This window comes from Euleptes europaea, chromosome 8 (genome assembly GCF_029931775.1).
Source record: "Euleptes europaea isolate rEulEur1 chromosome 8, rEulEur1.hap1, whole genome shotgun sequence".
NCBI lineage: Eukaryota > Metazoa > Chordata > Lepidosauria > Squamata > Sphaerodactylidae > Euleptes > Euleptes europaea.
This window is the reverse complement of record NC_079319.1, coordinates 73,097,693-73,386,050: the sequence shown is the minus strand read 5'-3', so window position 1 is coordinate 73,386,050 and position 288,358 is coordinate 73,097,693. Positions and strand designations below refer to the sequence as shown.

Sequence of the window (288,358 nt, the reverse complement as noted above, 5' to 3'; positions counted from 1 at the left end):
TTCTTGAGTTCAGAACCTGCTACAAAAAAATGTCAATTTTTTTTACTGAAGATGGTATTGTGGTATTTTTGCCCAGCAATGATGCAAAAAAAAAAAAAAAAAAAAAAAAGAAGCCTAGTCTCCAAGTGATCTGTCACATTAGGTTTGTGTACGGATTTTCTGCCAGCCTGCCTAATAAACAGCTATTGAACCGGAATCCCGAGTGCAAAAGCTGAGTCACTGTTCTAACACGGCGGCTTTGCCAGCCATTCTGAAGGCTTCTTTGCCTCTCTGTCTCTTGGCTGGGAACCCTTTCAGAAACATTCTGCCAAGCACAGTTCAAATGTGTCCAAGGTTATTGCTTGTTGACCAGCCTCTAGATAATCCCTTTATGCCACAGCTATCCAAACAATAGTCCAGGTGAAAGAGATAGGAGCTATAAGTTTGATCCCAGGTTACTGGTGTTTTCCCCCCCTATTAATTTGGAAATATGTTTTTATCTTATTTAAAATGCTAGTAAATTTAATGATTAAGTAGCTTTTGCTTCAATGTTCTTAATGTGTTCTTCTTCTTTTTTCCAATTTCTGTAAGAAATGTTTTCTGTTTGTTTTATTTTTTTAGTTATACGTTGCATGGTCATGGCATGTGATATCCTAAGCAAAAAAGACAGACCCAAAGAGTTTTCAGGGCCAAAACAGGAGATCTCTGGTCATCTTAAAACACAACTTGTAAATATGTATGGCCCTGATTCAAATCTCTTCAGTATCTACATGGGCTCACTAGGTACATGCATCTCCACACCCCAGTTGTTACTTTAAAGGAAAAAGACAGATCCTTTTAACACCCCCTAAACTGCTTGTAGGGCTGTGGATCTTGTCTGATCTTGTCAGATCTCAGAAGCTAAGCTGGGTCAGTACATGGAAGGGAGACCTCCAAGGAAAACTCTTCAGAGGAGGGCAATGGCAAACCACCACTGCTTAATCACCTGTCTTGAAAACCCCACCAGGGGTCGCTATAAGTTGACTGTGACTTAACAGCACTTTACACATACACACACACACACTACTTGTAAGAGTTTGGGGAGGAGGCAGCTTTGATTAGAAAACCAATGGGAGTGGAAGAGTTAAACTTCCTTTCACCTCCCCTGCATGGGTCAAATCCAAATCATCTTCTAGTTTGGGCCACCTTATCAGCTGGAGAAGAGAGGAGACGAGAGGAGAGGAGAAGAGTGCTGCTGCTGCTGCTGCTCCTGCCAAAGTGCAACGCTCTGCCTCTTGGCTTGTCCAAGGCACTGCTCCATTCAGCCCCCCAAAAACAGTAGTTTTGCAACTGAAAGACAACCACCACATAGGGTTGCCAATCTCCAGGTACTTAGCAAAACCAAAAAAAAAGCACCTCCGTGCCTATACCTTGGTGGTTTGGAAATTAGCACGGGTAAATGGTACACAAATGCTCAGAGCCAGTTAGCAAAATACAATTATTATTAGGTGCTAGACAAAAAAGACAAGCTGTGTGAAGCAAATATTCTTAACAACTGTGACTAAACAATATACATTATATACATGGAATAATTCATTTTGTGGGCAAAAAAGTCCTCTTCTTAAATATTTCAAAGATGATCCGTTCCAATGGTATAAGTTATTCTCAGGTGTAAATCCAACAGGTATGGATCCAACGTTTATAGATCAAAACAAGGGGGATGGCCGTTTCACCTTGGTTTCTTCAGCCCCATATTATTTCATCCATGCAATGGTAATTTCACAGCCTAGCAAAGTCCATAAAGGTTCAGTCTTAAGCCACAGCAGTGTCAGTATCCCTTATGGGAACTTGTGGACTTGCACATGAACAGTTAGAATCTGGCTCACAGGTGGAAGGAGATAAAGCTTCTGTCAGGCCTTTGCTGGTTCAGGCCTGATCCCTTGACATGACTCTGCTTCTGTTGCTGGTTCTGGCCTGGCTCTGGCTCCGTGTCAAGTGACCTTGGTTCACATGCCTGTAAATACTGTGTATACTTCCCTTCCCGCAGCTGCCTAGTTGTTTGGTCTTTGCTTCATGAGAATTCTTATCTCGGGTTTACCTCATTGTGTTTTCCTTTAGCGGCTAAAGTGCTTTTAAGCTAGAGCTTTCCCTATTGTGCTCATTAGCAACCTTAACCTGTTTCCATACAGTCAGATCTTATATTCACCTTTTTGCTCCTAATAAAGTATACTGCTTCAGGATCGCCTGCCTGAGTGTGTTTACTGTTGGGATGCTACAGGTGATCGCCTGAACCCGACAGCTTCCATGCTAGTATTTTACTGAAGGACAGTAACTGTTATACTAACTTGGATTGGGAATTGTGTCCATAGGCACTAGAAAGCTCAGAATTAGCAGACACAAAAGCTTACAGTGCAATCCTATAAACACATATCAGGGAGGAAGCTCCACTGAATACAGTTGGACCAAGCAGTGGACTCTGATCTGGAGAACCAGGTTTGATTCCCCACTCCTACACACGAAGCCAGATGGGTGACCTTGGGCAAGTTACTGCTCTGTTCGAGCTCTCTCAGCCACACCTACCTCTCAGGATGTCTGTTGTGGGGAGGGGACGGGAAGGTGATTGTAAGCCAGTTTGAGTCTCCTTAAGTGGTAGAGAAAGTCGGCATATAGAAACCAGTTCTTCTTCTTCTTCTAAACCTTCAGATGACTCTGCTGTTATTGTCTATAACTGGTGGCATTCCAAACAGCTCTTATGTTGCATGATCTTGTTAGTGTTTTTTTAAAAATTGGTCCACCCAATAACACCACTATCTGACCCATAACAAATGACAACATCAGAAAAGATAGTAAATTGTAGGCCTTGCACTGACAGATGCTTCCCAGTCCCATCCCTGACTCACCAGATTCTGCCATCCATCACATCCTGCCTAATGTTCTAGATTCTTTGGTTCTTGTGGATTATCCGGGCTGTGTAACCGTGGTCTTGGTATTTTCTTTCCTGACGTTTCGCCAGCAGCTGTGGCAGGCATCTTCAGAGGAGTAACACTGAAGGACAGTGTCTCTCACTGAAGGACAGTGTCTCTCTCTGAAGATGCCTGCCACAGCTGCTGCGAAACGTCAGGAAAGAAAATACCAAGACCATGGTTACACAGCCCGGATAACCTACAAGAACCAATGAACTCTGACTGTGAAAGCCTTCGACAATATTTTGTTCTAGATTCTGTTTGTGTTGCCAGCTCTATATTAGAAAATTCCTGGAGATTTTGGGGGTGGAGCCTGGGGAAGATGAGGTTTGGGGAAGGATCTCAGTGGGGCATAATTAGGGTTGCCAGGTCCCTCTTCGCCACCGGTGGGAGGTTTTTGGGGCAGAGCCTGAGGAAGGTGGGGTTTGGGGAGGGGAGGGACTTCAATGCCACAGAGTCCAATTGCCAAAGCAGCCATTTTCACCAGGTGAACTGATCTCTATTGGCTGGACATCAGTTGTAACAGTAGGTCTCCAGCTAGTACCTGGAAGTTGGCAACCCTAGGTATAACACCATAAAGACCACCTTCCATTTTCTCCATTTTCTCCAGGGGACTGCTCTCTACAGTCTGGAGAATAACTAATTCCACAAGATCTCCAGGCCCTACCTGGAGGCTGGCAACCCTGCTGTCCCCAGCAAGCAGTCTCACATCCCAGTGTGTGAGACAGAGTAAGAAAGAGGAGAAGGAGAGAAAGCCTCGGGAACTTGCATTATTTCACTCTCAGCAGGTTTTTGTCTTTTGAAGTAATATCAACATCCCTGCGTGATCCCCTATTTTCTGGCTGAGATAAGATGCCGCAGCATGTTACATTCACTGTGTCGATTGCCTTGTGGGGGAGAAAAATATGACATGTTAAAACCAAAACATAAAACGATAAGAGACAAATAGACTCATTCTTGCTCGCAGATGGCTTAGATCTGTATTTGCAACCAAAGAAATTCAGTAATAATACAGATCATATTTTTTTTCCTTTTTGCATTATTGGCTTGAACGAATGAGCTACTTTTTCACACAGGCAGCCGCTACACCATTTGCACCGCTTGAGAAGCAGGAGAAACATAACAGTGGTAAGGCTACAGATGCCAACAGGCCTGGAGAAAAATGCCCTGTCTCTTTAATCAAGGTTTAATGTGTGAAAATGGGGAATTGAAGCTTTTCATGGCACTAGAGCCTGGGACTTTTGGGGGCAGTGGGGAAGGGGTTTGGGAAATTCCTAGAGCATCATCACAACACTGTGACATCACCTCTAGGTACATAATCAGACGTGACATCACATAATTACTGCAATGCTGTTTTTCCCCTTTATTTTTTCTTGATCTGCAAAGAACCACCGAGTGCCTGTCAGCAAAAGGTGTCCTGCTATAGCAGTTTCCTTTGTAGGAGAGGGCAAGGTTTTGTTTATAATAATGCATTTATTTACAAATTCATAGGATGAATAGGAATGATGGGGGTGCAAAAGCAAGCACACAGGCTAGAATTGCTAATTCCAAAAGCAACATCAGTCTTGTTTAACAAAATCCAAATACGTTTGCTGACAATAGGGTGGCCAACCTCCAGATGGTAGCTGGAGATCTCCCGCTATCACGACTGATCTCCAGGTGACAGATTACTTCCCCTGGAGAAAATGGCTGCTTTGGCACTTGGACACTATGGCATTGAAGTCCCTCCCCTCTCCAAACCCTGCCCTGCTCAGGCTTCACCCCCAAAATCTCCAGGTATTTCCCAACCCAGAGCTGGCAACCCTAGCTGTCAACCATATCAATAGGTGGTACACATTCTCCACATTCAGGATGGGTAAAGCAGTTTCAGCACGGCCCTCTTTGCTGAAGAGATGTGATTCAAACCATATTCCTTTCTTCAATGTTACTTGCAAAGAACAAACCAGTTGCCCATTAGTTTCCACTGCCGTCCCTCAATGCCTGGGCCACACCCAGAGAAAATCTATTTGCATAGGAAAAAAAGCATGACATAAAATACTATTGTTATTAAAACTGTTCAGATTTTTTTTAAGCTACTACTGCCTCATTGCATAACATTAGCCCTCCCATCTGCTCCTCTTGCCTATCCCCTGAACCTTATACAAGACAGTCATTAAGAACTCAGAACAACATTATAAACTTCCAGAACGTTCCTTTCCTTTCCACCCTTCTTACCCCTTTGTCTGAAAAGAAAAACTGGATGCCAGAAATTTATTTTCAGTGGGATTGTCAAACAGTAAATTTGTGCATATAAGTCAACACTATGTCATGTTTTCACCATCAATCTAGCCCAAAGAAACCATTTTACGGTGGATGAATCATGTTTTACAAGTCAAGCCCCAGTCCAGCAAGGGCGGCTTGAACACCTGCTGGTTTTGATCATGTCCTGTTCGCTGGTTGCAAAGAGGGAGCTGATTTTTCAACAGACCGCTTGTCCATTCATGGCTGATCCACAGGTTGATTCCTTCTATTCCTTCCTAGGAGTGTAATACAATCTGAATACTGTTTGATCACACAGGATGAATGCATGTTTGTTTGTTTATTTATCTTCCTAGTTTTAGTGTCTGTAATTTTAGGTTATTATCATGCATTCTAATTTTACCCACATTTAGTATTTGTTCAGATATTAATTAGCTATGCACTTTGATAATCTTGCCATTTTTAACCATTTTAACTATTTAACCATTTAATAGGAAATCTATTTTGTATTTGTTTTTATTCTGTACTATTTAACTATGCAAATTTGCTTTATTTGATGGTCTATGACTACAAATAAATTGTAATTGTTGTTGTTGTAATATAATCCAATCATCTTTTTGTGTAGGCCTGGTGTGGGAAAATACCCCCACCCTTGAAATCACCCCAATAATTCAAACATTGGGACTGTACCCTGTCTATGAGAAAGAACCCAGCTGCAAGATCATAGATGGCAAAAAGAAAACTACAAGAGATGAGTCATCTCTCTCTCTCCCAAGCACAGAGCTCTCCAGCTAATGGCTCTGGCCAAAGTAAGAACAAAGGGCTAAACATCTCATTCCTGCCAGAATGTTACACCTAAAGGAGACAGAGAATGAGACAGCAAAAAGGCAAGATAGCAATTTTTTCGCTCTCAGATCAGGATAGGGTTGCCAGCATTGAAATACCTGGAGATTTTGGGGGTGGAGTCTGAAAAGAGTAGAGTTCCCAACTTCCAGTTACTAGCTGGAGATCTCCTGCTATTACAACTGATCTCCAGCCGACAGAGATCAGTTCACCTGGAGAAAATGGCCGCTTTAGCAATTGGACTCTATGGCATTGAAGTCCCTTCCCTTCCCAAACCCCGCCCTCCTCAGGCTCTTCCCCAAAAATCTCTAGGTTGTCAAAGGCTTTCACGGTCAGAGTTCATTGGTTCTTGTAGGTTATCCGGGCTGTGTGACCGTGGTCTTGGTATTTTCTTTCCTGACGTTTCGCCAGCAGCTGTGGCAGGCATCTTCAGAGGAGTAACACTGTCCTTCAATGCCTCTGAAGATGCCTGCCACAGCTGCTGGTGAAACGTCAGGAAAGAAAATACCAAGACCACGGTCACACAGCCCGGATAACCTACAAGAACCAATCTCTAGGTTATTTCCCAACCCAGAGCTGGCAACCCTAGAGGAGGCAGGGTTTGGAGAGGGGAGGGACTTCAATGCCATAGAGTCCAATTGCCAAAGCAGCCATTTTCTCCAGGGGAACTGTTGCCTGGAGATCAGTTGTAATAGCAGGAGATCTCCAGCCACCACCTGGAGGTTGGCAACGCTAGATCAGAAAGATTAGAGTGGGGGAAGGGGTGCATGGAGTCTCAAAGGGAAAATTATAAATTCTCAGGATACGAGGAAGAAGCTCTCTCTTATCTTGTGGCTGGGCAACAGGGAGGCGCAAGCCATGAAAGACTAAAGTGTTCACATAGAGACTCCACCTTGACCATGTGTCCTTTGGGGCAGTGGGAGAAGTCCCAACTCTGAGAACAAAGATAATGATTAACTTTGAAATTGCTGCAACTTCAAGATTTACTAGCCTATCCTAATTAAACATCATTTAGGAGAGAGAGTTTAAGGTTTAGAGGATTGTGGGGTTTTGCCTTTTCTTTATTTCCTTGTTCAGCCTGGTGCTTGAACAGACCATGTGGGCTCTTTTTATTTTTGTTTATTCATGTTTCTTATATTATGAATGCTGCAAGCCTGACCCCTGCAAACACACTGCACCTATTTCGTCTTGCTAGCCAAAGAACAGTAAAGGGGAGGGGCAGCAGGTAAGCTCACCATTCTCTGGAGTGCGATAGCTCAGAATCGCAAAGGTGCAATGGATTGTCCCCATACTAGCTTGTACAAGAAAAGTGGGAGATGCAGCAGCCAAGCAGAGCCTTTAAGTAGCATGACAGATGGAGAGTGCTAGATGTACTAATCTGTGTAGCAGAAGATCTTCTCAGATTTGTTGGTGGCAGCAGTTACCCTTCAGTAAGAAGTGTTGGTGCCCCCTGGGAGTAAGGAAAAGGGGTGGGATCACAAGACTTGGGACAGCCAGGGTTGATTTCCCCCCCTGAGCTTCTAGAACCATGAGGGAATAGAGGTTGTGAGTCTGCTCCTTTACGCATGTTCTCCAACAGCCCCATTGAATTCCACTTCCACCAACCTTGATGTGCTGCTCAGCAGGTGATTGTTTACATAGTTAAATCAGTCCCATATCATATAAACCAGTTATAAATAAACACTGAGTTTAAACCACCCTACAATTCAATGCTCATCTAAGTAGTCTTCAGCATTATTAATGGCTGCCAATCTGTTTTGTTATGTATCAGAGCCGATGAATCGTGATTGTGGTTACAGAAGAGTTGGATCACAGCACAGAATAAAATCAGAGTGTGTGTGTGTTAAGTGCCGTCAAGTCGTTTCCGACTCATGGCGACCCTATGAATGAAAGTCCTCCAAAATGTCCTATCTCTGACAGCCTTGCTCAGATCTTGCAAATTGAAGGCTGTGGCTTCCTTTATTGAGTCAATCCATCTCTTGTTGGGTCTTCCTCTTTTCCTGCTGCCCTCAACTTTTCCTATCATGACGGTCTTTTCCAGTGACTCTTGTCGTCTCATGACGTGACCAAAATACGACAGCCTCAGTTTAGTCATTTTAGCTTCTAGGGTCAGTTCAGGCTTGATTTGATCTATAACCCACTGATTTGTTTTTTTGGCAGTCCACGGAATCCGCAACACTCTCCTCCAACACCACATTTCAAAGGAATCTATTTTCTTCCTATCAGCTTTCTTCCTATCAGCTTTCACACCCATACATAGTAATAGGGAATATGATGGCATGAATTAATCTAGTCTTGGTGGCCAGAGTCACATCCTTACACTTCAAAATCTTTTCTAGCTCCTTCATGGCTGCCCTTCCCAGTCTCAATCTCCTTCTAATTTCTTGGCTGCAGTCACCCTTTTGGTTGATGGTGGAGCCAAGGAATAGAAAGTCTTGAACAATTTCAATTTCCTCATTGTCAATCTTAAAGTTCTGTAATTCTCCTGTAGTCATTACTTTTGTTTTCTTGATGTTCAGCTGCAGTCCTGCTTTGGCACTTTCTCTTTTAACTTTCAGCAGTAGTTGTTTCAAATCTTCACTATTTTCTGCCAATAATGTAGTGTCATCAGCATATCTCAAATTATTAATGTTCCTCCCTCCAATTTTCACTCCACCTTCATCTAAATCTAATCCTGATTTCCTAATTATATGTTCTGCATATAGATTGAAGAGATAGGGAGATAAAATACATCCTTGTCTGACACCTTTGCCAATTGGAAACCATTCCGTTTCTCCATATTCTGTTCTAACTGTGGCCTCTTGTCCAGAGTACAGGTTGCGCATCAAAACAATCAGATGTAGTGGCACACCCATTTCCTTTAAAACCAGCCATAACTTTTCATGATCCACACAGTCAAAAGCTTTGCTGTAATCTATGAAACACAAGCTGATTTTCTTCTGAAATTCTCTCGTACGCTCCAGTAACCAGCGTATATTTGCAATATGATCTCTAGTGCCTCTTCCTTTTCTGAAACCAGCTTGAACATCAGGCATTTCTTGTTCCATATATGGTAACAGCCTTTGCTGTAAGATTTTGAGCATCACTTTACTTGCATGAGAAATTAATGCAATGGTCTGATAGTTGTTGCAATCTTTGATGTCTCCTTTCTTGGGAATTGGAATGTAAATGGATCTTTTCCAGTCTGTGGGCCATTGTTTTGTTTTCCATATCTGTTGGCATATTCTTGTCAAGATTGTGATGGCCTCCGTTTCTGTGGCTTGGAATAGCTCTATTGGTATCCCATCTGCTCCTGGTGATTTGTTTCTCCCGATTGCTCTCAATGCAGCTTTCACTTCACTTTCTAAAACTGTAGGTTCTTCTTCAAAAGATTCTTCTTGGAAAGAATCTTTTATCCTTTCATCTCTTCTGTATAGTTCTTCAGTGTATTGTTCCCACCTTTTCTTTATTTTGTCCTGTTCAGTTAATGTATTTTCATGCTGATCTTTCAGCATGCCTAACTGTGCTTTAAATTTCCCTTTGATTTCTTGGATCTTGTGGAACAGATCTCTTGTTCTTCCTTTTTTGTTGTTCTCTTCTATTTCTTTACACTGGTTATTATAATAGGTCTCTTTGTCTCTACGTGCTTGTCGCTGGAACGTTGCACTTAGACTTTTGATTCTATTTCTGTCACCTTCTACTTTTGCTTCTCGTCTATCTCTGGCAATTTTAAGAGTTTCCTCAGACATCCATCGAGGTTTTTCTTTTCTTTTGGCTACAGGAATAGTCTTTGCACATTCTTCCTTGATAATATCTCTAGTTTCCACCCATAGTTCTTCAGGTTTACATTCACTTGAACTTAGTAATGCAAATCTGTTCCTTACATGGTCTTTAAACTCTTCCGGAATATTGCTTAGATTGTATTTTGGTGCTATGAATGTTTTGGTGTTTTTCTTAAGCTTTATCTTGATTTTCTATATTACCAATTCATGATCTGTACCACAGTCGGCTCCTGGTCTTGTTTTGGCCGAGAGAATACAGCTTCTCCATCTTCTGCTTCCAATTATATAATCTATTTGATTTCTATACTGGCCGTCTGGTGATGTCCATGTATACAATCGTCTATTTGGTTGCCTGAAACATGTGTTTGCAATGAACAGATTGTTGTCTTCACAGAATTCTACGAGGCGTTCTCCTGCTTCATTCCGTGCTCCTAGCCCAAATCTGCCAACAACATTTGATTCTGCTTTGTTTCCTACTTTTGCGTTCCAATCACCTATGATTATCAGCATATCTTGTTTAGGTGTGTGATCAATTTCTTCCTGAACACTGGCATAAAAACTTTCAATTTCTTCCTCATCAGCATCTGTAGTTGGGGCATAAACTTGAAGGATGCTTATGTTGATAGGCTTTCCCTGAAGTCTGATTGATATTATTCGGTCAGACTTTGCATTATAGCTCCTGACTGCCTTTGCTACATCTTGCCTCACTATTAAAGCAACTCCGTTTCTTCTCTTTTTGTCATTCCCTGAATAAAACACTTTGTAATTTTCTGATTGAAAATGTCCTAATCCAGTCCACTTTAATTCACTTACTCCCAGGACTGAAATGTCCATGCGTTCCATTTCTTGTTTAACAATTTCAAGCTTACCCTGATTCATGCTTCTCACATTCCATGTTCCTATTATATGCGTCGAACAGCTTCGGACTTTCCTTTTGCATCTATTCATGTCAACCACTGAACGTCCTTTCGGCTTTAGTCCAATCGCATCATTAAGAACAGCGCTACTCATACTTGTCCTCTGCTCTACCCCAGTAGCAGATTGAGTGCCATTCGACCTGGGGGTCCCATCTTCCAGCACTATATCTTTTTTCATTTTGGATTGTCTCATCATAGGGTTTTCAAGGTAAAGGTTGGTCAGAAGTGGTTTACCAGTGCCTTCTTCTGCGCAGTGCTAACCAGAGTTAGCCATAGTGGCACTGCCGTTGTCTACGAAAGATCTTCCGCCAGTGTCACCTTCCACTACTGCTGCTGCCCAGTAGCTAACCTTCAGGGATTCCTCTACCCCCATCCCCATTGGAACTGCCTGTTCTCTTCTGCGGATGTGGCCATTGATCCCTTAAGGGGGTGGATGCATCTTTGTCTGGTGTCTCAGCTGTGACCATTCCGTCTTGAGTGACTCTGCTAGGAGTTTAGTCTCTTGATAGAGTCTAGACCCCTTACGGTATTGCTCTTAGCTTCCCTGACACTCACAAACCCCCTCACCACGTTAAGGTGTGCATCCAGAAGGGGCATCAGAGACTTTTATCTTAAACAAAATCCTTTACTTTCCTAAATAGAGTGGGGTACACGTGGAGAGAAAACAATTCTTACTAACTAGTTCCCTATAAAACGTGTTAGTTTGCACTAACAGGTAACTACAGGCTTAAACTCCATTGTCTTGTGTCCCAGCTCAGGAGAGCTGAAACAAACATCTTTTCGGTTTGAGATTCAAAGCGTCACTGAGTAAGAGAACTTTTCCTGTCTGAACAAAGGAATGGGGCCATAACCTCAATTACTTCTATGTGACTTAAAGCTCGTTTTCAATGGCGATTTGTCAGCCAATAGGATATTGACATTTGTCATTACATCGTCATCTTGAGACTAACTTAACTGTTGATACAAACAAATTAACTCTTTAACTATCTTGACAGAAATGGAACTCGCACTGAATCCCCAACATGTTTGGACTGGCAAATCTTTCACATACACAGTTTTGCAAAATGCAGACCTGTTCAGCAGGCATTCAAGTCATTTGGTACCAAACCAAACAGACCTGGTGATTGGCTAATGCCTGATTGTTACAACTGAACACGTCCTTTCCTTCCTAGCTCCCGTGATCCACTGGTCTTGAGCAGTTAATGGGGAGATTTTTTTTTCTAATTCTTTAAGGAAAATATGGTGGAGAGATAGTTGGCCACTGCCAATGTTATACTTGGTACCTGGACATTGGCAACCCTACCCATAAATGTTGTGAGGATGAGGGAATGGGGCACTGCTTCTTGGAAGAAGGGCAGGATAAACAAACATAAGTAAGTAGTTGCTTTATACATCTCAATTGAATCCTGCTAGAGTGAGCTGATGAATCTTCCTCTATTCCTCCTTCAAGACAGGCCTCTTCAGTTTCATTTTCCATGCATTATGAATGAATTGTGTCAAGTGCTATAATAATGAGCCCATCCATTATTCTTCCCCCACCCCCACCCCCCAATCTATATCCTTTGGAATACATTCAAATTTATTTCTGGAGGTGTTTTCATTTCCTAAACTACCTTAAAGCCCAAGACTGAAATAAGTCTTGTTGTGTCAGGGGGGAAAAGACTGCTTCTAGACAGAGGCTTCTTCAGATGTCAGGCGTGCCTGATTTTCCTCATAAAATTCAAAGAAAGATTTTAAGGTGCACACATGTAGCTTCAAGAAATAAGAAAACAGGAAAAGTGATATTTGACCTTTTCAGGTATACAAGGTTAAAAAACATTTCTTCCAATTTTTATGCAGTGGCAAGGGTGAAAGTAACTGGATTTTGTTACCTGTCATTCTCGGGAAGCTCAAAACAGAAGACAGGAGGGTACCACTTTGGTGTAATTCTTACTGTTACTCTGCACTGACTGGAATTAGCTTATTGCCTCTCTGTGGTGGTAGGAGAGCCCTGATGAATCAGACCAGTAGCCAGCAGATGGATCAGCATCCTTTTTCTCATGGTGACCAACCAGTTGCCCTGGAGGGCCAACAACTGGGGCATAGAGGCCAAGACTTTCCATTAATATTGCCTCATTAGCACTGGGTTTAGAGGTTCTGCCTCTGGCTGTGGGGTAGGGCTGTTGAAATTTTTTTTTGGTAAAATTCGGATTCAGCAAAATTTGCCCCGTTTTAATTCGGGGAAATGCCAAAGTCCGAACTCCCCCTATTCGGATCTGTGGAATTCAGTATGAAATTCGGCGTTCGCGAATAAATTCGGCCATTTAAAGCCATTAAAAACACATTTGCAACTTTCAGCGGCTCTGGGGGGGCATTTTTGGAGTTAGAGGTCTCAAGCTTTCAGGGTAGCTTGGAGGGACCCTACTTGCAAGAACCCCCAAGTTTGGTGAAGATTGGGTCAGGGGGTCCCGTGTTATGGGGTCTGGAAGGGGTCCCCCCATCCGCCCATTGGAATGAAGAGGAACCAGCAATCCTTAATGTGCATCTAGAGAGCGGCAAATCCAAGGCAAAACCTCCCATTGTTTCTGGGGCAGCCAGAGAGAGACTCACCGACCCACACTGACCTCCAGGCGAAGGTGGCAACCAGTGAAAGCAGCAACAATCACACTCACAAAGAGGAGGTCAAGCTGTCCCCCCACCAGGACAGGTGACCCCCCCCTTTGGCTTCCCACACACACACACACACACACACACACACACACACACACAGTAGAAGCCAGTTCGTGGCTTCTAAGAGCCGATGTAACTACGTAAATAAACAGCGTAACTAGCATGGGTAACGTATCTTTTCATTTCAACACAGCCAAAGTGCATCTCATAACGCTACTAGTGTAAGTGCGACCTGCGCAAATTCCATATCTTCAGTATTGATAGATTTCATGCTGCTGGATTCAAATCTTCCCCAGCAACAATCACACTCGCAAAGAGGCAATCAGGCCCCCCCAGGACAGGTAACCCCCCCAAATCACACTCCACAGTGGCAATCAAGCCCCCTCAAGCAGAACAACTCCCCCCGAACCAGAAGACGCAAATTCCAAATGAAGGAGAAGAACAGGCCAGACAGAGAGAGACTCACTGACATGGGATGTACTAAAACGAATGACAGGGTAGCCCATTAGAAACAACAGGAATGGCTGCACAGCTGCACTCAACTCCAGGCGAGGGTGGCAATGGGCAAAAAAGGCAGAACGCACACTCCTGCAGAGGCGAGCGGGTACCCCCCTGGCAGAACAGGCAAAGCCCCCCCTCAAACCAGTACGGCTCTCGGCTCAACCCTAAACAAATGAACTGAGGAAGAGGAGGCGTGGGTGCCGAGCGGAGGGAGACTCATGCTGCACCACCGCACTGACTCAACTCCAGGCGAGGGTGGCAACGGGCAGAAAAAGGCAGAACGCACACTCCTGCAGAGGCAAGCGAGCACCACCACCCCAGCAGAACAGGCAACAGCCCTGCTTTGGCTCACCCCCAACCACAGAAACTGCTCCCCCACACAGACACACAGAATCTGCTTTCCCACACACACACACACACACAGAGGAGAAAAGGTATAGAGAAAAACTCCAAAAATCAAACTGTGTGGATGTCTTCCAGCAGGAGCAGGGAGGAGAAGTAAATCCAATCCTATTCCAGTAAGGAGCAGCAGCTCAGCTCAGGATCTCTCAGGAGCAGCACCACCAAAATGGAAGGAAATGAATACTGACTTGGGACGGGATGGGAGTTTTTATACTCTTCTCCGGGCCAATTCAAAAGGAAGAATCCCTGCTCTGATTGGCCAGAAGAAGACCCAGCTTGGGCCACCATTGGCCGCGGGAGAATGCTGATTCGCGGGCGCCGAATTTGTACGAATTTATCCGGCGTCCGCCCAAACTCGCTGAGTTCAGAGTGTTGTTTTCCCCGCCTTTTTTTATTTTGGCTCTGTCCGAACTGGAAACCGCCGAATCGGGGAAAATTCGCTGTTTTTCATGTCGGATGGAACCGAATCGACAGCCCTAGTGTGGGGATCCCCTTTAGTCATTATGGCCAGTAGCCATTGATGGACCAATCGTCCATGAATCCAGCAAATCCTTCCACTCTACATATTACATACAGTGTCGTCACGTCACAACAGACTTACAGTGACCCCAGCAAGCGGCTTTCAAGACAAGTGAGAAGCAGAGGTGGTTTGTCATTGCCTTCCTCTGCAGAGTCTTCCTCAGAGGTCTCCCTTCCAAGTATTGACCCTGCTTAGCTTCCGAGTTCTGACGAGATCAGGCTTTACCATTAGGGTTGCCAACCTCCAGGTACTGGCTGGAGATCTCCTGCTTTTACAACTGATCGCCAGCCAATAGAGATCAGTTCCTCTGGAGAAAATGGCCGCTTTGGCAATTGGACTCTATGGCATTGAAGTCCCTCCCCAAACCCTGCCCTCTTCAGACTCCGCCCCAAAAACCTCCCGCAGGTAGCGAAGAGGGACCTGGCAACCCTATTTACCATGCTGCTTTCTCGCCCACTATACATATTACTACAGTCTGTTTGAAAGGTTTATATATGTCAATATAAATTAAAGCCAATTCCCTAGGCTCCATCATACTCTAGTCTGGCCAAATAACTGGGGGGGGGGGGGTGACCAAGGATCAAGCTCTGCAGAAGGGAAGGGAACATGCCAGTAAGCCTGGACGAAATAGTTGTTTGGGCTGTGGCAACATAATGAATCTGAAGAGAGAGGGGCACCATTTTCATAGTGTGGGTACTGCTGGTTCAGGAGTGCCTAACATTGCCTATGGCAGAAGTGCCACTTGGAGGAGGAGACTGCTCATTACCCACTCAGACACCCATTTGGTTCCCATTTCTGAAGCGGCAAAGCCTGCCTGCACTGTTTAACCAGGGGGGAAATAGGAGGACAGGGAGCCGGTGTGATCACACAAGGGGGTGGTATGCTGCATGCTGGCTCAGTTCTGCAGTCTGGCCTTACCCCCAACATGACCTGACCATAGGGTTGCCACCCTCCAGGTACTAGCTGGAGATCTCCTGCTATTACAACTGATCTCCAGACAATAGAGATCAGTTCACCTGGAGAAAATGGCCGCTTTGGCAATTGGACTCTATGGCACTGAAGCCCCTCCCCTCCCCAAACCCCGCCCTCCTCTGGCTCTGCCTCAAAAACCTCCCGCCGGTGGCGAAGAGGGGCCTTGGCACCCCTACCTGACCAGGACCGCTAGAAATGTGAGTCACTATTTGGATCTTTTAGAGAGGAAAGGAGAGGGGCATACCCATCCAAACAATTTTGCTGCGGTGCCACACATATGTATTACAATTACACTTGCTTGTCGTCCCCCTCCACTGAGTCCATCCCCCTCACTCCATAATGCCCATGTGCACCCGCTTCAGGAAATTTCAGCCCTTCCCCTTGTTGCGTCATAACCTGACTCCTAAAGCCCTTTCAAAATCCATCTTGAATTTGCAGGGATTCCTATGGTTACATTTCTCCCCCTTGCAACTATAACCAGCGTCCTCAGAGTGGATGTAATTTAAAATGCAGATGCATTATTCAAAACACTGCAGAGACTTGCCCAAGGAATTTTTAAAAGGAATTGCTCTCTTCCCCCCACCCCACACACACACCCCCAGTTCCCTCACTGCAGAGTTCAGACAGGCAGAGCTGATCTGGAGTGACAGCACGCTTGGCTTCCGTTGTCTTGGAAATTTGCCATGGAAGGGTCGAGGCTGAAAGCACTCCTTCCACCGACATTCTTTTTAAAGTTGTTATTTATTCTACCATTATGATAGTATGTGTCTAATTAAGGCTAAGACAAAGGGAGGGCTTATGATTTATTTTTATACATATATTTGGTCAGTGTGGACAAGAGCCCCACTGAAGCAATTTTTGAAAGGCAGTGCAAAGCTTTGTCTAATCGGACGGGAAGCAGGGGTCTTGTTCTGAACAGACTCTATTTGTCCCCAGTGACTACCCAGCCTGTGACATCATCATATTCATGATGTGATCCCTGATTGGTTGGACAAGAAAGCCATTGCAAGAACAATACTGGTGGCAAAGCAGGCTGCAGCAGACACAGGAAACAGAGGAAGGTAAACAGGACCCAAACGAGGGATTGTGCTTTTAGGGAAAGGTTTTTAGCGTTGCCCAAAAGAAGTACTGTCGACCTGAGAAATCAAAACTGCAGGACCTTCAGTGCAATATATGTATGTATGGGCGTGTATGCTTCATTTGATACCACTCACACTGCATTTCAAGTACAGTGTACATTCCTCTAGTAAGAAGCATGCGCACATCAGAAGTCCATGCACAGACACCCCATCCTCCCTCTATCTGGAGCCTGCCATACAATTCTGACACTGGAGCCAATGCAGCATTGAAGGGGGAGGGGAATGAGACAAGGGGGAAATCGGCAGGCATCATGCTTCCCATCTTCTAGAGCTGGCTTTAATTCTCCTGCAGACCTCAGTCGCTTCCACTGATTAATCTCTTCCTCAAAAACCTGAATGTGAGCTGTGTTGCTTGCTCTTGCTCTTTGCGTTTGGCACTCTGAAGCCTGAGCTTTTGAGGCAGCCTCAGTACTATATCAAGAGACTTCTTCCAGTGCTCAGAGCTGACCTACAGAACCTGGTGCCCAGCTGCTTTCTTGATTCAATGGTGAGTACCGCCTACTACTAGGAAAGACCATTCCTCTAAAAGCAAACTTGGTTCCTTTGCGCCAGCCACCATTGAAACTGGGCCACCCACAAACAAGCCAGAGAGTTCTGCATGCTTGGAGGACTCGCATCTATTCAGAAGAAAAACAGGATACAAACAAAAAACTCTCCCAGTGAGGGCCATTCAGAGCCGTAGACCTGTTAGAAGCAATAATAAAAGCACCCGTTCAGCAAAGGGGAGAACACACTGACCCTGGGCAGGTTGTGGGAAGGAAAAAGGGGGATTCCTAGGGTTGCCGACCTCCAAGTAGAGGCTGGAGATCTCCCAGAATTACAATTGATCCCCAGGCTATAAAGATCAGTTTCCCTGGAGGAAATGGCAGCTTTGAAGCATGGACTATGACATACTATAGTCTAGGAGAAACTGAAGTCCTAGAGTAACATCAAATCCTTGCTGAGCTTCCTCCTCTCCTCAAATTCCAGGCCTCCCTAGGCTCCACCCCCGAATCCCCAGGAATTTCCCAATCCAGAGTTGGCAACCCTACCTCTGCCCCACTGCTCACGTTATAGAACTACAGCATTTGGTCTCCACCCTCGAACTCAGCATGGGGTCTGGGGAACCCTCCCTGGCTTGTTCCACTCTGGTTGGGCTACTCTAAGTTCAGGGTTAACAATACAGGGAGGAATCCACACATCATTGTATATTATGTTATCATTGCGCTAAAGTAACCATTCGCATTTGGACCCGAGGCACACAAACATGATTATGAGGCTCAACCAGCATGTGGCATGCACACTCACTACAGGGGCAACCAATGGAAAACTTAAATACAGTATCTTCTCTTATAACACTTCCCATACTTAGGGTTGCCAGCTCCGGATTAGGAAATACCTGGAGATTTTGGGAGAGGAGCCTGAGGACGGTGGGGTTTGGGGAGAGGAGGGACCTCAGTGGGGTATAATGCCATAGACTCCACCTTCCAAATCAGCCATTTTTTCCAGGTGAGCTGATCTCCGTCGCCTGGAGATCATTTGTAATAGCGGAATATCTCCAGCCACCACCTGGAGGTTGAGATAAAGAGCAGTCTCTACTTATTCCAGCACAGGTCCTTACTTATCTTAACCACCTGCAGGTTAGCAATTCTACCCACACTGCCAAGTCAAGGAAGTCATATCTTCTGTTCTTTGGGATACAAGTGCCAAAGTGCTGAGGCAGAGATCCTGGGGTGGGTGTGAGAACAATGTTTCCCCCCCGCTGCTACTTGTGTATTCGTCTCTGTCATTAGACACTTGCCTTGTCAGCGCTACCATTTTCTGCTCTGCTGACTCTTGCTCCTATTATTAGATATCTTTATCACTCAGTGTCCTCTCAGAGAGAAATATTGATGGGGTATTTATCTCCCCAAGGTGTATTGTATGTCTTGTTGTGTACTGCGGACACTTGACTAAGTTCACAGGTTTAGCAGAATAGTGTAATAGCACTCATTGTGAACAATCTGTCCTTTTCCAGGGTTGAGAACCCTCGTTAACCTGGCATGAAAAGTAAGTAATCGTTTGACTTCTCTTGCCTCTGAGTAACCTGAACTTATTCTACAAGGTGTCAAGCCAGTGCCTCCAAGTTTTCCTCTGGTTGGTTGGTAGGGTTGCCAACCTCCAGGTACTAGCTAGAAATCTCCCACTATTACAACTGATCTCCAGCCGACAGAGATCAGTTCACCTGGAGAAAATGGCCTCTTTAACAGTTGGACTCTATGGCATCGAAGTCCCTCCCCTCCCCAAACCCCACCCTCCTCAGGCTCCACCCCAAAAACCTCCCGCCGGTGGCGAAGAGGGACCTGGCAGCCCTATTGGTTGGGCTGTTTTTTAGAACCCAGCTAGTTTGGTGCACTTTGCTATCCCAAGGGACAGACATTACTTCAAAGAAGCAACAAGGGATCTGTAATGATAAAATGGAAGGGAAGGCATCAAATACCTTGGCAGTTGCCTTGGCAACACGCTACCTTAGGTTTCCTTTCTGGGCTCTGGATCTGAGAAGGGATGTAACCATTTCATGACTATTCAGGTTCAATTTGAAAGCCTAGCTTCCTTTTGTAATTTCTACAGGCTCATGAAGAAAATAAAGACATTGTTTTTCCTAATCATGTTAATCAAAATTCAGTATAATGGTCTGGGGGTTAAAAGTAGCTTACCACCACCACCCCATGCTCCAGCTGCTAATTGTATTTCATTTTTTTACGGTGATGGCACAGAATGGTTGGCTGATGTTTCCCAAAGAGTGATAATTGTCTGCTTAGTTAAGTACCAGGAGAGTTTGGAGAAATTGACCTTTCCTGGTTCAGGTTTAATCTGGAAGCTATAGCGGAGGAGGCAGAGTGACTAGTATGAATTTACAGTCTATTGTATATATGTAAATAAAACAAATCTTTCAAATACGCGCCATCATATGCCAGTGCTCTCTATCTCCTTCCACAGGAATCAAAAGTCACGCCCTCAGAGCCTCAAAGAGAAAATGTACATTTTACAAGTAGGAACTGATCTTCTTGGAGCAAAGCAACAGACGAGATGATTCAGAGGTCTGAAAAATAAGAGTAATTGGATAAGAACAACAGCAGGCAATACCAGCCCCGGGTTGGGAAATACCTGGAGATTGGGGGCGGGGTGGAGCCTGAGGAGAGCAGGGTTTGGGGAGGGACTTGAATTGCCAAAGCAGCCATTTTCTCCAGGTGAACTGATCTCTGTTGGCTGGAGATTAGTTGTAATAGCAGGAGATCTCCAGCTAGTACCTGGAGGTTGGCAACCCTAGCAGGCAAAGTGGCAAATTACCCATCATTTGTCACCAAGAAGTTTAACAGAGGCAAAATTGACATCAGTGTAAAACATAAATTAAATGGCTGTCAAACAGCCATAAGAGAAATAATGAAACTGGGAATTTTTTAAAAAAGAACTTAGATGCGAAAAATCTATGCTCCACTAATATTTTTAAAAAATGATTTAAAAAAACCCCTAAAATTACATGTTTGTGCATCCCTAGATCTTAGAGACTGGCTGAACATTCCCCTTTAACTTATTGACTTTTGCTTTGTATGCAGGAGGCCCCAGGTTCAGTCCACAGCATGTCCAGTTAAAAGGATTAGATAGTAGGTGATGTGAAAGACCTCTACCAGAGACCCTGGAAACCACCACCAGTACAAGCAAACAGTACTGACATGGACACATTAATGGTCTGACTCAGTATAAAGCAGATTCATGTGTTCGTGTACATAGCTTACACAAGAAATGGTGTGATAGTAGCTTAGCCCATCAGACTCTGGTTCTAGAACCTGTCAAGATCCCATTTAGAGATAAACCCCTGACCTTGATGGCCCAGGCTAGTCTGCTATCATCAGATCTCAGAAATTAAGCAGGGTTGTCCCTGGTTAGTGGAAGCCCTGGTTAGTACTTGGATGGGAGACCACCAGCGAAGTCCAGGTTCACTCCCCAGAGGCAGACAAAGGCAAACCACCTCTGAACAGTTCTTGCTCTGAAAACCCCATGAGGGGTAACTTTAAGTCAGCTGCAACTTGATGGCACTTTATACACACACACACACACACACACACACACACACACACAGAATGGCGATAAAAGATGGATCATTGTTTGGGCTGAAGTTCAATCAATGGTGTTCATCTGTCCAGCAACAGGCCCCAAGCACTGTTCAAGTGCTCTTTGTTAGCTTGATCAAAGTTTCAGATTGTAAAGACTCTGTCCAAACAGGTAGAGGTAGGCAACTAATAGAGATTACAAACAGTATAGAAGTAAGTAATGTTTGCAAGATAAGGTCTTAAAAAGAGGTATAGTATAATAGCAATTTGGGCAACAAATGAATAAAACATGTATAGCTCAAAACTAATCCAGACCAGAAGCACTTCAGATGTGGACCATCCTAATAACAGCCAATATCTTAGACTGTGAGCCTGAGGGCAGAGAGAATCCTCTTTTTAATAATGTATTGTACAGTGCCTAGTAATTTTTGTCACTGTATAAATAAAACATGATGGTGATAAATAATCATTCACTCAGTGTGCTAGGTCTGCTGTAGAATATGACCAATGATCTTTTGTCCGGTGACTGGGGGGCGGTGGGGGGGCGAAGAAGCATAATTTCCCATGTGCTCAACTGCAGAAAATTTGAAAAGTAGAGAGAAAAACACACTGTTTTCACAATAGGGAGTGCCAGATAACTGCTTCCCAACAGGGGACTCCATTTGCACGGGGGCCTACTCTACTGCATACTCTGCACAATTCAGCCCTGCCCCTTTGGATCAGCGCTTGTAAAAACACAGATGGAGAGAGGCGAGATCGGCACCTGCATTTTCCAAGTAATTCTATAAACAAGATTGTTAAGACAATAATACTAGCAGCGTGGTATTTCGATATTTAAATGGCACAAGGAAGGGAACAATCTAGAGATGTAATACAGATGGAGGCTGGGGATGAAGTAAACAATAGCAGCATGCTAAAATGTTCCAAGCAACTGGCTGGAATAATACGGGGGAACAAGGGTACACAAGAATAACCAACTCTGCTGTAAGCAGTAATTGGGCTCGCGGAAGCTGCCTGTGCACAATTAGAAGGCTTGCTAGTCCTGAACAAGTATTGTGTCTGTGCATTCACAATAAATTGCAAAGGGAAGCCTTCAAAATTATACTTCCACATTGCTGCTGGGAAAAGATGGTCCCCAATTATAAGACTAACAACCCACATAAGGAGTTGTTGACAACTGGAAATGGCTGGAAGGCTGTAAAGGAGAACTGTAAAGGAGGCCAAATGCAAGTAACTCTTTCCATACATACCTGAAGTTTAAAAAAAAGGAGGAAAGCAGGTGAAAGGTGCGGCGCCTGTTGTAATGAGAAACTGAGACTCAGATTAAGTTCCAGCAAGAGCCTGTGCAGCAACTAGGGTTGCCAGTTCTGGGTTGGGAAATACCTGGATATTTTGAGGAAAGAGCCTAAGGAGAGTAGGGTTTGGGGAGGGAAGGGATCTCGGCAGGGTATATAACTCTTCTCTATGGAAGAGTCCACCCTCCAGAGCAGCCATTTTCTCCAGGGGAACTGATCTTGATCATATGGAGATCAATTGTAATAGAGAGAGATCTCCAGGTGCCACCTGGAGGTTGGCAACCCTAGTAACAATGGCCGTAGAGAGGTGTGTGTGTGTGTGTCTCTAGCTTTGCTGAAGCAGATCCCCTTGCTGCCCTTTTCTGTTTATTTCTATCTTATACTACAGCGCAAAGAATATAACATCACACTTCTAGGCATAGGGATAGGGCTTGTCTCAGTACAGTTTTACTTCAGGAAGTCCTGGGTTCATTCCTTGGTATCTCCATTTAAAAGATTTCAGCATAAGAACATACAAGATGTCCTCCTGGATCAGACCAGCAGTTAGGGTTGCCAGATCCTTCTTCGCGACCGGTGGGAGGTTTTTGGGGTGCAGCCTGAGGAGGGCGGGGTTTGGGAGGGGAGGGACTTCAATGCCATAGAGTCCAATTGCCAAAGCGGCCATTTTCTCCAGGTGAATTGATCTCTATCAGCTGGAGATCAGCTGTAATAGTAGGAAAGCTTCAGCTAGTACCTGGAGGTTGGCAACCCATTCCAGTGGTCCATCTAGTCTACCATCATGTCTCATACAATGACCAAGCACTTGCCCTAGAGCAGGGGTGTCGAACTCATTTGTTACGAGGGCCAGATATAGGGTTGCCAGCTAGGGTTGCCAGGTCCCTCTTTGCCACCAGCGGGAGGTTTGGGGGGCAGAGCCTGAGGAGGGCAGGGTTTGGGGAGGCGAGGGACTTCAATGCCATAGAGTCCAATTGCCAAAGCAGCCATTTTCTCCAGGGGAAATTATCTCTGTCACCTGGAGATCAGTTGTTGTCATGGCCCAGACTTCAACAGGCGAAGCATCATCAGAGGAAGAGCCAGAGCAGAGAGAAATAACGGGCATTGCACCTCAGGCAGTTGAGAATGCAGGGCAGGGCGAAGGACAACAGGAAGGAGTAAACACCAGCCCTGCTGAGGAATTGGAAGTAAACACAGAATCACCTCCTTCGGCACAACCAGATGCAGCTGTATCTCCACAGAAGCAGGACCCACCCAGTTCACCTGAAGCCACTCAACAGCACAGGCAAAAAGGGAGAATGGAGTTGCAAAGTAAAAGGGGAAGTGCGCACCTACAGGCACTAAGAAGACGGCTCCAAGATTGAGTTGTCTGAGGATGAGAACTAAGGCAAAGAGAAACAGCTTAAAACCATGCTTGGAACAGATAGACATTGCGAAAGCAATTGTTGCAAAAGGATCTCTGACTTTTGTTGCTGACGCTACTAGACATTGATAAACGGAGTTCTGATCCTGTGGACCGGACTTTTGACTTTGCCTCTGCACACCGACTTTATCTTGATTTCCAGCTCCTGGCGGGACCCCCCCCCCCCCCGGATTCCTGCATTCCTGAACTACTAACAGCCTGCTCTCAAGACCAGTAGTAACCCGAGACGACCTGGCCTGGCACATTTGTAATAGCAGGAGATCTCCAGCTAGTACCTGGAGGGTTGGCAATCAAAACGAGTGCCCAAAATGTAGCTACTGGAAAATCACAGGCACTTATGGCAAAAAGCAGACACAATAGTGCAATTCCAAACTGTATTATATGCGTAAGCACAAACAATATGATATACAAAAGCACAAAGTCATATGTACTTATCACAAATATCACAATATCAGAAGATGTAACATAACCAGGACTTTATGTGGTTTCATCAACGATCCGTGGGACTCAAAGGTCCTTGAAGCTGAGTGATGAAAGCTGAAAGACTCAAAGTCCTTGAAGCTAGATGGTGAAAGCCAAAATAGGTCTCCGGTAAGTTCCTATTTTGCATTCACTTTTTCATCATTGGCAATCCACGCATAAATTCTTCAGAACTTATGTTCTGTAAAAATGTGAGTGCTCATAAATACAACAAGAAATTTCCAAGGAGTTACAAAGCACAAATCGTACAATATAATAAAAAGAAATTACATACCCAAATCATAGGCTCATAGCCTCTCTATACAGACGGATGGCGAATCGGCGTCATCTGAGCATTGTAACCACAGTTCCTGATTTAAAGGGAACCTATGTGATTGTTCACAGCTGAAGCCGTCTTGCTAATTAACATCAAATGCAGACGAGAATTGTTTTTAATATGTATTTACATATGCCCATATAGAAAAAATCTTTTTGTACAATAAATCTTGTCAGATCTTCAAGGACAAATCAAAGCTGGTATTTAATCCATTAGGCGTTAACATGTTAAATAAATAAATAAATCTATTTTCTTGTTGAGATAATAACTTATCGATGTCTTGGTGATGGTATAGTTTACCCTGATACTGCCAGACCACGAAAAACTGCATTTCGTGATCTGCGTGTTTAGCCTGAATATAGTGCAAAGTCAACGGTGCTTCTAAATTCTTGTTCCGCACACGTGATCGGTGTTCACCGATCCTAAGTTTAATTTGCCGTTAAGTTTTACCCGTGTACAGTAATCCACACAGGCATCTGATGATATAAATCACGTTCTTACTATTGCAATTTGAGAAATGTTTTAGGGTGAATTAAAAACCTGTACGCATGTCCACAAATTATTTTACGGCGCAGTCCGTAAAGTCAAATATCAAATATATATCAAATATAAATATAAAGTCAAATATCAAATATCAAAGTCAAATATATAAGATTTTCTCAAATTTAAGGTCTATTATTGCTATTCTGTTACTCAACTAATAATCTGACTATCCGGTTAAATACAGTTGATTATATATCATCATTATGTATATTTGTCATAGAAGAATTGCCATTTACGCCAAAAGTCATCTAGTAGTTGTTTCTTTATCAAACAGGCTAATTTTGACATTGAAGCAAAATCAAATAATTTACAAATCCAATCATTCTTTGACGGAATCTTGGAGCTTTTCCAGTATGAAGAATACAGGATTCTCGCCGTAGTGGTAACAAGGCGATTTCTAAAGGTCAGAAAATATATGCATAATGAAAACAAAGCAGCAATGGAAACAACCCATGTATAAAAAGCCTAAGTCAGTTTCTGCTTTGCCTTTGCAAATCCCTCCCTATAAAAACTGTTATGGCTCAGGACCCTATGGTTGTCTAGTGCCTTACAATGCCCTAGAGCACAGAAAAACAAGTGTGAAAAGGCATCCCTCACCTCGGACCCACAGTACAGATGCCAAAACAGCCTGCGGAAGATGCAACCTTGATTAGACTCAGAGGAAATAAAACATCAACTAAAATTAAAGAGTGAAATACCCATTGTGAGAAGGTTCATCTGTAAAGCAAACACCCTGATTAGCTGAGATCACTTCAGATTCCAGACACAAAAGAACAACCAGTGTTTGTAACAACAAAGAACAAACATTACAGAAGACTTAACAGGAGTTTTAAGACAATGGACAAATATTACAGAAGCCCTAACAAGAATTTTAAGATAATGCCTAACACCTCAAAGAGAACAATCTAGTCTCCCTCCTGAGTTAATTGTAAGGGCAAAACTCATCTCCTTTATCTGAATTCCAACACATTTGTTAGCAAAACCCCATTCACTGTGTTTGAGTTGATCATATTAGGCACTTATCCTGTCACAGTTAGATTTTGTCGCAAACAAATATTAGCAGAAGAAATCAGTTTCTTTAGAGTTGCCAGAACCCTGGTTACAACGATTTGGCCTTTTACATCAATCTACGGTATAACCAAAGAGAGTTTAATTATTCAATTTCTGCTCGAGGATAAAAATCCTGCTATATCCTATGATGTAGCTAAATTTTGTCGGAAGGCCATTACCAAAAGGCATGGTCAAAACAAAAAGGGTTATATTATTTGTGATGCATCAGATGATGAGTGATGGGTGAAGCTAGGTATAATTTTTTTCCTTTGGGTATTTGGTATTTTAATATGCTGATAAATGTATTTTAACCTGTCCATTTTAGGATATCTTATTATATCCTCTCTCTTTTCATTTAATGTTATAATGTTATATATGTAGCTGTATTGTTTTGTAATTCTATGCTGGCCATTGGCTGTAACAACAATAGACAGACAGCCCTGGGCCTACAAATCCTGGGAGCTTTGGGGGGCTGGAACCTGAAGAAGGGGGAGTGTTGTGGATGCTGAGACATCACACCCACCCATGCTCTAGTAATTCCCCCAATTTCTATGGTAAAGACCACAGAAATTAAGGGAAAGTCCTAGAGCATTGTGGGCACTGTGACCCCACTTCCAGGTGACATCACAGCCTCTGCAACATCATTCTGCCCCCCCCCTTTTTCTCCGCTGCTCAACTGATTGCATGTGGGTGATTAATAGAGTTGCCAACCTCCAGGTACTAGCTGGAGATCTCCTGCTATTACAACTGATCTCCACCCAATAGAGAGCAGTTCATCTGGAGAAAATGGCCGCTTTGGCCATTGAACTCTATGGCATTGAAGTCCTCCCCTCCCTGAACCCCGCCCTCCTCAGGCTCCACCCCTAAAACCTCCCACCAGTGGCCAAGAGGGACCTGGCAACCCTACTCTTGGTTGGCCTACAAACATTCACAATTATTAAAGGGATGCAATATAAAGACACACTGATATGCACAATGGTATTTGTCAAAACTTGTTTTCCGTCATTATTCTTGTTCAAACCCAGCCAGCAGCATGCAAATGTTTGCAAAGAAATGGGGCTTCGATTTAAACCCAGTCCTTCCCTGATGTTGTGGATCAGGCTGTAAAACGTGCGAAGAAGCGTGCAAAGTGGCCGAACAAATCAAAATCTCTGATGCACAAGAGTATTAGCAGATGGTGTTTTGTTTCGTTTTTTTGTCTATGCCAGCTCTACACTCCTTTCTGCTCTCCTGTTTCCATTAGGGCCACAGGAACTCCTCCCAATTAAAAGTACAGCAAGGACCAGATGGCTTTGAGCAAAATAAGAAAATGAAAGGTCAGGTGGTGCCATTATTTTGCAAACCCGTTTCTTTAAGCCATCAGAGCCGCTCTCTCGAAAGCAGCGATGTTTGCTGTCGGCTTAACAGCCACTTTCCCCTTTTTTTCGTGGGCCTTTAATGCTTTGTGCCCTAGACCATCAGTTCCATGTTTGTAGAATGTGCTGATGCCCCCCTTTCTTTTTAACTCTTCTGAATCGCCTCTCAGCTATTGCTCTGCTCTTTTACTATACTTCAGTAAGCCTTTGCCCTTCAGAACACTTGTAAAAAGACAGACAGACAGACAGACAGACAGACAGACAAAGAAAGGAAGGAAGGAAGGAAGGAAGGAAGGAAGGAAGGAAGGAAGGAAGGAAGAAAGAAAGAAAGAAAGAAAGAAAGAAAGAAAGAAAGAAAGAAAGAAAGAAAGAAAGAAAGAAAGAAAGAAAGAAAGAAAGAAAGAAAGAAAGGAAGGAAGGAAGGAAGGAAGGAAGGAAGGAAGGAAGGAAGGAAGGAAGGAAGGAAGGAAGGAAGGAAGGAAGGAAGGAAGGCAGGCAGGCAGGCTCCCCTCCACTTTGAGATTCTTGTTCTGGGCAAAGGGTGAAGAAGGAGGAGGAGGAGTTTGTTTTTATATGCCGACTTTCTCTACCACTTAAGGCAGAATCAAACCAGCTTACAATCGCCTTCCCCTCCTCACAACAGACACCCTGTGAGATGGGGGGTGGGGGCTGAGAGAGCTCTAAGAGAACTCTGACTAGCCCTAGGTCACCCAGCTGGCTTCATGTGTAGAAATGGGGAAGCCAGCTCAATGGCTCCCCTTAGCACTGAGATCACGGTAAGGGCGACAGTTTGAAATACAGTTTCTCTCTGCCTGCTCAATATTGTTCTGCCGCAGAAACCCAAGTATCAGATGGGTAATTAAATCTATATCTGTGCTCAAACAGAGAAATGCTACTTATAACCCACCAGAGAATGAGTCTACATTTTTAAATATTTGTCATGCATTGATACTTCGGATATTACAGGACACTGCAGATTAAAAGAGGGGCTGTGTTAATAAAAAAAGGCAGCAATTTTAATCTAAGAGGCTTTCAAACGAAAATGATCTGTTTTCAATCAAGACACCACGACAGCTATTTTATTAATAGCAATTATAGGTAATTATAATATTGAAATGTACTACAATGTGAGTTGTGTTATGAATACACTATAGGGATAGAGCCAAATGGTTTTATGCATTCCAATTAAAAACTGTTTTCTGTAAAGCTTGCCAGAATTTCTCCTGGGAGCAAGATAGGATAGAAGCTGATGTAGCTTTTCCCTTGTATGCTGCTTAAGGGTAGAAGACTGCTTAGCAGTCTAAGCCTGTAATGCCTTTGCATCTCCTTTACAAGATTAACCCTGGGCAGACTGCTCCAGCTCCCCTATTCCTTTCATTAAGGAAATGTATATATTTATATCTAGGGTTGCCAACCTTCAGGTGGTGGCTGGAGATCTCCTGCTATTACAACTGATTTCCAGCCGATAGAGATCAGTTCACCTGGAGAAAATGTCCGATTTGGCCATTGGACTGTATTACATTGAAGTCCCTCCCCTCCCCAAACCCCACCCTCCTCAGGTTCCACCCTCAAAACCTTCAGGTAATTCCCAACCCAGAGCTGGCAACCCTAATTATATCCCACCTTTCTCCTCAATGGGGACCCAGAGCAATGAGTGTCATTCTCCTCCCCTCCATTTTATCCTCACAACTACCCTTTGAGGTAGGTTAGGCTTAGAGTATGTGACGGGCCCAAGGTCACCCAGCAACCTTCCATGGCAGAGTGGAGATTCAAACACGGGTGTTCCAGATCCCAGTCCGACCACTGCAGCGCAGTGGTGTCCTTATTGTTTTCCCTTGTTATTGCACACAACAAGTCAGTTATCTTTTCCTAAATGCACCCGGTATATATGTCAGACTTATCCCCAACCACTAAATGCCTCCTTAATTTTATTTTTAAGAGTAGCATCATATCTAGAGAACATCAAGCCCCTTGGGTATTCTAGCTGGAAGAGATGGGTGGAATGAGTTCTTAGCACCCTGGAGGAAAGTGCCATCAAATCGCAGCCAACTTATGGTGACTCCTGTAGGGTTTTCAAGACAAGAGATGTTCAGAGGTGGTTCGCCCTGGACTCCTTGGGTGGTCTCCCATCCAAATACTAATCAGGGCTGACCCGGCTTAGCTTCCAAGATATGATGAGAGTGGGCTAGCCTGGGACATCTGGGTCAAGGCAGCACCCTGGTCTCTAGTCAATGGGAGTGTTTGAGAAAGGGGTCATGTAGGCTTGCCAGTATGGTGTAGTGGTTGAAGTGTCAGACTAGGATCTGGGAAACCCAGGTTTGAATCCCCACTCTGCCAAGGAAACTTGCTGGGTGACCTTTTGCCAGTCACACTCTCTCAGCCTCGACCCTGGCTAGTATTGGGATAGGAGACCTCCAAGGGATACCAGGGTTGCGGCGTGGAGGCAGGCAATGGCAAACCACCCTGAACGTCTTGCCTTGAAAACCCTACAAGGTTGCTGGTAAGTCAGCTGTGACTTGACGGCAAAAAAACAAAAAAGAAAAGAAAATTGCTTTGAGCATATTTAATACTACTGTGGCCTTCCATGAGACGTACCAGTGCCGAACCTCTAGGCTTCCACAGAGAAAATCTTCACAGAGGGTAGCTTGTTGTTTGCACATTCTGATACCTGATTAAAACATACAGCCAAGGGAGGGATTCTTTGGCACCTGGGGCTAAGATTGTTGTGAAGACTGCTCACTGCTATCTGGCATTTGCACAGTCTAGAAATCACCATCCGAATTAACCCTGCCAGAGCAATGTGATTCTCAGTTTCTGGAAATGATAGCATTCTACAGAATTCAAGGGCATTACCTTTTTTAAAAAAACAAAATACCTTCTGAACACTGAAAGTCTTTCTTTTGAAGCAAGATAACAAGAAAGGACAAGAGTCAAAATCTGTCTTTCTTTCTCCAAGGAGAGAACCCCCTGCTATTCCCATTTCCTTTCTGACTAAATTAGGTAATATTAAAGGGATATAACTGTTTGAAAGCCAACGGCAGAATTTACACAGAGAAATTTTTGAACTGAAATGTTAATTTACTGCAGACAGGTTTTTTTAAAAAAAAACCCCACCAAAATATTGTAATACTAGTGGTTAACAGTTTTTAATTGGGCATTTGTTTATATATGTACCTGGAAATCCACATGTATGCCAGGGCTGAGAAATAAAGAACATCAAAAACAAGTTGGTTAAATTAAAGGAACACATTCATTGCATATGCATTGTGAGTAGGATTACCAGGTCCCTCCAGTTTTCTATATTAATACAATTAAGACTGTGAGGATTCTACATAGGGTTGCCAACCTCCAGGTACTCACATAAACCAATCAGCCCTGAGGCTCTACAACTCACATTACCTACTATATAACAAAGGAGAAGCAACAGAATATGTACAAAGTACAACACACAATATAGAAATGTGCAAAGTAATATATGATAAAATGTAACACATAACCTCCAGGTATTAGCTGGAGATTTCCTGCTATTACAACTGATCTCCAGCTGATAGAGATCAGTTCACCGGGAGAAAGTGGCCATGGCAATTGGACTCTATGGCATTGAAGTCCCTCCCCTCCCCAAACCCCACCCTCCTTAGGCTCTGCTCCAAAAACCTCCCACTGGTGGTGAAGAGGGACCTGGCAACCCTAATCCTGCAGTTACAAGGTTCCAGAAATTATTAGTTGATTTGCATTTTGATATCCTAAGAACTGTACTTTTGAAACAAGAAGATTCTTACCCTTATTGTCATCCTGGTAAGTGTTTGGGAAAGGTCTGGTGAAGTCTCAGAAGTGAGAAGACGACAAAAAATTGGGCAAGATTTCCAGGATGCAGAGTGCTGCCTTCTTCCATTTTATCTTCACAGCAGGTTAGGCTAAGAGGCAGTGACTGGCCAAGGTCGCCCAGCAGGTTTCATGGGTGAGAGGGAATTAGAATCTGGGTTTCTAGGGTCCTAGAAGATGCTGGCTCTCACTGCATAATCAATGGCAACCCCAACAGAAGACCCTCAATCACCTTTGTTTAGGGTTGCCAACCTCCACTGTTACAACTGATCTCCAAGTGACAGAGATCAGTTCAACTGGAGAAAATGGCCACTTTGGCAACTGGACTCCATGGCATTGAAGTCCCTCCCCTCTCCAAACCCCACCCTCATCAGGCTCCACCCCCAAAATTTCCAGGTATTTCCCATCCTGGAGATGGCAACCCTACCTTTGTGCCTTCTGAAAGAACACAACAATGTCTGTCTGTCTGTCTCTCTCTCTCTCTCACACTGACCTTTCTTGGAAATGTTGGGTCTTCATAATCATAAGAAAGATCCATGTCAATTCAGTTGGAGTTCTAGCTGTGAAAGGAGGGTTGCCAACCTCCAGGTACTAGCTGGAGATGTCCTGCTATTACAACTGACCTCCAGCCGATAGAGATCAGTTCCCCTGGAGAAAAGGGCTACTTTGGCAATTAGACTCTATGGCATTGAAGTCCCTCCCATCCCTGAATCACACCCTCCTCAGGCTCCGCCCCAAAACCTCCCACTGGTGGTGAAGAGGGACCTGGCAACCCTATGTGAAAGGCACCCTGTGCAGGTTCAGCTGTATACCAAGAATGGCTGTGATGGTGAATGAACTCCTGCCCAACCCACCCAGCTCTCAACCTGGTTCTACTCTTGCAGTAAAAGGAGATGGTGGAGTATTGATAGGGTTGCCAACCACCAGGTACTAGCTGGAGATCTCCTGCTATTACAACTGATCTCCAGCCGAGAAAGAGCCGTTCACCTGGAGAAAATGGCTGCTTTGGCACTTGGACTCTATGGCATTGAAGTCCCTCCCCTCCCCAAACCCAGCCCTGGGACCTGGCAACCCTAAGTATTGAGGTGGTACCACTTCAGATGGCAGGGGAGGGATAACAACTTTCAAAGTTCCCCTACATTAATAATTTTCTGAAAATACAAACTAGCACAACATATGAAGGGCTAAACTAGAACCTTTCTCCCTGATGTAATGTTTTGATTGTAGGGAATTTTTACAGGAGGGGGGATTAAAATATGACCCACCCGTTGCCTACCATTTGAAGCAGTACAGTCTATTCCATCACCATATTCTGTTGCATAGCCTCCATGAGAGACTGGAGAGTGCTTTTCCCAGCACAGCAGAGCTAGCAGCTAGGGTTGTCAACTTTGGGCTGGAAAGTTCCTGGAGATTTGGGGGTTGGGCCTTGAGAGGGTTGGGTTTGGGGAGGGACTTCTGTGAGGTCCATCTCCAAAGCAGCCATTTTCTTTAAGGGAACTGGTCCATGTAGTCTAGAGATTCAGGAGATCTCCAGGCACCACCTGAAGTTTGGCAGCACTACTAGTGGCTGAAGTTGGCTAAGTTTTTCTCTTCACACAGTTACCCATTGCTGCTCTTTAAGAGGTTCTGGATATCTTTTTGCACCCTGAAACACTGCACAACAGGCTACAGTAGCCTCTGAAGAATAATTAAAGATATATGTTAGCCAGTGTGTGGCCACCCCAGATTTAAAGACTACACTATGCAGGCTGTCAAAGAGTCTGCATCTTTTAAGAGGAAGCAGAATGCTTTTCTTTCTTCCAGAATGCCTCCTGGACCCCTTGTTCTGCAACAGAGCCTTTTGTAAAGAAGCTTAAGCCTGATTCTGGTTCTGCAACCTACCTAGATAAAAAGATGGGAAGGAGTATATTCATGTGACCACAGAAGCAATGTAGGGTGAATGTTGAGAACTGGAGTCAAACAACTGATGATTTTGCCAAGAGAAATGAGATCTCTCTCTTTCCCTGTGTGTTGTTAAGGGACGACAAAGTGAGACTCTCTCAGGAATGGGTCGGACAGATCTACCCTGTCAAAACGGGGTTGTACTAGATGTCTCCAGAGTTCTTTTCTAACTTTGTTTTCAGATCAGATGGCCATAGTGTAAAGCACAACACCAGGAAAGTTGTAAATATTTTATCTCTCAACTGGGCCAAGACCAGATGTCTCTGTCCAGGGACAAAAGCAGAGTATAATATTGAGACAAATAAATAAATCTGTGCAGTCAAATTTGTTCCTAATCATGGGATACAGAAGCAGATAAAAAAAACCACTGTTTCTTCTGTTCCAGTAGCTTATTAGGAAAATGTACTCATGCCAAGAAACGGAACTGTACACCAATGCTGAGTAGCATCAATATTGTCAATTTCCCTTTAAAAACAACAACCAATAACCATCAGCATCATGCTGGCCATGCAATTCGGGGTTGCTAGCTTTGCGAGGCAAAAAGAAACCGTTTGGCCTACTTGTTTCAGCTGTTGAGTGGCTAACTTGAATAGACGGCCTCTGACAGGCGCAACATGAGCCCGGTGCCCCAGGGTTGCCTGCCCCTAAACCCAGTCATGAGGGACAGGAACATAATGCAGAACGGGGAAGTGTTTAGAGGAGGTGCCGAATTTGTTACTCCTCCTCCCTCCCACGCCAGATGGCTCCTAGTACTGCCAACGCTTTTGATGGCAAGCCCAAAAGATGATTTCTTATTTTGTGGGTTTTGTTTTAACCTGTCAGCTGCCCTGGGAATCCCAGCTGCATCACGCTGGCGTAGTTAGCTAGAGCAATAAGAGAGCGCTGCCTTTTCAAGCTGAAAGAGCTGCGCATCACTCCAAAACTGCTACAGGAGGAGGAGGAGGTGGTGGTGGTGGTGGTGGCAGCAGCAGCAGCTCATACTGTATTCAGGGCACAGCACAGGTAAGAAATTATGTGCGTGGTGCTTCACCGCTTCCCTCAAGCTCTGTGCAGCAGGGTTCAGTTGAAGCTCGGCGTGCCTGATGGGTGATTTAGTAATGTTGTAAGGGAAGGGAGGGAGGGAGTGTGGCAGTTCTCTCCTCATACAGATTAGGATTCTGAGCTCTGCCTGGCTTGCAACACACACGGGCACAGAGCACAGTTCTTTGGGCGACAGCCAATCAGAAAGCTCTCTTACTCTGGGTTGCTGGGTAGCACTAGCCATTCAAAGGCTGAATCATTTGGACCACACACTCACACATACTCACACACACACCTACCCAAAAATGAAACGGCATGTTTCTGACTGGCATAAAATAGGTTAGACTGCAGAGTTTTTTTCTCCTTCCTCCAAGCCATTAGACACATTTGGCCACAGATAGAAGAAATGTTTGTGTATGGAAGGAAAGGGGAATTAAAAACTAAATTGGAAAAAAAAAAAAAACCAGACAGGGAAACTTGATTTTGATGCAGACTCAAAGAATGTGAAACTGGTAATGTTAGTAAAATGATTTGATGATGTGCAGAAAGACCGGGAACCCAAAGGGGACGACGGGGAAATCTCACGGACAAAAATTGCAGAACACTTCTTGAAAAGTGCGCCGGTTTTTGCACCTATGAATTCTCTCCAGCTGCTACATTTGGAGGGTTTTCAACATCACCAGAAGAAAACAGGTGAACCCACCCACACACACACACACTCCACCACTGCATTTCTCTGCTAGAAAAAGCTTTACCTATTTGTTTCTGTCTTTCATACAGCTGGTAAAAGCCTTGAGCCTGTCTAAAAAATGCTGGTAGCTTTAAAAAGGGGGGAAAAAAACAACCCTGAACTTTCTATAAGTCAGGGTGCTTGCTCAAATAAGGAAGTGTATCTCACTAACACAGAGTGACCTTTTGATAACTGGTTTAAAGAAAAACAGCTTACTGAAGTCCATATATCGTCTTCCGTTCAACCTCAGCTTAGGATAGCTAGATTTGTGTCCAGTAGCACCTTAGAGGCTAACAAGATTTTTGGGATATAAGCTTTCAAGAGTGAAAGCTCCCTTCCTCAGATATGAGTTGAAATTGAATCCAGCGTGGTGTAGTGGTTAAGAGCGGTGGTTTGGAGCGGTGGACTCTGATCTGGAGAACCGAGTTTGATTCTCCACTCCTCCACATGAGCGGCGGACGCTAATCTGGTGAACTGGATTTGTTTCCCCACTCCTGCACACAAAGGCAACGGGGTGACCTTGGGCAAGTTACAGCGCGGTTAGAGCTCTCTCAGCCCCACCTACCTCACAGGGTGTCTGTTGTGGGGAGGAGAAGGGAAGGTGATTGTAAGCCGGTTTGAGTCTCCCTTAAGTGGTAGAGAAAGTCAGCATATAAAAACCAACTCTTCTTCTTCGTCTTCGTCTTCTTCTTCCCCAGTCAGAAGGGGGGGTTGCAAAGAAGGAGCTCAGGATACAGAGGTACAATGTGCATTGTAATCTGCTTGATTAGGGTAGAGGGGAAACGCTTGGGGCAAGATAAGAAGAATCCTATGTCCCTATTCAGCCCTGGGTGGGGGTGGGGGTCTATTGTTCTGAACTTGTAAATGAACTCACATTCAGCAATCTCACATTGTAATCTCCCCTTGAAATTTCTGTTTGAGTACTTCCACTTTTAGGTCAGCAATGGAATGACCTGGAAGATTAAAATGTTCTCCCCACTGGTTTTTTGAGTGTTGTATTTTTGATATTGAATTTATGTCCATTTATTCTTTTGCATAGGGACTGTCCTATTTGCCCAATGTAGAGAGTGGAAGGACATTGTGTGTTGCAGGCCCTGGTCCAGAGCCCATGTCCGTGTTAGAAAGGGCATTGTTGTGGGGGAGAAGTTGTTTAAAGTTAGGTGACTGTGAGCAAGAAAAGGTTTGCCTCCCAATGCCTGTGAAAGAGAAGTATTATTGTCCAGCATAGTTTATAGGTCGTGAATGATGTGCTGAACCACTGTGAGCTGAGAGCTGTATGTAACCACCAGTGGTGTTCTGTTGTTTCATTTGGGCCTATCCTGTAGGCCTCTGAAACTGGTTTAAGATGGGATTGCTAATTTTCAAACAACCCCTTGTGACTGTCCTCTTCAGAACCATTGGATCTGCAGCAATTCACAGGTAAGTTCTAAGCTAGGAAAACTTCACCTGCTGACTTTTGGACATCAAATCTCTGTTCAAGGCATAGAAACGAATCAAGTCTGTTGTGTAGGACACCTTAACCACAGCTAAGATTGCCAGCTATCTTTCAGGCAAGGCTTTGGTGCTTTTAACTGTTTTGTAGTGTGCAGAAATTGAGTAGATGACACATTTCCCAGCATGTAGATGCAGGGATGGCCAAAGCTTTGTCTGTCAAAAGCCTGCTTGTGAAAGGAGGCCAAAGAGCTAATTGTTAGGGTGGTTAGTGTCACACTAGATTCTGGGAGACCCAGGTTCAAATCCCCACTCCCCACTCTGACACGGAAGCTTGCTGGGTGACCTTGGGCCAGTCATGTACTCTCAGCCTAACCTACCTCACAGGGTTGTTGTGAGAATAAAATGGAGGGCCCTTGGTTTGCAAGACTTGAGCAAGACTGTTAATGATAGGATGTTTTAGAGGTCATAAAATCATAGGGTCACCATAATTCATAGGGTTGCTATAAGTCAGAAGTGACCTGAGGGGACTTAACGCACACACAAATAAAATCAATCAATAAAATAAACAGGCCTGGAGAAAAATATCCTTTTAATAGAGGCTTAATCAGGAGTTCATGGTATGGAGATAAATAGCATCCTATTTGGCCTTTATTTTTTCTCTAAGCAGATGGCAACCCTAGCTGATAGTCCTAATCACAGTATAATTGTGACCGGCATCATGTGTGTGTGTGTACAACACCAGTGAGGAAATGAAAGCTTGTTTGCATTGCAGCAGGGACCCCAAAAATGGGATTTTAAAAAAGCTGAAATTAACACAAGTCAATTTCCTTCCTGAAATAGGTTAGGGCTCCTAGTTTATTCTTGGTTTGCTGCTTACCTTCTGATAGCAACCAGCCAGCCTTTGAAAATTGTGGTCAAAAATGATTTTTATGATTTGTATCCATGATCCTGACAATTCTGTCTTTGCAGTCAGTGTATTTGGGCTAGAATTCCACTTGGTTGAAAGTCACTGCAACTGATTGGTGTCGGTGGGGGGGAGAACCCTATAGACCCCTAGATTTGCCTTCAACAAACAAGATCTTCCTCACCCTCAGTATGCCATGACCCAACCGAGACTGATGTGTACTTAAACTCATCATTCATTTCCATGGAAATTAAGAGGGCATAACTGGGCACTGGATTGTGACCGCATGCTTTAATTACACAGGATTAAATAGCAGATTTCATCATTCCAAAGGCGCAGGTGCAGTTAGAGGGGTAAGGTTGCAATTCCCCCCCCCCTTGTTCTTTAAACAGCAGCCTGGCACCCAGAAACTAAGCAATTGAAACTTTATACTGTTTATTCCCATGCCAGGAACAGTTTCACCTACTACATTTCTGAGGTTATTGAGGCATAGCATTTGGGCCATTAGAAAAGATGACAGTTGCAGCCATCACAGCAGCACTACTAGACAGGAATTCTTACAAATGAACTATTCCATGTGCAGATTCATACTTGATCAGATCGGGAGTTCTGCTAAATGGCGAATCCTGTTTCCTGCCCAAAAGCCTGCAGCAACAGCATCAACTTCCTCATTATGTCATTATGTATGTCATGTTTTAAACTCTTTTATTGCCTTGTTTTCTAACGCTGTAATAAACCTTATTACATTTTACTACATGCCTTATACTGTTCCAGAGAGGGAGGAGAACTATCAATTTAAAAAGGCAAATAAAAATATCTCCAGGAGTTTCCATGCCAGCTTGCAGGTGTTACTTGTTCATAGCAAACAGGGTGGTTATATCTCTCTGCTAGGGTTGCCAACCTCCAGGTACTAGCTGGAGATATCCTGCTATTACAACTGATCTCCAGCTGATAGAGATCAGTTCCCCTGGAGAAAATGGCTGCTTTGGCAATTGGACTCTACGGCATTGAAGTTCCTCCCCAAACCTCATCCTCCTCAGGCTCCACCCCAAAAACCTCCCACTGGTTCCTCTGGGAACCGATCTGACTTTCTTAATAATGGAAATAATGAAAATTGGATTATACTAGAGGTGGTTCCAGGTATAAATTGAGAGGAGACTTTGTACAGTCATGCATTGAATTGAAGAGGGACTGAAGAAGAATCAGAAACAGCCGTCTCCCCTTCTTTTCTTGACATTTGGAACCTGCTTTTTTCTCTTGTACCTGGCTGAAGAACATCTGAAAATAAGAAGATTCACTATTACATATACTCTTACAGGCTGTTGTACCAATATTGGACTTTAAAAAAAAAATTTTTTTTATTATTTTTCTATACTGATTAGACAAAGTGTTCAACAATCAATATAAGTGAACATCAGAGTATAAATTCTAATTAATAATTGCTGGAAATACATACATATATAGATAAAAAATAAAATATAAAGACTTCCCCTACACCTCCCTCAATCTTGTCATTTATTTGTAATCTCCTTTGTTTAAGATTCTAATCCTAATATTGTTTATAACGTTTGCTATTTCATTTACCTATATTGAAATAAAGAAAAAAAAAAGAAAAATAAAAAATAAAAAAGAAAGAAGAACAGATATAAAAAGCATTATTTTTATAATATATAATGGATTAGATAATAAGTATCATTTTTAACTTCCTTTAAAAATGAATATTCTAATTCCTCCATTTCTCCCACATATCTAATAAGTACCAGTTATGTTAATGCCATTAATTATTCTATTTTTATCAAAGCCTAGCCATTTGATCAGTCCATTTTGATTAAATCCCGAGAAAAACTAAACCCTTTGACCCAGTCTCTTTATCTTAAATTTCCAGCATCTTCCTCTTTTTCCCAGTAACTTTAAGCGTCGAAGGGCATCCATGGAAGTTGTTAGTGCAATTCCCTCTGTGAAAATTGATGGGAGATAGTGAATCTGCAACGTGTTTTCTTCCATCCCTAAGGTGAGAAGAAAAATCCCGATATTTCCAGCTTTTTGCCCTTTTAAATTCTCCCAGTTGACTTTGAAAAGTTCATCAGGTAAATCGTACAGCCAAAAATCAAAGTCTCTTACATTCATATCCATGGTTGTCAATTGGGTTGGTTCAATTTCTTCTCGCAGATGTATATCCTTCGGTAGTCCTTTGTAGCTCTCCATCTCCTTTGCAAAGTTTAATTCTTCTTTTAATGGTTTATCATTTGGGGAGCTTCCTTCTCTCATCTCAGATCTCATTGTCATAATTCAGTCTTTTATATCCTTGAGAGCAATATTGGACTTTTATAACACATGTGAGCCCATTTGGGGATAGTTATCCTGTGTTATTTACTTGGCTATGTATCGCTATTAGGACAGATATATTGTTGCACTGTCATTGGTCCTGTTTTTCATGTTATGTAGCTTGTATCATATTATATTTTGCACTTTGTGATACACTTTCGCTCCTGTGTTTGCTTCCTTACATTCTGTACTTACACAGTGGTGTACCTTTTGAGTAATTACCTGGAGGTTGGCAACCTTACTGATGGGGTATCTCCTGATGTGCTAGGTGGACGATACACCAGCTAGATAGCCAACCTCTCTTAAGCATTCCACACCAGACCTACACAATCAATACCAGAGATCTTTGGAGTGGGGAGTGCCCTGAAAGAGAAAGATTCCCTGATGAGTACTGCCACCCCTCTCCCTGACCCTATGTCTGGGGTGGGGGGGGAATATTGGCATCTACATCAGACAGTTAAAGGCATCCTGTCAGGCTGTTCTGCTTTTCTCTTTTCATGCATCTATTATTAAATAAATGTAAAGGTTTTCTGATAGGTTCTCTCTTTACACCCCCACACTATGATACAGGATGCTCTTGACCTGTACCAACAATGCACTATTGCACAATCCATAAGCCAGTTACACTGGCGTGCTTGGCTGAAAGCCATCTCGCTTCAAGAGAATGAAATCAGCCTGAATCTAGGAATTAAGGAAATGTACTGCTACTTAAATTTGTTGTTTTTTTTAATCACAGCTATTACAAAAACTTTACAGAAGTGACCCATCTTTAAAGATGCAGATGTAATATCTAATGATCCTTTGTTTTTTTTAAAAATTAGAGGGTGAGTTGTTTCAAAATGGGAAAAAATGTGAATTAACATTGTATTGTATTTTAAATTCCCTTTTTTTCCTGAAATAAAAACTACCTTTTAAAAAATGACCCACGCCCAGCTCTTGATTAACTAGTAATGGATTTGATGGGTCTACCAGTGAGTAAATGGATTGTCCTATTATTACCTTGAGATTCAATTTCCCATCTCTGCCTCCAAATAATATCCTGAGTCATGTTCAGTAACACTGTATAGCTGAGGTATGGAGAGATTGTGACCTGCTTAGTATTTGTGCCAGTGCGTTATAGTGGTTAGGGGACTGGACTCTGATCTGGGAGACCCAGGTTCAAATCCTTGCTCACCATGAAACTCAATGGATGACCATGGGCCAGTCACTCTTAGGGAGAAAACGCACGGTAGCTTTACCCTCCTTTATTCCCTGTTTCAGCCACGATTCAGCCAGGATCAGACGCAGCTCAGCAAAAACGCATGTGTTTTTTTGAAGAAAAAAGAGGGTAATAAAACCCAACCTGAAAACAAAAGTGCTAAGGTTAAAAATATTTAAAAACATTAAAATAGCACAATGGTATTTCCTAGGGTTGATCTCTGTAACCACATACCAAATGCATTTCGGCCTATTGGGCCTTTATCAGTCATTAAAACACATATTAAGCCTACACACATTTACAGAAATAAATAAATACATACATACATATACAAACAGTTCAAACCCAACCAGGCATGTGTATAGGTTGTAAAATCTATTACCTGTTACTCAAACATCTGGTCGGATTGGTTCTAGTTGTAATACTGGTTAGTATATGTCTCTCATATGTGTGCAGGTATCAACCTAGTAGAGCTGAAACAGGGAATAAAGGAGGCTAAAGCGACCATGCGTTTTCGCCCTTAGTCTAACCTACTGCACAGGCGTGTTGCAAGGTTAGGATGGAGGAGAGCAGAGAACCATAAATGCTGCCATGGGCACCTTGGAGGAAGGGCCGGGTAAAAAGGTGCTAAAATAAATGAAATGCTCATGCTGGTTTCAAATGTCAGTCATAATGAACGACATATTTTATATTATATTGATGTACACTGAACAAGTGTGTGTTTGGGGGTGGAGGGTTCCCTTGACATCTGTGCATCCAGCCAAAGTAGGGCTGCCAACCTCCAGGTACTAGCTGGAGATCTCCTATTACAACTGATCTCCAGCCAATAGAGAAAATGGCCACTTTGACAATTGGACTCTATGGCATTGAAGTCCCTCCCCAAACCCCACTCTCCTCAGGCTCTGCCCCCAAAACCTCCCGCCAGTGGCGAAAAGGGACCTGGCAACCCTAAGCCAAAGGCTTGTAGAGGGCCTGTGCATCGGCCCTCTGCATGCACACAGGTTCTGTTCAAACCTTCCGATGAATGTGCAGTTGTACGGAGGGGTGTGCTACCACCACAAGTTCCTTGACCTTGTGAAAAAGGACTTAAAATGAGTGGGATTGCAATCCTCCTTGAGTCTGTTTACCACATTAATGGCCCATTTTTCCTCCAAAGAACTCAGAGCAACCTACAAATGGTCCTCTGGCAGTCAATCGGGGCAGCTTAGATGGCTAAAATTGCAACTTTGAGCAGTTCATCACATGCCCAAATGACATACCAACATCTCCATAAGATGGTCACACCAAAATGTTTTTAAATATTATGATTCCAGCATGAAACTGTCTCTGTAAGGAAAGCCTTCTTGATGACTGTGATTTATGAAAGGGTTCTGAGAGAGGTGCCTGGAGGGATGAGGCTCATTTCTATTCCCTCTGTATACACACATTGCTTCTTTCAGGACTCCCAAACTGCCTTGGATCAAGTCTGCTCAGCCAGAAATGTAGCAAGTGAAACCTCACCAATTTCGCTTGTTGAGTTTTACAAGGCTTTGGCTAAAGTGATGCCAGGTGAGTGAAAAGTTTTTTTTTTTTAATGCTTACCTTCGGGGTGTTCCATTTGCCTTGAGCATGGTAAGCAATCTGCAAAGTCAAGAACACAATCCAAATAATATCTTTATTGGCACCAACCCAATGACACATAACAGCGCGTAAGCTTTCAACTTCCCCAGAACTCTTCATCAGTCCAGATATTACAAAAGTTAAAAAGCAGATTTTAGGCAACATTTTCAGTCATGTGTTAAGAAGAACTCTTCAGGCCAGTGTATGGTGGCAGATTTGATGGCAAGCATGGTGTAGTGGTTAAGAGGGGTGGACTCTAATCTGGAGAATCAGGTTCGATTCCCCACTCCTCCACATGAAACCTGCTGAGTGACCTTGGGCAGGTCATAGTTAGCTCAGAATTCTTTCAGCCCACGGGGAAGCAGGCAATGGCAAACCACTTCCGAACATCTGTTGCCTTGAAAACCCTATGGGGTCACCAAAAGTCATCTGTGACTTGACGGCACTCTCCACCACCAAAGAATAATTAGGTTTCAGGTTGGTGACGGCACGGGCCATAAAAGCAAGTGGTAATAAAACAATTAAACTCCACAGCAATAGTTTTCCCCAAAAGTCTTTAAGTCTGTTTCTGGAAGGAAGGGTAGTAGAAATCACTTGAAAGTCACAAATTCAAACACTCAGCTAATTCCATTCGCCTCCAGATGTTATCGTGCCTCCCTTGATCAGTCGAATTCAGGCTAATGTTGCATAGACAGCAGCATAGGACCCAATTTAAAAGGGAGGGTAGCTGTTAAGAAACTCTGAACAGATATGTTTTCCTTACACACTCAACAGTGTGATTTACACTGATCCAAAGGCATGAAATAAAAGATGGCATCTCCACCTATAATGACACACAGTCAAAATACAGACAAGATATGGAGACGTGCGGAAAGGGCTAATTGTGTGGGAAATGACACATCTTTCCTCCCACTTCCTGATTCTCCCAAAATGTATCACCTACACTCAGTAATCCCCAAACCTTCTGGAAGATATTGGAGATTTGAAAATTAAACCTTAGTTCCCAAGGATTAAGCTTTGGAAAAGGCGGATTTAGGCAATGGACTTTGTTCAGTACAACCCCAACGTCTGACTTTGGTGTTTTATCAAGCAGGGAATGAGGATGTGTGCATTGCTGAAAACAAACTTTTTGCGCGTTCAGTTTACCTTGGAAGCCACATGCCAAATAATATTGCCAAGTTTTCTTAGTGGCCCTGTTCCTGTCCTGCTAACAACAACTTGTCACATAAAAATGTATCATAACATTTTTGTTCTCTGGCCTGGAACAAAGCGATGGGGAATGTTTGACAGGCTAAATATTTGTGAATGAGGCTGCAGTTAAAAGATTCAGGAGCAGGCCAGGGGGGGAAATGACAATGTGCTGCATCTTGGAAGAGTGGGGTGGGGGGAGTCCCAGGAGCTTTGCCAAGAAGACAGAAAGCAATCTTTAGTCCTAACCACGGTTTGAAAGCATCTGTTCTGGAGGCATCTGGAGACAGAACACTAACAGCACATTCCTGAAAGGAATGCCTGCGCCGGGCTTAGGAGGCAACCCAGCGGCGGCCTTCGTTGGCCTCCTAAGGCCTTTGGGTCCGGATTTCAGGAATGGGCTGCAACATTCAGACCCAGTCTTGCTTCAGAAATGTGAATTGGCGTTTTTCTTTTGTGTCTCATTTTGGCCTCAGATATTAGATACAACTACACAAATGGAGCAGGACAGCCTCAGAAATTTAAGCTTGCCAGACAAATGACCTTTCATAGCTCCATGGCTAGGTTCCCACATTACATTTTGACAACCCAGGTTTGAGGAGTAATTCTGTGGTCAAAGAACAGGGGTACTTTCAGTTTGGCTGCCTGGTCATTGCTATCTTCTGAGGTGGAAACGGACAGATTTATTGTGGCCTTGGAAAGCAATTCAGGGGAGCTTTTTTTTTTTTTTTTTTTGCTTAGAGTGAGCCAGTAAGGGGAAGAGTCTTATCTTTGGAGGCTTTTATTAAAAGGCTATTTATGTGGTCTGGTTATATGTTTGCTGCGATTGCTAATCAATCTGAGCCTTCCGTGGAGAAATTAAAGGACATAAATAAACTGCAGAATTTCAGGGGCCATTAGCAAAGCTGAACAGCTAGTGTGGATCAAGTGTTGGACTTGGGCTCCTAGAGATGCCCTTAGATCAGATCCCTGAATGAAATTGGGTAAGTCTCTCAGGCTTACCAACTCACAGGATTGTTATGAGGACAACATTATAAAGGGTCCACTGCCCTGAATTCCTTGTTGTTGTTGTTTAGATTTTTATACCTTGCTTTTCTTTTTAGTATGGACCCAAAGCATAAGGTTGCTTGCCAACTCCTGCTTGGGAAACTCCTGTAGATTTGGAGGTAAGGTCTCTTAGACGGGTATAGTACCATCAAATCCACCCTCTAAAGTTGCCATTTTCTCCAGGGGAACTGATCTCTGTAGTCTGGAGATGAGTTGCAATTCTGGGAGATCCCCAACCCCCACTTGGAGCGGTTGGCAATCCTATTAAAGCAATATGCAACACAGTTCTTGCCTCCTCCACAGGGTTGCCAACCTCCAGGTACTAGCTGGAGATCTCCTGCTATTACAACTGATCTCCAGCCGTTAGAGATCAGATCACCTGGAGAAAATGTCTGCTTTGGCAATTGGACTCTATGGCATTGAAATCCCTCCCCTCCCCTCCCCAAACCCCGCCCACTTCAGGCTCTGCCCAAAAATTTCCTGCTGGTGGCAAAGAGGGACCTGGCAACCGTATTCACCAAAATGGCTCAGGGTAATCAGCAACAGAAAGTAAATTTATTTAGAAGCTTATGTATACTATTTCATCCTGTTCTGCCAATTTATTACTAGTTGGGAGCAGTTCAAATCCACTCTGATTGGATCTTCTTATCTTCATTATCGATCTTATTTTCCTTTGTGCCCTGCATAGTATTGTGTAATGTCTCTTGTACTGCTTCTGTCTTCTCTTTCTAATAACATCTCTTCCCTATCCACTCCTAGGTTTGCCAGCTTCCAGTTACTAGCAGGAGATCTCCTGCTATGACAATTTGTCTCCAGCCAATAGAGATCAGTTCACCCAGAGAAAATGGCCACTTTGGCAATTGGACTCTATTGCATTGAAGTTCCTCCCCTCCCCAAACCCTTCCTCAGACTCCACCCCAAAAACCTCCAGGTATTTCCCAAAAACTGCTGGGCTCCAGTTGCAGACCATCAGAAATTAAAAATTGGCAACTGTAGCTGTATCCTTTGTTTCCTGAAGGTCCTAACCTGGTATTTTGTTTTTCCACCAATTTATCCTCTTGTAATTTCAGTTTCTCCTTGGACCCACACAGTCTTTTCTGAAGCATAGAAATCATTTACATTGCAACCAGTCTTCTGAGAAAACACCTCAGCTGGATTCCATGAATTGAGACATAATTTCTGTCCCTCTGTTTCTATAAAGTGCCCTTAAGAAATGCAGATGTAGCATTCATTCCACTTTGTTTCTTTGCCTGTTTGCTTCAGTAAGGATACTAGAGTCTCTCTAATCAATGACCCCTTACTGAAACCTCCTAGATAGAATATAAATCTCAAGGCTGATGCAAACATTTGCTCAAAGGCCAAGGAGTCACCAACCAGAATTACTTTTTTTTTTTTACTAATTATTTAAAAAGTAACTGTTAACATGGGTTGGGTTCATACATACAATCTCCAGGTAAATATTTGAAGTCCTCAGTTGCTAAGGAACAAAACAGATCTAAAGCAATGCATCTCTTCTGGCAAATGAGTATGTAGGTGTGTTTGAGAAGGTTTCTTGAAGCAAAATCTTCCTGTTGACATACATGACAGAGTGGTACAGTGGTCACAACACTGGACTATGATCTAGAGGGACCCTGGTGCGGATCCTCACCCTGCTGTGAAGCCTTGAATAAGTCAGCCTACCTTACCTCACTGAGTTGTTGTGATGAGTAAATTGGAAGGTCAGGGACCAAGTATGCACCCCTGAACTCCTTGGAGAAAGGCAGGATTTTACTATTAAAAAATAAATGCTGAACTTTACATGTTATGCACCCAAGATCTGTTTATGGACCTATTTTATAATATTGAGGGCATAATTAAATATAACATAAGTTAATATCTTGAGCACATTTCTTGATGAATCCCATTTTTAAAATCTATTGGTTTCAATAGTTCTGCGTTGCACCCATTTGTTAGCTGCCATCTTTGCTCCAGAATGAAGTATTTTAATACTTATTTAACACCATGCAGGTCTAATGGCTTGCAGCATTACATGTAAGAGATACCCAGACATGTAACAGGTCAATATCATATGTGTTTACTTGGAAGTCCAATGGGGAATTCCAATCCCTTTCTTGTGATCTTTACCAAAACTTCATAACAAGGCAGCTTAATAGGGTTGCCAGGTCCCTCTTCGCCACCGGTGGGAAGTTTTTGGGGTGGAGCCTGAGGAGGGCAGGGTTTGGGAAGGGGAGGGACTTCAATGCCATAGAGTCCAATTGCCAAAGCGGCCATTTTCTCCAGGGAAACTGATCTCTATCGGCTGGCAATCAGTTGTAATAGCAGGAGATCTCCAGCTAGTACCTGGAGGATGGCAACCCTACTCATTGTAAGTGTTCTTGGAGAGTCTCCAATATCCTTTTTCTTTAGTCAGTCGGATCTTCCAGTTTTGATTGGATAGATTTACACCCTGCTTTTCACCCAGCCATAGGCTTACAAGTGAAATCCCCCACAATATAGACTACAAGTCCATGGGTTGTAAGTGGGAGAGAAGGAACTGTATGTGTGCTTGTTTCTTATTCATCTAGCTTCATTCCCTCCCTCTTTTCTTGCATTGCTATAACCTGCCTATCCAACTTTCTGTCCTTTATTATACACTTAATCAGACTTGACATTTAAGTTGGTTCCTTCTGGGTAGTGAGTTGCTGTATATAATACTGTGTGGAAAATTCCAAATGCTAGATAATTCATAACAACATAAAGAAGACTTTATTTTTAATGCATGGAGAGCAGGGTTGAACCTTCAACATTGATATTTTTTTAATTGATTTTCTTCAACTTTAAATGTTGCATTGAATAACCTTTTTATTTGAGAGAATGAAACGACAATGCTTTAAACTGAAGAGATTAATTTGGAATAGTTCTGTTTTATTCCATTTATAGCCCACCTTTCTTCTACCATGGAACTCAAGGGGATATGCATGAGGTATACTGGAGGTCTCCCATCTAAGCATTGGCTACATCCAGGCCTGCTTAGTTTCCCCAAGACTGCTGTGCCTTCCAACCACACCATGGGACATAAAGTATGGTTTTTCAGACATTTTTGTATAAAAACAGTTTGCTTGATCTGTTTTATTTAGGAGGGAGGAGAGATTCCAAATGTTGAACACATTATTTCAGGTCAAAAACTACCGATGATGTAAGGAAAACAAAATGGGTCACAAACTGTGGGAATCCAGATGAGCGTGTCCGCCTTGCAAACAAGGCTACAAAAGTTACTAGCTAACAAAAATTGTTAGCCCAACATGTACCTGTTTGTGCTTCACCCATGCCATCTTTTAGAGGTATACTTTAAAAGGAACGATGTGAATGAGAGTGCGAAATGTACATTATCCAGGTACCACTGAAGGTTTCCTTGCAAGCTCAGACTCATGCTGCTCCCATCTGGAACACGATGATTTACAAGAAGGAATAAAGCCAATTCTCTTTAGTGTACCTTTCTGGTGGCTTCGTCGTGATTTGTGTTTGCCACAGGCAATCTGATGAACAATTTTACAAGACTTTAATTTTGTCGTGCTGTACTTACAAGATGTTCCATTTAGGCAATTTCCCAGTAGTTCTGTATAGAAGAGACCACCTCAGATACTTGATTTCATACCCAATGGGCTTTTCTCAATCTTTCACATTCCACAGACAGCTTCTTCTTTAGCACTAACAGATTCTGTTTCCACTGTAAAAGCCAGTCTCAGGTGAAGGCTGACTCTCACTTTCCTAGCACGTCTGGTGTATATAGGGATTGTGAGTTAAAGGATTGATTATGGCTGTTTACTTTTTCAGGAAAGGGTAGCTGAACTGGCATTCACATGCTACTAACTCAAATTCTTTAGTTTGTAAAGATTGGCCAATAAACTATATTGCCTGATTCTATCCTGTGCCAAGGACGAAACAAGGTCGATTGGACCACATCCTGTTACAGTCAGATAGTACAAATTATTTAGTTGCCACCTTCCATTGGCAATGCTCCAAGGATTCTAGGCTGCTTCCACACTGTGTTTTGCTTGGGTGCTAGCAAGAAGCAGATTTCCCCCCTAGTTCTGTACAGCATCATTGGTGCTTTTGTGCATCGCTGGCTTCCCCCTGGCTTTACGACTATAATGTTAGTGATTTGTCAATAACTGATTTAAATCCCCCCCAAAGCCCCCAGTTGGAACGGGACGGGGTGGGGGGGATGATCACACATGGAGCTGAGGCAAGGAAAATGTGGAGAAACTCACCATATGGAAGTCCCATTGCAACTGTACTGAATTGGCATCTGCAGAGGCAACGTGAATACCTCCAAAAATCATCACCATGTGGGAGTCACCCTAGGTGTAGCAACTTGGGTGGTACACTTGCCACACAAAGCTCAAAAGCAAAACTGGGTGCACACAGTGTGAAACTGATGTAAACATGGCAGTGCTGGGTGACATCAATGTTGTTAGCTTCACAATCCCTCTCTGCGCCTGTACAACGTTGCCCAAAACACCTAGCAAAGTATAAACCCATGGGCCAAAATTCATAAGGACTAGCAACCTGGCAAGGAGCAGCAAGATGTCCTTCCTGGCATACAATTATCCCCATTAGGGCTGCCTGCTGGCCCAACAGGCTTAATGGGATGCTACTTACCAGTGATGTTAATTACCTCCATTCCATGAAAAGCTTCAGCTGCCCATTTCCATCCATTACACTTCTGTTAAAGGGACAGGATGTTTTTCTCCAAGCCCACTGACAACCCTACCCCTGGTGGCTATGTAAAGAAAAAGGAACTGGACCCTCAAAAGAGAAATGCATCCCATAACCTGGCGGTGCACGAGTAACAATGGTGCAAACACAAGGACGACAAATCCTGAGCCACTGTAAGGATTACAAGCACAGAGCGTATAACAGGACTAAGATCACTATTGTGCCCTTGATCCTGTGTGTATGTTAAGTGCCGTCAAGTCGCTTCCGACTCATGGCGACCCTATGAATGAAAGTCCTCCAAAATGTCCTATCTTTGACAGCCTTGCTCAGATCTTGCAAATTGAAGGCTGTGGCTTCCTTTATTGAGTCAATCAATCTCTTGTTGGGTCTTCCTCCTTTCCTGCTGCCCTCAACTTTTCCTAGCATGACTGTCTTTAAATTCCAGTGGCTCTTGTCGTCTCATGACGTGACCAAAATACGATAGCCTCAGTTTAGTCATTTTAGCTTCTAGGGTTAGTTAAGGCTTGATTTGATCTATAGCCCTTGATCCTGGCTAAGGACAAATGGTTACAGTGATAACCAGTGCTATCACTGCCATAAGAAGGCATCAGCAGAGGATCACAATGCTGTGCTGCAACATCATAAAGAGAGAAATGATACACCGAAAGCAAATTGTAAGCATGCATGGCTCAGAACACTATAGCATGGAAAATAAGGCTGTGTCAATTTCCGCTGTATAGAAACCAAGAAGCCTCTGCAGTCAATGGTGGCGTGTAGATGCTGCCCCCCAACCCATTTGCATGCTACTCACTGCAGCTAGCAAGGAAACATTTTTGCTCTCCTGTCTAGGAGCAGCCGACACTGGGGAAGGGGAGCAACACTGAAATTGGGCAAAAAAACAACCAACACAGGACTGCACTTTCGCAAACAAAACCCTCCAGGCCAGGGGAATCCAGCTCTAAAAATAAATGAAATGTCCCCCCGGAATGCCTGCAGGTATCTGGCTTCACTAGTAACTTTTTACTTGATAAGTTTTTTTAAACTGTTTATCACTTTTTGACTTTTGAGCTTATGATAATTTATATATATAGATATAGATATTCCAATATCTAGATATCAATCTACCACATTTTTTATCCCACTGGCTGAGGGTGGAATCCCTTCCCCATTTTATCCTCACAACAACCCTGTGAGACAGACTAGGCTGAGACAGGGTGACTAACCCAAGGTCACCCAACGAGTTTCCATGGCACAGTGGGGATTGGAGTTAAGGCTCTCTCACAGTCAAACACACTGACTGCTGTACCACGCTGCCTTGTTGTTCAGTAACAAAAAAAAACAATGGCATAAAATCACAATCTGGGTAATGCAACTTGCAAGCCTATAGAGTTCAAGGCAGCACAAGAAGCACATCTAGAATCAACCAGTTCCAGAGCCACCAAGGACTTAGCAGAAAAATATTTTTTCCAGCAAAGGCTTGAAATTTCAATCCACTTGCAAGCACTTACACCTCCCCCTTCCCCAAACACTTTTCTTTGCAGAAGAATGCCTAAAAGTGGACAATGGTGGCGTCTGAATAATTAACTCTGCAGAAAATCTTAATTTTACGAGGTTACAGAGTGCTCCCTAAGGCACTGTGGACCCAAAATCACTTAGGGTTTTAGAAATAGGGTTGCCAACCTCCAGGTACTAACTGGAGATCTCCTGCTATTACAACTGATCTCCAGCCAATAGAAATCAGTTCACCTGGAGAAAATGGCCATTGGACTCTATGGCATTGAAGTCCCTCACTAAACCCCACCCACCTCAGGCTCCACCCCAAAAACCTCCCGCCAGTGGTGAAGAGAGACCTGGCACGTTTGGCAGCCCTATTTAGAAACCCCTAAACAGAATCTTGAATTGAGCCCAGAAACAAACTGGTTAACAGTGAATGTCACAAACAGCTGCACAGATATTTAGTTGTCTTCCCTGGATCAGAGCGAGCAGTAAACATAATCTGCAGACAGTAAAAAGCGTTGTGTGGATGTGTGTTGGGGGAGGAGGCCTTTAAGGTGTGAGTTCCTATATGGAAAAGGAGAAAAGGCACAGAAAGGGCAGGTGAGGATGATGCACTACAGGAAATAGGCAATCACTTGCCTTTAAAAAAAAAAAAAAAACCTGGCACAACCAGTTTATTAATAAACTTTGGACTAGAGGTGGGGGAGGTGCTGTCGCTGGGCTGGTTTTCTATACATGTGTTTGTTTGTACGTCAGTCCCACTGTGCTCAGTGGAGTTTGCTTCCAAGAAGTGTGCATTGGATTGTAGCCTGAATCTACACACCAGTTGATAAATTAATATCTTCCAGTGAGCAACTGCTGATTATTCTAGTTACCCTCCAGGACAGAATTGTCTGAACCAGCCTAGTTTACCTTCAGTCACACAGTGAAGATCCTTGTGTTGTGGTGGCAGCTGCTGCCACAGCAACATATTTTAAAATGGGCACAGCCGATCAAATCTCCAATGGCCAATCAGGACTCTGATTGGCGCCACCCACTTTCTCAAAACACTTGGCAGGCACCACATTGAAGACTCCTGGTTTACACTTCCAAGTCAATGCTCCTAGTAGTAACAACAGGAATATTCAGTTGTTTACTACATACAAATGTACATAGTAAGCCCCATCTACATTTGTGGGACTTATCTCTGCTTTATCAAACTATATCTACTTTATTGAATAGTTAGAGTGTCGGACTAGGATCTAGAAGAACCAGGTTCAAATTACCCATTCTACCATGGAAGTTCAGCAAATGACCCTAGGCCTGTGTCACTCTCTCTCAGTTGTACATATCTACAGGGTTACTGTGATAACATGGAGGGGAGCTGCTTTGGATTCCCACTGGGGAGAAAATATAAATTAACTACTGAGAAGGCAGATGAGATAGATTCTTTGGTGGAGAATGGGGATTTGGTCTCTCCTTTGTACTCACTTGTGCAGAAGGTTGCCAGATTGTGGTGCTGAGATGTTCCTTCTTTGTAGTTCTGTGAAACATGATGCACTACAAGGTGTTCTCAAATTAAGGCAAGTGGTTTATGAAAATTTATGCTCCGTTGTTGTTTTTAAGTTGGTAAGGTGCCACAGAAGTTGCAGAACTCTTCTTTTGTCTCTGGTCTTATGGGACGTTCCCCTAAACAAAAGTGTCTCATACAAGCTCAATCCCGTCCAGCGCAGTGGGGCTTATGTCCAAGTAAACGTGCCTCGAATTGCAGCCTTAGATTATTTATCAGGGACTATGCCAATAAAAAGCCTCTGATGCCACTGAGGTTTTTCTTTAAACCCCATCTACAGCCCAATGTTAACACTTTTGGTGTGCCAACAGAAAAGTACTTGAGATACACCATTTTTATCTAGAGCGCCAATGTCAGCTGCAGAACACAATGTTACACTGGCACTGCAGTAACATTATGTTGGTCTTGTAAGCAGATGTGCTGGCAAAGGATTGGAGGAAGCCGGAGACCAGTGGAAGAACACAATTTAACCTTCTGGCATTTATCTTGTTTAAAAACAGTCTTCCAGTAGAACCAGGAGACAAAAGGCAGCTTTGTTACAGGGGACCTTGGGCCAGTTGCTCAGCCAAGCCTAACTCACAGGATTGATGTGAAGGTACAAGTGGAGGATGGGGAACCAGTATATGCTACCCCGAGCTCCTTGGAGGAAAGGCGGAATAAATATGCTCTAAATCCGGGGTCTCCAATGTGGTGCCTGCCCAGTGCTTTTAGAAAGTAGGTGAGATCAGGTGGGGCTTTCCCCAGCAAGGCTCCTGAATGGCCGCTTTTTAAAATATTGCTTTGGCAGCAGGTGCCACCACAGCACAAGGATATTCATTGTATGACTGAAGGTAAGCTGTGGCAGCCATTTTGTGGTTGTGCCCACCATATTGTTGTGTCTGTGAAACTCGTATGGTCACACACACATACACACACATTCCATTGTCTTAAAGTGCAGACACTACAATCACACACACACACCTCCGATTAGACTGCCTCTGCCCAAGGACAGAGACCTCCCTCCTTCCCCATTCGTGCACACAAAGAACTCTCTGGTTCCTATAGATTGCTTTGTTCTTCGATAGAGTGAAAGACTAGTTAGGCGCGCTTGCGCAAGAGAAAAGGCTGACTTTGTATCCTTAATACTCAATGATGCTGATGAAGACTGTATGGTTGAGTGTATCTTTTAATGGAATGTGACTGCCTTCATGGTATAAAGAGTTTGTCTCTTGCTTGGGTGTGGCAGTCTCCCGACTCTGTTTGGTTTGGAGTCTGTTCACCTGGTTCTATGCTTTGGCCAAAATAAAGAGCTGTAGTTTATCCAACCTCCTCCTCGTTGTTTTCATTGGACTCTATGGACATTGGGGTCACAACAATATTGTGTCAGAATTCCAATGGTGCTAGGGTTGCCAACCTCCGGGTACTAGCTGGAGATCTCTTGTTATTACAACTGATCTCCAGCCGATAGAGATCAGTTCACCTGGAGAAAATGGCCGCTTTGGCACTTGGACTCTATGGCTTTGCCCCAAAAATCTCCCGCCGGTGGCAAAGAGGGACCTGGCAACCCTAATGGTGCCCACAGGCTCAAAAAGGCTGGGGACCTCTGTTCTAAATAAATACATTTCTTCCAGAAGTGCTGAATGTAATACAGTTATGAACTCTGCTTTCTTGCATTGTTTGTATGTATTATATTGTTCCCTAATTTTTGGAATTCAGTTTTAATTCTGCGTTTATTTACTTCATTTGTAGTCCACCTTTCTCGGCGAGACTTAAATTGTATGTTTTATACTGTTCTTATTGTATTGTTTTAATTATGTGATCTGCCTGAAGTCTTAGCAAGAAGTAAATAAATAAAACAGTGGAGGTTTATTTATTTAGAATATTTGCTTACATGATGTGTGCCCTTTTTGGCCTGTGCTGGATAGGAAACAAATGGCTCCTAGTCTAGAGCTGTAGCTCACAGCTTTTGTGATCCCAATACCACATCTCAGGATTTATTTATTTTTTATGACAGGGAATGTGTTGGCCCCATCTTATCTTACATGGTTGTTCACATCTGTCTATCATAGAGATCCCCAATCTTTTTGAGCTTGCCGGCACATTTGGAATTCTGACACAGCATGGCGGGCAGAGCAACAAAATGGCTGCTGCAGGAGGCGGAGCCAGCGACACAGCTTAACATCAGTAGCACAGTACAGATCCTTGTGCTGTGGTGGCATCTGCTGCCAAAGCAACATTTTTTTAAAAAATCTGCGCAGCGAACAAATTTCAAATAGTCAATCAGAAGCCTTGATGGGTACCAGAAAAGGTGTAGGTCGGTGCCATGGTGCCTGTGGGTATCACATTGAGGATCCCCGTTCTATAACATTTAAATCCCACCATTCCTTCACGATAGTTGGGGTGATGTAGTGTTTTTACATCTGTTCCCTGAAACCACCTTAAGAGATCTGCTAGTCTAAGAGGAATTAACCTAAACTCACTCAAGGTTGACTCAGCCTTCCATCCTTCCGAGGTAGGTGAAATGAGTACCCAGCTTGCTGGGGGTAAAGGGAAGATGACTGGGGAAGGCACTGGCAAACCACTCCACAAACAAAGTCTGCCTAATAAACGTCGGGATGTGACATCACCCCATGGGTCAGGAATGACCCGGTGCTTGCACCGGGGACCTTTACCTTACACCCGATTAATGGCTGAGTGGGGATTTTGCCTGGGTCTCCCCAGCCCAAGGCCAATGCTCTGTTCCACTGCTCTCTAACCCTGTTGAACCTTATCTGAGATAAGGTAGAGGGTACCACTACAAAATGGCTACCATGGGGGAGTTAGTGCCACCACAAAGCCTGGCATTGCCGGGGAGGGCAGGATATAAGAGCAAAAATAAATAAAAATAAAGCAGCTGCCATGAGAGCTTGGTTCTGTAAAACGTTCGGAGGTGCGGAGCCAAGCATCTTCCTATGACAGGGGCTGCTCTTTCCAAATGGGTGCTGCCTGCAGATACAAAGGTGATGTTTCCTGGGATTGTCCTACATCCATGAAATAGAAGAAAGGCAGCTTTGGCTCTTTGCTTTAAGCAAGTTATACTTTTTGGGGAAAGAAACTGGGCTCCAAGATAAATATTAGTGGATACCATGGCACCCACAGGCATCTTGCTGGGATCACTGGCAGTGCTGCAGCACCAACGTTGTTCAGATAGGATCTGGGAGACCCAGGTTTGAATCCCCCCTCCACCATGGAAGCTCACGGGGTGATCTGGTGGCAGCAATTCTCTCTCATTCCAACCTACCTCACAGAATTGTTGAGAGGATAAAATGGAAGGAAAGGAGGACGACACTGTAAGCTGCTTTGGGTTCCTATTGGAGGGGAAAGGGGAGTATAAATATCTAAATAGTTAAATCCCAAGTGGGTCTACTTGGAAGTAAGCCCCATTTTAGTCAATGGCGCTAACTCCCAGGAAAGTGTTCATAGGACTGCAGCCACCTTTACCTTAGTATACACACTGATTTCTTTCCCCCCATTATCTGGTCAAACAAGTTTTGCAGGTTTTTAAAAGCCTGCCCTACAGAAACCTGCAAAACCTGTTTATCAGAGATGGAGGTGAGATAAAAGTGCCCAGTTTCATACATGTGTGTGTGTTAAGTGCCGTCAAGTGGCTTCAGACTCATGGCGACCCTATGAATCAATGTCCTCCAAAATGTCCTATCTTTGACAGCCTTGCTCAGATCTTGTAAATTGAGGGCTGTGGCTTCCTTTATTGAGTCAGTCCATCTCTTGTTGGGTCTTCTTTGTTGGGTTTCATACATAGTTTTCATACAACAAACCCAAGCTCTAATGATTCCAGCAAGAGGTATCTATTAGGGCTGCTGTGCTATTAAATAAGTATTAACAATTTCATATTATGATTTTAATGCACCAATTAAATATGTATACATTTGCACACAGATACAAACGAAATCTACACAAAGGTGCACAGGAATACAATTATACTTTTCGATTATGTATACAACTGCCTCAGTTAGCACCATTTTGGAAGAGGCTTTGTTAGGAAATGGAGAAAGTGATGGCTGCCACCGGCCCTTTTGAAAATAACCTTAAATAAAATAATCTGCAAGGAAGGAGCATGGAAATGATTACAGTTTTTCCTCCCCTTTCGTAAGAGGTTTAAGGCTGTACTCTTATGCACCGTTTTCAGAGAGGAAGCCCTACTGAACATACCGGGGCTTACTTTTTTTTGCAACCACTCTTCGCATAGGGCTGAACCTGTGTAATGCAGAGGCGACCTTGGATCCGAAAGGTGAAACCGTACAGCTCGTGGGCGTTTTGTCGCGGCCGCTTGTGGCAGGTATACTTCCCGCAGCCTCCGCCGGACTCAGAGGAGCTTACTTTCGAGTCAAACATACACCGGCTGGATCCGCAAGGCCGTTGACGCACGGGAGGTTTTGCCCCGGACTCGCCCCTCCCGAGACGCCCATTGCTCCCATCCCAGTTCCCAGAACCCAACCGCAAGCCCCCGTGCAGAGTTTTTCAGGATGGGGATGGGGGGTAGAAATGCGCATCCCGAGAGCGTCAAATCCAAGGCCAACCCTCCCGTGCGTAAACGGCCCGAGTCTTGCTCGTGGCGACCCGCAATCTTTTTATGGGGGGGGGGGTGGAGAGGGGGGCGAGCCATTGCTATGCAAACCCAACGCTCGATGCAAGCGCGTGGCGACGCATTCCGACGGCCTCCCTCCTCCCCCTCCCCCGCCCCGTCCGGGCCCCGGGCCAGAGCTTCCCGGGAGCCGGCAGCCTCTGGCGGTGGGACCCCTTCCGCCGGCTCCCCCGAGGGAGGGGCGTCGTCGTCCCTCCGCGTCCCTGCAGGGGGCGCCTGGGGGGAGAAGAGGCGGAGCAGGTGCTGCGGCCGCCGCGGCTACCTTTACCTCTGGGCGGCGGAGGCGGGCGCTGGGCCGGGGGGCCGGGCTTGCAGGTTGCGAGCCGGGCGGCGGGGGCCGGAGAGGGAGGCGAGGCGCCGCGCAGCCTCTTCCCTCCTTCCTTCCCTCCTTCCCTGCTTCCTTCCCCAGGCGCTGTGCAGCCGCGAGCCACAAGGGGACCGGCACAGGCGGAGAGGGGAAAGCGCCGCCGCCACTGCGCCCTGGATCCGGGGCGCTCCGCTTTCCGGGAAGAGGCGAGGGACCTCGAGGGGCCGCGCCGGGGAAGCCCCTCGGGGCGCAGGTGACCGCAGAGGGGCGGCTGGGCTCGGCGCAGGGGAAGATCGCCCTCGCCCCCCGCGGAGGGGAAGGAGGGTTGGGGGAGATGGGCGCGCCTTGACGCGCGAGGGCGAGGGAGAGCGCGCGCCCCCGGTCCGCGCGCCCCCCGATGTGCGCTTGGGCGGGGGATCCCGCAGGGCGCCTCGCCTGCCCAGCCCCCTGCATGTGAGTCTCCCCGCCGGCCGGCCGGATGGCGCTGGACCGGCGCCCGGAGGAGGGGGGCGAAGGCCGGCCGCTGCCCGAGGAGAACGGCTCCTTGCCGCCCGGGGAGGCGGGCCCTGCCGCGGCGCCGACGGCCGCCCCCCCCGCGGCGGAGATCCAGAGCCTGCCCCCTCCTCCTCCGCCGCCGCCGCCGCCGCCCCCCGGCTCCTGCAGCCCCCTGCTCTTGGACTACGACGGCTCCGTGCTGCCCCTGCTGGGCGGGCTGGGCGGCGGCCACCAGAAGACCCTGGTGCTGCTCACCTGGATCCCGGCGCTCTTCATCGGCTTCAGCCAGTTCTCCGACAGCTTCCTCTTGGACCAGCCCGGCTACTGGTGCAAGGGCGCCGGCGGGCGAAGCAACTGGACGGGCCCCCCGCCTCCTCTGCCCCCCGGGGGGCTCGCCGCCGGCCTCGGCCACAACCGCACCTACAGCCGGGGGATGCTGGCCGCCCCGGAGCTGCCCACGCCCGAGGCCAGGAATGCCAGCCAGTGCCAGTGCAGCGAGCGGCACTATGCCATCACGGCCGGCCTGGAACAGAATGTCGTGAGCAAGGTAAGGATGCCAACCGGTTTGGGGATGCTCCGAGGAGGCCATTGGGGTCTCTGCCCTGGCAGCGGCCCTCTCTGTCCACCCGAGGTCCGTGAAGGTGGCGGTGCCGGGGATTGGAATTGGGACCTTACGCCTGCCGCCCAGGTGCGGTACCACTGAGGTCAGTGGGGGGGGGATGCGAGAGAGTTTATTGACCCGCTTCCGGTGTGGGACTGCAAAGGTCATCTCGTTTTGGGTTTTCCCTGGTGCTCCGGGGTTTACTTTCGGCCAGAGCTCAGTTCCCTGAGCCCTTTGTCAGTGCCAGGTGTGAGGACTGATTGAAATAACAGGACTGTCTCAAAGGCCCTTCCTGTCCTGACTTTGAGTAATTAAATTGTGGAATATGCTGCCAGTAGATGTAGTGAAGGCCATGGGCATAAAAAGGTCACGGTCCCCTGTGCAAGCACCGGGTCATTCCTGACCCGTGGGGTGACATCACATCTTGACATTTCCTAGGCAGACTTTATTTTTACAGGGTGGTTTGCCAGTGCCATCCCCAGTCATCTTCCCTTTACCCCCAGCAAGCTGGGTACTCATTTTACCAACCTCGGAAGGATGGAAGACTGAGACAACCTTGAGCCGGCTACCTGAAACCAACTTCTGTCGGGATTGAACTCAGGTCGTGAGCAGAGCTTGGACTGCAGTACTGCAGCTTACCACTCTGCTGCCACCACAGGGCTCTTCATGGGCTTAGATGGCTTTAAAGAGTGACTGGATGTGGAGGAGAGGTCCGTCAATGTCTACTAGGGTGACTAAATGGGAACCTCCACATTCAGAGGCAATAAACCTCTGAATACCTGTACTACGAGGCAACATTGGGGGGGGGAGGCCCTGGCGTCTTTGCCCAGTTTGTTGGCCCTCCAGATCAACCGGTTGGCCATTGTGTGAGACATGATGGTGGACTAAATGGGGCACAGGTCTGACCCACCTCTTATGGTGGAGAAGCCACATGGAGGGATCAATGTTTGGGTGCTGAACAGGACCAGGCACATCTAATGGCCAACACAGTATGTAGACCAGCAATCATAGGGATGTGGGCATACTTTTCATATACTAGTGTAGTATATGGGATAGAGGACTTTTTTAAAAAGCTTATTATGTATACTGTCTACCATGAGCATTTTGGCAGTAACCATGGGGGGGCAGTAACCATGCAGTCCAAGCTCTGCTCACGACCTGAGTTCGATCCCAACGGAAGTTGGTTTCAGGTAGCCGGCTCAAGGTTGACTCAGCCTTCCATCCTTCCGGGGTCGGTAAAATGAGGACCCAGCTTGCTGGGGATAAAGGGAAGATGTCTGGGGAAGGCACTAGCAAACCACCCTGTAAACATAGTCTGCCTAGTAAACATCGGGATGTGACGTCACCCCATAGGTCAGGAATGACCTGGTGCTTGCACAGGGGACCTTTACCTTTATGGGGGGGCCTTATGTCTAAATAGGCCCTGGAATGTGGGGATATGTTTCATAAGTTTGCATCTTCTTGTCGCTTTGTTAGCTACCTTGAATCCACGGCAACAAGGTAGGATATAATAAACATTTTAAATAACTAAATAATAGAGGAAAGTACTTCCAAACTGGGTGCCTTTTTCTTCGCTTAAATACTGTATGTGTAAATGCTGAAAATTATGTCGTAGACTTTGCTATTAAACAGTAGCATAATAGCTAATTCTGGAAGGTTTATTCTGAAGGGTGGGTCTTATAATGTACTACAGATGTAAATGTGTGCACAGACTGAAATGTATTTCCTAAAATGTATTTTTTCCTAAAAAAGAGGACTGTGATGTCACATGAGGATATCTGAAGGTAACCTTAGGTCTACTTTCTAGAGAGGAAGTGGGCCTTCTCTCTTGCCCCTTGGAATCCCTTGGCGTGTTTCCATTCCGTTAGAGTGCAACGTCTGTTTTTTGTGGCCCTTTTTCAGTTCCTGATGATCCAGTTTTGGATCTTAATACAAGGGAGATGCTGATCTGTGTCTCCTCTGTCACAAATCAGCACTACCTGACCCATGCCTGATGGATGTTTGTGGTAAAAAGATGTTTCTACCCTCCCTCTCTGCCAATACTACAGGCTTCAGAAACCTTATCTACTTCCTTGGTGTATTTTCCAGTGTTCTTGTAGGTATTGATTCCATTGTATGTGTTTGTCAAATAACAGATGGAGCCTATTTGTTTGACTGTTCAATAATGGGTTATGTATTCAGGATCGAGTTTCCTCCTATTATGTGGTTAAGTATTTGTCAATGAGAGGCAACTTGGCACATGATTAATTTAATATGTGAATGAATCAACATATATGTAAGTTTAAGATAGCTGTAGTGACCACCAAGGAGCCCCGTGGCGCAGAGTGGTAAGCTGCAGTACTTCAGTCCAAGCTCTACTCACAACCTGAGTTTGATCCCGAATTAAGTTGGTTTCAGGTAGCCGGCTTGAGGTTGACTCAGTCTTCCATCCTTCCGAGGTCGGTAAAATGAGTACCCAGCTTGCTGGGGGTAAAGGGAAGATGACTGAGGAAGGCACTGGCAAACCACCCTGTAAACAAAGTCTGCCTCATAAATGCCGGGATGTGACATCACCCCATGGGTCAGGAATGACCCGGTCCTTCACAGGGGACCTTTACCTAATGACCACCTCTGATGGAAACAGCTCAAACTTGTTAGCAGATCCTGAATTGATCTATTAGGGATGCTCAGGTAGTTTTGTATCCTGAGTCTTGAGAAGAATCTTTACTTGTATTCCCATCTGAGCTCTTGAGATGGGCAGATCATCTTCTAGCATGGTCTGTTTTTCTTGTCCTGTGAAGTGGTGTGATACTGAAATACAAAGTTTAGGGGCCCAGTATATAAGTATTTTCTTACTTACAAATAGGGCCTCCAAGGCGGCTAACAACTGAAGCATTGTAAGAATACATCATAAAACCAAAATGGAAGTGCATTATTTATTCAAATATTTATACCCCACCTTTCCTCTTGGCTCAAGAGACAACAATTAAAGCATATGGCAGGAAAGGGAGTTCATTGAGGGAACATCAGATGAACCGAAAAAAGCGCCTTCACCTGCTAATAGAAAGCAGGGATAGACAGTATTACAAGTGGGGACCATCATAAACTTTCCTGTGCACTTGCAACTCACCAAGGAATACATGTGAAGAAGCTCTTCAGAAGCCTGTTTAACAAAATAGGCCCCATAATTCTGTCTAAGCCAAGTAATTTACAGTGAAATCCTAAGTACAGTTAAAATTTTCTTAACCTATTGATTTAAGTGGAGTTAGAGGAGTGTATCTGTTTAGGATTGCACTGTTAATGAGATCTCGGGTTCAGTGAGTTTTGCAGCATCTCGAACAGAGGTGTCATCTGTGAAATATCTGGATCCTCCTAACTTAGTGGTAATCTAAACTGCAGCATGTTTCACAAGTGACTATGGGCAGCACGCTCTAGTACCGAAAAGTGTATTACTATCCTGATAATTGAACATGGATTTTGGAGTTGGGCCTTTGCTGTTCAAACAGTAGAATGGAAGCTGCTTGTAGACTTGCATTTTGTTGGTGTATTGTCTGATTTAACACAATGATGTGCTCTCCCAGTATCTTTTAATGGCTGATTTGCTTTATTTATATTGAATGTATTACTATGTTTTAGCTATTTATGATGGCCAATGGCCACATACAATACATTTTTTTACTACCGGTAAGTCTGCAATCTGTTGGTTCAAGTATTATGTGGAGTGAAGGGGTTGTGGGTTGCAATCTCCAGCATTCAGAAAGGCAATAATTCTTAAAGACATTTTAAAGAGGTTTGAGAGACTTGTTGCTTCCCATGACTCTAGGTTTACCTTTCCTTTGTCCTACTCTCTCCTCCTGGTCAAACAGGTTTTGCAAGTTCGTGGAAGGATTTAGCAACCTTTTAAGCAGAGGGGAAAGTGGGATGAATGTACACACCCTGACCTCAAAGGCAGCATTCTCTGAATTGCTACTGGTCCCACATACAGGGCCAGCTTGACAGGCTGGGGTCTTCAACACCTGGATGAGAAAGTGGTGCTTGGAGGAAGGGTTTAGATTTGTCAGACACTGGGGGAACTTACTGGAACAAGATGAACCAGAACAAGATGAACCTGTACAAAAGAGATGAGCTTCACCTGAACCAAAAGGGAATCAGGCTGCTGGCATGTAATATCAAAAAGGTGGCAGAGCAGCTTTTAAACTAATCCCAGGGGGAAAGCCAACAGGCGGTGGGGAGCCTCTGTTTTGGGACAAGTCAGTCCAAAGGGATGATAGTGTAAACACTCAGGATAATATTGATTGGAGCACAATAGAACTTGGGAGTGAGGGTAGGATGGCGAAGGAGGGCCATGTGAGAAGACAAAGGGGCCAAGAGAAGTGAAGGTTGTTGGTGAGGGAAACATGTTATAGGTGTCTATATGCCAATGCTAGGAGTTTCCGAGCCAATCTGGGAGAACTAGAATGCTTGGTGCTAAGTGCCAATTTAGATATAGTGAATATCTCAGAACCATGGAGGAATGGGGAAAATCAATAGGATATAGTCATCCTTCTATAAGCAGGACAGGGAGGGATGGGCTGGGGGAGGTGTTATGTTGTACATCAAAGAGGGCATAGAATAAAATAAGTTAGAAAACATTAGGGGAGTAAACGCCCCAACAGAAGCAATATGTGTGGAAATACCAGGCCCTAAGGGTTACTTAAAAGTGGCAACATACTATCTCTCACCTGATCAAACCCTTGAGACTGATTTTAAGATAGAGCAGGAAATAAAGGAGGTGACTAAAGGAGATAATGTGATACTGGGAGACTTCAACTGTTTACCTCACATTGACTAGGTAAACATGTGCTAGAGTCATGCTGTAGAAATGAGATTCCTAGACATCATAAATGACAGCGCACTGGAGCAGTTGGTCATGGAGCCAACCAGAGAGCTAGTGATCTTGGACTTGGTTCTGGGTGGGGCTGAAGACCTGGAGTAAGATATGGAGGTTGTTGCACCAATTGGGAACAGTGACTACAGTGCTATTAAGTTCAGCATTCATGTCAGTGGAAACTTGTTACCCTTAAAGTCCAAAACTGTAACATTTGATTTCCGAAGAAACTTTACAAAAATTGAGGGGAATGGTTAAAAGGAAGCTGAAAGGGAAACACAAGAGAGTAGAAACCCTACATATATGTTGTAGTAATTTATACTTATGGTAAAGGTTATAATGTATAGAAATATATTCTTGTAGTAGTTATACATAATGCGCTGTTAAGGAAAAAAGTTGAATACTTAAGAAAGTGTGAGACTAGATCTGGGAGTATAATGAAATAAGTAATGCTATAGTTTATAAGACAGCATAAAGGGACTGGAAAATCGTATATAATGACATCTCTTGTGTTGGATATTATTATTTCAGTAGATATAGAAGATAGGTAATAGATGGCTCCTTTGGAAGATTTGATATACTGTATGTATGTTGTGCAAGTATGTTGTGTCTAATTTTGTAATTTTCTTTTTTTTTAATAAAAAAATTTTTTTTTAAAGAGAGAGTCAAATCCCTAGAGGACGCTTGGAAACTATTTAAAACACACTAATTGAAGCCCAGATAGAATATAGTCCCCTGGTTAAGAAAGGCACTGCCAAGTCTAGAAGAATACCTGTGGAGGAGGCTAATCTGGTGAATTAGATTTGTTTTCCCACTCCTACACACGAAGCCAGCTGGGTGGCCTTGGGCAAGTCATTCTCTCTCAGCCTCACCTACATCACATGGTGTCTGTTTTGGGGAGGGGAAGGGAAGGCGATAGTAAGCCGGTTTGATTCTGCCTTAAGTGGTAGAGAAAGTCGGCATATAAAAACCAACTCTTCTTCTTCTTCATATTGGTTTTTAATTTCCCTGATAGGTCTAGAACTTAATCTCTCATCACCTCAATTTGACTCCATTCTTCAGACTCCCTTCCTGAGAATAGTGGCTGTGGCATGGGTATAAGCCCCTCACATTCCACAGTGAACACAGATGCAAAAAAATTCATTGAGCTTCTCTGCCATCTCCCCATTTTCCTTTAGCAATCCTTTTATTCCATTCATCCAAAGGCCCACTTTCTTCTCTGGGTAGTTTTGATGGCGTACACCTGAGAGTTTGCAGGGAACTCAAATGTGATATTGTTGATCTACTAACCTTTGCATGTAACTTATCACTAAATCGAGCAACTCTACCAGAAGAGAGAGACAAATGTCACACTGATTTTTAAAATGGGGTCCAGAGGGAGACAATGAAATTGCAGGCCAACTAGCTTAATATCTGTCCCAGGGAAATTAGTCAGAACCACAATCAAAGCTAGAATTATTAGTCACCTAGTGGAACAAAGCCTGCTGAGGGAAAATCAGCATGGCTTCTACAAAGGGAAGTCCTGCCTCACCAACTTTTTGGGGTTCATTGAGAAAGTGAACAAGTATGTAGATAATGGTGACAGTAGATTCAGGATGGATAAAAGGAAATACTCTTTACACAATAAGTGGTTAAAATGTGGAATTCACTGCCAGACGATGCAGTAATGGCCAAAGACATGGACAGCTTTAAAAGGGGATTAGACGAATTCATGGAGGTTAGGTCTATCAGTGGCTACTAGCCATGGTGACTAAAGGGAACCTCCACATTAAATGGCAGTAAACCTCTGAATCCCAGTGCCAGGAGGCAACATCAGGGAAAGGCCTCAGCCTCTATGCTCTGTTGTTGGACCTCCAGAGTAACTTGTTGGCCACTGTGTGAGACAGGATGCTGGACTAGAGGGACCACATTTCTGATCCGGCAGGGCTCTTCTTATGTTCTCCATCCTAAAACCAGGCAGGAACTTCATGAAGGCAAAAGGCTAGAAACACATAGATTATGCTGAGCAAAGGAAAGACGCAAAGTCTTAATCCTACCCATGTTGCCTCTTAAGCAAGGCCCACTGAATTCATAGGATTGCTGTCCCAATGCCCCCATGAATGATATTGTTTCTCAGATGAATAAGCTGTCTGTTACTACATAGTTTCCACTAATAGGCAATGCCATCCTACACAGGGTGGCACCCATTTAAATTGAATGGACTTGGAAGGTTATAGAAGGTTATAACTCTGTTTGCATGCACATAAAGTCATATTTTGCTGGTGACTTTGCAGTTTGATTTACTCTAATATTGAAGGGCCCTTTTGTCTTAGTGGCCTTTCCAACATTATGCTAGTAAACAACTCTAGTGTAAAATGAAACTGTTACATCATGATTGTAGTTCCCTTAATCCCAAACCCCAACGCTCGGCAAAGCTGTTTCCTCCTGGGAACTGTATGTTTGGATTAACTGTGCTGCTAACTAGGCAGGAAGAAACAGAGTGACTCCACGCTTGCTTTTTCTTGCCACCTATGCTGACTTTTGGTGATTTATTGAAAATAATTCCAGCTCTTCTTTAATGTGCATGAAGGATCCATATTGTTTTTTTAAGCCGCAAGATGGTGTACAAAGCAAGACATCTTGACAGATTCACAGCCATAAGGGCACCAAAACCTCATGATGGCCTCATGCTGACATAACATAGCCGATCTCCCTGAGGGCATCTCCGGTTTTTTCCCCTTCTCTCAGTAGCAACTCTCCTCTCTCTTACTTTGAAGAAGAAGAATAGTTGGTTTTTATATGCTGACTTTTGCTACCACTTAAGGCAGAATCAAACCAACTTACAATCACCTTCCCTTCCCCTCCCCACAACAGACACCCTGTGAGGTAGGTGGGGCTAAGAGAGCTCTAAAGAGCTGTGACTAGCCTGAGGTCACCCAACTGGCTTCATGTGTAGGAGTGGGGAAACCAACCCAGTTCACCAGATTAGCGTCCGCCACTCACGTGGAGGAATGGGGAATCAAACCCGGTTCTCCGGATTAGACTCCACTGCTCCAAACCACTGCTGTTAACCACTATACCACGCTGGCCATTTATGCAGGGCCGTTTCCCTTGCAGTCACCCCACCGACTGCTTCGGGGCTCCCTTTTGATTATGTATGCCTTAACCACCCGTCAGAGGTCACCTTGCTCTCCCCACGCAGTTTGCTCGTGTTTTCCATTTTCTGGCTAAAACCGTATGCTTACATATTAATAATACATGCAGGGGGGGGTCCTCTTTGTGGCTGGAGGCAGTGGAACTGTAAACCCCGGACCTACCTTAATTGCTCAGGTGGCTACTTAGGACCCAGTCAGCTGCAACTACATGATAGGAAGTCATATGACATTAGGGTTGTATGACAGGCCAGAGTTGTGACCTCACTGGTAGGAGAGGGGGAGCTCTGCAGTGCAAGCATTCACTTAAAAATGAATCTGCCTGTGCTAAAGAAGAATTCTCTCTAACACTGAGTGAACTTACTTCACCATCTGGCTGCTCCTGTTAGTGTACATGCAAAGAGAAGCGGTAGGCGTGGCACCCTCACTTCGTACACATGTGCACTAACAGGTCTTTCCAAAGAGCAGTATAGAACAGCAGCTCTTTAGGGGCTTGTGACCGGTAGGGCTTTGCAATCCCAGAATTGCCAGTTCTGGCTTGGGGAAATCCTGGTGGTGTTTGGCAGGGATGTGATAACATGGAGTCCAGCCTCCAAAGCTATCATTTTCTCCAGGGGAATTGATTTATGTAATCTGGAGATTCGTTGCATCTCAAGGCCCCATCTGGAGATTGGCAACCATATACAACCCACCTGAGGGTCCTGACTAGGGTTGCCAACCTCCAAGTACTAGTTGGAGATCTCCTGCTCTTACAAATGATCTCCAGCCGATAATGATCAGTTCACTTGGAGAAAATGGCCGCTTTGGCAATTGGACTCTATGGCATTGAAGTCCCTCCCCTCCCCAAACCCTGCCCTCTTCAGGCTCCACCAAAAAAAACCCTCCCGCCGGTGGCGAAGAGGGACTGGGCAACCCTAGTCCTGACTCATGGTTGATATCTAGTGGATTAAAGCACATTTTTGGAGGGATGGGTTTGAGCTTGGAGCATTTGTATTTGGGGCGAGTCCCTCTTACGTCTCCTTTCCTCCCTGTTTTGGCTGCCAATGTAGGTACCCTCTTTCCTAATCCCAGCAATGATGCTAACCATGATTAGCTTTAACCATGGCTTATCTACTATCTTTTAAGCTTGGTTTCCCAAACTCTTTACTAGAAGTCATCATGAGCAGGATGGGGATTCACTGGGGTGAGGGTCAGTGGGCCGGGGAAGGAGCACACAAGCCGACAATTGTGTTTTAAGAGATTGGGAATGCAGTGTCTGACCAGGACTATGTCAGAAAGGTGCAGGCAAGCCTGTTCAAATGAAATGTGTGTGACATAAATGCTGAACAGAATTTAGTCACTGACATGGGTGAAGCTACCATTATTAATATTACCAAGAGAACTCTTTGTTTTTTATGCCAGGCCACTTCAGCAATGAGGAGCAGCCTTAAAAAAAAAAACCACCACAGAGGAGGGGAAGGTATTTTATAGATCAAAGACCGAGTCTTTGGAAACTTTATTGTGATGTGGCAAAAAGAACTGGGCTGCAGTGCTGGCCTGGGGGTTAAGGGGAGGATTAAAAACCTTCTTTTCATAGCAAAGATATCATTATACTCATGTAACTTTCTTCATTATAGCACAGTAGAAGTTCAAGAAAGATGAATGTGGTAGGTAAAGTACAGAGGGCTTTAGCTGCAAACAAATATCAGATTTGTTTCTTGCTAGAGTCCCTTCCTTTTGGTGGATTGCCTTTCCCAGGTATCCGATATCCAGACTGACCCGAAAGCCATACTGTAGGTCGCATCTCCTAATCCCAGATGTATGGCTATAGTTACTGAACATGAGGGAAATGTTCTTCTTTTTGATTGTTCACATAGTTTGGGGCTAGGATTGCCAGCCAGGTGGCCAGGCTAGGCATCGTGCAATGTCACTTCCGGTTGCATGACTGGAAGTCGTATCACCGCTCTAGCAATCCCCCAAAGCTCTATGGTAAGACAATACCACAAGACAACACATGATATAACCAGAAATGATATTGTGGCATCACCGCAATGGCACCTCTCCTCCACAATTTCTCCCACTGGTGCACCAGGCAGCTGCAGAGGTGGGGCAGGAAGACTTCTGCTGTTGGTCACCCCCATTCAGAGCTGATGATTATCATTCAAAACAGGTTCTGGGGCAGGCTGGGACATTAAAGTGTTTCCTGTGGGCCATTTCCCTGGTAAGTTGTTGGCAGCCAGGTAGCCCAGCTAAGTCCCATAGATGCTGCAGATGTTAGCTTACCAGACCTGTGCTGGCTCGTTACTTTCAGGTTAAAGTAGAAGAAGAAGAGTTGGTTTTTATATGCCGACTTTCTCTACCATTTAAGGGAGACTCAAACCAGCTTACAATCATCTTCCCTTCCCCTCCCCTCAACAGACACCCTGTGAGGTAGGTAAGGCTCAAAGAATGTGACTTGCCCAAGGTCACCCAGCTGGCTTCGTGTGTAGGAGTGGGGAAACAAATCCAGTCCACCAGATTAGCCTCCGCTGCTCATGTGGTGGAGTGGGGAATCAAACCCGGATCTCCAGATCAGATTCCACCGCTCCAAACCACTGCTCTTAACCACTACACCACGCTGGCTCTCCAGGTACAACCTGGAAGTGCCAATGGGTAGCTCTAGGAATCTCTGGAAAATCTAGGGTTGTGCCTGGAAGTCAAGTGATGATATTGGTAACATTGGTGATTGGCTCTTCAGAGCCAATTCGCAGTGATTGTGAGCCAGTTTGATTCTGCCTTAAGTGGTAGAGAAAGTCGGCATATAAGTTGGCATATAAAAAACAACTTTTCTTTTTCTTCTTCTACTTCTTCTTCTCCTACTTCTTCTTCTACTCCTATTCCTAGCCAATTCTAGGCCCAGTGCCCTTGTTATTCCGGTAGCATGAGAGCTTCTGCACCACTAGCTCTTTTTCCATCATATGATATTGTGAAAATCCGTGGGCCAGTTAAGAGTCCACATTGCATCTCACACACACACTATTAACCCAAATGTTTAGGGCTGATTCCTCCAACAATGTTTGGGGCTACTCATGTTACTCCGGTAGAGACAGCATCGCACTGAGAGACGTTGCAGGGGACTGGGCCTTCGTAAATCCTGTCAGTGGCATGGATGGCAGTATAATGACCCATAATCAAACAAGCTAAGTTGAGTTTTGAATTGTCCCTTACTATACACATAATAGAAATAAACACTGTTTATCTTACAAGATTCGGAACCTGTGAAAGTAATAGTGGGTACAGAGCTGAATTTTCTTGCTGCAGGATTGGCTGCAAGCAGTTTGCAGATAAAAAGAATCACACAGGGGTTGTTTGTTTTTGAAATATGAAAAATTACACCTTATTCAATTCCAATAGTAAGCTAAGGCTGTGATCCTAAGGAGACTTTCCCAGGAGTGAGCCTCATATGAGACTTACTTCTAAATAGACTTCCTTTGGATAGCTCAGTCAGTGTTGTGCAGCTCAAAGAGAGACATGCTTCCTGCACAATAAATAACTTGTAGTGGCATCTTAAGCAGTCATACCATTCTAAGGCAGTTGACTTGATCTTTCAAAACCACCATCAGGGATAGCAACAGTTGCTCTTAGGGTTGCCAACTCCAGGTGGGGAAATTCCTGGGGATTTTGTGGGTGGAGCCTGCAGAGGGCAGGGTTTTTGAGAGGGGAGAGAGCTCAGCAGGGTATAATGCCACAGAGTCTGCCATCTGAAGTAGCTGTTTCCTCCAGGGGAACTGGTATCTGTTGCCTGGAGATCAGTTGTAGTTCTGGGAAATCTCCAGGCCCTACCTGGAAGTTGGCAAGCTTACTTGCTCCGCTTCTTTCAGTGCATGCTTATGGGTGAAGTAGGGACTCTAATTAATTTCTCTATCCATTATTTTATGACCAGAGTGTACTCATGCCCAAATTAAGCAATTGGCGAGTGACTATGAAGATAACAGGTCTATATCTTGTTGTGTTTTAAAATATATATATTGTTAAAGGGAACAGAGCAAACGCTAAACAAATCTCACTTCCAGGTTCCCCCCCCAAAAAAAAATATGTATTAGCAAGAGCCAAATGTGTAAATCTGAAGAAAATAAGTTGGTACTAAGTTATCTTGTTGACATACTTCTTTTATGTCTTTCAGCTCATTTAAATCAGACTGACAGTGGAAAAAACAAATCAACTTTTTTTCCTTGATAGTACTTACTGACTTGGCATTAACTCTTCTAGGACTAATTACTCATTGCCCTGATTTTAAAAGCCCCTCAAGATCGTGCTCCACATAGCACATGTTCTAGCATCCCAATCCACAATTGAATTAAGCCAAAGTGCTGTCATTTAAACTAATTTACAGCCTCTCTCAAATTTATTTACTTTAAGGCCTTAATTGTTAAACCCCATTCATTTCAGTCAAATATATGTCTAAATAAAAGCTGCTTATCATGGTTATTTTCCAGCTTCATACCTCCAGAGAACCCCTTTCACATTGTGGGATGTGTTCTAGAGGGCCTTTTCAGTTCGTGCAGGTAGTGGTAGGGTTGCCGACCTCCAGGTACTAGCTGGAGATCTCCTTCTATTACAACAGATCTCCAGCCAATAGAGATCAGTTCACCTGGAGAAAATGACCGCTTTGGCAATTGGACTGTATGGCATTGAAGTCCCTCCCCTCCCCAAACTCCGCCCTCCTCAGGCTCCGCCAGTGGCGAAGAGGGACCTGGCAACCCTAAGTAGCAGCCAGTCTTTAGAACATGCCCAGCATGCTTCTGTGGTGTGCACTATGTCTGTCTGTGCACTAAGTGGTATCCTGCTGCATTGGATTGCAAATCTGGAAATGTCAAAGGGACTTGGACACAGAGGTACTTGGGATGGTTAGCTTGTTATGGAAGTATTTGTTCCTGTTTACAGGTTTGTGGACACTATTTGTATTCATTGCACTTGGCCAGTTCATCAGCTGTTAGGAGTAGTCTAAATCTATTCTGAGTGGATAACTTTTTAATGGTTCTCATTTTCATTTGTGGTCTGCAGTCTAATGTAACACACTTTTGCCACGGAACCTGAGCTTGCTGGCTATCCCCTTCTGCTGTATGTGTGTGCGTTAAGTGCCGTCAAGTCGCTTCTGATTCATGGTGACCCTATGAATCAGTGTCCTCCAAAACGTCCTATCTTTAACAGCCTTGCTCAGATCTTGCAAACTGAGGGCCACGGCTGTGTGCATGCTCTGAGAGATCAGAACGCATGAACAGCGGGGCTAGGAGGAAGGCTCCAGCCTCCTGTTCCACACTGCAAGCCCAATCAGGACCGATTGGGCTTGCAGCATGGAAAGGGAAGCTGGTGCCTTCAATAGCCCACCCCCCATGGTGCATACAAAGTTGTTACACATGTGTTGCAGAAGATCCAGAGCGGTTACATCAACATGGTATTTTTGTTTGGCTGATGCAACATTTTTCCAGCCCTTAACTTCAAAAAGGAGCTGTGGCTCAGTGGTAGAACATCTGCTTGGCATGCAGAAGGCCCCAGGTTCAATCCCTGGCATCTCCAGTTAAAGGGATTAGGCAAGTAGGTGATGTGAAAGACCTCCACTTGAGACCATGGAGAGCAGCTGCCAGTCTGAGTAGACAGTACTGATCTTGATGGACCAAGGGTCTGATTCAGTATAAGGCAGCTTCATGTGTTCAATACACTGCTACCCTAACACCCCTGATGATCCCTTGTGGCTGTTACAAGGAATGCTGTCACACAAGTGCCTCATGGCATCGCCCTAATGGCAGACACACAATCTCCACTGCACCATTTTGGGCACTCTTTTCGATTATGGTTGTATTAGTTACATTTTGAATCTTCCATTTTGGAGCTCTAGGTGAGATAATATCAGGTTTCTAGGTGGGCATTCCTATCCTGTCACTGGCCTGACCCAGATTTCTTTCGCTAGAGCAAATTTGCTGTGTCCTGGTTATTCCACTAATGCCACTTCAGCGCACTCATCTCACGCATGAAAGTAACAGCAGGCACTAGCAAGGTCTTTGCAGCCAACCCCTGGCAATACTACCCTTGCTGTTTATCTGAGGGTTTCTTTTTTCATTTATTTTTGGACTGTTGTGTTGGCTCTAACACTGGGGTATGCATCTGCCTTGATTTTCTTTAAAGCATCCCATTGGCATACCTCTCTCTTACTAGAGCCAGATTATCATTCAGTGTTAAATCTCTTTCTCCCGCCCCTCACACCTGCTCCATTTGGTAGAGATAGGATGTCACACTACTGCTGCTGAAAGCACGTCTAGGTGAAAATAGAGACAAGTGCATTTCAAAAATTGTTAGGAAAGACTATTTTGTTTCACTCCATTACATGTTCTGCCCTTGGTGCGATTGTTATCCTGTGTACATTTTTTCCCTTTTATTGCTAGGCACATATTATTCCTTCTTTTCTTTTAGCTTTTTCTGTGAGATACTTCCTTATTGAATTTCTGATTTCTATGCTCTCACTGCAGTGAGCAAGAACTCTGTACAGTTGGTGACTAGACAAACAAAAACATAAACCTGTAGGATAAAACTGATTTTAGCCTCCCTTGGTTCCGATTGCGCCAAGTCCTTTTCCAATGCAAATAGGGTTGCAAACCAGCAACAGGCAACCAACAGGAGTCCGGGGGGGGGGCTCATGGGGAGGCACCACTTAGTGATGGCATGATTTGATTTCCAGGGGAAACCCAGAAGTGATGACACACCTCTCTAGGAATTACTGGGAAAATCATAGAGTTTCTGATTATTCCTAGAGTGGACTAGTGTCACTTGTGGATTTTTCCCTGGAAGTGATGTCACGCCATTGCCTGATGGTGACTTTTTAATATTATTTTTCTCCTACCAGCCGTAGGAGCAGCAGTGAGAAACTGGAAAGCTTCATTTCAGGGGCCACCCTTGGCTTTGGATCATGTTCTTCCAGTGTTAGGAACTGAGCCCAAAAGCACCATGGCGTGGAGAACTACCTCCACCATAGGCAAAAGAGGGGCTCAAGCAGAAGCAAAGATTATGATCCTAGCTTATGCTTTCCAGTTTGTCATCCTTTAGCAAGTTCAGCAGGACTGGGCTGAAGGTAGACCTCAGGCTGCTGGTGGGGCACTAAGTATTTGCCGGACTCCTGCAAAGAATTGCTGTACTTAGTTAGGTAACCCTTGGCCTGATCCATTGTGACTAAGCAAGCACAGGTGCATAGAGATAAAAATGTCAGTTTAATATTGTGGCATCAACCAAGCAGTAAAATATTGTGCATGTAGATTGCTAGATTTCCTCAAGTAGTTTATTGGATTGCCATACTTAATTGAAGGACATTCTGCTGGTTTTATCCTTCTCCAGGATGGGAAAAGCTTGTTGGCCCAGTGCCAAAACCTGTCTGTTTCTCCCCCTTGCTGCTGTCTCCTTGCATGTCTCAAGGAGGTTGGCATTTTTATTAACATTTCACTTAAAACAGTCATGCATACATTATAATACAAGAAGCGTGGCTTCTTCATAAAGCATGGCTTCTACAGGTATTGGCCCCAGATAGACCTTTGGGACGAATCAGAGGTACTGGGTATGAACATCTGGAGGTCTGGAATAAAGTGGTGATTAGACCGTAGTGTGACAAATATGTGCAGAAGTATTGGAAAACTAGGGCATAAGGTGCTGCTAGGACCTTCTGGTTTGAGAAACCACCTTGGTATTTCTTTATATTCCTCTTTCAATCTTTTTCTCATGCATACCTTCTAGAATTGCCAGGTCCCCCCGGCCACTGGTGGGGGATGGAGGGGTAGTGTTGCCAGATCCAGGATGGGAAACTCCTGGAGATTTGGGGATGGAGCCCGTGGAAGAAAGGGGCCTTAGTGGGATATAATTCCACAGCATCCACCATAGGGTTGCCAGGTCCCTCTTTGCCACTGGTGGGAGGTTTTGGGGGTGGAGCATGAGGAGGGTGAGGTTTGGAGAGGGGAGGGATTTCAATGCCATAGAGTCCAATTGCCAAAGCGGCCATTTTCTCCAAGTGAACTGATCTCTGTCGGCTGGAGATCCATTGTAATAGCAGGAGATCTCTAGCTACTACCTGGAGGTTGAAAACCCTAGTCCACCCTCCAAAGCATCCATTTTCTCCAGGGGAACTGAGCTCTGTAGTCTGGAGATGAGCTGTAATTCCAAGGTCCCACCTGAAGGCTGGCATCTCTAATACCTCCATTTCCTCAGTCACTTCTGCCTGCAGAGTTAGGTTCCACAGACTCCCTGGAATGCCTCTCATTGAACTTTGGCTTCAGTGGGCTACTGCTGCTCAACTCTGTGTATGTCTGACCTAGAACCTTCAGCACACAACATATTGTTCCCCCCCCCCATTGGAGGAAGTGGGTATCCCCATTGAATGCCAATTTTCTGGGCAAATTCTCTAAAGTAGCACCATCTGGTTTAAAATCTTGTATTCAGTATCAGCTTTGAGGTGTACATTGGCTGTCAAATAGGATTACCAACATCCAGGTGCTAGCTGGAGATCCCCTGCTATTATAACTGATCTCCAGCTGATAGAAATCAGTTCACCTGGAGAAAATGGCTGCTTTGGCAATTGGACTCTACTGCATTGAAGGCCCTCCCCTCTCCAAACCCCACCCTTCTCAGGCTCCGCCCCAATAACCTCCTGTCAATTGCAAAGAGGGACCTGGCAACCCGGAAGCAACCAGGATAGTAAACTGGGAGAATGAGGTGGAGGATAAAGAGGCTGGCAACCAAGGTCATAGCAAGTGAGCCATTTTGCTGCTTGTAATAAAGCGGAAGCTAGCCATTTTTCTGATCGCTCTATTTGTTCTTCCTCATGTTGCCAAATGTAAAGGGCCATCAAGTCGCAGCCAACTTATAGCAACCCCTTAGGGGTTTGCAAGGCAAGACGTGAGCAGAGGTGGCTTGTCATTGCTTTCCTCTACATAGCAACCCTGGTCTTCCTTGGCAATCTCATACCCAGGCACCAACCAGGGTTGACCCTGCTTAGATTCTGAAATCAAATTTGCTCAGGCCTGCCTGGGTGATCCAGGTCAGGGCATTGCCAAATATAGTACTTCAAAAACAACAACAGCCCAACAAGCTAAAAATTTGAACGTGGAGACTGCCTGTGCTCGGCTAAATTTTGCAAACCGGCGAGACTAGTAACCTTGAAGGCTTGTAGGGCGCTTCAGATCTCTTGCAAGGCTCTCAAAATCTGGTTTAAATGGGCAGTTTAAACGCTGGACTCCATGGCCAGGAGGGAATTCCGTCAGATGCAATGCGATGGACTCTCACAACAAGTAATATTATTAGGGCTGACAGAATGCCAAGGGGGCAGGTTATCTCATTAAATTAGTCTGCACATTTCTCTGCTGCACTAGGTAATCAAGTACATGGAGAGAACAAATGACTTGGATTTCTGCTGTGCTTGTTTATATTCACTAGTGACTATGTCAAATGGCCACACCATGTTTAAAATATTTAGGAATGGTCCTTCCAGCAAGGGGGGGGGGGACAAAACTCTGCATTATGGCAATGCTGCCTGGCTTTTGTGCACCTTTTCTCCTCAAGAGTGTAAATTGTAGATAGCTCAAACCTCCTTTTAAAAAAGGATTAAACACCCTCTTATTAACATTCTGTGATGGCTGAATCTTCCTTTTTGCCTCTCTTGATCCAGACTTTTGTATGTTTCTGTGTTGGCTATTACACATTTATTGCCAAGAGTTAAACACATGAAAATAGAGGGATCTTCTGCCATCCTGATCTGATCAATATGAAGTATGTGTGAATCATGCCTGCTTACACAGTATTAGTAAATTATGCCTGCTTGCGCACAGCCCCTGGTCTGTTTTTGATTTTGTTTTATTCAGACACCAGGTTTACATTGGATTGTGGCACACCTTATGCCTTTTATACGTTTGCCTTGGCATGGATTCTGTGGGGAAGGGTGTCTTCTTCCCACTTCTCCACAACATTGTGATGATTTTGTGCACCACCCAGTTTTTTTCTCATCTTTCCTGTGAGCTTTCCCAAACCTGCTTTTCTGCAATGTTTCGAGAAAGATTGCAACAGAGCAAAGGTGGCTACTATGTGGGCAGGAAACCCCAAATTTTCTGAGTCCCGCCCCCATCAACATAATTTTCCCTGCAGTGTTTCCCTACACTACCAGAGGGATTTTTCAAGGCAAAGGGTTTGTTTTTTTCAGTGAGTAATTTACATATTGATGTATTTGGGGGCTTTTTTTGTGATGGAACTCACCTGTACTGAGTCCTGGCACCTTTAATGGATACACTTCCAAATCCTGAGGGGGGGTTTCAGTTATTGGTAGGTTAAAAAAACCCTCCACAAAAGCCTCCCTGCTTGCATGGTGGGGAAGAAATCGTCACCACAGGGACTGGGGCAGGGAAAATGTGGGGAAACCAGCCATGTCGAAACTCCACTGCCACTGTGTTTCATCAAGAACTGTAGCAACATATGCAAGACCACAGGAAAGGGTTGTCATATGGAAAACATCTTGGTGCCATCATCCGGCTGTGGCTCTCGAGTCCCAGCCACAGAGTGCCTTATGTCATAGCATACCCCAAAGCAGAAGTTCTCAAATTTTTTGAGTCATGGAGCACTTTTCAGGAGAGAAATTCGTCATGGAGCACTTATTTTCACCTAGTGCTTATATACTAAACTGAATGACAGTAGTATTTTTCTTTCCAAACTCTTCATGGAGCACTAGGAGATGTTTCATGGAGCACATTCTTAAGTGTAAGGATGTGTCATTGGCCACCAAGATCAAGTTAATTCATGCCATCGTATTCCCTATTTACTATGTATGGGTGTGAAAGCTGGACATTGAAGAAAGCTGATAGGAAGAAAGTAGATTCTTTTGAAATGTGGTGTTGGAGTGCAAAAAAAAAATCAGTAGGTTATAGATCAGATCAAGCCTGAACTGTCCCTAGAAGCTAAAACGACTAAACTGGGGCTATCGTATTTTGGTCACATTATGAGAAGAGAAGAGTCACTGGAGAAAACAATCATGATAGGAAAAGTTGAGGGCAGCAGGAAAAGAGGAATACCCAACAAGAGATGGATGGACTCAATAAAGGAAGTCACAGCCCTCAATTTGCAAGATCTGAGCAAGGCTGTCAAAGATAGGACATTTTGGAGGACATTGATTCATAGGGTCGCCATGAGTCGGAAGTGATTTGACGGCACTTAACACACACACACAAGTGCTTCACGGAGCACAGTTTGGGAACCTCTGCCCCAGAGGAATGAAAAAGGGGGCTGTTGGGGCTCAGAGTCCCAGGCAGGTGATGAGACAGAGAGTGAAGTGGTATCAGTTTGCTGGTGCTCTGGACAAGATGGGATGTTTCAACCAGAGGAGTGACTATAAGTCAGTGCAAGAACAACTGTTTTGCACATATGAGGGTTACTGAAATTTGCAAACCACCAACATTCAAAACATTGTACCGTATTTTTCGCTCCATAAGACATACTTTTTTCCTCAAAAGTGAGGGGAAATGTCTGTGCGTCTTATGGAGCGAATGCCGGCTGGGCTTGTGCGCGTTGGGACGGCCCGAGCCAGCGTTCCCTGCCCCGACGGCCAGCTGGGAGGCGGGCAGGGCCGCACAGAGCGAGCCGGCGCACGCACCCAGCCAGCTCTGTACGGCCCTGCCCGCCTCCCAGCTGCCGTCGGGGCAGGGAACGCCGGCTCGCACCGTCTGGACACGCACGCGCCCAGCCGGCTCTGTGCGCCCCGCCAGCTGGGAGGCGGGTGGGGCGCACGTTCTGACTTGCTCTGTGCGGCCCCGCCTGCCTCCCAGCTGGCCATCAGGGCAGGGAATGCCGGCTCGCTCCGTCCCAACGCGCACGCGCCCAGCCGGCATTCACTCCATAAGACAAGTTTTTAGAGGAGGAAAACAAGTTTTTTCTTGTTTTCCTCCTCTAAAAACTAGGTGTATCTTATGGAAAGGTGCGTCCTATGGAGCGAAAAATACGGTACATATTTTAATATGTCTTCTACAATAATAACGCGTGAAGGATCTTGGAAAGGTGCGGGAAAAGACTTAAGCTGCCAGTCAGATATTGATCTGGATGGACTCGTGATCTGGCTTGGGATAGATCCACACCAGTGGATACTTCAATGTTATAATTGTTAAGATTTAAATTGTCAGTGGCTTCCTGTTCAAGACCACTGAATCACTGGATTGTTACATAAAAGGAAAATGTATTGCACAGTACCTAAGAACAAGTAGATCTACTCTTGGTATCAGGTTGCTTCATGTGCTTCATATGTTGCAAGTTGAAAGACTAGCAGAGTGAGAAGTTCTTGTGATATAGAAAAGACCTGTTTCCCAGGAATGTGGTATCTGCAGTTTGTAGAGAAACCAGAGAGATTTGTATTACAATCCTAAGTAGAGTTACATCCCCCTAAAGCTATTGAAGTCACTGGGTTTAGACATGTGAAACTCTGTTTAGGACTGCCGTGTTGGGCCTATATGTTTAGTAAACTAGACTAACAAGCCCCTGAAGAGACCCACAATCCAGCCCAGGAATGACAACCAGTGAGGAAACCAAAGGCAAACACACCAAGAGGTTAATATGAGGAAACACAATGACATATAATTTGGCTTTGTTTTAGTTGGGGATCCTCCAGGCACAAGAAGAGTATAACCGGAGGACAAAAAGTACTTTTCTTTGAAACTAAACATTCAGCTTTTGTAGGTAGTGGTGCATGACTGGGAAATGTCAAATATAAGTATCTGTTACTTAAAAGATCTACTGCGGATCACCATTTTAGCATGTGTGTAAAAAAATGAGACAAAAGTTCTTTGTGTGGTTCCCCCATACTTCCTCATGTCTGATTCAGATATTTAATTTTTTTTAAATTACGTTTGAATACAAAGCATCAATATTCAAAACGCTATGCATAATTTTCACATTGTTTTTACCTGGATTACAAGCTTGATCTGTGTTTCACATGAAGTGATCCAACAAAAGTACCTGAAAACTAAAACAAAATATATTTCAGAGAATAATGTTGTGTTTCCCGTGATTCACACCATTTAAATAACTTTCTGGGGGAGGAACTGATTACCTGGCGGCAGCTGCTGAGGGTTCCAGAACAATCGTAGCAGAGCCAACCACAGCCAGTGTGAAAGGCAAGGGTTTTTCTTTCACAAGCCCACCCTCACTAGATGCTTTCCTGAGTCAAAGCTTCCTGGAGAGAAATGCCCAACCTCCACTGCCTGTGACCAGAAAACTCTTTGGGGAGATGACTATTTACCTGGGAGCAGTCTCCAAATGTTTTATCAAGGGTGGCTTGCATCTGAAGGGATGCGTCAAGGAGGTTGCCCTTTGGGCAATCCGCTAGAGGCAGAACAATGGCATGGATGGGAAATTGTGTTTCATGGTTGGATCGTTGTTAAATGATTTTAGTTTTCAGTCCTTGTTGGGGTTTACCCAGCAAAAGTATTTTCCTATTTAGCCTGGGGAGAATTGGCTCTTTTCTTGTTGTATGCTTGTCCCAGTAAGTGGGCAATTATTGAATGTTTATGTGAGCTCAGCTATGAGGGCCAATATGGTATAGTGCTTAGAGAGATGGATATAGGCCGGGGAGATCTGGGTTCAAAACTCCAGTAATTATCACAGGGCGATGTCACTTCCGATGCGCATTGGAAGAGAGGACATCGTGTCGCCCTCAGTGGGGCGACACTCTGGTATTTGGGCAAAAACTCTATGGTAGAAGTCATTTTTTACCCAAATACCAGAACATCCCTGCATCACTGGCGATGTGACAATGTGCACCAGAAGTGACATTGCTGGCCTAGGCCTAGTTTTCCTGCCTGCACGTCCCCCACCGTCCAGATGATTGGCACTGGGGGGAGCAGGGAATCCTCTGCCCCCAGCAGGGGCCTGCAAGCCTACGGCCCTAATAACTAGGCAAATGGAGTTGACTGGCCCTTGAGCTGGTTGCAAAAGAGAGTGGTGCATAAGATTGTTGCAATAGAATTCATTTGGAAGTTTAATTGTATTTACTTGGGTATGAATTGAGTTGAACAGTTTTCACACTCACTCAAAGTGTTATATTTAGATTAACAAAACTAACAATTCAGTTAAGCAAAGCTAACTGTTGTTGCCGGTTGCTTCTCATTGTGGTTACTGGTGTGTGTTTCTTTCTAATTCTGTGCAACAAAATTGAAATCCTTGCTCCATCCTAAAGAGTCTAACCATGAATGAAGTGGCTATTCTGCTGGAAGAAGAGCCTTTTTTCTGAAGGAAGGCTTGAGGCTTTGCTGGGTGGAGTGGAAGGATCTGTGCCATTACATTTGTTCTTACCATAGAAATGGCTGTACCTCTTGCATTTCACCGCCCTTTTTGATCTCTCTGTCTAAAACATCTACTTCTATATGCGTGTGTGTGTGTGTCAACTAATAATACATTCCAGGCATCTGATGCAGTGTACTCTCACTCACAAAGCTCCTTTGTGTTCTGTCTAGTAAATATGTGAGAATTACTGTCTTATATATTAGACTTTTTATTAATCCACCTTTCCTCAAGGAGCTCATGATAACATTCATAGTTCCTCCCTCCTCCATTTATTCTCATGTGAGGTACGTTAGGCTGAAAGAAAGTTACTAGCTCATGGTCACCCCAACAAACTTTGAACCTGGGTCACTTCAGCCCTGCCCTACTCCCAACAGTTAGAACAGCTCCTAAAGGGATGTTAGGTCTGTTAGCAGGGTCCATTCTTGAAAGTTGGCATCTGAATCCATAGAGGACTTCCCTGATTATCTTGTTGTAAATCTAGTCAGTATCTGGAATACAGAGCTGACTAGATTTCTGCCGATTGGCGCCTTTGCGTCTTTCTAGTATTTCAGAAAGTAGCAGCCAGTGATGGGCCAGGAGTGACAGGGAGGGAAAGTTCAGGACAAGACTGACTGGAGGTTTACCTGTGTTCAGCCATATATAAAGCAGGACATAATATGTGCGGAGTTGGTTGCTTTTTGAACCTTCTGTGTAGAGGTATATTCTAACCCCCAGTCCGCCCCTCCAGGCCATCTTTCCCCTCAGCCAGGCTCTAATACCAATAACGGCCTTGACTGAAAAAAATGTGCCTAAGGAAAAGTTGTGGGACTCAAGAGGCAAGTAAGGCAGGATTTTGCGCTCCTCATCCATGCAACACCAATTTTGTTGCATAATTTAGGCCCAGGTTCAGGTTTAAATAGATGTGTTAGCTGCTCAGATGTAGTTTGATCCTAAGGAGGCATTATGAATTAATAGGTGAAGCATAATCTCTCGATGACCATCTCAATACATTTTCTGAGAGTTTCTAGTCTGGACAGATAAAATGAATATGGCAAGGATGCGGTAACAGATACCAGGATGAATTAAAAACATGGTCACATTTTTTAAAAGAACGGAATCTGTTGTTCTTGTAGGTTTGTAAAGTGTGCAGCTTTTATTAAAGGTATGTGGATTTCGTACTGAAATATTTTGAGATGCATAAAGAAGGGATAGAATTCTGTTGTTGAAAGTGCTGAGCCATTTAGGGTATTTTTTTTTCTATTTAGGGAAGAATAATATTTTAGAACAGAATTGTAAGTGAAGCTCTAGCCACAAGATCAAAAGCAGCAGTGTTACCCCAAGTAGGCAGTCTCCACTTTAGTTTGGGGGAATTAGCTTGGGGCAGAGAGCGAGAGAGAATAACTGGGATCGATAATCTATGTATACCAGGATAGTCCTGGGTGAAAACTCTCAAATGAGCAGGCAGTTGTATAATTAAGATATGGTTTTGTTAAAGAATAAAAATAGTAGAGCAAGAAATATATTTTAAGCAATGAGCATACACACATGAAGCATACAAAAGCTAAGAGAAAAGAGAGGAAGTTGGACAGGGTTTCAGGGATGGGTGAAACTTACCAGTCTTGAAGGGTCGTCCAGAGACAGCAGCTCTGAGGAGGAAAATGACCAGCGTTTCCAGGAGCAAAAGAAAGAGCCCACACACAAGTGGAGGTGCGCGCACGGATCCAGAACACCCACACACTGTGAATGGCCAAAGGACCAATATTTATACCCTAAAAGGGGTCCTGAGGCGATATAAGCTGGCAGGAAAGCCAGAAACAAAGAATTGATTGCTTTTCTGGGGTTCCATCAAAAAGATAGGAGAGGCTTGATGAGTCATCAGGACCTAAGAGAATGCCTGGGCTATTCTCGTGAATACTGATTGATGGCTGGATGGGTGCAGATAGGGTAAGTAACAGTCTGCTCAGAGCACTGATTAAATCACCTTAAGGTGACACAGTGGGGATTAGCTGGCCCCATTGTCCAGCCAGGCACACCTTATGGCCAGGGGGAAAGTTCTTCTTGCCCAGGATAGACACACAAGATGGATCCCAAAACCCTCTGAGAAGCATCCATGTTGTGGGCAGTAGTGTCTTGCTCTTAGGCCTGTCTTTGGCCCATGAGCCTTCATGGCATCCCTTAGCGGCAGGAGGAGTCTGACTGCTTACAGTAAAATAACCTAATTACCAACAAACCATCAAATCAATAATGGTTTGAGGTTGCAGCCTTTCATCTCCTTTGAGCCACAACAGAGGTCCAGATGACAACAGCTTTACTCTTCCAAGAGTGAGTGAGTGAGCACTAATTTCCTTGTAGCATAGCAACCAATTTATCTAGACCGCTGTATTATAGAACACTTAGCATGTTGGTTAATCCAGTCTTCCTTTAGCCATCTTCAAAGAGATAATAAGAACTGTGAGAAATGAACACTGTTTAGCTTTAAAATTGTTTAGTTAATTTCAAAAATGTTGTCATCAGTCTATCTAATTTTCAATATGACAAAATCTGTAAATACTTAAATCTAAAGATTGGAGCCATAAACACTCAAGACGGACAGACAAACCTGAAAAAGCCCTGGTTTGCAGAAGAATCGAAATCTTTTTTTTTTTTTTATGGGGGCTTTAAGCCCGATAATAGAAGCAGCTGTAGTCTTAAGAAATGAATACCCTCAGTAGCTATTGTGGGGGTTGCTAAGCAACCACAATATCACCATTCTTCCAGCTTTGGTTTCTGTCAGTGAGAGGAAGGACAGAGCCCTTTCCAAGGCTGGTTTGCCCTTTGATAGTGGACTCACTGGGGCCAGGCCTGGCAGAAATTACCAGACAGCTGGATATCACATGACTTGCATGACTCACCCAGGACTGGCTGCTTGCTACTATTCAACTGTAGCCACCCCTCAAAAGCCAGTGTGGTGTAGTGGTTAGAGTTTCAGACCCAGGTTGAATGCACACTCTGCTGTGGAAGCTCACTCTATGACCTTGGGCCAATCACACATTCTCAGCCTAACCTAACTTCTAAGGTTGTTGTGAGGGTAAAATGGAGAAGAGGAGAATGATGTCAGCTGCTTTGGGTTCCCATTGTGGAGAAAGGCAGGATATGAATTAACTGGGAATTTGGCAGCATCGACGCAGAAGTGAGTGAGGGAGATTTCTTAGCACACGGGCTACAACTGTTCACCCTATTCTAGAACAATGTCCTTCATCTGTGAAATATTGGTGAACACTCTGTGGAGGCTAGCCATGGGGAATGTCTTTGGTAGGGGGAGGATAACTGGGCATGCTTGCTCAGGATCTGTGGTTGTAGAAAGCCCAGACTGCCCGCTTTACTTTTTACATCAGCTAACAGGCTACAATTGTTGCATAACTAAGGTTTTTGAACTGCACAAATATTCTTTTGGACCTGAACTGCCTACCTCAAACTGCACATTTTGTCTGGTTGCACCGCCCCACCCTCAAAATCCTCACCCTCCCTGTCTGTATCAAGAGGTAAATATCTCGTGTTGTCTAAAAATGTCCTTAATGCAGAAAGATGTGGTCAGGCAGCTCTTCTGTTATGAAAAGAGGATTTGTGGAGAGATCTGAGGGAAGTCCTGTTAATGTGGTTTAGCCTCTGTACCTTGTGATGTAGAAAATGTGGGTGCCGTGCCTCCCAGCTGATGCAAGCCCTGGGAAACTTTATCCCAACTGTGTTATGGCTGCCAAGGAACAGACACTCTGGTGCTGTGTTGCATACTCCTTTCTGCTTGTGTTTTCTCTATTTCATAAGCTGTCTAAACTTGTTGTTGAGCGAGTTTGGGAAAAGGGGCAGAGCGTCTGCCATTTTCTTATTATGCTGTATCTGTTGAAACCCACTCTTTGGATAGAGAGAGACTGAGGTGAGGATGCTTTATCGCAGGGTCTCAGAAATACCAGCTGCTACTTCTAACAAATGATGTTGAACTAATCGATGTATGACACTTTACAGAGTGTGCAAGTTAAAAAGATGGGACCCGTTATTGATAATAAGTGAAACACAAGAGGGGATGGAAAAGAGAGTTAAGCTCAGCAAAGGATAAAGAAGTCTATTGGCACATACTTAAGCTGCAGTGAATCCTATGCCCACTTACTTGGGAGTAAGCCATCAGTGGACTTGCTGCAAAGCTGACACACATGGGATTGTGCTGGAGGCCCTTGTTATGGCTAGGCATGGAGGTAATATGAACAAAATTGATATTGTTGGAAGCAATATCGAGCAAATGAAATAATCATTGCAAGATTTTCCTCATAATGTTGGCTTTATTATTTTTCAGACACAGTTTAAAGCACACCTCTGGTTCTAGAAACCTGGACAGTGTAAACACTCACACGTACACACATGCGCCAAAATTGTTTTTAAGTTAATATTTTTGCAGGCACTTGTTCAGCTTCAGACATGACATGAAACCATGGTGTATTTAATCTAGCTAGGGTTTGTGTTATTGAATACAGGTCATTTTAGCTGTGGTTAGTTAGCATCTGTCAAATCAGGATCTGAAGTTGCTCTATTAATTATTGTTAGTCTGAACTATGATTTCTCATAATATCTAAATAGAGATGTCCTGGTTTTTTCTCTGGTGATTCCCTCCCTGGTTATCCTGAGAAGGCCATGAAACCTGTATTTGTCAAAGCAAACCAGGATTCGATTGACAGTCTGTGAGCTGGCATTTCTACTTCACGTCCTTCATTCCCACCCAAGTCCTGTTGAAATGAATGGAGGGCATCTGGGAGCAATACCTGGTGAATTGTACCTGCTTCCTGTGTGCCCCCATCTCTTTTCCTCCCAACAAAGGATTTTATTAGCTTTGCTGGCAATCAAACCAAGTTGTTTGTTTTCCTCCTTTTTCCCTAACATGAATTTTTCCAAGGCTTAGAAAAAATGAATTGGAAAGCACTGATCAATCAATCCACTTTCTTATTGCTGGCTCAGTTTAAATCGAAGTTGCCCGTTCTCATTGGGTTCCTGAAACTAATAGAAGTGATATAAATAATCTTGCTGGAAAACAGCAAGTGATTTGTTGAGGTTAAATAGGTAGAGAAATATCCTTAAAACATTGCTTATATCAAAATGCAGTAATGTTGACTTTAGTGACCAAAAGCAAGGTGCAGCTAATTTTAAAAGTTGTAGTTGCTCAAATGCTGTAGATGAAATGTTTGTGTAGGGCTTACACCATTGCCTATGGAAGAATACATTGGGAAAGATTACACATTTTATTGTGTCGGTTTATGATGGTGAGTGTATGCAAGCTTCCCGGAACTCTAAAAAGCTAGAGTAAACCCAGTTTCTCTGCCTGTGTTATTACAGACAACCTGGACAGAATTCTGCACATGTTTTCTTGGAAGTGGAATGCAAAAAAATAAATAAATGCATGTGCTTTTATGTGGGTGTTTTGTACTGTTACCAGTGAGCTCTTACAAGAAACCACCCTAAAGACTAGTTTTTTATATACAGCATGGGGTAGTGGTTAGGAGTAGTGGTCTCTAATCTGAAGAACTGGGGTTGATTCCCCACTCCTACACATGAAGCCAGCTGGGCTAGTCACAGTTCTCTCAGAACTCTCTCAACTCCACCTACCTCACCAGGTGCCTGTTGTGAGGGGAGGGGAAGGCCATTGTAAGTCTGTTTGAGACTCCTTAAAGGTAGAGAAAATCGGGGTATAAAAACTAAGGCCATTTATGCATGAGAGGTTTTGCCTTGGATTTGCCGCTCACTAGATGCACATTTTTTCCATCCAAATTCTCAGAACTCAAAAATTAAGCCCCCATGCAGAGTTTTGAGAATTTGGATGGAGAAAATGTGCATCTAGAGAGTGGCAAATCCAAGGCAATCCAAATTCAAAACCTCCCATGCATAAATGGCCTAACTCTTCTCCTCCTCCTCCTCCTCCTCAAAGCAATGGCTAAAGACTTTGACTCTTGGGCAGGGGAAGTGATTTAGTATGACAGGTATCTATTCTAGAGTTTCTAAACATAGCAGTGGCAGTAGAGAAAACTGTACACAGCACATGACCAACTAATTACGTGGTTCGGTAGTAGGTCCATGACAGACAGAAGGGGGGTGGTATTTTTTGAGTATATAATGACTTTATGGAATTTCCTATCACAAGATATGGTGTAGGTGGGTTTTTAAAAAAAGATGTGGCTATCTTGGCTAATACATCTGGTAGACCATCAGAGCCTCCATGTCCAAGCGAGATTCTCAAACATATCATTTGCTACCTAACCTGTTAATAGCCAATGCAGTAGAACTGTTAACAGGTTGATCTGTGTCTGCCATAGTTCTGTTCAAGCACTGAAAATAATTACGTACATTTTGAACGTATCTTACTCTTCCATCTGTTTTTTTCCTCTCCAGTGGGACCTTGTTTGTGACTCTGCCTGGAAAGTCCACATTGCAAAATTCTCCCTGCTTGTAGGATTAATCTTTGGCTATCTAATCACAGGATGCATAGCTGACTGGTAAGTGACATACATAGATGACAGGTGGCAAATGTGTCTGCCTTAAAATTATTATTAAATTACTTTTTGCAAGGAAACTGCATTTACTTCTTCTGATGATGTTGCTTCTTCTGTAGCATTCCACTTCAGTGCATGTGACAAGAAAACAAAATGCTTCCCAGTTGGCTTGTCACTGATTGTAATTATTGTGCAAAATGAAGTAACTAAATTTTAAAAAACGGTGCCTGAGAATGCTAGCAGTGAAGCTGATTGTCGGCCCTCTTTTATTAAGGTGTACTAAACTCTGCAAGTTCATGTTTTTATACTCTCTGGCTTCTGTTGTGTGCTCATTGAGCTCCTGTTCTTCTAATGATATGGTGATGCAGCTGAAAATCTTTTTGCTGAATCTGCTTCCATGCAGAACAAAATTCAAAGCAGAAGCAAGAAAGTAACATTTTCTGCACTCAGAAAAATCACCTCACAGTCCCCTCCTATTTTCAGGGGTTAAAAAATAGCTACTTCAGGGGAGGAAATGTTCCCTTATTCTTCTAGTTCCTCTACTAAGTTTTTATTGCGTACATTTTAAGTAGAATGGATGAAGAAAAGTGAAAGGACAACTAAATCCCTGATAGGAGCAACCTGTGCCTCTTACTGTTGCTTGGTAACAAGCACAGATTTGAGATTATGGCGTATTAAACATGTTAGGCATTTGAGGCTAGGTTAGATGTTAGGACTTTGATCTTATCTAGATAATGGCCCCAGTCTGTCACACAGCTGTTCTCAAGGCCTTCTCCACGTGCTGTGCTGATTCACCAGCTTGGATCAGGCCACTCCCTCCCCAGCAGGATATTTTGAGGACCAGATAAGCACCTCGTTTGCAAGGAGCCAGATAAGCCTCACTTGCAGGTGATCAGACATTAATTTTTTGTAAGACTCGGGGAAGTTTTCTGTGGGGGCACACATGTCTTAAAAAGGCACCTTTGGACATGTGGAACAGGACATATTTTTGTGGGCTTGTGTCTTTTGGGGATATATTTACACGGACGCATTAAAATGTGCCCCATGTCTAATTCCTTCTCTTTTTAGCACTGTTATTCTATAAGTATATTCTTAAATATTTATGTGATAAAGCAAGTCTTGGTTAATTCTGACTACATGGTTCTGAAACAGCTCAGATGACTTGCACTCATAAGTCCATAGTGTGCAAGACAATAATTGTTCAAATTATCAAAACTTTCTTCTTAGATCTCATTATTTAACTGCTTGACCCAAGGTTTCCAAGTTTTTCTGTGACATCCAAGCAGATTAGGGTTGCCAACTCCACATTGAGAATTCCAGGACTTTGGGGGTGGAGCCTGAGGAGGGCGGGGTTTGCAGAGGGGAGGGATCTCTGCAGGGCATAATGCCGTAGTGTCCACCCTCCAAAGCAGCCATTTTCTCCAGGGGAACTGATCTTTGATGTCTGGAGATCAGCTGTAATTCCAGGAGATCCCCAGGCCTCACCTGGAGGTTGGCAACCCTAGAGTAGGTCAGCCAATAACATCTATACAAATTACAGAGGGACTAAGCAGGGCTGCACAGTCTTGTGATGACCTCCTGTGTCTTATTTATTTGTGGACAAGCACAGTAAGAAGAAAAGGAACTAGTGTTTATTGCTGAAGGCTGAGGTTTGCTTTTGTTAACAAAAACTGCAGCCTCTCAGTATGGAATGGAATAAAACAGATTTGGTTTTCGTCCCCTTTTCTGTCTCTAGGGTTGGTCGCCGGCCAGTACTCCTCGTCTCTGTCCTGTTCATTTTGATATTTGGACTATCTGTGGCCCTCTCGGTGAATGTGACAATGTTCAGCACACTCAGGTTTTTTGAAGGGTTTTGCCTGGCTGGAATAATCCTTTCGTTGTATGCACTGCGTGAGTATTGCCTTCAAAAACTATTCAAGCTACACTTCACCAAAAAAAAGCATATGCTATGATGATTTGTTATTGAATATATTTTGGTATATGATGCAAAAAAACAAAAACCCACCCCTAATCACTTGTTAGTCGTGTATGCATTTTATCGCTCATGTTTCTTTTGTCATGTTATTAGGGCTGTTGATTCGGGTGTTCCTGAACCAAAAAGCAGCTGAATTTTGCCAGATTCGGCTGTTTTTTGGTTCGGGAGCAGCCAAACCAAAAAAAGGCGGGAAACCGCCGAATCTGAATCAGGCCGATTTGGTGATTCGGCCTGATTTCTGCCTGATTCGGCAGATTCGGCAATTTCCCACCTTCCTAAAAAAAGAAAGAGCTCCACGGGAAGTCCCAGGAAGGCAGCTGGGTGGACCTTTAAAAAGATCCGCGCTGCTAAGCCAGGCAGCGCATTTTTTTTGAAGATCCACCTGGCTGCCTCCCTCCGCCCCCACCACCCTCCACTCTCCTGGGGGCTCCCCTCGTGCATTGGTTTTAATGGAGAAGGGGGGTTGCCCCCTTCCAGACCACATAACTCCGGACCCCCTGACCCAAACTGCACCAAACTTGGGGGTTCTTGCAAGGAGGGCCCCCTCAAGCTACCCTGAAAGTTTGGGGCCTCTACCTCAAAAAATGCCCCCCCCCAAAGCCGTGGAAAGCTGCAAATGACTTTAAATGGCTTTAAATGCCATTTATATGCCCGAATCGATTCGGGAATGCCGAATTTCAGCCTAATCACCCCGAATCCAAATCGGGGCAATTCGGGAATCAGCACTCCCGAACCGAATCAAAGCCACCTGCACCCGAACCCAACCCGAATTTTTTTTTTGACAGCCCTACATTATTGAAAAAATAGTTAGACTTTTCTGTCCAGGTCATATGCTATCTTGTCTCAAATCGATTTTGGAAAGGAAGTAGGAATGATGCAGGCTTTTGTTCTTGTGGCCTCTTTTTAGTTTTCTCCTCTAGGTTTTAAAAAAATGTCAATTGGGGGCCTTACAGTCAATATTCAGAGGGAGTTGTCGTGTGGAAGGAAGGGAGCATTCAACCCTTTCATCCACCATTTTCCTGATACAAATTGCCTCTGCCTAGAGCTATTATTTACCCTGCAGAGGGAAGCATGAAGTAGGGTTACCAGCTCCCAGGGGGGACTTGGAGTTCTGCTAGAGTCATAGCTGATGTCCACAATACAGGGATCAGTTTCTCTGAAAGAAAGGACAGCTTTGAGGGGTAAATGCTATGATGATATATCCTCACCAAGTTCCCTTCTTTCCCCCAAACTCCGCCCTCCCAAGGCACCCCCCCCCAATTTCTAGGAATTTTCGAAGCCAGAGTTGGCAACCCTAAAGCATACAGATACCGGATACCTATATATTCTCCTCTACATAGCAGATTGCATTTGTGGGAGGAGGTGCAGGAATGTACCAGAGAAAAAAGCCCACAATTCCAGTCTGTATTGGGGGGCCCTTTCGACTGCTACTGATGCTTTTAAAACATCTCCAGTATTGCATCTGGTGTTGCCCAAAGCATGGCTTGCAAGATTTGTACGCTGTAGCATGAAATCATAAGATGTAATACCATCCTTGTGTAGATTTACTTCTGCATTATAAACAATAATATTTGACGCAAGAGCAGTTTTTTAAAAAACATTAAGAAGTCTTGTGAACGACAACCGTAGTTTTCTAATTATGACTAAATCAGGCTCCATTGGACCCCAATATCTAATTAATACTGTAAGTTTTCAAGAGCAGAAATCTTTAGAAGATACTTACTTCAGGTGCTCAAATGCTTTCTTTTGCCCTTGACTGAAGCCTTTTGTGGTCATTCCACATTTCAGCCAAAGAGCTGCATTTCTAGCAAAACAGGCTGGGTTGGGTGAAAGGCAGCGAAAAATAACTACTTCCATTCTATCCTGCCCTGAATTTGGAGTGGCAGAAGGCAATGTAGATAGGAAAGGCAATAGAAACGAGTTCGCTGGGGTTGGGGGAGATTCCTGAAAAGCTTGGGAATTCCCATTCTAGAAGGTTAGTTAGTTATCCCGCTCTGTTGTGTGTATGTGCCCATGCATCATCCTGGCTGTCAAGAAATAATTCTTTGAAGGAGGGGCAGGCAGGACACTCAGGAACACCACAGAGGTGACCATATCTGTCATTCTTTTTCCTATACAGGGAAGGGACTGTGGCTCAGTGGAAGAGCCTCTGCTTTGCACGCAGAAGGTCTCAGGTTCAATCTCCAGTTAAAAAGACCAGGCAGTAGGTCACATGAAAGACCTCGACCTGAGACCCTAGAGAGCTGCTGCCAGTCTGAGTAGACAATACCAACATTGATGGACCGATGGTCTGATTCAGTATAAGGCAGTTTCACGTGCATTCCTATGGCTGCATACCCAGAGAAGGGTAGACTGCTTAAATGGATGCAAGATATGTTGTGTGAATCAGTTATAGCAATGTGCAGTCAGCAAACACTCAGAACAGAATTAATTGGATAACCTAAAAGACCATCACAATGTTGATACAATTTGGCATATTAAGCTGAAAATGTTGAAGTTGCTCTTAACCGATTAAATGTATTTAGCTTTCCAAGTTAAAAATTGATTTGCAAGCCATAATGCAAAATATTAATACTGATTTTTCACCACTTCTGCAGTTAATTGCTTGGCTCTCCAACACAGACATGCAAAAATCATTTGCCCTTTTAGCAAATCTGGCAATTTATAGGGCAAAAATATATAATGAATACTCAACAAAAACTGAAATAGAAATCTCATGGGTCGCTTCTACAGCCTCATTAAACCAGCACCGTGAAATCATTTTTGAGCATATTGCATAATAGTTAATAACCACAAATAGTGGGTCGGCTCTTCGGTCTCTGTTGAACCACAAATAAGCGTTGGCCAGGATCCAAAGAGCTGTGCAACGGGTTCCTCTTCCCCAAGAGATTTCTGCTTATGTTTCTTGAATGGCAGCACTGGCAAGCTTTTTGCCTGTATGAGGGGGTTTGTTTTTGGGAAAGACGAGTTTCAAAGCCCTCACTGAAGCGACATGGGGATTTCAGAAGTACCACTGAGCATATTTTAGCCCTTTGGCATCCCTAAAGCAGGTCTTTGGAGCCTGACAGCTCTCTGCTCACCCAGTGTTCTTCCTTCCGTGATTACAGTTTCCTAATCTGAAAATATACCTAGGAAGAAACTCACTGGATTTCAGGATCCTCAAGTTCAGTCAGATAATTCTCAGTCTCACGCTTCTTTATTCCAAAGTTCCAGGAGCAGAAAATACTTGTGGAGTATGGTATTGCTGAGTTGGCTTGTACTGCTGTGTCTTGAACAGCCCATTCCTGAAAACTGGGCTGAAAGTCCATAGGAGGCAGCGTGACCTCGCCGCCAGTGTAAGTGCATGTAATCACGTGATTACACGCACCTACGCTGGCGGCAAGGCCAGGCCCGCCGGCGGCAGAGCACCACGGGACCGCACCTCCCCCCTCCGCCAGTGTGGCCTCTCCGTGGCACTGGCCACGGCGTAGAGAGGCCGTGCCGGCGCAGGGGGGCGGGTTGGGTGGAGGAGCCGCCGGCTAGGCGGCTTCCTATCCCGGTTCGGCCGGATACGCCAGTGCCGGGAAGAGTGGTGCTCTTTGAGCAGAGCTCTCAAAGCGGTACTTTGAGCAGGCGCAGCCTCGCTGTTTTCAATGGGGCTTTTAGCCCTGGTAAAACAAACAAAAAATTTGCGAAACGGCTTTTTTTTTGTTTTACGGCGTGCGCAAATCAGCTTAGGAAGAGGCGTCGCTGCGCCTCTTCCCCCCCCCCCCGACTCCGCACGCCGTTGTTTCAGGAATGGGCTGGAATTCTCTGAAGCAGGAATGTTGTAGCAGTAACTGGGTTCTTGCTCAGCAGCTCAGACTGAGACAAACCATGATGTTGTTGCGGCTCCTAAATCAGCATTCACTAGTGTGTGTTTTTTAAAGCGGCTCCTAAATCAGCATTCATTAGTGTGTGTTTTTTAATTGACAGTTTCAGCCGTCACACAACAGCAGTCCCGTGTTTGCCACCAAGGGTGTGGCTGATGGGTGGCCTGAGCCAGCCCCAGGTCCCCAATGAGAGTGTCTGTGTGATGTGACACTGTAAAATTTTACTGCACTCTGTGGAGGGGGAGGTAATTTGTGTAGTTGCCCTGAGAAACTTTACAGCTTTGCCATAACTACTTGAGAAAATATTCTAAAGAAGAGAGACAGTGTGATGCAATGGTTAGAACAGGAGACCCCCCCCCCAATCTTGTTGAGCCTGTAGGCACATTTGAATTGTAAGAATGGGGAGTGGGCACCAGCATAGTATGGCTGCCACAGGGCACTAGAGCCGATCATAAAACGTTGGGAGGTTGCAAGCCAAACATCCTGCTAGCCAGCGTGGTGTAGCGGTTAAGAGCGGTGGTTTGGAGCGGTGTGTCCTTACAAAATCTGTAAACTTGGACCCAGTAAAATCCAGACTGTGACCTATACATTAGTCTGCCCCGAAGGATAGTCTGCCCCGAACTTTAAGGTCCTGCAGGTCCCTGATGTGTTGGAGGTGTTGAAATGTGGTGTTGGAGGAGAGTGTTACGGATTCCGTGGACTGCCAAAAAAACAAATCAGTGGGTTATAGATCAAATCAAGCCTGAACTGACCCTAGAAGCTAAAAAGAATAAACTGAGGCTATCGTATTTTGGTCACATCATGAGACAACAAGAGACACTGGAAAAGACAGTCATGCTAGGAAAAGTTGAGGGCAGCAGGAAAAGAGGAAGACCCAACAAGAGATGGATTGACTTAATGAAGCCACAGCCTTCAATTTGCAAGATCTGAGCAAGGCTGTCAAAGATTGGACATTTTGGAGGACTTTCATTCATAGCGTCGCCATGAGTCGGAAGCGACTTGACGGCACTTAACACACACAGGGCCCTGATGTCACCAGACAGAGCATTCCACCAGGCCGGAGCCAGGGCCGAAAAGGCCCTGGCTCTCGTTGAGAACAGCCGCACACTCTTAGGGCTGGGGACCACCAGTAGATTATTATCAGCAGATCGTTATGCTCTTTGGGGGGGGTGTATCAGGAGAGGCGATTGTTAATGCATTGGTGTCAGAATGGGAGGAAATACAAAGTGAGAAGCTAAGGGGCTTGGTCCTGGCTCAGGTCTTTCCTCATCTGTTCCTCTTTACTATAGCTAAATTATTGCGAACTTTTTTGAATGGCCAAATGGGAGTAGCTAAAGTGCTATTTCTATTTTAACCTTTGGTGTATCGGGCTAGAACAGAACCGAATAGAGAAATGGCACAAATCCTTAATAGGATCTTTCCCATCTATTAAGCTATCCTTAACATCCTTTCTAAACAGTACTCCGATTCGGATTCTCTGGATGATCCCTGCTGGTCTCAGGTTCTCCCCGCCCCTTCCCGTTTTGAACGATTAGGAACATCTGTCCAAACTCGCCGCTGTAAATTTCAGCAAGCTGTCACTGTTTGCTCCGAATAAATTCTGTGCCTCTCTCAGACAGTCATATAAACCGAAGCATGCGTGACAAAAAACGACACCCAACAACCGTGAAATGGGAGACAATAATATTTGATTTATATTTAATGCTAACAAAAGGATTATCCTCTTCACAAGCCTAACAGGCCATTTCAGTTGCTCACTGTACATTCCCACACACAACAGTACTAAATTCCTTTGGTGTCTTTCTTTGAGATTTATCACGAAGTAGATGGGAGAACCCTGCTCTCATTCTGAGCTTGTTAAGCTGCAGAGCATTGTTGGGTTCGGTGTATGGTTGCAAGGTCCCTAATAGCTCCTCACATATTACAGTCTTGGTTTCAGCTCTGTTTTCAGATTTCTGCACACCCAACCCCTTTGCAGTGTTTATGGATGCTCTTAAGCTGTGTGATCCTCTTTGAGTCCCAGTGAGAAAGGCAGACTGTAAATGACATGAACAGATAAATCTTATATTCCTTAAAACATTCCTTATTCTGAGTCCGACCACTGGTCTGTTAAGGTCACCACTGTCTGCTCTCTGTGGCAGAAGCTCTCCAGAGTCTCAGGTAGAGACCTGCTTCCTGATTCTTTCACCTGGAGACCTGGATATTGAACCTGGGACCACCTGCCTGGAAAGCAAACATTCTACGGTTCAGCCACAACCCCACCCCAATGTAATATAATTTGGAAAGAACCTGTAATATGGAAATCCTGTAAGAGGCTAGCAGTTCCCTTCCCCATTTCCTTTGCTGATTTATAATCTCTAACAGGATAACCTAAAGGTGGTGATAGTGAAAAGGTTAAGTGATATAGTGTAAGAGGAAAGAATTTCCCTCTTTTTTTCAGACAGATGCTGCTGCCTGCTTTTAACACCCACCTATCTAATACGCTTTCTTCCGTCTCTATAATGGCGTTAACCTTCCATCACGGGAGCATCTATGCAACAGTCCAGATTTGCACAAGATTGCACAGTGTGCAGTAATTTTACAGGTGGCCGAGCTAACAATTACCTTGCAAAATTAGGGAGCGTAAATTAGGAAAAGTGAGTGACTGGGTTCTGAAAATAGTTTTACTAGAGAGATGGGTCTGTATCTTTTGGTGGAAGGGAGCTGGCGTCTCTGCCCTTGGAAATGTAGTTAAAGGAAGAACAAGAACAAAATAAACCTCTCTTTCTACTGCAGCAGAGGCTCTCCTAATTGTGCAAAGCGGAGGGTCCCTGTCCTCCTCATGCTCCACCCTCAAATCTCTAGGAGTTTCCCAACCTGGATCTGGCAACCCTATATCGGTCCAGTGCTTACCACGTCACCACTTTTCCCCCAGTGAGTACGCTTGATAGGGGACATATGCGTTTTGTGCATTATGCATATCGGGCTGTTGTTAAACAGTAATGCCAAAATTGGCCTTCACGCATCACATGGAAAGAGTTCACTGCCATGATCATATTAAATTAAATGATGGCATTTTAAAAAATAACATTAGGTTGCCTGTTAGTTGGAGCTTAGAGGCCTAGGCTGGTTTGGTGTGATGGGCCAGAGATGGAGCAACATGGCACCAACAAATAGATGCTACGGCAAGGGGTGGGGAGACGACAAAGTCCCAAACCAATACAAAGCAACCTTTGTGAAAGGCTTTTTACCCATTTTGAGCCTCAGCTCATCTGCAGGGGGTCAAAGACAGACCTGCTTTGTAAGCATCTAAAAAAGAGTACTTGGCAATCATAAAGTTGGCTTTTTGCACTGTTTTGAATTTTGCCTTTTTGTCTCCAGGTTCAGAATCTCAGACCTGGCCCTGGTCCTTTCCCTGCTCCCTTGCAATGCCCTTATGGATAGTGGGGAGGGCAGGGAGGGGAAAGGAGGTAAACTTGCCACCCCATTCATCTCACTGGGGCCTTGCCTTTGCCATGGGCAGGGCAAGGGACTTACTGGGCTTATCTGTCTGATCAGTGGGGCCTGTAAGAGAAGGGACTGGAAGTCTTCTACCCTCTCAGTCCCACCACCTGCCAAATCTATTTGGCCTTGAGTTAGCCTGGAGTAAACACACAGGAGGCAATTGGCACAGAACTACCTTGCGGTCTAGAGTTTTCATACTTGCATTTCCCTTGCACTGCTGATATCTGCCCTTTGCCAATTCCCTTGAGGGTTAGTGTTGCTGTAGGGAAAATAAATACTGACAGTCATTTTGAACAACTCTTTTAATGTCTTCAAAGCATTCAGCTATAGAAAGCTGCATATTTCCAAAGCAGAGTCTTTTTATGGTGAAGCACAGAAGATGGCCCTCAAAGTTATTTTTATACTTTCCTCTGTATTTTTTAAAAGTATTATAAAAGTTCTCCAGATTAGATAAGCTTCTTTGAGGGAGGCAAAGCTAGTTGTGGAATTTAGAGGCATAACCAATAAGCATTTGACCTCTAAATTTACTAGAACAAAAGTCACAAAAAGTATTCCATTGAATCAGCCTTGTATCTGAAAACATTCTAGTGAACAGAGGCATAGAATTATCTTGGGGATGTAAGCTTTTCTCAAAGGATTCAAAAACGGAAAGGGTGATATTTTGGGGAATAAATAGAAGAGAGATGAGAAACAGTCCAGTTTTATCCTTGATGTTAACTGTCTTGAAAAACTGGAAGCCAAGCAAATACCTATTGTATGTTTAAAAGGCCATGGTAAGAATTTTACTGCTGATAGAGAACAAATCTATGGAGACAAGACAGAAAATCTATGAAGACAAGAAAACTCTGAGGGCAAAAATCATGTATAATTTGCGAGGTGGGGGTGGATAGCATCTCTTCATCCTGACTCTGCACATTATGATAATCTTTCAGCGTTTATCCCCTCCTTCCACTCCCTTTGTTTTTATGTCTTATGGCATATTTTTACTGTAAGTTTCTTATGGCAGGGGCCTCACTTCTTCTTGTACTATGTGTACACCATTCTGTAAAGCACCAGGAACATTGAGAGCGCTATATAAATATTGCAGCAGGTTCCCCTTTCTGCTCACCTTGAAATTGGGCCTTGGGGGTGACCTGTTTATTTATTTACTTCACTTTTCTCCACAATCGGAATCCAAAATGGCTTACAACATTCTCTCCTGCTCCATTTTATCCTTGTTGTGATCCTGTAAGGTAGATTAGGCTGAGAGTGTGTGACTGACCCAATATAGCAGATAGGCCAAGGATCGGAGGAAACTGAGGCAGAATTTTCGCAAACAGCAGATGAGTTGGACTGTGCCTCTTGGGGTTCACATATTGAAATGAATAAGGGGGAAAGTTTCCTGCATGTGTAAAACTGATATCTCAGGGAAAAGACTAGGCTAGTTTTGTGTGTGTGTGTGCGCTCGCGCGCACATGCAAGGATTGGGGAGGTCAGATGGGTATGGAGCAGAATGAGCCCACGTGAGCCTCCCGCATTGTTAGAGTTGCCAGGTCCCCTCTGCCCACGGGTGGGAGTTTTCAGAGAAAATGGCTAGAGCATCCCTCATGATGCCGGCATTTCCAAGGTAAATCCAGAAGTGACAGTATTGGGCCAGGAGCGTGCATGGGGATTGGGAACCCTACGCACCGGCTTACATCTCACCTGCTGTTTGTGAGTTCAGCAGCAACCAAAACAAGAGTCAAAACTGTGTGTCTCCATTCCTAGATGTCAGGACCCCACCTGGGCCAGACTCAGACTTGGGAAGAGACTCCTCAGAGAATGAACAGGAGGATCTAGGGACCACTATGAGAAAAGATCAGGGGGCTCACCATCACTGGAGCGGATCCAAAGTCCCTGGACACTGAGGCCTTGGCTGAGGGGCCTGCCCTTGAAGTATCAGCTCAAGAAGATGCTGTGAACTTCTGACAGTTGGGCAGCTGTCTCCTCTCTCCTGTAGGGCTAGACCCTAGTCCACCAGCCCTCCAGGTTCTCTCCCCACCCAGTGGGAGCGGACTGGAGAACCGGGCTTGATTCCCCACTCCTCCACATGAAGCCTGCTGGGTGAGCTTGGGCCAGTCACAGTTCTCTCCGAAGTCTCTCTCAGCCCCACCTTCCTCACCAGGTGTCTGTTGTGGGGAGGGGAAGGTGATTGTAAGCCACTTTGAGACTTAACGGTAGAGAAAAGCGGGGTATAAAAACCAACTCTTCTCCTCCTTCTCCTTCTCCTCCTCCTCAAAGGTGGTAGAGAATCAATTCCCATCCCAGGTCTGTGAATCAGTCTTTGCAGGCCGCACCAGTGACTGGTTCATTTAGTGCTCCACATTGTAAGCAATAGCTCCCAGGTACCTTTGACATGCCAGAGCACAGCGTGAACCAGACATTATGGACAAGAATATACAGTTTCTCAATGAGTAGTGTCTACTAGCAGGAACTTTGTTGTCCTTGACACTAAAGGGCACTGAATAGCTTTCAAGAAAACTAGTGCTAATTTGAGCTGGATTAGAGTCTAGTAGCACTTTAGAGATCAACAAGATTTTTGGGGTATAAGCTTTTTCGAGTCAAAGCTCCCTTCGCCAGAATTCTAATTTGTTGGTCCAATAAAAGGTAATACATGGATTTTGTTCTTGTTTAAGAAAAGTTTAAATCAGTATAGCAATCGGTTCTTGTAGGTTATCCAGGCTGTGTGACCGTGGTCTTGGTATTTTCTTTCCTGACATTTCGCCAGCAGCTGTGGCAGGCATCTTCAGAGGAGTAACACTGAAGGACAGTGTCTCTCCTCTGAAGATGCTCCTCTGAAGATGCCTGCCACAGTGTTACTCCTCTGAAGATGCCTGCCACAGCTGCTGGCGAAACGTCAGGAAAGAAAATGCCAAGACCACGGTCACACAGCCCGGATAACCTACAAGAACCAATGAACTCTGACCGTGAAAGCCTTCGACAGTATAGCAATCCTCTGGAAATCGGCATTTTTGCAGCTCCAGCAGTGTACTTTACAGAAAGTTGAGCTCTGAATGCACCAGAGTAGCAGCATTGAATGGACCCAGATGGCTTTATTCCATAGACGTACCAGAACAAATTCTTAATGTCGTCAGATCTCTTGCTTATCTGTCACAGCATCTTTCTGAAGGAAGCTGTAGATGTCTAGTTTCCCTTCTGAACATCCTGTCGGTTCTGAGGATTAGGAGCTTGGAGGGAACTGAGCATTAGACATTAATTCTTCATGTCTCAGGAAGTGTGAAATCATCTCTCCTGCAGCCTTTAGCAAGAGACTCCTGTAACAGTTTTGTGAACAAAAGGAAGTTTCCTGGCAGGCTGATTAGATTCTGGAAATGGTTAAATTGCCAAGTTGTCAAAAGTTGTATTTTTCAACCAGTTTACTCTTGCTTGAACCCCTAGGCAGGCAGAACAAGTCTCTTCTGGTTTCTCTGAATTAAATTTATGCATCCTATTTATCTGCATGTCTACTTACCCAGCAGTTGAACACATGAACACACAAAGCTGCCTTATACTGAATCAGACCCTTGGTCCATCCAAGTCAGTATTGTCTACTCAGACTGGCAGCAGCTCTCTGGGGTCTCAGGCAGGGGTCTTCCACATCACCTACCTGCCTAGTCCCTTTAACTGGAGATGCCAGGGATTGAACCTAGAACCTTCTGCATGCCACGCAGATGCTCTACCACTGAGCCAGAGCCCCTCCCCTAAAGTTCTGCAAGTTTACAAAGTCATCTGGTACTAAATTCATATTGAACATTGTTTTTAAAATATGTATATACTTTTTGTCTCCAGAGTGACAGACTAAGGCAACTGTTTAATATAGTCACAGGGGAGAAAATCTAACACAGGGGTGGTTTTCACTCAGGTGAATGGCCTCCTAATGATGACTTTGTTATTGATCATCCCCAATTACAAAGGCATTGAGAAACCTTTCATATGTGCCAGAGATCCATGGATCTACTCTCCCTGTAGATTACATTATTATAGGTTCCAGACTTCTAGTAAGTTCATGGAAATTGTACTATGAGTGCCTATTTGTATAATATATGGGGGGGGGGCAAAGAATTGTTCTCTAGTACTGCAGAGGATTAGTCTAGATCTGGTGGGCATAAGCTACTGGAAGCTATGTGGTTCTGTGATTTCCCAGCTATGTGGTTCTGTGATTTCTGAGCCCAGCATAGTTGTAAGGGATAAAGTGGAAGCCACTTGCCTACACAAACTGGCCTATAGATGCTAGAGTGTTGCTGCCCTTCTATAATTTGTGTTAAAACTTTGAAGTTACAAGAATACACAAATCACTCATGTTCTGAAGGAAGTCACTCGGTTTTAATATTTAACTATTTTTGGCAGATGCACAAAGTTGGAAAAATAATAAAATGTGTTGGTTGTGGGCTAGGGAACTGTTTGAGCTTTTCTCATGTGAAGCAACTATGGCTATTATTTGCCATTAGGTCCATAGAAGTTTGTTTATATAAATATAAACCTGGCTTGGCTCCACAGATTTTCAAAGTGGAAGTTCAGCTGTGATGTTCCCAGGCCTTCTAGATGAGTATCAGGGGATCAATAGCCAGATGGAACTCTGAACTCCCAAACCTCTTTTACAAGCAGCTTCACACCAGAAACATCAAATGGCCAAGTTGCTGTGACACCTTCACCTATGCAGCATTCGCATCTAAAGCATACAAATTACATTCTGAAATTTCATCACTAGAGCATTCAGAGAGGACTAGGTTTGCCAACCTCCAGGTACTAGCTGGAGATCTCCCGCTATTAAAGCTGATCTCCACCCCATAGAGATCAGTTCACCTGGAGAAAATGGCCGCTTTGACAATTGGACTCTATGGCCTGGAAGTCCCTCCCCAAGCCTCGCCCTCCTCAGGCTCTGCCCCAGAAACCTCCTGCTGGCAGCGAAGAGAGTCCTTGCAACCCTAATTCACATCTAAAGTAAACAAATATTTTGAAGTATCATCACTAGAGCATTCAGAGAGGACTCCTGTTTTCCAGTGTACTTTCCTTTTCTTTCTTCTTCGGGGAACCCCCCTCTACATTACATTGGTTTCCTACTATTTCAATAATCACAGAATCTTGTGGAATCCTAGAAATTGTAGTTTAATGAAGGGCCGAGAATTCTTTGCTTAAATTCTTACCCACAAAGAACTACAGACCATGGTATGCTGGAAATCTGCTATGAAACTTGTTAAAGCCTGGGGTATAGCTGTTACCTTTGTAATTGTTTCTCATAAACCCTTTCATTTCTTTACCTTTCACTGGGGTGAGCTTAGAGTGCTTTACGTACGGAAAGTCTCTGGTTCAGTCCTATGTATTTCTCGTTTTTTTCTCAGAACATATAGACTAGGAACCCGAGGTCTGGTTCATGAAATGTTGATTTCCTGTGTCCATAAGCTACAAATAGTCTTCACTTTGCTTTCCCGGGGAGGGGAGGGGGTGACTGGAAGGGTTTTGTATGTATTATACCCCAGGGACAATCCTTGGTATGATGCATTAAAAGGATCTCAGATAGCAAGACAGAGTACTGGGCTACAGAGATCAGTGGAGTAGATGGGCCAATGGCCTGACTCATTATAAGCCACTTTCATATTTCACTGCCTTCAGATTTCCCCTAGCAGCAATTATTATTATTAGTAGTATTTAGTTGATTGATAGGCCGCTCTTTCCTGGCCAAGACCCAGCTCAGGGCAGTTTACAACCTTTAAAACAGAATAAACAGTAGATGTGTTCAACCTTGTTACTTCTTTTAATTGGAAGCTAACATTTTCAGATTCTAAGTCTTCATGGTCACAGAAATACGTTTGCAAATGTTATGCACAAAGTTCATGTATGGTCACTGATTTGCCGTAGAAGTGATTTGAGTTCTCCCCTATCCATAAATTTTAGGCCTTGCAGTTGTGAACTGTGTATGCATCTTATTAATGTTGACTTGATGGTAAAGTACTTAAACATAAGACTGGCTTGTATATCTTGTACTGCTACTGCTGATCTCTTATTACCTTGGGTGATCCTCATAGTTCCTTTATCCCCCAGAGCTGGTGAAATGATTGATGGCTGAGGAAATTCTAGACGGATGTGACTAACCTATTTTAACCTCAGTTTCCTTAGCTGTGAAATGTGATCGTGCATGGCTCAAATTGGAGGTGTGAAGGGTTGGCATTAGTGTAACGCTCCGAGACCTTTGAGGTGACTTAACTGCTGTACCAGAGTCAAAGTCATTCATATCTGCCAACTCCACCCAATAATCTCTATGCAGACATGATGGAGATAGAATAGGGTTGCCAGGTCCCTCTTTGCCACCTGCGGGAGATTTTGGGGGCAGAGCCTGAGGAGGGCAGGGTTTAGGGAGGAGAGGGACTTCAATGCTATAGAATCCAATTGCCTAAGTGGCCATTTTCTCCAGGTGAACTGCTCTCTATTGGCTGGAGAACAGTTGTAATAACAGGAGATCTCCAGCTACTACCTGGAGGTTGGCAACCCTAAGGTGGAAGGTGGAATTCAGTAAATCTCACAGCTCCAATCTTTGTTGTTGGTCAAGGTAAACTGACCCGGAGTAGAGATTTCCTCAGTCTGATATACTAAACATATTTTCCACTCCTTAGGATTTACCAGAAAGGTAGGCTTGAGCAATGTGGTGTTTTTGACAACTCTATTCCTTTTCATCTGTGTCAGTGTTTTAGACTGCAGTGGTCCACTCCGGGGCTTAGTATGGGCAGGAAAAGGAAGAAGGGAATTTGTTGCCATGGCAGCTCTGCACAAAGAACCTGACTTATTAAATCGTGCTCCTGTTTGAAACTATGCTGTCTCCTTATTCTGATGCCTAGCGTCAAGTACACAACAGCCAATATGGGAATATAATATTCAAATGTTATAATCTGTATTTAAATAAAGAGAGGACCAAATAGTTCTAAACGTTTTCCTCACCCGGAGCCTGAAGTGTGAACATAAAATCTGTCTTCAATCCACTTCCTGCTGCCAGCCCACCATCCATTCCCCCGCCTCACTGCCCACGCTGGACCAATCGCCGTCCTTGTTCCCCCCACTCCCCTCGCCTCACTGCCCATGCTGGACCAATCGCTGTCCTTGTTCCCCCCACTCGCCTCACTGCCCTCGCTGGACCAATCGCCTTCCTTGTTCCCCCCACTCCCCCCGCCCCACTGCCCATGCTGGACCAATCACCGTCCTTGTTCCCCCCACTCCCCCCGCCTAACTGCCCACACTGGACCAATCGCCGTCCTTGTTTCCCCCATTCCCCTCGCCTCACTGCCCACGCTGGACCAATCGCCGTCCTTGTTTCCCCCATTCCCTTCACCTCACTGCCCACGCTGGACCAATCGCTGTCCTTGTTCCCCCCACTCGCCTCACTGCCCACGCTGGACCAATCGCCGTCCTTGTTCCCCCCACTCCCCCCGCCTCACTGCCCACGCTGGACCAATCGCCGTCCTTGTTCCCCCCACTCCCCCCGCCTCACTGCCCACGCTGGACCAATCGCCGTCCTTGTTCCCCCCACTTGCCTCACTGCCCACGCTGGACCAATCGCCATCCTTGTTCCCCCCACTCCCCTCGCCTCACTGCCCACGCTGGACCAACATTTTACAATTCCAGAAGGGTAGCCATGTAAGTCTATCGTAGGAAAATGAAACAGAATTCAGTGGCATCTTAAAGACTAACAGCATTTATTCCAGCATGAGCTTTTGTGAGTCAGAGCTCACAGACAGATTAAACCCACATCAGTTACCTTGACAAGAAAAAAATGTTGTTGGTAATGACACACCAGGAGCCAGTGGTATAGTGTTTAAGAGCGGTAGTCTGTAATCTGGACAACCGGTTTCGATTCCCCATTCCTCCACATGAAGCCTGCTGGGTGACCTTGAGCCAGTCATAGTTCTCTCAGAACTCTCTCCGCACAGGCAGGGGCAGGCAACGGCAAACCAACTCTGAACATCTCTTGCCTTGAAAACCCTACAGGGTCGCCATAAGTCAGCTGTGACTTGACAGCACACATACACACAATGATACACCTATTGAAATAAATTATGACATAACAGTGTTAAGGTTTTGTTTCTCCAAATGATATTGCAGACAAATTAATTTCTAAGCAGTAATTGTGAATAAGGTGTTAGTGTTCTGGATGTTTGTGTTTCATATGCGCCCAGTGGTGCTGAGAAACTGATTTTATTCGGCTCATCCCTTTTCTCCAGTTGAGATGCTTTCTTTGTATCTATTCTCTAGAGCAATCCTAAGCAGGTCTGCTTTCTATGAAAGTGTTCTTAGGATTGCAGCCTTTACCTCCATATGCGTACTCAAAAGAGGTAAATTTCAGGTAAATTACCTTCATCGGCATTTGGAATTTTTGAAAAAGGCTGCAGCAATGTGGAGTACATTGATGGTGCATGTATTTTGTGAGAGCATTAAAGGCAGGGAAATGAGTGGTTAACAACTGATTTTTTGTGTGTGTAGATTATTGCTTTGACTTTTAAAAAATTGTGATGACATAATATGTCCATTCTAAATCTTGTTATCTAAGCAGAGGAGAATGGGAGGCACATTGCTGATGCTCAAAGTTTTTGCAAATTGCATCATTCTTCTCTGATTGCTTTAGTTTAAACACACAAAAACGCTTGTCTGTTTATTGGGTTTTTAAATCCAAAAGTAAGCCCTGTCACATTGATCAATGTGTACTAATTTATTTATGTGGTGCATTTTTATCCAGTCCTTCCTCCAAAGATCTCAGGGCATTATACATTGGTCTCCTCTCTTCCATTTTTCTCTTGCAACAACCCTGTGAGGCAGGTTAGGCCGAGAGAGCCCAAGGTCACCCAGCAAGCTTCATGGCAGTGTGGAGATTAGAACCTGGGTCTCCCAGATCCTGGTCCAGCACTCTAACCACTACACTGTGCTAGCATTCAATTTATGCAAAACCAATTAGCCTGTGAGGCAAATCCTGGTTGCATAAACTATCACTGAAATTCTTGACAGATGCTGGCTTCATTGCCTGCTCTCTCTGTCCTTCAAGGGAAACAATCCTGGAGCAAGCCAGGATGTCAGTATTCGTGTGTGTGTGTGTGTGTGTGTGTTAAGTGTCATCAAGTCGCTTCCAGACTCCAGGTGACCCTATGAATCAGTCCCCCAAAGTGTCCTGTCTTTAACAGCCTTGCTCAGGTCTGGCAAATTGAGGGCTGTGGCTTCCTTTATAGAGCCAATCCATCTCTTGTTGGGTCTTCCTCTTTTCCTGCTGTACTCATACATCACTTCAGTATTCGTACATTCCTTCAGTATTCGTACATCACTCAAAATGACAGTTACGATAAACAGAGGTAAATCAACTGCAGTTCCTGGTCTGATGAACCCTAACTAACCATAGTGAAGTGGCCTGCATTTCAGACAATCAACTAACCATAGGTAGTTCAATTAGTCCACGATTTTGCATGATGTCACATTGCATAATTTGTGAAATTTTGCATTGCAATTTGGTGTGATTTCCAATTGGCTGAGTCAAGCAGCATTCATTACTGAAGATGGTACGGTCCTGCCTTAAGTGTCTACCATCTCTGTTTTTCAAAATAGGGTGTTTGCTGAAAAGCATGCCTTGGTGCCAAACATAATGAAGTTTTTGAAAGTAACGATCTCTGTGCTAGTGTTTGATCTGGGATTCTTTTAAATGGGCAACTTCCCACATGAAAACTGACATGCTGCGATCCATTGAGAAGACAATAAATATCCTTTTATAAGACTGTCAGTTGATCACACTAGAGTTTCTGGAATGAGGAGGTGCTCCCTTTTCCTCTCCTCCCCCACTTTGGTGTTCATTGTGTGTGTGTGTGTGTGTGTGTGTGTGTGTGTGTGTGTGTGTGTGTAAAGTCTTTTTCGGGGTTTTCATGGCAAGAGACTAACAGAGGTGGTTTGCCAGTGCCTTCCTCCGCACAGCAACCCTGCTATTCCTTGGTGGTCTCCCATCCAAATACTAACCAGGGCTGACCCTGCTTAGCTTCTGAGATCTGACAAGATCAGGCTAGCCTGGGCCATCCAGGTCAGGGCTTGGTGTTCATTAGAAAACCCATAATACCAGTTATCAGTTACTAGATTGTAGACTCACTTTTTGTTAGCAGCATTTGAGGGGACTCATTTGAAAATAAATATGAGCCTGCACTGAGCAGATACCAGTAAGTAATTTGTCCCTTGGAGTGAAGTGTTTTGTCCAGAGATCTGGTGGCCCTTGAGAAGTGAAACACAGACCATCTGATCAGCATTGCAGCACTGAAGGGACGCCATATCGAGTGAAAGCTTCAAGTATGGCTTCGTTGTGCTTCTACAGTTTCATGTCAGAGTGTTTGTGCTTTAGGAGAAATTTGTGTAAATAATTACTGAGTAAAGAGCCCCGTGGCACAGAGTGGTAAGCTGCAGTACTGCAATCCAAGCTCTGCTCATGACCTGAGTTCGATCCCGACAGAAGTTGGTTTCAGGTAGCCGGCTCAAGGTTGACTCAGCCTTCCATCCTTCCAAGGTCGGTAAAATGAGTACCCAGCTTGCTGGGGGTAAAGGGAAGACGACTGGGAAAGGCACTGGCAAACCACCCTGTAAACATAGTCTGCCTAGTAAAGTCCGGATGTGATGTCACCCCATGGGTCAGGAATGACCCGGTGCTTACACAGGGGACCTTTACCTGTACCTTTAAAGGCCATAGAGAAATATTGCTGATCTTGCTTACATTGGAAGAGAGAGGCATGCCAGCATGATCTCTTCAGAGTGATCCAGTTTGCATAGTGGCATACGGAAATGGGCTACTAAAATGCTCCTCTTGCTTGTGATGTAATGGCTTTGTGTGATACTTTTAACTATGTAGTTAAAATGTGTGGGTGGGTGGGTGTAAACAGATTTGCAGCAATGCGAAAACATCAAGATGTGACCAAACTGGATGTCCAACAGGAAAGAGTGCTACAAATAATGGAGCTACATGAGGGGAAAACATTATGTGATACAGTTTGGTGAGAGATGAGATTACCAGCCTTGTCTACATTTATGCATATAGTTATTTATGGATGGATGCATTTGTCTGATGATAATAAAAAATGACCTATGTAGACTTAAACATGAGGGAAGGCCTACACTCTTTGGACTACAATGTTTGGATATTTGAAACACGAGTTAGTCTTATTGGTGTATGTATTTCAGCGAGTTTCTAATTTTTGTTTGACCTCAGGCTTTAAGTATTGTTAATACCTTCTGAATAAATTGGTTAACACTTAAAAAAAAACCTTTCAGTTTTCCTGTCCTATAATTTGGTTTAAATAGATTGACTCACAAGTAACAGCTGGTACTCGGTGGAATAACCAAGTTGTCTTTTATCATTCGCTGGCCCAAAGAAACTAAGGCCTACCTCCCTCTGCCTGACTTTCTGACATGATGTGTTAGCTTAACAGCACAATCCAAAGGTGGGGGACAGCGCAGCCAGACCATCTCCTGAGCGGTTTGTTGTGCCAAAGTGAGCAAGCTGCACAGGCAAATTCCTTACACACACCCGTGGAACTGCTATATGCAATTCCATGGAGCTATGCTACCCTTTTTGCTGGCGAACGTTCACGCTGGCAAAAATGGGCATTCCTGGGGTGAAAAAACTTAGGGAGCTGACTAAAGTCGGCCCCGGCCCCGGGAACACTCCTTTGGCCCAGTGCGAGCCCATGCGCCAGAGGAGCGCTGGTGCTGAGGCTGTGCTGGCGCCCATGCCTTGCACTGGCCCATTTGGACAGCACACTGGCACTTACGCTGCCGCTAGGGTTGCGCCACCTCCAAAGGCCTTTCCCCCCCCCCTTAGGATAGCATTGTAAGACAGTCAACAGACCTACTAAATCAAACATTTGGATTTCAAGGCTCCCGTAATGCAATTAAGCAGAGTTTCCATCACATGTTCAGACATTTGGCCTGCATTTCGGAATGCCTTAAAGCGATGCTGCTTTTAATTTTCCATGAAAGCGCTCTTGACCTCTGCCAAATTGAGTACTATACAAAAGTCATTTGCCCTTCCAGATTGCATTTTGTTCTACAGCAATAAAGTAACCTTGCAACTGCCTCTTTTTAACTTTGCCAAGCCCAATAGTCATGGTTCATAAATCAAAGTGGTTATGGCATTGTGTAAATATACAAAGTCCTTGCAACATAGTGATAAAAAAACAAAGGTATATTATTTAAGAAACTTGTCTGTTTAGAAATTTTATGTGCTGCTTCTCCAGAACTGCGGGCTTGCAGCTAAAACAATAAGAACAAGTAGGTAAAAACAAGCCAAACCAATAAAAACATGCCAGGGGCATAAAACAAATAGAACAATCTGAAATGGTATTGATAAATCACTCCTTGGGTTCCGAGCAGACCATAAAATGGCTAAAAGATATGGACCCCATGAGCCAAAAGCCTGAGTGATGAGGAATTTTTTGGCCTGGCACCTAAAGGAAAGTCCGTGGCATAGCTGGAAGGGAGCAGAGTGCTCAGGCCACAGTGCGGGCTTTGTAGCGCCAGCCCTGCATGTGCCACTGGCCCTGCCTTGTCGCCCGCTGGAGGCTTATCTATAAGAACGTCACAAAAAACTAATTTTTATATTATCTTAAAGGTAAACCACAGAATTGCTTCTCCAATCCTATTGGAAAAGAAGTGCATGCAGAATTTCACATAGCTGTGAGTGTTCATGAAATACAGCATGATGCAGCCACCCAACTAGGATACTGCTGGCTTAATAAAAAAATAAATGCAATCTTGCACAGTATTACTATTATTGACAGTATTTATATTTCACTTTTCTAACTGCTCCCTGCCCCTAAGGGGCTCACAATGTAAAAAGAAGCAAAAGAACACCAGCAGACAGCCACCAGAAAAGACATTGCTGGGGTGTGGAGGACCAGTTACTCTCCCTCTGCTCAATAAAAGAGGAACATCCACTTACCCAGCGTGTAATTAACCTGTGGAACTCCTTGCCACAGGATGTGGTGATGGCATCTAGCCTAGATGCCTTTAAGAGGGGATTGGACTAATTTCTGGAGGAAAAGTCCATCACGGGTTAGTAGCCCTGATGGCTATTGCTACCTCCTTATTATAGATGTGGGCCACTGTGAGATACAGGAGCTGGACTAGATTGTTCAAAACCATGCCAAATGCAAACTTTTACCTTTCCATAAAAAGTTGTTTGTATCATTGAAAGCTCTGTTATTGTGCTTTTCTTTTAAGACAAAAGATGTTAATGTATGAGTTGTTTTTTCTAAACTAAAACCTCAGTAATCAGGTTAAATTGCCGTGTTGGCACTTGGCAATAAATACGTGGGTTTTGGGTTGCAGTTTGGGCACTCGGTCTCTAAAAGGTTCGCCATCACTGTCCTATAGGCGTGAGGTGAGCGTAAGAAAGAGGGCATTACAAAGGTGAGGGGCCGCCACTGAAAAGCACATTTTCATGGACCAATTGATTGACTGTGATGATGAGTTTTTGTCATTGTCTCAGATGAGGTCTAGATATGACTTCACAACTTCTGTTGAATGGCAATATTTACAATTGCAACATCTGTTGGTATCTAAACATGGTCCCTCGGCATTAAGCGTTTGAGTCCCCTTAGCTCCTGAAAACTCTGATTGAATAGATGCAGAAAACGAAACCTACAATATTTGTCTATAAATATTTGATGTAAATTTATCTATTACACAGAGAGTGGCCTCTTTTTTATTACAGCGTTTAAACTAGGGAAAAGTTTTAATAGGCCTGATACAGGTAATATAATGGCTTGATATGGTCCACAATATCCTGGTAAATGATTTTAATGGGGGGAAGTTTGTATTGTTTTATTTCAGTGTGTAGTAATAGATGTTATTGTAATATTGGATCAATACAGCTGTGGGTTGAATTTTATTTTATTCTATTTTGGGTGTAGTTGGATTGTTAAGGTCTGTGACCGCAACATGAATAAATTTGATTGTTGAATATTTGATGTCAATTAATAAATATGATATGCATAGTCTGAGATATTAATGAGAAAAGGAGCTAGATCATCCTATTTTTCCAAAGCAGTGGGATATGTTCTTAAAGTTTGTACCTGCTCTCTCTGCGGATCTTAAGTTGCAACTTATTCAGCAAAAATGTTTTTAGGATATTCTGGGTGCCACCACAACTCTTTAGCAAAGGACTGAGTAAAGTGTCTAAGTGTTGCCACTGTAATTCAACTGTAAAAGGTAAAGGTCCCCTGTGCAAACACCGGGTCATTCCTGACCCATGGGGTGACGTCACATCCCGATGTTTCCAAGGCAGACTTTGTTTGCGGGGTGGTTTGCCAGTGCCTTCCCTAGTCGACTTCCCTTTACCCCCAGCAAGCTGGGTACTCATTTCACCAACCTCGGAAGGATGGAAGGCTGAGTCAACCTTGAGCCGGCTACCTGAAACTGACTTCCGTCGGGATCGAACTCAGGTCACTCTCACCTGACACATCCCTTAAACATACGGTTTGGGCATGTCCAGTCATTTGGTATTTTTGGGAAGAAGTTATTACTCGTATCAGTCTTGTATTAGAATGTTCATTGATTTTTGAGGATCCTTATGTACTTTTTATATTTGGTAGGATTTTAGATGTTAATTTACGTATTTATATAAAGTATTCATTTTAGCAGCCCTGAGCTGGATTGAGGAATAAAACCAGAAGGTACACAAATTGCTCCTCTGCTCCTTCCATTGAAGTCTCTAGTGTTAAATAGATTCAGGGTTGTAATACCAACAATGTCAGTTATGTGCATCATACTATATTTTTCAGTTGTGCTCAAGATAATTTCTCATGGTTACTTTTTAAAAAAGGAGAATACCCATGGTTTTGTGTTGAAGGAGTAATGAGAAGCATTTTGGGGGGTATGTTCCAACTGGAGAAAACAGGAAAGGAGGGCTACAGAACAGGCATCTGGAACTCTGCATTGTTGCAAATCAAGGCTAAAATCTGTTTGGTCCATTCAGCCAAACAAGGTCAAGGGTGTTGATTCTTCTTTGTAGCCAAAACTGTTCTACTTAAAGTGATATCCTATATGTGCAGATGCTTAGTATTTAGCTTTGTTGATTAATTAAAGATCCTACAGCCTTAGTTGAAGAACGCATCCTGTGATGATTCCAGTGTTGTGAATCATGCTTCTGTTTGCCTTAGGCTGGGTCTGGGCAGGATGTGACCTACCAGTAGGGTTGCCAACCTCCAGGTGGTGTCTGGAGATCTCCTGCTATTACAACTGATCTCCAGGTGACAGAGATCAGTTCCCCTGTAGAAAATGACCGCTTTGGCAATTGTACTCTATGGTATTGAAGTCCCTCCCCTCTCCAAACCCTGCCCTCCTCAGGCTCCACCCCCCAAATCTCCAGGTATTTCCCAACCTGGAGCTGGCAACCCTACCTACCAGGTGTGTGTGAACTCTGTCCCAAGCAGAGAACAAAAGCAGGAGGGCATTTGGCTTCAATGCAGTTTGCTTAGGTCTTGCTTAAACAAATGCTGGTTATCTGAATAGTAGGTAGGTAGGACATTTTTATTGTGTGAGGCCAAAGGCCATAACAATATAACAAAAACAGCTGCCCAGGCAATAATAAATACAACAATAAAAGAAAACGCAGCCGGGTTTTAAAAACTTTTAAAATTGTCAGAACCAGGGCATAATACAGATTTCAGCATGTTAAACATCAGAACGAGAGTTTGGCATGAATCTTCTTAGCTTCCAATGCGTACAGGGACATCACATAGGTGACATCATGATCCACATAAGATAAAAGATAAATGATTTTATTTGCCACTGAATGCAAGGCTAGCCTAGCTAAAATGGCTGCAAGAAACTTGGCCCTGAGAACTGAGTAAAGGTTACAGGACAGGACATAATGGGGAAGGTCCTCCAATTCCAGGGCTCCGCAGATACATACTTGGTGAGCAACTGGTGTATTCCGATAACGGTCCACTAATAGAGAATAGGTGGTGATTTATCCTCCAGTTTATTTCGCTGTGGTGGTATCTGTGTGTGCACATTGCACTGCTAACTTAATCCCTTTGAGATTTCTGGGAATGAGACCCATAATAGTTACTCTTTTTTGGCATCAAGTTGCAGTCAGTTTATGGTAACCCTGTAGGGTTGTCATGGCAAGAGACGTTCAGAGATGGTTTGCCATTGCCTGCCTCTACGTAGCAACCCTGGACTTCCTTGGTGGTCTCCCGTCCAAGTCCTAACCAGGGCTGAGCCTGCTTAGCCTCCAGGATCTCATGAGATTAGGCTGGCCTGGGCTATCAGGTCAGAGCAATAATTACTAGTGAATCTTTTTATTTTATTTTATGCATTGGCTATTATTTCTGGATGAATTTAGTGCTGTTTGCTAATGTCAGCTCAGAGACCTTCAGCTAAGAAGTAATTATGCATTTTTAAGAAAGACAGGAACTTGGAACAACAATCTGTGAAATACTGTATATCGAGGAGTGTGTGTGTGTGTGTGTAAAGAGCTGTCAAGTTGCAGCTGACTTATGGTAATCCAAGGCAAGCGACTAATAGAGGTGGTTTGCCATTGCCTTCCTCTGCATAACGACCCTGATATTGTTTGGTGGTCTCCCATCCAAATACTAACTGGGGCCAACCTTGCTTCTGAGATCTGACGAGATCAGGTTAGCCTGGGCCATCCAGGTCAGGGCAATGACCTTCAGATACTTCACAGAGATGGAAGGGATGAAACAGTCCACTTTTTGCCAGAGTGCAGGTCCTCTGCTCTCATCAGCCTGCACAATGCAGACCACAAGTGGAGAATAGGTGCACAGAGTCAGAGGTATGACGGACAGGAGGCTTTCTTGCCCCTGAAGGGGAGAACAGCCACTCAGTTGAGCTTATGGGCATGCTGCTCCAGCATCCAATCACCTTTCAGAAGGGGGGGCCTTGTACCATTTAGTCTGACTCTTGGGAAAGGGCAAGCTGGTGTGGGTGGAAATCTGTGTGTGAGAGAGGATCTGACGTAGTCAGTAAAAGCCTATTTGTGCCTGAAAGCACTGAAGAAAATTTAAACCACACTCTGAAGCCATAACTAGCTTTAGTTTATGTGCCTCAGCCAGGTTTCTCCTCTGTCTGTCTGGAGACCTGTGATGCTGATCTGTTCTTTGAAACTAACCTGTAATTAAATAAATCTTCTTTGGTGTTTATATACTAATCCTGCCTCAGTGGTCTCTGTATTCTACTTACGCACCACAAAACCTACATCATAGCAGTGAACCCATTCCTATATACTTGCTACCTTAAGAACAACTGGTAACTGTGGGGGAGGTTTATAGTTAAAACAAACCTGGTTCCCTAAAGACCATAGGTGGCTGTGTGAGTCCCCTCAGTGGGTAGAAAGGGCTTGTCGCAGAGGCCTGTAGGATGGATACTTCCCCTTGCCACAGGCAACCTTTCCAGGGGGCCCTGCCCTAAAAATACTCCATTCCCTTGCAGAAAGCCATATCCGTGAATAAACTGACACTGCTTCACCACAGTCATTTGAATGGAGACTCTGTCATTAGCACAGCTCGCTTGCTCTCTGCCAAGTTTGTTTGTTGGCATAATTATCTAATAAAAAATGCAGTGGATCATTGGTTATTTGTCAGCCTGCCTGGCAGATGCATAGGCAAGAGCTGAAGGTACTTCAGAGGGGGGGAGGGGGAATCTATTTGAAGTGGTGGGAAATAAACCGAGAGCATGTGGCATTCCATCAAGCTCAGCAGTTCCACTCATGTTTACTCCCTATTTCCTGGGGAACATTTTTGCATAAAGAAGATCATTCAAGGTGATGAATATTGTAAATTCACTGTTGAAGTTCAGATATATCAAGTAAGAATGTGGGTGTCTTTTTGACATAATTTCACAAGCCATGCCAGGCGCATTTACTAGAGGGCACCCCTCCTTGTTTTAGACTGTGCTTTTGGGGTAATGATGATGCTTCTAGGATTTTCTCATCTGCAGCAGTATAGGTGGCATCAGGACACACTTTCCTCCAGGGTAATATCACTGCCAGTATTGCTGTGAGAGGGAGCTCTGTATGCAGTCTCCCCACTATGAGGATAGTAGATGCATCCAGCATATTGCCCAGGAGCGGACTGGCCATGTAATTTATTGGGAAAGTTCCCCGAGGGCCACTGGCACCCAGGAACAAGCAGAGCCAATACCCAGCAGTTGTACCAGCACTGCAGGAACCACTTGTCCCAGGCACTTAGGCAGCTACAACTGGGGTCAGGTCATCAGATGCCTCCTTGGTGGTGATGCAGGAGGAGGCGCCAGGAGAGCTGGCACCAGAGAGCCAGCATGATGTAGTGGTTAAGACCTGTGATTTGGAGCGGTGGCCTCTGATCTGGAGAACTGGGTTTGAGTCCCCACTCCTCCACATGAGCGGCGGAGGCTAATCTGGTGAACTGGCTTGGTTTCCCCAACTCCTACACACGAAGCCAGCTGGATGACCTTGGGCTAGCCACAGCTCTCTTAGAGCTCTCTCAGCCCCACCTACCTCACAGGGTGTCTGTTATGGGGAGGGGAAGGTAGAGTGGTAGAGAAAGTTGGCATATAAAAACTAAATCTTCTTCTTGTAGTTGCTGAAGGTACTGAACTTGGTGGGGGCGCTGTATTACTGGCTCACAGCACTGAAGAGTCAACTTGGTGTGGTTTCTTCCTGGACCAATGAAGTCTTCTCCATCTGCCCCAGATACTGCTTAATTTTTCAAGACACACCAGCTGCTCTGGCATGCTGGCATTTCCTGGCCCTTGGCACATTGTTGGAGAATCACTGCTCTAGAGGGATGCCTCCGTGCACCTTGTTTGACAAATTGGACAGAATCCCGTCTCATGTGGCCGTGGTGTTTGCCTCAGCATATTTTGTCAACCTCTTTAGAATGGAGCAGTGACACCGCCGAGCTTTTGTTATGCTTGAGTGCTGCTTATTCATTCTGACATGCAGAGCAGCTGCTGTGCCTAAATTGGAGGCGCTGTAATCGTTTGTGTCATGTTAAACCTGGAACAGCGTGGCCCAGCTCTCAGGTTTTCTGTGCAGGGTGTCCCTAAATTACAAACCAAGCAGCTCATTAATTCTGTAATATTATCTGATTAAAACACTTCAGAGGATCGTAGTAAATAAGCAGCGGTGGGACCATGTAATCGATTGCAACAGGACAGAGAGAAAGAATCTTCCACGGAACTGTGACAGATCTATACCATAGAATCATAGAGTTGGAAGGGACCATGCAGACCATCTATTCCAACCCCCTGCTTAATGCAGGATCAGCCTAGAGCATCTTTGACAAGTGCTTGTCCAGCCTCTGCTTAAAGTCTGCTAGTGAGGGGGAGCTCACCACCTCCCTAGGTAGCTGATCCCATTGTTGAACAACTCTTACTCAGAACAATTTTTCCTAATATCCAGCCTAATACCCAACCTTTCCACCTGCAATTTATTCCATTATTGCAAGTCCTATCCTCTGCTGCCAACAAGAACAGCTCCCTGCCCTCCTCTAAGTGACAGCCCTTCAAATACTTAAAGAGAGCAATCATGCCCCCCCCCAACCTCCTCTTCTCCAGACTAAACATTTCCAACTCCCTCAGCCTTTCCTGATAGGGCTTGGTCTCCAGGTCCCTAAATGTGGGTGTGTGAATGTTGTAGACAGGTTATGGCGTAAAGATTCCTGTGTTTGGTTAATTCTCCTTACATAGAAATGGTTTGCTGCTCTTGACTAGAGATGTGAAGGCCCAGAAAGAAATGGAAAAATTAGGGGGGGATTCCTGACGACTCTGCCCCCACCCAGTTTTTCAATGGAAAATTTGAAAATGTTGGTAAGCACAGGAAAAAACACTCCTCTGAAATACCCTCTTTTTCAAATGAGCGGAATGCTTTTTAAGACAAAGGTGCTATTCACATAGCCCAAATAATGCACTTTCAATCCACTTTCAATGCACTTTGAAGGTGGGTTTTACTGTGTGAACTGGCAAAATCCACTTGCAAACGATCGTTAAGGTGCAGTGAAAGTGGATTGAAAGTGCATTATTTGGTCTGTGTGAATAGCACCAAAGTTTTAATCACTGACTATGTAGTATGAAGACTTGTACCGAAGACATTTTACCGCAGGCTTCCCCAGCTACATTGCCCGCAGACGCCTTTTGTGGTGCCCACTCAATGTTTTTAGAAAGTGGGCTGGGCCGGATGGGTCTTTTGCCCAGCAAGGCTTTTGATTGGCCATTGGAGATTTGATTGGTTGTGCAGACTTTAAAACTTTGCAGCTGCCACCATAGCACAAATAGGTTGACTATATGACTGAAGGGAAGCTTGTGGCAGCCACTGTGCTGCTGGCTCCACCTCCAGCAGCAGCCATTGTTCGGCTTGCTCCGCCTTTTCTGGCAGCCATTGTGTGCCAGCCATTTTCTGGCTGGGCTCACCATACTGTTTCAGAATTCCAGAGCTTCCCACAGGCTCAAAAAGGTTGGGGAGCCCCTGGTTTACAACACGAGAGGTTTCCAAGAATGCACATCTTGTTTAAATGTGACTATTTTTGTGTACATTTAGCTTGCTACATTGTGTATGGAGATAATACACTATGAAAGAGTTCATTGTTTTCAGTGTTATAAGGTTTTACTTAAAATCCAAACATGAGTCTATTCTTATTGTGACTGTCTGAGGCTCTTTCTCTTTAATAAACAACACATTTTGTTTACTATAAAATTTGAATCCTCTATTTTCAAGCTTTCAGATGGCAAAAACTAAGATACATATGCTAAGGTAACATAAGGTGCACCAGTTTTCAACACTCTTTCTTATATTTGAAGTGTTTAGATGATTTTGCTTGTAGAAAACAAACAGCATAATCTTATGCAAAGTATTGTCTGCATAGTATTGTAGTGTAAAACATTTCCAGTGCGATCCTGAAAATAGTTACACCCTTTTAAATCCATTGAAGTCAACAGGCTTAGAAGGGTGTACGTTTAGGATGGCCCTGTTATACTTTCAGATCCCATAAATGTGTTGAGTAATACAATTGTATATGCTGTCACAAAAGATTCATTTTATGTTGCTAAGAGCAGTGAAACAATTTTAAGTTGCATAAGAAAGTCTTACATATATTTTGATTGTTTGCCAAATTTCCATTTGTTCTTGGGGTGGGGGTGGGGGACGGGACTGTTTTCCTGTGGCTTCAGAATTTCCTGAAATGTTACATCTTTGGACGTACAATCATAAGCAAAATTACTGCAGTCAGTTAGTTTAGACTAGAATATCTCTGCCCGAGTGTTTTCCGGCTCCCACCTTCTGTCATTGGCTGTACAATGCAGGGAACAATATAGCCTCATGGCATGTTTTTGTTAGATGCTGCCAGGTAAAGGGGAGGGGAGGGCAGACAGGTGAAATACAGGTGGCAGGGGTTCTATCTCTGTTGTAACATTTTAATTCTTCCTGCAGACAAGCTATTTTGAAAAGCCTGGCTCTATACCATTACTGGGTTGTTGTTGTTTTTAAAGATCCCCCTCACAAACCCACCTGCAGTCGTATTCTAATGTCAAGCAAGTACCGGGTGCACATTTAATTTATAACCATCCTGCAGGAATAATAATAGGCTATACTGTGAGCTCTTCCAACTTAAATAAGCAGGGAGCTAGGAAGAACTGGGTCAAGAGCATTGCTTAGGCTTGGATTTTTACAGGTGTAAAATATTTTTTTTGGGGGGGGGTTAGTTGCGCAGAGCAGAAAGATTTGAAGGAGACCAAAAAGAGTTCATAAACCGAACTGGGTTATTTATCAGCATGTTAAAAGACAAAAATACACAAAGGAAAGTGTATCTGGAGCTTCCCCTAGTGGTTTGTAATGATCTAAATATAGAGCTCCAGTTGCTGGGAAAGACCGGAGAATGTTAATTAGCTCATCATTTTGAGTGGGTTCAGTGCATGTCAGCCGTTCTCTGCAGAGGTGCTGCCAGCCACTCTCTAGTGTCACGCTTCTTATCGAGGCAATGGAAGTAAAAATGTAAGGCATGGGTTGTCCCCCGATGACGGGTACTAAGAGTCTGCTTTTGAGCCTGGAACTTTGCAGGTGTGTTTGCGGCAGGGATGAAAGGGATTGGGGGAAAGCCCAGTGAAGCTAGAACCATCCTGCATTCATCTAATTTTATTTTGCACTGCAGCCATTAGGGGCATAAGCATGGCTGAGCAGAGCAAACGGACAGAAGCTGGGGCTTCCGGGCTGGGGCTGGTTTGCCGCTTCCCTTTTTGGCTGCGATTTAAAAAAAAAAATCCATGGCTGCAAACTTTTAAAACTGCAAGGATGAGGAAAACATTTTCCTATAATGAGTTGTTCCTAAGACCATCAACCAACCTGGTATGCCTCCTTATCTTTCCCTCCACCATCTAATTGTTCTGTGTTTGTCCCCTGTCCACCATCTTTGCAGACTTTTAAAACCCCAAAAAGGGATCTCCATAAGTCGGCTGCGACTTGACGGCACTTTACACACACACACACACACATTTTATTCTTATGAAAAGTATAAGATGTGTAGTTATCCTATCCTCATTTTTACAGGGTTAAAAAAAAAAATTATTCAGTGATCCCACTGCTTCCTCTTCATTGTTAAGTATGATTCTGAATTGTTAAAGGTGGGGGAAGAAAGGAGACTGCAGGTTTTTAATGTTAAGGGAAAGGCAGTCTGTGCATGCCCTGAAGTATTTTTCTTCCAGAAATCATCCTGTGCTGAAGATAAACCCTTAGGCTAAGTCCTAGTGAGATCTTTGCACAAACTGAGTAACTAAAAAAGACATATTATTGATAGGTTAGTCTGTTGTGGCAAAACCAAAAAAGGAATATTGTGCCATTATAAAAAATAACGGGTATTGTAGTTCCAGTTTCATGGTTAGAATCTTTTATCATATGCATGTAGTGAATTCATAGTCTGCCGGTATTGTTACATACATAGAGTAAATGTTTGTTCAAGAGAAAAGCCATTGTAATTCCCATAAAAATACATGCTCTGGAGCTATGATACCTTGTAGTTAATTAATATTATATGTTACTTTTTCAGAAGCTAATATGCTTAGTGGTTAAGGTGTTGGACTAGAACTGGGAAACCCTGGTTTAAATCCAGCTTGGACCAGTCACCCACTCTCAGCTCTGACCCTGGCTAATATTTGGATGGGAGCTCTGCAAGGAATAACAGGGTCATGACACAGAGGCAGGCAATGGCAAACTACCTCCAAACATCTCTTGCCTTGAAAACCCTATGGGGTTTTTGACCTGATGTCAAAAAAAATGCAAGGAAAACAGAAAACGGGGGATAAACCCCATTGAATAAAATGGGACTTCTAAATATACCTACTCAGGATTACTACCAAAAGTTATCATCGGTTCTATACCCTATGATCTATTAAGGATTTATACCTTCGATCTGATCAGGAGTATGGATTGGTCCACTCTGGAAATTATTACCAGGGTAATTTCATTTGCCCAACCTGCCCCTGCTCTTCTGCTCTCTTTTTCTTTCTTAAAGGCAGCAGGAGGAGAGGAGAGGATGAGATAGGAAGAGAGAACTTGAATTAGTTGGATTTTATCATCCAGGGACGAGAAGTTAGCGTAGGTGTGGGAAGAGAACACCATCTGGAGACTTAGTCACCTGCCTCCTCTCTCTGGACGATGAAACTTACTTCTCACATCTCCCCAATTTTCCTTCCCCCATTAAGCACCCAGTGAGTCTACTGTTTTGTTTGTTTCGGGTTAGTAGAAATATTTGTGGTCCTGACCTGGATGGCCCAGGCTAGCCTGATCTTGTCAGATCTCAGAAGCTAAGCAGGGTCAGCCCTGGTTAGTATTTGGATGGGACACCACCAAGGAATACCAGGGTTGCTGTGCAGAGGAAGGCACTGGCAAACCACCTCTGGTAGTCTGTTGCCATGAAAACCCCAAAAGGGGTTGCCATAAGTCGGCTGCGACTTGACGTCACTTTACACACACAGAGAGAGAGAAATATTTGTAAATCCTTTTTTCAGTTTAGCACTGTTTGAAAGAGACTAATGTTACACTTAATTCAATGGGGCCTATTCCCAGGTAACAATTATTATTCTGTTCACAGTAACGGAAAGCCAAGTGATTTGTTTAGTTCTGGGTATTTGTTTTGGATCAAGGCCGGGGGGGGTGGGGCAGATGGAATTTTTGTCCCGGGGCTTATGGTGGCACTCAGCAGCCCTGCCTGTTGCAAAGAATAGAGTGCCCGAAATTTACAATGTTGCTGCAAAAGAAGGAGAATAGTAGCAAACTTAATCTTGCAATAGAGATCATGATTTAGTAGTCTTATTTTTCTGTGCTGGAGCGTGGCAGGGTTGGTGGAGTCTTAAGAAGCTAAAATGAATGAATAAATACAAGGCTTCAATTGTAAACAATGGAACAAAGCTCCCACATTTCCATTTCCAGAGTTTCTAGCTAATGGAGGGCCAGTGTCATCATTCAAGTGAGCTGGTCAGCAGCCAAGGGCAGAGGAACAAATCTCAGATTGGTTTATGCTTGTGTTTGCTCTGTCTTCTTCCTTTCACCTCTTTAGAGGCTAACAGAACCATTTGGACCAAAAACAATTATAGTATTTTGGGCTGAGCTGAAAAGAGTGTGAGAGTTTTGAATCTGCAGAGATTTTTTTGAAAGGGAGAGTCTGGGGCAGCTTTTATTTATTAAGAGAATATAAATGTTTCCTCTCCACAGACCTGCTTGAGGTGGCTAAGTAGAAACAAATACCATAAAATCATAAAAGGAACCACTGTAAAATTACTAGTATTTAAGCAAAGTACAAAAACAATAATAAGTTGTCTGGCCTCCTGGCCTCCTCAGGCAGGCCGTTCCACAAGGTGGGGGCCGCAACAAGAGACAGTGCATGTTCAGGAAGCTGTTGACCGTGGCCGTTTGCAGGGTGGCACCCACAGAAGGTCCTGAACAGATTAGCAGAGCTGTTGTGGTGGAATGTAGGAGGAAAGGTGGTCTTGCAGATATGACGTTCCAAGGCTGATAATGACGTTCCATGTGATAGTCAGAACTTTAAATTGAACCTGGTAACTGACAGGCAGCCAGTGCAGTGACTGCAGAATGGGTGCTTACATAATTTGGAACTGTTTATGACTTGGATCTGTTTAGATTTTCCTTAGAACCTTCCATTTTACCACTCCCAGTTCAGCCAATCACAGCTGTTGGTCGCTTGGCTTGCACTATCTGGCTTTGTCATGCTGGTACTTCCTCTTTCCTTTTTCCACAGCAGTTATTCTGGGGCTGCTTATCAGCTTTGGCTAGTAGTTATCAGCTTTTGCAACACCCCTTCTGGATAACAAGTGCCTTCCCATTGCATTGCATGCTTTGGTAACTTCTCAATTTGACTGCTGTATTGCACTGTGTACCGAGCTGCCCTCAAAGATAGTTTGGAATCTTCCGCTGGTCCAGAGAATGTGGCCACACAGTTTTTGTCTGCTGAGAATGTGTATCGTTGATTCTGCAAGAGTGCACCTGGCTTCCTATTAAATTCAGGGCTAAATTCAAGATGCTAGTTTTGGCTTTAAGGGCTTAGGTAAAAGGCATTTCCCTTTACGAACCAAGATTTTGATTTTTTCTTTCTTTCTGTGCCATCAAGTCACAGCTGTCTTATGGCGACGCCGTAGGGTTTTCAAGGCAAGAGATGATCGGTGCTGGTTTGCCATTGCCTGCCTCTGCATCATGACCCTGGTGTTCCTTGGAGGTTGCCCATCCAAGTACTAACCAGGGTCGACCCTGCTTAGCTTCTGAGATCTGATGAGATCAGGCTAGCTGTAGCCTGTTGTTGGGGCCACTGCCGTTAAAGGTGCAAGGTTTAATCCACTAGAAAAAGTGCCTTTTCATCGATGACCCTCATTTTGTGGCATTTCCTCCTGAAGGAAGCTTGTCAGGTCCATGATATTGGCCTTTTAGGAGGGCAGCCAAGACTGCTTTTCTTCTGCCCAGCCTTTCGATGGTTTTATATTACTGTCTGCTAGTTCTAGTTGTTTTTATTATTGGAGGTTTATTTGGGTTTTTTTCTTTCCTTTTTGTCAATCTGAACTTGTTTTCATTGCTGTACCTGCTAGGGATCTGGAAAGAATGCTCACATTGCCGTTTCCTGAAGAAATGCCTATGCATTTATCTGCACACGCATGCCAGAGTGTAGGGGAGCCAGCGTGGTGTAGTGGTTAGTGTCAGACGAGGATCTGGGAGACCCAAGTTTGAAGACCCACTCCACCATGGAAGCCTGCTGAGTGACCTTGGGCTCAGCCTATCCTACCTCACAGGGTTGTTCTGGGGATTTAAAAAAGGAGACAAGAACAATGTAAGCCACTATGGGTCCCCATTGGGGAGAAAGGCAAGGGTATAAATGAAGTAAATAAAGGAACAAGCATCAACTTCTGCCTCGCTCTCTGGTAGGCTGCAGTGAGCCCATAATGCTTAGCTGTGTCTTAAAGAGTGGGTGCTTAGCCTCCCGGACAGACCCAAGGATTCATCTGCTTTAACAGAAGCATTTCAGACCGTTGGTCCTGCAGCAAGGTTTAAAGGTATCTGGATGTTTACAAGGACAGCAGGGTGGTTTTGGAATACAAAGGAAGAGTTGCCATTTCTGGAGCACTGATTAAATGAATAGCAGGACGAGAGGAGCTTTGTACCACAGCTGGTATTAGTCTCAACAGTTGTAATTTTAGCACCCAATTGAAGCCATTTTTATGAGTCTGTAGGTGTGGTATTGTAAAAATTTTGAATATGCCTTGAGGCTGCACATTCTCTTAGTTTGCTATGACTAAACATTCTGGGGACCAGTAGAGCTGGCTGTCCTGAGGAACGTACACATTCATCAGCACAAACTAAAGAGAACAAAGCCTTTCTCACAAAGGACAAGATGCTAGATACAGCACCCCAGCCTTAAACAAACTGTGCCGTTTGTTATTGTCTGAACATCTAATGCCAATAAAGGCTTTTGACTTCGATTGTCTGAACATGGGCTGCTTAGTTGCGGACTGTCAAACCAGAATTTGAGGCTGGTTTATTAACTGGGGGGGTTACCGCACTTTGTATTCCCAGCGATGTATTAAGAGTTTGAAAACGTTATAAAAAACATCGCTTTAAAAGGATTTTTGGATACCACGGCTTATAAATGGTTGGAAGACGTCTTCACAGCTAAAGGGGCCAAACAAAGTGCAAACAGTATTTTTTATAACGTTTTCAAACTTTTAATACGTCGGTGGGAATACATAGAAAGTGCAAACAGTATTTTTTATTACATTTTCAAACTCTTAATACATTGCTGGGAATGCAAGTGCGGTAACCCCCCTATGGCTTCAGGCATCTTCTCTTAATCCTGGGTTGCTCCCTCAGTGATGTTCTGGCAGACTACAATAAAACGAACTCATGTTGAGGTAAAATAGGGATTGAGAGTGCCTGTGAGCTGATCCCTGATTTCACAAACCGACTTTAGTTAAAATAACCCATTTTTAGGGGTGAACCTGCCCTAACCTGGATGGCCCAGGCTAGCCTGATCTCGTCAGATCTCAGAAGCTAAGCAGGGTCAGCCCTGGTTAGTATTTGGAAGGGAGACCACCAAGGAACACCAGGGTTGCTGTGCAGAGAAAGGCACTGGCAAACCACCTCTGTTAGTCTCTTGCCATGAAAACCCCAAAAAGGGGTCACCGTATGTCAGCTGCGACTTGACAGCACTTTACACACACACAGGGGTGAACCTAAATATCCTCCTAGTTGGCTTCCTCTGTATCCTTATAGCTGGTTCTCCTTCCCCTCACCTCGCAGGCCACGAGGAGCCTCTTCCAGGACTAGGAAAGTATCTGCAAGTACCTTGGACTCCAAATGAAGGCCTTTCCAGAACATTGTCCCTAGGGCAGTGCCATTTTGTGGCCTAATCTCATTCTCAGAACAAACTGCTCACTTGAATGAAGCTCAGGACCTTTGCAGATGATTTGATAAACGCTAGGTTTGTTCTTGGGGCCTTATTCAAGTGCTGGTAGTCCAGCATATTGCACGTTCTCCTATTGTGAATGGGAAGATAGCCTTGCTACTGGCATAATAGTAGTGCTACTGTACAAAGAGATTATTTTATCATGTAATGGGTTTTATTGATAAGGTTTGCATCTTTCCTGGCTAATGCCGTAATAATAATAAATCTTATAATCTTAGTGCTACTGTACACAGCTAGTTGTGGCCAGACGATATCTTTTTTTCAGAGGATTGTTCAGTTTTTGGAGGCCTGTCTTCTGAACAATCCAGGTTCTGCTTCTGACCAGTACAGTTGGCTGAAGTGGGCTGTTGTTGTTGCTGAAGCTTTTTGTAAACACTTGAATGACAGGCTGTCCCTCAAGGAGCTGAGTTCTGCCTGCTGCGCCTCTCAGAGCTGGCACTATGATAAGATGTATTTATGTTTAAATTATATTAATTATGCAAAATAATTTGTGACAAACAGTGCTATACATGCACACACATTCTCCCTTTTTTAATTTGGCAGAGATGATTGTACTGGACGGTAGTATATTATTTTACAACATTCTTTAGGCTTTGATCCCAAGTCTTTATTTGAAAGCAAAGTCCATTGATTTGCAAAGCCTTTGGTTTTTAATGAGGAGACTAATTTGCTTCATTGTTTAATAATCATAGTAATGATTGGCATAGCAGGGGTCACTCGTTCCAAATAAACCATAGGCATGTTGATTCCACTCTGATGGTGTTTATTTCTGCTTTCCCCACTTCTCTTGCTGGGAATTCAAGCACTGGGTGTCAGCTGAGCCCCCTATTCCTGTTATGATTCAAGATGTGTACATGAATAGCAGTTGAGTGAGGGCTTCCACAGGTTGAGTGTAATTGCACACCAGATGGTGCGGAAGGCGCTAAACTGACAGCTCCCATCTCAGGGAGCTGGCAGTCAAAATGACTGTGGAACAACAATAATAGACTGCCGTTTTCTCAGAGGCTGTGTCTATCAGACTCCCTTTGTAGATCTTACAGCATCTCCCATCTGAAGAGCATTTGATTTTGGTGTGTGGGGAGGTTTCTTTCCAGCAGTGGCACACTTGGTAGCCGTAATGAGAATTAGATACCACATCACAAAGTTGTTCCACTTTTATTGCTGTCAGCCCTAGTCCTTTGAGCGAGCGCACACACACACCAGAAGCAATTACCAAAAGGTTCCATGGTTAGAATGATCAACACACATCACAAGCTTTTTTACAAGCATTTTCATCAAGTTATTCGACATCAAAACACAATTGCATAAAATTACTATTTCCTAGGGAGCAAAAGTTAGGGGTCCAAATAGAATGACCCAAGAGATATTGTAACTATGGAAAAGCATTTTGAACCAATTCCGCTTAGGTGCCCTGCCACAGGATTATTTCTGCTATACTATTCTTTAGTATAGCAGTATGAGCCCCGTGGCGCAGAGTGGTAAGCTGCAGTACTGCAGTCCAAGCTCTGCTCACGACCTGAGTTCGATCCCGACATAAGTTGGTTTCAGGTAGCCGGCTCAAAGTTGACTCAGCCTTCCATCCTTCCAAGGTCGGTAAAATGAGTACCCAGCTTGCTGGGGGTAAAGGGAAGATGACTGGGGAAGGCACTGGCAAACCACCCTGTAAACAAAGTCTGCCTAGTAAACGTCAGGATGTGACATCACCCCATGGGTCAGGAATGACCTGGAGCTTGCACAGGGGATCTTGATCTTTTTTTACTATTCTTTAAATTGCCCTGACCTGGATAGCCCAGGCGAGCTTGATCTTGATAGATCTCAAAAACTAAGCAGGGTTGGCCATGATTGGTGCTTGGATTGGAGACCACCAAGGAAGTCCAGGGTCCCTACACAGAGGCAGGCAATGGCAAATCAGCTCTGAATGTCTCTTGCCTTGAAAACCCAATGGGCTCTCCATAAGTCAGCTATGACTTGATGGCATTTCCCACCATCGTTTTTTAAATTGCAAGGTATATTGAATTACAAGGGATGTAGAGTGCCACTTGCACAATAACGTTTTTTCATACCTTTTACATCAAGCCCCCACCCCACCCCCAGTAATGAAGAGCAACATCTTTTAAAATACAATGTTCTTTTAGCTAGTGAAGAGCAAGTTTCTCCTGATCTCCCCGCTTCCCCCTCCAGGTATCTCATGGTCTCTCAGAAGATCCTGCCCAGGGAACCAGGGATTAGATCAGTGATCCCCAGTGTGGTGCCTTCTACTGGGTTTTGCTTCCTTGCATCATTTTGCTTCTTTGTCAAAGCATCTGTTCCCCAAAGCCAGCATCCAGTCCTGGTTTTCCTTCACCTCACTGGAGCATGAGGTGTTTCAGAAGAGCCCTTTATGTCTGCAAGGAGAACTCAATCAAAAACAGTTGCCACCATTGTAGGACGGTACTTGGCTTGGAGCCCTCACCATTTGTGATTAGTCACAGCCTCCATGAATACCATTATGTGGTGGTACCCACTCCCCATTATCAAAATTCCACAAGTGTCCACAGACTCAACAAGACTGAGGCCTATTGACTAAATGAATACTCAGTAGAAGCAAGTTTGCTGTGGAGTGTTTCTTTAAGATAGCTGGGGAAGGAAAGGAATCCTGCACAGATGGGGCCCAAAATCAAATCAACTTTGTAAGAGAGAGACAAACTAAATAGGGAACCAGATGGCTTTGTTTCTCATCATAATTTATTAATATGCATGGAACATCACATCTCTATTTGTGGAGATATAATTTTTTTTCTGCTGTAGATTCCTCACGGCCTGATCTTCAAACACTGTTGTCCCCCCCCCCTTAGGTGCCTAAGATATACTTGCTATATTAAGTTTCCATTTTCAAAGAGGGCAATTCTGATGAATTCTACCAGTGTAATTTAAGCTGCTTTCCTATGCACACCTACTTGAGAATAAATCCTGTGGCACTCAGTGGAGCTTACTTCCTAGTAAACAGATGCAGGATTGTGCTGATGGGATGGGGTTAAGAAATGATTGAACTCTGTAGAGCTGTCATCTGCAATATAAAGGGTCTCTTAAAGCAGAAGGAGACCTCCAGGGAATACCAGGGTTGTGACATGTAGGCAATGGCAGACCACCTCTGAACGCCACTTGCCTTGAAAAACCTTATGGAGTCGCCATAAGCCAGCTGTGACTTGATAGCACTTTCCACCACCAAAGCAAAGGGTGTCCCTTTTTTAGGGGCATTGGTAATATAAGTTTAGAAACAAAACATTTTTGTTCAGCTCCTTCCTCAACACTGGGTTGCGACCAGTTGACAGATAGTTACTTCTGAGCTGCCTTGGGCCTAGATTGGGGATTTGTTACAGGAAGGTGTTTTTTTACGTCAAGAGAAACAGGCTTCAACCACCCAAACTTTGTGATTACTTATTGGCCTTTTCCACACAAATGGTTTACAGTGTTTCATGCCGTCAAAAGCTACGCTTTAGTTTTTTCATTAACACTTTTTTCCTCTGTTTGGTGTCAGAAACATTTTCCCATAATTTTTCCTCCATTGTTTTCCCGAGCACTTTTACCACGATTTCCTCCCTCCGTTTCCAACCCAGCTGTCCTCCAGCATGTGAATTTATTGAAAAGATCTTTATTTCTCCGCCCCTCAAAACACCCTTCCCTTGTTCACACCCTCTGTTATGATTGTCTCCCCTCCCTTCCCCTCCCTCTACCCATTTCCCTCCCTAATTTTTTTTTAAAAATTGAGAAGCTTAGTGATTAAATGCTGGATCATATGGACACATGAAGCAAGAATACCCCCCTTTTGCATTCCCCTGGGCTATAAGTCTGCTATCCTGAGCTTCTTGTTACACATTGGGAAAGCCAGGAAATTGCTTGGTAAAACCCTCCAAGCAAAACAGAAAATTAATTCCCCTCCCCAATTTAAAACATTTTTGAATGAGAAGATTAGCAATCTAACACTGGATCAAATGTATGTGAGAATAACTCCCCCTCCTTTCTGCATTCCCCCTTTCTGGACTGCTTTGTTAAGTGGAGAGTTTTGCAAATTCCCCAACAGAGAGGGAGAACCACAAGCCAATTTCGGGATAAATTCTTAGATTTGCAGGCTGCTGGGAGTGGGGCAGCTCTGGTCAATTTCACCTCTCCAAAGAGCTCTGTGCTCTGGCTCAGTTTGGGGCTTTTATTTTGAGTGCAAACTTTTTCAAATGTATATAATGGTGGATGACACAAATTAGGGGGAAGTGGCGGGAGCGTCCAGCATGATCTTCCACGATGTCACAAATCATATGACACCACTCACCAAAAAACATCACTTTTTGGGAAAACCAGTGCAGACAGGATAAAACTGATTTACAAGTATAAAAACGTTTCAAAAGGAGGTGTGCGGACAAAAATATGAAATGTGATTCCAGACCTCGCAAACTGACCACATGGAAAATCTGGGGTCAGCCATGCATGCAGAAAAGGCCATTATTGGTAACAAATTTCCTCTAGTAGTAACTTGAGCAAAAAGAGGCTCTGATGCTGGACATACCTACACAGAGCTTGAACCTGGTACAGAAGCTAAATGGCAAGATGGGGAGCAGTGTGACTGATCTCGGTGTGCCTGGGAAAGGATAGGCAACAGCATGAGCTAGGGAGTTTCTTGTTACGTAAGGCTCTCAATTAGGTTTGCCAGGTCCCTCCATACAACTAATGGGAGCTTTAGGGTGGTGGGTTCAGGGGCAGCAAATCTGCATCCCCTGCACGATGATGTCACTTCTGGCTTGATGTGGAAGTGCCGACATTGTGCCAGGGGGACACTAAAGCATTTGCCCCAAAACTCTACCGCCCCCACTGTGATGCCAGCATTTGCTTATGAAGTTTGCTTAGCAGTCTTTGGTGGGGGACTTTGTCAAAGGCCTTTTGGAAATCCAAATACACAATGTCCACAGGCTCATTCCTGTCCACATGCTTATTGACACTTTCAAAGAATGCCAAAAGGTTAGTGAGACAGGGCCTACCTTTGCAGAAACCATGTGGACTCTAATCTGATGAACTGGGTTTGTTTCCCCACTCCTACACATGAAGCCTGCTGGGTGACCTTGGGCTAGTCACAGTTCTCTCTGAACCATCTCAGCCCCACCTACTTCACAAGTGGTGCCAGTTGTGGGGAAGGGAAGGTGATTGTAAGCCTCTTTGAGACTCCTTATGGTAGAGAAAAGCAGGGCACAAAAGCCAACTTTTCTTCTTCTCCATGTCGTCAAAAGAAGAAAAAAAAGTCACATAGCCTATGATTCAGAGAGCAGCAGCTATTGCTGTTGCTGCCCAGCAATTAGCTAACTAATAAACTAAAGCTTCACTGCAATTCAAAGTTAAACCTTGCCCCTTTGTACATTGTTATTTTCCCAAACCAGTGATTTCTATTGCCACGGGGCTTCTAACCCATGCTGTGGAAATACTTCAACATGACCTCTACACCACTATGGCATTTTAGTCTTTAGCACACAACTGCCTATTAGTGCCCAGTCGATCTCTCAGTGGCAGAGCAAAGATGAATGCACACAGAAGACAACAAGCGCTGTTTAGGCTGTCAAGATCCCCCATGCAGAAGTTTCCTCACCTTTTAAAGCATGCCTATTCTGACTCATTCTGGGACTTTGTTGGAAACACTTGCACCTGAAAAGGGGTCAAATGTGACCTTCCACACTGGGCCTTTATTTGCTAAATGTGTTTTTTAATTATTTGATCAAATGAGCCTGACTACCTCAGTAATACTGGAGGGGGAAACAAGCTTTGCAAAGCTGTGCAGGTAGTCTTCTGGTTCTGGTTGGAGGTCATCTTGAAACTCGCGGGTATTACTATCACGTGCCCAGGGTAGGCAGGACCCAAAAATTTTTTATTCTACTTCCTGCCACCTGGGCGGGAGCTCCAGTTTCCGTCCTGCCTTGATCAGGGTAGCAGCTTCGTTCTTGAACTCCGACTCGTTTTTGAAAGACTTTTCCTTCGTGTGTACTCCATTTGTTTTATCCTATATCTAGTTCTCGGTGAGTCTTTTCTCTTCCCTCACCACCTTTACCGTTCGTCGGCTTCGGCCGCAAACGTTCCGTGTCCCCGCTACTTTCGTTCCCTCCCCCCTCCCTTCCCCGCTCCCCACTTCTCCCCGTTGGGCAAGGTGGCGGACGCCAAGAGAGACACTGATTCGGACCTCCTATCTGAGGAGGATCATGACTCAGCCCTCGTCGCCTCGACAGGGCAACGTCAAAGAGCGCATTCTAACAGCCACAGTGGCGGCTCCACCACACCAGGCGCGGAAGGGCCGAGTACCCCCAAAAAGGCGCGCTCTGCCGAGCCGCCTCAAAATGGCGTGAAACGCAACGAGAGGCGAGAGACTGCAGTGACTGCCACTCCGGCTAGGAGCGCCTTAGAAGAAAGCTCTCAACTCATTCCGAAGTCTCCACAAGGGGGTAACGTAATGCGTACCGAGGCAGAGGCTCCTCTAACTCGGCGGGAAATGGTGGATTTGTTTAATGGAGTGTTGGATAGGCAGGCTCAAATGATGTTGGCCCTTAAGGAATCCCTTTCCCCGCTTATGCAGGGCACGGGTTCCCACACAACGCTCCCATCAGGGACAGGGAGACCAATCTAACCCACAGTGACGCACTAAAGCGGCACTCAAAGCCCCCCCCCCCTCAATCTCTTCAAGCCCTGGAGGATACTTCCTCAGTGGCTTCAGATTTAGAAAGCAGAGAAGAAGGGGAATTTGACTCCGATGAGGACGTTCCAATTCTCATTGAAGACAACATCCCCGTCTATTTTCAGCGGAAGATTTTCAGGGACTCCTAAGCAAGGCTCTGGTAGCCCTAGACCTCAATGAGGATCCAGACCCTGTAGCCGACCCCACTCCTAAACCCAGAAAAAAGGGTGCCAAGGAATTCTTCCCAAGTACCAAACCTAGCATCTGGGGGATACTATTCCCAGAATTTTTTGAAAACCAGGTACAGGCTGAATTTGACAAACCATTAGCCAATAGACAGTTCTCTGCCAACACAAAGAGACTGTATACCATGGTCCCCCAGGCCATGTCTCTTTTCCAACTTTCCCTGATTGACGCCCCTGTAGCGGCAGTCCACTCACCTGATCTACCATCTGAAGATGGAATGGGGACAATTAGAGATCCGCTGGATAGGAAAGCGGAGATTCTCTCCAAAAAGGTTCATGAGGCTTCCGCCCTGGCAGTTCAAGCCTCGGCAACCTCCATTATAGCCAGAGCCTCCATCATGTGGCTCAGGAAAATTATTCAGCTATATGCAGGGGAAACCCGTAAGATTGCAGAGGGCCTTAACAGACTTCTGAAGGCCTCCGCCTTCATGGCAGATGCATCTCTTGATGCCATGTCCTTTGCAGCTCGTGCCACTTCCTCCAACATAACCATCAGAAGAGCGCTTTGGATTCGCCCCCGGAAAAATGAGCTCAAAACCAAAACACTGACTATGTCCCACCCCTACACTGGGGAAAGACTCTTCGGGGAAAGACTAGATAAAATCCTTGTGGAGAACAAGGACAAGAAAAGGGTTCTTCCAAAATCCTACAAGGAGGGGAGACATTCCTCCTCCTATCCCAGTTTCAGATCTTCCCACTCTCTGGCACCCTTCAGGCCAGAACAGCTCAGGGGTTCCTGGAATAATAATAGGGGCTCCTTTCGCAGAGGGGGAAACCGATTTTTTCGTTCCCCCCCCCAGGACAACATCAGTTCTCAGGCAACAAGGGAGACAAGTTCCCCAAAGCCCCTAAACAGTGACGCCAAGTCACAGCCGGTGGGGGGGAGACTCTTGCAATTCCACCACAAATGGGAAAGGTCCTATACAGATGCATGGGTTTCTCAGGTGTTATCAACGGGTTACCTAATAGAATTCACATCCCTCCCAAGAGACAAATTTGTGAATTCCCCAAAATCCTTTCACAGGGAAAAGCATTAGCGAACCCTGGACGCCATTTCCCACCTACACCAAATTCAAGCCATAGAACCAGTCCCTCACCCCAAAATTGGCAACGGTGTATATTCCATCTTCTTTACAGTCCCCAAGAAAAATGGGGACTGGAGGGCTATCTTGGACCTAAAACATTTAAACAAAAGGGTCAGATACAGGAAATTCTGTATGGAGACCCTCCGATCCATTATGGAAGCCCTCCAGGTGGGCCAGTTCCTAACCTCCTTGGACCTGAAGGAGGCATACCTTCACTTCCCAATACACCCCTCCCACAGGAGGTTTCTCAGATTTTGCTATGCCAAGAGACATTACCAATTCAGGGCACTTCCCTTCGGTCTGGCATCTGCTCCCCGCGTCTTCACCAAAATCTTTGTGACACTGGTGGCATTGCTTCGACAGGAGGGAATAACAATCTTCCCCTATCTAGACGACATCCTTATTTGCTCCAAGTCCAAGGAAGAGTCCTTGACACACACGTCCAAGGTAGTTCAGATTCTCTCCAACCACAGGTTTCTTGTCAATCTAGAGAAGAGCCAACTGATAACAGCACAGAGGTTGGAACATCTGGGGGTCATTATAGACACTTACAAGAACCTGATATTTCTTCCACATGACAAAATCACCAAGATCCAGTCCATGACTCAGTCAGTAATCAGTTCCAGTCACGGCAGGATCATGTTCATCGCCAAATTACTGGGGAAAATGGTAGCATGCCTCTGCTCGGTCCCGTGGGACAGGTTCCACTCGAGACCACTTCAGGGAATCCTACAACCCTATCAGAACCTCATCACACAGAGCAGGGACAAGTCCATCCCTCTGCCCCTGAAATTCCGCCAATCCCTCCTTTGGTGGTGCCAAAGCAACAATCTCAACAAAGGGGTTCATTTTGTCATAGAGGACCAGATACAGGTCTACACAGATGCCAGCCTAGAGGGTTGGGGAGCTACCTGCCAGAGCCAAATGGCTCAGGGCCAGTGGTCACTAAGAGAAAAGAGGTTACACATAAACATACTAGAACTAAAAGCCATTCAATTTGCTCTACACTTCAGGAGCCTCCTTCGTCGCAGGCACATTCTGATCCGCACGGACAACGTGTCCCTCAAAGCGTACCTCAACAAGCAGGGGGGGGTCGAAATCTTCCAAACTCCATCAGGAAGCCGAGATCATTCTCTCCTGGGCAGAAATGAACCTTCTGTCTCTTTCAGCCGAACATGTCAGAGGAGTTCTCAATCTCCAAGCCGACTGGCTGAGCCGTCAGGTTCTAGACAAAGGGGAATGGTCTCTCAACAGGATAGTTTTCAATCAGATTGTGGAGAAATTCGGCCAGCCCAAGGTGGACCTGTTTGCTTCAGCGAGCAATTACCTTCTTCCATGTTACTTTACGCTTTATTTCCACCAGGAGGCGGAGAGCATGGATGCTCTCCTGTCCCCATGGCCGAAGGAACTACTGTTTGCCTTCCCCCCCATTCCCATACTACCAAGGGTAATAAGAAAAATCAGGAAGGAGGGAGCAAACATCATTCTCATTGCTCCTCTATGGCCGAGAAGGCCCTGGTTTCCCAGCCTGAGGGAACTATCTGTCCAGATGCCTTGGGAACTCCCAAATATCCCGGACCTGCTTCATCAGGGTCCCTTATTCCACCCAGAACCCCAATGGCTTCACTTAACCACCTGGAAATTGAAAGGAAGTCCCTCTTAGAGGAGGGATACAGCACAGTGGTGGTTGATACTATGATAGAAGCGAGGAGACCTTCCACTAGAAGGATTTATAACACCTCCTGGATAGCCTTTGTTCTGTGGTGTAGGCGAAAACACACTGACCCGCTTTCACCTGGGATTCCCAAGATCCTAGAGTTCTTCCATGATGGAGTTGAACAGGGTCTCAAGGCTTCCACGCTGTGCAGACAGGTGCAAGCCATGTCCACCTTTCTTACCGTCACCAAGGGTTTCCCTCTTTCCAGGCATCCCCACATTCTGACATTTCTAAAGGGAGTGGTTCAAAGGAAGCCTCCTGTAATCCATCTCTTCCCCACGTGGTGCCTCAGTGTGGTTCTCATAGCATTGATGCATCCTCCCTTTGAGCCCATCAGGGATATTCTCTTATGGATGCTGAGGATGAAAACCATCTTCCTCATAGCAGTGACTTCAGCCCAGCGTGTCTCCGAGCTTAGGGCACTCTCAGCGCGTGAAGGACTCTGTATCTTTCAGAGAGACAAGGTGGTCCTCAGGCCGGACCCCACCTTCATGCCAAAGGTGAATTCCATCTTTCACCATTCGCAGGAGATTCATCTACCATCATTCTGTCCCAATCCAGTTCATCCCAGGGAAAAAGAGTGGCATCATTTAGACTTAAGACAACTGCTCAAGGTTTACCTTAGTCGTACGGAACCTATCAGACACTCAGATGCCTTATTTATTTCATTAACCAACCCATCTAAAGGTCAGAAAATGTCTAACACCGCCATCAGTTGCGCGGTGAGACAGTGCATTACTGAGGCATACAAGGCCAGTAAGATTCCTCCTGCCGGCATCACCGCGCATTCGGTGCGCAGTGCAGCCACATCGGCGGCCTTCGATAGGCAGGCCTCCTTAGACGAGATATGTAGGGCGGCCACTTGGTGTACAATATCTACATTCATAAAACATTACAAGATTGATGCCAGGGCCTCTGCTGACGCAGCCTTCGGTAGAAGGGTCCTGCAACACATCTTGGATAAGCCTTAGTTCCCACCCGGACAAACTTCTCTTGGATATCCCACGAGTTTCAAGATGACCTCCAACCAGAACGAGAACGGAGCCTTGTTTACTCACCGTGAAGGCTCCTTCTGTTTTGGATTGGAGGTCATCTTGCCCGCCCAAAGGTCATAATGGTATAAATATATCCAAGACTTAACAATCTAAAGGTTGTGGTTGCCTATTTTAGAGGCATAATACAGAGTGCTCCTTATGTCCGCCATCTTCCTGAATCAAATAGATTCTACTTACCTGTTTTTTCCTTGTATGTTGATATTTATAGGAGTTCATGTTCTATGTTTGTAAGGCACACTGTTTGTTGTTTGGTTGGCCTTTGCACTTACCTGTCTCCTTTAGCTTGGCGAGTCTGAAAACTGGAGTTCCTGCCCAGGCGGCAGGAAGTAGAATAAAAAAATTTTTGGTCCTGCCTACCCTGGGCACATGATGGTAATACCTGCGAGTTTCAAGATGACCTCCAATCCAGAACAGAAGGAGCCTTCACAGTGAGTAAACAAGGCTCCATTTCCTGTAAAGCAAGCCATACGATCAGACCATCAGATATGCTTTTCAACAAAAGCAGGGTGATTTTTGTCTATGCCTTCCCTTCCACTGCAGATCTCCAGTTCATCCCTCATGCTGTTCTGGGGTCCCCCTGTTCCCCAAGAAACAGTATTAGGAGGCGTAATAGGTTGCAATGGGAAGGGGTAAATTTGGAAGTCTGGCTCCACTGATGGAATTGGAGATTTATCACAAACCAAAATAATGTAAAAACCCACAATTATCAATAGCAATGAACGGTAGCTCATAATAACAGACAGAAGTTAATCAAAGGCCTGTATAAGCAGAAGAGTCTTGGCCTGGCACTTGAAGGTGAAAAAAATCACATAAACATCTGTGGAAATGCCACAGATAGGGAATCCGACAGAAAATGGCATTTATGGTAGTGGTTACCTGCCTCTGAGTCTCCAATTTTGAGCTCATTTGGTGTTCACTTTCTATTCCTTTAGATGCCAGGACAAAACATTTCTCTCCACCCAAGGATTTAACTAAGGGGGTTAATTCTTTTTTTAAGCTATTTTATAGTCTTCTTCTATCCTGAGGTTTTTTATCAATATATATATTTACTGCTCAGTTTGGTGTGCTTTTATGCCCTGCCTTGCTTTTATTGACTTAGTTTGATTTATGTTATTGACTTGTATTGGGATTGTTTGTTTTTTATTGTCTACCTTGATTTTGTTTTGCTTCTGTGAGCTACCTAGAGAGGTGGCATATACATTATAAAAATAAATTAATTAGAATTTCTTAAAGCCGGTTCCAGTCTTCTTTTCTTGCCAGTAATCTTTGTTTCCACTGAAGGGTAAAATTGTTTGAACCAGAAAGCTGTTGAAACATTGTTCAGCTGAATGACAATGGATTGCGAAAAACAATTTTGCCCCTTAAGTGCACTTATGCATGGATTTAGTGCTCAGAAACACAGTCTGTCTTGTCTTTGGAGATGGTGTTGTGGAAACCCCACTGGTGGGCGTGAGACCATCTGCGATCCATGCTCTGATTTCTTAGCTATCTTGGAAATGCTCAACAGACCTGAAACAGGATGATGAGATGGCCAAAAAAAAGGCTCTAACCTTTTGAAGGCACATGTGTCTCTTTCTCTTTGCTTTCTTGCACGGTTCACTGGAGTGGAAGGTGACAGTAATTGAAATGCGCAGAGGACTGGTGCACTTATTGTTGAGGAAATCTAAAATTACCATGCCAATTTCATAGCTTGGTGTGACCTCAGCTTCTTCCTTGACTTTAAGTGATTACTAAATTAACCATGCTGCTATATGAAAAGGATAATTCATTTCTGTTAACGCTGTTGCTCCTAGAACCAATGTTTTGAATAATCTCAAGGTTTGTCATAACAGGCTGGTAAGTGCCAGCCGTTGATAAATAAGAATTGCCTTCAGGTGACAAGGAAAGGAAGCATTGAGGATGTGCGCAGCCCCACAAGCTAGTTAAAGCACTGTTGTTGTTTTGTGTGGACTTATTTGCAGATAGGGCTGTTTCACTAATGTTTTTTTTGTTTGTAAGGTATTCCTATAAAATGCTTTGTGTGTGCACCTAAAAACACAAGCACGTGTACCACAAAGATAGTTCTGCTAATGTTACTTGTACAGGTTCACACAATGGAATCAAAATTGGACCTGGACAATTCAGCATCATTGCAAAAGCACCTCTATGCAGAGGTGTGGCATGTATGAGAACCAAAAGCCTGTGTGGGGTATTTTTAAGATGATTTTGGCAGGAACATAGGGGCAGGTAGTAGCCTTAGGCACTTGGTTGTACAGAGACAGGGATCCCATCAGGGATAGCATAGGACAGCAAATCACCCGAACATCTGAATCCTGCATCAAACATCCACCTCTCCCTGAATAACTACCTCTGTAATTCCCCCCAAAAAAGTGGCACCCTAGTGTCAGTTCTAAATGCAGCTCCTTCCATTCTCCCTAGGATTGCTAGCCTCCAGGTGGTGGCTGGAGATCTCTTGGGTTTACAACTGATCTCCCGATGATAAAGATCAGTTCACCTGGAGAAAATGGCCACTTTGGAAGGTGGATTCTATGGCATTATGCCTCACTGAGGTCCCTCCCCAAACCCCACTCTTCTTAGGCTCCACCCCCAAAATCTCCAAGTATTTCTCAACCTGGAGCTGGCAGCTTGTTTCCCTCTACAATTTTAATTCCCTCCCCGGATAAGGATATTTGACTGATTCTGGTGCGTTTTGCAGAACAAAATCAAGTTCTTTTTAAGGAAAAATTTTGGATTGCTGGATTAGTTGATGAGATTAGCTTTAATTTGTTCACATTTTGAATGGTTTTATTTGGGGTTTTGTATGGTTTTGTAAACTGTTGTGTATATAATCTTTTTTAAAATAGGATAGCCACATTATCTCGTTTTTTGAGTTTGGAAATGGCATTTTCTGCAGCGCCCACTGGGAAAAAGGGAAGGGCAGATCCTCAGGTATTATTTTAGCTGCCCCCCCAAAAAGAGCCATAGAACTGAAAGAGGAATAGAGGGCTATAGAAATGGCTATAGAGAAGGGAACAAATTGATGGGGTTGTGGTTCTCAGTTACTTGTACATCCATTTAATTTGCATGAATTTCAGTACTGTCCTAAACAGAGTTACTTCAGTGGGTTTAGAAGGTTATAAGTCTGTTTAGGATTGCAGTGTTAGTCAAGCTGAAACTTTGTCTTCAAAATACTAGCTTTTTGGCACAAAATTCAACCCTCAAGTTCTAGGTTTTGTGCCTATAAATAAAATCTCTCAAAAGAGACATTTACGGCCACAAACAGGAATAGTACCACCTTTGAGTTTTGTAAAATAGGTGCCTCACAGTTTAAAAAGTGTTTCCTCTTAGAATGAGACAACTCCAGAAGAATCTGATTGAGGTGTCTTAGATCATTCATTTGCTCCTTTCCCCTTTTTAAAAGAGCTTATTGCAGGTGTCCTTGTTGTATAAATGAAAGAGAGGCTAGAAGTGGATCATGGAGTATTCAAAGGAAAATTGCAGATTGGAACGACAATATCTGTGAGAGCATGCAGTTCCATTATGAATGGCTCTTTTATTATAATTGCCTTACAGAGTTACTTTGATTGTTATCTCACTAACCTTCCTATGAGTTATTCTGTGGCCTGTGTTGATTTCATTTCTGGTCCTTCTTTTTCCTTTTGTTTCATATATAAACATTTAAAATCTAAACCAGAATTCTGCACCCCCTCCCTAGCAAATGTAGCTGAAACCCTCCCTAGCAAATGTAGCTGAAACAAGATCTCAAGCAGCTGTTGTGATACAGTCAACAGCCAGATGTGCTGCTACTTGTGAGTTGACATAGTTTATTTAAAAGGCGACAAGTGAAAAAGGGGTTTCCGCGCATGCTGGGCATGTCACAACTGTGTTATAAAAAATTAGCTTTGCCAGTAGCCTTAGTCCCACCCACTTTTCAAAGTGTGCCCCAACTGCATTGGTTGTGGCAGACATTGTTGCTGAGGGTGTTATTGGAGGTGGTATAGAATAGTGATCAAGTGTGAACTGTGAAGCGCTCAATCTAGTTCTTAAGTCTGCAATGACACCCCCCGGGAGACCTATTTAAATGGCTGCAGGCAGGGCAGGAGAGCTTCTTGCCCTCACTTGGAATTGGTTTTCCAGCATTCAAATTTAATTGGCTATGTGTCATCATCAAAAAGCCAATTTATGACGCAGCAGGAAGAATGGCTCTCACTCTGAATGGTTGTATGGAAGCATAGGCCATGACATGATTTCTAATTGGCTGGGGTCAGATTCCTAGCCAAGTGAAGAAGGACATGTCTTTTTTAAAATTAGTGTTAATGAGTGATTTGGCATATAATACTAGCAATTCTAAATTATATGTGTGCCCCCATCTGTATTTGGGGGGGGGCACTAAAAAAACCAAGAAAGGACTATTCCCCCCACATTCCTACTGTACTGGAGCAAATAACTAGAAGTTAAACAAATTTATGTCATTTGCTTAATAGTGTTCAGTTGATATTTGATGCATTTATTTTTCTCTTGGGGTGAGGTAGGATGGTTTTCTCGGCAGGCAAATATTCTTTCTTGACTTTGCATTTCTTTGTTTCAGACAATCCAGTAGATTGTGTATTGTAGCCTGTATGAGTCACCTTTTCCACAAGTTAATTTATCTGCTTCTGTAATAAACAGAATTGGACATGCATGCAGCACTTCCTTTTGGGCCTCTTCTGGTAGCAGAGATGACACCCCCCCCTCCCCGGATAAACTCAGACTGGGATAAATGCAGCTCAGCTGAATCATGGTGGCACTCACTGAAAGAAAGCAATGTTAAGAACTGGAATTGAGGTTCTATGGAGGCCATTGTGGTCTTTTTTCAGTACAGTCTGGGTGATACAATCCCGAGTAATTACTGTACTTTATATCTGTCCACAACCAGCTGTGCGGTGCTCTGGTTTTACGGCTCTCTTATTAATAGGCTTGCCACCTTTTAACAGGGCAATTTATGGGCAACCCAGCCATTCACTGTGTTAGGGGGCGGAAATGAGCAGGACAACCAAGGACCTTGCTGTGAGGACAATACATGGTACTCAGTTACTTCATTAGCCTATTAAGAGCTGGAAAATTGCTCAGTATTGTCCATTATTCTACATAGAAGTTATTCTACATAGCAGCTCTAATTTTGAGAGAGTACGTCCAAGAAAAAACATGGTATAATATTGTTTTATAGAATAACTTTTTTCAGATGTGTGGTTGTTGCTTTCTGCTGTCTCTAAATGCTCTTTTTTCAAACACACATCATAACAACATTTATTAGCAATATTTCTGGATAATAATAACAGCAATACATTATAAAGAACATGAATGAAACAGTTAAATAACTATAAAGGAAGGGCTAATAATAACGATAACCAGTGGTATTACAATACAGGCATCTTTGGATCAGTGAGCCTTTGTGTAATAATATCATATAGAATTTAAAGAACTCTTGATTTTGACTGCTTAATAAATCAGGATGGAGATGTATTTCAGATGCTTTCTGTGGATTTGCCAGTTCATTCAGGAAAAAAAACAGTAGCCATCTATTACGGAAATTAGTTGTGTAAAATGGATTATCTGTAATTTTTATTTGGGAGCAGATTTTGTCCAAGATCAAGAGATCCCAAATCTTAAGGGGCAATTTTTTAAAATTGAAGGTATTTTTTATCTTTTTCCAAAACACTGCAACTAGGAATTTAGCAAATACCAAAATAAATGAAATGAGCAATGAAATTTTATTTGGGATATCACTTTATGATCAAAATAAAAAACTATAACAATTTTTAATGGGTTCTTATATCCTGCAATGTTTTGTATCTAAATTAATACTTTCCCCCAGAATTGGGGACAATGCTACCAACACTATAAAAAGGAACCACCACCACCACAGTGTTTCCCACATAAGTTGGACACAAGTGATTAACATTCAGCTATTCAGACAAAATGTGGACTATCTCGGTGCATAATCACTTTTCTACTTATTAGGGGCAGAACACTTGAAGTCAAAACGGTAGATAAAAATGAAAAATAAAGATGGCCAACCCTACGTGTTAATAGCTTGCACCTTTCCTTTCTTTTATTCTTTGCTCTTATGACAACAGTCTTGAGCACAAACAGTTCCAACAACAGGACAACAACAAAAAAGAGAGTAACAATAATCATAACAATAAATATGCCTATGATAACTAGGGCATCAGGTCTCTCAGATCTATCTAACTGTTAGATTTGATTACATGGAGGGGCAACTGCCAGGGTGACATTATGATCGCTTCCAACCAAAAGGGTCTGTAGCTTACAATGGGCTGGAATGCTAACCAGATCCTTTAGAAAGGGAGAGACAAACATAGCTCTATACCTATGAAATGTTGGACTGTCCAATAGACAATGGAGCAAGGTGTCGAGGCTCCCTGTGTCACAGCTACAAAGTCTATCGGCAAAGGGCATCCTCCCAAATATTGCCCCTTTCCATTAACTCTGTATCACATGACACTCTAGTTGCTCACTCTCTGTGCAACTTACCCAGCAATACCAGGAAGTGTGCCGAGCTGTGCTCCTCGGAGCACTTGGTGCTCCGCGAAACATCTCCTAGTGCTCCGTGAAGAGATTGGAAAGAAAAATACGACAGTCGTTCGGTTTAGTATATAGGGGCTAGGTGAAAATTAGTGCTCCGTGATGAATTTCTCTCCTGAAAAGTGCTCCAGGACTCAGAAAGTTTGGGAACTGCTGCTATAGAGCAACAAGGAGGAATGTTGGAGGACCGGAGCCACCTATGTCGGTTGGAAACTCACTCCACTGGCTCATCCTAATCTACAAGACTAATCTTGCTTTGTTTTGTTCTTGTATTCAGTTACTCTGGTGTGTGTGTTTTTAAAGCAATCACAGATATCAATCGGGTGTCATGACACTTTAACTTCTCCTTAAATTTTTCAGACGAGTAGAAAAGTAAATCTTTAGAAACATTGTATTTAAAATTGTTCTTTTGTTCTTTGGTTAAGGTTGGCTAAAGGTAATTATATCCCTTATTCACAATACAGCATGTTACAGTAGCATGAGACTGAGAATTTCAACAGGTTAGTAAAAGGTAGCAAGAGAACTAGCTAACATACAATGCAACATTTATATCACAGAGTAATTTACATAATGTATATGAAGATTAAAATACAGTATTTTTATCAGGGTATGTGCCAAATCTGTTAATCAAGAAATGATAAAAGAGAATCCATTTTCTATACAGTTTTTTATATAAGAGAAATTTTGCTTTACTTTAATCTGTCTAGTTATTCTCTCTGCTATTAAAACTTCCCAATCAATCATATCTCACATTTCATCCTAATCTATGCCAAAAATTTATGTCAAGTGTAAAATCTAATAGCCCATTCCTGGGGGGGTGCATAGATAGGTGAAGGCCGAGGAGGGTGTAAATGTAAAAAATAATTTTCAGAGCTGTTTTGCTGGCATAGCTCCGCGGAAGCATAAATGGGCACTTCTGGGCTGAAAGTAGTGAGGAAGCTGCCTAAAGGATTCAGCCCCCCCCCTTTCAGGAATGGGCTGTAAGTGATAAAATGTTATGAAATTCTAAGAAAAAGTCACACAGACATGTTTAAGAGTGGAGTCATGTCTTCTAGTTCCCGGAACACAAGGATTAGTCATACATACGATGTTTGATCAATCCAGTTTCAGCTTTTGACTTGACATACGGATTCTCAGAAGCAAGGGGAGAAGAAAAGCATAAACAGAAAAAATGCTTCAGAATTATTTCTTTGCATGTATTTGTTTTACTGGTATTTCTATGATCTTTTTACATTTATATTGTTTTCTGCAAACTATGCAAAACTGAATTGTTAAGAAGGCTTTTCTATGCAGGCCATAGGGTGCCGCTGTTACAAAAGGCTTCACAACATTATTTGGATAAATTATTGGGGGTTGTGGTCTGTACTACTGTGTCTAGTTTGCTGTGTGTTGGCTCCCAGTGTGTAATTTTGCAACATTTAATGTGTCATGTCAACACTTATGCTTTGCTTTGGTTCTGTTTTTTATACTTGTGGTTGGATCTACAACCCAAATTCTAGTTCATTGTTTACTGAATGTCTCATCTTGTTGATAGTATTGACTCTGTAATCCACCTTGAGTCCCAGTGAGAAAGATGGACTATAAATAATGCAAATAAATGAATAAATTTGGGGGGGGTTGTTTACTTGCTGTCGTAGCAGCTAAACAAATTCCATACTAAAGTGTGCTGGAAAAGATTTTTGTGCTGAAGGGACAGCACAAAAGATTTTTGTGCTGAAGCTATCAGACTGTATTTTCATAAGCTCTAAAAATCAGGTTCCTGGAACGCAAGAAATATTTTATATTTATGTTTAGATTATATCCAGCCCTTCTCGCATAGAACTCAAGACAATGTATATGGAGTACCCAGGAGAGGGGGTCTTCCATTCAGGCATTGACTACTTTCAGCAAGGTTTTTGTATCGTGTACCAGACAGAAACTCCCAGATACAACTGGAATTCTTTTAATAAAGGGATTTTGAGGAATTTAGTCAGCTTGAATGGCTAGATGGACGCAACATACAGTGGTTCTTGAACCATTTGTCTGGATACTCTGACTTACCTCATGCCATGATAGAATCCTTCTGTAATTTGCAAAATGATGAGTAACGGGGAATCTCTGTTAAAAATATAACTATGTGGACTCTTTCCCACTCAATAATTATTTCAGAATTTTTAACTCTGATTTTATAAGTGAATAACTGTTCCAGTTTCAAAAATGACATACTTTGTTCTTTTCTTTTTCCTTAATTTTTTTTCAGGGATAGAGCTGTGTCCTCCCAGTCACCGTTTCATGATCACCATGGTGGCAAGCTTTGTGGCAATGGCAGGGCAGTTCCTCATGCCAGGCTTGGCAGCACTCTGCAGGGACTGGCAAGTTCTCCAAGCAGTCATCATCTGCCCCTTCCTGCTGATGTTACTTTACTGGTTGTAAGTATCTGCAGTTCACTGTTTTCAGATGAGCTCACTAATAGGCCCAAATCCTTGGGACCAAAAAGGAGACACTGGGTTCCCAACACCATGTTTCCTTTGTACTGAATTGCAGAAGTTGGAGGCATTTACACAAAAGAATCAATGGACAAAAGGGAGTGCTTAACCCTTCCTCCCCACCCACGGATTCTCTCCTGCCATTCCCACCTGGTCCAGAAGGTCCCCCCTGTTTATTTCCAGTTTCCAAAGTAGGCTGGGAAGAAAGTAGCATACAGTGCTCTCCTAAGCAGAAGCATACCTCTGTGATTTCAATGGACTTTAGAGGAGAGGTGTCGAACTCAATTGTTACGAGGCCTGGATATGACATAAATGTCACTAGGTTGGGCCAGGCCATGCCTCGCCAGCCCAGAGTGAGAATGGGGTGGGGTGGCTGCCTCGGCTGGCTCATGGTCTGGATAAAAGTTCTCAAGGGGCCGGATCCGGCCCTCAGGCCTTATGTTTGACATCCCTCTTTAGAGGATGTAACTCTGTTTAATATTGTGCTGCTAGAGGGCCATTTGCAGAGGGAAATGGATTAAGAGCCTTTTCTTTATTGGCAGATTTTCCCTAGTAAGTGCCTTCCTAATCTCTCGTTCCCCTTTTCCTCAGCAAACATGGAACTGGGACAGTAGGTATATTTGGCCAGGTTGTACTCAGAATCTGGGCATGCCACCCAATAACTGTTTGGCCCCGATTCCCAACTTGCTTTCTTTTTTTAATCATGCCTTCTTGTGACTTTCCACAGAAGCTACAATAATCTCTCTCTCAAAACAAAATGCCAGGGCATTGTTGATCAATCCATTCCCCCATCTCTTTCTGTATGGTTGACAGCAGCAGAAAACCAAAATGATTTTTCTTGTGCTCAAAACTGTAAAATAATTTTAGATGGTGCACTATCAAGTCAAAAGCAGCCAATTCACTAGTCCATTACCTAGTGAATGGAGGATGAGGTTGAGATTTTCTACACAGGTGGACTGTCTTCCTTGTAGCTATATATTAAACACTCTAAAGCAGTAGTTCCCAACCTTTTTTTGACCAGGGACCACTAGGACTTTTTTGTTCAGTGCAGGGACCCCAAGGTTCAAAATAAAAATTCAGAGAATTTGAAAATAAACTTTAATCATAACTGTTAGTTAAACATTAAACTTAGAATAATATTTGAATATATATTTTATAATAGAGAACTTTTAATTGAAAATATTAATTTATTATGGGTTTATAACTTTGTTTTGCGGACCTTAATTTAGTTCTCGCGAAACCCTGGGGGTCCACGGACCCCTGGTTGGGAACCAGTGCTTTAAAGAGACAGATTTGTTGCTGTTACTTGATGATGGTCCCTATATTGATTGCCAGCATGGGCTTTGATTGGGTACGCCAATAGAAAAACCAATCCAGGTCCTTCAACCGGGGCTGGAGCAGCAGCATAGTCTGCAGTTGGCAAAGAGTCTGAAAAAGCGCTTCTTAGGGTTCAGTTAACTGGCTGAGGTTATGAAATATTTATCTGAAGTTTTGTAGTCAGTTTCTTAATTGTTGGTGCAGAGAAACTCTTGGACTCAATATTACTGCCTGATATTGGGAGATATTTAAAATGTTGAAGACTATGATACTATGCACGCTTGTTTGAAAGACAGTCCCATCTAAACGGAGATGGTCTACTGCTGAATAAGTTAGAATTAAAGGCTGTGATCCTATTCGCACGTCACTTGACAGTAAGTTCCATGAAAACCCCTGAAATCAATAGGTGGTAGGTGTACACGAAATAGCAGCCTGAAACAATCTTCAGCTGACTGCGAAGATTTCCATTTCTACTAAGGGGCTAATTGCTACAAGCTCAAGTTTATGTGTTTAGTATTTAATTGTTAAGAGTGCAAAACCTGGAAGCAAAACAAGCGAGAACATTCTACACTGGAACTGCTCCTTGCATAGTTGCCTGCATAGTACTTGCTAGGGTTGCCTGCTCTGGGTTGGGAAATACCTGGAGATTTTGGAGGTGGAGCCTGGGGAGGGTGAAGTTTGGGGATGGGAGGGACCTCAGTAGGGTATAATGCCATAGAGTCCACCTTCCAAAGCAGCCATTTTTTCCCGGGGAACTGATCTCTGAAACTTGGAGACCAGTTGTAATCCCAGGAGATCTCCAACTTTGAACGGAGCAGCTCTGTGAGCGCTGTGGAATTGTCCTACTCCCTGCAGAGTTTTGATACACTTTTTATATTAAGGAGTTTTATTTAGGAGCTTTGTCTCCTGATACCGAACAGAGTTGCTGATGAAGTCGCCGTTGCGGTGGTGAAAACGTCAAGTTAATCCGGACTGCGTTTCGACTACGACCTGACCTGTTCTGCTTTTTGCTTCTTATATTGTATGAAGTCCTTGGGACCTTTGCATAGAGACTTAGACGTTCTCATTGAAGACTCCGTTGGGAGCAATGTATTCTAGAATTGTATTGTGATGTTTGTCATTGTTTCACTTTCTGCACTGATTTTTCACTTGCACTAAATTTGTGTTTGCATTCCAGTTGTTGTTTGGTACTTAATTTTTTTCTCGACCACCTGGAGACTGGCAACCCTAGTACTTACAGAGCCATGTGGTGCTGGCACGACAGAACCAGAGATCTGAAAACACACTGCCTTTCTCCTTCTCCCTTTCTCCCAGACTAGCTTTGCTGTTAGTCTCAGAAGAGAGCCTGAACGAATCAAAACTTGTATTCTAGTATCTTTCCCAAATTGGGGGAGGGGGCTAGCAGGAGGAGATGCAAAGCAGCTAGTCGATAACACAGCAACTTAATATGCTTGGTTTGCATGATTAGCAGACATTTGCATAATATGATACTTAGGTCACCTGGATTCAGGGAACTTGTATATGGCACTCTTTGATTGGGACCACATCATTAAGATAGTGTCTGCTGTTAAGGTGTATATCTTCATCACAGACTTAAACTGGTTTAACAGTCATTCTTTCTCCTAAGGAACACCAGGAAATGCAGTTAGGGTGGGTCTTGGGATTTTTACCAGAGAGTTTTCAGCAACCTTTCCAACTAAAATCCCCAGAATTCATGCCCATAAAATTGTATAAAATGGATATAGCTCTGTACTCCAGGAATTGTCAGTATCTGTCACTTATAAACACCACAGTTAAGTTTCTGCTTATTGATTTTTTACAGGTAAATGAATTCATACATGCGACTAATCAGTGACAAGCTTTTTGTCAGAAAGGGGGCAATCCTGGTTTGGTATGCATCTCATATCTGTTTTTGAAGAGAAAAATGGAAACGTTTTTGCTAATGTGTCAGCTTGTCAACTGGCCTGGAGAAAAAAGGTCCCTTTAATAGAGGCTTAATATGTGGACATTTACCTACCCCCCTTAAAAAGCTTCAGCTGCTAATTTTCACACATTTTCTCCAAGCCTGTTAGCAACTCTACTAACCTGTTTCCAAGCCTGTTGGCAATCCTACTAACCTGTCTCTTCCCCACTGAGAGTTTTTTTTTTTTATCTCCTCAAGCTCTAGTTTGATATGTAATGAACAAGGAACTTAGCCATTTAAAATTGGGATACATTGCCATCATCCAACAAAAGGTAACTCTTGGAGAATGCTCCAGAGATTCAGATGCGGTACTTGCCTGTGTCCAGTTTCTCATTGGTTAATATTGAAACCACCAGTTGCCTAATTTCCATTTTAGTCAAACAGTGTCTGGTCTTGATTATATCACTGGATCTAGTTATACTGTACTTAAATCCATTTAGTAATTTCTCCAGAGATAGTAAATCATTGATTCCATATAAAGGAGTTAAGAGCAGAAACGGAAGATTGTCTCAGCAATCTATACTGAGATTATAGCTATGTTAGCATACAAGCTATGTTAGCATACATATGTAAGCCATGTTAGCATACATAGGAGCCCCGTGGCGCGGAGTGGTAAGCTGCAGTACTGCAGTCCAAGCTCTGCTCACAACCTGAGTTCTATCCCAACGGAAGTTGGTTTCAGGTAGCCGGCTCAAGGTTGAGTCAGCTTTCCATCCTTCCGAGGTCGGTAAAATGAGTACCCAGCTTGCTGGGGGTAAAGGGAAGATGACTGAGGAAGGCACTGGCAAGCCACCCTGTAAAAATAAAGTCTGCCTAGGAAATGTCAAGATGTGACGTCACCCCATGGGTCAGGAATGACCCGGTGCTTGCACAGGGGACTTTTACCTTTACCTTTTTTTTTAGCATACAACACATTTCAGCTTCTTACAAGGGAACTTTGTGCTGCCAGGCAAGAGAATGTAAGGGAATCTTACAAGAATATCATTCAGTAACGTAACAATTCTAATTTTCATCATATCTGATATACTGCAACATATACTTTAAGTGGCTAGAAGGATAGAACAACAAAAGATTGGGACAACTCAAATTTTGTTTTTCATATGGTTTCTATAAAGTGGTTAAAGCTAGTCTGACTTTGTAATTACTCTTGAGAAAGATTCATTCATTGATTCATTACCTTTATTAGGCATTAACATAAATGGACAAAAATACAGAATCAAATAAAACGGATTACATTAAAATAGCATTACTTAAAAGTATGAACAAGATGTTTGCGTATCCTTTGTACAGACAGCAAAAATCTGGCAACTTGTTGGGTGACAGAATAGACTCTATCGGACAAAAGGTACATCACCAGCTGCTGATCTGAGAAACTGTGAACACTAAGCAGTAGGGGTTTAATATAGATATTTCTCGGCCTCATATAAAACTTACAATACAACAGCACATGGGTTAAGTGTTCAGGGACCCCAATCATACATGGACAATACCTGTCATTGAGGGATTCCTTTGTATCTTCCTTGTAGGATTGCTGAAGGGAGTATGTTAAGTCTCGCAAGCATAAATGCTCTGTGGATGTCGGGTGACTCCAAGTAAGACAAGTAGGAAGCTGCAGATCCATAGACCGGAATAACACCATGAAACATGGGAGAACAGTATCTATTAGCTAGGGAGGTCAGGGTCTGCATTTCTATCGTAGGCACTGACGTATTGATCTAAATGCCATCTCTTTCCCAAGCATCAAAAGAGAGTCAAATGAAATGCCGACAGTGTAATACCATTATATAAATTAATGCCATGATTAAATATATTTTGTACAGTCATGATCACCCCATCAAATAAAAATAGGGGCTTTATAAAATCCTTGTAGGAGACAGCAGATAGAGCTTTCTTTCCCTATCTGTACTCGAACCCACGAACACCTGGTGAAGTTGACTGGAAGATGATTTGGTGGTGGTGGAAAGTCACAGCTGACTTATGGTGACCCTGTAGGGTTTTCAAGGCAAGAGACATTGGGAGGTGGTTGGCCATTGCCTGCCTCCATGTGGGCTGAGAGAGTTCTGAAACAACTGTGATTTGCTCAAGGTTACCTAGCAGGCTTTATGTGGAGGAGTGGGGAATTGAACCCGCTCTCTAGATTAAAGTCCGCCGGCTCTTAACCACTACACCACGCTGGCTCTAGGAAGTTGCTTTAGGTCTGACAAAAACAGGGGAAGCAAAAGATAGCTACTATCTTTGATGGCTTTGAAAATGGTTAGACAAAACCTTTGTTAGATCTCTCTTCCATGGATAGGTTGAGGTGGTTTATTGATGAGGACAGCCCAACAGAAGGTGGCTACTGGCTCCATGCAGGGGTCTGGGGGAGGGCAAAGGAGCAAATTATCCTGTGCTCTGCAAGGCTGAGGGTGCCCACTGTAGTGGTTCATATTGCCACAGGTTAGTGGCAAACAAGGTTGCATCTGCCTGACCTTTGCCCTTTGGCCAGTGATTTACAGAGTCATATGGGAAGCCTGTTTGCCTATCTAATTAATCAGCTTTCATAGTTGTTAATGAGTTTATCACCATTAAATATTACATATTAAATTATGTAATGCAGTTATTATGTCCATGTATTCAAATATGCAGGCATATGCTCAAATATCTATTGACAGCAGTGCAAGAGGAGTGCCTCAAGACTAACAGTTCATTCCTAAGCACTGTATTGGAGACAGTCTCTTTGAATCGACTAAGTAGGATTTCGAGTAGATCTGTTTAGGATTTTCTCTGTTTTGCCCCAGTCCCTGGGTTACCTCTCTGCAGCCCAGCATACAAGTCCTCCTCATAGGCAGAAACATACATGCCTGCCCACATGCATTGATCTGGTCCTTCAAGGTAATTTGTGTGTTCTTAGTCACTGTTATTGGAATGAAGCTCATTGATGAAAAGATCCTGGTAGGGACCAGTTAGGTTTGTGAGCTTTGCCTTGACTAAGTTTCTGTTGTTTCTTATAATGTGCACACATTACATCTACCATGTGATTAACATGAGGACTTGCCATACAAGAGTTGCGAGTTCCCTGTAAACTCCATTTAGAAGCATCAAAGGGGCCTGATTCAGATCAGGACTGCTGCATGGGGGGGGAGGGCTCCTGCTTTCCCTCCTGTGCTGCTTTCCTAACCCAAAACAGCCTCAGGAGGCATTATTTGCCCTGTTGGGGGAGTGGAAATGGGGGGAGGGGAGCCCGGAGCCCCACTCTGTGTCTTGATCTGAATTGGGCCCCTGCAGTTCTTTTGGACGGAGTTCCCAACAGCTGGCGTCCTGCTGTAAGTCACCATGGTGATCACGTGGTAGATGTAGAATATGTAGTTCAGCCCTGAAAAGTACCTCAAAGTCGTGATCTGAACTAGCTAGACATTTCTGATTGGAAGAAAATGAGTCACACTGAAGTTAATATTTGAAATACAAGCACCTCAAATATTCCATTTTAGCTCACAATTTAGATCAGGGGTGTCAAACGCTCTTATGAGGCTGGCAAGCCAGCCGAGGAATCCACCCCTCCACTCTTGATCTGGGCTGGTGAGTCCGCTGCGGACTAGACAGTGAAAGTTTATGCTGAAATAAAACATTGTTAGTCTTTAAGGTGCCAAAGACACATGTTTCGTTTTACTGCACCATACCAATTAAAAAGGCATGAAAACAAAAGCAAGGTAGTTTTAGTCTGATAGAAGGCAGCTTTTCTAAAGTGTAGTTATTGAATTGTCATTCTTAATTGCAAATTACGTGGCGTTGTTTTTTCCTGAAGACACTGCTATGGCAGCCTCTGAAAAGATGTCCTTTCTCCTCTCTTCCCTGCATCTCTCAACCATTTTCCACTACCTACTCTTTATTCTTTTTCTCCAATGCTTAAGTCAAGACACCTCTCTTCTCTGTTTGCTTTATATTGTCTTCTCAGGCAGCCCAATCCTAAGGGGGGGTAGTTAGTTGATGGCCAGGGATGGCACAGCTGCACCACTGCCTGAGAGGCTTCCCAGGCTGTAAATAAAATAAAAAACCCAACTTTTAAAAAATCCCCATGAAACTCCCTCATTGAGTTCCATGGGGCTACACCATCTATTTTGCAGGTGTAACCCAATGCCTGCAAAATGGTGCGTTCCTGGGGCAAACAGGCTTTGGAAGCTGCCCAAAGGCAGTTCTTCCCCTGGGGACACCCCCCTGGAAAAACGTTGCCAGGGAGGCAGCGCCAGTGCACAAGGCTCGTGCTGCTGTGTTGCTCCCCGGAACCAGCATAAGTCGCCCTGCGCCAGCGTCCATGCCACTTTGAATGGCACAAGTGGAATGGATGCCAGCCAGGGGTCACGCTGGCTCCTGTGCAGCTCCAGCCACCCCCTTCAGGATTGCACAGTCAGTCCTACTGATGACAAGGTTTTTAATTGTCACAGGTATTCCAAAAGCCTCTTGAGAATTGTAGTTTGGGGAAGGTTTGCTTGACTAGCGCATTCATCCACAGCTAGCAATCTGACAATTTTGGCTTTGGCTCTGATGTTTTGGAACAGCTTGCATGTAGATGTCTGCCACGGTCCCTCCCTAATGGCTTTTAGGATTGTCTGTAAGACCTTTCCTTTTTTCAAAGGGCATTCCTTTTACTGTTACTACTATTGTTGGCATTTATTGATTAGAAGGGCTCTTCTTCCCCTGAACTGTGTGTGTATATGTGTGAATTAGAGTTTTTTTGCAAACCGTTTATTTTTGTACTGGGTTAACTGTATATGCTTATATAAGTAATGGTTCCTTGACACTAAATGCAATGTAATAAACATAAACTGGGTTCAGTGTACACATCAGCTTTGCTCTTGTGCTATTTGAAACTACAGTCATTATACATACCAACAGAAGTTCCTATTGACAGCTTTTTGGAAGCCTCCACTAATTTATTCTTCATCTTTGAAGTATTTTCCCAGAATCCCTTCGGTGGCTGATGGCCACGCAGCAGTTTGAAGCAGCAAAGAAGCTCATCCTTCACTTAACTCACAAGAACAGGACAAACACAGAATGCGATATCAAAGGAGTTATGCCTGGTGAGTGGTTGTGACGATTACTGTGATACACTGTGATAACACAGGCAAATGAATTGTTTTTATGCCGTGCAGACACCCTCCTAAAAAACTCAAGTTGTCACCTGAGCAAAAATTACATTCTGTGGGCTGCTTTGCTTTTTTAAAAGGAAATGAATTCATTCTCTGTAGGTTCTGTGTTTTTATGATATTGTTGGAAATGTAGGTTTGTTTCTTACAGCTCATTCCTGAGCCTTTCGGCAGCCAGGGACCAAAGCTGTTCCCTGGCCACCAAAAGGCTTAAAAAAGCCTTTAACATTTTTTTATTTTTTTTTTGCAGAAAATGGGGCACTTTCCCCATTGAAAACAGCGAGGCTGCACCAGGAAAAACCTGGCACAGCAACGCTGTAGTTGGAGGGGGTGTTCCCAGCCTGAAAGGGGTCAGGAAGCTGCCTACTAGCAGCTGTGCCCCCAGGAATGCCCCCCCCCCCGGGATGACGACACGGGGACTTGTGCCGACAGAAGGCCGAGCCAGTGTCCCAGTGCTGTGCTGCCAGGCCAATGTGGGGAGGAAGGCGTGAGCGCCCCAACACCAGCATCCCTGCCTCTCTCAGTGGTGCAAGTGGCCCAGGCACCGGCACAAGCGGCCTGAACACCGGCGCAGCCACTTAAGCACCTCCTGAGCTCTTTTGGCCCCAGAGCTAAGGAACGGACTGTAACTTGCCTTCAATATATTTACTTAAAAATCCACAAGATACAAGGAAAATAATGGGTTGCATCCCCTCTCTGAAGTTTTGCTTAAGCAAAAGGTATCGTTTCTGCATAAGGGCTGTGTACATCATTCCATTCCTCATACTGCAGAGAGTCAGGCATTTGAACTTCAAGAACCAATGGAATGAACAATAGCCCATTTTTCAATGTTATGTGAGTAATCTATCTCTGCAGCAATATACAAATCAGTAGACGTATTCTAATAATGTTAGTTGCAGATTTTGATCCATTGCTATTAGGAAATGGGACATACCTGCTTCTTGGCAATCCCATATTATTTTCCTTTCTGCACTGCTGTGGGAAAATATCAGAAAAAGACATGATGGGATAATACAAACAAACTTGCCACAAATTTTGTGGAGAACATTTCCTTCTCTTTAATTTTGCCAAAGCAAAAATAGCAATAAATATGGGGACAGGGCAGTAAAGTCCCAGTGAGGAATCACTGGAACCACTTCCTAATTTATATGGAGATGGTAGTACGTACCCTAGAAAGCAGGAAAGAAATTAGTTACACTTCACAGTAATAAAATAATAATATAGTGGAAGGGAGGTTGTTTGCCATGAAGTGATGGTCAAGAAATTAATACTTCCATTTAAATATTGGGGAATAAACTTGACTGGACAAAATGATACACTGTTTAAAGATAACTATAAAGTGGTGTGGGAGAAGATACAGATACTTAACATTTAATGGCTAGGAAGAATTCCTACAATAAAAATGAATGTATTGCCAAAACTAAAAATTTTATTCCAGATATTACTAATCTATATACAGGGGGAAAAAACCTTGAAAGAATGGCAGAAACAGTAAACAGGTTCATATAGAATGGCAAAAAGCCAAGAATCAGATTCAGAGTCTTACAAGATGAGAAAAAAGAGGACTAGCAGTACCAAATATTAAACTATATTACCGAGCAGTTTGCCTTGTTTGATTGTGGACTGGATTAAAAATCCAGAGCAAAGAGCAATAAAATTAGAAACTACAGATTTGGAAGAAGGCTTACATAATTATCTATGGATTAAAAAATCATTTTGAAATACAATACAAAATGGAAGCCATGTAACTAGAGATGGTCCATTTAGAATTTGGGAGTCTACTTGAAGAAGAGTTAGTCCTTCAATATCACCCTTATTTTTTTCTCCCATAGAAGCATATTATGATAAATATGTGAGGAAAAACAATGATTAGATAACATATGGAGATATGATGGATTCTCAAGAAGAAATTAAATCGTGGCAAAAGATGAAGGATGAAGATAAAATGTATAATGGCTGTTATACTTTCAACTAGTCTCAAGATTGAAAAAGGACATTCACACGGCAGGAGGAGTAATAAGGGAATCGACTGAATGTAAAAGAGTGATAATGCAACAAAAGGATGACTTATTAGGATGAATTTAAAAGCTATTACTTCCATTTGACACAGAAACAGAACAAGTTAAGACATGTATGGTTAGATGGATACAGAATGTTGAGGAAGAAATATCTTTCCAACAATGGGAAACCTTATGGACAGAAACCATAAAATTTAAAGCCAGTCTATCAGTAAGGGAAAATTGGTATAAGATGTTTTATCGGTGGTATATTACCCCAAAAGACATTGAGAAGATGAACAAAGAATTCAAAGGGAAATGATGGAAATGCAAGGAGGTGGGTGGAACCTTTTATCATATTTGGTGGACATGCAATAAGAAAGAAATATTGGAAAGAGATACAAGCTGAAATTGAGAACACTTTAAAAATCAAATTTCCAATAGAAGCTAAGAGTATGCTATTGGGCATCTTGCCAAAAATCTGTCAAAAACTTCAAAAGAACTGTTCAGATATGTGATTATGGCAGCCAGAGTTACATTTGCAACAAAATGGAAAGCAGAAGAGTGCCCAACCATAGAGGACTGGAAGAGCAAATTAGCTGAATATGCAGTAATGGCAAAATTGACAAATGATGTGAATAAAAGACCAATCAAAGCGTTCCAAGCCAAATGGAAAGCATACTATTTATTTTATTCTTACAAATGGAGAACAGAAAAGGAGTTTGTTGATATGATACTTAGAAATTTTGAAAAATCTCTTTGATACACTGTATTGAGTATATGGTATTGAATATGGGGGGGACTCAATTTTTAATATTGGGAAGAATTATTAGAACTATAAAACAACAATTAACTTTTATTAGAAATACCATACAATACAAGTCTAGTGGAGCATGCCGTTACCCCTTCCTGTCCTGACTCTCCCCCTCAGTCAATCCAACAAGCTTCATTTACCTGTTTGGTTGGCTCCTTCTCACAGGCGACAGGTGGTCCGCCACAGCTCTGCCAGGAAGTGAGGAAAACAACAACCCGTCACGGAGCTCTAATGGGCTTGCGGTCGGGGAATCCCAGATGGGGGATGTGGGAAGCAGCCAGACTGGAGGTAATGTATAAACACATTTTCTCCAGGCTGCAGAGTTCCATCAGGGCCCTAGACATGTTCACTGAAAGCTGAGCTCTTGTGTTCAACAGCTTTACATGTTAATGAGCAGTACTGCTCCACTCTGCACAGAAGGGGAGAGGCAATTCTCAGAATGGTCCCCCATATTTTAAAGAACTCCCTGCACATACAAAACAGGTGTGTCAGGGATGATGTCTCCCTAGCATGTTAGTTTTGTATGTGGAGGAAGTGGGGGGGTTTGTTTTATACGGAGGAGAGCCTTCAACCAATCATCTGCAGTTCTGAAAGAGGTACAACTCAGCAATAAATAGATCATAGGAGTCTGCTAGTCATGTAGCTCAGCCTTTACATGCAAACAAGGAAAGTACACTGAAGCAACTACGGTGCTGACCTTTCTGCTTGGGTGGGTGAAGTATCTGGTACCCTGAGATATACATAAACAAAGAGGGTTTGGAGAAAGTACACCATATAACCAAACTGCTTCCTTAGCTATTTTACTCTTTGTGGGGATTTGTCTAGCAGTTACCTGTGTTTCAGACCTAATATTGTCTCTGGAAACTTGCCATGTGTGTGTTGTGTTGTTTATTAATAGTCACTGTATAAATTCCTTGGGGTGCCAGGTTTGTTATCTACCAACAGGAGTTTGATCTGGCAAACCACCCATGATGTTCTGGAGGCAGGCTTGAAGTATTTCAAAGATGTTAATGAGGGTAGAGGCAACCTTTAAAAAGGCCTTTGCTGAATGTGTACAGAAAAAATGTAGGCGGAATTAGGGTAGGCATCTTAGTGTATGTGTAGCATCAATATAATGGCTCCAAAATGCTGGATTTAGACTTTGGGGGGAAATCTTGGTTTAAATTCTGGCTCGGTAATTTAGGACTTCTTGTGATGTTATTTTTAAGACTCGCAACACAAGGCTCACAGTATCTTCAAAAGGGGCAAGAGTCCAGTAGCACCTTAAAGACTAACAAAAATATTTTCTGGTAGGGTATGAGCTTTCGTGAGCCACAGCTCACTTCTTCAGATACAGCTAGAATGTGACTCCATCTTTAAGTAGAGGAACAGTATGTAAATGTGAATAGCAGGCTTGATGGGATTAGGTGTGATATGCAGAAGAGTCTGTGATGTCCAGGGGAGATGGGTGTGGAGAAATCAGCATTGGTAATGGGCCATGAATGCAAGGTCTTTATTAATGCTGATTTCTCCACACCCATCTCCCCTGGACATCACAGACTCTTCTGCATATCACACCTAATCCCATCAAGCCTGCTATTCACATTTACATACTGTTCCTCTACTTAAAGACAGATGGAGTCACATTCTAGCTGTATCTGAAGAAGTGAGCTGTGGCTCACGAAAGCTCATACCCTACCAGAAAATATTTTTGTTAGTCTTTAAGGTGCTACTGGACTCTTGCCCTTTTTGACTACTGCAAACAGACTAACAGGGCTACCCACTGTGAAGTATCTTCAAAATCAGACGAACTATCATACTGGATCAGTTACTTGCATGTCCTTTTTACAATGAAGATGTACCTTAGAGCCAGGCATTATTTGGAGCTCCATTGAGGTTACGTCTTTGGTTGTGAAATGGATATGAGATGGTTTCCATCTCATATGACTTCTGCAATGAACTTAAGATATGGATATAGGGTGCATTTCTGCTGACATGGTCCTGGACAGGGAATAATAAATGGCCCTCGTCTCTAAAAAAGAAAAGAATAGTTAAATTGTCCTATTGCAAAAGAAGAGCCTGACAAAGTGGAAGTGCTAAATATATAGGAAACAGTACTGCACTGATGAGGACCCGATCCTTTAAAACGTGGGTGGGGGGTAAAATATGTGGGGGGGGGGGATAAAAAAAAGTATTTCTTCACACAACACATAGTTAAATTGTGGAACTCCCTGTCCCAGGATGTGGTGATGGCTGCCAACTTGGAGGGCTTTAAGAGGGGAGTGGACATGTTCATGGGGGGGGGGGGAGGGATATTCATAGCTACTAGTAAAAATGGATACTAGTCATGATGCATACCTATTCTTTCTAGTATCAGAGGAGTATGCCTATTATATTAGGTGATGTGGAACACAGGCAGGATGGTGCTGCTGCAGTTGTCTCGTTTGTGGGCCTCCTGGGAGCACCTGGTTGGCCACTGTGTGAACAGACTGCTGGACTTGATGGGCCTTGGTCTGATCCAGCATGGCTTTTCTTTTGTTCTAACCAATTCTACAATTTACTCTGCCTTTGCAGAATTACTTTGGTATTGTGATGATGCAAAATCATCTGCAGTTTTTCCAGGGTTTATATGAGAGAATCCTGTTTCTTTACTCAGCAGAAGGGGACATAGTGAGATGTGCTACTTAATTAGGGAATGCATTTCCTGTTCACATTTATGCAGTTATGCAGTTTATACATTGTATTGATAGAAGGCTTGCAGTATTTCGAATATTTTATCCCCAGCTTGCATCTAAAAAGGTTCTCAAGGCAGCTTTCAATTAATAAGATATTGAGAAACAGTAAACAGACAATAAAATCAAAACCAGCATAATAAAACAATATCCTAATAGTTAAAAACAACCAACATAAAAATTAAAAATCTGTTGCAGCAACCCATGTTCAATGTTTGAACACAGTTGCTTTAGGGAACAATCCTATGCATATCTACTCAAAAGGTAAGTCTCATTTTATTCAGTGGGGCTTACTCACAGGAAAGTGACTTTAAGATTGCAGGATTAATTCTCTCTACAAACTCATGTTTCCAAAAACAACTTTTAAGGGTAGCAAAAAAGGTTGCCGGTATATTCATCTATTGGGTATATGGTTGCTGGTCTACTATATTGTTTGGAGAATCTTATTTCTTAACAAATGGAATGATTTCTTTAGGTGTGTACTTGTTTTTCTGTAATATCCTTGAATTTCAAAAGTTACAAATAACAATGCCTGTGGTGTACAGGAAAGGATGTAATAAAGTTTGCCAGAATATGAGTAAAACATCTTTTTCCCTTTTGGACATTTCCCCAAGTCACTGCACGAAAAATCATCGCAGGAAATTTCTTGTGTATATGGAAAAGAGGAAGTCCAGTTAATTCCAAGCTTCTATAGCGAAATTCAGCCTTGCAAAAGTCGGCAAAAATTACTAGCCCACTTATCTATATTACTTATACATCTCATATCAACAGCCTTAAAAAAAGATTTTTTCCTGGAATTGTCACTCGAAGGCAATTCTTACTTTGCACAGGCAATGAGGTAAATGTCTGTTTGAAGCTTATTACAGCCCAATTTCTACTCTGAAAACAACATAGCTATCTGAAACAAAGATGCATAACCTTGAAACGTCAAATTCTGTGGGAATGTCGTCAAAGAGACGACAGTAAGAAGGGAATCAGCTGAGGAGGAGCGCATACAGGCATCAAGTGGGTAGAAGAATACTGTACAGGGATCCAGCAGGGCTCAGCCTGGGCAGTTTCTATGATATACTCTGGTTGTGACAGAATATTTTCTTTCATGGCTCACAATATTCTATGTCGTAGAAAAAGGGTGTCGAACTCATTTGTTATGAGGGCTGGATATGACATAAATGTCACTTGGTTGGGCCGGGCCATGTGTACCATAAAATTTAACACTAGGTACTGGGGATACAAACTTTATAGAAGACACAGGCAAAGCCAATTTATGATATTATTTTTTACTAAAATACAAACATACTTAAAACAATAACACTCTTACAGTATTTTATTTTATTTAACAGTCTTTGAAAATTGACACCTCGGGAGTGGGGGGAGCTGTCCCAGCTGGGGACCCCGCAGTGGTCTCGCCAACCCAGATGGAGAGTGGGGCAGGGGGAGCTGCCTTGGCTGGCTCGGGGGCTGGATAAGAGCTCTCAAGGGGCCGGATCTGGTTCCCGGGCCTTATGTTTGACACCCCTGGCATAGAATCTAGAAAGCAAAGTCATTTACAAGTTTGTACTCAAGCCAAAGAAATGGTGCTTGAACATAGGATCCATAGAAGATATAGACAAGCAGGAGACCTACCATGATTTGATGATGGGGAAACCTTCTGCTCCTCCCAGTAGTCTTCCCCATGTTACTTCCACTTTCTCTCCTTCCCGCCTCTTCACAGTCATTCAGATGCTCCACTTTCTTTGCTTCCTTCCTTCTTTTCTTCCTTACCACCCCCTTTTCTCAATTCCCCCATAGGCCATTTTCTCTTCAGACAATCTTTCCTTCCTGCTTGTAGCTTCTTCCCTTTCCCCGCTTCCTTTCCTCGCTGGAGCTGCATCTCCCTTCTGTTGTTCAGTTTTTCTTTCCTCCCTCCCTGCACTCTGACTTTTCTCCCCACCCCCCCCCCAATCTTCCTTCTTGTCTTTTCTACCTGCCCAGTGCCCACCTCCCCTTCCCTCACTTCAGGTCTCAAAATGAAACTGCAGTAGCCACTTCAGATTATCTAGGCAACCACAGACCAGTGTCTGCAGTTGCCTAGGCAATCCAATGACTGCTGAGATCTCACCAGGTAATACTGCAAGACTTTGGCATTTAAAAACTTAATTTTATCTGTTCCTTTAAAAAAAAAAAGATTTTAAAATTCTGCTTGCCAGAGGTGTGAAAACATCTCCCCATTCTGTACTTCCATCCATTTTTTGATCCATACTCTGGAGTTAGGTTTAGTAATTAGATATACAGAAATTGAATTCTTTCTCTTCACAGTAAATAAACTTGAGTCTGCAGCAAACATGTAGCGGACAAATGAAATCTACCATATTATGGACTCTTGAAGGAAGGAGCAGAGAAGTCTCTGGCTCTAATTAGAACAGCCATATACTGCTGCTTGTCTGCTCTGTTTTGTCGAACTCAGCTTTTTCAAATGTGAAATTTTGCTTTCATTTCAGAACTAGAGAAAGAGCTTGCCAGGAGGCCGAAGAAGGTCTGCATCATTAAAGTGTTAGAAACCAGAAAACTCTGGAAAAACATTGTTGTTCTGTGCATAAACTCGTAAGTAGAACTATGCCTCCTGTCCAGTGTGTTGTACTAGTGGCCATAGGCAATGATAAAGAAATTGAGAATTTCTCAGCACTGAGAATGTCTCAGCACTGGGAATACAGAACCGTAGGTGTGTGTTCGTTAAATAGTAGGAGATCAGGTTGTTCTTCAAAGTGGGAATTGGCGGTTGGATCAGACTCAAAGTAGAATGGTGCTTTCTGCCTACAACATGTGTTAGGAGACCTTTCCCGTAGGCTCTCCACTCTAAAGTGGAGAGAGTGTTATTGCGCTAGGACACGGGAGAGCTGGGTTCAAATCCCCCACTCAGCCATAAAGCTCACTTGGGTGACCTTGGTCCAGTCACTCTTTCTCATCTCACAGCAGGGCCGCCATTCACCTGCAGGAGGCGGGGGCTTCTCCACCACCAGTGAGCACTTCCCTGCCGCAACTCAGCTGGCTGGTGGGAGGGGGGAATGGGGGGAAATGGGGGGAACACATCAGCAGCGTCCTGATGCACTGATGTCACTCACTGTGCACCCAGAAGTGATGTCAGACCATCACATGGGGAAGCTTTGGTATTTGGGCAAAACTCTTAAGTTAAACAGTAGAGTTTTCCCCAAATGCCAGAGCTGCCCTAATGTCCCCCGGCAATGTGCAGCCTTTGCTTGTGAGCACATGGGGAACATGAGTGCATCCATGGCTATATCATTACGTTGCCGGCAAAGCCCTTCCTGGCAACCCTATCTAACAGCCTTGTTGCAATGATAAAACAAATAAGGAAGGGACCATATAGGTCACCTTGAGCTCCTTGGAGGAAGAGCAAGGTAAACATGTGATACATTTCCCAGAGAGAAGCAGGAAATGGCAGAAGGGTATTTAACTTTTTCTCTTCCTGCCCCAGCTGAGGAGATAAGTCATGGGAGAAGGGTCAAGCACCAGCTGACCAATTTCTCCCTTCAGCTTTTTTTTTAAGTAAGTCCTTATGCTTTTGAAAATTGGCTTTGTAGCATATGAACAGTATCCTCCACTAAAGGGGAAACTCGTTCAAGATTTCCAGTAGTAAGGAGGGCATGGTTTCAGCGTCCTGCGTAGTCTTCAACCTTGTTTAATTAGCATAACTTGTCCAGGTGACAGAATTTTGATCATGATTGGGGCCTTCACAGCCTTGATTGACACAATAGCAGCAATTTGCTAGGTGTTATATCGACACCCCCCCCCCGAGCCAGCGTGGTATAGTGGTTAAGAGCAGTTGACTCTAACCTGGAGAACCAGGTTCAATTCCCCACTCCTCCACATGAAGCCTGCTTGGGTGATCTTGGGCCAGTCACAGTTCTCTCAGAACTCTCTCAGCCCACACGGAGGCGGGCAATGGCAAACCACCTCTGAACGTCACATGCCTTGAAAACCCTAGGCCCAGGGGGTCACCGTAAGTCAGCTGTAACTTGACAGCACTTTCCACCACATATAAACCCCTCCAAAATGACATAATCCCAGCTTTCATCAATCTACATCTTCCCACCTGTAATTGTTTGCACCAAGTCAGCAGAACTGTTGCTATGTTGGAATGTAAGCAGATCTTAAGAGCTCTTCCCCACCCGTGCATAGACCAGAAAAACCTGCAGCGGCTCTGCTAGCTTTTTACTTTATCCTTGTGGCAAACTTCTTTGACATAGCAAGTCACCTCTCCCCACAGTAATGTCCGGACCCTTCTGATTTCATTGGGAAGTTTCTTTGTCAGTCCATACCAGATGTTCCCAGAAGCACATCCAGTTCTAGGCCATGCTGGATATTGTGGCAGAGCAATGAGAGGTGCTGCTTGGAAACGGCCTGCCACCTGGCTATGATAATGTGTTGTGTGTGTGTGTGTGTGTGTGTGTGTGGTCAAGTCACGGATGACTTATGGTGACCCCGTAGGGTTTTCAAGGCAAGAGATATTCAGAGATGGTTTGCCATTCCCTGCCTTCACATCACGCCACTGGTATTCCTTGGTGGTCTCCCATCCAAATTCTAACTAGGGCTGACCCTGCTTACCTTCTGAGATCTGAAAAGATCAAGCTAGCATGGGGCTATCCAGGTCAGGGCATGAGTAGACTGGTCTTAAAATGCAAAGTGAGGAGGAGAGAGTCCGTTATGTGGAACCTTTTCCCCCTCTCTTTTCTATGCGTGAACCTTTTTGGTCTGACCTGAGTCATTTTGGTTTGTTTGCATATTAGTTTTGGGTTCTCTTTCACATTCTGCTTGGCTGTTCATTGACAGCACCCTGTTATTATTCTTTCTCTCCCACAGGCTGACCGGGTACGGGATACACCACTGCTTTGCAAAGAGTATGATGGGTCACGAAGCTCAACAGTCACTCACTGACAACTTCTACGCAGACTACTATACTATGGCAGGGATTACACTGGCGTCCTGCCTGGCCATGTGTCCAGTTGTTGGATTCCTTGGGCGGAGAGGGGGGCTGTTGCTTTTCATGATCCTTACGGCTCTGGCTTCACTTCTACAACTAGGCCTTCTCAACCGTGAGTGGGGATGTTGAATTGCTGTGTGCCTTTGACGCTGTTTGACAGAGCACTGTTCTTCCCAGTTGCACAAGACACTCTAACTGCTGTTTGGTGTGTGTGTGTGCATGTGTGCCATCAAGTCACAGTTGACTTATGGCAACACCGTAAGGCAAGAGATGTTCGGAGGTGGTTTGCCATTGCCTGCCTCTACATCATGACCCTGATGTTCCTTGGAGGCTGCCGATCCAAATGCTAACCAGGGCCTCCACTGCTTAACTTCTGAGGTCTGACGAGATCAGGCTAGCCTGGGACTAGCTGTAGATGGAAAAATATGCTGGGGAGCAGCTGTCAAGAAAGAGCTGCTCCGTCTAGTCCAGCATCCTGTTTCACGCAGTGGCCAACCAGTTGCCCTGGAGGGACAGCAAATGTGGCAAAAGCCTTCCCCTGACATTGCCTCCTAGCACTAGTGTTCAGAGGTTTACTCTGAGGTTGACCATGGCCAGTAGCCATCGATGGGTCCTCTGCTCCATGAATCTGTCTAATCCCCTTTTACAACCCTCTGTGGTAATGGCCATCACTGCATCTGCTGGCAGCACATCCCACAATTTAGTTATTTATTGAGTAAACAAGAACTTCCTTTTGCCCATCCTGAAGCTATTACCCATTCCTCAGGCAGATCCAGTTTGGAGGGACAGTGTCCAGGGATGTAGACAGATCATTTGTTTTTTTCCCGTTCTTACAGCCAACTCTGCAAATCACCTCATCCCGACCACTTCGTTGTGGCTAATTTTTAACTGGCAGCAGATTTCATAGGGGGAAGGTGGACTATTTGCTCATCTAGGATACAGCTGGCATAGTATTGACAGCAAAACAGATTGTTCCCCTTTGTATTCTTCCTATTTCCTCTGCTTGCTTTTTGTACAAGCGTATTTTCAGTCACTAAACCCAGAGTGTATTATCCATTCTGAATAAAACAGAAAACCTACCATCAGGCCAAGTACAAGTATATATAAGCAGAATATAAACATTACATCAACATGAGATGAAGTTATGTAAAAAATACTCTGCCGTGGAATGCTGCTGGGTGACTTTTGGCCAGTCATACATACTTAGCCTAACCTACCTCACTGTGTTGCTGTGAGGATAAAATGGAGAAGGGGAGAATGTTATAAGCCACTTTAGGTCCACATAGGGAGAGAAACAAAGTAAAAAATAAAAATAGAGGGACAGAACTGAAGAGTTAGGGTCCCATGTTATGGCCATCCCTAGCTGATGAGTCCTGAGACTTGAAACAGGCAGGCCGAGTGGCATCTCCTGAATTTGTACAGCAAACAAAGAGTCTGTGCAACTTGCATTTCTGGGCACCAGATTTTGAGCAAGAATGAATGCTACTTTCATTGTGCATTCTGATCACTTTTTTAAGATGCATGGGCCATAAGCAGCTTGTGAATAATTTTTCAGGCTGCATACTAAAGTTTGTGTTTTGGCAAAGACATCCAAGCTAAGCAACACAAGGGTAAAAAAGAAAATCAAAGGGTTTTGCTTTCTAACAAAGCCCTGCTGGCTCTGCCCTCTGGGTATTACAGCAAATCATGACTCTGTTTTTTATTCTCCCTTCATTACCAACATAAAGGCCTTTGCTTAGTCTCTGCACTAATTCTAGGTCTAGAATGCTTCGCCGCTGTGTTTTTTATTGTTATCATCTCATTAGAATTCTATCCTTCCATTGGGAATAAGGCAGGAAATTGCATGCCCCGTTAGGCAGTTTGGAAAGAAAAAAATATTTCCGCCCTGCCATAGCACTGAAAGGAAAATGTTTTGGGAGGGGGAAAGGAGCTATTTTAAAGTGCCACTTTGTTTTCTTTACTTTTTAATTATTGGCGTTTAATTGTAGTGCTTCCCGTTCTGTATTCATATTTGTATGTTTGTTTCCTTTCTGCCGCACTTTCATCCGTTTATGATCTGGAATCCAGTGATCGGAAAATACAGTCAGCTTCCAGACTCAGGTACGTTTTTTAAAATGATATGATGATTTTTGTGAGCTTTGTACTGTTTATTCATTTAATAGGCTTGTTGGTTGCTTTTCAACTTTAAAAAGTGCATGAATTGAATTCCAAAATGGAATCGTGCATTAACATCATAACTCTTTAAACAGTCACCTGTTCTATCAGAAGCAATTAATCAGTCAGAGAGACAGTCCTCCTAACTCTTCTAGAAGATATTCTGAATTCACTTCAAAACACTGGATTCAGGTGTAGGCCTCTGGCATTCCACTCTCTCCCTTACCCTTCGCTCTCACACATGGATCAAATGCTTGAAGCATTATTTTCTAACATTTAAATAACCAACACCATTAGTCATCCACACAGACATGATGTTCAAAATGGGGGGAAACAGCACATTCAGATTACATGGTTAGTTCCCAAATATTATCCAGATGTGTTCCCTATTTGATGTGTCTGATGTGCCTTGTGACAACTGGTGGGCGTTGGTGGTGGGGCAGGCACACTGGTTTTGTTTTCGGAGAGCAGTGGGTAAGTCTTAGTTGCTGGTGCCCCCAGGGATGGGAAGCTGAAGCCTCCATTCCATTCCTCTTATTCTCTCTCCTTCTCCCCACCATGCATAAGATCTGGCCCTTTCTGTGCTTGTCTCTTGAAATCCATCTAGCATGAAGTATCACTACGCTCTACAGCAGATGTGGAAACTCTAGCATTGCAAAGTCCTGTGCTGCTAGGGTTGCCAGGTTGAGAAATACCTGGAGATTTTTGGGGTGGAGCCTGAGGAAGGTGGGGTTTGGGGAGGGGAGGGACTTCAATGCCTTAGAGTCCAGTTGGCAAAGCAGCCATTTTCTCCAGGTGAACTGATCTGTATCAGCTGGAGATCAGTTGTAATATCAGGAGATCTCCAGCTATTGCCTGGAGGTTGCCAAAAGTCTGACACAGTAACAACTCCAATAGTTATCAAAATATGAGCTAAACATATATTGTGCGAGAAGTCAAGTATAAAACCTTTGAAAGATGCAAGAATTATGGCATTATAGATAAAGAAATAAACAGCACGAGGAGGCTATGAAAAAGGACTGATGAAAGACATGTGAAACGGCCGTCTCCTTCTTCTCTTCGGAAAAGCTTCAGCTGATTAAAAAAGAAATAAACTTACCTATGATCCAGACCTGGAAAAGAAAAGAAAACAAGTTGTATGCATTGGAAAATTGTATAGTCCTAGAGACGTTCCATATACTTGATACTCCTAGAGAGTGGCCAATTTTGTGTGTGTATATATTTTTGTAGTTGTATGTGTTGTGGCACATTGTGTTTTGTACTTGACTTCTCGCACAATATATGTTTAGCTAATATTTTGATAACTATTGGAGTTGTTACTGTGTCAGACTTTTGGCAACCTAAATTAGTGCACAGTGGTGTTCTTTTGCTCAGTACCTGGAGGTTGGCAACCCTATTTGCTGCTGTGTGAGAAACTCCTTATTGGCATTTAGTGCAAAGTGAATTTTGAGTCCCAGCTTAAAAGGAAATGGAGGTATGAGCATGCTTTCGTCTGGCCGTCAGCTCACAGTGCCCTTTCGGCAGGCTTTATTTTTCATGGCAGCATAACAGCCATTTTTTATTAGCACTCAGTATGGCCTCCTAGGCTACAGCAGCAGGGGGAGAATATTCAGATGTGACCCATGTGTCATGTGCAGATCCCAGTGTTCATTGACAGCCTGGGCCACTGAGGACGCTGGCAGTAAGGAATGAGCCATTGTGTGATGGGTAGAAGGCCGATTTTCCCCTCACTGCATCAAAGTCCCCAGTGCAGCTCTTTACTTCAGAGGAATGGAGGGCTACTTTTCATTTCTGTGGGGAAATATAAGAGTGCATTCAGGAAAACCAGAGGGAATGGAGGCTTCAACTTCCCGTCCCTGGGGGCACCAGCCATTAAGACTTACCCACTGCTCTCCGAAGACTCCCTTCATAAGCCCGCATTTAATCAATAGGGCAATATCCACCCTTTTAAAAAAAATATATTCATTTTTTCAAAGGGATACAAAATAAAAAAAGAGGAAAAAACAGATAGGGAAAATTTGACATTGTTACTTGACCCATGGCCAGGGTAACCCAGTCAGCTATCTTTACCCTGCAATAAAATCTCCTGTAATAATGCAGAATTTTACTAATACTTTGGAAACTTAGTACTTGATGTCTACTCTTTCTTTCATCAGTTTTATCTGTTAAGCTATTATGAACATACACCTTAACAAATAAAACTATATCTATATTTTCATTGTAAAATTGTACACATTATAAAAACTGTAGAAAAAAAGTGTTTGAAGTAATTTTTCTTATCTTATTTCTATCTAATACTTATCGCTGCTTTCATAGTGATTATATCATACATATCTGTCAAAAAATGGTTGCCATTTCTGCCTATATTCATCAAATGGCTCTCTTGTATGCTGTGATCACCACACTGTTTAAGGCAGCTACAGTGCGTTTAAGAGACGACTTGTATGCATTGGCGAGATGGGAATAAACCCTTTGCGCATGCGTCCTAACAGGTATGAGTGACAGCGTCAAGGACAAATTCTCCACTGCGTTTTCCATCGTGGGCATGTTTTCATCACATGCAGTCGGAAGTCTCAGTGTTTTCTTCTGTGCCGAAATCACACCAACAGTAATAAGGTAGGATCCGTGAAAAGCTCACTGTGGAAATCTGAGTAATTTTGAAGTTGTTCCCTTTTGCACAAGGTGGTATTATAGCATGCTGGCAAAAACTGCCTTTCAGGAGGGGAGACAGGATGGTGATTTAACTGCCCCCCCTCCACAAGTTCTGTGGCCACGCCCACCACATGTATTTATTTGTTTGTTTATGTTTTATCCCAAATAGTTCATGGCAGCATACATAGTCACCCTGCTCACTCGGCCTTCACCATAACACTGTGAGGCAGGCCAGTTTGAGAGAAAATGACTGGCCCAAGTTCATCTGGTGATTTTAACAACCAAGTGTGGGGATTACAATCCAGATCTTCCCAGTCCTAACCTGTACCTGTTTGATTCCCAGAGTAAGTCACACATCTGCATTTATCCTTTGCACTGGCTTGCCTTAGCTCTTGTCTTTTAACCCAACCAAGATACCAATTTGTGGGATCTTGACTGTCCATAATTCCTTAATATGATCTTATCACTTTAATGCTTTACCTTAGCACTCAAAGAGCCAGTATGGTGTAATGGTTAACAGCAGTGGTTTGGAGTGATGAACTGATCTGGAGAACCAGGTTTGATTCCCCACTCTTCCACATGAGCAGCAGATGCTAATCTGGTGAACTGGATTTGTCTCCCCACTCCTTCACATGGAGCCAGCTGGGTGACCTTGGGCTAAGTCACACTCTCTAAGCCCCACCTACCTCACAGGGTGTCTGTTGTGGGGAGGGGAAGGGAAAGTGATTGTAAGCCGGTTTGATTCTTCCTTAAGTGGTAGAGAAAGTCGGTATATAAAAACTAACTCTTCTTCTATTATATTGAAGACATGCATTCATCTTATGTTGCTGGACTGTTGGTTATGTCATGAATCTGACTATTTACCATTAGAATTTTCACCTACAAAGATAAATTTGCATGAGTTTATGGAAACTCACCTGTTGGAGCCAGCAGCTGAACAGTGCATGTTCTGTTTCTGCAGCTGCTCATTCAATTCCCTCATGGGTTTCCCATACCAGACATGGCAGGAAGCCCGAGATTTTGCATAACGTAGCAGCTGACGGGCTTGGGAGATCCAAGAAAAGGTGCTTGGAAGAGAAAGGGGAGGCAGAAGCCAAGAGGAAGATTCCATGCAGTAAATCCAGAGAGAGATGAACACAGTGGAGTGAGGCTGGGTCTAATGATCATGACGGAAGCCAGGGCTCACAGACAGGCGCCAAGCAAGTGGGCTTATGTATGCTTTTGGCTTTGGGAAGAGAGCTCAGTTATAGGGAATAAGCACAAGAGAAAACAAAAGTTGAATGTTCATGGGCTTGACAGAAGATGGTGAAAGTCTGTGAAAATCAGAATTACCCCTTCTGATTAGTGTAAGAGGAAATACAAGGCACAACGGAAGCTGCTTCTCCAATTAGAAAAGGAGGGAGGGACAAGAAGAAGAAGAAGAAGAAGAAGAAGAAGAGTTGGTTTTTATATGCCAACTTTCTCTACCACTTAAGGAAGAATCAAGCAGGTTTACAATCTCCTTCCCTTCCCCTCCCCACAACAGACACCCTGTGAGGTAGGTGAGGCTGAGAGAGTTCTAAGAGAGCTGTGACACCCAGCTGGCTTCATGTGTAGGAGTAGGGAAACAAAACCAGTTCACCAGATTAGCCTCCGCCGCTCATGTGGAAGGAGTGGGGAGACAAACCCAGTTCTCCAGATTAGAGTCCACCACTCCAAACCACCTCTCTTAACCACTACACCACGCTGGCTCTCATGCTGGTGGAAAAGAGGCTTCATTGGCATTTTTTAACGAAAGCTGGTGCAAAGGAATCTGATTGGCCAGTTTGAAAAGAATGGAGGCACTATAGACTCTGATTCTAAATACTTGATTGGATCAAAATATACAACATAATAGCCATAGTGCTTGTGCTGTGCTGGGTTTTCTATCTAGGGATTCCTCTGAAGACATTCTTCCCTTGATGAGCCAACCATTGGTTCAGGGGACTCAGATTTATCAAGCAGTGGCTAGACCCATTCCACATTCCTTTTGTCAGTCCTCCTCCATTCTTGCCTAGAGAGTTTTATAATATCTAGTAGACCATTCCAGATCTGGGCAAAGATAATCAGACCAAGCACAGGTTGAAATGGTAGTGAGCAGTGCCAACTAAATAGAGTCGTATCGAACTTGGTGACATACTTGATGATAATACTGCCACACTTCCAGGATTGTTGTAACAATTACTGAAATATTGTATGTAAAGTCCTTGAAAAATGCTGTGTAAATTTCTGTCAGTAGTAGTATTTACAGTATATTATTCTTACTGGATGTTACAGGAAATACAATATTGCTTTCTGACTAGTTTTTGGGCATGAAACCCAATGGACTAACAGTGCCATAACTGAAGTTTGAGAGCCAGCTTGGTGTAGTGATTAAGAGCAGTGGTTCAGAGCAGTGGACTCTGGTCTGGAGTACCAGGTTTGATTCCCCACTCCTCCACATGAGTGGCAGACTCTAATCTGGTGAACTGGATTTGTTTCCCCACTCCTACGCATGAAGCCAGCTGGGTGACCTTGGGCTAGTCACAGATCAAATTTCAAGCATCAGCAAGGTATTTTCACTTCCAGAAACTACAACATCTACTAGAGATGTGGAGTGGAAGCTTTTTGGCACATCAGTTGCTGAGATCATTAGTATGCTGACCCCTTAGCTTAGTGGGCAGTCCCATCTCAGGCCGCCAGTAGCTTAGGCATCATTGAATGACTCTGATTCCTTGTGCCAAGGAGTGCATTATGAAGCTGCTTTCAGACATTTAACAAAATGAAACTCATAATCCTCCTGCAGTAAACATTGACAGAACAACTCTGCGTGTGTCCATGTCCGTTTGCTGCTGCCAAACACAATGTGATATTTTTATAGAACAAGTTAATTGGGGAAGAAGGGGAGAGAAAGTGAAGGATGAAAGGCTCGCTTTGTATTGTTTGGGGCACCTCTCGCCATCTACACCTGCAAGAGATTAGCAGCAATGAATCAATGTTATCCTGACTTCTTCAGGAGCCTGGCTCCTGTGAGCAATTGAAGAAGAAGAAGAGTTGGTTTTTATATGTCAACTTTCTCTACCACTTAAGGGAGACTCAAACCGGCTTACAATCACCTTCCCTTCCCCACAACAGACACCCTGAGAGGTAGGTGGGGATGAGAGAGCTCTAAGAGAGGTGTAACTTGCCCAAGGTCACCCAGCTGGCTTCGTGTGAAGGAGTGGGGAAACCAACCCAGTTCACCAGATTAGCCTCCGCCGCTCATGTGGAGGAGTGGGGAATCAAACCCGGTTCTCCAGATCAGACTCCACCACTCCAAACCACCGCTCTTAACCACTACACCAAGCTGGCTCTCAAATTTGCTTCAACTTCTGGTTTGTTAGGGGCTCAAAAGGTGAATCGGAAGTGCTGAAGAAAGTGGAAGAAGAATCTGCAATCCTCTGCCAATAAGAACGCCTTTTAACTCCTCTTACTCTGGGATTGGTGAAAACAATAGCAAAGGGATTACTTCTAATGGATACCATTCACATTTCTGTAGAAAAATGCAGGGATATGTGACTGAGATAAGAGAACGAGTAAATGCAAGCAGACAGTGTGTCAGCTCAGGTGTCTATCCCTAGCGTCCCATAAACAGACACGCTCAGGCAGGTGAACCTAAGCAATGCTAATTTATTAGGAGCAAAAGACAAATTTACAGAAGCGACTGCCTCTTACGCAGGAGAGGTTGCTAATGGGGCTAAGCAGGTAGGGTACAGTATTAAAACATTCTGGGCAAGACAGTAAAACAAAGTGAAACCACAGTAACAACTAGATAACCTTTCGATTCTCACAGCCTCAAAGCCATAACAAAAAAGCATAAACAGGATTCAGCATGAGATCATAACCTCAGCACCTGGCCTTGAGAGGAGGCCAGCCTGTGGTCTGCAGATGTTAAAACTTAACAGCAAAAGGAGCTCAGCCGGGGCCTCTGGCCCACACTTGCCTGCCAAACCCCTACTCCAAAGTAGCAAGGCCTGACACAGTGGTTTTTAGAAGTGCAGAGGGAGAGTTTCCTGAGGAAAGCAATACAGGGATCCTGGTGCAGCCCATGTAGTGGCGCACACTGTGCTGTAGGACACATCTGGTTGTTGGCCAGGGAAGGCATAATAAACACCTATCATGGATCACACCAATGGTCCGTCTAGTCCACCATACTCTTTCCAGCTGTGGTCAGTCAGTTGCCAGAGGGAAGCCCACAAACGGGGCCCTCAGACACAACCCCTTTCCTGCTGACAGAATGTCCTGAGAAATTCTGCCAGAGGCCCCATTTGGCCATTATGGCCGATAGCCTAAAAAGGGGTGGACAAATTTATGGTGTTTCATTGACGGTGTCCATATTTTGTGGCAGTGAGTTACACAAGAAAACTATCCATTGTGCAAAGTAGTACTTATTTATTAGTTTATTATTTCCATTTGTTACCCTGCTCTCCTCTGCCAAAGGCAGGCTCAGAGCGGCTTACAGAATATAAAAGTCATATTAATCAATAAAAGCATTAAAACATTTTAAAATAGCCCTATAAAATCGTAAAAACATTATACCAAATTACCTAGGTGCCTCTAACGTACGAATCACAATACACAAACTTCAGCTAGGCGAGCAGATGGAAGGCACCAGATAGAATAAAAGGTATTACTGCAGTGGGGAGGTTAGGGAGGCTTTTTGTACTTTATATATAGGAACTGTAGCTGGCCTCAACCATAAGCCTGGCGGAATAGCTCTGTTTTTCAGGCAATGGGGAACTCTCTGAGGTCCTGCAGGGCCCTGATGTTGTTAGGCAGAGTATTCCACCAGGCAAGGGCCAGGGCAGAAAAAGCCCTGGCCCTGGTCGAGGCCAGCTGGACACTCCTCGGGCCTGGGACCACCAAAAGATTGTTATTAGCAGAACGAAGAGTCCTCCGGGGAACTTCCTTTTGTTTATCTTGAATTTGCTGCCAATCTGTTTCATAGCATGATCCCACATTCTAGTATTGTAGAAGAGAGGGATAGGTTTATCTTTCTCCACTTTCTCCACTCCATGCATAATCCTGCATGCGGCTGTCCTGTCACCCTCCCCCATATCATCCACCACTGCCTGAAACTAAATGGGAAGATAAAATAGACCAGGTATGCAGGTCTACACTGTGTCTGCTCAAGGGCCTCTAGCAACCTTCTCGTGTAAAATGAGAAACCATTAAAACTAAAAATAGCAGCAGCCATTCCCACCCCCCGCCGCCACCCAAGTAGTGCCAATATCTACTAGTCATGATGCATACCTATCCTCTCCAGGATCAGAGGAGCATACCCGTTCTATTAGGAGCTGTGGAACACAGGCAGGACAATGCTGCTGCAGTCCCCTTGTTTGTGGGCTTCCTAGAGGCACCTGGTTGCCCACTATGTGAACAGACTGTTGGACTTGATGGACCTTGGTCTGATCCAGCATGGCCTTTCTTATGTTCTTATCTAAAACAGACCATCATTAACAACCTATTAGTCTACATCATAGGCCTTCTGGATCAGGCTTGCTTTTAAACTATTCCAGAAGCCCCCCCCCCCCAATCAGGATTGTGGTCATTCTCAGCTCTTGGGAGAGGGCATTCCATAGATGGTAGGCAGCACTAGAAAAGGGTCTCAGACAACCAATCTTTGGTTGAGGCTGATCCCTGAAGTACCCCTCTCAGATGGGTCTCAAGACCCAGGTCAGACAGTAGAGGCGGAGACAGTCCTTTTGTTACTGAAGACCCAAGCTGTTTAAAGGTCAAAACCCTTGTCACTCATCGGTGATGGAAGTTTGGGGTCACAGGGCTTCTTCCTTCCATCAGTGCATGTTCAACTAAGTCACCTTGTGTAAACCACATATTTTGTAAGATAAAAGGTAAAGGTCCCCTGTGCAAGCACCGGGTCCCATGGGGTGACGTCACATCCCAACGTTTCCAAGGCAGACTTTTGTTTGCCAATGCCTTCCCCAGTCATCTTCCCTTTACCCCCAGCAAGCCTCATTTTACCGAACTCGGAAGGATGGAAGGCTGAGTCAACCTTGAGCTGGCTACCTGAAACCGACTTCCGTCGGGATCGAACTCAGGTCGTGAGCAGAGCTTTTGACTGCAGTGCTGCAGCTTAACACTCTGCGCCACAGGGCTCCTAAGGTAGTCTAGTATTTATTGGGCCCATATTGCAAGTGGGGAAGGGACAGAGGTTGTGAGTGAATGACTTCCCCAAGGCCACCTTGCTAGGTAGACAAGCCAAACCAGTTTCGAATTATTGCTACAGTGTAATAGTAGTGCGACATCCAGCCGTGAGTGGATGCAGCCCTAGTCAGTTCACATGGCAGAGGAGAGACTGTGACACAGGACTTCCTGCTTTGTAACTTAGATTACACCAGCTCTCAGATTACCAGGGCAGCAACTCTTTTGTTAAACCATTTTGATTTACAAAATCTATCAGTGGCAAGTGCCACGTCCCCCATTTGTCTTGAACGCAGGAGGGAGTGCCTTCTGTAAAATCACATGTGCACGTGTTCTCTCCTGACAACAAAAGCAATACATGTAAGCATCCTCTGGAAACCAAGGAAGTATGACTCTGTTTTCATTCATGCATACCGATTTTAATCAGTCAACCAAAACAATTAATCCGCTAAGATTTCTTTCACTGAACGAAAGCCCTCCTAGCTAAATGCCCTGTTCTAACATATTCGAAGAAGAGAAATATCAGTGAGGGATGATGACGTTAAAACAAATCCGTCTGAAATACCTTTTCAACTCTTGTTGCTCTAAAACAGTTGTGCTGATTATGAAATAAATCTGAGGAGAGCCTGCTCCCTAGTGCTAACACGGAGAATTTCACACTTCTAAGTACAGTAAGGAGGGAAGGCAACATGGTACAGCCAGATCTCGGAAGCTAAGCAGGGTCAGCCCTGGTTAGTATTTGGATGGGAGACCACCAAGGAATACCAGGGTTGCTGTGCAGAGGAAGGCACTGGCAAACCACTTCTGTTAGTCTCTTGCCATGAAAACCCCATAAGGGGTCGCCATAAGTCGGCTGCGACTTGACGGCACTTTACCCACACACACACAAGAACAGTTACCTTTCCAAGCAATCTGGGAATGGAAGGGCACTTTATAACCAAAGGTACTGTTGTGAAACAGGTGTGAGGGAGATTGTTATGGTGCAATTATCGTCCAAGCTCCCACAGTGAAATGTTTTCCTCTTTCCAATCATCGATGAGGTTGTTGAGTTTTGGTCTAGTAATGATTCTAAATTTAAAGTAGACTGTATAAAGCAGGAATCTGCCCGGCATATGTTCCTTCTTTTCTTGGTCATTGGGCTGGGCTGTATGGGGATAATCTTCATTCATACTAGTTAATATTAGATAATTTTGGATTAGATAACATTTGGACTAGATAATATTTGGATTGACATATTAGTGTACATATCAGGATATTTTATTCAATTGAGTGTTAACGTGTAATTACAATTTGGACTGTTGGGATGAGGCAGATTAGAAATCTGAATACTGTATATATGGAGGTGAGCTCTGACCCTCAAAAACTTAACGCTGCAATAAATGTTGTTAGTCTTTAAGGTGCCATTGGACTTCTGTTTAATTTTGCTGTAACATACTAATGCAGCTGTTCCCCTGGAATTATATATTGGGGTATAATTGACTTAAAATCATTTCCTCGGAAGAAATCTGCCTCAATTTTCTTCACAAGTACCACTAGTTGTAGTTGCCACCATCTTCTACTCCCCACCCTACCACATTTGCTCAGATGTGTGATTTAACAGCTGGCCAAGAGCTCCTCTTTCTTGTATAGGCCCTTCTGTTTCTAGGAGTGGCCACTGTTTGTTGTCCTGCTAGTTGCTATTGGAGCACAGCTCAAGGGGTGGTCTGTTTATTTATTTATGCGCTTTCTATGCTACCCCATCACAGTCCTGCTGTATTGAACATAGCAGAAAACAATTCTAATCTACTTATTCCAAACCAATATTTGAAGAAGGATTTGTCTTTGGCTGCAAATGGCCATCTTTTTGACATAGTTTAGCTTTCATTTTAGTAAGGGTGCCTGTCAAGGCCAAAAGGGTAAGTATGGTTAAGTTTTTGACGGGATATGGCCCCGTGTCGTGGTGGGGAGGATGAATTATGGGCAACTGTAAATGAAATTTTTGGTATCTGGGATAGCAGGAAAGGACAGGGCTACCCAACATTGGTAGAACCTGTCTGGAGTGGTAGAGCTAGGCCTTGTCTGTGCTTCCATTTTGAGATGTGGGTTTTTCAAAGTGCATTCAGCAGAATGTATTTTGTTAACTGAAATGTTATGACCGTAGTAAACTGCTTTTCTTTTTCTTGCTGTTAAAAGAAATGCAATATCCAAGTTCATTAATAAGTAAGTTTTGGAGATGATGCATTTATATGGACAACTAGGGTTGCCAGGAGATTTTAGAGGTGGAGCCTGAGGAGGGCGGGACTTGGGGAGGGGAGGGACTTTAATGTCATAGAGTCCAATTGCCAAAGCAGCTATTTTCTCCAGGTGAACTGATTTCTGTTGGCTTGAAATCAGTTATAATAGCAGATCTCCAGCTAGTACCTGGAGGTTGGCAACCCTACAGACAACAGATGTGCACCCATACATTTCCAGCTGCTCTGCATATTTACCCATAATGCTATTAAATATTATTAATATATACTGATCAGTTGATTGTGGTCGTTAAGAGTGCTTGTTTTTGGCAGGGGCGGAGGGCTTGGCCTGGTCCAGGCTAGCGCAGGCTTCGGTATGCTGACGGCACCTATAATGGAGCTCCATAACCAGAAAGGCTATTTCCTCCACCATGTGATCTTTGCCTGCTGTACACTCATTTGCATCATCTGCATCCTCCTCTTGCCTGAGAGCAAAAACCAGAACCTGCCAGAGAACATTCCAGATGGCGAACATTACACCCGGCAGCCCCTCCTGCCACACAAGAAGGGGGAGCAGCCGCTGCTGCTGACGAACTCTGAGCTCAAGCACTATTCCGGCCTCCACGATTCAGGAGCCGTGAGCGACGGAGTGACCGAGAATGTCACCGCAAATGGGATGAAGGCTATGTAGCCGGCTGGTGGAAAAGCATATTTTGGGCTGGGAAGTGCTTTCCACACAAGGTTTACAAACCAGCGAAAGAAGGGATGGATACACAGGGCAAATGGACTCTGCTGCTAACGCCACTTATTGTAGGAATTGATGATTTGGAGTGCAAATGGCTTTGGAAACAGTTACGGGGGAAAACACATCTTCTAAGCAAACTGGCTGGAGATAACTGCCCATCAAAACTTTTTTTTTTCCTGCCATGAATTGTTTCTATTTATTTTGATGTTGTTTTTTCCCCAAGAAGCACTTTATACCCTTTTCCTATTGTTGATCACAAACATAAAGCCATGTTGTTGTTTTTAAGAAGCGCAGCCATTCCAAGAAAGAAATCATGGGTGTCTTTTTTTAAATTTTATTATTGTCTCTGTGTTTTGTTGGAGGAATTAGGCCTCTGTTGCTGCGACAATTAATTAATTGACTGACATTTTAGGTCTGATGCATTTTCTTTGTCTCTCCAGTTAGTCTGATGTCCCACCTATCCACCCCTCCCCAGGTTAACCTACTGTATAAGTGTGCATTCAAAGCTCTGCCTTTAAATTCCACTGTAGGCAGCAAAAGTAAGAGTTTGGCTAGTGAGCCCCAGTGTATATTTTTTAAAGCTCTTTTCAAAATTAAAGCTAGAGAAGTCCTGGTATTGCAGTTCAAAGTCAAAAACAAACCACTACACAAGCAAGTTAGGTTTTTCCAACTTGGATCAGACATGTGGATTTAAATGAGGATTGCGGCTCTGTATCGAGACTTCTCATATGTGTTGATTAATAATTTTCGCTATAAGCGATTTCAAATGTGTAGCTCAGTGGTAAAGTCAAGGCTTTACCAAGAGTGGTCTTAATCTAACCAATGGTCTAGAAACTGATAACGGTAACATTTTGTAGCAGAATATTTCCACGTTGGGAAGGGGACATGAAGGCTCAAGGGATTGGGGATGTGAAAACATTTGTTCCCAAATGCAGTTTAGCTGGAATTCTGATTACCCCATCATTGGCATTGCTGTGTCCCCTCACGGTCCCGAAGACTGTTCGATCCTAATGGGTTGAATATTAAAGGGAACGAACCCAGTATAAACGGAATGCCGAAATAAGTAAAGGTTTAAGATTAGGGGAAGAAAAGGGGAGACAGGGAATATGCAAAGAGGTCTTCTGATGTTTTTGTAGAGGGCAGTGGCCTTCCTGTGAGATTGGCATGCAATTGTCAAACCATTGTTCAAGGGTAACTGGAGCTGCCACCTCCAGTTTGAAAACCCATAGGAAACGACCACCATAATTGCACCAAAACAAAATCCCAAGTGCTCTTGTAGGATTTCCTCTGCTCCTCCACTATATAAATCAGTCCCATTGTTTCAGTTGACTGTCAGTGGTGGCTGATAGCCTGAAGTAAGTTCCACTGAAATCCATGAGTCCTTGTTCCTGTGCTTAGGGCTGGGGTGTCAGTGAAACAAAAACAAATTATTCTCCCCCTTCCCTAAGAGGTCAGCAATAATCCGTGCCAGCTATTTAAACCATAGTTCTGACGCAAGCACTGGCCATTTTCCACCCTCGGCTCTTAACGCTGGAGCCAGCTTAGCACGAGAACCTTCTAAGCAGGCTGCCGTGTTGCATCTAGTCAATCGCCCCACTTCCCACCCCTCCCCTCAGACTGTGTGTTCGTGATTGCCCAGTGGTACAGCCATTTGAATGGAACGCAAGTCAGATGTGTGGTAATGCGTATGGCCATTTAGCTGTCACTTTGTTTGGTGTACATCGTGGGCAAAGGAAAGAGCTTGTTTCTGGAGCTTTCCTCCCTTGCTTTGTTCCCTTCTTTGCTCTCTATATATTGTCTGTTGACTGACTCGTCTGTATTTTACTTGCTTCCTCTGTCGGGCAGCCTTTTTTGCATTCCGATGACCAGCGCAAAGCCAACGGCATTGCTTGGCGTGTAGCAAACAGAGTAGCCTTCGACACTGGCCGATCGGGGCAAAACTGGGCCTGCACATGAGGACAAGCATCTGTGTACTTGAGCAGAATAATAATGTTGTAAAGCTGCTAGTTTTCATACCAAGGATGAGACATTTTGGGGAAATGTTTCTCAAGTCTTACTAAGAAAAACAAAAACACTGGCTTGTTCAGTGGTTAGTCCACTGCTGGGTTCACAACGGGACTTGCTGAATCAGCGCATGCCCAGTTCTTCTGACACTCTCTAGTTGACCATCTGGCTTTAAACAACAGGAAAATGGCTGCTTCTCCTCCATCTTCCTTTACATCCAGATGATTACTTTTGCATTGAAAAAAACAAGGCCTTTTGAAATTGTGCAGTATTCACGTGCCAAATTTGTGTAATGCCTATTGCCTTTTTATATAATGCTCGTTAACAGCTACATATCAGGAACAACAGGTTTCTAAGTGAAATCTATGAAGTATAAATTTTGTTTATTTTTCAACAGAGTGGGGCCTTTGGAAAATATTAGAGAGAGAGAGAGAGAAGAGAATTCATTGTGGTCATGCACAGTCTCAATTCAAGACCTTTATTGGCATACAACATGCACAGTCTCCCAGCTAACACACAGCACTTTTTGCAATCCATGTTGTATTGAAGAGCTTTTTAATTCCCCCATCTCTGCGCACATATTTTTAAGGCAGAGTTCAAATCATGTTGACCACTCACCAGCCTATGGAAGCAATTGCATTTTTGACACTGTTAAGTCCATTGTTTTTGAATGTGCTTACCTGCTGTGCTTTCTGGTTCCCTGTTCTGGTATAATGCTCTTAAACTTTACAAACAGGCACAGAAAAACAAAGAGCTCAAGACAGCAGGGGAGAATTTCAACATATAGAAGTTGATGGGAGCAGTCCCCCCCTTTCTTTTTATGAGAAATGTGAGTTGGACTTAATACTTCGTAGTTTGTTCCCAATATCTCTGAGATTCTGCAGGATTCAAAAGCACAACGTTGTTTCCCGTCCCCAGTATTTATTTTGCTGATAAGACTCGAACACTGAATGCGTGAAGCTGCCTTATGCTGAATCAGACCATTAGTCTATCAGTGTCAGTATTGTCTCCTCTGACTGCAGCAGCTCTCCAGAGTCTCAGGTTGAGGTCTTTCACATCGCCTGCTATCTTCTCCTTTTGATTGGATATGTAAGGGATCGAACCTGGGACCTTATGCATGTAAATCAAATACTGAGCCATGACCCCATCCACTATATCATCCATGCAAATCAAATGGATGCAAATCAAATGCTGAGCCATGACCCCATCCACTGAGCCATGACCCCATCCACTGTATCCGTACTTGTCAAGTACTTCTTGTTGTATACCTGATTCAGGACGGTTTTCGAAAAGAGGCAGTATTGAATGATCCGCCTCAGCAAGAGGTCACTGCCGGACGTTCCCTAGGGCAGCCTTGCACAACTTGTGTATCACCAATACAAGACCATAGCCTGCCAGTCGCATAACAGCCTTCCTGCCTCAAAAGTTTTTTTTCCCCCAAGACCCTAGCAGGCCGCCATACGTGGCTGCATTTGGCATGGTGAGTTCAAGTTCCACAGATGCTGGTACAGCATCCTGACGATGTTGTCCACTTCGCTGTATGAATGAGGAGGGTTTCTCAGTGATTTTGTCAGATTCTGAGTTCTTCAGTCATGTGTGTGTCATGGTAATTAAGATGGCTCTGTCAGATTTGTAGCCTTTTTGGCCCTTTGTGGCATGTCAGCTACATACAGCAAGTTATCCACCGTTGGACTGTATCTTTTGTTTTTGTTCTCTCCGGGTGATCAGCAAATTCATCTTGCTGGATACCATAGAAACACTCAGGACTTGCTTGCATTACGCTTTGCAGGGTTTCTTCGAAGTTTTAAGTGTAGCAGCAGAAGTGAGCAGATAAAACAAGCAGGGAGCGGAGAGAAACATTACTTGTCATAAAGTTGAATGGCTATCATTGGCCATGGTGTCTGGAGCTACTGAACAGAGAAATGGAAAGCCACACTGAACACCAGGGAAGAAGACAAACACAAAGCCCCCCCCCAAAAAAATGCATTTGAAATGTAACATGAAATTCCCTGTTTACTGTAAAAAGTAAATTTCCTGCTACATTTTGAGAAGACAGATGCAGCTATCCTGTTTCTGGAAGAAGTTGCATGTGTCCATGCTGAAAAATTCCCCTGAGGAAGTTCAAGTCCTTCAAAACTTATAGGGATTTTTGAAACATGCTGCCATCAGAAAAGAGGAATTTCATTTGTTTCATCACACCTTTTTTGGCTTTGACTTTTTCTGTGATGTACACATCCATCCTGCTTTGGTTTCTGATGTGCAGGTTTTGTTGTGCTTGAAAAACCTGCAAAACTTTTTTTGTCCAGAGATAACAGCGAGACCAAAGAAATGAGTGCAGACATCACAGCCATGGGTTTTGGCTGACTTCCAGGTGTGGAAGACTGTGGTGAGGGAACTCTGTATATGCCAAAGTCAAGTGCTCAGTTTTGCCAGATTGGCTTCTAACATGCAACCACGTGCCATCTTAAATATGCATGCAAGTAGCAGAATGTGGAAAGCCAACAGTTTATGACAACGCAACAACCAAGCTGGGTTGTCATAGGCTGACTCAAGACCATGAAAACTACAGGATGAGGAACACAGAATCATCTTGGGCCCTTGCCCATTACCAGGTAAACTCTCAAGACAGGTGGCATATAACACTTGGCAGACTTCATATAAATATATGCCAAGAGCTGAGGGCCAAACTACACATTAGGGCATCCACAGGTTGGACCCATGGCTGCTGACGCCACTTTACAGCAGAATTTGACCGTTTAAAAAATGCCATGAGGGGGCCTGTGGGGGGGGGGGATCTTGTTCCCCACTCCAGTGCACCTTTTCAAGTGCCGAAACAGCCTGTTTCCATACTTGAAAAGACACGAGGAAGGGGGACGAGATCACCTGGTTTCCCAGCGTGAGCATTCTTCTGTAAAATTGTGTCAGCAGCCATAGGTTGAACGCATGGCCTCCAGAACATGCGGTTTGGCTCTAAGACAGCCTATAATTCCTGTCAGGAAACAAAAGATAATTCCCTAGCCTGAAGAAATTATCAGGCATAAACTCCATTAAGTGTAATGTTATAAACAAGTGGTCAAATCCATTCTAACAGCAATGCACAGTTCATTTATCTTTATCTTGTTTTTTGTAAGCCAAGATCAATTAATTTTGCTGGCTTGTTTTTTACTTGTGCTGAAAACGTTTTATTTTCCTGGTGTTTTTTAACAGCATGAAAGTTGAGTGGGAGTCAGTTTTCAAAGATGTTTTCTGTTAATAATTTCTGTTACTAAAATACAATCAAGAAGGAACACAATTTGATTGAAACTTGGTAGAGGTGTTTTCATGGGGTTGCTGCTGGCTACTTGTTCGTTTTTTAATGGTACTATTTCTTTTATGTTGCCACTTTCTGAAGCCAAACAACAATAAAAATCACTAAACTCAGAATCAGAAGTGCCATTAAATGAATTCTGAAGGTCCTATCAAGTTTTATCTGTAGCTGGCCAAGAAAGATTACCAATGAAGCGTAGCCAGCTCTTTCATACTTAATTGGGGGGGAAAAACAACCTCATTTTTAAATGTATTGTGTGAAAACATTTTTGGGAAAGGAGTAGTGTGCTTTGTCTGTAGTGGGTGAGATTCACACACACACCCGGTTTCTGATGAAGTTTTATTGACTAATTGTTGTTACTGTATGGTTTTTTGATCATGAGTAGTTTGGTGCTTCTCCATAGCACAAGCTTAAAAAAAATCAACTACTGAAGAACAGCCTTTAAAAAGCTAAATGTCTGCATGATGTTACATCTGTTGTACCTACTGAACAACTTTGTATGTAAATGTACAGGAATAAAAAGACGTTGCCCCATTAGCGTACCAGGCCTTGTGTGGTCTCTCTTGCCTCTGGCACACGCACACTAGACCGTGATTTGAAGCATAGGCTGTCTAGCTGAGTATCGTTACTTCGACCCTAAGCAGGGTCTCAAGCACAGAACAATTTCTCCGTTTATCCTGCCTGAGATCCCGAGTCTATCCTGCCTGAGATCTTCTGCCTGAGATCCTGATCCACTCTTGCTTTATGTATTGAAAACACACGTACTGTGGGAAGTCTAGTTTAATAAAACAGCCAATACACAAATCAGCTTACTCCTGGACTAGAAGATGGAGGGGGGATAATCTGATCCTTGGTTGGAGAACCACATGAACACATGAAGCTGCCTTATACTGAATTAGATCCTGGGTCCACCAAAGTCAGTATTGTCTACTCAGACCAGCAGTGGCTCTCCAGGGTCTCAGGCAGAGGTCTTTTCACATCACCTACTTGCCTAGTCCCTTTAACTGGAGTTGCCGGGGATTGAACCTGGGACCCTCTGCATGCCAAGATGTTCTACCACTGAACCACGGCCCCTCCCAACGGACATTGGTGTGTCCAAGCACATAAAAACCACAAGGCTGTGTCAATGCTAGCCAGTCTTAACTACTAGTGGTGTAACACTTAAAATTTGCTTCCTATAAGCTCTTTCCTATTACTTTTAAGATTACAGAGGAAACTTGATGCTTAGGAGGCACCAAATTCTACTACCCAGTTGTTTTTTAAGAAAATACCCTGAACATGTAGCCATATAATAAATATAAATTAGGCCACATGTCCCATCAAAATATGCTTGTGTTGTTTTACTAATATTAGAATGGCCTCAATGGAAGAAGTTCTAGAAACATCAGTTTTGTTAACATTTTCATATGGTGAAAGCTGAAATGACGTTTTCCAGTGTAGAAACAATGTCCCTCCGCCCAGTTTCTAGAACGGTGTCTTTAAAAGGCAAGTGTTCTATCTAGAAAGAAACAAGAAACAAAACATTTTATATTTAGACATGAAAGTCTGTAAACATGGCTAAAGTTCTCAGGTGAATAAGAGGCTATAGCAGCATCCTAAGCAGTTGTTAGCAAACCCCTTTGATTTCAATTAGACGTACTCTCAAGAACATGTGAATAGGATCACGGTCTCCAAATGATATCACAGTGAGCTGGAGTAAGTAGAGGGGAGTTTCAAGAGAAGTTAAGAAAAAGAAAGATGGTTTAATTGAGAAAGCCTCTGGAAATTTTATTTTACAAGTTTCTACCCTGCCTTTCTGCCCTTGCAAGACCACCAATGCAGGTCACAAAGTAAAACACATAATAAAAGCACGTTTTAAAACCATTAGAACCAACCAAAAACACTCCAACATAGAATCATAGAGTTGGAAGAGACCACCAGGGTCATAAAGTCCAATGCAAGAAATTCACAACTACCTCCCCCCACAAACCCCTAGTGACCAGAAGATGGCCAAGATGCCCTCCCTCTCATCATCTGCCTAAGGTATCATTTAAAAAATTAAAAACAACTAAAAAACAAAAACATTAAAACAAAACATTGGGCAGGAAAGAGGAATCACTGAGAGAATGCGAAACTAAACAAAAGTATCTTCACCCACTGCCGGAAGATGGCAACGGAAGGGAACAGGTGAATCTCCCCGGAGGGAGAGAGTTCCAGAATTTTGGAGCCACTACCAAGAAAGCCCCCAACAACAGCATTCTGTCTAGACTACTGGGGATATACTGTAGAAAACCAAATGAAGGACTAATAAGGGGGGGATAGTTAAAAGATGTATTCTCTAGGGAAATGGAAATATTGAGTCAGTGGCAAGGGAGGCCTTCAAGGGTAAAGTTGACCATTAAGGAGGCCATGAGAAGAAATGAAAAGGGGGAAAAAACTCAACTGGTAGGATGCAGTGTGAGAAAATGCTTGTAGTATGGGAGCTGTAGTACACACTTATGTCATTAGAGCCTGATGCTTCATAATGAAAGAGAAATTTAGTGGCAAAAATGTCATTTATTACAGGGATAAGGCTTAAAAGTCAGCTAATTAACACACAAACACCCCAGGAAACTCAAGCTTTATACTTGTAGGAAATATTCTGTGAAAATGGATCCCTATTTTATCAGCAATATATATTATTAGGAATCACTCCCTATCATATGTGCAAAACAGTGGGGCGCTCCATTGGGAGGTGAAGGGGGTACAGAACAAAATTCTGCAAAAGCCTCATTGGCATGAATAGTACTTTTAGGTCAACCCCATCCATTTCGGTGTAGTGTATGCAAGAGAACCCCGATGCATTGTACCCAAGGCATACTACTTGTAGGGTTGTCAGTGGGGTATAATGTCTTCAAAGCATCCATTGTCTCCAGGGAGACTGCTCTCGGGTATGGAGAGCAGTTGCAATTCTGGGAGATCTCCAGGCCCCACCTGGAGGTTGGCAACCCTAACTGCATTCATCATTTGAAGCAGCTCGCCTCTCCCCTCAAAAAAAGACCTCTAAAACAAACGTTAACATATTTCGCCTCGCAAACTGTAGGGGGAAGAAGTTTTAATAGCTGTCTGTTCAGTCCTGTTTGTATTTTGAACTTTACCTTATGAGGCTACTTTATTCTGAATTAGATCACTAGTCCAGGTACTGTCCATTCTTAACTGGTACCCACAACGGTTATTCTAGCTTGGCTATCAAAGATTCCCTTTAAGTGAAGATCCCATCATTTGAATCAGGGAGCCTGCAATGCTGGTTATAATACCATCAAAAGCCTGTGAATATTTTGATCCATTATTTTGATTAGCAATAACTAACCAAATATTTTTTTTATCATAGGGCCCTGAGTTCTAGTCTAGACTTTTCCTTTTTCAGTTTTTTATGTGCATGGAACCTCTTTGAAAGGGGGAGCATTCAATAATGCAAGCCTCCCATCTGCACTCTTAACACAGTATGGTACCCATAACAAATGGGGTTTCCTGAGCTGTCCTTTTTGAGAGCCAGGTTTGCATCAGAGTTTTCTAATTGTGTGTGATACACCTTGCATCCTCTAGGTGGAAATCTTATCCAACTATTGCTTTCTTCAGGAGCCTCAGTCCAAGCAACTGAACCCTTTTAAACTCAGTCTTCATTTCACAAAACATGTGTGGTCCCCTTGCGTTAGATCAAAGAAGCTAAACTAGAATATATACATTTTTTGTTCAGACAATAAAAGTCATTCAATGACAGGGAAAAAATCCATTTTTATTTATAAAAATACACACTATACAGACATGCCTACAACGGTTCCAAGCTAAAACTTTTCTGGAAAAGCTTTCATTTCTTCCTTGATTCGGTTTTCTACAAGTAGTATGAAGCTGTTGTCTGTATTTTTAATATTATAGCTGACAAAAATCTGTTTTTTAGTCTTGCTGGCTGTAAATACAAACAAGATGCCCATCACTTACTAGGGAAAACATGACAAAAATTAAATATTTGAGACATAGCAGGAATCAAAAATATATTCCTCGCCTACAATGATTAACAGAAACTGATCCCTGAGAGTGACATAAAAATAATAAAATAAAGCAAACACGCATACATACCTAATCTTTGAGCTAAAGAGTTTGAGGTGCTGTCGGAGGCATCGCCAAGGAGTGACGTAGATGCTGGAATGGAGTCCTGGTAATAAAGCGAAAGTCTGGTGAAACTTCCATCCCTTGTATGCTGCTGAAAGTAACTCTCATGTTCCATAAAGTTGTCAAAAAGGGAAGTATACTCCTAGACCGTGAAAGCAGGCTTCAAAACCATCCGATCTGCCATTTCCCCCCTCCCCACCACTGCACAATGAATGAATTACCTCCCCTATTTGAATGCTGAGGGCAACCTTCACTACCATGATTATTCCAGATAAGGAGCAGCGTTGGCAGCAAAATAATTTTTAAATGGCCCAGGCATTTTATAGCCAGAGTTCCCAATCTTACACAGTCATATAAAGATCGAAATTTTACAGAGAAAAGATTCCTTTTGTTGATCCTATCTCTGATCATAGAAGGATGCCCAGAATCATCTTTTGTCCAGACGAGCCCAATCTTATTAGATCTTGGAAGAGACGCAGGGTCAGCACTGGTTAGTAGTAGAAGAAGAACGCACGAATGTGCGTTCGATCCTGGCTGAATCCTGGCTGGAACAGGGAAGAAAGGAGGCAAAAGCGACCGTGCATTTTTGCCCTTTCTCTACCACTTAAGGAAGAATCAAACCAGCTTACAACCACCTTTCCTTTCCCACAAGACACCCTGCGAGGTAGGTGGGGCTGAGAGAGCTCTAAGAGATGTGACTAGCCCAAGGTCACCCAGCTGGCTTTGTGGGGAGGAGTGGGGAAACCAACCCGGTAGTTGTTGTGCGGCCTTTTATGCAGGGGAGCTTTTGCCTTGGGTTTGCCGCTCTCTAGATGCACATTCCCCCCACCTCCCGCCCATCCAAATTCTCAGAACCCTGCATGGGGGCTTATTGTTGAGTTTTGAGGATTTGGATGGGGAAAATGTGCATCTAAAGAGCAGCTGTGACAGTACCCAGAGATCTCCCGGTAATAATTGGCTTCCAGACTGCCAGGGGATTTCTGCCTAGCTACAAGCCTGCTCTGTGCACTGGGTAACTGGGCTAAGAGTCATGGGGTGAAAATGCATGGTCGCTTTATCCTCCTTTAATCCCTGGATATTATTTTATATATTAATATGTCAAATAAAGAAAATAAAAAAATTATTATTAAAAAAAAAAGAGGCCGGCACGTTAGCAAAAGTTTATACAATTTATTTTAAGACGGAAGAGAGAGAGGGGAAAGTCAATTTATTGTTAATTTAGGAATTTTAAATGTGTTTTTTTGTATCGTTAATATTGGATATTGTTTTATATATTAATATGTCAAATTAAGAAAAAAAATTATTATTAAAAAAAGAGGCCGGCACATTAGGAAAAGTTTATACAATTTATTTTTAGACGGAAGAGGGAGAGGGGGGAGTCAATTTATTGTTAATTTAGAAATTTTAAATGTGTTTTTTTAGTATCATTAATATTGGATATTGTTTTCTATATTAATATGTCAAATTAAGAAAATAAAAAAAAATTATTAAAAAGAAAAAAAAGAGGCCGGCACTTACGCGGGGGGTGCACATGGCCACGGCCAAGTTGCTGAGGCGGGGGGCCTCCTCCTCCCCGACCCACAGGAAGAGCGAGCCCCGCAGGCGCATGGCGTGGAAGTGCACGGGCTGCTCGGCCAGGCGGCCCCGGAAACCGTGCAGCGAGATCCCGCCGCCTCCGCCCGCCTCCCCCGCGGGGGAGGCCGAGACTGAGCCCGGCGGCGACCCGTCCCCGCCGCCCTCCATGGCCGCCGCGCCCAGGGGAGAGCAAGCGACGCCCGACCGCGTCGAGCGCTCCCGCCGCCTTTGCGCTTCCGGTTTGGGAAGAGGCGGGGCCGCCCGCTCGCCCCGCCCAGCCGCTCTTTCTCTCCCCCTGGCTTCCGGGTGCGCCAGAGGAGGGAGCGGCCTTTGCTGCGGGGGAGGTTTTGCCTCTCCCTGTGCGCATGAACAAAATATCCTGAGACGTACACTAATATGTCAATCCAAATATTATCTAGTCCAAATGTTACCTCATCCAAAATTATCTAACATTAACTAGTATGGATGAAGATTATCCCCATACAGCCCAGCCCAATGACCAAGAAAAGAAGGAACGTGTGCCGGGCAGATTCCTGCTTTATACAGTCTACTTTAAATTTAGACTCATTCCTAGACCAAAACTCAACCACCTCATCGATGGTTGGAAAGAGGAAAACATTTCACTGTGGGAGCTTGGACGATAATTGCACCACAACAATCTCCCTCACTGGTTCTCGTAGGTTATCCGGGCTGTGTGACCGTGGTCTTGGTATTTTCTTTACTGACGTTTCGCCAGCAGCTGTGGCCGGCATCTTCAGAGGAGGAAAACTGCAGGACAGTGTCTCTCAGTGTCAAGTGTGTAGGAAGAGTAATATATAGTCAGAAAGGGGTTGGGTTTGAGCTGAGTCATTGTCCTGCAAAAAGTATCAAAGGTAATGTGCTAATCATTGTCCTGTAAGTATCAAGTATCATGTGCTCATGAGGGTGTGGTATGTTCAGCTCAAACCCAACCCCTTTCTGACTATATATTACTCTTCCTACACACTTGACACTGAGAGACACTGTCCTTCAGTGTTACTCCTCTGAAGATGCCTGCCACAGCTGCTGGCGAAACGTCAGGAAAGAAAATACCAAGACCACGGTCACACAGCCCGGATAACCCACAAGAACCAATGAACTCTGACCGTGAAAGCCTTCGACAATATTTTAATCTCCCTCACACCTGTTTCACAACAGTACCTTTGGTTATAAAGTGCCCTTCCATCCCCAGATTGCTTGGAAAGGTAACTGTACTTGTGTGTGTGGGTAAAGTGCCGTCAAGTCGCAGCCGACTTATGGCAACCCCTTATGGGGTTTTCATGGCAAGAGACTTAACAGAGGTGGTTTGCCAGTGCTTTCCTCTGCACAGCAACCCTGGTGTTCCTTGGTGGTCTCCCATCCAAATCCTAACCAGGGCTGACCCTGCTTAGCTTCTGTGATCTGACGAGATCAGGCTAGCCTGGGCCATCCAGGTCAGGGCTGCCTCTCTCTAGATGCACCTTTTCCCCATCTGAATTCTCAAAACTCAGCACGGGGGCTCGTTTTTGAGTAGTGAGAATTCAGGTGGGGAAAAGGTGCATTTAGAGAGAGGCTAAAAAATGTGCATCCAGGTAGAAGCTAGAACCCCATGGCGCAGAGTGGCAAGCTGCAGTACTGTGGTCCTAGCTCTGCTCACGACCTGAGTTCGATCCCGACGGAAGTTGGTTTCAGGTAGCCGGCTCAAGGTTGACCCAGCCTTCCAGCCTTCCGAGGTCGGTCAAATGAGGACCCAGCTTGCTGGGGGTAAAGGGAAGATGTCTGGGGAAGGCACTGGCAAACCACCCTGCCTAGGAAACATCGGGATGTGACGTCACCCCATGGGTCAGGAATGACCCGGTGCTTGCACAGGGGACCTTTACCTTTACCTTAGATAGAAGCTACAATGACTAAACTGAGGCTATCGTATTTTGGTCACATTATGAGAAGACAAGAATCACTGGAGAAGACAATCATGATAGGAAAAGTTGAGGGCAGCAGGAAAAGAGGAAGACCCAACAAGAGATCGATTGACTTAATAAAGGAAGCCACGGCCCTCAATTTGCAAGATCTGAGCAAGGCTGTCAAAGATAGGACATTTTGGAGAACATTGATTCATAGGGTCGCCATGAGTCGAAATGACTTGACGGCACTTAACACAGAGAGAGAGAGCAAATTCAAGGCAAAACCTCCCCTGCATAAATGGCCAGAGAGTTCGTGGGTTTGCTTGTGCTTTTTTTTAAAAAAAATGTCGGGGACTTCTGGTTGAAGTTAGCTGGTTTTATTTCTGATTTAACTATTAACGTCGAGATGTTTGAGATATGCCTTGCAAGTAGGATTGCTAACCTCCAGGTGGTGGCTGGAGATCTGCTATTACAACTGACCTCCAGCCGATAGAGATCCGTTCCCCTGGAGAAAATGGCAATTGGACTCTATGGCATTGAAGTCCCTCCCCAAACCCAGCCCTCCTCAGGCTCCACCTCAAAACCTCCCGCCGGTGGTGAAGAGGGACCTAGCAAGCAAAGAAAAAACATGTAATGAGTCCGGTTGGCTTTTAAGAACATAAGAAAGGCCATGCTGGATCAGACCAAGGTCCATTAAGTCCAACAGTCTGTTCACACAATGGTCAACCAGGTTCCTCCAGGAAGCCCACAAACAAGACGACTGCAGCAGCATTGTCCTGCCTGTGTTCCACAGCACCTAATATGATAGGCATGCTCCTCTGATCCTGGAGAGAATAGGTATCTCAAGGTGGTCTCAATATGGCTGTTCCTGGCCCTTTTTACAGTGATTCAAGCTAGAACCTAATGCAATCCTGCACGGATTGAAAGCTGAAATAGGCTTTTCTGGAGCAAAGATTTCTAGTGACTGATGCAAGGGAAAGTCTCTGTTGCCAAGTACAGTTAAAACTGTTACGACGCAAGTAAAAGTATGTGTGACAGAGAATCAGGCCATAGCTTATGCTGCAGGGAGGGTTTGGGTAAACCCGAATGCTCTTTTAGCTTGATCTTAGTGCCGCTGCTTCCATGCAAGGATTAGCATCCAGCCTCTACCCATGATAAATCAATTGTTGCTAGGAAGCAACAGTGTAAATGTCAGGCAGGCCTAGAGGAACGATGTCTTGTCTCTCCACTAGATGGAGAGCCTGTGACAAATCGCTGATGGCTATCAGATTAATGAGGCTCCCATGTCAGTACCTGCGAGTTGCTGATCCAGCTGTTTCTCAATTCCTGTGTGCTGTGACCAAAGAGAAAATGCAAACAACTGAAAACTCCACACTCATTTCTGGAAGCAATTGTGCAGTGAACAGAGAGGCAGCCTGCAATCTAGCAGGCATGATGCTGGGAACAGGAATGATCCAGTTTCTCTCAAGTTCATGCTAACCTTTCTTCATGAGTTCATGTACCTACATATATGTTTGCATGGAGAAAATGTGGTGCTAGCATGAGTGAATTGTTCCATAGATTGTAGGGGACCTCCAACTTCCTGGAACTGGGTGCGACCTTCCGAGTTGGTTGCTGCCAGTCAAATCAGGTAACTAAAATATGAAACACAGTCTTTTTAATTCTTCATCCCCTTGGAGTGGCATGCAATTTGTGCTGGAGGTGAAGATTCTTTTGCACTACTGTCAAACCCATGAATACATTGGTATATTTGGCAGGTACTTGATTCATGTACTCATCCTACCCCCCGCCAAAAAACACACGTTCCTCAAAGATTTCCATTTATGAAAAGCCAATGCAAATTTTAAAATATTAAGGGTATTGACGGTTCATCTCTTTTGAAAAGCTGGCTGCTGGCTTAATAGTCTATGGCAATCATGAGTAGGAGCTAATGATGAGGGATGAGCTAATGGATGGGAATGTCTCTCAAGCTTTTGGAATGAGATGCCATCCGAGCTTGGAGAAGTTTGTAACCTGTGTCCACAAGAAGCAAAATGCCGGACTGCACTTGCCAAGGAACCGTTTCTAGTGTGAATGGACAAATGTAGAGAAAACTGAGTTTTAAAGTGGAATTAGCTAGAGCTGGCGATTCACCTGTGGCGGAGGGGGGGATGCATAAGTCACTCTCCGGGTACCTCCTGCCTGCTGAAGGAATGCCTTTTTGCTTCTATTATGCTATACCCATTTATTTGTAAATAAAGCACATTCTGCAACGATGCCTTAACTATCTCTCCCGTGATCTTTTGTGCAAAGGAAACTTGATTCTGTAGCACTGCTGCTGGAACTCCTTACTGTGGGAGCACATAATATGAAGTGGCTCCTAGTCCCTGGAAAGAAAGTTTGTGAAAATAGCCGAGCCTCCTTTGTTGGATACAGAGAGTTAAGATCTAGTATGATCTGAAACTAAATCTGCCTCTTCTTGCTACTGAATTCTTCTAACACTTCTCTGAAGTAAAGAGTTTTACAAAGACACCACTGTTAACTCAGGAAATCAAGAGAATGTACCCCCTGCTGCTGCTCTGGCAGAGCTGCCCCACAACACATGACCCATGTTGTTATCTCTGATATGTTGTTCATCTGTTCTGTGGTCAAGAGAAGGGACAGAGGGAGGTGCCGAGTCTGAATTTGGCACCTGCTTTCCCCTCCCTCCACCTAACAGGTGATACGTGCTGACGGAACAGATAATCTGCTACATGGTTCATATATCAGGCACCAGCATACAAATGGATGCTGATGGTATGTCTGTCTTTGTGTGCAAGCACAAATGTGCTATTTGGGCTCTCTGTGCTTGGATTTTACACAAGGGAGGAGAAATAAAACGTTGCAGCAACAAAATTCATAGCCTAGGGCAGGGTGGGGAACCTTTTTCCCACCAAGGGCCATTTCGATATTTATAACATCATTCGCAGGCCATAAAAAATTATAAACTTAAATAATTATAACTTATATGTAAATTTAAGATGGCCCCCTCTCTTTTCTTGATGGCAGATGTGGGGAAGAAATCTAGTTTTCCTTTCAAGTAAATAAGGTATTTGAACACACTAGCCATACAAATGAAATGCAGTGGGGAGGGGTAATTTGGTCTCTGTGTTGCTGTTTCTCTTTTCAAAAGATGCCAGCAACTAGAGATACAATTCCATTATTTTAAACATGGCCACTATTTCCCATATTTCTGGCCGGGAATGTTACTGTGAAGCCTGGAAATGTTACAGGGCGGTGGGGAGGGCGATGCTTTTTTTTTATGCCTCTGGTTTCGAAGGCTAGATGGGTTGCCTAGGAAATGGCAGCAGGAGGAATCTGATTGCCTGTGTGACCAGGCTGGCTCAACCGGCAGAGTTATGGCAGTCTGAACAAATGGAGGAGGGAGGGGGAGCGGAGGGGGCTCTCTGGGGAAGTGAAAGCAGACATGGTAGGGGGAGGGAAGAAAGAAAAATTAAGAAAATGCAAACTGCAGTATACTCAGCATTACAGAAGCCATGCATGTTTTAAATGTGTTTTAAGAATCAACTGTGGCCCCATAGTGCCAGACTGTCTCATTGAGAACAATGGGGAAATTGCTTTTTTTAACACACAGGATTCTCTTCTACCTATACATAGAAAGTAACTGCGGCTGGTATTGAGTCTATTTAAGGCAGAATGTCTTCCATTTCCCCTCCCATTCCCCATATATTACAACAACCTCCTGCCTCCCACCCAGTGTTATCGTAAAAGAACGAACAAACCATCTCCCTGTGAAAGCGTGGTTTCTTTTTCAAGCCACTCTGCCAAGTGGTATTCAGGGAAATGAACAAGTTCTTTTTTAAAACGGGAAATCAAGCAAGTCTTTCTAGGTTCTGTTTAGATTCAGGTTCAGTAAATAAGATACAATGCAAATACATTTCTGGCTCATGTAAAAAAAAACTGACATTCTTTGCAATACATACTTCCTCTTTTTTTTAATTTAGTGTTTAATACTTTCTTTTTGAGCAGTTGTACAACCTGAAAAATTAAAACTGAGCTGCAAATGATTGTAGTCATACCCTTCCTCATTCTGTCAATCCTGCTCAATAGCCTCTATCCAGTAACAATCACACCTAGGGACAAAACAAGGTGGAGAAGATTCCTCAAGCAGCCATCCTAAAGAAATTTCGGTGCCTCAGAGCAATAGCTGGATTTGTAGCATTTGGTGATAACTAGAGATGGAATGTGGTGTAGTGGTTAAGAGCGGTGGTTTGGAATGGTGGGGTCTGATCTGGAGAACCAGGTTTGATTCCCCACTCCTCCACATGAAGCCAGCTGGGTGACCTTGGGCTAGTCACACTCTCTCAGCCCCACCTACCTCACTGGGTGTCTGTTGTGGGGAGGGGAAGGGAAGGTGATTGTAAGCCGGTTTGATTCTCCCTTAAGTGGTAGAGAAAGTCGGCATATAAAAACCAACTCTTCTTCTTCTCCTTCTCTGGAATCTAAAATGAGATTATGCCTATGAATGTTGCCATGAGTTCCATAGAGGAAGTCAGGATCAAAATATGGTATAAATAAAAGGTAACATGTCAGCTCTCTACAGAACTTAGTATAACAGCTATTCTAAGCATCACATACCAAGATTAATTATGCCACTGTATTTAATTTCTCAATCCTAAACACCCTACTTGTGCACATTCCACTAGGAAAGTCTCCCCAAGATAATCCATATCATAGTATTCCCCATTACTATGTATGGGTGTGAAAGTTGGACAGCGAAGAAAGCTGACAGGAAGAAAGTTGATTCCTTTGAAATGTGGTGTTGGAGGAGAGTTGTACGGATTCCTTGGGCTGCCAAAAAGACAAATCAGTGGGTTCTAGATCCAATCAAGCCTGAACTTTCCCTAGAAGCTAAAATGACTAAACTGAGGCAAACCTACTTTCGTCGCATTATGAGAAGATGTGAGTCAGTCAAAAAGACAATAATGGTAGGAAACGTTGAAGGCAGCAGGAAAAGAAGACCCAACATGAGATGGATTGACTTAATCCAGGAAGCCTCATCCCTCAGCTTGCAAGACTTGAGCAAGGCTGTTAACAATAGGGTGTTTTGGGGGAAATTAATTCATAGGGCCCAATAAGTCCGATGCAACTTGACTGGCTCTTCACACACAAACTCATAAGGTCGGGCATAACATTGGGGCACCATGGTAGCCAGTAATGGCCACATTCCTACCCACCATGCTGCCTGATCCTATGCAATTTTACTCAGATGCAAGTCTCACCAAAAAAAACCCTCCCCAGCTTTTCCTACTTGAGAGTTTGCTGAGCCAGCAGGAAAGCAGATCTAGCTGGCAGTAGGGCTGCCAGGTCCCTCTTCGCCACCAATGGGAGGTTTTGGGGGCGGCGCCTGAGGGTGGGGTTTGGGGAGGGGAGGGACTTCAAGGCCATAGAGTTCAGTTGCCAAAGCAGCTATTTTCTCCAAATGAACTGATCTCTATTGGCTGGAGATACGTTGTAATAGCAGGAGATCTCCAGCTAGTACCTGGAGGTTGGCTACCCTAGCTGGCAGAAGTCATTGGAGAAGGTGCTTTTTAGTTTTACTACATTATAGCTCACATCACCCTAGACATATAAAGTCTAATTTGCCTTTTGGCCAGTTCCTACGCCTAAGACGGAACTCCTCTTGTGAGTCACATTTTAACTCTGCAGCAAAGGGGTTGAGGGAAGCTCTAAGGGAGAGAGAATATCCAGAGCATGACATCCGAGAAGGGAGAGAGGATATCCAGAGCATGACATCCGAGAAGCCCTCAATAGAACTAAGAGGGTGGATAGACAACAAGCATTGATTTATAAAACAAATACACCAACAGATAGGATAACAGCCTCCTCTGAGTATACACATTTATCTCCACAGATTCAGAAAATAATAAAACGACACTGGCGTATGATAGTTAGTATCCCGGGATGTGGGAAACCACCCCTGATAGGATATCGAAAAACACCAGCAATTAAAAATACACTGATACGGGCAGATATTAACACTACTACAGTAACATCTAAGGAACCCTTGTCTTGTGGTCATTTTCGCTGACAAGGATGTGCAGCTTGCCCATATGTGTTGCAGGTGAAAGAATTTCAAAAGGCAGATTTGGGATTTCACTTCCAGTTGAAGCAATTTACAAACTGTAGTACCAAATGTGTAATTTATCGCGTGATTTGCCCCTGTAATAAAATTTATATTGGGCCGACACGGAGGAGTGTTAAAACCCGTATATTAGAACACCGCTCAAGGATAATGACAGGAATCAAAGAAACTCCGATGGTACATCATTTCCTTAAAAAAAAAAAATCATATGTAACAGGATTTATGATACTTTGTTATTTGGCATTTAAATCGAAGGGCCCATCAGATACAGGATATTGACTGTATTTTGCAGCAAAAAGAAATGTATTTTATTTTCCTGCTGAACACTCTTGAACCAAACGGTCTTAACTCTGAACTGGATTTGTCCTGTTACCTATAAGGGAGCGTAGAAGACCTTTCCCTTTAACTTGTCTTCTTACTGTTCTCCTTAAGTTAACACGGGATACATACCCTTTCCTAAGGGGACAGACCTACAAGTGTTAAAATATTGGATTAGAATGGAAGCCTTTGGGGCAGGATAACAGCTCACTTTTTTCCTGTATGAGATGACATGCAATCAAGCGCAATGGTAAAATGGCTATAAGGTAAGAGGAACAGATATGGTTTAGTATATGGAAGTAAGGATCCTTTAGATATTGATATGATTGTCTTATCATATTTAGTAGTTAAAAGTGCACACTGAAGAAGAGGTGAAACGGTATATTACCTGGGATGACCCTTTGTGCAAAATACTAAGACTACCGCTTTCAGGGGATACTGTGCAACTTACAAGGAATTTGACGCCACAATAAACAATGGACTCCCTTGTGAGAACTGCAAACCAACAGGGGAAAGTGATTCTCTTTGCAATTTACAAGGAAAATCTGTGGTGCAAAAAGGAAGAATATTTATGGACAGTCTATAAGAACGTCGGATGAACTTTTTGATTTGATTATTGTATTTTATATGTGATTAAGATTGGAACCTTCCTGAGTTACATTTAGTATGATTCAGCGGAGAAGGTGCTTTTTAGTTGTGCAGTCACTTCCACCTCCACAGATGCATAGTAAGAAGTGTTACTGGCCCTCTCCCACCTAGGCCCTGGGGCAGTGGGGTGTGATGCAGTTTGCACCCTTCGCTTCACAGGCCTCCCCTCTCCCTGTTCAAAACGGCACCCCGAACATCCAACCCTTGCTCAGGCTTTGCTTAGTGCAGCCTCTTTCCAGGAATGGGGGGGGGGGGTTGGTCCTCGGAGCAGGGCCAGTGCTACCATTAGGCGATCTAGGCGGTCGCCTAGGGCGCAGACCTCAGAGGGGCGCAGAACTGGCCTGAGGGGCACAGTTTTAAAAAGATTAGTTTCTTGAAAAAATGCAACTGACAATTTATATATATATATAAATTGTCAGTTGCATATATATATATATATGAGATAATATTATATATATATTATGACATAATAATATATATAATATATATACAATGTCATAAGACGACAAGAGTCACTGGAAAAGACAGTCATGCTAGGAAAAGTTGAGGGCAGCAGGAAAAGAGGAAGACCCAACAAGAGGTGGATGGACTCAATAAAGGAAGCCACAGCCTTTAATTTGCAAGATCTGAGCAAGGCTGTCAAAGATAGGACATTTTGGAGGACTTTCATTCATAGGGTCGCCATGAGTCGGAAGCGACTTGACGGCACTTAACACACACACACACATATATTATTTAAAGATAAGTACCACAACAGTGCTATGGAATATAATTAATTATAACGTCTTATAAAAAGTTTTGCAGGAATGCATCAGGCATTGATTTTTTCTACAAAACATCTGTTTTTGAAAGTTGGTTAGCAATGGAGGGGGGCACAGGTAGCCTTGCCTAGGGCGCAAAAAAGACTGGCACCGGCCCCGCGTGGGGGGGGGGATTCGTCCTCAGCGCGAGGGTCGGATCACGCGCAGAAGCGGGAGCGCGCAGCCCCTCCTCCTCCTGGCGCCAGGCTGCTGTGGGGAAGCCGCAGCTGCGGGCCGCCGCTGCCGGCATCTGGGAGGCTGACCTCGCCGTCCCCTTGAAGGGGGCGGCGGCCTCGTGGAGAGCCGGCGAGAAGGCCGGGCGAGGCGAGGACAGGCGGAGGCATGAAAGCGCGGAGCCGGCGCGGATCCTGGCTGCCAGGCAGTCTCAGGGCCCAAACGCCCGGGAGGTTTCGCCTTGGATCTGCTGCTCTCCAGAGGCGCATTTCCCCCATCCAAAGTCTCAAAACCAAAACATCAGCCCCCCCCCCCCATGCAGAGTTTGGAGAATTCAGGTGGGGGAAATGCGCATGTGGGGAGCAGCAGATCCAAGGCGAAACCTCCCGGGCGTTTGGGCCCTCGATATTGCACGGAGCGTCGCCGTCGGGTTTCAAGAATCCCGATTTAATAAGCCGGTTCGTCATATTCTGGACTGGCTGTATTGACTCCGAAAGCCTAACCCTTTCTCCCCCCCCCACCACCACTTTCCTGAATCGTCCTCTTTGCCGATCATCATTGTATTATTTCAGTGTTATGATAAGGATGGGTGGGGGTGCCTTGTACCTTGTTTTTATCTTTCTAATCGAGATAATGTCTCCGGGGGGGGGGTGTTCAGCTGCATTCACGACCTATATTACTTATTCCGGAATAAAATGCGCGGGGAATTGCAATTTGCATAAGTCACGGGTCTCCTTTTCGTTTCCGCCTCTTTCCTATCCCCCCAACAACAAAATCAATAATCGCTATGACCCGTTCCTATAATTCTTATCTTGTTTAAATAAGCAACGTGAATGACCCCCCCCTTTTTTTGGGTTTCCATCTACAACCAAGTTAAACCCAAACCATTATTAATCTGACCTGGGGTCGAGTCGGAATGTTAATTTCACAACGTTGTAGCCGGAGCTGCTATTTATTAGCCGTTCCCCCCCCCCCCCAAGGCCAGATACAAGCCGGCGAGATTGCATTTATTTATTTTGTTCAGACGGCTCCTGGGTCACGACCTCCTTCCAAAGTGCAAGACGACGGGAGGCATCGACAATGTTGGCCTTTGCAACCATGCACCGGGGGGGGGGGGGCGCACGCAAGGAAGCCTCTCGCACGTGGAGGCGAAAGGGGCACTGCGGGCAGGGCCACGCCCCAACACGCGGCCGCCTTGCAGGGCTGGCTGCTGCAAAATCGGGGCGGCTGCTCCTTTGAAGAGACAAAAGGAGGGCGGGGCGGGGGGCGCGGCCGCTGCGGACGGATGCTCGACCCCAATGCAGCAGATTCTCTGGATCTCTCCCCCACCCCACCCCACCCCCCGCGGGAAATAACCATCTTACTGACTTTCCCCGGCGGCAACCGGGAACAAAGAGGTCCCCCCCCCTCCTCCATTCTTCTCTAGTTACGACGGCTGCATCAGAATGAACCCATCCCTCTTGGGGGAAACCGGGAGGGGAGATTTCACTTAATCCTCTCCTGCAAGGGATGGTGACTTCGAGAGAGAAAAGGAGGAGGGCTGAGGAAGGGAGGGGCCTGTTGCTATGGCGACCGAGGGATGGCTTCGGAAGCACGCCTTTTGTACCCCTGTCTGCCAAATCGCCTTCCAAGGACCGATTCGGCAACGGGGGGCGTTCGAGTCCCCATTTGAAAGAGGCCGGTCCTTACTATTTGGCAGGCAGTCTTTAAAAGCGTGCGCCCTTCCTATATTCATACGCACGACGGGCTAAACATTTTTTTGGTCGACGCTGCATCTCCTGCTTGGCTCTTTCCTCAACGGGATCCTGACATCTGCAGATTTTAGCAGGTGCCGCGTTTTCCTGGCATCCCACTGCACGTTAACAAGACATGGTTTTCTTGCAGCCATGCAAGGAAAGGGGCTCCCTGCAGTGGGCAAAACGGCTGGCAGTGGGTCAGGGGGGTGCGTTGGCGAGCCTCTGGCTGGGCTGATCCTGTCCTCTCCCCCACCCCCACCCCCAATCCCATTTCAAGGGTTCCTCCACGCGGAGGCGTCCAGGTCTCCCGTCTGGAGCCTCTCCCCGCATTACATCACCCGAGGATGAGACGGGGCGCGACTGCACAAGGGGCGGGGTTGGGGGGGCGCAGGGGGCGGAGCCTCCCGCCTGGGATAAAAGAGCCGGGCGGAGGCGCGCCGCCCGATCCCTGGTGCCGGAGCAAGAGGAAGGCGCGCGTCGTAGGAGGTCGAAGGGGCCAGTCCGTCCGTCGGTGGGTGGGTGGGTGGGTGCGTGGCCGGAGCCAAGCCGAAGCCATGCGTGAGATCGTGCACATCCAGGCCGGCCAGTGCGGGAACCAGATCGGCGCCAAGGTAGGCGGGGCGGGGGCGCGAATAGGGTGGGGCGCGCCTGGGGGGGCTGCGGAGGGGATCCCGGCGGCCGCTTCTCCGTGGTGTCCCCCCGGGTCTTTCGTAGCTGCTCGGAAACCTCGCCTCCTGCTGATGCACCGTGCCTTTTGAGCCCTTTCCGTCCCTCCCTCCAGCTGTTTGGTTTGGGCTAAGGGGGGAAACCAGCCGGCGGCGCCTTTCCTTTTGTTCCTCGGTCCCAGTAGGGACGCGGATCTAGGCTGGTGTCCGCACGGGAAGGGCCGTCGAAGCTGGCGGCGAACGACAACTCGGAAAGGGGTCTCTCTCGCTATTGTGTGAGCGGTGACAATGGCCGCCGCCTCTGCCCGACGGCAGAAGAAGAAGATCGGCCCCCCCCACTAGGATGCTTGAAGATCGCCCCCCCCACTAGGATGCTTGAAGATCGCCCCCCCCCCACTAGGATGCTTGAAGATCGCCCCCCCCCACTAGGATGCTTGAAGATCGCTCCCCCCACTAGGATGCTTGAAGATCGCCCCCCCCACTAGGATGCTTGAAGATCGCCCCCCCCCCCACTAGGATGCTTGAAGATCGCCCCCCCCCCACTAGGATGCTTGAAGATTGCCCCTCCCCACTAGGATGCTTGAAGATCGCCCCCCCACACACACACTAGGATGCTTGAAGATCGCCCCTCCCCACTAGGATGCTTGAAGATCGCCCCCACCCCGCACTAGGATACTTGGAGTGGGGAGGTCGGGCTCGGCTGCCTCCCCGAGACAAAGTAAAGGGGCGCTCGTGAATCCCGACCACGCCCTCCGAGATGTTCGGGTGCAGAGGGAGAGGATCTCCTGCGATCCTGCTGGAAACAGGGGGGGTGGATTTTGGCTGCAGGTCCCCCCAGTCCTAAACGCAGCCCTTCTGTCAGGGCCATTAACTAGCAAACAAATCTGTTCGCTGTTGTGAATCGATTTTGTTACATGCAAATGCCTTGAAGCTGGTGTGAGGTTTCCCACGGCTTTCCAGATAAGTGGTCTTTGGGTCCTCTTAAAAAAATAAGTAATAAATACTGTTACCTACATTGCATACAATAAATAGCCGGTTCTTGCTAGTTTGGGGTGTTGAGATTTTTAACCTCATGCTGTATCGTAGCCTGTATTGGGGCTAAGGCATGTCAATTATCTTTTGTCAACCTATATTGGACAACGGTATGAAAAAAATTTGAATTAAAGGATTTGTTTTAAAAGTTGATCTTCCAGGAGGGTTTTAGGTGTAGAGGAGTGGTGGAGATGGGGTGCTTTAGAAAACATTCCTGGCCAAAGGGATAGTGATTATAGTCCCATTTCTGTTCTTCAAGAGTTGCCTTTTCCAAGATCTTTGTGAAGCACCAGGCTGTCTCCAGCTGCCTGTAGCACAGTCCTCTTTCCAAGACAATTGAGGGTCTGCTCTTTGAATCCTCCACAATGTTGCAGGGTGTCTGTCTTGTGCGAAAGTAACTCAGGACCCTCATCTTGGGCAGTCTTCAGCCTGTTCTGAAAACGTTCCCCAGCTCTCAAGAGATGATATCGGCTCACTTCAAAATGAGTGTTTGTTTTTTTAGAGGTCCAAAATAGCCTCCTTGAAACTAACTGGGCGATGGGCTTCTCCCTTCACTTCACTAAGATGATGATGGTTCCAATGTAAGCTTGTGATGGAGAGTGTGGAACCGAGAGGCAATCCTACTAATGTGGAGAATTAAGGGCGTTTTCAATGCTCCAGTTGCCATCTCTTCTCCCCTCCCCACGGGAGGCCCTGCAGCTGTCTCAGCTCCGGTGGTGCGCAAGTGTTCAGAAAATATTTTTAGCATGATGGTCTGGTACTTAAGTGCTTAATACCTATGTCGATTAGTGTGCAAACGAGAACAGTGAATTGCCCACTGGCGTTCATGTCCATCTATTGTTCCCTGTGTGGATGTCTGCCGGCCATTTCTTTGTGCAAAGAGAGCCCCCCTAGTTCAGTGGAACGTTTAGGAAGATGCTTGTCTCTGGGTTCATCTGGTTTGAGTTGCAGCTTTCTGCGGGGAAGCCTGCTGCGTGGACAGTGGGATTTAGACAAGGCGTGCTAGCCGCAGCATGTGCTGGGTGGGTTTCTTTGGCATTTCAAAGGCAGTTGCTAATAGCTCTCCCCACTCCCATTCCAGTTCTGGGAGGTCATCAGCGACGAGCACGGCATCGACCCCACCGGCAGCTACCACGGAGACAGCGATCTGCAGCTAGAGAGGATCAACGTCTACTACAATGAAGCAACTGGTAACTTTAAAAAAATGAGATAAAATTCTGTAGAAAAAAATAGTGTGCTTGAGGTTATAGGCTCAGAGCACAGCATGTTGAATCTCTGACAGGGCAGCCCCTTTAAAGTGTTGTGGGAAATGCTTGACAAAGCATTCCTGCCTACTTAAAATTCAGGCCCTTGTTTCATTAGCATGTCCCCTTTAAATCGGCCCCTCCCCCTTCTTTTATCTGTCTGGAGAGTAGCTGAACATCTCCAGTGAATAGTAATGAGGTTGCCAAGACTACAGGAGCTGCCTTGTTCCTTTTTCTAAAAAGAAATCTGCTGACAGCAGGTCTGTGATGCTGGCTTTTGTTTCCTTCCACAGGTAACAAATTTGTACCCCGTGCCATCCTGGTTGACTTGGAGCCTGGCACGATGGATTCAGTCAGGTCTGGACCTTTCGGCCAGATCTTCAGACCTGACAACTTTGTCTTTGGTACGTACTTTTGGTGTAGCCGCTGGGCCAACCACAGGGTGGCCCTCACAATTAACTGCTGTGCAGTGGGTCTATGGTTGAGTTGCCAGAGAGGTAACCAGCACGGATCTAGTGCAGCGGTTCCCAAACGTTTTGAGTCATGGAGCACTTTTCAGGAGAGAAATTCATCACAGAGCACTGATTTTCACCTAGCACCTATACACTAAACCGAATGACAGCAGTATTTTTCTTTCCAGTCTCTTCACGGAGCACTAAGATGTTTCGCGGAACACCAAGTGCTCCGTGGAGCACAGTTTGGGGACCGCTGGTCTAGTGGATGCCACATTGGACCTAAGCCAGAGAAACCTGTGTTCAGACCCCCATGTGACCCTTGAGGTAGCCACAGGGTGGCTTGGGTTTTAATGAGGATGTGATGGGTGTATAATTCCATGTGTGTTGTTTTGCATTCATTGGTGGGGGGAAGCTGCGGGAAATAGTTCAACTCAAAATGTGGTTCTATTTTGGGGTGAGGGGCAATATGCCTTCCCTCTGTTAAGGGAGTGGTCTTATGGGCCACAAACCAAGGTGATACCTTTATTGGACCTGCTAATACTCAGTATGCTAGAGCTATCATGCTAATAATGCTTTTCAGACATAAACATTCAAAGTGTGCAACGTAGTGACACTTGCTTGGGACAACTATAGCCTGGTAAGCTGAATATTCTGTAGAACAAAGAAATGCAAGTGTTTTTGTTGGGGTGTATCATTCTTACTTTTATTCTTTTGAATAAAATGTTTTAAATTAGTCAGCTGTCATTTGGCAAATGGCCTTCTCACCATGTGATTCGAGGAATGATCCTCATTTTGTGGGGCATGAGTCAGTCAATCCCCCATCATGATTTTTAGTTACTGTTTTGGGGCACGAATCTTGCTCAGATTCTCAGCTAGTTTCCAGTTGTTTCTTGTCATTTCCCATGTTTGCAGGTTTTAGCTGCCTCCCTTTCAAGTTGAGAGTTCAGAGCTGCTGCCTAGTCTGATCTGTTCCTTTCCACCTCCTGTAGTTTGTCCTCATCACCTTCATATAAACGGGCATATGCTGAAAAACCAGAGGTTCTCACTGCCTACGTTATGGGTTTCTGCATAAGAATTCTTCTATAGAGTTTCTACCATTACTAACTTTTACAATAGGAATAGGATGCCCAGTGCAAGCTGTTCTGTGTATGAAGAAATATGCTGTGTGTCCAGAGCAACAGTTGAAGGATGTCTCCTGCAGTGACATGGGCGAGCTGTTCCTGTATCCAGAGCTTCTGTATATCATCATGAAAGATGATTCCCCTGAACAAACACAGGTTAAACCAGAGAGCAAAGATAAGAATTTGCTCAAGTTTAGACACTTCTTCATAACATGGAAGGCAAACTTGAGAATGGCTTTAGATCATTTTGAGAGAGGAAGGGGTTAAGATCGGCATGCGCCATGTTTTTCATGGAGTCTGATCTGGAGGGGAATCAAAACCAGGTCTGATTCCCCACTCCTCCACATGAGCGGCAGAGGCGAATCTGATGAACTGGATTTGTTTCCCCACTCCTACACATGAAGCCAGCTGGGTGACCTTGGGCTTGTAACACTCTCTCAGCCCCACCTACCTCACAGGGAGTCTGCTGTGGGGAAGAGAAGGGAAGGTGTTTGTAAGCCGGTTTGATTCTTCCTGAAGTGGTAGAGAACGTCAGCATATAAAAACCAATTCCTCCTACTATTTCTCCTCTTCCTGTCTTCATACTAGATAAAACATGATTCTCCAGTAGGTGTACACTTGCAAAATACGCCAAAATGAGCATAATCCAGATGGTCCTTCTTATTACTACCATCTGCTGCTCTTTGTCCTCAAATACAGATAAATCTTCAGATAAATCTTTGTAGAGGAACTCAAGCTCTCCCCAACCTGGGGCACTTGCTGAAGGCTGCTTTTCTAATTGGGCAGGGGCATCTTTTTAGAAGAGGCTGCTCTACAGTCTCTCTACTGTCCACTGGGTATTTGTGTTTTATTCATTACTTATATCCTCACTTTTTCCATCAGAGAACCAAGTACGTTCCTAGACCAGGTCTATATCTGCCTGGCTGGTATGTTGTGAGCCTTCCAATAGCACCCTGGTCAACTTCATGCAAACATCTGTGCATGTGTTAATGGTCCTGAGTGGTAACCTAGGTTTTAGAAGTTCCCCAAACTAAACCACATGTTGGAGGCACGTAAGAGGTGCCTTGCTGGATAAGACCAGGGCTCATCTAATCTAGCATCCTATTTTGCATAGCTACCAAGTACTTGCTGTGGAGGACTGACACAGAGGAAGAGACCTCCTTCTGGTGTTGCCTCCTAGCTCTGGTCTTCAGACGTTAACTACCTCTGGATGTGGAGGTCCCCTTTAGGCCTCATGGCTAGTATGGCCATGGCCAGGAATCCATCAAACCCTATATTTAAGCCATATTAAAAAGGTGCAGTGCCATCTGAAGGTTTCAGACAGTGAGTTGAGCTATCAAATACTGTCAAATCACATCAAATCAAAATCCAATGACCTTTATTGGCATGTTCCCAAAAATATAGGATAGACGGTACGCAAGAATTCTCATTCCATACATTTCCCATATAGATATGGTTTAAGCTTTGATCCTAGACTTGACAACTTCAGTCAAAAATTCCGCCACCTTTAAAGTGAGTCAGGGAAAGAGTCGTTCATTAAAAACCGGCATATGGCAGTTTTGTGGCTAGATTTTATTTTATCCAACAAGGATAAAATTATTTTCTTACGAGAGCCATCATGCAAAAGACAATTTATAATTATATGCTGAAGTGCATCATGTTGACTCAAACAGCATAAACATATTCTTTTCTCAAAGTGGATATTTTTAAACCTGCCCTTTTAATACCTCCGAGGGGAGGGCATTAAGTCCAGCGAGCATAAAAGCCCTCCGTTGGAGGGGATCCTCAAGTGTATCAAAGTATTGCTGTAGTTTCCCATATTTAACCTGTAGACCGAATTTAAGAGGGTATCAAATACTGTCTTTAAAAGGTGTCCACCATACATTGACTCCTGCAGGAGAAATACCATCTGATGATTCTGCATTTTTCTCCTTGCTCTAGGCCAGAGTGGTGCTGGCAACAACTGGGCCAAGGGCCACTACACAGAGGGCGCTGAGCTAGTCGACTCTGTGCTGGACGTGGTACGGAAGGAGTCTGAGAGCTGCGACTGCCTGCAGGGCTTCCAGCTGACCCATTCCCTGGGCGGCGGCACAGGCTCCGGCATGGGGACGCTTCTCATCAGCAAGATTAGGGAGGAGTACCCGGATCGGATCATGAACACGTTCAGCGTGATGCCATCTCCCAAGGTTTCGGACACCGTGGTTGAGCCGTACAATGCCACCCTTTCTGTCCACCAGCTGGTGGAGAACACGGATGAAACCTACTGCATTGACAACGAGGCCTTGTATGACATCTGCTTCCGCACACTGAAACTGACGACTCCTACCTACGGGGATCTCAACCATTTGGTCTCCGCCACCATGAGCGGGGTGACCACCTGCCTCCGGTTTCCTGGCCAACTGAATGCTGACCTCCGCAAACTGGCAGTCAACATGGTGCCCTTCCCGCGCCTGCACTTCTTCATGCCCGGGTTTGCTCCCCTCACTAGCCGCGGCAGCCAGCAGTATCGTGCCCTGACGGTGCCGGAGCTCACCCAGCAGATGTTTGATTCTAAAAACATGATGGCGGCCTGCGACCCGCGCCACGGCCGCTATCTTACGGTGGCGGCCATTTTCCGGGGCAGAATGTCCATGAAGGAAGTGGATGAGCAGATGCTCAACGTCCAGAACAAAAACAGCAGCTACTTCGTGGAATGGATCCCCAACAACGTGAAGACGGCCGTGTGTGACATTCCGCCACGGGGCCTCAAAATGTCCGCCACGTTCATCGGCAACAGCACAGCCATCCAGGAGCTGTTCAAGAGAATCTCTGAGCAGTTCACGGCCATGTTCAGGCGCAAGGCCTTCTTGCACTGGTACACCGGCGAGGGCATGGATGAAATGGAGTTCACGGAGGCCGAGAGCAATATGAACGACCTGGTCTCCGAATACCAGCAATATCAAGATGCTACTGCTGATGAGCAAGGTGAATTTGAAGAGGAAGGAGAGGAGGATGAGGCTTAGGATTGAGTAGGTTTTAGTGCAATTGGACTAATGTTGAGGGTGAGATCTGTTCAGCTGTACTGATGCATGCTTTTCAGTTATTCTTGGTGCTTTTCACTGTTGCCTCTGTCAGCAGTATTTTGTGACCTTGACTCTTTATGTAACAGTAGTTGCAAAAGACTTCTGAAAAAGTCTTGTGTCTAAATGTCTGATCTCAAACATAAAAGGCATTTGTGTTTCACAATGGTTGTCTGGACTCTTTTCTTCTCTAATAAAACTGCAGAGCAGCACTGGAGTGAATTCCAGGAATGCTGGCAAGCTGATTATTAAGTTTCTTCTGCCTCTCTGTAAATGTGATCAGGCTTCTTGACAGTAAATAAATAAGCAGTTGTTTTGAAGAAATCTCTAAGCCTTGTGGGCTGTGTGCCTCTTTCCCTGTTCATAGCAATCCTTGTTTAAAATGCATTATTTTTTAAAACTTGGCCAAATTTCGATAATAAGCTTCACTGTGTTTCTTGATTAAATGTATTTGGTGGCACACAAATAGGTGTCAGGACTGAAGATTTATTGTCTTCTAGCAACATAGGCAAGGAGGAAGTCGTGTTTCTAAGCCATGGGCTTAGACTTAGAATTACATGGTTGAGAAGTCTCCAGGGATTTAAACTTGGGGGGGGGGGGGCTTTTAAAAAAATGATTTGGTCTTTTCAGTTCATCACTGAAGCTACTAGTTCAGCTTTTTTCATAGTCAGTTGGGAAACATGCTTTTCTGCCTGTTGCTGACTCCTGTCTGATAGGGGGTGTGTGCAAATTTTCAGGCAGATAAGAGGTACTGTGGCTCTTCTTGAGGCAGACTAGTAATGGCAACCCAAGAAACTGGGTAACATGGCACAGTAAACACAGTGGTAGATAAAATGCTGTTGTGTAGGCAGCTTCCGCACATCTGCTTTCTTCTTGAAGATAACTACCCACTGCAATAGTGCTGGGACCCAAACATACATAAGTATGTTTTGAAAGCTGGGCTCATTCTGTGGCTGATGGTATCTTGTCTGCATTTTTCAGCAAATGCAACTGTGTTCAGATAGCTTTCTTTTCCCATTCTCTTCTTTCTCTTTCCTCCAACACCTCCCGTGGTGGCTCCTCTGGGACAAAAATCGCCTTTCCTCAGAATTCCCAACAGGGAGCCGATTTGATACAGCTACAGGAATTGTGACTCTGATACAGCTACAGGAATTGTGACTCTGATCTGGAGAACCGGGTTTGATTCCCCTCTCCTCCACATGAGCAGTGGAAGCTAATCTGTTAAACTGGATTTGTCTCCCCACTCCTATACACAAAGCCAGCTGGGTGACCTAGGGCAAGTTACAGCTCTGTCAGAGCTCTCTCAGCCCCACCCACCTCACAGGGTGTCTGTTGTGGGGAGGAGAAGGGAAGGTGATTGTAAGCTGGCTTGATTCTTCCTTAAGTGGTAGAGAAAGTCAGCATATAAAAAACCAACTCTTGTTCTCTTCTCCTCTTTTAGTACACAGTATTTTCTTCCAGTATTCCATAACTATTAAACCAAACCCCTTGAGTCTGAACAGCAGGTCTCTTGTCCAGACAATTCATCCCCCAGCTAGCTGCTGTTAGCAGGTTTGCAACAATTAAGAGTTCTAACAAGGCTTCCAGTATGACAAAAATGTCTTTGTGTGTGAAAAAAGTCCTATGTTGTCTTCAAATAAGAGATTCAAGAGCTCAGCATAACGAGGTAAGCTAGACATTGCATGGGTAAGCGTGATCAGAAACTGGACAGGGCTTGCTTCCTGTGAATGCCACCTGGAGAAAGATTGCCACTGGGTATAATCACCAAGGCTACCCATCACATTGCCGTAGGTATGTGAAATCTTTGAGTTCTGCTGTGAGTATAATTGGGTTGTGAGCATAAATTACCCACCTGAGCAAAGAAGCTGTAAGGCAGAGGCGAAGGCCAAATTATTTTATGTTGGCTTGCTTTTGTTCAGAAAACGGCTAACAAAAAAGGGTGAATTACAGGTATGTCTCTTTAAGAGGCCCACAGATTTCTTGGGGGTTTGCATCCTAGGACTTTGCAACCAGTGCTTATCAACAGGGCTTCTAAATGGAGCTCAGCAAGGGAAGTTTAGGGGGAGCACTTAAAGCACGCCTCTAGTCAAGAGTTTCCTGAGAAAGGACATCCGAGCTTCACATCAGCATGGAGGGTGGGGTGCCACAGTGTTCTCCTGGCTATGGGAATCCTCACAGATTAGGTAAGCACCCTATTTCAACCCAAAAACGCCATTGACCAAGCCTCTTGTGAAGGTAGGAAGCCAGTAGGGGAGTAGAGGATATCCAACATTTTGCAAGGAGTGCCACAAGTAGGATTATCTCTGCCAACTGGTCAGAAATTGTGGGTGTGTGCTCAGTGCATGGAGCTCTTGGCTCTCAGGGAACAGGCTTGCTCCCTTGATGCTAGGATTGCCAACCTGGAGACGCTGAGGTTTGTGAACAAGACCTTCAGGGTCCTACTAGAACAGTCCCACTCCTCTGCTGACAGCTCTTCTACTGTTGTGGAGACTGGGAGTTTCATGGTTGCAGGCCGTCAGGCTGAGGAGGGGGGACATGATCCCTTAAAATGGACTCCTTCAGATGACGGGCCAATATCTTCTTGTAGTAAAGGTACCTCTTAGGGGTTGGGGGAAGGTGGGCTTTTTCGGTAGTGGGTGATTTGATAATTAAGAATATAGAGAGAGGCATCTGTGACTGGTGTTTTGACAATAATGGTGTCTTTACTAAAAAAGTTAAAGGTCCCCCGTGCAAGCACCAGGTCATTCCTGATCCATGGGGTGATGTCACATCCCGGCGTTTACTAGGTAGACTTTGTTTACAGGGTGGTTTGCCAGTGCTTTCCCCAGTCATCTACACTTTACCCCCAGCAAGCTGGGTACTCATTTTACCGACCTCGGAAGGATGGAAGGCTGAGTCAACCTTGAGCCGGCTACCTGAAACCAACTTCAGTCAGATCGAACTCAGGTCGTGAGCAGAGCTTGGACTGCAGTACTGCAGCTTATCACTCTGCACCATGGGGCTCCTCACGGTGTCTTGACTATCTGGTGCAAAAGTTGCAGACATCATATGTTGTCTAGATAGATAGTCCTGTGGAGGAGTCAGCAGTCGTTGGCACCAGTTCCTTTGGGAAATGTAGTTGTGTGCTCCTGGAAATAAAAATTAGGTTACTATGCATAAAGTTAAAAGCCAGGACCTCAAAGGTAGTATGCTCAGAATGACTACCAGTTCCACATGCAGGACCAGCTAGACAGGCACAGATTAAGGCTGTCAAATTGTGGTTGCAAAGGTGGTGTCCGGAGGAAGGGTTTAGATTTGTTAGGCATTGGGGAACTTCCTGTGACATGTCAAAGTGGCACAAAAGAGATGGGGGTCACATGAACCAAAAAGGAACCACACTGCTGGCACGAAAAAGATGGCAGTGCAGCTTTTAAACTAATCCTAGGGGGGAAGCCAACAGGAACTGGGAAGCCTCCAGTTTGAGACAAATCATGGTAATAGTGGTAGAAACACAATAGAACTTGGGAGTGAAAGGGCCATGTGCAGAGACATAGGGGCCAAGGAAGGCAAGGGTTGTTGGAGAAGTAAACACTTTATAGGTATCTATATGCCAATGCTAGAAGCCTCCAAGCCAAGATGGGGGAGCTGGAGTGACAATTTAGGTATAATGGGTGTCTCAGAAACATAGAGGCATGGGTATAATCAATGGGATATGGTCATCCCTGGGTAATAAGCTTTAAATGTGGAGGAGGGACATGTTGGGGGAGGTGTTGTATATCAAAGAGGGCATAGAATCAAATGAAAAATATTTGGGCAATGAAGTCCCCAACAGAAGGGTTACTTAAAAGTGTAGGGGTGGGTTCTCTTGCCCACCTGATCAAGCCCTTGATGCTGATCTTGAGATGGAGAAGGGAATAAATGAGGTGACTAAAGCAGATAATGTAATACTCGGTGACTTCAGCTACCCTCATGTTGACTGAGAAAGTATGTGCTTGAGTCATACTGTTGAAATGACATACCTAGACATAAATGACAGTGTACAGGAACAGCTGGTCACAGAGCCAACAAGAGGGGTAATGATATCGTCCTTGGTTCTGAGGCGGGCTCAAGACCTGATGAGAGATGTAGATGCTGCTGCTCCACCAGTTGGGACCAGTGATTTACAATGCTCTTTAAGTTCAGCATTCTTGTTTCCCCGAAATGTTTCTCCTAAAGTCCAAAGCAGTAAAACATTTGATCTCAAGAGGGGAAAAGCCTGCTGAGGGAATATCAGTAGCCTTCCGTTGTGGTAATGCCAGAGGAGAAGCTGTGTTCGTCTTTTGTACTATACATAAACAGAAGCCTTGTGCACTGTTAAAATGAATATTTTTTCATTCTAGCATAAACTTTCACTTAGTTTATACTGGAATAAGAACCGGTTAGTCTTTAAGGGGCCACAAGACTGTTGTTCCTTCTGCTAGAAAATAGAATAATGTTTTAAGCCTTGAATATTGGGAAATTGCCCATTTTCAGTAGGACAGAGTAAAATGTTTGACTCCTCAGTTACCATTGGTAAAAGGGGGGCTACACACTTTGGCAATTGGACTCTATGGCATTGAAGTCTTTCCCCTCCCCCAACCCTGCCCTCCTCAGGCTCTGCCCCAAAAACCTCCAGCTGGTGGCAAAGAAGGACCTAGCAACCCTCCTCCTTCTTCTGTGTGTTCTTCTATCTCGGCAGGTTCTTCCAGTCCAGCCAGAGTCAGCTTTTATGCTAACCTCTTTAACCATAATGCATATGATTCACTTTGTCACATGTTGTTTCAGAAATGGCAGGCTAGAATCAGGTGGTTTGCAGTACTTTCTCCTCAAGCTGTAATTCTCTTCTGGTTTAGTATTTTCTGGATAAAGATGGATTCATAGCTCCCCCTGCCCCATGTCTGTAATACCTGGACTGTGTGTGGGGTTGCCAACCTCCAGGTACTAGCTGGAGATCTCCTGCTATTAAAACTGATCTCCAGCCAATAGAGATCAGTTCACCTGGTGAAAATGTCCGCTTTGGCCATTGGACTCTACGGCATTGAGGTCCCTCCCCTCCCCGAACCCCACCCTCCCCAGGCTCCGCCCCAAAAACCTCCCACCGGTGGCGAAGAGGGACTTGGCAACCCTAGCTGTGTGTATATAAGCACATGCTGCATGTTGAAGAAGGATCTATCAAAGGAGCCCTTATCTTTTGACACCTACATTTGTGTGATGGGTTTTAATGTGGTACATCAGCAGCAAGTCTGGCTTGCTTCTTGCTACACCTCAAATGCTAAATCATGTTCCTGTGCGTGAACAGTGTGACCACTCATGTTCAACGTGCCCAATACTAGCAAGCTACAGGTTGTTGTACCAATCCTAGCTCTGCTCTACTTGTCCACTGAACTCAACAGGAGCAGTGTGGAGTGTATAGCACATGGGACATAAAGGCAATTGCAGTACCGGCTCTTCCATTCTGTACCTCTTCTGCCATCTTAGAACTATTATGGGTGCTGTACATTCATCCATTTTAATATTAGCGTTTTTACACCATTTAGTGGTTAAGGCTAAAGATAAAATATGAAGGCTGCATTCCTATACATGCTTATCTGGGTACAAGTCCTATAGAACTCAATGGGATTTACTTATGAGTAGACAGGCTTAGGATTGCAGTGTGTGCTGAAAAGCTTTACTGGACAGACTTTGCACTTGCAATTAAAAACCACAGTCCAACATAGAGTTAAATTGTTCTTCAGTCCAACTTCATTGGTGTTAAGGCTCATCTGTTTGCAATGTGACCTTGGTGTGTCCACCAGGGATGCTAATACTTCATTCCTATCCACATTCCTAAGGTGACTTTTCATGCTATTTGTACTTGGGTCTGCATAACCTGAAAGACACACAATGGCCAGGATAGAAAAGTCTATTTTATGTATGCCCAAAATTTTGAGCATGCTCAGTGGAATTCACCACCTTGTTTTCTTTGAATGGCGGATCTCTATGTAATGTCACCAAAAAGTCCTCACCGTTTCAAAATAAACCCAGCTGAGCTGCAGCAAAAACAAACTGGGCACTTTGGAGCCCAACAACAAATTCCAGCTAAAGCTTGCATGGCCTATGGCTATATTTAAAGAATGGGGTTAAGGGACCATGACATACAGGAAGTACAAGGTGAAATGTAATTATGTAAAATTCAGATCTAACTGGGGAAAGCACAGACTGTTCACCAGTTGTACTAAACTAACAGCCAGCTAACAGTTTCAAAAGATTCCTATGTGGCATGGGGGCAGGCATCTGTCTGAAGAACAAATGTCCCCCACCCCCATGAACGTGTAGCACTAGTTGTACAGGGGTATGTTTGTTTATTTTATAAGGCATCTAAGCCAGCAGCCATCACCTCATCTTAAAGAGAATACTAGTTAATTATGCATTGTTTGAACTACTTTCTTTTTTGCCTGCCCTGAATCTAAAGCTGGCTTCTCCTTACAACCTACTCACTTGCAAGTTGCACTTTGTAATGAGCAACAGTACACCTCGGCAGCTGGCACCCATATGGTTTGCCTGGTAGGAGGCCAAAAATGGGAGCCGAGGGTAATTATTGATCCACCTGATATTTTACTGGTCATGGACTGTTTCAATAAACTGATTGACTGATTGATCCACCTGAGTAGAGAGAGTGAGAAGAATGACCAAGAGAGAGATGGAGAGATTGTGCGCCTTAAAGCATACAGCTGGAAGACACGGAAAGAAGTCAGGCCTGTGCAGAGAGGAGTCAGTTGGATTGCAGGCACATCTGAGAAAGATGTTTGTAGCAGGGCATGAGTGAATGTGCAGCAGAAGTGGGGAGAGGGCGGGGGAAGGCCATCCAGCAAAATATGGCAGTAGCCTAGACCTGGCTCACCAGCTCTTTGTTACGCAACTACTTCCAACAGCCATCTTTGGCTGTGGGTCTCTGCAATGGTGTGCGAGTGCAGGGAGCGGCGTCACCCTGCATCTGGTTCCTACCCCATGGCAGCTTCTATGCCAAGCAGAGTGCGCAGGGCCAAAACTTGTGTGCTTCTGCGGTAGGGTTGCCAACTGCCAGGTAGTTAGCAAAATCAGAAAAAGGAGCACCTCCGTGCTAATACCACAAGGTTTGGAAACTGGCACGGAGAAAATACAGTACAATTATACAAAAATTTGTATTGTGTAACAAAACAATTCAACACGTACAATGGACTACAAAAAGTAACAATAAACAATATATATACAATATATACAAAGAATGTTTGATGCAAAGAATAGTACAATCTTCTTAGTATATATATGTGTAGGAAAAATAGTTTCAAAAGTCCATCAGGTACATGTATAAATGATCACAAAGTCTTCATTAAGCATGATGAGTGGGGGACGGCCGTTTCAAGAATATTTCTTCAGCCCCATTTCCAATCAAGTATCCAAGCTTAATTAATTCTATATGTCATGAAGCAAATTCACCAGTTCCCGTAGGATACTCCAAAGTGTAGCCAGCAAGCTTAGCTCAATCCTGGCTCAATGCATTTGCTGTCCTGTCCTTTATACACTGAGCCCCGGAACAAGTTTTTGGCAAACATTCTTTCTGTATTATAATTATCATCTGATGCTGACAGGCTAATCTATTTATCAGATATAGAACCTTATATTTCTCAAAAAATGGCACTGTACGGCCTAGCAGCCAAGAATATGAGGGCAAAGCAAATCACAAAAGGTGGAAAAACTGGATAGAGCTGAATGGGCATACTTCAATTTTTTAACTTTTGTATTCCTTTTAATTATATTGTATACGTTAATTTGCTGTTAAATTGTTTTAGATCTGCTGTTATATTGTTTTAGAGTGTAATGGCCCATGGCCTTACACAATACATTTGTCTTTGACTTTAGAGCCTGGTTCCAAATTTGTTTTATTTTTTATTTTTTTAAAGCATTAAAATAAAAATCAGAAAGGCCAAAAAATGTTGAGAAGGAATATGTATAAATAAAAATGAAAAAAGTTACAGGGTCATACCAAAAAGAAAATATATAATGGAATTTAGTAATAATTAATTATCTAATAAGAGTGTGAGAGATCCCCCTCTCTGAGTTTGCTTCTCCAAATCAGTTGCTCAGACGTTGATACAGAAACAATCGATTTATTGAAGCCTTCAGGAGATGAGACAGGCACAGGTAGAAAGTTGCAAGTGAGGGGCTATACGGGTTTACAGAATATATTGACTCCAGGGCACTGGGGCACTGGGGTTCACACTTATTGTTATGGGAAGTTACAAGCTTGGCATAATACAAAACATCAGACAGATCCCAGGAAGTCTGGGCGGCTATCACACTTCCAAGGCCGCATCGGCCTGAGGGAGTACTGGCAGGAAGAACAGCGGGGGGGGGGAAGATACATGGGCCATCAGGCCTGGCGCCTGAGACCAGAAGGTGTGAACTGCTTTTACGAGTTCACTGATAACACAGCAGGTGATGGAAAGCAGAGACACAAAGACAGAGACCCTCACATTCTGCCCCCCTTAAGGCCCCCCCCCGGGGTCCCCGAGAGGACGAGGCTTATCGGGATAAGCAAGGTGGAATTCCCGGACTAAGCGAGGAGCCGCCATGTGGGGTGCGGCCACCCATTCGTCATGAGCGGAGCCAAGGTTTTTCCAGCGAACAAAGTAAAACAGTTTCCCTTTCTTCCATTTGGAGTCTAAAACCTTGGATATTTCCAAATGGGTGTCCCCTCCTACTACGGTAGGAATCTCGTGTGCGGGAGGGGGGTGGAACTGGGGGGCTGCCACATAGGGTTTGAGGAGGCTTATATGAAAGACTGGATGGACTCCTTTCAGAGTTTTTGGGAGGTCCAGTTCCACAGTAACCTCGTTGATTACTCTGGTAATGGGGAAAGGTCCCACATAACGGTCGCTCAGTTTTTTGCAGGGGCGAAGAGAGCGGAGGTTTTTGGTGGACAGATAGACTTGCTCCCCCACCTTGAGTTCCCATCCCGGAGACCGGTGTTTGTCTGCTTGTTCCTTGTACTTGCTTTTTGCCCTTTCCAGATTTTTGAGCAACCATGGCCAGGTGGATTTAACCACCTGAATCCACTCCTGAAGGTCAGGGGTAGACTGGAGCTCTGGCGAGACGGGGGCAGAACCGAAAGGGCCGAAATCCGTCCCGTATATAACTTGGAAGGGACTAAAGCCGGTAGAGGAATGAGGCGCATTGTTATACGCATATTCGGCAAATGGCAGCAGGTCGACCCAGTCGTCCTGGTGGAAATTTACATAGCAACGCAAATAACATTCTACCACCGCATTTACTCGTTCTGTTTGACCATCCGTTTGGGGGTGATAGGCGGAAGAAAGGCCCTGCTCTTCCACTCCCATTAACTTTAGGAAGGCCCGCCAGAATTTGGCAACAAACTGGACCCCCCGGTCGGAGAGGACCTTCCTCGGGATCGAGTGTAGCCTGAGGACGTGTGTGATGAACAGTTTAGCTAAGCCCTGGGCTGAAGGAAGGCCTGCACATGGAACGAAGTGAACCTGTTTGGAAAAGAGGTCTGTGATAACCCAAAGAACCGTTTTTCCCCGACTCGGAGGTAGGTCGGTGATAAAATCCATGGCGATGACTTCCCAGGGACGGGAGGGGCTCTCAAGCGGTTTGAGAAGCCCTGGGGGTTTTCCCATCCGTTTCTTGGCTGTGGCGCAGGTGGGGCAGCTGCGCACATACAACTCTACATCAGATCTCATACCGGGCCACCAGAATTGTCTTCGAACCAGGTGAAGCGTTTTTATGAAACCAAAATGACCCGCTAGCCTGGCACCATGTACAAGTCCCAATACTTCCTTGCGAAGAGAGGAGGGGACGTACAGTTTCCCCCCTTGCACCCACCAAGTGTTGGTACGTTCCAGACCAGTGGGGAGGAGATGATGCTCCTCCTCCTGCAAGGAGGCGTCCCGGAGTCGCTGTTGGAAGGCTTCCGGGATGCCTTTGAGTGTAGGGGGGGTCTCCGGTGGTCGGGCTTGGGACCGGGTGGTGACGGCTAAGCTAGGAACTTCCCCTCGCTGCTCGGGAGTGAACAGGGAGTCGACTGGGCGATCGAAATCGTTGCGATACTGGGGAAGTCGTGACAAAGCGTCGGCTAGGGCATTTTCTTTGCCAGGGACATGTCTGAGAGTGAACCGGAACTTAGCGAAGAATTGGGCCCACCGAACCTGTTTGGCATTGAGTTTTCTAGCCCCCTTGAGGGCCTCAAGATTCTTGTGATCGGTACACACTTCGAATGGCAGTTCGGCCCCTTCCAAGAAGTGTCGCCATATGGTAAGGGCATGTTTGACCGCTGCTGCCTCCTTCTCCCAAATGGCCCAGTTGATTTCAGACTGGGAAAACTTCTTGGAGAAGTAGGCGCATGGTCTCAACCGTCCCCCCTCATCCCTCTGCAATAGGGCCCCGCCCATGGCTACATCCGAGGCATCCACTTGCACCACAAAAGGCTTGGTGCAATCTGGGTGAGCCAAAACGGGTTCGGATGAAAAAAGTAGCTTCAAACGTTCAAAAGCTAGCTGGCACTGGGGGGACCATTGCAAACGGGCCGAGGGAAGCGCGGCGCTAGCCCCCTTGTCCTTGGTACGCAACAGGGCAGTGAGGGGAAGCGCAACTTGGGCAAAGTTAGGAATGAAGTTCCGGTAAAAATTGGCAAACCCCAAAAACTGCTGAAGTTGGCGGCGGGTAGTGGGGGGTTCCCAGTCCCGCACTGCCTGGACCTTGGCGGGGTCCATTTCCAACCCTTGGTGGGAGATCACATACCCCAGAAATGTAATGGAGGGTTGGTGGAATTCACATTTGGACACCTTAGCATACAGTTTGTGCTCCCGCAGCCGCTGGAGCACCTCTCGCACTAGGCGCACATGGTCTTCCATGGTTTCAGAGTAAATAAGGATGTCATCGAGAAATACCACCACCCCCCGAAACAGCAAATCATGCAAAACCTCATTAATTAATTGCATAAAGACACTCGGAGCCCCCGAAAGTCCGAACGGCATGACTAGGTACTCAAACATCCCAAAACAACTGGAAAAGGCCGTTTTGGGTTCGTCTCCTTCTTTGATGCGAATGCGGTGGTAGGCTTCTACCAAGTCCAGTTTGGTGAAGATTCGGCCCTCCTTTAATTGTGCTAGAAGGTCAGGAATAAGAGGGAGGGGGTAAGCATTAGACTGGGTGACTGCGTTCAGTCTGCGAAAGTCAATACACAGTCTTAAATCTCCCGTCTTTTTCTTTACAAAGAAAGCTGGGGCTGAATAAGGAGCCTTGGAGGGGCGTATGAAACCCCTCGCCAGATTGACATCCAGATAGTCTCGCAACACTGTCTTTTCACTAGGGCTCATGGGGTAAACCTTTCCCTTAGACAGTTTGCCTTCCCCTACAATCTCGATGGCACAGTCCGTTTCTCTGTGGGGAGGCAGTTCGTCGCACTCTCTAACATCAAAAACATCAGTAAATTGCGAGTACTCAGAGGGTAATTGAGGAGAGACTGGGGCGGGGGACCCTACCAGTGCGGCGGCTGGAGTCCTGAGTACCCGTTCCTTGTCATGCAACCCACAGGGGTTTTCGGGGAAGGAAAGCACCCGTTTAACCCAATCAATGGAGGGATTGTGCCCCCTTAACCAGTTCATCCCTAACACCACAGGGGTTACAATAGGGGCGATAGTGAAATACAACCGTTCCCAATGTTCCCCCACGGACATAATCACGGCTGCAGTTCTGTGGGTCACCGGGCCCCGTTTAAAGTCACTCCCGTCCATTTGGGAAAAACGGAGGGGTCCCGGAAGCCGCTTGCGCCGGACACCCAACTTCTTGGCAGTTTCCTCATTTATCATGGTGCGGGCACACCCCGAGTCGACCAACGCGGGGACCTCTAACGGGGGACCCCCTTTGGGTAGGGACAGATGGACACGCACAAATACATTGTCCTCTTGGGCGCTTACCATCGGTGGAGCTCCTTGCACAACGATAGGGACGGTCTGCTGCGGAGCCCCCTCTACAGCAGACCGACGGCGTTTTTTGCCGGCTGTTCCCACTCTTCCTCCTCGCTGGAAGAGGGGGACGGGGTAGTGGCCTCCGGGGAGCCGTCCGAATCAAAGACGGTATTTGTAATCCGGGACCCCGATGGGACCGTAGAGTCGGATGCCCCATCCTGGGGACGTGCGTGGAGAGCGGAGGGTGCGCCGGAGCGCCGGCTCAGTGGTCCACTTCTGCGGCGAGGCTGGCTGTCGGCGGCCGGTTTCGTCGGCTCGGCCTGGGTTTGGCGGGGAGGGGTCGGACGGCCTGAGCGAGAGGGGCATTGCGATGCAAAGTGACCCTTTCCCCCGCAGATCAGGCAGACGCCGGCCTCGAACCGCTTGCGGCGTTCCGCGGCCGAGAGGACCCCGCCACCCCCTTGCCGGAGTTCCCGGCCACGGTCACCCCGGGGCCTGGGGTCTCGCCCAATCCGTTGCTTGGACAAGTTCAGGAGTTGTTTGCGATTCTCGATGTCAGCAGCATGGCGAACCCAACCTTCCACATCCGGGGGGTTCCCTTGCATGAAGGCCCAATGTTGGAGGTCTGGGTTGAGACCCTCCCTGAAACATTGTACCAAGGTAGCCTCACTCCAGTCCAGAATTCGGCTAGCCAGTGACTGGAACTCACTTGCATACTGCGCCACCGACTTAGTCCCTTGGCGCAGTTGCATCAGGGAGGCTTTAGCCCGCTCACCTAGAGTCGGGTCCTCAAAACGGTTTCGGAGTGCTACCATGAACTCGTCCAGGGTTCGCAGCACCGGCGAGCGGAGTTCATACTGCAACACCATCCAGGCAGCCGCCTCCCCTTGCAGTAAGGAAGCCACGTACTGCACCCGGGACTCCTCAGAAACGAAGGTTCGGCCTTGTTCCCGCATAAAAATGTCTACTTGGACCATAAAAAAGGTCAACTGGTCTCCCGACCCGTCATACGTGACTTTCAGGTCCCGACGGGCCGGGGGGGCAGGGGTTGCGGGCGGAACTACTGGCGCCCCGTCTGGGGGAGCACCGGCTGGAGGTTGCAATTTCAGCGCATCTAGGGTCGTGGCCATCTCACCCATTACGCGTTGCATGATCTCCATCTGTTCCTGCATAGCCCGGCGGTCTTCCTGCCACTGCTTTCGTTCTTCCTCCATGAGGGCCTCTTTGCGGGCCGGGTCCCCTTCGAGTCCCGTGCTGGGGAAGGCCAACCGGCGATCCTTCGCCGCAGTCCGCGAGAGCGACCAGCCCTTGGGAGAGTCCAGCCAATAAGTGAGCCCCCGGGGACGTCCGTCCCGATCTTGGTCGGGGGCGCGACCCTTCGGTTTCTTTGGCTTGGCTCCCTCCTCTTTAGGGTCCGGCTTCTCCGGCTCGTCCGGTTCCTTGGGGGCATCGGGGTTAGGGGTGGTGTCCTCGTCGGCTGACATTCTGTCCAAAGCGGTACAGCTGCAGTCCGAGAGGCAAAGACTTGCAACTTAATGTGAGAGATCCCCCTCTCTGAGTTTGCTTCTCCAAATCAGTTGCTCAGACGTTGATACAGAAACAATCGATTTATTGAAGCCTTCAGGAGATGAGACAGGCACAGGTAGAAAGTTGCAAGTGAGGGGCTATACGGGTTTACAGAATATATTGACTCCAGGGCACTGGGGCACTGGGGTTCACACTTATTGTTATGGGAAGTTACAAGCTTGGCATAATACAAAACATCAGACAGATCCCAGGAAGTCTGGGCGGCTATCACACTTCCAAGGCCGCATCGGCCTGAGGGAGTACTGGCAGGAAGAACAGCGGGGGGGGGGAAGATACATGGGCCATCAGGCCTGGCGCCTGAGACCAGAAGGTGTGAACTGCTTTTACGAGTTCACTGATAACACAGCAGGTGATGGAAAGCAGAGACACAAAGACAGAGACCCTCACAAAGAGATTACAAATGAGACAGCAGAATTAAGTTTAACTATAGAGTTAGTATAAAATACATATAGCATGTGAAGGGTTTTATATTAAGTAGTATATTAAATGTTATATAGTTAGAACAGTTTAATATAGGGAAGATTATAAGATGGGAAGAAGGAGAAGAGTTGGTTTTTATATGCTGACTTTCTCTACCACTTAAGGGAGAATCAAACCGGCTTACAATCACCTTCCCTTCCCCTCCCCACAACAGACACCCTGTGAGGTAGGTGGGGCTGAGAGAGTATGCCTAGCACAAGGTCACCCAGCTGGCTTCATGTGGAGGAGTGGGGAAACAAATCCAGTCCACCAGATTAGCCTCTGCCACTCCTGTGGAGGAGTGGGGAATCAAACCCGGTTCTCCAGATCTGACTCCACCGCTCCAAACCGCTCACTCAGGGAAAGCTTGTTATTTGCTTGTTGTTGATCTCATGTCTGCAATGTATTGCTTTTGTGTTGTTTTGTATTCTGTTTGATTATGAAATATTATTATAAACATTAATTTTAAAAAAACATGTTGAGAGAGAAAGTGGTGCTGCGTGCGTCATAGGCAATGCGCAGGTGACTTCTGTGACACCGGCTCAGTCACATTCCATTGGTTCTAATAGCAAGCAGCAGCTGTACGATCTTTTTTAAAATATATATATATTATTAGTTTTTTGGGTATACAGAAATGGGGAAGAAAGGAGAGGAGGTAGGAATAGATACAATGTCTTTTTGGGTTGGCATCTTGGACAAGTCTTGTACATTTTTATCACAGTGTTATCACTTCTAATACATTTTATTTCTGTTCTAGCAATCTGATTTCTATTTTCGGCTGTGTCGAAAGTTGTTAATCAAAATACTACAATATCATTTTTCATAATAGTTATTCTTACTAGTCTTCCTAATCTCTAAAAACATGTCTATATTCAGTTTAATTCTAACTTAGATTTACTGTATATCTTCTGTAAAATGTTTGCCATTTCTGTTCATGTTCTTCCAGTGGGTTCATCTTCATCAATTTGAGAGTCTGGCCATGTCTGCATATTCATACGTTTTTGTAATACATTCATTTAAAGTTGGTATTTTCTTATCCTTCCAGTATCTAGCATAAAGAGTTCTTGCTGCGGTCATTGCGTACAAAAAGAATTCTTTGTCTGAAGATTTTAAATGTGGAAGAATCATTCCCAGCAAAAAGTATTTAGGTTGTAATTCAAAATTCAGTTGTAAAGTAAGTTGTAGTTCTCCGTGTATTTCTTTCCAGTATTTCTGTGATTTTCGACAGTTTCACCATGGCTGAAAAAAGGTACCAACAGTCTCTGAGCATTTCCAACAATTGGCTTGGTTAAATTTGTACATTTTTTGAAGGTCTTTTGGAGCAAAATGCCACTTATAGAACATCTTATACCAATTTTCTCTGACTGTTTGAGACCTTGAAAATTTAATATTTTGTAGCCACATTTTCTCCCACTCTTGCAACGGTATCATTTCTCCAAAATTCTGCATCCATTTAACCATACAAACTTTTATTTGTTCTGGAGCTGTTTCAATTGCCAATAATGTTCTGTATAGTTTTGATAACAGATGGTCTTGTGACTTGTTTATTATGGATTCAAATTCAGTCGGCTTTCTCGGTTTCCCTTTTTGAGAGATATTCAGTTCTTAATGCATGTGTAATTTGCATGTATGGAAACCAAGATATCTTGATCTTCTCCTCAGTTAGTTCTTGCATGGATTTCACTTTACCTTGTTTGTTAATAAGGTCTTTGAAGGTTAGAAAGCTGTGCTTGGACCTTGTATCCCAAACCCAGTATGCTTCCGTTGGAAACATCATCTCTGGTGGTGATGGACTAATCGTTTCTTTTATTTCATACCATATTTTTAATAATTGAAATATCAGATTCTCTTGATTGATCATTTTGGGGATTTTCATTTTCTCTTTTAACCACAGCCATTGGTGAAATCCTCCGGTCAGACACGATTTCTCAAGTCTTATCATCCGGTCTTCTGGTTTTTTTATCCAGTCTATTATCGCAACTAGGTAGCTGCCTTGTGATACAGTTTCAAATTAGGTTCTGCCTGTTCTCCTCTTTTCTTCTCATCCTGTAAAACTGCAAATCTTACTCTAGGTTTTTTTCCCCCCGTGCCATATAAATTTGTTGATAGCTTGTTGCCATTTTTCAAGGTTCTTCTTTGGAATTTGAATAGGTAAGGTCAAAAAGAGAAAGTTTATTCTTGGTGAGATGTTCATTTTGATTGTGGCAGTCCTTCCAAACCATGATAGTTGTAGTCTATTCCATCTTTCCAAATCTTCTATATTTTTCCAGAGTTCTTTATGGTTTAAATCAAAAAGCGTATCTGATCCTGTGGATATTTTTATACCTAGATATTTCAGGATGTTATTTGGAGTTGTACACTGTAAGATATTTTGGATTTCTTGTTTTTCTCCTGTCGTCAAGTTAAATGTTATCAAAACCGTTTTGTTTTGTTTTTTTTTAGTTTGTATCCAACAAAGTAACTAAACCGGTCAATTTGATGATTAATATTCTCTGCTGACTTCTTGGGAAGTGGATTCTCTCGGACAAACTATTGTGGTTTGAGTGCTTGGGAAACAGGATATTCACAACAAAATAATTAACAAAGGGGAAGATGTCAGGATTGTTGCTCAAAATAACAATTTGGCATTTGTTGGTAAGATGCTAAGTTTATGAAGAGTGCTTAGACCAAAGTATGGCCATTTTATAATTGCCCTGTATTTTGTATTGGATGTCCTATTTTTGTACTTGATGTTTTAGCTACTATGCCAATAAATGAGACAATGAATGAATGAATGAATGAATGAATGAATGAATGAATGAAGAGTGCTTAGTGTCCCTAGCAGATTGATATCATTAGGATCAAAATGGAGTTCCCTCCTGGGTTAGAAGGACAGTAATCCCTTCCTTTATAACCTGCTGGCTTAAGGTGGCTCTTATAGCCTTGCAGCTCTCATTCTTTACAAGCAGTGGACTGGATTACCTATAACTAGATAACTTAGTTTATTTTATATGTGTGTGTATATGTGTATAATAGTTTATTTATTATAGATTACTTAGAACTAGATAGGTTACCTATAACTTGAAAATGGGTCTAGCAAATCACCACTGTGTGTGTGTGTGTGTAAAGTGCCTTCAAGTCGCAGCCGACTTATGGCGACCCCTTTTGGGGGGTTTTCATGGCAAGAGACTAACAGGTGGTTTGCCAGTGCCTTCCTCTGCACAGCAACCCTGGTATTCCTTGGTAGTCTCCCATCCAAATACTAACCAGGGCTGACCCTGCTTAGCTTCTGAGATCTGACGAGATCAGGCTAGCCTGGGCCATCCAGGTCAGGGCTAAATCACCACTACACACTGTATTTTTAAAATTGTATTTTGGAGGCTATGGACTCTGGATAAAAAAACTATTTAAGTGGTTGTTTAGTGCTCTTTTTAATGAGCTGTTAGGCTTTAATGATTTGTTAGGTTTTTTGTTTGCTGAAATTGCCAGGAGATGAAATGCTCCTTGGAGGGATCACCCAAAGTCCCCGATATTTAGACGGCAGCTTTTTTCGCCCAAGGGATTCTGGCTTCAAGGCCTGCTTGTATTTTTGTGCATCTCCTTGGTGGCGTGTGAAACTTTGCTCCCCTTGTGTACTGAACCACCAGTTTCTCACCAGCCTTTGTGCATTAATATACTCCACCTCTCCAGAAACAAATCGTCTTTTCCTACAGTTAGTTCAGTGAAGAACATCTGCTTTAAAATTGTACAGTGCAGGCATGTTATGTCAAAGGCTCTCTTGCATAACCAAGCCCTGGTAGGCATGTATGATGTCTTAATTACGGTTATGCTGCAATTCTCTCCTCTTTGAAGCACGGACTGAACAGCACAGGATTGTGCAAGTCATCTTGAATAGGCACAAATGCAACCTGTGATTCACTTGACTCAAACTGCCCATAAAAGACATTTTTGCCAGTCAGCTATGCTAGCAAGACCAAAAGTACATAAGAACATAAGAAAGGCCCTGCTGGATCAGACCAAGGCCCATCAAGTCCAGAAGTCTGTTCACACAGTGGCCAACCAGGTGCCTCTAGGAAGCCACTAACAAGACAAGTGCAGCAGCACCATCCTGTCTGTGTTCCACCACACCCAAAATAATAGGCATGCTCCTCTGATACTAGAGAGAATAGATATGCAGCGTGACTAGTATCCATTCTAACCAACAGCCATGAATACCCCTCTCCTCCATGAATATGTCCACTCCCCTCTTAAAGCCCTCCAGGCTGGCAGCCATCACCACATCCTGGGGCAGGGAGTTCCACAATTTAACTATGCGTTGCGTGAAAAAATACTTCCTTTTATCTGTTTTGAATCTCTCACCCTCCAGCTTTAGCAGATGACCCCGTGTTCTAGTATTATGGGAGAGGGAGAAAAACATCTCCCTGTCCACTCTCTCCAAACCATGCATAATTTTATAGACCTCTATCATGTCTCCCCTCAGCCGCCTTCTTTCCAAGCTAAACAGCCCTAAGCATCTTAACCGCTCCACATAGGACAGTTGCTCTAGTCCCCTAATCATTTTGGTTGCTCTTTTCTGCACCTTCTCAAGCTCTGTAATATCCTTTTTTAGGTGTGGTGACCAGAACTGTACACAGTATTCCAAGTGTGGTCTCACCATAGATTTGTACAAGGGCAGTATGATATCAGCAGGTTTATTCTGTATTCCTCATCTAATTATGGCCAGCATGGAATTTGCCTTTTTTACAGCAGCCGCACACTGGGTTGACATCTTCATTGAGCTATCCACTACCACCACAAGATACCTTTCTTGGTCTGTCGCTGCCAGCACAGATCCCATCACTGTATATGTGAAGTTGGGATTTTTTGCCCCAATATGCATCACTTTACACTTACATTGAATCTAATTTGCCATTTTAATGCCCATTCTTCCAGTATGCAGAGATCCTTCTGGAGCTCTTCAGTGTCCGATTTTGTTTTAACCACCCTAAATAATTTGGTGTCATCTGCAAACTTGGCTACTTCACTGTTTAACCCCAACTCCAGGTCATTGATGAACAGGTTGAAAAGCACCGGTCCCAAGCCAACACAGACCCCCAACACAGATCCCTGAGGCAGGGTGGAAGGTGGTATTGGGAGGATGAAAAGATAACCGGGTAAGTTGGCATCTTACCAAGATTAGGACTATTCCTTGTGCTGGCACAGGAACTCGTACAAAGCCCATGAGTGAGTGAATCCTTTAAAGCCTTACACGGTCTGGGACGTTCGTATCTGCAGCTCCGTTCTATAAATAACAATCTCCTGGTGGCCCGGCTGGCCTCGACCATGGCCAGGGTCTTTTATGCCCTGGCCCCTGCCTGGTAGAATAGCCTTTCTAATTGGACCAGGGCCCTGCAGGACCTTAGGGAATTTCACGGGGCCCGTAAGACTGAGCTATTCCACCAGGCCTATGGTTGAAGTCAGCTATGGTTTTCCATCAGCTGCTGGCCTCTCAAACACACACCCTGTTTCTTCTGTGGATCATCGTTGTGGGGATGTTAGCAGATTATCTTCTGCAGTCTATGCTGCAAAGTGCGCCAAAATGAGTTTTTATGGGGCACATTTTTGTTTAACAATGTTTTAATTATAAAATGGTGTTTTAAATATGCTGTGCGCTGCCATGAGCCCGGCATTGCTGGGGAGGGCAGGATATAAATTTAATAAAATAAAAAGGTGATGTAATGGAAGAAGGGATACAGTGTTCTGATCTCACTGTGGTTCAGTCCCAGGACTGTGAGCAGCAGCAGCTCAAGAGTGGCAGGAGCAGGAAAGAAAACCAGGAGGTGTATCATAGGGAGGGTTACTCCACCACTGAATGGGCTTAGCTTCCCCTTTTTGCTGCTCCTCTAAAGTGCAAAGGAGGCAGGAGACATGGTACCTTTATTCTCCACGCATGCGTACTAGCAACATGAATCTTCCAAAAACCAGCACCAACCCCAGCCCCCCAGCAGTGCTACAGGTAGGGTTGCCAGGTCCCTCTTTGCCACCAGTGGGAGGTTTCCGGGGCGGAGCCTGAGGCGGGGGAGGGGAGGGACTTCAATGCCATAGAGTCCAATGACCAAAGCAGCCTTTTTCTCCAGGTGAACTGATCTCTATCAGCTGAAGGTCAGTTGTAATAGATCTCCAGCTAGTACCTGGGGGTTGGCAACCCTAGCTACAGGTGCAAACAACCCCCCCCCCCCGATATTCCCAGTTTCTGGACTGGGATAGTTTCATTCCTGTTGCTTCGGGCCTAAGTGTAAGTAAGTAAAATAACAAAAAATATAATAGCTGCTATTCCGGTTACTTGTAGAAACTAGTTTTCTATATATACCTTATATCCACTGTACTCCGGCATACCTCATTTTATTCATATCTATTGCTACAGATTGCGGTATTGATGTTTTATCATTTGCCAAATTCTGGAATACCTTGTACAATTTGTTATGCCAATAAAGGTTTTTGAATTTGAATTTGAATTTGAAAGTAAGTAAAATGTATTTGTATGTGGCCACAGGCATTCACAAAGCATCATCCACAGAGTAGCACACTGTAAAAAGAAGAGACATGTACAGGAAAGTAAAATCTAGTAGAAGTAGTAGAAAAGGGCAAGAGTCCAGGAGCACCTTCAAGACGAACAAACATATTTTGTGGTAGGGTACGAGCTTTCGTGAGCCACAGCTCCCTTCTTCAGATACACATCTGAAGAAGGGAGCCGTGGCTCACGAAAGCTCCTACCCTACCAGAAAATATGTTTGTTCGTCTTGAAGGTGCTACGGGACTCTTGCCCTTTCCTACTACTGCAGACAGACGAACAGGGCGACCCACTGTGAATTAAAGACAGATGGATTCACATTCTAGCTGTATCTGAAGAAGTGAGCTGTGGCTCACGAAAGCTCACACCCTGCCAGAAAATATTTTTGTGAGTCTTGAAGGTGCTACTGGACTCTTGCCCTTTCCTACTACTGCAGACAGACGAACAGGGCGACCCACTGTGAATTAAAGACAGATGGATTCACATTCTAGCTGTATCTGAAGAAGTGAGCTGTGGCTCACGAAAGCTCACACCCTGCCAGAAAATATTTTTGTGAGTCTTGAAGGTGCTACTGGACTCTTGCCCTTTTCTACTACTGCAGACAGACGAACACGGCGACCCACTGGGGACTATCCAGTAGAAGTAACATTGATCTGAACCACCAAAACACAACATCCTTGATGCTTGCTGCCCAAGCGGAGGGGAACCTTTCCTTTGCTCGGCAGGCAGCTCCGCAGCCTCTGTTGCGAAGATGCCCGAAGCTGCTGCCCTGCAGACACCATCGCAGCTCAAGGCCGCCCTTTCCGCCTGGCAGCATCTCAGCCGCGCCAGGATCCCCGCAGGCCGGGAAAGGCATCCCTGCCCGACACCTGCCGGCCTTTCATTGACCGCGGGTTCTTCCGCCCGCGAAGCAGCTGTTCCGACAGAGCCTCTCCCTCCCGCTCAGCATTTGGGGAGGGGAGGGGAGGGCCATCTCGCGCTCTCCTTCTGCTGGGGGGGGGCAACGGGGGGGGCAGCTCTCCTTTCGCCCCGCCCCCCAGGAGCCAGCCGGGAATGAATGGGAGGGGCGGAGCCCTCCTTCCCTATAAAAGAGGCGAGCGGCGCGGCACGCCCAGTTTGCAGCCGCTGGCGTGGGGGGGCTGTCGGAGGGTCGGGCGGCATCCGTCTTGCAGCAGCCATGCGGGAGATCGTGCACATCCAAGCCGGCCAGTGCGGCAACCAGATCGGAGCCAAGGTAAGGGGCTGCCTCCCAGGGCCTCCATTGCCGCAGGGCGTGGGGGTCGAGCAGCATCCCTTTGGAAAAGAGGGCGAGGGCGGCGGCGGCCGGGGGGCGGCTCTCGAAGGGGGTTTTTCCCTTGCATTTGGTCCTCGGAAGCCTTCTCACGGGGGGGGGGGTCGCCTGCTGATGTTGCTTTTCTCCCCCCCACCCCCCGAAGCCGTATATTATCACGCCCCCCCCTTTCCTCTTCCTCCATCCCCGACGCTTCCTAGTCTCATCTCACGGCTTGGCATAAAGGGTCTCCATCTTGGGAAGGACGGGGCGGGAGGGCGTCTTTTTCATTTTCAGAAGCCGCGTTAGAAGCCGTGTAAAATTTTTATAAGCCTGCTGGACGCCTTTTTCCCCCGCCCCTGACCAGCCGGGGCAGGGATCCGGTGGTTCTGATGGGCGGCGGCCTCGCCCTTCTGCGCAGCTCCCAGCGGGTCGTCGGGGCGGTTTTCCCAGGAGGGCGGCGGGCGGGCGGGCAGCTCACGAAAGCCCCAGCGCCTTGGTGCAACCCGGGCGTCCAGTGTCCTCCCCGCCGATTCCCACGTGCCCGCCGCCAGAACAATAGCCTTACCTGTCGACGGGTGGGGGGGGGGGTTCTGCAGTGGGCGCGCCTGGGCCGGGCGTTGGTGCCCGGGCAAAGGGGCCCTTCGATGGTGGCCGGGGGGTGGGCAGGCCGCCGGCTGGGGCGAAGGCGTGGCTGGAGCGGCCCCCGTCGGGTCGGCCCCTGCGGCGCTCCGAGGGCGGCTGGCTGGCTGGCTGACCAGGGCTCTCGGCGCTCCCGGTTGCAGTTCTGGGAGGTGATCAGCGACGAGCACGGCATCGACCCCACCGGCAGCTACCACGGAGACAGCGATCTGCAGCTGGAGAGGATCAACGTCTACTACAATGAAGCGGCTGGTAATTCTGCACGGCCTGCGTTTCCCCCGGGCGTCCCCTTCCCTGGAATTATGAGGACGCTGTCTCTTTCAGAGGGTCCGGGGGGGGGGGAAAGGGGGTTGTATGGCTCTTGATTGGGGAAGGGGCTGTGGCTCGGCGGTAGAGCATCTGCTTGGCATGCAGAAGGTGCCGGGTTCCATCCCCGGCGTCTTCAGTTAAAGGGACTGGGCAAGTAAATGATGTGTGTGACAGTACCCCAGAGATCGCCCGGTAATAATTGGCTTCCAGGCTGCCGGGGAAGGAATTTCTGCCCAGCTACAAGCCTGCTCTGTGCACTGGGTCATGGAGTGTCAGAGTGAACGGTCAACAATGATAGGAGAAACGGGATGAAACTGCAACTGTACTGAGTCGCCTTTCTGTCTGTAATACAATCAGATATGCAGAACTTGCTGATGTATCATCATAACTTGAATTTGGATAAATATCTCTTCCCCAGTATAATCGGGACTCAGGGATTTTGGCCCGTTATGGCATCTGGGTCCAGCTACAAATAAATAAACTGTTTTCTTGATAACAATCTTGGGTCTCCCTCTCCCGCGCAAACCTGTTTTACTGCAACATGTGAAAGACCTCTCTGCCTGAGACCCTGGAGAGGCAATGCCAGTCTGAGTAGACAGTACTGACCTTGATGGACCAAGGGTCAGATTCAGTGTAAGGTAGCTTCATGGGTTGACAACCTCCAGGTGGTGGCTGGAGATCTCCCACTATTACACCTGATCTCCAGGTGACAGAGGTCAGTTCCCCTGGAGAAAATGGCTGCTTTGGCCATTGGACTCTATGGCATTAAAGTCCCTCCCCTATCCAAACCCTGCCCTCCTCAGGCTCCACCCCCAAAATCTCCAGGTAATTCCCATCCCGGAGCTGGCAACCCTACTCTTGATTCTGCACACCCTTGCAGGTGACCGCGTGGCATATTGGGGGTGCCTTAAAGATATTTCTTCCTGGGTGGGAAGGCAAATATCCTCTCCTGAGACAGTGCCTTTTGTACAGTTTTTTGCTTTAAAAGGTGTAGATTTTAAAGAAGCATAGCTGTCTAGTTGGACACGTTAACAACTTTCAGTTAAATTTTAAAATTAAACTTGGTCTGTTGACTATTACAACCCTTTTTTAAAGAGAAGCTTCTGGCTGGAAAACGCTGCTATTGTTTCTAGAGACTGAACATTATTTTATTTTAGACCACGGGTTTCTGAAATTGAAAGCAAATTTACAAATGCCTGCATGCAGTGACATTTTTCAGCTGTTCCTGTAGTCCTTTCTCATATTGGATATGACACTTTCTATGCTGATAAATGCTAGGTGTGTCAATTTTTAACAGTCTTGCTCTGCTCTCGGGAGACATCGTTGATGGGAACAGTGAGCACATGGGATCCTTTGTGCAACTTGTTCACTTAGAATTTGTCGCATACGGCATTGCTTATTCTGAGCCCGTGCCGTGCTTTCCCGTTGCGGCGACTGGAGAGGAGATGAGTGGGGAAATAATATTGATATTTCCCTCTCCCTAGGTATTTCCTTAGCTTATTGAATGTCTTGCAAATATTTGTAAAGTAGCCACACGAAGCTAGTCTAGCAGTGGTGTATGATCTTTACACAATATTTTCTTGACACCTTCTCTCCCCTCCACAGCACACAATTGGGGCCACATCTCTGTGTGTGTGTTAAGTGCCATCGCTTGTGACTCATGGCGAACTTATGAAAGTCCTCCAAAATGTCCTATCTTTGACAGCCTTGCTCAGATCTTGCAAATTGAGGGCTGTGGCTTCCTTTATTGAGTCAACCCATCTCTTGTTGCTGCCCTCAACTTTTCCTAGCATGACTGTCTTTTCCAGTGACTCTTGTCTTCTCATAATGTGAACAAAATACAATAGCCTCGTTACCTAAAGCCAGGACCTTCTGAGCTCTTACTTTAACAATCAAAGCCTCTCTTCAAAGATTCTGGGAGTTACATAATGGAGTTGGTGATAGCAACAGAATTTTTGGCACCCTTTGAAACTGAAGTTGCTACAGTTTCTCACCAGAATGCTTTTACGCTGGTAATATCTTACCAGTTCAGTGGTTCTTAGCTCAGCCTGAATGGACAACACATATACACTGTTTTGAATTAGGTAAATTAGGAAAAAAATTCCCCATTTAAAAGTTCTGTTTCAGGCTTTGCGTGTTTTTGCAATACAGTACAGTCATTAAAACAAATTGTACTGTTCGTACATGTTTAACATTATTCTTTCAACATCTAGGATCTAATCTCACTGGCTACACCAAAAAAAAAGTACCACTATTTTAGTAATAGATACATAGAGAGTCAGCAGGGTGTAGTGGTTCAGAGAGGTGGACTCTAATCTGGAGAACTGGGTTTGATTCCCCACTCCTCCACATGAAGCCTGCTGGGTGACCTTGGGCTAGTCACAGTTCTCTCCAAAGTCTCTCAGCCCCACCTACTCACAAGGCTTCTATCGTGGGGAGAGGAAGGGAAGGTGATTGTAAGCCAGTTTGAGACTCCTTTCGGTAGAGTATAAAAACCAACTCTTCTTCCTCAGCAAGAAAGAGTAACTGGCTCTTCTACTGGATGGCCTAGTCCCATAGCCAAGAGTGGAGCAATTCCGCTTTCCTGCCCAGTCCCACTTTCTATTTCAGTCAAGCTGCTGCCCTTCTTCTGTTACAGCTGCATTAGAAGAACGGCATCTAATGGCCTGGGGCATTGGCAAGAGTATTTGCAGAAAAATCTCACCCACTGAAGTTTACATGTTCACCTGCCTATGCTTGTGGAAATGCACTTCTTGGTGAAGCCCTTGCCGACATAACAAGACTTTGGCTAAAGTCTGTGTTCTGCAGCTGGTGCCAGAAGTGTTTTCTGAGATGTTGTGATCTTTACTAGTGTACTTGCCAGCTGAGATCTATTACGGGAGTGCTATTTGTTGTACATGATAACTAATGTAAAAACTTGCTGTTCCATGAAGGTGAATTTAATACACTTCTCTGAATAATGTTGAGGTTGCCAAGAGCACATTAGCTGGCAGATGTTTAACAAGGCTGCTATGTTTGTAAAGTTAGCTTGTGTTTTTCCTTCAGGTAACAAGTATGTGCCCCGTGCAATCCTGGTTGATTTGGAACCCGGAACAATGGACTCGGTCAGGTCTGGACCTTTCGGTCAGATCTTTAGACCTGACAACTTTGTCTTTGGTATGTAATGCTGTTTCAGCTACTTGGAGCCTTTGTTTGTGCCTTAAGTAAATGACTGCTGCAGAAATGTAAGCATGCAGCTGCTTAGTGTGAAAAGAATCTGTTGTCCTTCTGTACATGCTTGAATTCAACACTTGACAAAATCTCCTTGTGAATGTAACTACAAGTAAAGAAGGAGTGGGCAAAGCTTTTCACCACTGAGTCAGCTGGAAGAAATGTGCTAAGCAGCAAGAGAAGGCTGAAGATCATAAATTCAGTCCCCTTTATCTCCAGTTAAAAGGTTTCCCTGAGACCCTGGACAGCTCCTGCTATCTCTTCTGATTCCTCTAAAATCTATCTTCATGGTCTTGGCTGACCTTCATGCCTCAGATTCTTTTGGCCCAAATGACTTTCTTCCAAAGTTAGATGTGTCTACCATTGTGCTTTAACACTGCTAGATCATGAGGTGGAAGCAAGACAAGTTGGATGCAGGAGGGTAGAGAGAATGATAATTTGTAGGCTGGGTCTGGGAAAGGTTCATGAATCATGAGTTCAACCACAAGAGTTTAGTACCGTGGGCCAAAAAAGGAGAAATTTGTCATTGTGTCAACTTATCCTACCTGATGCATTTTTGCTTCTCGCTCTAGGCCAGAGTGGTGCTGGCAACAACTGGGCCAAGGGCCACTACACAGAGGGTGCTGAGCTAGTCGACTCTGTGCTGGATGTGGTGCGGAAGGAGTCTGAGAGCTGCGACTGCCTGCAGGGCTTCCAGCTGACCCATTCCCTGGGCGGCGGCACAGGCTCCGGCATGGGGACGCTTCTCATCAGCAAGATTAGGGAGGAGTACCCGGATCGGATCATGAACACGTTCAGCGTGATGCCATCTCCCAAGGTTTCGGACACCGTGGTTGAGCCGTACAATGCCACCCTTTCTGTCCACCAGCTGGTGGAGAACACGGATGAAACCTACTGCATTGACAACGAGGCCTTGTATGACATCTGCTTCCGCACACTGAAACTGACGACTCCTACCTACGGGGATCTCAACCATTTGGTCTCCGCCACCATGAGCGGGGTGACCACCTGCCTCCGGTTTCCTGGCCAACTGAATGCTGACCTCCGCAAACTGGCAGTCAACATGGTGCCCTTCCCGCGCCTGCATTTCTTCATGCCCGGGTTTGCTCCCCTCACTAGCCGCGGCAGCCAGCAGTATCGTGCCCTGACGGTGCCGGAGCTCACCCAGCAGATGTTTGATTCTAAAAACATGATGGCGGCCTGCGACCCGCGCCACGGCCGCTATCTTACGGTGGCGGCCATTTTCCGGGGCAGAATGTCCATGAAGGAAGTGGATGAGCAAATGCTCAACGTCCAGAACAAAAACAGCAGCTACTTCGTGGAATGGATCCCCAACAACGTGAAGACGGCCGTGTGTGACATTCCGCCACGGGGCCTCAAAATGTCCGCCACGTTCATCGGCAACAGCACAGCCATCCAGGAGCTGTTCAAGAGAATCTCTGAGCAGTTCACGGCCATGTTCAGGCGCAAGGCCTTCTTGCACTGGTACACCGGCGAGGGCATGGATGAAATGGAGTTCACGGAGGCCGAGAGCAATATGAACGACCTGGTCTCCGAATACCAGCAATATCAAGATGCTACTGCTGATGAGCAAGGTGAATTTGAAGAGGAAGGAGAGGAGGATGAGGCTTAGGACTGAGTACTTAACAATGCTATTGGGCAAGTGTCTAGGAAGGATCTGACCAGATACAAGAATGCATGCTTCAATTTTTTTTTACTGTCGTTCTGTCAACAGTTCTGTGACCTCTGATCTATGTTTCTTTGTAAATATTGGCTAAGTGGTTTAAGGTGGATCCCCTAGAGGTAAATAAACATAGCTCTTTAAAACAAAGCTGTTTTCCACCTGGGATTCTAGGGTTGTAACCTGTACACTTATTGGGTTAAAATACTCTACCGGCTGCATAAACTGTGGAGAAAATGAACTATCTTGGTCTAATCCAAAGGAAAAACCAGAATTATTTATTTGGTTGCTCCCTGGTAGGTTTTCCAGACAATTCCCTCTTACCATAAAATAATTTTTGCAAGTTATGAGGAAGGGATAATGGTTCTCTGTATAAGATTTTATGTAAAGATTATTTTGGTAATTACCCCTTCCATTTCCCTTGTGTTCCCACAGTGCATAGTGCAGAAATGTTTATATTTGCAACCTAAGTTATATGCTAGATGTTCATTTTTAATTGCAAATACTGAAGATAAAGGCAGTAGCTTGGGATTCCTCAAATGATGCAAGTACCTCAACTTCACTTGCCTCACCCTACAGCTTCTGTCAGGAGCAGCTCATCAAAGATCACCTAGCTCTAAATTATAAAAAGTAGTTGCTTCCCAGATGTACACTTATGGGTGTTCTTTTTCCCAGTCTAATGGTGATTATATTTCTGGGAGTTTGTCTTATTTTAACTATCCAAGTGGTCTGTGTTAAAAATCATGTCTGAATTCTCTTTAGCAGTGGTCCTCCAAATAAAAAATGGACCTATCTTTGTGAAAGGAAGGGAAGATGCAAAATAGCTTAAGGGCCAGGGGGTGGGGGTGGGTCATACTAATAGACCAGGCAAGGTTCTGATGGCCGTGAAGAAGCATGCTTTCTGTGGCTGTGTTTATGTTGCCATTTTCTGTGCACTGTGCAGTCTCACCACGGCTCTCTGTAACTGTCATAATCCAATTTATTCAGATGAATTTTGTGTGATGTTAATGTTGAGGACGACATTATATAAAGGCATGTGTTCTGAATAATTCTGTTTCGTGTGTTCTTCAAGATTTTTGGCACACAGGGTGTTGTCTTTGAGGTAAGGTCATTTCAAGGACATACTTTCCAACACAGCTTCTTTTAAGTCAACGGGAGATTTTAATCCTGATCTCGTCAAAGAAATGACAACTTCTTTTGTATACCAAGCCAGTTGGCATAAAAGGATTTCATTGGCCCCTTTGGCAACAAAAGACAAAGGCATCTGATTTCTCACCCCACCCTCCATTCCTTAGAACGTTGGGTATGAGTCTAGGCTTATGCCTAACCACTAAGCAAGCATCTTACAGAAGAAATCTTTCCACCACTCTGTTAAATTCCTCCGCAAAACGTAGGTGTAGGTTATGTTTTCCTTCAGGCACAAAATGCAACCTGAAAAAGACAAGTGGTGAGTGAGTTCTTGGGGTACGTGATAGTAGTATGAGCTTAAATAAGACACGTATACTTGTTTCTCAAGTGCAGTCCAGAATTAACTGGATGACTGACAACACTGATATAATGAAGATCTTGGTTGTAGTCTACTGCAACAATGAAAGTCTGTCACAGCGGCTGTTCAACTGCTTATGCCAGTATTGCTGAAGGCCTGGCTTGAAGTAACCTAAAACTTTTTAATTACAAGTTTATACTCTGCAAAAGGGCAAGTGAATGTATCAAGGCCTTTGCAGCTGCAAACAGGCCTATCCTGATTTGGAAGCTGGGGTGTTCCATGAGGCTTTTTCTCAGACCCACAAACAGTTATTTGGGGTGGATGCAGTGATGACTGAGCAGAAAGGAGAACTCAGCGCAGTTCTGCTTCCTCAAGCAAACAGCACAGTGACTGCAGCAATGCATATATAATTTTTAACAAAATAATGCAGGAGTGTGGTAAGGAGGAGCATGAGGAAGGAGAGTGAAAAAGCCGGATGTTTCCAACCCAATGCCTCCAAGCAAAAACAGTGAAACATTCTTTTAACACAGCTCATTTTTACTCTGATTAGCACGCCAACAGTCTTCTCTTAAAATTTGGAGTTATGAACTTTCTCCATAAACTGTTCCATAAAATTTATCTCAAAATGAATAATCTGTAAGAATTATTTTTGCGCTTCCTAATACTTGTACCCAAGGCAGAAAAAAGGTACTTGTGAGTGTTATCATTAGCTAGACTGATACTGAGATTAGCAACAGGAGAAAACAGGTGTTTGAGCTGTTTGAATGGAGCTCCAGGTTGACCTGGTAGGCAAATGCTAAAACTGGATTTTTCCAGAAGGCTCATATTGTACCTCAGAGAGCAGCTATAAATGAGCCTTTCAGGCAGCCCCCTCTGCATCGGACAACACTGGATTACTTTCTCCCAACTAGAAATACAAAGAGAACCTAAAATAGTCCTCAAAATGGATTCTTGGGTACATAAGAATGACTAAGAAGACCATTTAGCCCAGGGGTGTCAAACATGCGGCCCGCGGGCGGGATCCGGCCCCCAGAGGGCTTTTATCCGGCCCGCGGAGCTGAGGCACCTAGTCCCCCTCCCCCTGCCTTTTTTGGGCTTCCCGGGCCACGGGGGTGGGGGGGGAAAGGCTTTTCTCTTTTCTCCCTCTTTTTCTGTCTCTTCCCTTTTCTTTCCCTCCCTCCTATTTTTTCTTTCTTTCTCTCTTTCCTGGGGTGTGGCTGGGCGAGGGAGCTTGTCAGCCAGCTGGCTGGCCCTCCTTGGTGTGCTCCATGAGCCCGGTCGGGCTGCAGCATCGCGGGGGGAGGGTCTGTCAGGCACCCGGCTACCCGCACCCCAATCCCAGCCGTGACTGCGGCTGCCGCCACACGCTCACTCCACCACCCAGGAGCCTCAGGCTGGGCAGCCGCAAGTCAGCAATGTGAGGCACGCTTGGAGATCTGTGGGAGGGGTGTGTGGGTGGGCACTGGGAAACATTGCGGCCATTTATTCATGGGAGGTTTTGCCTTGGATTTGCTGCTCTCTAGATGCAAATTTTTCCCCATACAAATTCTCAAAACGAGCCCCCGTGCAGTTTTGAAAATTCAAATGGGGAAAATGTGCATCTAGGGAGCGGCAAAACCTCCCATGAATAAATGGCCTGTGAGTCCGGGCACATTCCCCAACTGGTGCTCTCAAGGCCCCTGCGTGCCCTCTCCCAACCATGCCTGGGAGTTTTGAACCCGCCGGCCAGACAGGGAAAGATGTTTTTCTTGGGGGGGAGGGTTTTCCCCTTCTCTTTTCAAAGGGGGGAGGGTGAAGTTGGGGGTTGGATCTAGGGTGGCCGTTCGGGCAGAGCGGGGCCGCTCTCACCGCCATTTGGCCCCGCGCAGGGCGAGAGACCCAGATGAGAAGGAGGGCTGCAGAGGCTGGAGAGCCCCGGTTACGACAAGTGCCTCTCCTCGGGAGCAGGTCCTGCGGTTCTTTGCTCCCTTGGAGGGGACTGGGCATCAGCTGGGGAGGGGCCCTGACTCAGTGATAGAGCATCTGCTTGGCATGCAGAAGGGTCCCAGGTTCAATCCCTGACATCTCCAGTTAAAGGGACCAGGCAAGTAGGTGATTTGAAAGATTCCTGCCTGAGACCCTGGAGAGCCGCTGCCAGTCTGAGTAGACAATACTGACTTGGATGGACCCAGGGTCTGATTCAGCAGAAGGCAGCTTCATGTGTAGCTCTTGGGGAGGGGCTGTGGCTCAGTGGCAGAGCATCTGCTTGGCATGCAGAAGGGTCCCAGGTTCAATCCCCGGCATCTCCAGTTAAAGGGACTAGGCAAGTAGGTGATGTGAAAGACCTCTGCCTGAGACCCTGGAGAGCCGCTGCCGGTCACAGAAGACAATACTGACTTTGATGGACCGAGGGTCTGGTTCAGTAGAAGGCAGCTTCCTATGTTGCTGTATTTATTTATTTATGTGCACATGGCCTGGCCCGACCAAGTGACATTTATGTCATATCCGGCCCTCCTAATAAATGAGTTCGATACCCCTGATTTAGTCTCTTTGCAATGGTTTTTAAACATCATGAAATTAACTTACTGTGACCCTACGATATGTTTGTGTAGATACTCAGGGTGAAAACGTGGCACCAGAGGGTCTTTTTCTCCGTGGATTATTAATGTTGGGCACTTGATATAAGGTAATAAAGGCTGACAGATACTACCTGTGGGAGAGAAAGTTAAAAAAAGTTTCAAATTAATGTAGTTTTCTAAAGTTATAAAATATAACCTGTCTGGTAAAGATAAGGCTGTTACTCTATCCATAATTTATTATTTAACAGCCATTTTGAAGATAAAAGTTATAATCAAGTTTTGCCTAAATGCTCATTTGCACACAAGCACTCTTTTTTCACGGGATGTTATAACCAGGAGCTACTGGCTAATACAAACCATAGGCTGTGGTGCACAAATAAAGTAATGAGTAACATCCAAGGTCTTCATTTTAAAATCTAAATGTTATCTATGCAGATGGAGTGGAATAAGACTAGCCTTACTGGGTCAGACCAATTGCCTCTTGGGCTCTTTCTTGACCAAAGCTGTAAGACCAAAGTTGTAATGATAACAGCATATTCTTTCATTTTGTAAACAACTTAAAGTTTTATGTCCCTTTGTCAGTAATGAGGTGTCATCTGCATATCTCAAATTGTTAATGTTTCTTCCACTAATTTTCTCTCCACCTTCATCTAAATCCAGCTCTCCTTATGATATGTTCTTTGTTGAACAGATAGGGAGATAAAATACATCCTTGTCTACATCTTTGCTAACTGGAAACCATTTTGTCCTAACAGTAGCTTCTTGTCCAGAGCACGAGTTGTACATCAAAACAATTAGATGTCATGGCACACCCATTTTAAAATCAACCATAGCTTTTCATTATCCATGCATTCAAAAGCTTTGCTGTAATCTAGGAAACAGAAGCTTATTTTCTTCTGAAATTTTCTCGTATGCTCCAGTAACCAACATGCTGTTGACACTTCAGTGTAAAACGTTTGGCAATTCTAAACTTCTTAAAATTCAAAATCACAGCAGACTAATGTTTGAGCAGCTTCTGGAGGGCTCCAAACCCAACAGGGATTTTTAACAAGGGAAAGTTGAGAAATTAAAACATAATACTGTCTGCTGTGTGCATTCTGAAGCAGACTTGCACCTCTCTCAGCCCACTGAAGCCAGTGGGCTGAAAAGGCCATAACTCTGCTTAGGAGTGCATTGTTAGCCTCCCTGTCCTTGACACATGGAAAGCGGTTGTCGCTGAAAAGGTCCTTTGGATGTCCTTGAATGGAAAGCTCTTCTGAGGCAGAAATTAGCATTGAATTTTGATTGCTTTTTAATTAAAACTGGCAATGATTGACTTGTGGAGAAGTATGGGTAGGCAACCTTCATTTGTACTTAAGATGGTAACAGTAAAATGGAAAACAGAAACACTTCAATGCGATTTGGCAGCGTGCCACTTCCCTCCCAGACTGTTCAACAAGCTGTTAGAGGTATGGGTCTAGAGAGGCAGTGTAGTGTAGTGGTTAAGAGCGGTGGACTCTAATCTGGAGAACCGGGTTTGATTCCCCACTCCTCCAAATAAGCGGCAGACTCTAGTCTGGTGAACCGGGTTCGTTTCCCCACATGAAGCCAGCTGGTGACCTTGAGCTAGTCACAGTTCTTTGTGAACACTCTCAGCCTCAGCTACTTCACAAGGTGTCTGTTGTGGAAAAGGAAGGGAAGGAGATTTAAGACGGTTTGATTCTCCTTAAAAGGTAGAGAAAGTCAGCATGTAAAAACCAACTCTTCTTCTAGACAGGCCTAAGATTATTTTAGGGTTCAGAGTTTTTCAAATTCCAGCTCCTGGTTGGACTATAATACTGGGGAACACTCTGTTGACAGCACTCTGGCCTGGTTCCTATTGTTGAGATCCTAAATATAGTTAAGAGATGAGGCGTACGCTGTGGGCTTGTGTGTGTTTCCCATGGTTTGCTTTGTCTACAATGTAGCATCATATCCCCAATGGCACTAAAACTAACCAGATTCCCTTGGGACCAAGTCTGTATACTTTACACCAGTGGTTCCCAACCTTTTTTTGACCAGGGACCACTAGGACTTTTTTGTTCGGTGCAGGGACCCCAAGGTTCAAAATAAAATTTCCGAGAATTTGAAAATAAACTTTAATCATAACTGTTAGTTAAACATTAAACTTAGAATAATATTTGAATATATATTTTTATAATAGAGAACTTTTAATTAAAAATATTAATTTATTATGGGTTTATAACTTTGTTTTGCGGACCTTAATTTAGTTTTCGCGGACCCCTGGGGGTCCACGGACCCCTGGTTGGGAACCACAGTTTGAGTGTACTGTGTAATCTGGTAATCTGGGTAACAGATGGCTTGGGCCCTAGTGCAGATGGAGCGCTACACCATGGTTAAGGTAAAAATATACAGAACGTTACTAGGATGGCCCCAAGTTTGGCTGGGGAGCCTCCATATCCAGAGGCAGCAAACCTCTGAATCTCAGTGCTGGGAGACAGCAGGAGGGGAAAGCCTTGGCCTCTGTGTCCAGCTTTAGACCCAAAGACATGCTGGTGCCTCTGGGTCAAGACCAACTTTCTCCCCCCACCATGGTCCCTCTCCACACGTCCAAAGGCACTGGTGTGCAGCAAAGTGACACAGTGGTGGCAAATCCAGTCACAGCGGTGAGGAGAACCCACTGGCTTAGGAGGCCCCATCTGGGTGTCGAATTTACATTGCACCAGGCAGCCCAGAATTACATGAACCCATGAAGCTGCCTTACACTGAATCAGACCCTTGGTCCATCAAAGTCAGTATCGTCTATTCAGACCGGCAGCGGCTCTCCAGGGTGTCAGGCAGAGGTTTCTTCACATCACCTACTTGCCTAGTCCCTTTAACTGGAGATGCTGGGGATTGAACCTGGGACCTTCTGCCTGCCAAGCAAATGCTCTACTGGTGAGCCACAGCCCCTCCCCAATTATGTCAGGTGGCCTAGAAGTGCTCCTCCAGCATATGCCATTTGTGACTCCCATCAGTTAACATTCCTCCAGCATCATATCCAAGGTGGGCTCTCTTGACAAGGTGTGCCTCTGCCTCATTGGCTGTGCCTTGTATTTGGAACAACAAAAAAAAAAGGGGGGGGAACCAAATTAAACTCAACTAAAATGCTAAATCCAAACTGAAGAGGTTGAGCTAGAAAATGCTAAAATTACAAATATATCTATTTTAATAAGGTCCACAGTAAAGTTAAAAACAAGGCCTATAACATAGGCAAATCTTTCACAGTCAATAAATACATGCAAACTCATACACTTTTGATGTAAGATCTTACAATGACCAAAGTAGGACCCAATAAGGACCAATTGGGTCCTACTTTGGTCACTGTAATATTTGAGCCACAGAAGAGTAACGAAGGAGCCTGGACTGGAGGCTGGTGCCTAGGGTTTGCATGCTTCATGGTAACCTTCCTTTCCACTGTCGTCACACAGACCTTGGCTACTGTGCCTCCTCCTCCTATTTTGCCCCCCTGTGTCTGCCAAACCCTGTCTGTCTCTGTCTTTCTCTTTCTCTCTGGGTCTAATCAGAGGGACACTCTATTTAACTTTTCCCTCATGTAATGTACAGGCAATCTTATGTCTGGTGAAGCAGGCCTCAGTAATTTATATGTGAAGTAAGCTAAAACTGGTTCTTGTAGGTTATCGGGCTGTGTGACCATGGTCTTGGTATTTTCTTTCCTGACGTTTCGCCAGCACCTGTGGCAGGCATCTTCAGAGGAGTAACACTGAGACTGAGAGACACTGTCCTTCAGTGTTACTCCTCTGAAGATGCCTGCCACAGGTGCTGGCGAAACATCAGGAAAGAAAATACCGAGACCACGGTCACACAGCCCGGATAACCTACAAGAACCAATGAACTCTGACCGTGAAAGCCTTCGACAATATTTTTAAGCTAAAACTGTCTCCTTACCAGTGATGAGAATAAGGAACATAAAGAGGGTGGGAGAGAGAGGAATGTATATTTACAGTTGTTATAGGGTTTTTTTTGTTTTCGTTTATATAATTAAATGAAAAATAAGTTTTTTAAAAAGAACGGTCCCAATATTTTTTTTTGCCTTTTCATCTCTGCTCTATAAAAAAAATTCCTGGCAATTCCATAAGGAGGAAATAGGGCAGACAAAGAGTTTTTAATAAATAAAAGTGAAATAAAATGACATGCAGCCCAAGTTTTATATAAGCACAGACTAAACCCCTTCACTGCCACTCCAATTTAATGCTGTGAGATTTCTTACCATTTGGGTTGTGCGTAAATTGAGAGATTCCATCCACCCAGGCTTCACAGGTTTTCGAAAAGTATTCATACCCATACATTTCTTCCAGTGGCTTTCTGGCTCTTTCACTCCATTTGGACACATCCCGGATAGCTAATATATTAATAGTATATGTGCATTAATGCCTTTCCCCAGCGCATTGTAAAACACCCACCTGAGCATTGTAATATCATCAAATAAGCACTGCACATTTTGTAGATAAGTTTAAATAATGTAATATAAGTTTGCTCACGGTACAGCATTACATTGTAAATACAGTAGAGTACTCTTGCCCATAGTACATTTGCGTATTAAGGAACACAGACGAGTAAAAGTAAAACCTTTTCCAATGTGTATGGAAAATAGTGATTTATTCTGGTTCTATAGTAGAGCCCCGTGGCGCAGAGTGGTAAGCTGCAGACCTGCTGTCAAAGCTCTGCTCACGACCTGAGTTCGATCTCAACGGGAGTCAGTTTCAGGTAGCCGGCTCAAGGTTCACTTTCATCCTTCTGAGGTCAGTAAAATGAGTACCCAGCTTGCTGGGGGTAAAGGGAAGACGACTGGGGAAGGCAATGGCAAACAAAGTCTGCCTAGTAAATGTCCTGATGTGTCACCACCCCATGGGTCAGTAAATGACCAGTGTTTGCACCTTTACCTTTATTCTGGTTCATATTATTTCAATTTCTGAAATGTTTCTGGTTTTTAGAAAAAAAAGACTCAAGATCTGAGTTTTGCTGTGCTCTGCCTTCATTCTTTGGAAACTTACCATTGTAAAGTTTCATATCCTCTGCAGTAACACTGGAATTGGCTCCCCAAATCACCATCTTGTGGATAAGATGTGGATACTTTGCTGCAGCAATGAGTGCTGTTATTCCACCATCACTCCATCCCAACAGAGAGAACTTCTGAAACTTCAGTGCCTGGTTTAGTAAAGCAAAACAGAATGGAAGAATCAGCCAGCTTGAACCACTGAATGGTTTTATCTGAAGGCAGATCTTTCTTCAGGAGCAACATCAAATCAAAGGGACTTAAAAGTGCTTACATTTGGCTCTCCCCACTGAGTTTACCAGGACTGTATACAAGATCATACCCACTTTTACTTTTACCCACTTATAAAATAGCCACAAGATCCATCCCCGTCTGCTGTCAAAGCTCTTGGGCTTAATTTGGCTATATATCCTGCACAAACATCCCTGGGAAGCAGCCATCCTGCAGGGTGCGTTTGTGGAAACTAATGAAAGGCCTCTGCCACAGATAATGGTGATGCACAATGGTGAGAGACAGGGCAAGAAGGAGGGTACTAGAATGTATTATGGGGATCCCATATGAATACCTTTGTGTGGGCTCAGAAGTATATAAGGGGTGGGCAAGAGGTAAATACTGCCCCTTGGGTTTTAAGACTAAAAATACAAGAAGAAAGGGTTATTGGCTGGCTGAGAGCCAGCATGGTGTAGTGGTTAACAGCGGTGGTTTGAAGCGGTGGACTCTAATCTGGAGAACTGGGTTTGATTCCCCACTCTTCCATATGAGCGCCGGAGGCTGATCTGGTGAACTGGGTTGGTTTCCCCACTCCTACACATGAAGCCAGCTGGGTGACCTTGGGCTAGTCACAGCTCTCTTAGAGCTCTCTCAGCCCCACCTACCTCCCTGGGTGTGTGTTGTGGGGAGGGGAAGGTGATTGTAAGCCAGTTTGATTCTTCCTTAAATGGTGGAGAAAGTCAGCATATAAAAACCAATTCTTCTTCTTCAGGTCTCAACCTATTCAAAGTACACATGACAATGGACCTATTCATGTGATCTATCCCCTCCAAACACCAGATAGCCAGTTTTCAGAAGCCTGTTTCAAAATATCAGTTCTTTATTGGAGAAGATATTTACCTGCATCAAGTCAACCGCGTCCTTTGCGTCTCTTTCAAAAAAATCAGGAGGAAACTCTCGAACTGGAGGGATAGAGTTTCCATATCCCCGAGGGTCCCAGGCTACGATTGTGAAGAGCTGCTTGTTCATAGACTTCAACTGTGGTCCAAAGTCAGTCTGGCCACTTCCTAACGTATATGTATATTGCAAGATAATTGCATAAGAGTAAATAGTTATGTAAAATTAAAACTCTGTCTTACACATAGTACCAAATACAGAGATACTTAAGCATCTTCTCAGCTGAAGGAGTTCTGGCCCTGACACAATACTGTGGGCATAAGTCACTCGGATAGACACGCTCTTAGAGGAAATTATCACTGGTGCACTACAGGTAATTAACACTATGAGACTATCTTTGATCACCTCTCCCACACACCACAGTAATTCTAACTGTTGCTTGGTCACAAAAGTATTCCTTAAAAAGTCATTTATATAACATTCTGAAAAGGTCAGGGTTTTTTTCTTTCATTTTTTAACCCACTATTATACTACTCTGAATGAAAGTGATTTCATATGAACGTAAAATGTAATAAATCTGAAATGGTTTGCTGAATAGATGCATAGCTATCTAATGAATAGCTTCATTTAAAAATATAAACTGAAGTGTTGATCTGGATTTAAGGCTGCTTTTCTCTTTCTTACAGTATTCTGATGAAAGTACTCTATACCACAAAATGGGTCACTTGTGAAGACAGTGTTTGTAAATTATTCATTAGCGATCTTTAACAAATGGAAAATAGGCCATACAAGTGGTGTCAACGACAATTTAATCCATGTTTTTAAAAACTTTTAAAAAGTATAGAAAAACTAAATTGTTTTGAGATATATATATATATATATATATATATATATATATATATATATATATATATATATATATATATATATATATATATATTACAGCTTTAATAGTAATAGAAAAGGGCAAGAGTCCAGTAGCACCTTAAAGACTAACAAAAATATTTTCTGGTAGGGTATGAGCTTTCGTGAGCCACACCTCACTTCTTCAGATACAGAAAGCTCATACCCTACCAGAAAATATTTTTGTTAGTCTTTAAGGTGCTACTGGACTCTTGCCCTTTTCTACTACTGCAGACAGACTAACACGGATACCCACTGTGAATTAACTTTAATAGTGTAATTTTACCCATAAAACCTTCGTGCTTTTCCAGAAAGGAAGACATTTCCCCCCATGGCTTTAGAATTTCCAGAATTGTAATATCTCTATCATTCACACCAATGTACATCTGATTGATCCTGTAAATTCATTTCTGTGCTGTACACTGGATGAGAAGGTGAATCTTCATGTCTAGAACTTTCAATGAGGAAGCATAGGGTGATGTTCTCCTAAAAGCCAGCGTAGTGTTGTGGTTAAGAGTGGTGGTTTAGAGCAGTGGACTCTGATCTACAGAACCAGGTTTGATTCCCTACTCTTCCACGTGAGCGGAGGAGGCTAATTTGGTGAACTGGATTTGTTTACCTACTCCTACACATGAAGCCAGCTGGGTGACCTTGGGCTAGTCACACTCTATCAGCCTCACCTACCTCACAGAGTGTGTTGTGGGGAGGGGAAGGGAAGGTGATTGTAAGCCAGTTTGATTCTGCCTTAAGTGGCAGAGAAAGTTGGCATATAAAAACCAACTCCTCTTCTTCTAAAATGTCTTCCCAAGCAGCAAAGTGTTGCCTGCCATATCATCATTCACAGCTTTCACATGGTGTGACATCAATGTGTGTCTGTAAAATGGGCCCTGGAATAAGCAAAGTAGTATATTTAAATTGCTGGCACTGTGAAAGGAGACAGAAAATAGATTTTCAAAAAGTTGAACACAGTTTGGAAGGAGGAGGAGTTGGAGTTGGTTTGTATATGTCAACTTCCTCTACCACTTAAGGAAGAATCAAACTGGCTTACAACCACCTTCCCTTCCCCTCCCTACAACAGACACCCAGTGAGGTAGGTGGAGATGAGAGAGCTGTGACTAGCCCAAGGTCACCCACCTGGCTTCATGTGTAGGAGTGGGGAAACCAACCCAGTTCACTAGATTAGCCTCCACCGCTCATGTGGAGGAGTGGGGAATCAAACCCGGTTCTCCAGATCAGAGTCCACCGCTCCAAACCACCGCTCTTAACCACTACACCACGCTGGAATCGTTGCTTGTGGTAGACTTGTCATCCCAATTTTACCTCAAGTGAACATGATTTGTAGAATGTTTAAAAATTGGTTTCCAAGACCTGAAAAACAGACACCAGTGGAACAAATTGTGTTTCTGTCCACCCCAAGAAAAGATACCTCTTTCAACACACTTTCAGTTCTAAAAAAACTACACTTCAAACAATTCAGCAATACATGTGGAGAATTAGGAATGGAAGAGTCCTGCTGAATCAGACCCACAGTCCTTCTAGTCCAGCACCCTGATTCACACAGTGGCCAAATAGTTGCTGTGGAAGGCCAGACAAACAGGACATAGAGACCAAGGTCCTTTCCTTTAAAAATTTTTTTAAAAAAATAAATAAATATAAACAGAACAGAAAAAAGAGAAAAATAAAAACCATATCACAGCAACAATTAAAATTACATCAAAGAAAAGAATAAAACGATATAATAAACATGATATCATAAACTATATATGACGATAGCAATAATTATTAAATTGTGGAACTCCCTGCCCCAGGATGTGGTCATGGCTGCCAGCTTGGAAGGATTTAAGAGGGGTGTGGACATGTTCATGGAGGAGAGAGCTATTCATGGTTACTAGTAAAAATGGATTCTTGTCATGATGCATACCTATTCTCTCCAGGATCAGAGGAGCAGGCCTATTATCTTAGTGCTTTGAAACACAGGCAGGACAATGCTGCTCAAGTTATCTTGTTTGTGAGCTTCCTAGTGGCACCTGATTGGCCACTGTGTGAACAGACTGCTGGGCTTGATGGGCCTGGGTCTGGTCCAGCATGGCCTTTCTTATGTTCTTATTAGCAGCAAATAGTGACATAATAGTTTTCATTAAATGGTGATTATCAGAATAATATCATCATAATATATCTTAGCATAAATCATAAGATACCCTATATACCACTTGATAAAAAAATAGATTTAAAAAGCTTGCAGTGGTGATTACTATAGACCAAGGTCCTTTCCTGATGTTCCTTCCTAGAACTGAATATGGCGGTTCGAATGATGCCAGGTCTCCCACTGCGGCAGGAGACACCCCCCCCCCCCACACACACACTAGCATTTCTCGTAGATGCTCAGCTGGGTGGTGGGAGAAAAATGGGCAGGGTTGACTGCTGGTGCTTGTGAGGATGCCACTTCCAGTTGTGCCGGAAGTGACATCATTGTAACACCAACTACCTATATTGCCAGTGAGGAGCCGCCCCCCCCCCCTACACACACACTGAGTATCCCGCTGGTTGCCAGCCTCATACTGGCAACACGAGGAGGTTCCCTTTACTCACCATGGCTTATAGCCATTGATGGACCTACCCTACAAAATTATTCAAAGGTGTAAGAAATGCTGGAAGGAATTTCTGGGAACTGTATGAATAAGCCCTGTCCTTGTATACAGATAAATGAGAGAGGGAGAGAGAAAATCACTGATAAGTTGTACAAAATTCAAAAGGTCCAAACCTAACATTCCAGGAAGTAGCAGAATGGCATGATTTCCATCTCCTGTCTGCTGATAGTGCAGGTGGATGCCGTTCACTTCGATTTTACCTGAGGTCAATGCAGTGCTAGAAGAAATATTCCCCCATCAAAGTAAACCATTTATTGTTGTTTATTACGACATGTACAGCTATTAGTAGTAGAACGTATTGACTGGCTGATCTCCAAAGAAGTGAGAAGTAAGCACATAGGAGTATCATATGCGCAACTTGAGCTCAGATGTTATTCTAGCCAAAAAGACAAGCCAATCTTTCATTCTTAACATGTAGCACTAGGAACTGTTCCAGCAGAAACAACAGGCCAAGCTCTACACACCTTCATTTTGGGTACATTTTACAAGTTAGGCCTCAAGCCATCCGTCGCTGCGGAAAAGAACTGAGAAGGGATGTTCAAACCCCTTTGAGGATTAAGGGCTCATCATTCCGAAGGTTTGTGGTTAGTACAAGCAGGGTATTTGGTCATGGCAACTTATTGGAAATCTCAGCTGTTGAAATAAGGGGATGGTGCATATCTGATAGCGGTCATTCCCTTAAGCACAGATGAGAGACTGAAAACAGGCAGCTGGTTTGCCTTGCATTATATGATGTACACACAGAGAGAGACACTGATCTTCCGTGCTAATTCCCTCTATCAATTTAGCCATGATAAAGCATTATTATACATAGCAGCCTTAATCGCTCAGACTAGCCTGATCTTGCCTGTTCAGAAGCTAAGCAGGGTTGATACTTGGATGGGAGACCACCAAGGAAGACTGGGGATGCTATGCAGAGGAAGGCAATAGCAAACAACCTCTGGTCATCTCTTGCTTTGAAAGCCTTATGAGGTAGAACTTCATGGAGTCACCATGAGTCGGTTACAACTCGACAGCACACGTTACCTTTTTAAGCATTATTATAACAGCATCCACTGAAGTGATCTGTCAGAATGAAGTAGGATTTCCTCAGAGTGATCTACACGTGCAGCCAAATGGGGTGGTAGAACAATGAGGGGGCTGTACCACTTCAGACAGCAGATGGGTAGTCAATGTTTCTGCATTTAAAAACCCTCTGCAAATTAATTTAAAAAAAATTAGAAGGCTTCTAACATTCTGACACGGTGGTGGCCACAGTCACAACATGGCTGCTCAAGGAGACAGAGCCACACACACGGGAAATTCAGGGGACAAGAGTAATTTCAAAAAAGACATTGGGGAAAAGAATAAAACCAACACAGTGGTGGCAGCTGCCAACAAAACAAAGTTATTTTAATCAGATCTCCAGTGGCTAATTAGAAGCCCTGCTGGGCAGCAGCCTCACCCACGGTCTAAAAACGCTTTCTAGGCTCCAGGAAAGGTGTTGGCGGATGCCATTGTTCTTACAGCGCCGCACTGGGGACCCCCGGTATAGGACAAGGCTATTTGGCTAACTTCTTGACAGGTGAAGTTCTTTTGTATACAACAAGCTGTCCAAGTCTTTTTAATGGAAAAAAATTGCAAAAACCAGCTGGCTGTTTGTATGGTGTTACTAAACGGAACTCCCAGTCCTGGCATAACCTGGATTCCTTTCCTCCACCAATCCATTTCTAGTGCTAATTCAGAAATATCCATTATATCCTATTCCTTAACAAAGTAGTGTCAAGGACTGTTCTTACTAAATATGAATTCACTTACAGAGAAACAAATTATTTGTCTGCAGCTCCCCAAACGCCAGTTGACAGACTACTCCAAGAATGGGTCCCTGAAGGAAAACTGGGAGTGAAGGAACTATGTTGGAAGGAACCCTGACTTGCTTTTGTGTGGTTCTTTTGGCCTCGACAACCTCAGGGGTAGGAAAGGAGATGGAATGGGTCCTGAAGACAGAAGCCATGTTCCTTTCCCTAGCATGGCTTCCCCTTCTTTGTCTTCATGCCCGGACTGCTGATTGACCGTAACTATACAAAACTCAACATCACAATATCTGGGGGTTAGCGAAGAAGAAAAAAGATTATGTAATCTTCTGCTTAATTGGCAAGATAAATAATTACTCTCATTCTGCCCCTCCAAATTCCTTAATCTGTAAACGGCCTGTTGAGTTAATGACTAACCAAAGATAATGATAGTGCATCAGCTAACCAGATGGACCTGGAAAAATAAGAGGGTTTCATTTCACATAGTGGATACCTCTATTGTATTTGCTTGTAGTGGTTTGTTGGGGGAGGGAAAGTAAAGCATGGGCTGGTGCTCTTTAGCACACAAGTCTGCGTATTATATTGTACCTCACAGTATCAAACCACAATTTGATAAGATCCAGAGGGAAGTTAATTTATATAAATGCTACATGGTGCAGGAATTTTAGTAGCTGTCTTTTGTACCTGTGACACACAGGAGGCCGTCCTGCCCCTGAAGGCAGCCACCTTCGAGAAGGGGGAGGAGATGTTGGAGGAAACACAGGGGAAGGAGGAGGGGAGTTCTGCCTCAGGGAGAGAGCAGGGACAGCTCAGGTCTGGCTCAGGAAAAAGAGCAGAGTGAAAGGTAGCTCTGCCTGGTAGTATGGCAGAGTAGTTTAGCTCGATCTCTGGAAGAGAAGAGAGTGCTCGATGGTTAGGCCTGTCTCTGGTGATGAGCAGACCTTGTGCAATTCAGTCTGACTCTGGGGAAAGGGCAGGGTGGTGTGGGTGGAATCCTGTGTGTGAGAAAGGATCCAACCTAGTGGCTAGTTAATAAAAGGATGATTGTGCCTGAAGGCATTGTAGAAAAGTCTAACTACTCTCTGCAGTCATACCCAGTTTAAATGTTTGTGCCTCAGCCAGGTTTCTACTTTGTCTACCTCTTTGTGTTTTCCCTGCCCAAAAAGGGGGAGGGGCTGTGGCTCAGTGGTAGAGCATCTGCTTGGCATGCAGAAGGTCCCAGGTTCAATCCCCGGCATCTCCAGTTAAAGGGACCAGTCAAGTAGGTGATGTGAAAGACCTCTCTGCCTGAGACCCTGGAGAGCCACTGCCAGTCTGAGTAGACTATACTGACTTTGATGGACCCAGGGTCTGATTCAGTAGAAGGCAGCTTCATGTGTGACCTGTGCTGCAGGTTTGTGCCTTTAAAACCAACCTGTAAATAAATAAGTCTTCTTAGTTGTTTATATATTAATCCAGCCTCAGTGATCTCAATAATCTCCTTGTGCACCACAAAACTTACCTCTCAGCAGTGAACCCAAAGCCTACACTCGCTACCTGTAGAACACCTGGAAACTGAGGGGTGAGGTTTATAGTTCAAAATGAAACTAGATCCCAAAAATATTAGGAAGCTGTGTGTGTTCCCTCAGTAGGAAAAAAAAAAGGCTTGTCAAAACCCCTTGTCAGATAAGAATTTTTCCAGGCAATACGCTTTTTTAAAAACATTCTCAAAGTGCAGCTACTGTTCCAAAAAGAACCGAGTCCTGTGAATAGCCTTTCTATCTCATTTTTACTATCCCACCCTTCCTCCAAGGAACCCAGGCTCCTTGTCCCCTCCTACCCATTTTATCATCAGAACAACCCTCTGAGGTAGGCTAAGCTGAGCATGACTGGCCCAAGATCATCTAGTAAGCTTTACGGCAATGTGGGGATTTGAACTCTGGTCTCCCAAATCCTAGTCCAACACTGAGCTAGTGTGTATATTTTAAAGACTAACAATCCTTTATCCTTTTCCTAAATAGTAAATCCCATTGATTTTGGTGAGCTTGGCTACCAAGTGAGTGTGCATAGGATCTCAGCCTTTATCATCTAAGAAATAATAAAATCACCTGGTGGCTTCTACTTTATTACTTTCCATGCCGAAGGACTGGCATTAGCCTTGCTATCTGGCCAGTGTTTTACTAGAAGAGCCAGAATTTCATTCTCATGGCCAGAACAGACCTATGGGGAGGGTGTGTAGGATTTTTTTGGTGTCATTCCCCATGTACTATGATGTATTTCTTTGAAACAAAAGATGTGTTGGGGGCACTGAACGTGCACACAGAAGCAACTTATGCTTAGCCCCATCTGAAAAGAGAAAAACCTGGATCCCCCAGCACAGCGAGGGCAATCGGTGTATACTCAGAAGACTTAGAGGCATTGCTGCGTCCAGGGAAAAATTCTGCCTGCAAATGACAGTGGGCAACTAACTGCTCAGATGCTGCCACTGAAAACCAACAAGCTTGGGCCCTTGCTCAAATCCACTCTTGCGTTCTCCCTCGGAGACCCCACAGCTTTCCCCCAAGCCTGACCAATACCTCCTCCCCAAATAGGGTTGCCAACCTCCAGGTACTGAAGAAGACAAAAACAGCACAAATTTCCAATGCAATTAAATATATTAAGTGCAAAAGGTGTACAGTGAAAACACATACAACAAACAATACACAAAATACAAAGGATCAAAAAGATAAGGTAAGTACTAAATGTTGTTGCTTATCAGTAACTTGACAATTTCTTTTACAGAGTTCAAACTTCCAGGTAACTTACCTGGAAGTTTGAACTCTGTAAAAGAAATTGTCAAGTTACTGATAAGCAACAATATTTAGTACTTAATATTGTCGAACGCTTTCACGGTCAGAGTTCATTGGTTCTTGTGGGTTATCCGGGCTGTGTGACCATGGTCTTGGTATTTTCTTTCCTGACGTTTCGCCAGCACCTGTGGCAGGCATCTTCAGAGGAGTCACGCTGAAGGACAGTGTCTCTAGTACTTACCTTATTTGTGTATTGTTTGTTGTATGTGTTTTCACTGTACACCTTTTGCACTTAATATATTTAATTGCATTGGAAATTTGTGCTGTTTTTGTCTTCTTCACACTACACAGCACAGAGCCCTTTTTTTTCTGAACCTCCAGGTACCAGCTGGAAACCTCCTGCTATCCCAGCTGATTTCCAGCCCATAGAGATCAGTTCCCCTGGGGAAAATGGCCGCTCTGGCCACTGGACTCTTATCTATGGCATTAACGTCCCTCCTTTCCCCAAACCCCGCCCTCCCCAGGCTCCGCCCCCAAAACCTCCCGCCAGTGGCGAAGAGGGTCAGGGGCAGCCCTATCCCCGAACCTTCAAGCTGCGCAGGCGCCCTCCGCACGCACGCAGCCCTTCTCCCAAGCGACCCTCCGCGCCTGCGCGCGATTGCGTCGGCCGCCCTCTTCGTCCCCGCGAACTGTTAGCAGGGCCCACCTGGGCTCTTGCGCGCCTGGACGGAGCCCTTACCTGTACAAAGCGGCAATTCCGCTCGGCCTTAGCGCAGCCCGCCGGCCGGGTGGGGGCAGCTGCGAGAGGAGGCGACACAGCCGCACCCCGCCGCCGGGCCCAGCCATTGCTTCGCCTTCCCCGCGGGGCCGGCTTTTGGCTCCGCCTTCGCCCTCCCCGCGCTCTTGGCGTCCTCCTCGGAGGCCTGAACGCGAGAGCGATGGGGGGGGGGGGGAAGCTCTCGAACACTTATCCATGGAGTTAATTCACAGCGGGTAGCCGTGCTAGTCTGTCTGCAGTAGGAGAAAAGGGCAAGAGTCCAGTGGCACCTGAAAGACTCACAAAAATATTTTCTGGCAGGGTATGTTTTTAAGCATTACAGTAGTAGAAAAGGGCAAGAGTCCAGTAGCATCTGAAAGACTTAAGCATTACAGTAGTAGAAAAGGGCAAGAGTCCAGTAGCACCTGAAAGACTAACAAATATTTTCTGGCAGGGTATGTTTTTAAGCATTACAGTAGTAGAAAAGGGCAAGAGTCCAGTAGCACCTGAAAGACTAACAAATATTTTCTGGCAGGGTATGTTTTTAAGCATTACAGTAGTAGAAAAGGGCAAGAGTCCAGTAGCACCTGAAAGACTTAAGCATTACAGTAGTAGAAAAGGGCAAGAGTCCAGTAGCACCTGAAAGACTAACAAATATTTTCTGGCAGGGTATGTTTTTAAGCATTACAGTAGTAGAAAAGGGCAAGAGTCCAGTAGCACCTGAAAGACTAACAAATATTTTCTGGCAGGGTATGTTTTTAAGCATTACAGTAGTAGAAAAGGGCAAGAGTCCAGTAGCACCTGAAAGACTCACAAAAATATTTTCTGATAGGGTATGTATATTTTTAAGCATTGCAGTAGTAGAAAAGGGCAAGAGTCCAGTAGCACCTGAAAGACTCACAAAAATATTTACTGATAGGGTATGTTTTTAAGCATTACAGTAGTAGAAAAGGGCAAGAGTCCAGTAGCACCTGGAAGACTAACAAATATTTTCTGGCAGGGTAGGAGCTTTCGTGAGCCACAGCTCACGCTCAAGTAGAAAAGAGCAAGAGTCCAGTAGCACCTTAAAGACTAACAAACATATTTTCTGGTACGGTAGGAGCTTTCGTGAGCCACAGCTCACTTCTTCAGATACAGCTAGAATGTGAATCCATCTGTCTTTAATTCACAGTGGGTAGCCGTGTTAGTCTGTCTGCAGTAGTAGAAAAGGGCAAGAGTCCAGTAGCACCTTCAAGACTAACAAAAATATTTTCTGGCAGGGTATGAGCTTTCGTGAGCCACAGCTCACTTCTTCAGATACAGCTAGAATGTGAATTCATTCTTGGATTCACATTCTAGCTCACTTCTTCAGATACAGCTAGAATGTGAATCCATCTTGGATTCACATTCTGGCTGTATCTGAAGAAGTGAGCTGTGGCTCACGAAAGCTCATACCCTGCCAGAAAATATTTTTGTTAGTCTTGAAGGTGCTACTGGACTCTTGCTCTTTTCTACTTATCCATGGAGTTAGTTGCCTTTGAGACAATCAGGGATTGTTTAAAGGCTTTTAAATGAAATTTTAACAATTTGTTTATAAAACGTCTGGTAGTTTACACATTTTTAAAAAAAATGTCTGCCTTCACTGCAGCCCCTACACACACTGCCTATAACACACTGGTAGTAGAAAAGGGCAAGAGTCCAGTAGCACCTTAAAGACTAACAAGAATATTTTCTGGCAGGGTATGAGCTTTTGTGAGCCACAGCTCACTTCTTCAGATACAGCTAGAATGTGAATCCATCTGTCTTTAAGTAGAGGAGAGTGAATTCAGACAAGCATTAGTGTGTAAATGTTAACAGTATGTACATGTGAATAGCAGGCGTGATGGGGTTAGGGGTGGTATGCAGAAGAGTCTGTGATGTCCAGGGGAGAGATGGGTGTGGAGAAATCAGCATTGGTAATGAGCCATGAATGCAAGGTCTTTATTCAGCCCAGGTAAATGCATTGACTATAACACACTGTTCCGTTATCCCTTAGCCATTCAGGGGCATACCTGCTATCCTAGGCCACGTTTTCTACCCCCCCCCCCCCCGCCACCCATGGGCAGCTCGGCTTGCAAAGGCTGGAGGGGAGGGGAGGGTAGATAAATTAAAGGGAGATCGATCTACTGCTATTAGGCACAATAGCTAGAAAGAACCTCCTCGTTCAGAGGCAGTGCACATCTGGATACCAGTTTGCTAGGAATAAACACGCCCCCCCCATCCTGCTGCCCCCGCGCTTCAGGGCAGCTCCTGCATCCGGTCCTCCTCAAGGGGGGCAGCAGCATCCTCAGCCCCATAAGCCTGCTCAGCTGCTCAGGAGCCATCTTGGCAGAGGTGGCCCATGGAGGGCCCCACCACTTGCCCACAGCCAGCAGGAGGCTGCCAGGAGAAGGAGCGGGCCATGGGGCCATGCGCTGAATGGGGGTGGGGGAAGCAAAGTTGTTGGGCTTCGCAATGGCAAAGGTCCATCTCAGAGGTTCACACAGAGGCCGTTTACGCACGGGAGGTTTAGCCTTGGATTTGCCGCTCTCTGGATGCGCATTTCCCCCCCATCCCAATTCTGAAAAACTGCACGGGGGCTTATTGTTGAGTTTTGAGAATGTGGATGGGGGGAAACGTGCATCTAGAGAGGGGCGAATCCAAGGCAAAACCTCCCATGCATCAATGGCCAAAGGCTCCTCGGATGTTTCCGGAAAGCCTACGAGCAGAGCTGGAGTAGATTTCCGTGTTTATTCCTAGCAAACTGGTATTCAGATGTTCACTGCCTCTGAACGAGGAGGTTCTTTCTAGCTATTGTGCCTAATAGCCGTAGATCTATCTCCCATTAATTTATCTACACCCCCTCCCTTTTTAAACCATTGGAACCAGTGGGTACCGCACCGTGGAGCAGTAAAACTCTATCTGTGAGTTGTGTGGTGTGAAGACGTACATCTCTTTGTTTTGTCCTAAATATAGGGTAATTCATTAAATGGCTGACTTGGAGTATTCCTATTATGGGAGAGGATAATTGTCAAACCACTATTTCTCCTTAGTTCTCTCCCCCCCCCCCCGCAACGTTTTCAAGCCTTTTCGTTTTAGCGTGCAGCGATGGCTCCAATCCCCTGACCATTTGGAAGGCCTTTTCACACAATAGCCTATTACAAATGCTAGCAAGCCCCAATGTAAATATTTTATTTTTTATTTCCAGATTTTTTTAATTTTATACTGCTAAGATTGACAGGTTGGCAGAAAACATGGCTGTGCCAAAAACTAATGCTTAACAATTATATAGCATTTCAGAAAATGTGATGCTTTGCCCTTGTTATCTAAGTAATCTGTATGACAGACTTGTACAGTTCGCCAATATTAACAATATTTCGGGGGTGTGTGTGTGTGTATAGATGATAGCTAAGCAAGTGTTGTGGCTTGCTCCATCCACAGAGTTTAAGGCAGAGGTGAGATTGGAACTACGAGTTTCAACCCCACCCAGAACACTTGTGTTAGTCCCAGGGGCTATCAGTCCCCTTGGGGAGCTGCCATTCCATTCCTAGAGTAGCGTGTCTCAGCTTAGAGACCTTACTGGAAAATCCATTCCACATTTTCTTTGCAACTCTTTTTGTGCTGTAATATGTATTTCAATGTAGCCAATGCAAGTCAACGGACACTCCAGGCTCCCATTATCTTCAATGGGCTGGGCATCCTCTCCCATTGCTTCTAATGGGCTGGCTTGTCATGCGTTTTAGTACATCCCGTTTCAGGGTTCATGGCTCAGCCAATGAAGTGGAAGCCATGGAACGTTTTGATCCAAGTAATAGCACGGTAAATGAGACCATCACTTTTAATTGACAGCTACCCCAAAAGTTATTTTTGTCTTGAGTATCCCTTTCTTTGTTAATGCTGGTGAGAGCCAGCGTGGTGTAGTGGTTAAGAATGGTGGTTTGGAGCGGTGGAGTTTGATCTGGAGAACCGGGTTTGATTCCCCACTCCTCCACATGAGCAGTGGACGCTAATCTGGTGAACTGGATTTGTTTCCCCGCTCCTCCACAGGATGCCAGCTGGGTGACCTTGGGCTAGTCACACTCTCTCAGCCTCACCTACCTCACAGGGTGTCTGTTGTGGGGAGGGGAAGGTAAGGTGATTGTAAGCCAGTTTGATTCTGCCTTAAGTGGCAGAGAAAGTCGGCATATAAAAACCAACTCCTTTTCTTCTTCTTAACTACACTTCCAGACTTCTAGATGAGATTGTATCCATTCCCATCCATTCCTGTGTGCGGTCAGGACAGCGGAATCACCTCTACAGCCTTCCTTCTGTTTAGTTCCACTATCTACTTTTTCCTGCTGAATGAACATTAGCACTGATGTCTGATGGTCTGATTGCCCTACTCCTTCCTGTGTCTGATGGGATTTCTTACCTGGCGTTTCCTCATCATCCTGCATTGGCATTTCCAAATAACATAAGTATACTCACTTTGTATGAAGTACTGTTCTAGACAGTGGTCTAGTAGTACAACCAGTCCTGCAGCCCTGTTCTGCCTATCTGTAGGAAAATTGTGTGCCGCACTTCCAAAGGAACAATCTGGGGCTACTTCCATACGAGTATTTTGCTTCATCCTGGCTCTCAAACTACACTATGCAAACTACACAGATGCCAGCATGGTGTAGTGGTGTAGTGGTTAAGAGCAGAGGTTTGGAGCAGTGGACTCTAATCTGGAGAACCAGGTTTGATTCCCCTCTCCTCCACGAGTGGTGTACGCTAATCTGGTGAACCAGGTTGGTTTCTCCACTCCTACACATGAAGCCAGCTGGGTGACCTTGGGCTAGTCACAGCTCTCTTAGAGCTCTCTCAGCCCTACCTCCCTCACAGGGTGCCTGTTGTGGGGAGGGGAAGGGAAGTTGATTGTAAGCCGATTTGATTCTTCCTCAAATGGTGGAGAAAGTCGGCATATAAAAACTAACTCTTCTTCAAACTGGAGTGGGTTTTTTTCAGTGCATCCACACCACATTGTCCTTCCCTTATTCTCCTTCTGTGGTTTCCCCAATAATTCCCAAACCTGCTTTGCCCCAGCCTTTCCAGAAAGAATGGAATCAAAGCAGGCTTGCCTTTCATTTGGATGGGAATATGCAGATTTCCAAACCTCCCCATCCATATCAGTGCCCTTTCCCCTCCCTATTCCGATGCCTGCCGTTTTGCCTACCTCTGCTGCCATTTTTGGCCATTTTTTTTAAAAAAGTCATTGCTATCATGCCTTACCCGTGTTCTAACACTACACTGGTGGTGGTGGGAAAGGGCCATCAAGTCACAGCTGACTTATGGCGACCCTGTAGGGCAGTGGTTCCCAACCTTTTTTTGACCAGGGACCACTAGAACCTTTTTGTTCGGTGCAGGGACCCCAAGGTTCAAAATAAAAATTCAGAGAATTTGAAAATAAACTTTAATCATATTAATTTATTATGGGTTTATATAACTTTGTTTTGCGGACCTTAATTTAGTTCTCGCGGACCCCTGGGGGTCCGCGGACCACCGGTTGGGAACCAGTGCTGTAGGGTTTTCAAGGCAAGGGATGTTCGGAGGTGGTTTGCCGTTGCCTGCCTCCCTGTGGGCTGAGAGAGTTCTGAGAGAACGGTGACTGGCCCAAGGTCACCCAGCAGGCTTCATGTGGAGGAGTGGGGAATCGAACCCGGTTCTCCAAATTAGAGTCTGCCGCCCTTAACCACTAAACCATGCTGGCTCTTAACGCTATACTACCTATTACAATATTTTTTGAAGCCAGCGAAAAGCCTTCCAGTGACACAAGGGGGGAATGGCAGGCACCAGGGGACAAGGAGAAAAAACATGTACAGTGCTCCATATGGATGCTCCATTTATGCTGCAAATGCTTCTGCACAGCAGCAGTGAGTGCACAAGAGGGAATAATCTCCATGTGGTGGTAGTGTGGGAATTAAGTGCATCATCCCACACCAGTCCCCTCCCCCAACATATGATTTGCATAATTTTTAGTGGAATCAAACCACCATTCTTCTCCCCGTCATCTTTTATTTCTTCTTATAATGTACTGATTATTTTCATGTGTTGGAAAGGAAACGATTTTTCTTTTAAGACTGATACACGCAAACATGTTTTATGTCTCAGAAATGACTGCTGATAACCACCCCCTTAGAGCAGACTTATGTCCCTTTATGTATTTTTAATTAAAATTATACAAATACATTCATGATTTGACAATACATTCTAAAAATACCTTTTCAGTCCTTTACATTTTTTGGCATTGTCCAGCAAGATATGGCAGCTAAAACAGAAATGGACAAAAATCCATCTTCCTTTTTCTGCTTGTACTAAAAGTCTTATTCTGGCAGCACTGACATATTTATAACGGCTATAAAAATACTGTAAAGCAAAATGCATTTCCTGTAGAAAACTTCTTTCAAGGTAGCAGAGTCCTTCTGTTCCTCACTGGTTACTCACTTGAGACTCCTGGCTTATTTTTACAAGGCTGTTAAGGAGGTCGATCCTCTTGCAAGCAGAGAGAGCTCTTGCCAGCTTTCCCACGGTTGTCCCTTTGCTGCCTTCCTTCATCTGCCACTTCTGTAACATCTGATAAACTTTTTCTTTTAATCCATCCCGTTCATAGTCATGATCAATTTCATCCAGCTCAGGGTCTGTGAAGCCCAGCTTACGGGCACAGTGTTTCCACTGTTTAGCCAAGTTTTCTCTCACAAGGTTCAGGTGTACATCAGAAATGACCGCAGTACTGCCTGGAGGTAGAAAAAAGAAAATGGGATACATGTTTAGGTCTTTCAGCAGAAAACAGTAGGAGTCCAGTAGCACCTTAAAGACTAACAAAATTTCTGGTAGGTAGGTCTTTCATTGACAGCATTCTTATGTTTTGTTCTCAGGGCAGAGCTAGAACAAGTTATCACTTTCTAAATCTTTCTTATCTCTGAGGAACACAGATTTATCTCAGGTTATCCTCACAACAATGCTGTAGGCTAGGCTGTGAAATAGAGATCTGCCCAGCAGCATGGCTGAGCAGACATTTGAATTTGGGCCTCCCCAATCGTCCACCCATAAGAACATAAGAAAGGCCCTGCTGGATCAGACCAAGGCCCATCAAGTCCAGCAGTCTGTTCACACAGTGGCCAACCAGGTGCCTCTAGGAAGCCCACAAACAAGACGACTGCAGCAGCACCATCCCACCACCCACTGTTGTCCCTCCATAATTAGCAACATGGTGGCAGTTTGTTTTTAAGAAACCCCAAAATTTTGCTTCCTGTACTTTTTAGAGGGAGGTACAATAGTGTTGCCCTGACCTGGATGGCCCAGGCTAGCCTGATCTCATCAGATCTCAGAAGCTAAACAGGGTCAGCCCTGGTTAGTCTTTGGAAGGGAGACCACCAAGGAATACCAGGGTTGCTGTGCAGAGGAAGGCACTGGCAAACCACCTCTGTTAGTCTCTTGCCATGAAAACCCCCCAAAAGGGGTCGCCATAAGTCAGCTGCAACTTGAAGGCACTTTACACACACACAGTTATCTTCTGGGACCCAATATGAAACCACAGACGCAGGTTCCCAAAAGATCACTGAAAAGGCCATGGAGTTCACCAACATTTCTTTCTATAGATTGATCTAGAAATATTTGGGCATTAAATACCTTTCTTTGGTAGATGACCCTCTGTTCTTTTCAATCCTAAAACTCTATGCTCCTGAACAGAGTTATGAGACCAAATGAAATTATCCTAAACCAAAGACTATCCCATTAAGGTAGAACAGTATTGATTTTTCTACTTACCAAACAGTTTCTGGTAATCTGCACAATCATACGAAGTATTTGCTGGATAACCGCCTATATGGAAATTCTGATCATTTATTGCCATAAAGTTGTACGGCCCTATTTGAATTCCGCAGCTGTTAACTAGTTTGTACTGTGCGAAGTCGTCTGTATATGAGATAGTTAAAAACACATACACATCAAATTCCCACAAAACAAAGGGTGGAAACAGTAGGAGGGAACAACTTTTAACAGCTGGTGTGTTGGCTGATGAAAACAAAGTAGAAATAACAAAAACAGATAATTCAACATGGTATATGTTACACTGCATAAACTAAAGGGTATCTGTGAAACTGCAACAAACATTTGAATTTCTGATGCATCAGATATATTTGCCATACCAGCTGACAGGTTCCTTGATAGCAATATAGAAAAGCTTCCATACAGAAATATCATTTTACAAGGGTTGTGAGAATCATCTGTTTGATTTAAAGATTTGATACAGTTTTGACCTTGCTCAATGAATATGAATATATTCATATACAATTTCATGAAGTTTAGGCTAAACCAAACAAGATTCCTGAAACTCTTTTTTTAAACGCTTGCTTTTTCTTGATGCAAAACTGGGATGATACTATGCAAGCATTCTCTCCATGCAGAAGGAGCAGGATGAAGGGCATGTGCAAGATGGAGCCAATTTTGCTGCTTTTATTGAGAGCTTTTATCTATTTTAATTATTTGTTTTATAAGCTAAAGCCGATAAGAGGCTGGACCATCTGTTTTACATTAACAGCCTCTCGACTCCATAGACAGGACTGCTTGACTGTTTGCCAAAGCTTTATTTTCCACTTCATTCTTGGTCTACAACTGCCCGACACGGAGAAGTTTAAAGTTTCCTAAGATTACAGCTCTATAGTTACACTTTACAGCTATGGGGTAGAAGAAACATGAAAAGGGTTCACTCAGACAAACTCTCCAACCAACTCTGCAACGAGGACCTTTAAACAGAAAGAATCCATAAGTGGAAATTTTTTACTCTCTCAACTGGCCATAAAGTCACGGAGCCTATTTCACACCTATCCTCAACCAACCACCCCCTGGATACACAGGAGGTTACAAGAGATGAGCCAGTAGCTATCTCCAGTGTGATATGGGAAATTTCCCTCTTGCCACTGAAGAACCTATTCAAGGTTGTAGGAAATTTTTCATTAAACTTTATTGGCAATCACTGCTCACTGAGGAAAAAGTTGTGGCCAGTTACCAGCAGCTCAATTGTATTTCAAGCAAAATTGACAAGACATTAATAATCTCAATAAGAACATCTTATCATTTAACCCCCCTTCTCTTCCCCATAAGACCAAATGTGGAAAGAAGAGTAATGAAAGAGATAACAGCAATTCATTTGTTAAGGGGAGAACTAAGAGACATTCTGCTGTGTCGGGTAGATATATGGTTTATGCTGCTGCAGCTGATTACCTGTACTTTTTCTGCATGTAGAAGAAGTCTGTGCAAAGTTTGCCTTCATAGAAGGATTAAACTCCACTTGACCTGAACAATTACATACACTGAATTATATTTACACCACAATTTCTAAAGGTACAGAGTAACTGTTAATATACCAGTTAAAGCAACGAGGATCTGAGTTTCTATACAAACTAATTAGTTCACTCCTGTCATGCTTCAGGTTTGTAAAGAGCCACCCACCTGGTCACCTGTGATAAGAATCATGTTCAGGTGACCAAGCAGGCAATCTTAACCAGCGTCAATTTTGTTCGTTGTGTGTTAAGTGCCATTAAGTCACTTCCGACTCACGGTGACCCTATGAATCAATGTCCTCCAAAACATCCTATTGTTAACAGCCTTGCTCAGGTCTACCAAAATGAGGGCCGTGGCTTCCTTTAGAGTCTTCCTCTATTCCTGCTGCCTTCAACTTTTCTAGCATTATTGCCTTTTCCAGTAACTCTTGTCTTCTCATAATGTGACCAAAGTATGATAGCCACAGTTGAGTCGTTTTAGCTTCTAAGGACAGTGCAGGCTGGATTTGATTTAGAACCCACTGATTAGTCTTTTTGGCGGTCCACAGTATCCATAACACTCTCTTCCAACACCACATTTCAAAGGAATCTTTCTTCCTGTGAGCTTTCTTCATTGTCCAGCTTTCACACCCATACATAGTAATAGGGAATCCGATGGCATGAATTAACTCGATCTTGGTTGCCAGTGACAAATCCTTACATTTGAGAAACATTTCTAGCTCCTTCATGGCTGCCCTTGCCAGTCTCAATCTCCTTCTGATTTTTTGGCTGCAGTCTCCCTTTTGGTTGATGATGGAGCCGAGGAATAGAAAAATCTCAAACAATTTCAATTTTCTCATTGTCCACCTTAAAGTTGAGTAATTCTCCAGCAGTCACTTTTGTCTTCTTGATGTTCAGCTGTAGCCCTACTTTGGTACAATTTTGTTTTCTTGTCCATAAATGACAAAGGCAGATGTGTGTTGACAGGCAAGCAGGAAAAACCTTTTTTTCAGACTAGTAACTAAAACCATATGCCTTAATTAACTTACATGTATACAGCTCAGTTAGGCTTCAAGTAACCTAAGGGTATACTTCCCATGTTCTGAACTGATGTTACATTTTAGCCATCCAGGATTAGTAGAGTAGGATTAACCGATGCACATGCATAATGGACAGGAGAACTAATGGGTTGGATCCAGACTAAACTGTCCAATGGCAAGGTGGAACTTTCCCTGTGCCCCCCCCCCTCCAACCACAGCTCACCAATCTCCATGAAATGCTGCTCCTGGGAGATAGGGGACCCTGAACAATGTCAGGAGGAGGGTCTGCAGCAGGAAGGGGGAAACAGGTAAAAATTAACATTTTAGCCTGAATTCCACCTAGGGTCTGTAATTGCCATATCGCCAGTTCACATCTGTCACTTATAGTTCCCCCTAAAATATATCCCCAAACAGCACACTTACCAGTTTCTGTGTTTCGGCTTTTGGCACTAACGTGATATGGCATTGGGAGCTTTGGTTGATGATCTGCACCTGATTCTGGCACAGGCGGTTTACTGACGTTAACAGTATTAGCTGAATGTGATCCATACATATCCTCTGCACTCGTGCATGTTCTGAGATCCACGGGCCTCACCCCATATGAATTATTTGGACTGTATGGTACGTTCTGCCTCTCACTTGGTGCTCCACCCAGTGGCTGTTGCCTTAGATGATAGTGTTGGGCCACAGTGTTATTAATCAAATTACGACTGATATTTGATCTGGGGTTTTCGGCTCTCGAATATGACTCTTGTACCCGTGGGGCAGCAGGTGCGTTTACGAATGGGTCATGAGAAACCCTTCTTCTCCTCTCCTCCTCTCGCATGTCAGCACTGTATGCCGCCCAGGGGCTTTCTGCTTTGTCCATCCTGCTGCCGTGCAGGTGGTAGTCCAGTTCCTCCTGCAGTTTCCTGTTCAGATTCACAGAATGAGGCTCAAAGGAGGTTTCGCCGCTCTCTATGGGTTCGTTTTCTGGACAAGCTGCAAAAAGGGCTTCGTCCACAGTGTTGGCTGCAGGATCCTGGGAACTGTGTAGAGAACTGGGCAAATCTGCAAGGGAACAGGAGGGTGAGTTAACATGACTGATAGCTTTGCAGAGGCATAACTGAAATTTTCTATTGGGTTTGACAGGTACTTTCTTACTGGCTCTAAAGGTACAAGAAAGATCATGCATAAAATTGCTGCTGCTTCTCTCCTTCTCCTTCTCTCTCAGTCATGCTCCTGCGTTTTTAGGAACAACCTGACTCAAAAATTCAGCAAGTGAACTATAAAGATAAAGTATCTGTCTTAGAATACCCGGTCCATTAAAAGAAAGAAAGAAAACATAATGAATCTTGTACCTGCACACACAAAACTTCTGACTGGTTCACAAGCATCATTATCAGCCCCAAAAGGACAAGATCTACTTGGCATTCCTGGAACTCAGTAAGAGCCTTTGCTATTGGAAACCAGCAAAAAGAAATAAAATAAGCCAGGTGGATCTTCAGTGGGGGCACAGCTCTATGGGTCATTGAAACCCCACTTCTTAACATTAGAAATCCTGTTCAGCCCCTGCCTCTCCTCCATTCCTGGCTTCTGAACATTCACAAGGCATTGCCTAAACTGTCTGTGTCGGTGAACTGTGCTGCTTTCCCAAAGCTGAAATTCTGCACCCAAGATGGACTTCCTCACTAATCTGACTCTATCCTAGAGTAGTCTTGATTTTAACCATAATGTATTGTGTGAATCCAAAGCAGTTCTGAGATTATATACTGTGAACTACAAGCCTAAACTACTTTCTCTCTCAGGGGTCAAAAGACTATGGATTTGCACATGAAGTTATTCTTGGTAGCGTAATCACTATGTAATGATAAAGGTGAACAATTCTTCAGAATGAGGAGGACGAAAAGATGACTTGTTAAGAAACTGAAATGGATTACCTATCCGGGTACTACTTGGAGGCTCTGCTACAGCATCTACTTGGAGAGACTGCATCCTTTTGACAAGTTCAGTTGGTTCAGGGTACACTTTCTGTCACACACACAAAAATACTTGATTAAATCATATCCAACACCCTAACTTTCATGAGTTTGTGACTCGGAATGTTCATCGAAGAAGACTCTTATGGACTGTGAGCAAAGATTTCGTATGCTCACGAGCTCGCTCTCATATCGGAGGAAATGAACTGTGACTCATGAACGTTCATATTGAAATAAGTGTGCCATTTAAAGTGCCACTGGATTTTTGTTTTGTTTTGGTGGTTTATTGTTATGGTTAAGCTCAAGACCTTTGGTCAAAGGAGCTAGTAAATAAATGGAAATGGTTTTGTTTTGGTCTCGGAGGCATTGTAATGCCTTTCTGTTTAAAAGGGCATTTGATGGAGGCTGAAGTTTCTGGATTTGTTGTTGTAGTTTCACTGCTGATAAATGTTGTAGAGAATTGTGTATTGGGTGGGTGCTATTTTCATTATAGAGAGAGCCAGCATGGTGTAATCGTTAAGGTGTCGGACTAGGATCTGGGAAACCCAAGTTCGAATCCTCACTCTGCCAATAGAAAGTTGCTGGGTGACCTTGGACCAGTTATACACGCTCAGCCGCAACCCTGGCTGGTATTTGGATGGGAGACTAACAAGAGGCATGGTGTGGAGGCAAGCAATGGCAAACCACCTCTGAATGTCTATTGCCTTGAAAACCCCACCAGGAGTGCCATAAGTCAGCTGTAACTTGACAGCAAAAATAGGTTTTAAAATTATATTTACTTGTTTTCTACAGTACTTGGCTAGCACTATTTTGTAAACTGCCTTGGGACATGGTGGATAGTGCACAAGGCAGAGTGTAAATATTTTAACAAATAAACAAAATGTGAACCGTGTTATCATACCACATGCTTGATAACTTACTTTTATCTTTCGCACATCGTCTTCCACATATTTTTCAAAGTGCTGATGGTAAAATGGCTTATATGTCATATTGATTTCTGCAGTAAATCAAAGCACTATAAATTAATTCAAGCAGTCTTTGATGAAAACAAGATGTGACTATGTTCTTATGCACTTTCCCCCATAACCTTAAAAGTGACATGGGATTAAAAAGCAGGAATTGGAGGCAAAGGCGGGAAGAGAGCAAGGAAAGAACCACTGGCCTGATGTTCCCGTTTTCTACTTGCAGGTAATGTTTCATAAAAGAGATCATTTAGAAATGTTATCCCCCACCTGCAGTCTGAAGTGGCAAGGTTTTACACCTCACTCCCCTTCACTTTGCTGTATTCGTAGCATCTGCAGAGCACTCACCACTTTGAAATGCTTAAATTGTGGAACTCCCTGCCCCAGGATTTGGTGGATGGCTGCCAACTTGGAAGGCTTTAAGAGGGGAGTGGACATGTTCATGGAGGAGAGGGCTATCCATGGCTACTAGTCAAAATGGATACTAGTCATGATGCACACCTATTCTCTCTAGTATCAGAGGAACATGCCTATTATATTAGGTGCTGTGGAACACAGGCAGGACAATGCTGCTGCCATCGTCTTGTTTGTGGGCTTCCTAGAGGCACCTGGTTGGCCACTGTGTGAACAGACTGCTGGACTTGATGGGCTTTGGTCTGATCCAGCAGGGCCTTTCTTTTGTTCTTTTATGTTCTTGGTATGATTTTAAGCCGCCCTCTACTCAGCCTGCCCTATCACCCATGATATATTTTAACTTGTGCTACTTTAAAAGATCGCTGAATTTGTTTCAGGACAATAATCTTTTCTTACCTGCAAAGGTTGGCCGATCCTCTGGATTTTGACTCCAGGAACATTCCATTAAAGAAATGATCTCCACTGGACAACTTTCCTTAATTTCTGCTACAAGCGGCCTGTCCCCTTGCATGACACAGAAGTATACGTGCTCGTCGTTTGTAGCATCTGAGGGGAGCGGGCAATCGAACAGGCTTAAAATTACCTTTGAAGGAACCATGCTGCAAAGCTACTGTAGCAAATGGAGACAAGACACTTACTCTCATATGGTTCTTTGTTAGCAAAAATCGCCCATAGTACTATGCCAAAGCTGTAAACGTCTGATTTTTCCATGGGTGTGATATTAATGGATTGCAGGTGCTCAGGAGCCATGTAGAAAAGAGTGCCTGCATTGCTCTTGGGGCTGCACTTGAGCTTCCTTTGTCGGCTGGTCTCCTCTTTAGTCAGCCGGCTCCAGTTTCTGAAGCAGGCTACGCCAAGGTCCGCTATCTGCAAACCCAATTGAAGAACTGTTATAGGTGAGGAGGGGAGAGGAGCAGGACTGAACTGTGATGGAATAGGACAATCAGCAGCTTCTATGCTTAACGCAATAACTTTCCTCAAAGTATTGGTTTTTGATTGGTTTCAGTCCCCTGCAGTGCAAATGCGATCGAGAATTGCTCATATTTCACTGAACTATGAATTTTACAGGGATCTCAGAAATCACCTAATCTCACCTCTGCTGTCCAGGTTCCTTGGATACACTAGCCATTCCAGTCATGATAGTGTTTTAATGGTGAATTTTCTGCTTGAAGAGAAGAATCCCACCATCTCACAAACATGAGCAAAGTTGCTACCAGAATACGGACAGTGTTGTTGCAATGTGAAACAGCTCACTAACTATACTAATGTACGATTGAGTACTGCTGTGATTGCTTTCTTTTATTGTCATGCTGGTCAATGACTGTATTTTAGTAAATTTCAATCTGATTGGTTTCAGCACTTGATTAACTATGACGAGTTGTAAAAATGAGTTGCCACCTGACAGTCCTCTGACGCATGTCACAACATTGCCAGTGCCTGTTTAGAAAATGCCATCTTCGTACTGGATTAAATTAAAGTTGTTTTAACTGCATCTCTTCTTTCCATGAGTATTTCTGAAATCAATAAATTGGAAATTGTTCCTTTCAACGAGGAACAGGCGGCTCAAAAGCTTGCTTAATTTGTTTGAAGAAAATGTACACAACGCACCAATTTGAACTTGCAGAAGTAAGTACACGGTATAACCATTTCTGGATTGCCTCACTTTCGACTGCAGGTGGAAAAAATGCATGCATGTACATATGCTCCTTACCTCTTTTTAAAAGCTAGCATGTCAGAAGTCTTTCTCACACATTAGCTTTTTTTGATGCAAAGAAGTATTCAAATATGCAATCCCTCTCTAAATTAGTACAGTCCAGGAGAGGTATATCATGTGACTTTATGTTTGTATCTGCAGGGTCTTCAGCTCTGACACACTAAGTACCATCTACTGTGCCTTTCATGGGCTGCAAATCTACACTATACTATTTCTTTTAACAAATTCCTTGCTTTCCCTGTTTGAAATTGTGGGAAAGTGGTGAATAAACTACATTTGAATTGAGCACCAAGATGCAATTGCGTAGTGATAACCTTAAGCATGCTATAAACAGTTTTTCTCAGGTGGCCGACATGCTGAACCAGTGTACTGCATCAGGCAGGAGACAGAAGAATATAAAAAGTTTACATGAGAAGAACAGAAAATAACAGGAAATCAGTGCTGCATTTTGTTGCTGTTTTTTGCAGGATATTTTTTTTAAAATCCCCTCCAGCTCTGTGAATTTAGGCAGACTGGTCATCATGTATTTTTACTGAGTCAAATCACCGTCCCACCTAACATAATGGAGTCTGCTCTGAGCAGCAGCAGCTGTCTAGAATCTCAGGCAGAAAAAGGACTTTCCCAAACCTTGTTACTTGAGAGCTTTTGACAGGTGATTCCCTGCAAAGCTGATGTACTACTGCTACATTTGCCACAAGATTCCCTCCCCTTTCTCTAAGTATATGCAAAGCTTGCATCTATCCCTCATTTGCCCTAGAAAGTCCAGTCTTTTCTATTGGAAGATAACCTGTTCGTCAGAATCCAGCCCTGTAGCATTAGCACAGATCCTGTGTGTATGTGTGTCATGTTGCTACCCCAAGCCAATGGTTTTGTTTTCTGAAGACAACCAGGACCACACATCACCACCAGATATTAAGAGGTCACTGTTTTCGTGAGTCTAGCTCTTATGTAACGAAGAAGACCAAAATATCACCCTTTTGTAGACCAAGCCAGGAGCGTTGTGCTTGTACCTTGATGTGGAAGTCCTCATCAACAAGGATATTTTCTGGTTTCAGGTCTTTGTGCACTAAGCCTTGTTCACTTAAGTAAAGCATTCCTTCAATGATCTCCAAGATGAACCGCCCTTTCACAGGCATGGGAATTTCAGTCTGCAACCAAGCCATATAACAATTTACATATTAAAACTTGATCTGAGATATACAGAGCTTTAAGGTGAAAGAAACCACCCTCCCTTTTTTCAGTCTATACCTAATGAATATTGGCCAGGATAGTTGAAGTCGTAGGAACTGAGGGACCGACAACAGTCCTAAGTAGAGTTACATCCTTCTGTATTCACTGAAATCAGTGGGCTTAGAAGACGGTAAATCCTATCGGCTTGGCAGGCTGAAGCCTAGGACCTCAAAATCTAGGGGGCCTCTGGCCAAGGTGTATAATATTATTGACACGGTCATAGGTTTTTTTTACACATGCTGTCATAACACACTGAAGTCTCTAAACAAACCTTCAGTGGTTCTTTCAGAATTCCGGTTTATTCCACAAAATGTTTACTAAGTTTGGTTATTGCAAAAGTTTTTCACAGTGTTAATTTTAACATTTATGCTCCCCGCCCCCATCACTACAGTATTTAACAATAACATCTTATGTCCTTTAGAGGAGGAATTGTGAATTGTGGAATTTTAAACACCTGTCATCATCCTCGGCTTCACTGAATTTTGTTTAAAACACGCTTCCATCTTCCTCTAGCTGTGAGGGTGGGGGGTTGGGAGGGGCCTCACAAGCGGAATAGCCAAGGGCCTCTCTTCATCTAAATCCGGCCCTGACTGCACTGCAGGTATAACTGAGAGCTCATTCCAGCTAACTTTTCCTCGCTAGGGTACAACAAGCAGCTTTCCACAAGTAAATGTATTCTGGGCCATAAGTCTTTTCAGATGGGATAGAAGCTTAAATACAAAATATAACACATTTTAACATTGTGTAATGTGCACAGTTGACTCTACGCTCTTCCTTCCATCTCAGGGCTTGTTCAAATTCTCTGAAAATCCACATCTTGGAAATAGCATAAACAAGCCTGTATCCAACAGTTTGTTCTGGTGGCAGAATTGTAGGTTTCCCGGTTCAAAATCAAGGCGATAAACCAATGCAAAGCAAACAGCTGTGATGCTCAAGCTTTTTGGTCATATGAGCTTAATAATAAAGGAAAGGCAAACAGCTGTGCTTATGAGTAGACCTCGCCCAGCTTGAGATTCAGCATCCCTAACTTCTGAGACCATATTGTACAATGGTTTGGATCCAGCCAGCTCTTTCACTCAATCTCCCCTGATGTCTCTCTTTACTGCAGCCCCAGTCCCATATGGAATCTCCAGCATAGCCTTTTTGGTGGTCAAACAAACCCTCTCCTCCCTTTTTCGCCAGCAGAAAAGCTGGTTGGATCTGACCCATTGTCCCTGATGTTCACTATTGGCATGTTCTGGACTTCTAAATGTAACCAGATTCACTAATTGGGAATCATAAGACTGAATAAGTGCAGAGAACCTCTGATTCTCCAGTTCTCACTGCAACACAAACATGTCAACAAAAACAAAAATAAGATGACCTCTACATTTTGAATATTATTTCAAAATGTTTAACTGCTGCCTCAAGAATTAATAGTTGGTTTCTCTGTAAAGTATCAATCATGCAGCCTACTCACTGCCTTTAGAACTCTCATCAGGTTTCCTTTGTGCACATATTCCATCACAAGAGAGTAGTTACCATCTTCCAGAATGACACCCAGTAGCTTCACCACACGGTCATGGTTTAGTTTTTGCATAATTTTGCCTTCTTCGAGAAGGGAAGTGTTACATCTGGAAAGAAAACACATACACAAACAACCCAGACATAATGCTACACGATTACCAAGAGGGGAGAAACACAAATATAAGATCCCGATCAAGGACCTTCAGGGAAACAGGAAGACAGGTGCACCTATTTTCCAGAACTATTTGAAGAGGCTAGCCAGACCTTTGTGTGGTGGCATCTGCCATAGTTCAAGCGACAGCATTATCACTAATAATTTATTATTTTGATGAATCTTTAAATAGCTAGTGACCTTAAGCCGATGTTTCCCAAATTTCTGAGGGCCAAACTAGAAGGGACAGTGGGGAGGGAAATCCATATATGGCTCTCCCATGTTGGTGTTTCTTAAGTGTAAACTAAGGCCACAGAGGCAGCTGCCGCATGGCAGAGAGGTAGATAGTCAGTCATTTATTTTAATACAGAGGCATATTGTGAAACTAAAATGACCCATGTCATGTGATTCATCACTGGGAGCCAGCGTGGCGAAGTGGTTAAGAGCAGTGGTCTCTGATCTGGAGAACCGGGTTTGATTCCCCACTCCTAGACATGAGGGGTGGACGCTAATCTGGAGAACCGGGTTGGTTTCCCCACTCCTACACATGAAGCCAGCTGGGTGACCTTGGGCTAGTCACACTCTCTCAGCCCCATCTACCTCACAGGGTGTCTGTTGTGGGGAGGGGAAGGTGATTGTAAGCCATTTTTATTCTTCCTTAAGTGGTACAGAAAGTTGGTATATAAAGACCAACTCTTCTTCTTCCATGATGTATCACTTTTGCCCTGATCTTGTAATTAATTATGTTCGCTGAGCAAGGGGATGCTAATGCTATGGCTACTGAGGCAAGGAATCAGCAGCAGTCTCGGTGCCCTCTTTGGGGCCACCTCCTCTTCCTTACAAAGAGGGCAATTGAGGTGCAAATGCAGTAGTCACTGCTCCCTCCCTGTCCTTTGCACCTATTTGTGAGCACATGGCTGATGAGGTGGTGGTGGCAGATGCTACTTTTGCGTGTGGACGGCAAGGAAGAAGAGGCAGCCACTGCTGCCTCCTCCTGTGGGGTGTGGTTATGGCTGCCACCTCTCCCTCACAAGGATAATGGTCCAGGGGTAAGCATAGCAGTTGCCTCCTCCTTCTCACAATAAGGACCCAAAAAAGTTCTCTTCACATGGAGGAATCTGGGCCGTGCTTGGGGCAGCCCTGCAAAGCACTGATCCACTGTGATATCTCCCAGTTCCAGTCAAGTTAGTCTGTGCCTCAGTTGCATCCCTAGAATTGCTATTTACTCTGTGTACCCTCTGGGGGTAAACAGCACATTAGGGGGGTGATAGGAATAATTTGGAGAGTAAAAATGGAAAGGAGTAGGATGCCCCCTTCTTCTCATGCTATGGCCCCGATCTGTACTGGAGCTCCCACAACTGTTAAAAGCCAATATATTTTCTGCAGTCATATCTAGTAGAGCCCTGAGGTGTCTTTTCCCCCCCAATTAAAGTTCAAGGCACCTCACTTGCACATTTAGCCCTTACAGGGTTTAGATGTATATCCAGTCAGTCCCCACTGCTAAGAGACATGGCAGAATTTCTCACATGCAGCAGATTAGAAAGGCGGCCAGACAAGTATGCAGCGATACAGCAGGATGCACCCTCTGGCGGGATATTTGGCCTCACAAGTGCCATGATTTCTTTAACCGGTTTATTTCTCTTGGTACATTAGCAATTTCCCTTGTGGAATGCTAGTGTGCCCTATACTTTAAACCAGCATTAAGGGCCAGATCAACACACGCTGAGGCTCTAATACATGTCAAGTTTAACAGGGTCCAGAACATTACCACACAAATAGCAACTTAGCATTTTTTTTTAATTTAGAGGTTTCTCATAATCAAGGCCCTAAACTGAAATTTACTTAGCTTGTGACTGGGGTTTGGCCATGATCACCCCAATATAGAAAAAGAGGGACAAATCTAATGCCTCCAACTACCGTCCAATCAGCCAGCTCAGCGTAGTGAGTAAACTCTACACTAGGCATCTGTGCTGGACGTTTTGGGACTAGTTAGAGTAAGAGAATATTCTGGTTGAAAAACAAGCAGGTTTCACACCAGGCTGTTCCATGTCTGATTTTATATCATATGCCAATGAAATATAGTACCTGGTCTTTGTAGATTATAAAATGGCTTTTGACAGTATTGCCCAGGAAGAATTATGGGCAAAATTAGACTCATACAACTTTATAATAGCAAGATGTAACCAACAGGGCTATTTTATCCTGTAGGGACCCTGTCAAGAGGGGAGTGCAGCAGGGTTGTATTTTGGCTCCTTTGCTATTTAATTTGTATATAAACTCCATGGTACAAGCCCTCTCTAATCCAGACTTTCATCTGCCTAAATTAGCAAACAGACCAATCCCTGAATTATTATATGGAAATGATACAGCCAATTTTGGTTTAAACCTGAACCCTCTTGGATTAATTCCTTTAATTCTCTTAGAGGATTTTAGTTTAGGCTGGGCTGAAGCAGTTGAGAAGAAACTACAATCTTATGGGCTTAGTCCTCCAGCTCTATGCCATCTTGTGTTCCTGGGAGGTAAAGAAACAATCAGACAAAGAATCTGGGATGCAGCTCTTCAAGTTGATAGAGCCTGGGTCCATTCTTATCTGTTGATCAATTTTTTTTCCAGAGAATCACCCAAATGTCTTAGAATTTCCTAAATACTGCAGAGCATTTACTTTGACCTGTTTCAGAATTCTATCTTCAGCTTTGGTGCAAGGCAAACATAATATCTAGGTATTTTTTATTCCCACCATTAGTGTTCTTGCCAACTGAATGCTGAGAAAACAGTTAAACATGTGTTACTTCACTGTTCATTTTATAAGGATATTCGTTCCCTGTATTTACCCCTATTTTATTTACATTTCCACACAGATCTGATAAATTTTATATATACACTTTTAAGGTGGCTAAATTTTGTACTTTGACTCAGCTGATAGGGACTCAGATACTTCAGTTATTTTATTAACTGCTACGACTTGACAGCACTTAACACACACACACGCAGTATTACTAAAATTAGTGTTTAAATTAATAATTGTTATTGCTTGTATCTGTTTTATTTGTGTTTAGCTTGTGTCCCTGTGTTGGCTGATCTTTGATCAGCCAAAAAAATGAATAAAAATCTGGTTCTGGCTGTATTCTCAAGGTATGGGAATGTTGGGAGAGGAATAGATATATTATTTATTATAATTATTTAATTTTTACCCCACCCTTTCCCAACCGAAGCCATGACTTTAGTTGGAAAACGCAACAAGCCTGATGGTAAGCAGACCTATTCAAAAACCACATGCGATCACAAATCTCCAGTAGGCATTTATAAAGACAGATTACAGACAACTGGCTTTTTTTTCTTGTGTCTCTATTCAAAAGCCTACAACAAAACAGGGAGCCTGGTTTCCATTTGTAAAACTGTGGGAGAGGTGTGAAAGGATTAAAGCCCCTCTCTCTCCTCCCCATGTGAAGTCCTGATCTGAATCAGGGCCTCGTGTACCTGTACTTGAGTTTTAAAAGATGCTGGGAGGATTTGATCGTAGATTTCCCAGTGTCTTGCCTGTTTTCCCCTCTAGTTTTCCCTCTCCTCTCTGGGAAGAATAAACTATGCTCCAACTTACTCTGTGCGCTTAGGTCCAGTGTACACTGTTTTTAACACTACGAGCCCGTATCTCTTGTGATAGCATAAGGAAACCATGCCGAATCCACCAGCATCCAGTTGTGCTTTTTCCAAAAGGTCTGCAGAGTTCATCTGGATATCCGCCAACGACATGTTTGCAGGTTCGTGTGACAGTCCAGCAAGTCATAAAGATAAAATCGTCAACCTGTAACAAGGGCACAGAAGATAAGGCATGGTGGTCCATCACTTTGCTGGTAGGGTAAATAATGGGCAAAACAGGACAGAAATCTTCCTGTTGGTACACAGTCCAGTAAAAAGACTGAGGATGCTTCTTAGGCGATGTCTTTTAGTCTCACCCTAGTCTCATTCAGTAGCCGCCTTTCTTTCAACCTGGTTTACCTCCTGGCCTCCCCCTCCTCCCCACAAGCAGCTTAGCCGAAGAGTCCCAGACACTAAAGAACCTGGCAGGTAACCCTTACAGACGTAACCAGGGGCCTCTAAGTCATTGCAGAGACCTCTCACTTTTTACAGGAATGATACCTGCCAGGTACAGGCAGCATCCAATGCACTGCTTTTGGCTGGAGTAATTCTACGTCTCCAGTTTATGACCTGGGATGTTGTGCATCTGTAGCCAAGCCATGTGATAAGGCAAATTTGACAATGTTGCTAGGGTTGCCAACCTCCAGGTACCAGCTGGAGATCTCCTGCTATTACAACTGATCTCCAGCCGATAGAGATCAGTTTACCTGGAGAAAATGGCCGCTTTGTTTTGGATGCACAAGCCCATCATTAAAGCCTCAATATTTTGAGTTTGATTTTAGCTAGAAGCCCTAGCAAAGACCTCTGTGGCTGAGTCCCTGGAACAGCACTGCTGATTAGAGCAGACCATGCTTTTAAAATTCAGTTTCATATGTTCACCCATGGTTAATATAGTGAAATCATCATGTGCCCCATGCAACAACAACCTTCAGTAAAGTAACGGATTAAAGTTACTGCTGCAACACTAGTCTATGACAATTCTTAGCAAGTATATAATTTCCTAGATATTGTGAAAGCATTGTTACTGACACACAGGGACATTCATAGTACCCCTTTTGAGGAACCTGTGTGTGTTATGTGTCAGTGGCATGAAGTCATTTCTGTCTTATGGTGACTCTATGAATTAATGATCTCCAAAATGTCTTATCATTAACAGTTTTGCTCAGGTCTTGCAAACTGAAAATCGTTGCTTCCTTTATGAGTCGCTCCATCTCACGTTGGGTCTTCCTCTTTTCCTACTGCCTTCAACTTCTCCTACCATTATTGTCTTTTCCAGTGACTCTTGTCTTCTCGTAATATGACCAAGGTACTACAGATTTGGTTTAATCGTTTTAGTTTCTAGGGAGAATTCAGGCTTGATTTGATCTAGAACCCACATATTTTATCTTTCTGGTAGTCCACAGAGCCTGTACAACTCACTACATATCAAATGAATCAATATTCTGCCTGTCAGCTTTATTCACTGTCCAATTTTACCTATATAGATACTAATAGGGAATGAATTGTCTTGATCCTGGTCTCCAGCAACACTTCCATACACTGAAATATCTTGTTCTTTCAGGGCTGCCCTTCCAAGCCTCAATCTCCTTCTGGTTTCCAGGTTGAAGTCTCCCTTTTGGTTGATGATTAAGCCAAAGAATAGAAAATCTTGAACAATTTATTCATTATCAACCTTAAAGTCATGTAATTCTTCAGCAGTCATTACTTTTGTTTTCTTCTTGTTTATCTGTAATCCTGCATTGGCACTTTTTGCTTTAACCTTCATCAGTAGTTGTTTCAAGCCTTCACTATTTTCTGCCAGTAATGTTGCGTCACCTGTACATCTCAAATTGTTAATGTTCCTTCGACCAATTTTCACTCCACCTTCATCTAAATCGAATCCAGCTTTCCTTATGATAGGTTCTGCATATAGATTGAACAGATAGGGAGATAAAATGCATCCTTGTCTGACGTCCTTGCCAACTGGAAATCATTCTGTTTCTCCATATTCTGCCCTAACAGTAGCCTCTTATCCAAAGTACATGTTGCACATCAAAATAATCAGATGTTGTGGCACATCCATTTCTTTTAAAACTATCAATAGCTTTTTATGATTCAGTCAGTGGACAGGTTTGTTGTAATCTATAAAACACAAACTGACTTTCTTCTGAAATTCTCTGGTATGCTTCAGTATGCAACATAAATTTGCAATATGATCTCTAGTGCCTCTTCTTTTTCTGAATCCAGCTTGAACATCTAGCATTTTTTGTTTCATATATGGTAAGAATCTTCGTTGAAAATTTTTGAGCATAATTTTGCTTGCCTGGGAAATCAGTGTGATGGTCCAGTAGTTACTGCAGTCTTTGATGTCTCCTTTTTTGGAACTGGGATGCAGATAGAGCATTTCCAATCTGTGGGCCATTGTGCTGTTTTCCATATTTGTTGGCATATTCTTTTAAAATATTTTGATGGACAGGTTCTGAAGCTTGAAATAGCTCTACTGATATCCCATCTACTCCTGGTGATTTGTTTCTCCCAATAGCTTCATTTTCTAAAACTGCTTTGAAGGAATCTGTCATCCTTTAATCTCTTCTGTATAGTTCTTCAGTGTATTGTTTCCATCTTTTGTCCTGATCAGATCAAAGTATTTCCATGTTCATCTTTCAGCATCCCAGTCCATGGTTTGAATTTCTCTTTGGTTTCTTGGATCATGTGGAAAAAAATGGCTCATTCTTCATTTTTGATGGTCTCTTCTATTTCTTTACATTATTATAATAGTTCTCTTTGTTTATATATGCAAGTTACTGAAAAGCTGCATTTAGAATTCTGATTCTATTTCTTTCACCTTTTACTTTTGCTTCTTGTCTATCTTTAGCAATTTTAAGAGTTTCATCAGTCATCCATTGAGGCTTTTCCTTTCTTTTAGCTACAGGAATAGCCTTCACACATTCTTCCTTGATAATGTATCTGCTTTCAACCCACAGTTCTTCCAGTTCATGTTCAATTGAATTTATTAATGCACATCTGTTTTCTTTTTTTGCCATCAAGTCACAGCTGACTTATGGCGACCTTGTAAGGTTTTTAAGGCAAGAGGTGTTCAGAGTTGGTTTGCCATTGCCTGCCTCTGTGTCACACCCCAGGTATTCCTTGGAGATTTCCCATCCAAATACTAGCCAGGGTCAGGGCTGAGAGTGTGTGACTGGCCCAGCATCACCTAGCAACTTTCCATGGTAGAGTGGGGATTCGAATCTGGGTGTTCCAGATCCAAGTCTGACACCTTAACCACTACACCACACTGGCTGTCCTTTACATGGTCTTTAAACTGTTTGGGAATGTTATTTAGATTAGACTCTATGGTTGTTTTAGTGTTTTTCTTCAACTTTATTCTATTTTTTGATATTAGCAATTCATGCTCTGTACCACAATCGGCTCCTGGTCTTGTGTTAGCAGAGAGAATACAGCTTCTCCATTTTCTGCTTCTGATAATGTAAAAGATTTGATTTCTGTATTGGCCATTGAGTGACATCCATGTGTACAATCATCTGTTCTGTTGCCTGAAGCATGTGTTTGCAACAACACAAAATTGTTGGCTTCACAAAATTCTTTGAGGAACTCTTCTGCTTCATTTTGTAATGGTTCTCCAAATTTTCCAACAATATTTGATTCTGCTTTGTTTCCTACTTTTGCATTTCAGTCATCTATGATTACCAGCACATCTTTTTAAAGGTATATGATCAATTTCTTCCAGGATACTTGCATAAAAGCTTTCAATTTCTTCTTCAGCATCTGTAGCTGGGGCATAAACTTGAATGATGGTTACGTCGATAGGTTTTCTGTGAAGTCAGACTGATATTATTCGGTCAAATTTTGCCCCTGATTGTTTGTGTTATGTCTCACCTCACTATCAAAGCAACACTGTTTCTTCTGAGTTTTTATTTCCAAAATAAAATACTTTGTAAGTTTCTGACTGAAAATGTACTAATCCAGTCCACTTTAGTTCACTCACACCAAGGATTACAATTTTATTTTTAGTTTTATCATTTTGAATTTACCTTAATTCATACTTCTCACATTCCATGTTCCTATTTTTATAAGTGTCATAGAGCTCTGGACTCTCCTTTTGCATCTTGTCACATCAGAAACTAAATATCCTTTCAGCTTCAATCCCGTTGTGTCATTAAGAACAGGGCTGTTCATACTTGTCCTCTGCTCTTCCCCAGTAACTAACTGAGTGCCTTCCGACCCGGGGGTCCTGTTTTCCAGCACCATATCTTCCTTTTTTAAGAAAACCACTCAAGCCACAATCCCAATTTCATTTCCTATTTCAGCTGAACACTAAAAATGTTAAAAACTAATTTCAAAATCTATTCCGTCAAGCCTTAGAGAGTCAGGATGCCAATATAAAGATAAAGTTAAAAAACTAACCATAGCCTTTATGAAAGTAATCACAAAAGTCATGCTGGATGAAACAGTGGCTTGTATTTTAGTGGCAAGTAATTAACAGTGAACAATCAATAGTATTTATTTCATGTTTTGACTGTCATTGTCTGCATACAAAGCCCATTACACAACATCTATCTTCCTCATATCTTAGTTTATACGGTGTGTGGGATGATGCTCCCCCACCCGGGAGGATCCAGTAAATGCAACAAGTTTATGGGAGCTCTTAAAAAACAACAACAACAACTCAGGGTCTGTCTCTCTCTTCCATTCATTCCTTCTGTCTGCAGGTACATTGAAGCAGGGAGAGAGACAGACCAAAGCGACAGCTTGTCACATACCCGGCTGCGTGCCTAGGGAGCACTCCTAAGTAGGTCTACTCAGAAGTAAGGCCCGTTTTCATAGAGTTGGAAGGGACCACCAGGGTCATCTAGTCCAACCCCCTGCCCAATGCAGGAATTTCACAACTACCTCCCCCCACACACACCCAGCACCCCCTACTCCGTGCCCAGAAGATGGCCAAGGTGCCCTCCCTCTCATGAACTGCCTAAGGTCATAGGATCAGGGGGCTTACCTGGGAGTCAGCACGGCGCCAGACACTCTTCCAGATGTACGCGGCTCGTTCCGGGGGACGTCTAGGCGGGGATGACGATGCCCCTCATTTTGCAGGGCGGCGCACCGTCTGAAAAAGCTTGGATAATGGATAATTGTAAGATAAAGACAATTGTAATAAGAATGTCACAACTATATTGTCGAAGGCTTTCACGGTCAGAGTTCATTGGTTCTCGTAGGTTATCCGGGCTGTGTAACCGTGGTCTTGGTATTTTCTTTCCTGACGTTTCGCCAGCAGCTGTGGCCGGCATCTTCCTCTGAAGATGCCTGCCACAGCTGCTGGCGAAACGTCAGGAAAGAAAATACCAAGACCACGGTTACACAGCCCGGATAACCTACGAGAACCAATGTCACAACTGTACGTTTGCTTATTTTTCTGTGAACTTTTTAATAGATAGATCATTCTTATTATGTAGCTATCTATATTGTTACCTCTTTTATATATATATTCTTTGTTGTCTGTATTTTGTTTTTTCTGTTTGTTTGAAAAGTTATTAATAATCTTTAATAATAATAATAATAATAATAATTTTTTTAAAAGCTTGGCGATCCCACGTGCAGAATGGGGAAGGAGCTGCCAACCCAGCGCCAGGAGCGACCAGGAAACCAGTTTCGCTTTCGGGGGCGCCTCCCATTTTCCCTTCCCCCCCACTTCCTAACAAAGGAAGTCAACCAGGAGACCCTTCGGCGTTGATCTACGCCCGGACAAGGGAGCCCTCCGACCCACGATCGGCGACCGGGAGTCCCCTCGCCCGGGGAGCTCCACGGGGGGCTCCTTGGAGGATGCCCGCCTTGGGAAGAGGCACCCAGCCAACGAGCCGCCTCGCCTTTACCTGTCTGCCTCCCCGGGTGGGAATCCCGCCGGTGGGGCTGGAGGGGGGGGGTCTTCCAAGCCCCCTTGGGTCCCCCTTGGGAAAAGGGCCGCGGTAGGGAAGGTGCCTCGGTCGCCTCTTCCTTCTTGGCTGAAGCTGGCCGGGGCGGAGCTCGGCGGTGACCACAATGCAGGCAGCCTATCTATGACCCAGGCGCGCTTCGTCGAAAGGGGACGGCTCTGCGAGCGGCTGCGGCCGAGGAACCAGGAGGAGGTTGAGGCTGGGAAGGGCAGCCGGGAAGGAGCTAGAAAAGATTCTCTTCTTTTTATATAGATATATAGATATGTATGTGTGTGTGTATGTGTGTGTGTGTATACATATATATATATACACACATTGTTTCCATTGATATGTTAAAAGAAGAAAATAAAAAAAATATTATATATATATATGTGTGTGTGTGTGTGTAGATGTATATGTGAATATGTATATATATATGTATATGTGTGTGTGTGTATATATATGTATGTGTATATATATGTGTGTGTGTGTGTATACACACACATACATACATATATATATATATATACACATACATATATATATATATACACACACACACACATATATACATACACATACACACACATATATACATACACACACACATATACATATATATACACACATATTCACATATACATCTATACACACACACACACACACACATATATATAATATTTTTTTTTATTTTCTTCTTTTAACATATCAACGGAAACAATGTCCAGTACTAAAAATAATAGTAATAATAAGAAAAGAAAACCAAATAGTATCACTCCTTTAACAATAAGATGACTTCCCCCTCTCCCTCTCCCATCTAAAAATGAATTGTATTAAACTTTTGCTAACGGAGCGAATGCCAATGTTGTTTTAATTAGCCTGTTCTTATCCTATCCAACATTATTAAATCAAAACCGAATGTAAAATGTATACAAAGTGTAAATAAGGGGTTAGATCAAAGAGTATCCTTTAAACCAGTGGTTCCCAACCTTTTTTGGACCAGGGACCACTAGGACTTTTTAGTTCGGTGCAGGGACCCCAAGGTTCAAAATAAAAATTCCGAGAATTTTAAAATAAACTTTAATCATAACTGTTAGTTAAACATTAAACTTAGAATAATATTTGAATATATATATTTTTATAATAGAGAACTTTTAATTGAAAATATTAATTTATTATGTGTTTATAACTTTCTTTCGCGGACCTTAATTTAGTTCTCGCGGACCCCTGGGGGTCCACGGACCCCTGGTTGGGAACCAGTGCTTTAAACGATCCCATTGAAAATTGATTTTCATAGTAGGTTCTCCAAGCCTCCCATTCCCCCCAAAATTGTACATTATCATTCTGGCTTCTCAGAGCTGTAAGCTTCGCCATCGGTCAATTCCAGCATCTTTTTTATCCAGTCTTTTTGGTCTGGCATCTCGACTCTTCCATTTAGCTGCATATATCAATCGTGCAGCCGTGGTGGCATAAATCAAAAAGGTTCTGTGAGTAAGAATGGTATCCGGTATCATACTTAATAGCATCATTTCAGGTGTTTTAGGGATATTTTGTTGTAAAATCAGCCTTATTTCATTATATAACATCTCCCAAAATTTCTTCGCTTTTCCACAAGTTCACCACATATGATGAAAAGATCCTATTTCTCAAGGGTGAAGATGTGTCACTGGCCACCAAGATCAAGTTAAAGGCTTAACAACTTTATTACGCTCCACGGCCAGCACCAAAACAGGTACAGGGGATAAACAAAAGGAATAAGATCAGTACACAACCAGCTTCATATAGCAACTGCCAGTAAACATGGTATATACCAAATGCAAGCATATAACAAACACAAACCTATAAACAAATTTACAATTTGAAATTCTCCTTGACAAATGCAAAAAATTAAATCCTACCCAGGAACTCTTCATGTTAAAAGGCCCTTTTTACTTTTTCTTAAATTATAAATTTGGGTACAGAATCGAGCAACCAGCTGTGTTGTCTGATGATTCTTGTCTGAGAGAAGATATTCAAGTTTAATTTTATTAGATCTCCCAGGGAGCCTTTCCAGCAATGGCCCAACAAGATTAAGTTAATTCATGCCATCGTATTCCTTATTACTATGTATGGGTGTGAAAGCTGGACAATGAAGAAAGCTAATAGGAAGAAAATAGATTCCTTTGAAATGTGGTGTTGGAGGAGACTGTTATGGATACCGTGGACTGCCCAAAAAACAAATCAGTGGGTTATAGATCAAATCAAGCCTGAACTGACCCTAGAAGCTAAAATGAATCAACGGAGGCTTTTGTACTTTAGTCACGTTATGAGAAGACAAGAATCACTGGAAAAGACAGTCATGTTAGGAAAAGTTGAGGGCAGCAGGAAATGAGGAAGACCCAATAAGAGATGGATTGACTCTATAAAGCAGGGATGGGGAACCTTTTTTCCACCAAGGGCCATTTGGATATTTATAACATCATTCGCAGGCCATAAAAAATTATCAATTTAAAAATTAGCCGACCAAGCCCTAAGCAGGCAGCTGCCCCAGATGACCCCCCCCCGGCACGGACAAGCAGGCAGGCATCCAACGGTGGTGCACTCACCCACCTGGTGGTACAGGATGGTCTGTTGCACCAGCCAGACGTAGCCGTCCAGCTGCACGCCAGAGTTGCTCCTGCTCTGCATGGTTGGGGAAAGGATTAATACAGTTTTTGGGGCAGTTCTAGCAGCTCCATAGCTAACTACTCTTCTTCAAGGGGGGGAAAGGTTCCTTTTTTCGGCAAAACAAACTTACATCTGCCTTGAATAGAGGCTATTCCTGTCCGCGGGAGGGGGCGGATCGCCAGATCCTTCTGAGCTAGAGATCTGCCAGGGCCCACGAAGGGCCAGACCAAATGAATTTGTGGGCCTTAAACGTAGTTGGCTTTTTGATTATAAAAGGTTGCTGACCCCAGATTTGAGTCTAGTAGCACCTTGGAGACCAACAAGATTTTTGGGGTATACGTTTTCAAGAGTCAAAGCTTCCTTCATCAGATAAAGAAGGGAGCTTTGACTCTAATGAAGGGAGGTTGATGGAATTTAAGGAGGAGGAAACACGAGTTTATCTTTATGTTTTTCCATTTGATAATCTGCATTTGCAGACTACCAGTCCATTCCTGAAGGGGGGGCAAATTGCCTTTGGAGCTGGCATGACCCTGAGCCGGCGTAGGTGCCACCTTATATCTAGTATATTAATCTAGGCGAGCCCCTAATCTAGTATATTAATATGTCTAGACGAGCCCCGTGGTGTTAAGCTGCAGTACTGCAGTCAAAAGCTCTGCTCACGACCTGAGTTCGATCCCGACAGAAATCAGTTTCAGGTAGGCGGCTCAAGGTTGACTCAGCCTTCCATCCTTCCGAGGTCGGTCAAATGAGTACCCAGCTTGCTGGGGGTAAAGGGAAGATGACTGGGGAAGGCACTGGCAAACCACCCTACAAACAAAGTCTGCCTTGGAAACGTCGGGATGTGACGTCACCCCATGGGTCAGGAATGACCCGGTGCTTGCACAGGGGACCTTTACCTTTACAATATGTCTATTCTCCTTAATTAGGGTTGCCAGGTCCCTCTTTGCCAACAGCAGGAGGTGTCTACAGACTCAAGAAGGTTGGGGACACCCACTCTAAGGTCTCTGAAAGATCTTTCCCAACTCCTATTTCCTGAAATCCTCTCACTGAAGATTTTAGAATTGAGTTTGGAAACGTCTGAATGCAAAGCAGAGCCTAAACTACAGCCCCTTCTCCTACTTTATCAGCCATGAGTGTTAAGGTTGCCAGGTCCCTCTTTGCTACTGGCTGGAGGTTTTTGGGGCAGAGCCCGAGGAGGACAGGGTTTGGGGAGGGGAGGGACTTCAATGCCATAGTGTCCAATTGCCAAAGCAGCCATTTTCTCCAGGTGAACTGATCTCTATCGGCTGGGGATTAGTTGTAGTAGCAGGAGATCTCCAGCTAATACCTGGAGGTTGGCAACCCTAATGAGTGTCCAGGTGTGTTCTGTCAAGGGAGCATTTCAGCTATAGAGATTTTGAGTTTTGCAGAGTGCTGATGTTGTTATCTCACCCCCACTCTGCCATGAAGCTCATTGGGTAACTTTTAGCCAGGCATTTTCTCTTAGGGATTTTCCGCACTTACTCCTGATTTTCTTGGGACTTGATCCACAAGCATTGGAACTGGTTTGGGCATGGTTCTTCCCCACATGCACTTCTTCTGCACTTTCACGGTTGTGGCGTCAATTTATTTTCTTCCACACATGACTTAAACAATCAGGATTTTCAGGGGTGCTGGGATTGGGATTGGGATTGCCATTGGTGGCATCCTAGCACCACCTCCTTTTTACTTTTTGTACATGTTTATATCGATATATTGATATAATTAGACTGTAATTTTTAAAAGGCACAAAAATACCAATATGTCAATATACTGCTGTAATGATAGGTCAAACAGGTTCTCTGAATTACCAGCTTTTGTTTTTAAAAAGTCCATAGCCCTTTCTTTTGCCTTATATCTCTGCGAGGGAAGGGACCAGAAACTTAACTTTAAAAAAAATGAAAGCTGGGAATTCAGAGAACCTGCTTGACCTATCATAAGAGTTGGTCATCTGCCCACTACTAAAAAAAACCCATCCCCAGATAAAATGATGTTGCTAATTATCACCCAGTCTCTAATATCCCCTTTCTAGGCAAAGTGATTGAAAGAACAGTAGCAGACCAACTTCAAGTCTTCCTGGAGAACTCACGGGCGCTAGACCCTTTCCAGTCTGGTTTCAGACTGGGCTACAAGAGAGACGCTCTAGTTGCTTTAGTTGATAACCTCTTCCTGAATGTAGACAAAGGTCATGCTTTGTTGTTCCTCCTGGATCTGTCTGCAGCTTTTGATAGACCATACCATCCTATTGAGGCATTTGGAGGCAGAAGTAGGTATCAAAGGATGTGCCTTGTACTGGTTTAGATCATTCCTCATGAACTGAACCCAAAGGGTTGCCTTTGGGGACCAGCCATCTTCAGTATGGTGGTGTTCTCTTGTGGCATTTTCCAGGGTCAAATCTTATCTCCCATGTTATCGGACCTTTATGTAAAGCCTTTAGGAGAAATCATTCATAAAATTGGTATTGGAAGTCATCAATATGTGGGTGACACCCAGCTATACATCTCTCTATCAAAATCCCCACCCTGACCTGGATAGCCCAGGCTAGCCTGATTTTGTCAGATCTCAGAAGTTAAGCAGGCAGGGTCAGTCCTGTTAAGAATTTGGATGGGAGACCTCCAAGGAATACCAGGGTCACTACGCAGAGGCAGGCAATGGCAAACAACCTCTGAATGTCTCCTGCCTTGAAAACCCCTACAACATTGCAATAAATTAGCTGTGACTTGATGGCAAATAATAATAATAATCCCCTGGTGATGCAGTAGAGTTCCTGAGCTGCTGCCTGACCACTGTGGTTGAATGGCTGAAAAGCAAATGAATTGAAACTAAACCCAAACTAGACGGAAGTGAGACTGGTTGAGAAGGCTGATGTCTTGAAGGACTTGGTGCTTCCTATTTTCGATAAGAGTACATTTTCCTATTGGTTTTAGTCTTTGGGAAACCGTGGTTCTTTCCCCAGCTTGCACATCTGTAATGATTAACAGTGCTGTGTGGAATGTGGTTGTGCAAGTATTGTGAGCAATCTAATAAAACGCAACCCACAAGGCTTCAGAAACCTTTAATAAAATAGATATAGAAAAAATTATATTGCTGATGATCCACATAGGTATGCTTTTAGCCAGAAATGTTCTTTTTCAAGAGATACACTTCATATTCTTTCTTACTCATGTGCAGTTCAGAATAGAGTATAATTGGTTTAAAAATCATACCATACACACACACATGGAGAGAGCCAAATGCTAAAGAATGATGAAGAATGACAACTCACACTAACAGCATTTTAACATGGCATCTAAAAACATAATGGGGAATAGAGAAACTTTACCATGATGCAAATTTGTGTTAATCCAGATTTGCAGATGGGGAATCCAGGCTGAAGCACAGTGGTTTCCCCAAGGCCACCTAGCAAGTCTCTGGCAGGTTGCGCTGTCCTACTGTTTTTGTAGTTCCAGGAAGATTCCAGTTGTGCTTCATATCCTGGTATAAATTATTTCTTGGAGGCTCTTCATCTCTTGGTCTTCCATAATAGTTTTTGTTCATCTTCTTGCTTGACAATTCCCAAGCCAGGCCTTAACATTTTCTCAGCTCCACAATCTTGATCGCTGGTGCCCACCCCATGTTGCAGTGGGTGGAATGTTGAGACCCAACAGAGTTTAAATTGTGGGCAGGTCAGGATGCAGGTAGGCATACATGTCTGTAAATGTAGCATGGGTTTTTGTGTAGCTATCACATCTACTAGCCATTAGTTTATTTGTAGTGATTAATTGGCATTGGCAGTGTTTTATATGTGTACAGTGCTGTCAATGTCAATCTAGTAGGGTTTTCAAAGCTAACAGAGGTGGTTTGCCATTGCCTTCCT

The 288,358-nt window shown here is 44.3% G+C and overlaps 6 protein-coding genes across 8 annotated transcripts; 3 read left to right on the top strand and 3 right to left on the bottom strand.

Moving 5' to 3' along the window:
- The first annotated feature begins 57,747 nt into the window (after positions 1 to 57,747).
- SLC22A23 (solute carrier family 22 member 23) lies at positions 57,748 to 177,387 on the top strand. 3 transcript variants are annotated; one of them, XM_056854314.1, is made up of 11 exons: positions 57,748 to 58,311; positions 87,031 to 87,134; positions 88,867 to 89,021; positions 143,996 to 144,164; positions 152,428 to 152,555; positions 160,621 to 160,723; positions 162,998 to 163,230; positions 165,186 to 165,218; positions 166,113 to 166,133; positions 167,765 to 167,888; positions 176,666 to 177,387. In XM_056854314.1, the coding sequence occupies exons 1-11, from the start codon at positions 57,748 to 57,750 to the stop codon at positions 177,021 to 177,023; spliced, it is 1,992 nt and encodes a 663-aa protein (XP_056710292.1). In that variant the 3' UTR covers positions 177,024 to 177,387. The 3 variants fall into 3 exon arrangements, with proteins under 3 accessions (XP_056710292.1, XP_056710290.1, XP_056710291.1); XM_056854312.1 differs by lacking the exon at positions 166,113 to 166,133 and adding an exon at positions 155,598 to 155,720; XM_056854313.1 differs by lacking the exon at positions 166,113 to 166,133.
- An 8,794-nt stretch (positions 177,388 to 186,181) lies between these two features.
- Positions 186,182 to 188,259, bottom strand: PSMG4 (proteasome assembly chaperone 4). Its single transcript, XM_056854778.1, has 3 exons — positions 188,035 to 188,259; positions 186,484 to 186,559; positions 186,182 to 186,313 (listed from the first exon to the last, which is right to left on the bottom strand). The coding sequence occupies exons 1-3, from the start codon at positions 188,257 to 188,259 to the stop codon at positions 186,192 to 186,194; spliced, it is 423 nt and encodes a 140-aa protein (XP_056710756.1). The 3' UTR covers positions 186,182 to 186,191.
- Positions 188,260 to 200,310: 12,051 nt separating this feature from the next.
- Positions 200,311 to 207,531, top strand: LOC130482065 (tubulin beta-2 chain). Its single transcript, XM_056854880.1, has 4 exons — positions 200,311 to 200,400; positions 202,568 to 202,676; positions 203,024 to 203,134; positions 206,248 to 207,531. Exons 1-4 carry the CDS (start codon positions 200,344 to 200,346, stop codon positions 207,306 to 207,308), a joined length of 1,338 nt encoding a protein of 445 aa, XP_056710858.1. The 5' UTR covers positions 200,311 to 200,343; the 3' UTR covers positions 207,309 to 207,531.
- A 21,502-nt stretch (positions 207,532 to 229,033) lies between these two features.
- Positions 229,034 to 235,019, top strand: LOC130482066 (tubulin beta-1 chain). Its single transcript, XM_056854882.1, has 4 exons — positions 229,034 to 229,116; positions 229,938 to 230,046; positions 233,149 to 233,259; positions 233,886 to 235,019. The coding sequence occupies exons 1-4, from the start codon at positions 229,060 to 229,062 to the stop codon at positions 234,944 to 234,946; spliced, it is 1,338 nt and encodes a 445-aa protein (XP_056710860.1). The 5' UTR covers positions 229,034 to 229,059; the 3' UTR covers positions 234,947 to 235,019.
- A 1,318-nt stretch (positions 235,020 to 236,337) lies between these two features.
- BPHL (biphenyl hydrolase like) lies at positions 236,338 to 254,138 on the bottom strand. The gene is made up of 7 exons (XM_056854962.1): positions 254,032 to 254,138; positions 248,845 to 248,954; positions 245,184 to 245,350; positions 244,072 to 244,225; positions 243,288 to 243,419; positions 239,046 to 239,169; positions 236,338 to 236,425 (listed from the first exon to the last, which is right to left on the bottom strand). The coding sequence occupies exons 1-7, from the start codon at positions 254,136 to 254,138 to the stop codon at positions 236,338 to 236,340; spliced, it is 882 nt and encodes a 293-aa protein (XP_056710940.1).
- Positions 254,139 to 260,487: 6,349 nt separating this feature from the next.
- On the bottom strand, positions 260,488 to 276,089 carry RIPK1 (receptor interacting serine/threonine kinase 1). The gene is made up of 11 exons (XM_056854452.1): positions 275,898 to 276,089; positions 272,102 to 272,255; positions 270,423 to 270,560; positions 268,337 to 268,565; positions 268,095 to 268,244; positions 267,243 to 267,319; positions 266,284 to 266,374; positions 264,788 to 265,414; positions 263,287 to 263,358; positions 261,832 to 261,978; positions 260,488 to 260,798 (listed from the first exon to the last, which is right to left on the bottom strand). Exons 1-11 carry the CDS (start codon positions 276,047 to 276,049, stop codon positions 260,494 to 260,496), a joined length of 2,142 nt encoding a protein of 713 aa, XP_056710430.1. The 5' UTR covers positions 276,050 to 276,089; the 3' UTR covers positions 260,488 to 260,493.
- Positions 276,090 to 288,358: the final 12,269 nt, after the last annotated feature.

Bases quoted from the DNA above. Each gene is read 5' to 3' on its own strand.
- PSMG4 (XM_056854778.1), bottom strand. From the start codon at position 188,259: ATGGAGGGCGGCGGGGACGGGTCGCCGCCGGGCTCAGTCTCGGCCTCC. The intron at 186,560-188,034 runs GTAAGTGCCGGC...CTTTATTACCAG, and splicing joins TGGCCATGTGCACCCCCCGC to GACTCCATTCCAGCATCTAC. The intron at 186,314-186,483 runs GTATGTATGCGT...TTGTATTTACAG, and splicing joins CTCTTTAGCTCAAAGATTAG to CCAGCAAGACTAAAAAACAG.
- SLC22A23 (XM_056854312.1), top strand. From the start codon at position 57,748: ATGGCGCTGGACCGGCGCCCGGAGGAGGGGGGCGAAGGCCGGCCGCTG. The intron at 144,165-152,427 runs GTAAGTATCTGC...TCATCTTTGAAG, and splicing joins CTGATGTTACTTTACTGGTT to TATTTTCCCAGAATCCCTTC. The intron at 167,889-176,665 runs GTAGGATCCGTG...TGTTTTTGGCAG, and splicing joins ATCACACCAACAGTAATAAG to GGGCGGAGGGCTTGGCCTGG.
- LOC130482065 (XM_056854880.1), top strand. From the start codon at position 200,344: ATGCGTGAGATCGTGCACATCCAGGCCGGCCAGTGCGGGAACCAGATC. The intron at 200,401-202,567 runs GTAGGCGGGGCG...CTCCCATTCCAG, and splicing joins GGAACCAGATCGGCGCCAAG to TTCTGGGAGGTCATCAGCGA. The intron at 203,135-206,247 runs GTACGTACTTTT...TCCTTGCTCTAG, and splicing joins ACCTGACAACTTTGTCTTTG to GCCAGAGTGGTGCTGGCAAC.
- RIPK1 (XM_056854452.1), bottom strand. From the start codon at position 276,049: ATGTCGTTGGCGGATATCCAGATGAACTCTGCAGACCTTTTGGAAAAA. The intron at 272,256-275,897 runs GTAAGTTGGAGC...TTTTCTTTCCAG, and splicing joins ACTGGACCTAAGCGCACAGA to ATGTAACACTTCCCTTCTCG. The intron at 265,415-266,283 runs GTAATCCATTTC...GTTCCCTTGCAG, and splicing joins TCCAAGTAGTACCCGGATAG to ATTTGCCCAGTTCTCTACAC.
- BPHL (XM_056854962.1), bottom strand. From the start codon at position 254,138: ATGGCTGGGCCCGGCGGCGGGGTGCGGCTGTGTCGCCTCCTCTCGCAG. The intron at 248,955-254,031 runs GTAAGGGCTCCG...GGGGAATATTTC, and splicing joins GGAATTGCCGCTTTGTACAG to TTCTAGCACTGCATTGACCT. The intron at 236,426-239,045 runs GTAAGTTAATTT...TGTCTTTTTCAG, and splicing joins AAACATATCGTAGGGTCACA to GTTGCATTTTGTGCCTGAAG.
- LOC130482066 (XM_056854882.1), top strand. From the start codon at position 229,060: ATGCGGGAGATCGTGCACATCCAAGCCGGCCAGTGCGGCAACCAGATC. The intron at 230,047-233,148 runs GTAATTCTGCAC...TTTTTCCTTCAG, and splicing joins CTACTACAATGAAGCGGCTG to GTAACAAGTATGTGCCCCGT. The intron at 233,260-233,885 runs GTATGTAATGCT...TTCTCGCTCTAG, and splicing joins ACCTGACAACTTTGTCTTTG to GCCAGAGTGGTGCTGGCAAC.